At 43.2% G+C, this 285,260-nt stretch overlaps 4 protein-coding genes across 5 annotated transcripts; 3 read left to right on the forward strand and 1 right to left on the reverse strand.

Moving 5' to 3' along the window:
• Window positions 1-18,793: 18,793 nt before the first annotated feature.
• Window positions 18,794-134,494, reverse strand: LOC311148818 (transforming growth factor beta receptor type 3-like). Its single transcript, XM_084185812.1, has 17 exons — window positions 134,313-134,494; window positions 127,802-128,037; window positions 89,619-89,806; window positions 66,010-66,147; window positions 55,229-55,412; window positions 52,419-52,581; window positions 50,139-50,286; window positions 45,359-45,548; window positions 44,388-44,695; window positions 43,655-43,810; window positions 42,276-42,443; window positions 41,555-41,758; window positions 39,913-40,206; window positions 37,023-37,152; window positions 29,475-29,525; window positions 29,133-29,240; window positions 18,794-19,144 (listed from the first exon to the last, which is right to left on the reverse strand). The coding sequence occupies exons 2-17, from the start codon at window positions 127,860-127,862 to the stop codon at window positions 19,023-19,025; spliced, it is 2,613 nt and encodes an 870-aa protein (XP_084041938.1). The 5' UTR covers window positions 127,863-128,037; window positions 134,313-134,494; the 3' UTR covers window positions 18,794-19,022.
• A 10,655-nt stretch (window positions 134,495-145,149) lies between these two features.
• LOC311149024 (bromodomain testis-specific protein-like) lies at window positions 145,150-163,606 on the forward strand. Of its 2 annotated transcripts, none has more exons than XM_084186114.1 (21): window positions 145,150-145,770; window positions 148,898-149,197; window positions 149,400-149,537; window positions 149,628-149,769; window positions 149,994-150,124; window positions 151,851-152,222; window positions 152,381-152,509; window positions 153,102-153,317; window positions 153,427-153,608; window positions 153,802-154,100; window positions 154,232-154,351; window positions 154,552-154,695; window positions 155,987-156,045; window positions 156,187-156,331; window positions 156,742-157,128; window positions 157,483-157,514; window positions 157,801-157,924; window positions 158,041-158,141; window positions 158,267-158,451; window positions 158,637-158,913; window positions 159,031-163,606. In XM_084186114.1, exons 2-21 carry the CDS (start codon window positions 148,997-148,999, stop codon window positions 159,097-159,099), a joined length of 3,453 nt encoding a protein of 1,150 aa, XP_084042240.1. In that variant the 5' UTR covers window positions 145,150-145,770; window positions 148,898-148,996; the 3' UTR covers window positions 159,100-163,606. The 2 variants fall into 2 exon arrangements, with proteins under 2 accessions (XP_084042240.1, XP_084042241.1); XM_084186115.1 differs by having other exon boundaries at window positions 157,804-157,924.
• A 5,756-nt stretch (window positions 163,607-169,362) lies between these two features.
• Window positions 169,363-189,243, forward strand: LOC311148413 (epoxide hydrolase 4-like; the record flags this gene model as incomplete). Its single annotated transcript, XM_084185379.1, has 7 exons — window positions 169,363-169,605; window positions 177,560-177,645; window positions 180,757-180,914; window positions 181,789-181,917; window positions 186,999-187,102; window positions 187,630-187,778; window positions 189,003-189,243. The coding sequence occupies 7 exons, from the start codon at window positions 169,363-169,365 to the stop codon at window positions 189,241-189,243; spliced, it is 1,110 nt and encodes a 369-aa protein (XP_084041505.1).
• Window positions 189,244-190,739: 1,496 nt separating this feature from the next.
• Window positions 190,740-234,814, forward strand: btbd8 (BTB domain containing 8). The gene is made up of 19 exons (XM_084185813.1): window positions 190,740-190,801; window positions 191,624-191,815; window positions 193,690-193,884; window positions 196,079-196,194; window positions 197,750-197,870; window positions 208,775-208,864; window positions 211,631-211,711; window positions 214,417-214,513; window positions 215,573-215,661; window positions 218,691-218,793; window positions 220,467-220,649; window positions 221,412-221,582; window positions 222,433-222,562; window positions 223,863-223,924; window positions 225,100-225,739; window positions 227,018-227,093; window positions 228,986-229,122; window positions 229,215-231,227; window positions 233,555-234,814. The coding sequence occupies exons 2-19, from the start codon at window positions 191,712-191,714 to the stop codon at window positions 234,082-234,084; spliced, it is 4,938 nt and encodes a 1,645-aa protein (XP_084041939.1). The 5' UTR covers window positions 190,740-190,801; window positions 191,624-191,711; the 3' UTR covers window positions 234,085-234,814.
• Window positions 234,815-285,260: the final 50,446 nt, after the last annotated feature.

The following is a 285,260-nucleotide window of genomic DNA, read 5'->3' on the forward strand; positions in this document are numbered from 1 at the left end:
GTGATTGGGCTTTTCCATTATGTGCAGTGGTGTGATTCTCTGTGGTTCTGAGGCTATGGATATTTTATTGGAATCGTTCCAGCTATAAAAGTGAGGCCCTCCAACCTCGCAAGTAAATATACACGTAGTACCCATGTGCCACAATCAAAACACCATCTGCAAGTCAGCAGAATGAGACTTTTTGAAGGACACTGGTAAGCGATATCAAATGTACCGTAGTCATTTCTCTTCATGTGTGGAGCGAACGGGGGCCATCTGTGCTAGGAGGCTAAACTTAGATTGTCTACTACTATGTCAGGTGTGGTTGGAATTTATGTCTGGGTCATACACATCAGCAGGGTAAACCTGTGGGGTTATCTTGGTGTTTAAGATTTGTTTGACGTTCGTGTTTCTGAGGGCTAGTGTTCATATCTAATGAACACTAGCACGCAGAAATCACTGATCATTAGTTTGGAGTCTGTAACAGGTGCTATGGTACACTGTATCTAAAGCCTACTCCGAGCAGTGTTTTTGGAAAAATTACTTTTCATAAATGCAGCATTGAAATGACAACTCCTGATCAGTATCTAAACCTCATAAGATAACCTCCCTCCAATCTCACCCACACACAACCTCCCTACCTCACACACACACACACAACCCCCACACCTATCTCACACACACAGACACACCGACATGCACACACACCGATACGCACACACACACACACACACACACACACACACACACAAACACACATACAAACACTCCACACCAAGACATGACCCTGTTGTTCCACCTCTCTAACCACTCCAACGACCCCCCTGGGGATTGACCAATGGCTACGAAGCAGGATGTGGGTATCTGCTCTGTGAGGAGGTGCCCCAGACCACCTTGATAATGGTATTATAATGATGACAGAACTAGTGAGTTTGTATTTCAAATTTCGTGGTTGCACATTGAGTTTCATGGTTGCAAGTACGATTCACAAATGTGTAATTTAATTTCGCAAGCTTGTTTCATGATGTGTGAAAGATTGAATAACGGTCGCGAACTTGCAACTTGACATTTCAATACATTCAGTAAAATGTATTATTACAAGTCCATTTACGAGTATGAATATTCTGATGTGAATCAAAAATTCATTTGCAGATTTTGAATCTGTGCGCTCTGAGTTCTGTTACTGTCGTCACGTTAACGAGATTTGTAAGCTTGCAAAACGTTTTGTAAATTTGTAGAAAGACCTTTGCAAGTAAATCATGTATTTGCGCTCTGGGGGTAGGACCTTTTACTCCTGACCAATCAGTTCCCGCTGCCAAAACCACAGTCGCCTAACCATTGGCTCGATTGTTCCATCCATCAAATCTCAGGAAGTAGCTCCCCACATGCGCAAGAGAGGATGAGGTAAATGAAACCAAAACAATCTACTTGAAAGTAATCTGTGTTCATCGATTGTTTTGTGAAAAGGCATGACAGTAGTTTGCTTATCATGTGAAATCTGTTTGGATGTTAGGGATGTATTTAAACCTGAGGAAAAGAGAAAATCTCACTGCTCAAATGTCTGTGCTGGTTCAAGTTGCTGAGAACCACAACTACCTTTTAATGTGCCATCATTTTGTAAACAGTTTTACATAATCATAAGCTTGATCAAGTTGTCACCAGTTTACTTTTAGCTAGCTAATCTATTTGCAGTGAAATTGAGAGGGGCGTTTTTCTTAACCAACTTTTTCAGTCACCAATTAATCAATAAAAAGGCAGTGGAATGCTAGTAGACAATGCTAGTAGACAAGTGTTCAAAAGTCAGTAACATGTCTTTAAAATATAGGTAGCAAATATATAGTTTGTATTTTCTAGAAACCTAGCTACACTGCAGTGATGGTGGTGGGAGTTAGCTAGATAGCTTTCCCCCAGCAGTTTCAATTTAGCTAGCTATCTAGATAGCTAATGGCATTTATAATCAACTTTATCAATCAGATGGTTAACTAACAAATATATTATTTTCCCCCTCGCATCCAAAGCTGCCTGATAAAGCTAGCCAGTTGATAGTACAGCTAGGATGAATGTCAGTGGCCAGCTAGCTAACACAATAGTAGTTGCCAATGCAATAGTCTGGAGTTTGTCTGTGATGTACCATTATATTTCACATGAGCAAACTACTGTCATACCTTTTCACAAAAAAATCGATGAACACAGATAAAAAAGAAGATTATTTTCAAGTAGATCTTTTTGGTTTAATTTGACCTCATCCTCTCTTTTGCTCATGTGGGTAGCTACTTTCTGAGCTTTGATTGATGGAACAATCCAGCCAATGTTTAGGCGGCTGTGGTAACTGATTGGTCAGGAGTAAAAGGTCCTGCCCCCAGAGCACAAATCATTTTTACTTGTCAATCTCTTTCTACAAGCTTACAAAGGTTTTTACAAGCTTATGAATCATTTGGTAACGTGACAACAGTGACAGAACTCCGAGTGTGTGCAGATTCAAAATCTGCAAGTGTATTTTTGATTCACGGCAGAATATTCATACTCGTAAATGGACTTGTAATAATTCTGAAAATAAATTATACTTGCAAATATTATTGAACGTATTGAAATGTCCCGTCACAAGTTTGCGAACATTGTTAAATCTTTCACACATCATGATACAAAATTGCGAAATTAAATTACACATTTGCTAATTGTACTTGCAACCACGAATCTCAATGTGCGACCACGAAATAAAAAATACAAATTCACGTATTTCTGTCATCATTATAATCCCATACCTACTTGGCCATGTTCACTAACTAGGACATAAACAAACAAAGCCCCAAAAAACTTAAGAGTAATGGGTTAAATCCCAAATGGCACACTATTCTCTATGCCAGTGGTTCTCAAACCTCTCCTGGGGACCCCCAGATGTTTCACAATTGTGTTGTAGCCCTGAAATAGTTGAATCAGGTGTGCTAGCTCTGGAATAGATCAAATCAAAGCTGGGACCCAGAGACTGAAAAACAGCTTCTATCTCAAGGCCATCAGACTGTTAAACAGCCATCACTAGCACATTAGAGGCTGCTGCCTATAGACATAGACTAGAAATCACTGGCCACTTTAAGAAATGGAACACTATTCTACTGTATCTTAGTCCATGCCGCACTGACATCGCTCGTCCATATATGTATATATTCTTAATTAATTCCTTACTTAGATTTGTGTGTATTGGGTATATGTTGTGAAATTGTTAGATAATACTTGTTAGATATTACTGCACTGTCGGAGCTAGAACCACAAGCATTTCGCTACACCCGCAATAACATCTGCTAAACACGTGTATGTGACAAATAAAATTTGATTTGATTTGAATATATGGTACAGCTGGGGGTCAACGAGGAGAGGTTTGAGAACCACTGACCTAAGCAGTGCACTATGTTCTCTGGTTAAAACTAGTGCACTACAGGGAATAGAGTGCCATTTGGGACGCGACCACGGTCTTCTGGACAGTAGAGTCTGGTCCACATTAAAACTGGCTTCCCCAATATACAGTGGGGAAAAAAGTATTTAGTCAGCCACCAATTGTGCAAGTTCTCCCACTTAAAAAGATGAGAAAGGCCTGTAATTATCATCATAGGTACACGTCAACTATGACAGACAAATTGAGATTATTTTTTCCAGAAAATCACATTGTAGGATTTTTAATGAATTTATTTGCAAATTATGGTAGAAAATAAGTACTTGGTCACCTACAAACAAGCAAGATTTCTGGCTCTCACAGACCTGTAACTTCTTCTTTAAGAAGCTCCTCTGTCCTCCACTCGTTACCTGTATTAATGGCACCTGTTTGAACTTGTTATCAGTATAAAAGACACCTGTCCACAACCTCAAACAGTCACACTCCAAACTCCACTATGGCCAAGACCAAAGAGCTGTCAAAGGACACCAGAAACAAAATTGTAGACCTGCACCAGGCTGGGAAGACTGAATCTGCAATAGGTAAGCAGCTTGGTTTGAAGAAATCAACTGTGGGAGCAATTATTAGGAAATGGAAGACATACAAGACCACTGATAATCTCCCTCGATCTGGGGCTCCACGCAAGATCTCACCCCGTGGGGTCAAAATGATCACAAGAACGGTGAACAAAAATCCCAGAACCACACGGGGGGACCTAGTGAATGACCTGCAGAGAGCTGGGACCAAAGTAACAAAGCCTACCATCAGTAACACACTACGCCGCCAGGGACTCAAATCCTGCAGTGCCAGATGTGTCCCCCTGCTTAAGCCAGTACATATCCAGGCCCGTTTGAAGTTTGCTAGAGTGCATTTGGATGATCCAGAAGAGGATTGGGAGAATGTCATATGGTCAGATGAAACCAAAATAGAACTTTTTGGTAAAAACTCAACTCGTCGTGTTTGGAGGACAAAGAATGCCGAGTTGCATCCAAAGAACACCATACCTACTGTGAAGCATGGGGGTGGAAACATCATGCTTTGGGGCTGTTTTTCTGCAAAGGGACCAGGACGACTGATCCGTGTAAAGGAAAGAATGAATGGGGCCATGTATCGTGAGATTTTGAGTGAAAACCTCCTTCCATCAGCAAGGGCATTGAAGATGAAATGTGGCTGGGTCTTTCAGCATGACAATGATCCCAAACACACCGCCCGGCAACGAAGGAGTGGCTTCGTAAGAAGCATTTCAAGGTCCTGGAGTGGCCTAGCCAGTCTCCAGATCTCAACCCCATAGAAAATCTTTGGAAGGAGTTGAAAGTCCGTGTTGCCCAGCGACAGCCCCAAAACATCACTGCTCTAGAGGAGATCTGCATGGAGGAATGGGCCAAAATACCAGCAACAGTGTGTGAAAACCTTGTGAAGACTTACAGAAAACGTTTGACCTGTGTCATTGCCAACAAAGGGTATATAACAAAGTATTGAGAAACTTTTGTTATTGACCAAATACTTATTTTCCTCCATAATTTGCAAATAAATTCATTAAGAATCCTACAATGTGATTTTCTGGAATTTTTTTCTCATTTTGTCTGTCATAGTTGACGTGTACCTATGATGAAAATTACAGGCCTCTCTCATCTTTTTAAGTGGGAGAACTTGCACAATTGGTGGCTGACTAAATACTTTTTTTCCCCACTGTAAATTCAGTGTCAACAGTGCCGTTGGCCAGATTTAATCCAAGGTTTCGTTCCCATATCTGTGATTCTATGGTTCTACGGTAATCCGCTCTCTGGGTTGTTGATATGATTCAATACTTTCTGATGTACAGAAAGTCTGTGGCCGCGTCCAAAAGGGCATCATATTCCCTATATAGTTGCATGGGCCAAAAGGTGCCATTTGGGATGCATCCTGTGTCTGAGTGCTTTAGCTTTGGATTGAACAAACTGATCTGGTCTGTTTGAATGGTTGTCAAGGGAGAAAACTTTTTCTCTGTTATAGAAAAGAATCATATCAGTGATCTCAACATCTGGCTGTGGATCTGAGGAGGTGTATGAATAAAGGGTTGGAGAAGTATGCAAAACAAATTAGTCATAATTTGGAGAGGGGCCTGTCTCACGGAGTGAGAAATCACTCCTGGACTGGTTCTGGGAGCCTTCACACACAGGTAACATAAAACAATGCTTGAAGCCAACTGTCGATCATACAAAAAGGGCTGAGCACCTTCATTCAGTTGCAATTTAATATTTGTTTGATTTTATTTTATTTTGCAAGCAGCATGTCTTACTAAAAGCCTATAAAGCCATGGGGAAACTGAAGATGTAGGGACTGACAGTCAGGCACTCAGGCCAGCAGAGTGACATCATCTGCTAAATGGCATATTATTATTATTATACAGGCAGGGCCACATATGCTTTTTGCCCTCCAGTGGTCAGTAAGTTTTGAGAAGTGTGGCCTGGACTGGTCAACTCACAACATGGTTTGGGATGACATCATTATAAGATCTCCTATCCAACTTGTGTGTGTGTTTGCGTGCGTGCATGTCTGAGTGTGGGGGTACACGAGTGCACACGTCTAGGTGGTCTCCCCCTCGTCCCCTGTGCTAGATGGCCACATGGTCTGCATCATGTAATGACCTCACCCAAGAGGGGCCTGATGTCATCATCAACACGCTGCCAAACCTAACACATCATTACTACAACTCATTAGTATAAGACAAGGCCCACAGGACTAGGGATATCTACACTGTTCTGGGATAGATAATGACTTAAGTAAAGTACAGTATGTAGCATATGGCTCCGTCCTCACCAACATTCAATAGGCCGAAATTTACTTTCAGCCTGATGTTATTTTACAAATTTGCCGCTTGATAGAAACATAAGAAGAACTGTTTAATCAGAGGAAGACAACAGACCGAACAAGTTATGAAGGATTATAAGAATTTATTAGGTATAAAATTGTGGATACAAAATGTTATGCATATTTACAGCATATTTTATTTACAAAAAGCTTTGGAAAACAAAAACAAATCTTATTAACAAATAGCTTTGAGAAGAAGGGTATTTCAACTAGCATTTGAGAAGGGACTTTTTTGGTTGTGTTATGAAACTACAACAAAAAAAAACATACATATGTTTTATTGTCACATACACCAGAAAGGTGCAGTTTTAAAGGGTCAGTCATAGCAGTACTGCACCCCTGGGGTGGAGCAAATTAGGGTTGAGTGCCTTGCTCAAGGGCACATCGACATATTTTTGACGTTGTCGGCTCGAGTATTCAAATCAGCAACCTTTCGTTTATTGGCCCAACGCTCTAACCGCTAGGCTACCTGCCGCCCTACAGCCAACTGACCAATTGTAGGGAGAGGGCATCTACAGTACATTGACTATCGAATTGTGGAAAAGTTTGAAAGATTTTAGACTTGAACATATACAGGGCCTTTAGAAAGTATGCACACCCTTAACTTTTCCACATTTTGTTGTGTTACAGCCTGAATTTAAAATGGATTAAATAGAGATTTTTTTGTCACTGGCCTCCACACAATACCCCATAATGTCAAAGTGGAATTCAGTTTTTAGATTTTTTTTAACAAATTAATTAAAAATGAAAAGCTGAAATGCCTTGAGTCAATAAGTATTCAACCCTTTTGTTATGGCAAGCCTAAATAAGTTCAGGAGTAAAAAATGTATTAACAAGTCACATAGTAAGTTGCATGGACTCACTGTGTGCAATAATAGTGTTTTAAATTATATTTTAATGACTACCCCATCTCTGTACCCCACACATACAATTATCTGTAAGGTCCCTCAGTGGAGCAGTGAATTTCAAACAGATTCAACCACAAAGACCAGGGAAGTTTGCCAATGGCTCGCAAAGAAGGGCACCCATTGGTAGGAAAAAAAACACTAATATTGAATATCCCGTTGAGCATGGTGAAGTTATACTTTGGATGGTGTATCAATACACCCAGTCACTACAAAGATACAGCCGTCCTTCCTAATTCAGTTGACGGAGAGGAAGCAAACCGCTCAGGGATTTCACCATGAGGTCAATGGTGACTTTAAAACAGTTAAAGAGTATAATGGCTGTGATAGGAGAAAACTGATGATGGATCAACAACATTGTAGTTACTCCACAATACTAACATAATTGACAGAGTGAAAAGAAGGAAGCCTGTACAAAATACAAATATTCCAAAACATGCATCCTGTTTGCAACAAGGCACTAAAGTAATACTGCTACAAATGTGGCAAAGCAATTAACTTTTTGTCCTGAATAGAAAATGTTATGTTTGGACTATATCCAATACAACACATTACTGAGTACCATTCTCCATATGTTCAAGCATAGTGGTGGCTGCTTCATGTTATGGGTATGCTTGTAATCGTTAAGGACTGGGGAGTTTTTCAGGATAGAAAATAAACGGAATGGAGCTAAGCACAGGCAAACTCCGAGAGGAAAACCTGATTGTCTGTTTTCCACCAGACACTGGGAGATGAATTCACCTTTCAGCAGGACAATAATCTAAAACACAAGGCCAAATCTAAACTGGAGTTGCTTACCAAGAAGACAGTGAATGTCCCTGAGTGGCCGAGTTACAGTTTTGACTTAAATCTACTTGAAAAACTATGGCAAGACCTGAAGAGTTTTGTCTAGCAATGACCAACAACCAATTTGACAAACTTGAAGAATGTTGTAAAGAATAATGGGCAAATGTTGCACCATCCATGTGCGGAAAGCTCTTAGAGACTTACCCAGAAAGACTCACAGCTGTAAAAGGTGCTTCTACAAAGTATTGACTCAGGTGTTTGAATACTTATGTAAATTAGATATTTCTGCATTTCATTTTCAATAGATTTGCTATAATTTCTAAAAACATGTTTTCACTTTGTCATTATGGGGTATTGTGTGTAGATGGGTGAGAACATACATCTACAGTGGGGGAAAAAAGTATTTAGTCAGCCACCAATTGTGCAAGTTCTCCCACTTAAAAAGATGAGAGGCCTGTAATTTTCATCATAGGTACACGTCAACTATGACAGACAAAATGAGAAAAAAAAAATCCAGAAAATCACATTGTATGATTTTTTATGAATTTATTTGCAAATTATGGTGGAAAATAAGTATTTGGTCAATAACAAAAGTTTCTCAATACTTTGTTATATACCCTTTGTTGGCAATGACACAGGTCAAACGTTTTCTGTAAGTCTTCACAAGGTTTTCACACACTGTTGCTGGTATTTTGGCCCATTCCTCCATGCAGATCTCCTCTAGAGCAGTGATGTTTTGGGGCTGTCGCTGGGCAACACGGACTTTCAACTCCCTCCAAAGATGTTCTATGGGGTTGAGATCTGGAGACTGGCTAGGCCACTCCAGGACCTTGAAATGCTTCTTACGAAGCCACTCCTTCGTTGCCCGGGCGGTGTGTTTGGGATCATTGTCATGATGAATGACCCAGCCACATTTCATCTTCAATGCCCTTGCTGATGGAAGGAGGTTTTCACTCAAAATCTCACGATACATGGCCCCATTCATTCTTTCCTTTACACGGATCAGTCGTCCTGGTCCCTTTGCAGAAAAACAGCCCCAAAGCATGATGTTTCCACCCCCATGCTTCACAGTAGGTATGGTGTTCTTTGGATGCAACTCAGCATTCTTTGTCCTCCAAACACGACGAGTTGAGTTTTTACCAAAAAGTTCTATTTTGGTTTCATCTGACCATATGACATTCTCCCAATCCTCTTCTGGATCATCCAAATGCACTCTAGCAAACTTCAGACGGGCCTGGACATGTACTGGCTGAAGCAGGGGGACACGTCTGGCACTGCAGGATTTGAGTCCCTGGCGGCGTTGTGTGTTACTGATGGTAGGCTTTGTTACTTTGGTCCCAGCTCTCTGCAGGTAATTCACTAGGTCCCCCCATGTGGTTCTGGGATTTTTGCTCACCGTTCTTGTGATCATTTTGATCCCACGGAGTGAGATCTTGCGTGGAGCCCCAGATCGAGGGAGATTATCAGTGGTCTTGTATGTCTTCCATTTCCTAATAATTGCTCCCACAGTTGATTTCTTCAAACCAAGCTGCTTACCTATTGCAGATTCAGTCTTCCCAGCCTGGTGCAGGTCTACAATTTTGTTTCTGGTGTCCTTTGACAGCTCTTTGGTCTTGGCCATAGTGGAGTTTGGAGTGTGACTGTTTGAGGTTGTGGACAGGTGTCTTTTATACTGATAACAAGTTCAAACAGGTGCCATTAATACAGGTAACGAGTGGAGGACAGAGGAGCCTCTTAAAGAAGAAGTTACAGGTCTGTGAGAGCCAGAAATCTTGCTTGTTTGTAGGTGACCAAATACTTATTTTCTACCATAATTTGCAAATAAATTCATTAAAAATCCTACAATGTGATTTTCTGGAAAAAATAATCTCAATTTGTCTGTCATAGTTGACGTGTACCTATGATGATAATTACAGGCCTTTCTCATCTTTTAAAGTGGGAGAACTTGCACAATTGGTGGCTGACTAAATATTTTTTTCCCCACTGTATATTGGGGAAGCCAGTTTTAATGTGGACCAGACTCTACTGTCCAGAAGACCGTGGTCGCGTCCCAAATGGCACTCTATTCCCTGTAGTGCACTAGTTTTAACCAGAGAACATAGTGCACTGCTTAGGTCAGTGGTTCTCAAACCTCTCCTCGTTGACCCCCAGCTGTACCATATATTCAAATCAAATCAAATTTTATTTGTCACATACACGTGTTTAGCAGATGAAAATTACAGGCCTTCTCATCTTTTTAAGTGGGAGAACATGCACAATTGGTGGCTGACTAAATAATTTTTTCCCCCACTGTATTTAATCCATTTTGAATTCAGGCTGTAACACAACAAAATGTGGATTAAGTCAAGGGGTATACTAGAGATCCTGGTTCGAATCCAGGCTCTGTCGTAGCCGGCCGTGACCGGGAGACCCATGGGGCAGCGCACATTTGGCCCAGCGTCGTCCAGGGTAGGGGAGGGAATGGCCGGCAGGGATGTAGCTCAGTTGGTAGAGCATGGCGTTTGCAACGCCAGGGTTGTGGGTTCGATTCCCACAGGGGGCTAGTATGAAAAAAATAATAATAATGAATGCACTCACTAACTGTAAGTCGCTCTGGATAAGAGCGTCTGCTAAATGACTCAAATGTAATGTAAATATGGGTATGAATACTTTCTGAAGGCACTGTACAGAAAAACATAGAGCCTTTTCAACCATTACAACGTATTAACTCTCTCTCTTTTTCTCTCATACACATTCAGTACACACACACACACAAAATGAGGTAGATACACATTGATAAAAGCTTTAAACAACTAAAGCAATACAATTTGTAATTCAGGGATGTTCAACTCTGCTATTATGTACTGTATGTAAGTGGGGCCCCTCTTACGGGGTGGCTGAAACCAGCAAACCTCCCCTGATCTACTTTGCACAATACTGTATCACTGTAAGATTTACTAACAGTGATTTGCGATCTTCATTTACAAATACAATATCTAATCGAATCCAAATTCATAAAGTGTAATTTCAGATGTAACTTCCTATAGGGAGGTTATTCCTCTTCATAGGTATTTGGACAATAATGGGAATGTGATGGTCCTCATCCTCCTGTACCCCGTTAGACAGGGAGGAGACAGATTTATGGGTAAACGTCCCACAGCCGATAAGAAAAGCTAGTGAACTACAGGAATGTAATAAATGCAAATGATTAATGGTGAAGACTGCCATTCCACTAGAGAAAGCAACCTTTCAGAGAGAACTCACATACACTATAGCTAAAACAAAAAAGGAAATACTTTTCTGGCACAATCACAGAACAAGACATTGACTAAGACCAGAGTTCAGAGAGCATGAATACAACTAAACCTGTAATATGACAGCTGAAAATGTGATAGGAACAGACATTTATTTTGATTCATGGAAATACAATGTACAATGTTATACTACTATTCCATTGTGTTTATATAGCACTTTAGTCTTGCTTACTTACAGTGAGGGGAAAAAAAGTATTTGATCCCCTGCTGGTTTTGTACGTTTGCCCACTGACAAAGAAATGATCAGTCTATAATTTTAATGGTAGGTTTATTTGAACAGTGAGAGACAGAATAACAACAACAAAAATCCAGAAAAACGCATGTCAAAAATGTTATAAATTGATTTGCATTTTAATGAGGGAAATAAGTATTTGACCCCTCTGCAAAACATGACTTAGTACTTGGTGGCAAAACCCTTGTTGGCAATCACAGAGGTCAGACGTTTCTTGTAGTTGGCCACCAGGTTTGCACACATCTCAGGAGGGATTTTGTCCCACTCCTCTTTGCAGATCTTCTCCCAATTCATTAAGGTTTCGAGGCTGACATTTGGCAACTCGGACCTTCAGCTCCCTCCACAGATTTTCTATGGGATTAAGGTCTGGGGACTGGCTAGGTCACTCCAGGACCTTAATGTACTTCTTCTTGAGCCACTCCTTTGTTGCCTTGGCCGTGTGTTTTGGGTCATTGTCATGCTGGAATACCCATCCATGACCCATTTTCAATGCCCTGGCTGAGGGAAGGAGGTTCTCACCCAAGATTTGACGTACATGGCCCCGTCCATCGTCCCTTTGATGCGGTGAAGTTGTCCTGTCCCCTTAGCAGAAAAACACCCCCAAAGCATAATGTTTCCACCTCCATGTTTGACGGTGGGGATGGTATTCTTGGGGTCATAGGCAGCATTCCTCCTCCTCCAAACACGGCGAGTTGAGTTGATGCCAAAGAGCTCCATTTTGGTCTCATCTGACCACAACACTTTCACCCAGTTCTCCTCTGAATCATTCAGATGTTCACCTTGCGGGCGCTGCAGGATTTCAGTCCTTCACGGCGTAGTGTGTTACCAATTGTTTTCTTGGTGACTATGGTCTCAGCTGCCTTGAGATCATTGACAAGATCCTCCCGTGTAGTTCTGGGCTGATTCCTCACCGTTCTCATGATCATTGCAACTCCACGAGGTGAGATCTTGCATGGAGCCCCAGGCCGAGGGAGATTGACAGTTCTTTTGTGTTTCTTCCATTTGCGAATAATCGCACCAACTGTTGTCACCTTCTCACCAAGCTGCTTGGCGATGGTCTTGTAGCCCATTCCAGCCTTGTGTAGGTCTACAATCTTGTCCCTGACATCCTTGGAGAGCTCTTTGGTCTTGGCCATGGTGGAGAGTATGGAATCTGATTGATTGATTGCTTCTGTGGACAGGTGTCTTTTATACAGCTAACAAACTGAGATTAGGAGCACTCCCTTTAAGAGTGTGCTCCTAATCTCAGCTCGTTACCTGTATAAAAGACACCTGGGAGCCAGAAATCTTTCTGATTGAGAGGGGGTCAAATACTTATTTACCTCATTAAAATGCAAATGAATTTATAACATTTTTTACATGCGTTTTTCTGGATTTTTTTGTTGTTATTCTGTCTCTCCCTGTTCAAATAAACCTACCATTAAAATTATAGACTGATCATTTCTTTGTCAGTGGGCAAACGTACAAAATCAGCAGGGGATCAAATAATTGTTTTCCCTCACTGTATATATTATCAATGTCACATTTGTGTTCATATGTATTACTTTTGAAATGCTATACAACATCTAATCGTCTCTATGTTTACATTGAACAAATTCAGTAAAAACAGTATCCTTTTAAGGTAGTGTGAGAACTATTGGGTTTGGAAATGTTCTTCAAATCAAAACATCACATTAAGAAAATTGCTAATATTTTTATATTTTTTTTTTAGAAACAGAAATATATAAAGTAATATACAGTGCATTGGGAAAGTATTCAGACCCCTTGACTTTTTCCACATTTTGTTACGTTACAGCCTTATTCTAAAATGGATTACATTGTTTTTTTCCTGATAAAATCTACACACAATAACCTGGCAAAAACAGGCTTTTTTTATAACTTGTTTGCCTTTAAAAAAATACATTTCCCTTTATTACTTTCCAACCCCACCACCCCTTCCTTAATTGGAGTAAACAACAATGCTTAGGCCTCTACTTCCAGCTTATACATACCATATACATTTTATGGACAGTCAATTTTACAAGAATTCAATTTTGTTTGTTTTTACTCCTGAACTTCCTCTACCCTCAACCTCTCCGATCATTTTCATGATGTCAATCCGGTTTGCTTCTATATGCCATATATTTCTAACTGTGCTCTCTCACAAAAGCTCTCAACCTATATACTTATTATGGACACAGTATGCTTACATTATTAGTTATCTTGTTATTATTAGTTGTTGTTAGTTGTTATTAGTCCCATCCTTCAACTCCATTCAACACCACCCATCTATCTCTTAACACCATATTGGATTTCAATTTGCCATCTATTTTTCAACTGTACTGTGATGTTTTACAAAAGTTCTGAACCTTTCTATTCTCATTGTTTCTACAGATTGTAAATTGAAAATAAACATTTAGCAAAAAAGTATTATTATTGATCGATTGACTATGACTTTTCAGATCACCCAGTAATGCTATCTGCAGGGTTAGCTCCAGGTAAATATTGCAATCCTTTAGCCATTCCTGGAACTGTGTCCAAAAACAAGCTACAAATGGACAGTACCAAAACAAATGATCTAATGATTCTGTCTCTTCGCAGCAAAATCTGCAGAGCTGGGAAGATTGTATCCCCCATATAAATAACATTCTATTGGTAGCAAGAATTTTATATAGTAATTTAAATTGAAAAAGTCTAAGGTTTTGTGTATCAGTTCATAAACACTATGCCATGGAATCGGTACATCAAAAATCTCTTCCCAACTATTTTGCGATCTATATGGGATGGCTGTCAATCCTTTGGTCCTTAAATGAAACTGGTATACTTTTTTATTTATCATAGTTTTCTTTAAGCAATTATGTTCTTTAATGCAAGGCCGACAGACAAGTACTTTACTTTTTCCCTCTTCCACTTTCCTCTTCCATTTTTGCGGTAATGCTGCAATTATTTGGTTGTAATTTTGGGTAGTGCAGACATTTCCTTATGTTTTTGTTAGCTGCATGTCCTACCGATGATATTATTTACGAAGATTATACCTTTAAAAAAAAAGTTTTTTATCAATTAGCATATTTGAGTTTAACTACAATATCTGTTGCATTATTTGTTCTGTCGTTTCTGGAGGATTAAATTGAAATTGCAACCAACTTTCTATGGCTTGTTTTAGAAATAGATGATTTACTTTTCAAATAACTGAAAGTGAGAGGTTGTAATCTGAATAAAGGGAAAAAGGCCATTCTTGAACATTGGGTGAGACAATCTTACTAATTTGCTAGAGAACCAGTTCGGATTTAAGTATAACTTTTGTATGACTGAGGCTTTTAGTGATAGGTCTAATGCTTTAATATTTAATCATTTCTGTCCTCCGAATTCATATTCATTATTAAAAAAAACCCTGTCTGATTAGAATTAAAAAGGTATTGTCGGACATTATTCATTCTATGCGCTATACATTTTGCTAGAATTTTGGCATCACAACACTGAAGTGTAAGTGGCCTCCAATTTTTTCAATGGACTGGATCTTTATATTTACCACTTGGGTCCTGTTTCAGTAATAATGAAATCAGACCTTCTTCTTGAGTGTCTGATAATCTACCATTTACATACGAGTGGTTAAAACATGCTAATAACGGTCCTCTGAGTATATAAAAAAAAGGTTTGGTATACCTCGACTGGTATGCCATCCAACCCTGGAGTTTTTTAGAAATGTTTGCAAATGTATTACAAATAAAAAACAGAAATATTGCATTTACATAAGTATTCAGAACCTTTACTCAGTATTTTGTTGAAGCCCCTTTGGCAGCGATTACAGCCTCAAGTCTTCTTGGGTATGACGCTACAAGCTTGGCACACCTGTATTTGGGGAGATTTTCCCATTATTCTCTGCAGATCCTCTCAAGATCTGTCAGGTTGGATGGGGAGCGTTGCTGCACAGCTATTTTCAGGTCTCTCCAGAGATGTTTGATCGGGTTCAAGTCCGGGCTCTGGCTGGGCCGCTCAAGGACATTCAGAGACTTGACCCGAAGCCAATCCTGCGTTGTCTTGGCTGTGTGCTTAGGGTCATTGTCCTGTTGGAAGGGGAACGTTCACCCCTGTCTGAGGTCCTGAGCACTCTGGAGCAGGTTTTCATCAAGGATCACTGTGTACTTTGCTCCGTTCATCTTTCCCTCGATCCTGACTAGTCTCCCAGTCCCTGCCGCTGAAAAACATCCCCACAGCATGATGCTGCCACCACCATGCTTCACCGTAGGGATGGTGCCAGGTTTCCTCCAGACGTGAAGCTTGGCATTCAGGCCAAGGAGTTCAATCTTGGTTTCATCAGACCAGAGAATCTTGTTTCTTATGGCCTTTTGGCAAACTCCAAGCGGGCTGTCATGTGCCTTTTACTGAGCTCTGTCAGCGTGACCATCGGGTTCTTGGTCACCTCCCTGACCAAGGCCCTTCTCCCTTGATTGCTCAGTTTGGCTGGGCGGCCAGCTCTAAGAAGAGTCTTGGTGGTTCCAAACTTCTTCCATTTAAGAATGATGGAGGCCACTGTGTTCTTGGGAACCTTCAATGCTGCAGAAATTCTTTGGTACCCTTCCCCAGATCTGTGCCTCGACACAATCCTGTCTCGGAGCTCTATGGACAATTCCTTCGACCTCATGGCTTGTTTTTTGCTCTGACATGCACTGTCAACTGTGGGACCTTATATAGACAGGTGTGTGCCTTTCCAAATCGTGTCCAATCAATTGAATTTACCACAGGTGGACTCCAATCAAGTTGTAGAAACATCTGAAGGATGATCAATGGAAACAGGATGCACCTGAGCTTAATTTCGAGTTTCATAGCAAAGGGCCTGAATAGTTATGTAAATAAGGTATCTGTTTTGTATTTCTAATACATTTGCAAAAAATTCTAAAAATCTGTTTTCGCTTTGTCATTATAGGGTATTGTGTGTAGATTGAGGAAAACATGTATTTAATCCATTTTAGAATAAGGCTATAATGTAACAAAATGTGGGAAAAGGGAAGGGGTCTGAATACTTTCCAAATGAAAAATAGAAAGAGCACAACACAAAAAAATTCACAGTATTCAAAGAGTCAACAATAGATTGTCTCTAGGTAAATACTTTCAAATATATATAATTTTATCCACAAATATATTTATACTCTGTTTTCTTCTATGGAGATCGCTACACATGTTTACATACAACACAGGCTCAAAGCTTTGAGATAACATACATTCTCTATCACAATATGCAGCAAGAAACACTTAAAACACTTAACACATAAAAGTAGGATCTAATGCAAATTATGTTTGCTTAATGTATTGGGTTTTCTTTTGCACTTCCAAACATACAAACACATAGTAAAATTAGTACAAACCATCCCTTTTCTCCTAAAAAAAGATATTTATATTCGAACCCCCCAAATACTAAAAGTAAAGGTATACCAAAGAACATTCATGGATTCTATGACGGTGGGACTCTTTTGGCTTTGCATTAGCTTTGCATGGCACATGACATTAAAAAGAACATGTTGTATCGTCACATACACCGGATAGGTGCAGTGAAATGTGTTGTTTTACAGGGTCAGCCATAGTAGTACGGCACCCCTGGAGCAAATTAGGGTTAAGTGCCTTGCTCAAGGGCACATCGAACAGATTATTCAGCTTGTCGAAATATAACTGAAGCAACACAATACAACACAATTACGTACATCTAAGTGCCCATATGTCTATAAACACAGAGAAAAACAATACATTTTGAACATGACACCAGAGCGTAAATAATCAGGATGTGGAATGTTTGTCGGAACAAGTACACCATTAAGATTCTAAGGTGGAACCAGTATATGGCAACGTTGAACTATTTCATGCCCTGGTGAGTAAGATTGCCAATGTATTTATCACATATAGCAAAAAAACTTGAAAATTGAGAATCTGAGTCAGATTTACTGAACATTAGAACAGCAAAACCAGACAATGACTTTTTTGGCTTATATTTTCATTCCACAATCTCAACCATATCAGGTTCACAATTATTTGGTTTGAAAAATTTAAATATTGGTATGAAATTGTGTACAACATTATTATGTACAATCAGAATTAAAACAGCTGAAGGTCTAGTGGTGTCGGACCCAGATAGAATGGCACATTGTTTTGTGGTTTAAATGTAATGCCCAATTACAATACTGTATATATTTATGATCCAACACTGCAGCATGTAGCATTTTAGTTACCTCACAGTGGATACAAACATAAAACATTATAATATATTTGGGAATACTGGCCAAACATAGCCACTTTACAATGTCTTATTTAACAACATAATATGTATAAGGCTTCTAATGCACACAACCTTGCACTTTATATTTTGACTTTCTCCTTATAACATTTTAGATTATTTACAATAGTCGCAAAAATATATATAGCTTTACAATGGCTGTTTTTATATAGTATAAGAGAAACCCATAATGCCGAAAGCCAAGCTGTGTAACACTAATCAAACTTGAGACTAAGGACTGCAAAGTAATCATCACTCAATATAACCAAATGCACACCGCTGATACTTTATCATCAATGTTGTAACAACAGTATGTTTAGATGGATGCCTTGCCAAAGTCCTACTATGACCGATGGTCATGACTAGCTGGCTTGGAAACAGGGTTCATCAAGATACCATTCACATTACTTCTGTCTTTCACATTTATTGGTATCTATCTATCTATGTATACATCATGCTTGGTTATTAAGTCCTTCCACATTCCAAGTGATTAATAGCGCATGGCAGGATGCTTTACTCTATCTGGCTTTGAGGGGAAAAGAGACTGCTAAGAGGGTCCTTCTCACACCATTGCTCTCTGATTCAACTAGTTTATTTGACCATCTCCTATAGCATGTGGATAGGAGGTAGCATCTCTTATTTATATAGCATATGGATAGGAGTTAACACGCAGTCCGGTTGACGGCCATGCTGTTAATCTCACTAGTCTTGCTAACACCCACAGATAGTGTGTGCAGACAGGCAGCTTTACTGTCTCCAGTGCTATTGGTGTACACTAGCTTGTTTACAGCTTAAACTATACATTTAAGATCAAAACAAAATTCTCTGTTGTGGTTGCAGAAAAAAAGCAGCATTTGGATAAGAAAAAAGGGCTGGTATTTCACTAACAGTTGTTTCTTGTCCGTAGCTAGAGTTCTATCGCTCTAGCGATGTGAGGCCTTGTTGCCATTCTGGGTATTAGTACCGTTTCCCCTTTCTGACCAGTCCTTCCAGTACAGTAGCTCAGTCACAAAACCTTATCGACTTGTGTTGAAATAAAATGGCACACATTGAATTTAACCAGGGACATCAGATGTTTTTTTTCCTTCTATCTTACAAAATCCTTTTGTTGTTTTTTGTCTTCTTTTCTAATAAATCATTCTTCTTCTTTGTTTTCACAAAAAAAAAAAAAAAAAAACTTCCTTTCATCCAGAGGGGAAACAAATGTTAGCAAACCCAGTTCCCTGTGACCTGTGTGGCCCTTCCTGTGGCCCTGCAGAGGGGTGGGGGGCTCTCCTTCTCCGCTGGCCCTGGCCTGGCCCTGGCCCCTAGGCTACGCTGTGCTGCTGCTGGAACAGGGCGTGCTTTGTGTGCTGCCAATACTGTGGGCCGCACTGCTGTTCTCTGAGGCTGGGGGCTGGGGCTTCTGGGCCTGCTGTCGGCCAGCTGTATCACCTGGATGGGGAGGAGAGAGAGAGAGGGAGAGGGGTGGGGAAGAAAGGGGGATGGAGAGAGAAAAATAGAGAGGGATAGAAGTAAAACAAAACAGAAGAGTGAGAGAAGATTGAGTGAGGGAGGGAGGACGAGAGAGAGGGGAGAGAGGGAAAAAGAGAGAGAGATAAGGGTTGATGCAATACATCACAATTATACACATTTCAGCTATGTTCTTCTGTGCCACTGCCATTTATTCAAGATTTCTTGTTATCTAGAGGCCACAGGCTCAATCTGGTAACAGACTGATGCTTAAACGAATCTCCTTAGTTCTCCCAGTGCTGCTGATTGTCCCATGTGGTGACCATCACTTCACTGCGAATCAAAGCGGAGTGTCTCAAATGGAAAGAACTGAACTGAAGATTCTCAATCCAGCTCTCCCCTCTCTGTTATCTGCAAGCAATTAGCATAGCTTTAGCAGATGTAGCAGAATAAACACGAGACAGAGGCCTTCTGCCTGGATCTCAAACCACTGACTTATTGTTCTGTGTTTAAATGAGCATTCCCGCTTGTAGATTCCTGGGCTATAGAGCTGGCAACAGAAAGTTAGGAGGCAAATTAAAATGCTTCCATTTTTTGGGAAAAGCTTGCCTGACTGAAAACTGAAGGCATCTGAAAAAAGCCCTGTGTTTGTTTTACATATCTGGCACACTGTGCTTCTGGTATTTAAATGCACTCTGTCTGTTGTTTGTTTGCAAGCTCAGCTGTCTTCTTTCCTGCATAGCTTAGTGAGGACCATAGAGGATTCTATGGAGAGAGAGATTGGAAAAATGTGGTATTTGGTTGCATCCCAAATGGCACCGTATTCCCTATATAGTGCACTACTTTTGACCAGAGCCATATGGGCCCTGGTGAAAAGTGGTACACTATAAAGCAGTGGTCACCAACCTTTTCTGAGTCAAGATCACATTGAGTTAAAAAGCAAGCCAAGATCTACCGCTCAGATTTTTCTTAAACATAAATTATAGAATATAAGCCTATGCAACATTAACCAATTAAAAACAGTTCTGTAGCAATGAGGTTTGTGCACTAAGCTATAGGCCCAATACATTATCACTGCATATTAGCTACAGTTGAAGTCAGAAGTTTACATACACTTATGTTGGAGTCATTAAAACTTGTTTTTCAACCACTCCACAAATGTCTTGTTAACAAACTATAGTCTTGGCAAGTCGGTTAGGACATCTACTTTGTGCATGACACAAGTAATCTTTCCATCAACTGTTTACAGACAGATTATTTCACTTATAATTCACTGTATCACAATTCCAGTGGGTCAGAAGTTTACATACACTAAGTTGACTGTGCCTTTAAACAGCTTGGACAATTCCAGAAAATGATGTCATGGCTTTAGAAGCTTCTGATAGGCTAATTGACATCATTTGAGTCAATTGGAGGTGTACATCAACGCCAACCTTCAAACAATGCCTTTTTGCTTGACATCATGGGAAAATCAAAAGAAATCAGCCAAGACCTCAGAAAAAAATGTGTAGACCTCCACAAGTCTGGTTCATCCTTGGGAGCAATTTCCAAAACGCCTGAAGGTACCACATTCATCTGTACAAACAATAGCACGCAAGTATAAACACCATGGGACCACGCAGCCGTCATACCGCTCAGGAAGGAGACGCGTTCTGTCTCCTAGACATGAACGTACTTTGGTGCGAAAAGTGCAAATCAATTCCCGAACAACAGCAAAGGACCTTGTGAAGATGCTGGAGGAAACAGGTACAAAGTATCTATATCCACAGTAAAACGAGTCCTATATCGACATAACCTGAAAGGCCGCTCAGCAAGGAAGAAGCCACTGCTCCAAAACCGCCATAAAAAAGCCAGACTACGGTTTGCAACTGCACATGGGGACAAAGATCGTACTTTTTGGAGAAATGTCCTCTGGTCTGATGAAACAAAAATAGAACTGTTTGTCCATAATGACCATTGTTATGTTTGGAGGAAAAAGGGGGTGCCTTGCAAGCCGAAGAACACCATCCCAACCGTGAAGCACGGGGGTGGCAGCATCATGCTGTGGGGGTGCTTTGCTGCAAGAGGGACTGGTGCACTTCACAAAATAGATGGCATCATGAGGAAGGAAAATTATGTGGATATATTGAAGCAACATCTCAAGACATCAGTCAGGAAGTTAAAGCTTGGTCGCAAATGGGTCTTCCAAATGGACAATGACCCCAAGCATACTTCCACAGTTGTGGCAAAGTGGCTTAAGGACAACAAAGTCAAGGTATTGGAGTGGCCATCACAAAGCTCTGACCTCAATCCTATAGACAATTTGTGGGCAGAACTGAAAAAGCGTGTGCGAGCAAGGAGGCCTACAAACCTGACTCAGTAACACCAGCTCTGTCAGGAGGAATGGGACAAAATTCACCCAACTTAATGTGGGAAGCTTGTGGAAGGCTCCCGAAACGTTTGACCCAAGTTAAACAATTTAAAGGCAATGCTACCAAATACTAATTGAGTGTATGTAAACTTCTGACCCACTGGGAATGTGATGAAAGAAATAAAAGCTGAAATAAATCATTCTCTCTCCTATTATTCTGACATGTCACATTCTTAAAATAAAGTGGTGATCCTAACTGACCTAAGACAGGGAATTTTTACTAGAATTAAATGTCAGGAATTTTGAAAAAATTAGTTTAAATGTATTTGGCTAAGGTGTATGTAAACTTCCGACTTCAACTGTATGCTTGAATTGCCCAGCCAATGTTGTTCTTCTCAGACCAATTTGAAATTAAATTTAACAAAAATGTAGGTATATGATCACACTGGTAATAGATCATTTGTTGTATTACTTGTGAGGCACAGCTGAGTGAGCAAAATCATTTGCTTAAAATGTGTTTACTGGACTGATGGCCTGCATCTGATGGTCAGTCTGAGAGGGGGGGAGCAGCGATGAGGCTGCCTCTCACCCGACTCACTGTCCCTCTGCTCTCCCTCCCTCGGCTGAGAAAAGGGGACACAGTCTTCCAGCTGATGGCGAAACTCAAGTCAATATCCAAAAACAGGTAGTTTTTTTCCGCAAACCTGCATATCATCATCTTCTCTCTTTTGTGGCACCAATGTGAGGGGTTATGGCAGGGGAAACACTGTTGCAGTAGTCTAGTGTGTGGTGCGGGAATAATGGCAAGCGAACATGAGGAGCTTTGTGTTCGCATTGCCCTAAAAAGGGGAACCGAACCACAGAATTCAAGCAAACCGAACTCAGACCACCTCTCGAGATGGCCTCAGTTCGGTTCACATTGAGGGCTCTTCTGAGGGGTCTGAGTTCCTTTGGAGTGTTCACACTGCACACAAAATTGAGCGAACTGCACTGAGTTCACAAAAATTGTCTGAAAGGGACCAAGTGTGAAAACATCCTAAGTGAAAATTCAACATAAATGGAAGTTATTATTCACCCCTAACAACATACTTGGCTTTCCACCATACACTCAGAGTTTGAACAAACAAAAAGCTTATAAACAAATGTATCTATAAATCTCATGATGAGCCATCCAAATAGGCTATATAAATCAAATTGAATGTTGTTGTAAATGTAAAAAATGGTGAACCATCTGGCCTGATTGAGAAGTGTCTCATATGGTGACATCACTTGTCATTGAAGTGAAGCAACAGTCTATTGACCCTTTTCCATCACACATTCCATTCAGAGTCCGGGTAACTCCCACTCCCTGTCTCCTGGGGCAACCTCCTTAACCTTTGGTGTGATCTATCCCAACACAGTCCGCAAGATCACAGCTCCTCTTTTATAACAGCATCCTTCCTACACATCTGCGTCCCAAATGGCAATAGAGCTATGTTCAAAAGTAGTGCACTATATAGAGAATAGGGTACCATTTGGGACGCAGGCCAAATTCCTACCGTACCATGCCCTAAAATAGAGGGACACTGGGGTTAGTACTTATCACGTCCTGTATAAACAGGATGCACTACTGTACTGAAGACACTCACATTGCTTTAATAAACCAGCGAGATCACACCAGATAGACTTCAGTATTCAACGTTTGTCCAGGTCAATAGGACATCCGGAGATGCCTTCAATACCGTCCACTAGGCGCAACGTGTGCACATATTACCATCCAGTAGGCTCACAGCTTGGCCGTTGTGGATGGGGATAGAGAAAGGGCATAAACCGCGCGCCTCGGCTCTGAGGATCGAGGGTTCAAGCCCAGTGCAAGGCACTCGTTCTATTTTTTTTCTCGGTTTTAACCTTCTCCCAAACCTTAACCCTTACCTTAACCAGTCGGAATTAATGCTTAAACTTAAGCGTCAAGTTTTTTCTTCTTTAACAACCTTAATCCTTACCTACTTTTACTTCACCCATAGACGTTTATCCTCCCCCTGGACAAACATTGAATACTGAAGTGAGACCGTGAGAGCTTGTTGAATAAACAACTTTCTCATAGCTGTTTCAGTTTATAGTTCAAATAGCTCTTATTTTTTATTAAATAAATGTCCCTTCCCTGTGGCTGCAAACACAAGGTAATGATAAAGAATACTTGAGAGTAGACCCTCCACTCCCCTGGGTCAACTTGTGAACTTCTATACCAGTTATGGGGAATATCAAAGTAGGAGCTAGCTGTCCTATCTGCAGAGTCTGATAAGGGAAACCACAGTGCACACTGCTACCTGATTAGAATGTGTTCTCATGCCTAGTCTGTTGAAAGGGTCAGTTTTGAGCCATCAGGAGAATGCTTCAGTCATCTTAGAGTTTTCTTTAAAGGATTTAGCCAAATGGGGTCCACACAGACCAAGGTGAGTATTTTGTAAGTGGGTGAGACAGTGTAGAATTTGTTTGTTTTTTGTGGTTTTGGCTTTTAATGTGAACAAACCTCTATCTAGCATTGTCCCTCGCCTCCTGAGGGGATAAGTGTGGGGGGTATATTTGATGTTTCATCATTTACTGGTTTTTAAAAAAATTAGTTTATTTTTTAGAAAATATATATTCTTGGAGTAAACTTCACTATGCCAATGTTTCCATGTAGGGATATGTTGGTCTTACAAGTCAATAGTTTCCAAGACTACAGCAGAATAGAATAGGGATGCATCCCAAATAGTACCCTATTCCCTATATAGTGCACTACTTTTGACCATAGCTACAGTGGGGGAAAAAAGTATTTAGTCAGCCACCAATTGTGCAAGTTCTCCCACTTAAAAAGATGAGAGAGGCCTGTAATTTTCATCATAGGTACACGTCAACTATGACAACTAAGACAAAATGAGATTTTTTTTCTCCAGAAAATCACATTGTAGGATTTTTTATGAATTTATTTGCAATAACAAAAGTTTCTCAATACTTTGTTATATACCCTTTGTTGGCAATGACACAGGTCAAACGTTTTCTGTAAGTCTTCACAAGGTTTTCACACACTGTTGCTGGTATTTTGGCCCATTCCTCCATGCAGATCTCCTCTAGAGCAGTGATGTTTTGGGGCTGTCGCTGGGCAACACGGACTTTCAACTCCCTCCAAATATATTCTATGGAGTTGAGATCTGGAGACTGGCTAGGCCACTCCAGGACCTTGAAATGCTTCTTACGAAGCCACTCCTTCGTTGCCCGGGCGGTGTGTTTGGGATCATTGTCATGCTGAAAGACCCAGCCACGTTTCATCTTCAATGCCCTTGCTGATGGAAGGAGGTTTTCACTCAAAATCTCATGATACATGGCCCCATTCATTCTTTCCTTTACACGGATCAGTCGTCCTGGTCCCTTTGCAGAAAAACAGCACCAAAGCATGATGTTTCCACCCCCATGCTTCACAGTAGGTATGGTGTTCTTTGGATGCAACTCAGCATTCTTTGTCCTCCAAACACGACGAGTTGAGTTTTTACCAAAAAGTTCTATTTTGGTTTCATCTGACCATATGACATTCTCCCAATCCTCTTCTGGATCATCCAAATGCACTCTAGCAAACTTCAGACGGGCCTGGACATGTACTGGCTGAAGCAGGGGGACACGTCTGGCACTGCAGGATTTGAGTCCCTGGCGGCGTAGTGTGTTACTGATGGTAGGCTTTGTTACTTTGGTCCCAGCTCTCTGCAGGTCATTCACTAGGTCTCACCCCGTGTGGTTCTGGGATTTTTGCTCACCGTTCTTGTGATCATTTTGACCCCACGGGGTGAGATCTTGCGTGGAGCCCCAGATCGAGGGAGATTACCAGTGGTCTTGTATGTCTTCCATTTCCTAATAATTGCTCCCACAGTTGATTTCTTCAAACCAAGCTGCTTACCTATTGCAGATTCAGTCTTCCCAGCCTGGTGCAGGTCTACAATTTTGTTTCTGGTGTCCTTTGACAGCTCTTTGGTCTTGGCCATAGTGGAGTTTGGAGTGTGACTGTTTGAGGTTGTGGACAGGTGTCTTTTATACTGATAACAAGTTCAAACAGGTGCCATTAATACAGGTAATGAGTGGAGGACAGAGGAGCCTCTTAAAGAAGAAGTTACAGGTCTGTGAGAGCCAGAAATCTTGCTTGTTTGTAGGTGACCAAATACTTATTTTCCACCATAATTTGCAAATAAATTCATTCAAAATCCTACAATGTGATATTCTGGATTTTTTTTCTCATTTTGTCTGTCATAGTTGACGTGTACCTATGATGAAAATTACAGGCCTCTCTGATCTTTTTAAGTGGGAGAACTTGCACAATTGGTGGCTGACTAAATACTTTTTTTCCCCCACTGTATCTGGAGTGAAAAAATTTATTAACACCCCTCCTTCCACACTGCAGATACAGATCAGTACTAGTAATTACAAATTACATTGGTCATGAAATGAATGCATGTAAAAAAATATATATATTTATTTATTTGAATTGAGACTGATGAACTGAAATATACCTTAGCGGAGTTTTCCACACTAGTCCAATGTGCACTTCTCAGGAGACGGCTGTATTCTAGTATGACTGCCTGATGCCTAGGGCTGGGAATTGACCTCACGATACAGTATTATCACGATACTTAGATGCCGATACGATATGTATTGCGATTCTCACGATTCTATATGTACTGCAAATCAATAATGCGATTTTATTGCCATTTGATGTTCCAAACATATTGATCACTATATGTCTGCTGCAGAGAGACAAGAGAGAGCATGAGAAAATGAGTTTTGATCAGTCATGGGAAAAAAAGTGCCGAAAACATGTTGGCTCACTATTTAAAAAGAAGATGGAAAGCAACAGCTGACTAGCGCTAGCTAATGCTACCTAGCAAAATTGTGATACTTGTAGTCAAAGTATCGATATAATATCGTCCCCAAAAAATATTGCGATATGCAACTACTGTTGCCCTACTGCTTCTACATTATACTGTATCTGACACACATCTATGTAATGACCTCACCTAGATTAGATACACTTTATTATCCCACCTTAGGAAATGCATTAGATCTCCCTGATCCTATTCATGAAGAGATTTCACAGTTTTCCACTGAGAACACATCAGGGATTGGTGAAGAGGGGCCAACAGCAGCATAGTAGGCATTCAGTATATAGGGCTGGCTAAACCGGCAGGCAGAATACAGTACTGGTCTGTTCTATGCACTCTTACAAAAAAGGTGCTATGTAGAACCAGGGTTCTTCAGTTTGTCCCCATAGGGGAACCCTTTTTGGTGCTGGGTAGAACCCTTTGCAGAGGGTTCTACCTAGAAACCTCTATGAAGGGTTCTACCAAGGACAATTGTATCTTTGGAGGGTTCATCCTAGAAAGCTCTATGAACAGTTCCACCAGCCTTTTTACCCTTTAAAATGTAATTATTTATGACAACACATGTCATATAAAAGGCCTTTCTTTGAGGCCCTAGTTATACTCTAACACAGGGGTGTTAGGAATCTCCTGGTTTACAGGCCACATCAGGCCTGCAAGTCACATTATGCCGGCTTGCAAAGTGATGTGTAATTCCTATTGCAATCCAGACAGAGTTAATCACCCGCAACCTGTATTCTGAATGACTGCCAGAGTAGGGAAGATTGACTACTGAGACTACCTCAATCATCTAAACAGGAACAACCATCTCAGTAACGGGTGCAATAAATCCAATTACTAACAGATTGGATTAGTTTAGGAAACTGTATGTTATTTATCTTTGTGTAGCATAAAATTAATCAACCAATCAATGCAAAAACACAGATATTACAGTAAAACAAACAATTCTGAAAATCTCCCTGCAATAAAGCATGCTGGGAAATATTATATATGGTTCTATGTAGAACCCTTCTTGCCTTCCAAAGAATCATCAAATAACCCTTTCTTCCAAAAACAGTTCTTAGGATGTTAAAGGTTCTAGGTAGAACCCTTTGCCTTACAAAGAACCCTTTTGGAACCCTTTTTTCTAAGAGTGTGTGCTGCCGGGGTACTCAGCACATAATCCACTGATCCTATGAATGATTTCATAGTGTTCTGTGTAGAACACATCAGGAATGGATGATGAGGGGTCACCAACATCAAGGCAGGCCAGGCAGATCCACGGTCAGCTAACCAGCACAGACCGGCCTGTTTTGTTCTACAGTATGTGCTGGAGTGTCCTCTACAGACCTCAGGGACCACCTCACTTCCTACTAGAGGTCAGCAGGGATCAGAGGTCATCAGAATGTGGATGCTGGAGGGGAAGGTCTTGGCATCTAACGGACAGATTGTGTCTCTTCCTGCGAGCCGAATGGCGAGTGCCCCACAAAATGGCCAGGGGAAATTCCAGCTTCCAGCCAGTCCCCTCTTTGTCCGAGACGAGGCCATTGTGTCCGAGAATACTCACTGACCACTCCTGACCACCCCGCAGGACCCGAGACCCATTCAAAAGGCAGGAAAGAGAAGAGCCGCTTACGCTGACAAACAGGATATATTTACAGTAGAGGAGTCAATGTGTTATTGTTAACTCGCCTCTGTCAGCGCTTGGATGTTTTCCGATTATAGAATTGCAGCATTCTGGCACTGTGATGTTTAGGACATTCTTTAGATAGTCTTATCTTTCCATCAAATAGTCTGGCTATCCGGACCATTTGCATTGACCCCCACCCTCCCTTTTTTTTACGCTGCTGCTACTCACTGTTTATTATCTATGCATAGTCCCTTTACCCCTACCTACATGTACATATTACCTCAATTACCTCGACTAACCTGTACCCCCACACATTGACTCTGTACCGGTACCCCCTGTATATAGCCTCGCTACTGTTATTTTATTGTTGCTCCTTATTTATATATTATTATTTTTTAGTTTAGTACATATTTTCTTAACTCTTATTTTTCTTAAAACTGCATTGTTGGTTAAGGGCTTGTAAGTAAGCATTTCACAGTAAAGTCGACACCTGTTGTATTCGGCGCATGTGACAAATAAAATTTGATTTCATTTGATCAAGGTTGGGCTCAATTTGAATTGAAGGCAGTCAATTCAGGAAGTGATTTGAATTTAACATTCAGAAATGTAAAAACTATTGAAATAAATAGCTTCTACTTTTCCGTTGATTGAGAAGTCATTGAAAATAAATTCCCTTTTTTCGATTATTGAATTGTAATTTTAGTTTACTTCCTGAATTGACTGATTCAATTCAAATTGAGCCTAACCCTGGTGGCGAGAGGTTACCAAGGGAAACCTTCAGTCTTACATGAGGGCCAGCAGGTTGGACCTCATGCAGCAGCAGGTAAAGGGACAGTTTACAGATGTATACAGTACGTTCCAATGAGGGTCTATGTTCCAAACTAGCATACCACTAGTGAATGTTCCAATGTCCATACTTTCATAACACTTGAAATGAAGCAGTGTATTGGGAATACATTCTAAGTAGTATGCCAATGTAGATGTAACTGTATGATGTATTTATTTATTCTACCTTTATTTAGGCAGGGAGTCCCATTGATTCCAAGGTCTCTTTTTAAGGAAGCCCTGCATGGCAAGACCTACCTGTGTCTCCAGATACAGTAGGTAAAGGGACAGTTCAGAGAGACGTACCTGTATGAGAATAGATGAACCACAGGGCTCCGGTCAACAGGGCCCCGATCACAAATGCAGCGAAGGCGATCCCAACCACGGTCGGCGTGTCCAACACATACAAAACAGCTGAGGGAGAGGATAACGACGATTTGTTATTCAATGACTTGAAAACATGACAGCACCTTGGTTTGAAAGTGAGGTAGCGACACCATTTCATTTTCTTTGGGCACGACAGTATGAAAACAAGTTAGATGCAAATGACATAACTCAATCTGGTCAACAATGATTATTTTAAAGTGATCTAAGATCCTGACATATAAAAACCATTGGTTTAGAATCTCCTCGCAATGATTGACTTACTTTCTCCTGGCGGGTCAGGAGGGCCTTGTGATGCCGTGCGAGTGGGAGGCACTGAAACATAAAACACAGACTGGTGTTAACACAGAACAACAATGTAACACATTTGTAGATGCATGAAAACACCACATCTCAACTACGTGTTGAAGCATCAAGAACACTTGCTTTGACATAAAGTGACAGTGCCTATGAATGGAAGCTGAGCAACCCAATGAACCTAACTACCTTGGGATAACCAGATCCTGAAAATGACATTGTGTAGATAACTGTAGTTCTAACAAATGTGGTACAGAGATCTGATGTAACTCAAAGCTGTTCCAATTGCTAACTAACAGAACCTTAAGTCTATGTATCAAATGGCTCCCTATCCCAAATAAAGTGCATTACTTTTGGCCAAAGCCCCACGGCCCTGGTCAAAAGTAGTACTCAATAAAAGGAATAGAGTGCCGAGATGAACCTGTTGACTTCTAACAGGTCTCAGCTTACTCCTTCATTTCCGGTCATCTGGATGGCTTTCAAAAGTCAAATTAGCTTCTAATTACTTCTGAACAAACAATACAATGGTGCTTATTGTGTAGAGGCGAACTCAAGAGCAGGCTTGGTCCGGGTCCAAGACTCCGGCACAATGACCAGCTATTCTGGGAAAGAACACCTTTGGGTTTTCATTCCCTCATGACAGACGATGACAGAACCATCACAGGAGAGTTTGATTTCACAAGGGGTGGTGGTAACATGACAGCCCCCTCTTTCTTCAACCCTCCATCCCTTCCCCCTCCCCTCCATCCCTCAATCCATCCCCTCTTCACCCCTCCCTCCCACTCCTCCTCCTCTCCAGTCTTATCTGTTCCTTCGGCTCGTTATTTAGAGAATGCAAAGCTGACCCGTCAACACCCAGGTCAGAGGAGAGGATAGAGGAGCCAAAGACAAGTTGAGACCAGCAAAACTATCACACTGTGGTTAAAGGAGTTACATGAACCACTACTCGTGGAGATTAGTTTTACAGTACAGTTGTAGTTTATGAAGTATGAAACAACGTATGAAAAGACTGTAGCGGAAGATCTTTCCAAGCCAGGTCAGACTATGAATGGATAGCCCCACCTCTGTTGGGGTTTTGGGCCAGCTGAGGTTCCAAGTATGGGTGAGAGCTCTGAGGTTCTGTGTAAGGGTCATAAAGATGGTGGAGTAGTCAGCTATCCCTGTGTCTTCCTCCCAGACCAACTCTGCAACTAGCAAATCTGACAACAGTATGAAAGACACCCTGAGGTCCAACCATTCTCAATGTAAGAAGCAAAGCTTTGTTCTTTATACTAATTTAGCTTTCACAATGATCTCAGCTCTGCTACATGTGTGAGAGGAAGAGCGAGAGAGGGGGAGAGAGAGAGAGAGAGTGAAAGAGAGAAAGGAAACTTAAGGCAAGGCGATGTTCTCATCTCCGTATGGTCTAGGCACAGTTGACCCTGAACCGATTGTCGCTCAATAGAGTCAACGTCATTTGTTTGCCCAGAGTTTTCTGTTCACAGAGTGGAACAGAAGAACACTTCTTTAGTGGTGTGGTGCCTTGTTTCTCTTAACCTCTGAACCCTGAACTCCAACCTGTCTCCCCAAAGTGTGTAGAATTGACTAATGGCGTCCCTGTGAGATCCTTGACATCCGAGGTCTGTATTCAGATAAATGATACGCCAGTTGACTTGGTTGCACAACTTACTGCCAGTCAGTCAGCTAACAGGCACTCAGTCAGACAGTTTTGTGTGTTGTATAATTTATGTACTGTAAACAAGTCAAAGGAAGGGAGATATGGAACAGGGGATTCAAAATAGCGGCGCTCTAACAAAGTTGGCTGTTGACTGAAAGCTTAGCAAATTATATCTTGTATCTGAAGCTTAGCACTGAAACCTGCATCTGATTCAAGTGTGGGGAGACTTATTTTCATAGCTCAAGGTTCTTACCACTATTCAACACTACTCACTGTCTCTTTCACTAATACCCACATGACAAAATACTATAGTATACTATAGTATAAATACTATAGTATTCACTGTAGTGTTTTTGCAGACTTTCCTGTAGTATTCACTGTAGTGTTTCTGTGGACTAAAGTCTACATAAACACAGTAAATACTGTAGTATTTACATATATACCTCTATCACTCCAGTATCCCTGCACATTGTAAATATGGTACTGGAACTAACTGACCCTGTATATATTATGCTTACTTACTTTCTCGTATTCTTATTATTTGTATTTATTGTGTATTTTTGTACTACCTTATGTTATTTTTAGTAATACATTGTCATTGATTACTGCATTGTTGGGTTTAGAGCTTGCAAGAAAGGCATTTCACTGTACTTGTGCACGTGACATTAAAACTTCAAACTTGAAATTTGTATTTAATGTAGTATACTGTAGTATTTACAGTTAACTATAGTATAAATACTGTAATAAAGGAAAACTGTAATATATACACTATAGTAATTAATGTAGTGTTTTTGTGGATTGTAGTATACTGTAGTATTTACTATAGTGTTTTTGTTTTATTATCTTTGACATAGAAGTGGAGGCTTTCTCCTTCAGGAAACCTACTGGATAAATACTAAAAGTAGAACCTGTAGGTAGGACTGGGTTCTGAATGGAGAGTTCAGAGCTTCTGGTCTTTTGTATAACCTGTAGGTGGGGGGGGGGGGCAGTGCAAATAGTCCGGGTAGCCATGATTAGCTGTTTAGGAGTCTTATGGCATGGGTCCTCCCGCTTGCCGTGCGGTAGCAGAGAGAACAGTCTATGACTAGGGTGGCTGGAGTCTTTGACAATTTTGAGAGCCTTCCTCTGACACCGCCTGGTATAGAGGTCCTGGATGGCAGGAAGCTTGGCCCCAGTGATGTACTGGGCCTTACGCACTACCGTCTGTAGTGCCTTACGGTCGGAGGCCAAGCAGTTGCCATACCAGGCGGTGATGCAACCAGTCAGGATGCTCTCGATGGTGCAGCTGTATAATTTTTTGAGGATCTGAGGACCCATGCCAAATCTTTTCAGTCTCCTAAGGGGGAATAGGCTTTGTCGTGCCCTCTTCACGACTGTCTTGGTGTGTTTGGATCATGATAGTTCGTTGGTGATGTGGACACCAAGGAACTTGAAGCTCTCAACCTGTTCCACTACAGCCCCGTCGATGAGAATGGGGGCGTGCTCAGTCCTCTTTTTTTTCCTGTAGTCCACAATCATCTCCTTTGTCTTGGTCACGTTGAGGGAGAGGTTGTTATCCTGGCACCATACGGCCAGGTCTCTGACCTCCTCCCTATAGGCTGTCTCATCGTTGTCGGTGATCAGGCCTACCACTGTTGTGTCGTCGGCAAACTTAATGATGGTGTTGGAGTCGTGCCTGGCCATGCAGTCATGGGTGAACAGGGAGTACAGGAGGGGACTGAGCACGCACCCCTGAGGGGCCCTCGTGTTGAGGATCAGTGTGGCAGATGTGTTGTTACCTACCCTTACCACCTGGGGGCGGCCCGTCAGGAAGTCCAGGATCCAGTTGCAGAGGGAGGTGTTTAGTCCCAGGATGCTTAGCTTAGTGATGAGCTTTGAGGGCACTATGGTGTTGAATGCTGAGCTGTAGTCAATGAATAGCATTCTCACGTAGGTGTTCCTCTTGTCCAGGTGGGAAAGGGCAGTGTGGAGTGCAATAGAGATTGCATCATCTGTGGATCTGTTGGGGCGGTATGCAAATTGGAGTGGGTCTAGGGTTTCTGGGTAATGGTGTTGATGTGAGCCATGACCAGCCTATCAAAGCACTTCATGGCTACAGACGTCAGTGCTACGGGTTGGTAGTCATTTAGGCAGGTTATTTTAGAGTCCTTGGGCACGGGGACTATGGTGGTCTGTTTGAAACATGTTGGTATTACAGACTCAGTCAGGGACATGTTGAAAATGTCAGTGAAGACACTTGCCAGTTGGTCAGCACATGCTCGGAGTACACGTCCTGGTAATCCGTCTGGCCCTGCGGCCTTGTGAATGTTGACCTGCTTAAAAGTCTTACTCACATCGGCTACGGAGAGCGTGATCACATAGTCATCCAGAACAGCTGGTGCTCTCATGTATGCTTCAGTGTTGCTTGCCTCGAAGCGAGCATAGAAGTGGTTTAGCTCGTCTGGAAGTCTTGTGTCACTGGGCAGCTTGCGGCTGTGCTTCCCTTTGTAGTCTGTAATAGTTTTCAAGCCCTGCCACATCCGACGAGCGTCAGAGCCGGTGTAGTATGATTCAATCTTAGTCCTGTATTGACTCTTTGCCTGTTTGATGGTTCGTTGGAGGGCATAGCAGGATTTCTTATAAGCGTCCGGGTTAGAGTCCCACTCCTTGAAAGCAGCAGCTCTACCCTTTAGCTCAGTGCAGATGTTGCCTGTAATCCATGGCTTCTGGTTGGTGTATGTACGTATATGCAAATTAAATACTGTAGTATTTTCTGTAGTGTTTTTGCGGACTGTGGCATTTTTGCGGACATTACTGTAGTATTTACTACTGCTTATTTTTAGGATAAAACTGTCGTATTTACTATAGTATTCTACAGTATACTATAACATTCTATAGTAAGTACTACACATGATTGAGGGATACTGCAGTGTGTAGTATAGTATTCTACAGCATACTACAGTTTACTATAGAATTCTATAGTAAGTACTGCTATATTCTATAGTAAACTGTAGATTTTATTCATGTGGGTAACTAGGAGGAAATGGATGATTTTGTTAAAATGTTCCTTACAGCTCGCAGTTCCGTAGAAATTGTGAAAATGTATTGATGTTGTGAGGCAGTAAATGTAGCTTTGATGGCTGAGCTTTGAGGCATTTATGTTTTTCTGTGCACCAAACTGCCCACAAACAGCCCTCTTTGATTTGTAGATCAAGCTGAACTCATTGGGATCCTGTCCAGTGCAGGACTCCAGTTGCTTGAAAAGACTGCTTGTTTTCTTTGCCATCTCACCATTAGAGATGCCTTTGTATTAAAAGCATGGTTTCTGAGCCCAGCAGTCTTTTTTTCATTAGAGTTTTTGGCATATCTGTGCTTACTTAAAGACATGCTCCGGAACATTTGCGTAATGTACTATATAGGGAATAGGGTGCCATTTCTGACGCAGCCTGAGTCTGTGCCCAATGTTCAGGCCCTGCAGTGGCATGGTGCTCATTTGTTCACACAGGCCAAATCAAGTCCATTAGTAAACACTCCCCAAGTCCCCATTACTGTTTGCCATGCTTCATCTGCCCTTAGTGATTAACACAGTATGATTAGACCTGTGAGTCAAGTGTGGCATCCTAAATGGCAGCCTATTCCTTTTATAGTGCACTACTTTTGACCAAGGCCCATAGGGAATAGGGTGCCATTTGGGACGCAACTTGTGAGACATCACACCCACCAACCACAGTCCACTTGTTGATGTTATCACCCCATAAGGGGATGCTGATTGGAAAAGCCCTGGCAGTGAAAATAGCAAAGGGGCTCTCATGATATCACCCCATCTATGGTTTAGATCATAATGGATGCAATGTGATGTTCGGTATAAGAACTCCCTGGACCAGACAGCCTAATGACGCATGGACCTGTCTGCCACAACACACACCCCCGCACACACGCAATCAGGTCGATGTCTTTACACAAAGCCACACTGAGGACTAACTCCTTGATGAGATCCACAACTAAGGACTTTCTAACGCCTTCAAAGGCCTGTCTTAATGAATTGGACCTGGAGTTCCTATCAGCTCAAAACTATGTTTTAATGTCGTATAGAGCTGCTCTTGTTTTTTAAATAATCTTTATTAAGAGCTGTTATTTTATTGTGAGGAACTGCAGTTTTATCAGATATTTTTTCTGTTTTGTCCTCTTATGTGAGTGATCCTGGGCCTGCGTGATCCCAGGACCTCCCCAGTCTACCCCACCCTCTGATCACACACACATACACACACACACACACCCAGCCCTCTGCTCCAAAGAGGGGAATGACTGTGTGGCTGACGGAGTGAGTGAAAAAGCATTTGACTAATGCAGCGATGAGGGGCCCTCTAGGTCTGGATACGCTCCCAAAGCTAGCGAGAAGACCACTCCACTCCTCTCCCTCTCTCCCTCCCTCCTTCTCTCTACCGGGAAGGGGAGGCCACAGAGAAGGGCTAAGTGAAAACAACTGGATGGATGTGGATGACTCGTCTTTTTCCGCTCCTTCCGCACAGTACTGCTTGGTAGAACTGTGGTAGAACTGGGATGGAGCCTCAGCGCTAGCAGCAAGCCCCCCAAACCCCAGCTATGCTCCAATGAGCACACTTACCCCCCCACACCCACACACACACACTCCCACCACACGCTAATAAACTCCAGATGCAGAGGGATGGAGGGAGGATGCGATGCGCTTGCATTGTGACTAGAACAGTTTTCTCTGCCTCTCTTCCTGCAGAACTGAGGTTGGTTTTCCCTGGGATGTCCTTCCTGCCACCCAGACTGTTCTCTTATTTACTCTGTCTTCCTGTCCTTCTTCGATGACCCTCAACACAGCTCTGTCTCCTCTGGCCAACTGACTCAGCTCCCTGCATGTGTCTCAGCTAGACTCTCTCCACAGACATTCATATAAATGTTAGCCAGCCAGAATGAGACTTTCAGTATGTCTCGCAAGACTACACTAAGATTAGTCTCTGATGCAGTGTTGTAGTACTCGAGTCCAGTACTCGAACTTGACTCGTGCAACACTGTAATATAACTTAGTTTTTTTTAATGGTTGGACCGCAGCTTTTAGCACTAGCAAAGGACTCGTGACTCGAGTATAAAAGGACTTGGACATGGACTGGAGGTTTAGTGACTTGACTACATCACTGTTCTGATGTATAGGGAGGGAGGGAAGAAGGGAGGGAGGGAAAGAGGGAAATCAAATAAAATGTTATTTGCCACATGCGCCGAATACAGCCTTACAGTGAAATGCTTACTTACAAGCCCTTAACCAACAATGCAGTTTTAAGAAAAGAGAATAAAAAAAAGTGTTAAGTAAAAAATAGTTAAGTAAAAAATAAAAATAGCAAATAATTAAAGAGCAGCAGTAAAATAGAATAACAGTAGGGAGGCTATATACAGGGGGTACCGGTACACAGTCAATGAGCGGGGGCAGGGGTTAGTCGAGGTAATTTAGGTAATATGTACATGTGGGTAGAGTTAAAGTGACTATGCATAAATAATAAACAGAGTAGCAGCAGCGTAAAAGAGGGGGATGGGGTGGGGTGGGGGGGACAACACAAATTGTCTGGGTAGCCATGATTAGCTGTTCAGAAGTCTTATAGCTTGGGGGTAGAAGCTGTTAAGAAGCCTTTTGGACCTAGACTTGGCACTCCGGTACCGCTTGCCGTGCGGTAGCAGAGAGAACAGTATATGACTAGGGCGGCTGGAGTCTTTGACCATTTTTAGGGCCTTCCTAAATTACTTCTTACTTCAGCGAATTTATGCCATCCTCCACATATATTTTGGATAAGCTGGTTCATCATAGAGATTACATTGGTTATGAGGACTATACAATACGTTAGCGTTAATAGTCCACTCACCTGGTTCCTCTTCCTCTGTGTCATGTTCTTCCACCACCACTAGGGTCTTGGTAGAAGTCTTTGTGTTCATCATCATGGCTAGGATGATCTCTCCGTTGACAGATGTACATGCCTCATCCGGTTGGATACACTGCATGGAGAGAAACACAATAGGACCACTGAGAAATCCCTAATAATTCAGCCTTGGATTTCATATACCACATTCACTTTTAATGAATTTCATTAATTTCATATATAACATACCTCATGAATTTTCCCATTAAAATGTACCGTTTTTTGTATGATTTACTTATCAGCCATGAGACTGTTACATGTATTCATATGACAAAAGCAGTTTAAAAGACCAATCTACACCTTTACCCAAGACCAAGCATCCCTTTTGATCTTTGACCACATGTATAATTTGTGGGAAATCATACCTAGTGAAAACTTGTGTTCCTTCCCCCTAATCCCTATACTAACCACCTCTACCTTACCAGATTACCTAGACCCACTTCAATTTGCTTACCGCCCCAATAGATCCACAGACGATGCAATCGCCATCGCACTGCACACTGCCCTATCCCATCTGGACAAGAGGAATACCTATGGGCTCCCGAGTGGCGCAGTGGTCTAAGGCACTGCATCTCAGTGCTTGAGGCGTCACTACAGAACCCCTGGTTCTATTCCAGGCTGTATCACAACCGGCCGTGATTGGGAGTCCCATAGGGCGGCGCACAATTGGCAGAGCGTCGTCCGGGTTTGGCCGGTGTAGGCCGTCATTGTAAATAAGAATTTGTTCTTAACTGACTTGCCTAGTTAAATAAAGGTTAAATAAAAAATAAAAATGTAAGAATGCTGTTCATTGACTATAGCTCAGCATTCAACACCATAGTACCCTCCAAGCTCAACATAAATCTAGGGGTCCTGGGTCTGAACCCCGCCCTGTGCAACTGGGTCCTGGACTTCCTGACGGGCCGCCCCCAGGTGGTGAAGGTAGGAAACAACACCTTCACTTCGCTGATCCTCAATGCAGGGGCCCCACAAGGGTCCGTGCTCAGCCCCCTCCTGTAATCCCAGTTCACCCATGACTACGTGGCCACGCACGCCTCCAACTCAATCATCAAGTTTGCAGACGACACAACAGTAGTAGGCCTGATTACCAACAATGACAAGACAGCCTACAGGGAGGAGGTGAGGGCCCTGGGAGTGTGGTGCCAGGAAAATAACCTCTCACTCAACATCATCAAAACAATGGAGCTGATCGTGGACTTCAGGAAACAGCAGAGGGAGCACGCCCCTATCCACATCGACGGGACCACAGTGGAGAAGGTGGAAAGCTTCAGCTTCCTCGGCGTACACATCACTGATGATCTGAAATGGTCCACCTACACAGACGGTGTGGTGAAGAAGGCTGAAGGAGGCTGAAGAAATGTGGCTTGGCACCTAAAACCCTCACAAACTTTTACAGATGCACAATTGAGAGCATCCTGTTGGGCTATATCACCGCCTGGTATGGCAACTGCACCGCCCGCAACCGCAGTGCTCTCCAGAGGGTGGTGCGGTCTGCCCAACGCATCACCGGGGGCAAACTACCTGCCCTCATACAGCACCCGAAGTCACAGGAAGGCCAAATAGATAATCAAAGACAACAACCACCCGAGCCACTGCCTGTTCACCCCGCTATCATCCAGAAGGCTAGGTCAGTACAGGTGCATCAAAGCTGGGACCGAGACACTGAAAAACATCTTCTATCTCAAGGCCATCAGACTGTTAAATAACCATCACTAGGCGGCTTCCACCCGGTTACGTAACCCTGCACCTTAGAGGCTGCTGCCCCATATACATAGACTTGAAATCACTGGCCACTTTAATAATGGAACACTAGTCACTTTAATAATGTTTACATATTGTTGCTTTACTCATCTCATTTGTATATACTGTATTCTATTCTACTGTATTTTAGTCTATGCCACTCCGACATTGCTCGTCCTAATATTTATATATTTCTTAATTCCATTCTTTTACTTTTAGATTTGTGTGTAGTGTGTGTATTGTTGTGAATTGTTAGATATTACTGCACTGTTGGAGCTAGAAACACAAGCATTTCACTGCATCCGCAATAACATCTGCTAAATATGTGTATGTGACCAATACAATTTGATGTAAACATTCAGCTGCAGCTCTGGTGTGAGTCAGTTTGGAGCCCCAGCCTGACTCTGAAGAAGTTTTCGTGTAGAATACCACCAGAGACCCAAATAGAGGGTGGCTGGGCGAGCACTGAGCAGAAAGAACTGCTTGGAAAAGGTTATGAAAGTGCAATGACATAGCAGAGAGAGAGAGAGAGGCTATAGTACAGCGAGGCGAAGGAAGGAAAAGTGACACTTGAGCTAGTGGCTTGTTTTGGTTCTACAGATGGTTACTTAGGAAACCTGAAGTAGATGTATGCTTCCTGCTCTGGTTCAGAATGGATTGAGACTGGCAGACTGTGCAGCAGGCCTAGCTCGGTGCCAAGTCTCTGCAGAGTGGAGCACAGACCTTCTGAATGACTGGCCTGGCCAGTCACACTGTAAACACAATCTAACCTACACTGAATGCTGCTCAAATTACCATACAATGTATGAATCATTGCATAGACCACAGATTCAGGTCATGCCAGTTGTGTCTGTGTTACAGAAAGAGGCAGATGGTTTGGCAGTGGCGCAGTCGGCTCTGGACTACACCTGCCCCGTAAAAGACCAGGGTTCAATCCCTGGGCCAACCTCCACAACTCTTCATACTCCCCCTCTCTATTCAACACATACTGTAAATCTATCCCAATAAATAATATTACTGATATCTTTGTTGCAGAGGTCGGCAGTAAATGTACATAGTGTGCAGAATGAACAGACACGAAAGAAAAACAATGTACCATAGCCCGTCCCTGGTTGTTGTGGGGTCTCTTGGAGCAGAGAGACATTTCACAGTGCAGAAAGAGCAACGATTCGTTGAAGGGTGAGTTGAAAGTGAAGCTGAACCTCTTCCTGTCGGTCTGGGAGTGGGGGATAGGGAGGTCTCTCTGAGGGTAGTACTTGACCGTGTCGTCCGTAGGGCAGATGTTCTCTATCAGGGTGTAGTAAGACGGGATGTTGGGGTTGGACTTGGCAGAGATGAAGCAGGTCTGGATCATGAACCCTAGCTCTGGGTCGACTTTGAAAGCTCCAATCTGAAGCACGGGAGAAAAGAGAAAAAAATATGAAGATAAAATATTTTTTTATTAAAAATACAGGGAACATTGTGTCATTTTTCATAAAAACAATAAACTCAAGTCATACAAATGTTTTACCATTTCTAAAGTGTAAGCAATGTGTGGAGACTTGGGCTGTATGATTGCTACAGCCTCTAAAGGTGTCCAATGATTTTATTGTTGAATCCTCTCATCGACGTCGTCAAATTGACAAACTATCTGTTTCGGCCTACAAAGTTCTGTGAAGAGCACCATCTTGGCATTCGTCTGTACACTCTCTGTCAGTCCAGGAGCTGACAATTTGTTTTAACACAGAGAACAAGCTAAAGGAACACTATCAGAGTGTTATCAGGTCCAAGAATCACAAATCCTGAAGTGGATTTCAGTCCCTTCAAAAAGTTTTAATGGGATCTTTCCGTCGGCAGACCACAAGGCATTTCCTTGAATTATTATCCCTCTGCTGCCTTTTCGTTCTTTTTTTCCACTGAAAACCTAAATGTGTTTTTCTGTTTTTTGTCTGTGCCATCACCATGCCAAGGTTGTCAAAAAGCTTGCCCAGTCAAAAGCACAGACACACGCATGCACGCCACACACACGCATGCACAGGCACACACACACGCCCCTTTCAAAGGACAGTTGAGAGAAAGTCCAGACAATAAAAACAGGCTATGACCTGACCTATGAGTAACACATGTTATGACACACGTGTTGCACAACAGCAGTTTCCTACACACCTTAGTTTGGACCATAGTCTCAGGGACCAGGACAGGGCATGGTAGATCTCAGCCCAGTGTGAGAGGTGTGGAGTTGGGAGAGAGTGGGCTCAGTATGAATCTCTACCTTTTCTTACACAACCTCCCTGTAGGACCTCTCTAGTAATACTGTTCAGTACTAGGACACTTGAGACTCATGGGAGGACAGAGACAATGGCTGTGGGGCAGCTAAGAGGAGAAAGAGGATATGTTAGCTTTATATTCTTCCGACCCAGACCAAATATCAACGGACCCTGTGGAAGCTAAAACACTAAAAGATGAAAGTGGACCAGACAGTCCAGACACAGTGTACACACAGAACAGTCCTCACTGTTGTTTTGACAGGCCTCATATTTAAGAGAGACAGAGACACGGACACACACACAGACAACTTGTGAAATCGCTCCAACAATTCACGTCCTAACATCTGGATACTAGCCTACTAACTATATTCATCTGAGCGAATCACAAACAGGCTAAAAATACAACAGACACAATGTATTACTTCAACATATTAAAAACGGTTACAGCCAGCCTGGTACAGTACATTTGTAGTAGTTCACTGCTCCATTTACCTCTACGAAGACCTGTTGATTTTTGGAAACAGTGTGGAAGGCCTGGGTTGACGGATAGCGGAAGAGTTGGGTGTTGTACAGCTCCATGTTGAACATCACGTCGGTTCTGACCGGTTCCTTAGCTGCCGGGGCGATATGGGAAAACGATCCTGATGATCCTGATCCTCCTAGGGTGTCCTGGTTCTTGCTGTAGGTGCAGTTGAACTGGGGGAGGGGGAGAGAGAAGGAGAGACAGCCAATCAAAACAGTTGAACTGGACGAAGAATGAGAGAAGAGCCAATCAAAAAAAATATATAATTGGGTAGGAATTACACAAATAGCCCAGGGCAGATGAGTCGAAGTCGAAGTTGAAGCCAGAATTGAGGATAGTAACTGCCGATCTGCTATTCAAAAGTTGTTGTGGATCATAAGAAATTATAGAGGATCCACTTTTTGCAAAAAAAGTAAAGATAAACACCAAAAGAATAACAAAATAGTAAAGTTGGATTGGCGCACGCAAGACGGCAGCCATATAGTACAGCGCCATCTATAAGATGAGACTCTATTTATTTATTGATGATCAGTGGTCTGGTCTTGACTCCCAGCTCTCCCAACCCCAGGCAGGCCCTGTCATGCAATGCTGCAATCTTAATTCATTTTTAATGTAGTCTTAATTTAACAAGGAGAAACTCACTTGAGGTTAAAAACCAACCTCTTTTTCGAGGGAGTCTTAATGTTTTACCAGAATGGATGACCTGTGATCAGGGCCTGTGGTGTGCTCAAGGAAAGCAGCCCTCTCCAGCCTCTCTAGCTCCTCTGCCTCCCCAGGGGTCACGTCTCCGGACTCTAGATCCTCGTAATCCAGGGGACCACCACTCCCATCCTTAGGCTCAGCATGACTTATCAGGATCTGGATGTCAACCATAGAGGAGTTGAACACATCAGTGAACACAGTTCAGATACAGTATGCGCCCCAAATGGCACCCTAGCTATTTCCCTTTATAGAGCACTAACTTTGTCAGGGCTCTGGTAAAAAGCAGTGCACTATATAGGGAGCCATTTGAGACACAGACCAGGACACTTTCCCAGTGATCGGCGCCAAACTATTTTCCAATAATTTTCTGCATGTGAATGGTGTTGCTTCATTCAAGGGCTCAGGACACCAGTGACAGGGCTCTGATCTGAATCTAGCTGCCAAAACATTCTGCAACAGATGAGCTGGAATTAAAACGTGGGAACGTCCAGAGATTTCAACAGTCCAGAGCTCACTCAGGCAGACCCCGTGAAGCATATTTCTCATTTAGTCAGTTTAAAGAAACACTGGAAGCCTGCTGTGTACTTCATACATTTAGGGCTGGAAGACACGGGCTAAATGAGGTGAATTATTGTCATTGACATTTAGTTTATTCCTGCTGGTGCGTAGATTAGTAATTAAAATGCCTTATTGTAGGATGGGACAAACAAGGACCATACAAGGATATGTGGCTTTGATGTATCGAGAAACAGATAAATGAAGATTAATTTGTTTTGACCATAGGGGTCTGCATCCAAGACAAGAGATAAAAAATTGGGAGAACTTTGGGTGTGTGCCTGATATTTCTAATCTCTATTTGGACACAAATGTGTTTTGTAACCTTGCTCCGAAAATAATTTAAGAGATCCGCGGAGAAGTGATTTATCGTTGCTTGTTAGTGAAAGCACATGTTGCATTCCATGTTAATGATGAACTCTGCTGAGAAAGGGTTTAACGGTAATACTGAATCCCATAACATTTTCATAGTGTTGTCCTAAGTTTTGGCCCTGGGTGCTTCTCCCATGATATCAACAGAGATAACTGATTTTACCATTGTTCAGAGTAACAGGCTAGGGTTGGGGGATACAGCACTCATAGGTTTCCCAGACCCAGATTTGGCCTAATCCTGGACTAAAAACTATTTAAAATTGAGATATCCATTGAACCTTCTTTTTCAGTCCAGGAGTAGGCTTATTTGGGTCCAGGTATCTTAAATGTTCAAGCTTCACAAGACTTGGGAGTATGGTAACGCAAGACTAGGTAGGGTCTGGGAAACTGGCCCTCAATTAGTTTTTGTAGATGCTATGGCCATTGTGTGTGGTACTCACTGAGTTGATGTAGAGGACCATAGAGCTGGAGTGCATGGGGTACTTGGTGGTCTGACAGCCCTCCAATGGCGTCTCTAGGGTGTAGTGGGTGGAGTTAACCGTCGCTTTACATTCTGGGTCTTGAAGAGTCAGGTTGGCATTACCATAACCACTGGCCTGAGGAAAGAGACAAATGTAAAAAAATGTAAAGTAAATTAATAAAGGATTGAAAAATAGAAAAAAAACAATATAATGTCAATCAATAATCTATAATATTTGCAATACAAATCATGATTAATGATCATCTCAATACTGTCAGAACTGTTGCTGAGACACAATGTGGCACTAGACTCCATTGGCATTATCGTCACTATGCCATTCTACAGCACAGACTACTTCTCGGTGTGATATTAAGTTCCCAGGAAGACATAAAAACCACAGGATGGTCCAACTGTAACCATAACTATCCCTAATTGCAGTGTGCGGGATTTAATAGACTGTGATGTGGTCTGTTGTGTTCTGCCTGCTTCACTGTACCCAGTGGTAGGGCACACACACACACACACACACACACACACACACACACACACAAACAGTCTGGGAAAATACACACAATTCATTCAACTACATGCCAGTCACTATTCCGTAAAGAGGAAGACTCAGAGATAAACCAAGGATGAAAAGTGTGAATTCCACAGCAGCCTGTCCTCTATTGCAGACACAATTAGTCACAGTAGGCTATTCATCCACTCACCTGCAGACTCTCTCTGTCGATGCTGACCACCATCCTGTTCTCCTCACACTGAACACTGAGCCCCACACTGAGGGTCCCCTGCTGCTCCTCAGGCTCCCCACCCTCCTCCCCTCCCAGCCCCAGCCAGGGATGGTCCTCCAGGGAGGGGGGCAGTGATAGGTAGGGCAGGCCCTGCTCCTTGGGCGGGGGGAAGGGGAATGGCAGGCCAATGGAGCGTGAGGCAGCACCCCCCGGACCACCAGACAGGAGGGGGTTGGTGTCCCACAGGATAGAAGGAAGGAACATGGAGTCCAGGGGATTCAGCACATCTGGAAGTCACAGAACACACACATTTTAGTCACAGAGAGACACACACACAAACGCACGTACACGCACAGACAGACACCTACACCATGCATGCACACACACAGAGAGAGACAGAGAAAGAAGGAGAGAAAGAAGGAGGGAGAGAAGGAGAGAGAGAAAGAAAAAGAGAGAGAAAGAAAGAAGGAGAAAAATAAGGAGAGAGAGAGAGAGAGAGAGAGAGAGAGAGAGAGAGAGAGAGAGAGAGAGAGAGAGAGAGAGAGAGAGAGAGAGAGAGAGAGAGAGAGAGAGAGAGAGAGAGAGAGAGAGAGAGAGAGACCTCTGTTAAAGTGTCATCTGGTGGTTTTAGAGCCATGGAAATTGCACAGAGCAGAAACTGGCCCAAGTTTTCACGCTATTGTCTTTATAAGAACAGTTAAACTGTGTTGGTGATGGTCTGTGGTAGAAATTAATTATTTAACAGTTAAATACATTTATAACAATGTATGCTCATGAAAAATGTGTATAAATCAAAGCATAGCTAATTTATTTACATAGTAGATATCTTTATTGAATTGACTAAACCTAGGTCTGTTTGTCATACATGATCTACCGTATTAGTTTAATTACAGTCAACAAGTACTGGAACACAAATATGAGTCCACTTTAAACAGCCTGGCTTGTCTTACCTGGCTCCCTGAGCCTCAGGTTGAAGGTGTTAGCCACAGGGGTGTGGGTGTAGGAGGTGACTGGTCCATAGCTATGCTCCTCTGCCCACTTGATCAGGGCCTGAGAGCCAGATGGGAGGTGGTGCTTGGGGGTCTTAGACACTTCCATCCGCCTCTCTGTGTTGGGGCTCAGACTGATGGTATCTGGCGTCTATTGGGGAAAAATATTGGGATTAACAGGTTTAGTAGCCTATACTGTAAATCATATGGAAATATTGGTAGAGGCAAAACTACCAGCAATTGATTTGATTCAAGGAGTTTTTAATCAATGTAATCTTATCAGTTATAATCAAAGAAAAAAACGTGCTCTAATTTCTTCTTCTGAGATACCATATCTTGTCATGATCATTTTTTTTACATGAACATTTGAGACATTTAGCAAACACTTAGGGTTAAGTGCCTTGCTCAAGGGCACAGACAGATTTTTCACCTAGTCGGCTCGGGGATTCAAACCAGCGACCTTTTGGTTACTGACCCAACGCTATTAACCGCTAAGCTACCTGCCGTCATCAATCAAAAAAATAATAATATATATATTTAACTTTGACCCCTTTATCTCCCCAGTTTCGTGGTATCCAATTGGTAGTTACAGTCTTGTCTCATCGCTACAACTCCACTACGGACTCGGGAGAGGCAATGGTCGAGAGCCATGCGTCCTCCGAAACACAACCCTGTCAAGCCGCACTGCTTCTTGACACACTGCTCGCTTAACCCGGAAGCCAGCCGCACCAATGTGTCGGCGGAAACACCGTCCAACTGACGACAGCTTGCAGGCGCCCGGCCCGCCACAAGGAGTCACTAGAGCATGATGAGACAAGGCCGGCCAGCCAAACACTCCACTAACCTGGACAACGCTGGGTCAATTGTGCGCCGCCTCATGGGTCTCCCGGTCACGGCCGGCTGTGACACAGCCTGGGATCGAACCCAGGTCTGTAGTGATGCCTCAGCACTGCGATGCAGTGCCTTAGACCGCTGCGCCACTCGGGAGGGCTTTGTCGTCATCAGTCTTATACAAACCAAAGTGGACGCTTTCTTCTTTTCTAGTTAGCATCATTTACCAGTAATCTCTACGTCTCGTTTCATTTCCTTTTTCTGACTGTATGAAATGGTAAAACGTCACTATAGAGCTTCAAAAACCGGTGTGACCACAACCCACAATGAAAGTGTGAGAATATTCATTTTACTCTCATATCTTGAAAGAGTCAAAGTCAAAAGAGCCACTTTACATTCAGGTCTCGGCATGGAAAGGCCCTGACCAATTCAGCAGCGGTGAAGGGTCACACACACACACACACACACACACACACACACACACACACACACACACACACACACACACACACACACACACACACACACACACACACACACACACACACACACACACACACACACACACACACACACACACACACACACACACACACACACACACACACACACACACAAACGTCAAAAGCCTGATCAATGGTGGGACTAAGCCTAATGTGTCAGATTTCTACCAGAATTCCTCATTAGTTCCCCAGTGTTCCGTGCTGTATAATGTGAGGAGGGCTAATCCCTTCCCACAGACATTTCCCACATATCCACTCTGTCCAAAATGGCATCATATTCCCAATTTAGTGCACTACTTTTTACCAAGGCTCATAGGTCTCTGATCAAAAGTAGTGCACTATATAAGTAGTAGGGTGCCATTTGGGATGCACATCCCCTCTGTCCCCCGGAGCAGGAGCAGAGCTGTGGCCAATCCTCTGACAGTAGCTAGCAACACTTTGATTTTACGAGGCTATCATATCACGTACATAGCTGACATTCTCTGTTTATAGATATTCACTCTGACACAGTGGCTGGTTCCCAAAGACAGATTCTTATACTGGGACATGCATGCGCATGCAGGCAAGCACACTCACAATCACACTCATATGCACACACTCTCACACGCACACACACATAGCATTAATTAAGCATTTTGTCAATGAAACCCTTGCAATGATACTGGGCAGTTTCAGTTTACTTTGGTCCTAGATTGATTCATAGGTTCTAAACTCAGAAATCAAAACCAGAAGTTAAAAGCAAATCTGATCCATCATAACTGAACTCCTCCCAATGATTTGTGCTATTCTGCATTTAGTACTGTACTCTATGTCTGGCCCTGGCTTGTACTTTCCTAGCCTGGTGCCAGATCTGTTTGTGCTGTCTTGCCAACTCCTATGGTCATTCATGGTAATGCCAAATGTCATGCCAAACAGATACGGGACCAGGCTAGTACTTTGGCAGTACAGTAAACTGTAGGTCAGCAGCACATCGCTGACATGTGTTCCCAGTTTCCAGTCCCCTACTCCCCCTAATGGTTCTCTTAGCGTAGCCTACTACTGTAGCCAACCGTAGCCCTGCTCTGCTGGCCTGATTGATTCAGTGCAGTGACAGCCTAAAGGGCAGCTGTACAAACAGCCAGGCAGGCGGTGGCTGGGGCTGAGCGTGGGCCAGCATTCCAAGTGGCACCCTATTTCCTATATATTGCACTAGTTTTGACCAAAGCTCCATGGGCACTGGTCAAAGGGAGTGCACTGCATAAGGAATAGGGTGCCATTTGGGACGCAGCCTGAGCCTGAACTGAGCTGGCTGAATGGGAGAAGTGCAGAGTCATGGACTGGCAGAGGCACACACAAACCCTGCCTGCATGAGGATCACTGTTACAGAGTGTGGGAACCAACCCAGGGAAGCAGGTACCTAGAGCCCATAAGACAATACAAGACACAGCAGTTAGCATAGCATAGGGACCACGGAATAGAGCTAAGCAGCACTCATAGAGAAGATCGAGCGAAGGGCAGGCCAGGTTGGTTTGGGCTACAGAGATGGTAGTCTAAATTGTGTCAACGCCACTTTTTTATTAATAGACAAAACACCTTTGATATCCACTAGGTATCTGTTGGCTATGTGCCAAACGTGTAAGAGCCATCCCTCATTATGACTTCAGATATTGGTAAAATCTATTTGGTTTCGTTAACATACATGTCTAGACTGATGTAAGTGGGAGGAAAACATGCAATGCCAGAGCAAATACGGTCATTGGACAATTTCCTATTGTTAACCTAAAACCAAATAAATCTCCCTTAGTGTAAGCCTTGTAAAATAGTGTATGTTTTTCAATGACCAGAACAGATTTTGTAAAAAAAAAAATGTAAGTGTATACACGACCACAGACTGTGTGGGTGTCAATGTTAACAAGTATGAAACAATATTTCAATACTACAGACAGATAGCCAGTCACTGAGGTATTACACAGTATTTGGGCAGTGATTGTGTTGTTACTGTTTCTGCAGTGCAATCCACAGAGATAGGCCCTGTCCTAAATGGCACCCTATTCCCATTGGGCTCTGGTCAAAAGTAGTGCACTATATACGGAATAGGGTGCCAATTGGGATGCAGACAGGGCCTGCAGCCAGCAACGCTCATAATTCACATTATGATGGACGGCAAACAGGTCAGTCTGTGCGAGGCTGTGAGCACAATAAAAATACTGTTTGTGGTGAGCCTGGCCTATGAAAATGTCTCACCCCCCTCCCCCTCTCTTCCCCCTCTCCCCTCCTCCTCTCATTCAATATGATGACAACCCTTGGAGCTGTCAGCATGATATTTCACAGTTCATCTCTTTATCCCTCCCTCCCTCCCCTGCAGGCAGGTTGAAACCAGGTGCCACTTCAACACTCCTCGGATTGTGACAAATGTATTGGTCAGCAGTGAAAAGTGGTGACATGCCTGTCTGTCTGCTGTGCCTGTCTAGTCATGTGTTGTGACATGGATCCTCTGCCCGTCTCCCCTCATACCATTCGTGCCATTGTGATCAGTGGAGGCTGCTGAGGGGAGGACAGCTCATAATAATGGCTGGAACGGCGCTAATGGAATGGCATCAAACATATGGAAACCATTTGTTTGATGTATTTGATACCATTCCACTGATTCCGCTCCAGCCATTACCACGAGTCCGTCCTCCCCAATTAAGGTGCCACCAACCTTCTCTGATTGTGATGTGTTACTGAGACAGTGAAAAAAGATCTTGGCAGTTAAAATCTGAAAGTTGAACTAATCAATTCGAAAAACCACTCAATAGCAGTCCTGCCACTTGGTTTGCTATAAATCTGAGGGATGGAGTCTTAGGTCTCTGGAGTTGGCCATTAAATAAACTGCTTCTACTGAAAATATAAGTAGTTTTATTTAGGTCAAAGCAGCACTTTCCTATTATTCATGGATTGCAAGGTTTCGTCTCTATATTGCTTTGAACATTCATTTTAGGACTGCTGCCCGACTCAGCATTGTCAATCGGAGATTATGAAGATTTTATCAAAAGGGCATTACAGTGGCTTGGAAATACAAAAACATTTTAAAAGGAGGCAAATAATTAGTAGCAAAACCTTTTGTCATTATCGTGATGTTGTCAGATTGATCGTATTTCCAGGCCACTATAGTGTAATTTAGACTAAACAGTCGTTAGCCCCCGTTCAGAATGACTGGGCACAAGTAGACCTTTTGGCATCACTATGGCAGAGAACAGCTTGAGAATGTTCATAACAGTGGCGACCGAGTGAAGGAGGTGCAACCCATGAATAGAGGGGCTGTGTTTGTTACATTCAGAGTGACGTTTTGAGTCACGTACCACCAAGTCCAGTTTGCAGGTTACTGTAAATATAAGTATTTTTATTTAGAAACAAAACATTTCTCCGTAGTGTTCAGTGTTACGTACCACCACGTCCAGTTTGCCGATGACGCCGTGAGCCTTGATGACCCAGTTGACAGACTTCTCACACTTTAGCAGCAGCACAATGTCACGATACAATGGAACATCTGCCTCCAGTGGTCTCAGATCCACGATCACATCCACTTGGAACGCACTGCTCAGGGAGGGAAATAGAGAGAGAAATAGAGAGAGCGATAGAGCGAGAGAGAGCGAGAGAGCGAGAGAGAGTGAGAGAGCGAGAGAGAGAGCGAGCCAGCCAGGAGAGAGCCATAAGAGTTTTGGAAGACCCAAAACACTCAGTATTTACATGCCGTACCTCTGTCTGGCCAACTGATTAAGAAACTGGAGGTATTCCCAGAAAGAGGAAGACGTGCGTAGCAGACCAGACCACATAGCAGCCGTATGGTGAAATACATCATGACTGCCACATTCCCTGTATTTCTGGGCTCTTTATGCGTATACAGAGTAATCACACCTCTGGGAGACTGAGGCCATTACCCGGCAGACTGGAAATACAGACTACACTCCACGTGAGGTTGTGTCCCAAATGGATGCCAACCTACACTATATATACAAAATTATGTGGACACCCCTTCAAATTAGTGGATTCTGCTATTTCAGCCACACCTGTTGCTGACAGGTGTATAAAATCAAGCACACCGCCATGCAATCTCCATAGACAAACATTGGCAGTAGAATGGCCTTACTGAAGAACTTGGTCTTTCAACGTGGCACCGTCATAGGATGCCACCTTTCCAAAAAGTCAGTCTGTCCCGGTCAACTGTAAGTGCTGTAAGTGCTCAGCCAGGAAGTAACAGGCCACACAAGCTCACAGAACGGGACCGCCGAGTGCTGAAGCACGTAGCGCGTAAAAATTGTCTGTCCTCGGTTGCAACACTCACTACTGAGTTCCAAACTGCCTCTGGAAGCAACTTCAGCACAATAACTGTTCGTCGGGAGTTTCATGAAATGGGTTTCCATGGCCGAGCAGCCACACACAAGCCTAAGATCACCATGCGCAATGCCAAGCGTCGGCTGGAGTGGTGTAAAGCTCGCTGCCACTGGACTCTGGAGCAGTGGAAACGTGTTCTCTGGAGTGATGAATCACATTTCAATATAACTGGCAGTCCGACAGACTAATCTGGGTTTGGCAAATGCCAGGGGAACGCTACCTGCCCCAATGCATAGTGCCAACTGTAAAGTTTGGTGGAGGAGGAATAACGGTCTGGGGCTGTTTTTCATGGTTTGGGCTAGGCCCCTTAGTTCCAGTGAAGGGAAATCTTAATGTTACAGCATACAATGACATTCTAAATGATTCTGTGCTTCCAACTTTGTGGCAACAGTTTGGGGAAGGCCCTTTCCTGTTTCAGCATGACAATGCCCCCGTGCACAAAGCGAGGTCCATACAGATATGGTTTGTCGAGATCGTTGTGGAAGAACTTGACTGGCCTGCACATAGCCCTGACCTCAACCCCATTGAACACCTTTGGGATGAATTGGAACGCAGACTGCAAACCATGCCTTATCGCCCAACATCAGTGCCCGACCTCACTAATGCTCGTGGCTGAATGGAAGCAAGTCCTCATAGAAATGTGCCAACATCTAGTGGAAAGCCTTCCCAGAAGAGTGGAGGCTATTATAGCAGCAAAGGGGGGACCAACTCCATTTTAATGCCCATGATTTTGGAATTAGATGTTTGACGAGCAGGTGTCCACATACTTTTGGTCATGTAGTGTATCTTAGAGTCTAGTTTGCATGACTTTTGACCAGGGTCCATAGGTCTCTGGTCAAAAGTAGTGCGCTTGGCAATAGGATGCCATTTGGGAGGCACCCTTAGACCTAGAGTCTGAGATAGAGTGCTCAACAAAACGTCAATATTATCCCCCTCTTCCTTGGTATCCAACACAGACTACCAGTGTGACTAGAGAGAAACCATCCTGACCTCTTGTAATGGGGAAATTACCCTGAGATCATTAAGGTTTATATTTAGAGTTAGTGTGATCGACATAATGTGTAGCATATTGACATAAAGGGCCAGTTTCCCAGAGACAGATTAAGCCTACTGCTGGACTAAAAAGCATGCACAATAGAGAATCTCCACTGAAAGTGTTCTTTAGTCCAGAACTAGGCTTAATCTGTGTCCAGAACCCAGCCTAAACTGGATAAATGTGTGCCTTATTTGGGTCGGACTATGTTCTGGTTCTGGTGGTAGGCTACAGTACTGACCTACTGGAGTTCTGGTTGTGTTCTGCTTGTGTTCTGGTTGTGTTGGATTACAGTACTGACCTGCTGGAGTTGGGTGCTTGCAGCTCGATGATGTGGACCTCTTGGTCCTGGTCTGGCCCAGACAGGACACAGCCTTTAGAGGGCTGGGGCTCCACATAGCCAGCTAAGTAGTTCAGAGACAGGAACTTGTTGTCGATCTTACAGGTATCTGAGAACACTGGGTCTGAAAGACAAAAGGAGAGTGTGGTTAAATGAGATTATGAGATTATGACTCTATGTATAATTCCTACACTGGAAGTGATGTGATTATACTTGATTAATCCTCAAGAGGAAGAAGTTCTGATGAAGGCAGTGAGGCTGATACGTAAGCTTAATATACTAAAGTGATACTGGCAAGCGCAGTGTGAAAGTTTTTTTATTTTCTTTCAAGATGAATCCTCATGAGGAAATGGGTGAGGTATTTAGGTATTTACATTCCTTTGTTCAGCCATAGCCTGAACAATTTGGGGTTGCTGGTAAAAGACAGGGACATACAGACAGCTTTTGTACTGAACACTATGATTTATGTTTCTGGGATAATGAAGGACAATTCTGAACAATAGCTGTCATAAACACGTCCAATCAGTCATTCCTGTCAGGTTTCCCACCATTCTAACTTATTAGCATTTATTTACTCAATTATTATTATTCTCCATCCAACTGCCCAGGCATGCAATCCTCTTCTCAGTCTTTTATAAAACATGAAAAGTTAAGCCCAGATGCTTCCTTATTTGGCAAACAAGCTCTTTGACAATATAAACTAAAGGGGTTGGCACCTTCCTCCCTAGACCCACATGTGCCCCCCTCGTACGTGTATTAATGGCCTGGTACGAAACAAAGCGGAAATCTGTCCAGCCTCATGAAAAAGTACCAGAGCGAGAGAGAGATGGGGGGAGACGGACTGAGGTAAACATGGCATATTGGTCCTTCGCCAAACCACAGTGTCTAATGACAGAGAGAGCGGCTGAATAGATTACTGCTTCAAGGCTAAGCAACCACACACGCTCTGTTTTCCTCTAAAGTGATTGACTACATGGAGAGAACAGTACATACCCCGGCTGTAATGTGTAATGGAGCCATGACTCCACTCCTGGCAGTCAAAGTGATATTGTCATGCAGTTGAAAGACAGTCGTTAAAAATGAGGTGCCCTATCTATCTGGATGTTGACGTAGGATGAAGTTGGACGTGCTGTCGGATCGGTTTACAAAGCACCAGTGGGGAGAGAAGAAGTGAAGGAAAGAGTGAAGCATGGCTTCAATGGATCAATCACACAACATCCCTGGAGGAAAGCCCTTGACTTCAAACAGCCTGAGTACCTGCTACAGTAACTCTACTGCCTGGTGGAGAGGAGACAACTCTGACAGTTTGTTTCCACTCACAGCTCACAGTTATCAAGGAACAGCTGACATTTGCTAAACCCAGTAATGCCTTCCACAGTTTAGTTTACTACAAACTCTGTTTCTCAGAAGTGGTCTTCTTACAGACAAGTTAAGGAACAAGGCCTCTAACGTCTTACTTATTAGCAGCTTAAGGAGTTAAAGCTAGAATCCTTAGTAGAAACAATAAAGCGATTCTCCACCCGTTTTGTTAAAAAGCTGAGGGATGGGCCCAGAGAAATGTAACCACTCTCAAATTCATAGACATACCTATGGATGCAAGGACTGACCATCCATGATATCAAAAGTATCATTTTAAACATGTTTTGAGGCTATAAAGTGTTTGTTTACATTTACATTGTTTACAGAGTAAAACAAGCTTATATTTTGGGTTCTGATGGGGTACGACAGTTGAACTAAGCTCAGGAGGCATTTCTAAGTTATATTCTTCAAGAATCAATTTATAATTCCAAAAATGGATGTAGCAACTAACGATTCTAGTTTTAAGGAGGAAAGAATAACGTAAATGGATCCCTCTCTTGTCTGTTTGACTAAAACTGCTTGGAGACATGAATAGCAAGAAACAGTCCCATGTTTGATCTCTTCAGTCTATAGATTTTCTTCTGTTGCGTCAACTTCAGTCTTTTTTTGTCCATCCAACTCCATTTCCCTTTTTCCTCTTCTTGTTCCCCTAATCCTCCCTCTGTCACTCCCCTCTTTTTCTCATAGCGCACAGGACTAGTCTGTCAGGCCTCGTCTAGAAGCAGCTAGCAATCAGAGCAGCGATCCTTCTCATAAACCTACTACGAAGACACACACCCTCTCACAAACCTACTCTGCATTTTCATCAATCACTTCTTCCTCACTCCACTGACTCTGGGCTCACAGTCAATGAAGAAAAGTGACAAGCAAGGAAAGCAAACGGCCAGATTACAAAAGAAAGAAAAAGTCCTTTCCTCCCGGCCAAGTCTATTTACTTTTTAAATGGAACTGAAAGTTGGCCAGTGGAACTGAGAATTCAGAACACAGAGAGTGTTCGCTCTGCTTCTCTGGGATTGTTTTATTTCTCTAGGGTCCAGTAACTCCCAGGACTGTCAATGGCCTCCATTGAGAGGCAATTACTGCGTGGGAACCACTTCATTAAAGGTTTAGTGGGGAAGAAAAGGCCAGTCACAAGGCAAAGAAAATATACTTTTAGTGGAGGTAGGTGTAAAAGCCTCCCTAGGCATTCTAAACGGAAATGTGGCACTACCTTGGGACTGAGGCAACGTTTCTTACCTGCCTCTCAGAGTTAAACACACCTTCTCCCACTTTGATGTAGGGTTCCACTTGGAACCAATAGTTCTCCTACAGAAGGGACAGCCAAATAACCCTTTATGGTTATAGGTAGCACCTTTTTCTAAGAGTGTCCTTTGGAGAAACATTTCTAACTTCCCTCTGACAGTAAAACACACCTTCTCCCACTTTAATGTAGATGTCCAGGGCGATCTTGAGTTCGGAGAAGGAGGTGACGGCTCTGTACTTCTTGGTGGCCCAGTTGAGGAGGTGCTCATTGCCATGGGGAAGCACCTCCTTCTGAACCTGACAGTGGAGGGAGAAGTTCCCTGGAGGGAAGTGGACATCAGATCCCTCAGATACCTTGAGGAAGGAGAGACACAACAATGTTACAGACAGACAGCCAGAGAGACACCATGGCTTTACAGACTGACGTACACGGTTCATCAAGAGTCATACCCCTGAGACATGGCTGTAGTGTGTTAGGAGTCATAGGAGTCTACAGCCATGTATCAGCGCTAAACGACACACAGAGAAGTGGACATTTGAGCTCTCTGATACCTGGAGGGTGGAGAGATACAATGATGTTACAGATAGACACTGTACATCAGGAGACATAGCCCCTAAGACTGCTATGGCATTGGGTGTACTATGACGTATAGACGTATTTGCCTGTGAGGAAAAGAGCTGGAAGCAGGGGTTCCACAGAATGACTGTGATACAGTAGGTTTCTGTATGACACTATGGGCCGGTTTCCTAGCCACAGATTAAGCCTAGTCCTGGACTAAAGAGCAAGATCAATGGAGAATCTCCATCGAAGATTATGTTTAGTCTAGGACTAGGCTTAATCTGTGTGTGGGAAACTGGTCCTAAGAGACTAGCTCTAGCATTATCGACCTGGTGTGACAATAATACAGAGAGAGACCGTAGGATCAATAATATGGTGTGGGGATTTACAGTATATCTAGTCCAGAGACCAATAAGCATCGATTTAAAGGTCAACTCAGCGAAATGACAGATATTGAGTTGAGCGAGATGGAAGACTTCACTTTCACACACAGTATCTTTGCATGTGCACGGGTTCGCTTCTCGCTGTTCACAGCGTGGTAGCCAGGGCACCAAAACAGCGGAGTTGAGCCTCGCTCTTCAACGCTTTTAGTTGTTGCGGAAATTGACCCACTATGCGTTTAACTTTCTGCATCTACATCATATCGCTGAATCTACCTTTAATATCAGTGGCTAACTGTAAGTCGCTCTGGATAAGAGCGTCGGCTAAATGACTAAAATGTAAAATGTAAATGTAAATGATTTTCTATATTCAAATTTACATCAAATAACTTTGGATTACTTTCAGCAGTCTCTATTTCAGCTACTGAAGGAACTACATGTAGAGTTACTGAGAATATAAAATGGTAAAGCTAAAAAAAAAGTTGTGGATCAGACCTGAGACATGATTTACTGTTAAGAAGCTGTATTTTCTATTGGGCTCATGGAGTTAGTTTTCAAGACTTCCACTCACAAGGACTTCTTTGTTGATAAAGATATGCCCATCCACTTTATGGGAAAATAAGACATTTGAAACAATAAAAGTCAAGGCCTGCCTCGAGGCAAACAGATAAAGGAGAAGAGAAGACCTTTCCCAATTCAAACCTTCCATCTAAACTTTGCCAAAAGACATCTTTCACACTCCATCCCCAATCGTTATTTCAAGGCCTCTCACAATGTGTGCTCCGTATTTTGACACATGGTCTCCTTACACAATAAGTTGTATGGTATCTACTGATTATGTAATATGTTATTGTGCATCATCACTAGTGTGCAGGGATTTTTCAAAATGGCTGGAGTAGTATGGAGCTGTCTGTCATGAATATAGCCAGCAGACACACACACACGCTACTTTGTCTTTATCATAGGAAATACAATTGCAAGACACGCGTGTCTTTCTATGCGTGCTCACACACACTTACAAATAAATCAGAGGCACAAAGAAAGAGACTACTTTTATCAATGCAGTTTGTTTGGAGTTAGCATCATAATCTAAAAGTAGAACATTTTGCCATATGAGAGCCAGCTGACAGCAAGATGAATTGTATCCAGATGTGATACAGTGGGACGTAGCCTAAGCCTAGGTAGGCAAAAGGGTGCGAGACCGCAAAACCCAGCTGTGATATGGTGACAAAAAAAGAAAATGAGCGAAAAATGTGTGCGGAGCCCCGAGCCCACAATGAAGTGCTGATTTGTCTTCTGGCAGGGAAGGAGGGAGGGATTGAGGGAGGGATGGAGGGAGGGAAAGAGAGAAACTTGGCTGAGCTTGGCGTGTGTGTGTGCGTGCACAGAACAGAGAGCAGAGAGAGAGAGAGAGCAGAGAGAGAGAGAGCATAGAGAGAGAGAGCGAGAGAGACCACCCCTTTGGCTCTTAACGGACCTCAACCCATATGCTTCATTTCAGCGAGATAAACATTCACGTGCTGAGAAAACTACTGACTGTAGTAAAACTGTGAGCAGAGTTGAGCTGAGCTGAGTATCACAGGCCAGACAGGTAGCCCTAACACACGGTCTGGTCTAGATAGCCTACCTCATTATATTTATCGTGATCTTTTTCTTATTCCCATGGCCTCCTATCTAACATGTGGAGGGCAGCTGACCGTGCTACCTGGCAGGCCCAATTAAAACATTACCTCATAACACTTTTGTTGCATTACCCATATTTTTGAAGTTTTCCAAAGAGGGGGAAAAGGAAAGCAAAACTCAAGAATCTACCGCAACATTGGTTAGTTTTTCAGATCATGGTGTTTGCTTGTTTGTTTGACAATTGGGTATTTGGAACTCCAGACAGACAGGTTCTCTATTTCCCCCCAGCACACACACCCAAACACACGTCACACACACACGGCCCAGCCAGCACCATGTGCAACATCTGCCTGACCCCTGGCCGCTCCTTTCTACGTTCCTGGCATTGTCACCACAGATAATAAATGCCAAGACCAGGGAGACAGACACTGTCGAAGAACTCACCGCTACGTAGCTATTTATTTCGAGTGATAACGTTTACTACGACTACAGCAGGAAGGAAAGGAAAACTTTAGTGGAGAAAGACGGAGTGCCTCTGCCTGACTGCCTCACCTCAGCGATCAAAAGTGATATAGAGCCGTGGACGAGTGCTGAACAATGAGAGAGGAGGAGGAGATGGAGGAGGAAGGGGTTGGGGTTTACTTTGGGAAACCTTGCCAAGCTCAACAGAGTTTATCAATTTAATTGCGGCAATACGCATGTAATTAGTCTGAAAGAATTAGAGGTGGAAGCCTAAAAAACCTAATTAGCTCCAGGCCTTTCGAGAGTAATTTGAAATGGGAATATGAAAGAAGAGACTCCGAGACACTGGGGCTCAACAAACCAGGCGCTCTCTCTCTAAACCAACCCGAGATCCATACCCAGTTAGCTGAGAGAGAGAGAGAAAGAGAGAGAGAGCGACCTTGTGAGAAGAATGTGTAAAAAAACAAAAATACAGTAATGTTTTTATCAAAGACTTGCAAGTTGGAAAAAATAAGAAATTAGCATCTACTTTTACAAGAACACAAAGTGTGAAGCCAGGACTTGCAAAATAACTGCTTGAAAGCGATACCTTTTCAAAGTTACAATATTGTTAATTGTTCAGCTCCCAGAGTATTAACAATACTTCAAAGTAGTGCTACATGCAAAGACATCAAATTAGTGTTACATGCATACACTCTTAGAAAAAACGGTTCCAAAAGGCTTATTCGGCTGTCCCCGTAGGATAATCGTTTTTGGTTGCAAGTAGAACCCTTTTGGATTCAATGTAGAATACTCTGTAGAAAGGGTTCTACATGGAACCCAAAAGGGTTCTATGAAGCTGGAGACACTTATCTCCCTCACTAACTTTAAGCATCAGTTGTCAGAGCACCTTACCGATCACTGCACCTGTGTACACAGCCCATCTGAAATTAGCCCGCCCAACTACCTCATCCCTATATTGTTATTTATTTTGCTCATTTGTACCCCAGTATCTCTATTTGCACATCATCTCTTGCACATCTATCATTCCAGTGTTAATACAAATTGTAATTATTCTGCACTATAGCCTATTTATTGCCTTACCTCCATAACTTGCTACATTTGCACACACTGTATATATATGTATTTCTGTTGTATTTTTTACTTTGTTTTGTTTACCCCATATGTAACTCTGTGTTGTTGTTTTTATCGCACTGCTTTGCTTTATCTTGGCCAGGTCGCAGTTGTAAATGAGAACTTGTTCTCAACTGGTTTACCTGGTTAAATAAAGGTGAAATAAATAAAATAAAAAACCAACAAGGATTATTCAAAGGGTTCTCCTATGCAGACAGCCAAAGAACCCTTTAAGGTTCTAGATAGCATCTTTTTTTCTAAGAGTGTAGACGTCAAAGTAGTGCTACATGCATAGTCATCAATGACTGTCACAAAGGGATGATTAACTCAATGAAACAATTGGGAGAAAAACATTAATACAATTCACAGTACAGTCATTTTTGTTGGTTTTATTGTCCCTACTGTCATAGCATGTACGCTACTCGTTGTCTTGAGCGTATCATCCCATTCTCCCTGAGAAGAGGAGGACCTGTCTGAACACAGGACTGAATGTGCAGAGAGAGAGGGCCTAATCCCTGAACACATACATTTGTGCTGTTTATCTGTCCTCTTCTCACAAACAGAACCAGACAGACAGACAGACAAATTACTCCTGGGCTCATTTCACTGTATGACCTCATACCTAATGCACCCAAGCAGGGGAGCGGACTGTCTGTTTGGCCTCTTTCTGTCTGTCTGTCTGTCTGTCTGGAATCAGCTCAGGTCTGCACTCAAGAGGTAAGAGCCATGGAACTTTGCAAAGCCAAGAGTTTACCTCATTCTACCTAACTGGGAATGGAACTAATAGAGCTGATCTCCAATGAGGTGTTATTGAGCAGTTCAAAGTCAAATAAGAAGGGGTGCTTGGGTGGACCCAGGGATGGACCTCTAGTTTGGCAAATGTTCTACAAGCCCGCTCTGAAAAATACTAGCTAGCGGACTAGCCTAACTTCTCTCCATGGGTGTAAGACAATGAGAAGGGTGTAGGCTGCTCTCCACTTCATGTCTGTTGAAAAGCAACATCAGCTTTGACATCTGGCAGCTTCAACTGTTCAGCAGATTGCACTGAACATGTAATGTGATACAATGAAATATTACGTCCGAATTTTCAAAGAGATAGCTGGGCCCCGTGTAGCTCAGTTGGTAGAGCATGGCTCTTGCAACGCCAGGGTTGTGGGTTCGATTCCCACGGGGGGCCAGCAAAAAAATGTATGCACTCACTAACTGTAAGTCGCTCTGGATAAGAGCGTCTGCTAAATGACTAAAATGTAAATAGCTGCTGCAACAATTTGTCGGCATTAGTCTAAATGTTCCAAAGTCTACAGTTCCTAACAGCCATAGAGAGCTAAGCCTCCTCCCTGTAAGATTGGTCCCTTCTTTCCCTCCCCAAAGTATAAATCCCAACAATAACATGTGCCTGCTGCCCAGTACCCTTTACGGTCCGTGGCTTTTTAAAAGCATATGCCTGTGGTTAGTTTCCTGGACTCTCTGCCTGTGTGTGTTTGAGCGTCTACATATTATTGCCATATGTGCTGGTCGGGGTAAGGGGAGAGAAGAGACGCCATGCCAAATGTTTTATATCAATTATCAGAGTGTTGCAAACCTCCAACTCTCTCGCTAAGCAACACTAAGCAACACCCACAGTACAACCTGAGAAAACACCATGTCGGTCTGGAGAAGACGAGGTGTTCCAAACAGTGGGAGTCAGGGAGGGAGGCCTCAGGGACAGAGAGAGGATGTGAGATAATAGGAGCGTGCTCTAATGCAGTGATGATATGAATGTGATAAATGCTTTTGTGGGTGATTTGATCTGCTCTCTCTATATCGGCTCCAGAGAGCTAATCAAGCTGCTGGCGTGTATGTATGTGTGTGAGAACTGGCAGGGAGAGCTGTTGTGTAGAAAACAACACCATCTGTCTCTGCACCATGGCAGAACGTTCCTGTAGATCTGAAAAAACAATATTGGGCTGGCCATGGTTCCATTTAACGAGCACAGAGAACGAGAGAGCGAGAGAGAGAGAGAGAGAGAGAGAGAGACAAAAAGGAGAGAGAGAGAGACAAAAAGGAGAGAATCACACCAAATCCAAATAATGCAATAAAAGAAAGAAAAGACAGAAAAAGGAGAAAGACTTGGCAAACACAGAAAGAGCAACAAATTCCAACAGCTAAACTTTACAATGTTGGTCCATCAAAAGGCCAGAGAGAACAAAGATGTGTTCCAGATCAAACTAGTCAAACAATAAGGCACGATAACCCTTTAAAACATAGCATCTGCATCCCAAATGGCACTCTATTCACTATGGGCCCTGGTCAAAAGTAGCGCACTAGATAGGGAATAGGGTGCCATTTGAGATGCAACCAGAGTCATATAACCAACTTTCATAAAGACCCCTCTCTAGAAATGTGCCCTCCTTAGGATCCTAATTGTCCCCTGGTGAAATTACTTTGGCATGATTTGCTGTGTCCATCTTTCATTTCATGTTAGACTTCATGTTCTTTCATTACTCAGTACTTCTGATTGACAGGGAGTGCTGCGGAGCATGTTTTACAACAGAATGTCTGGATTTCGGGCCAAAGATTTGAAAACGCTGCAGGCAGGAGGATCCAGTGGGCCAACAGAAACAGTGTGCTCACCAGGCAGAGCAGAGCAGGGCGGAACTGAAGCGGTTCCAGGGCACATATGTGTCCGTCTGTGGACCCTAGAATCGGGGACCAGGAAACGAGGCCTGGCAGCGCTGATTCAGGGCAGATTCAGAGCCTATTAGCACCAGGAAATAGTCCCTCTAATGGGGGAACAGCGTAGAGGAGGTCTGGCTGTGTGGCTGGGAGGATCAGGGTCTGAGGTGTTAAGACCTACAAACCATTACTATTGACGCTGTTACCCTATATACCCACCACACAACACCAGCTCCTCTCCAACTCTAGAAGAGGGTTTACTCAAACGCGGCCGGTGGTGCGCTAGCTGGACTTGGCACTGTCTGTCTCACTAGCGCAGCCTTTTCACCTACAGTATACATACAGTGTTCCAGACTGTAAAATGACCACCAGTGAGAGTATAAGTGTGGCTCTGATCTGGTTATTATGTGCTGAGGACGGTGCTGTGAGATTTTGAATCCATGCAGATTTTGCATTTATACTGCAGTCTTCTTCTTCTTCTGCAGGTCAGAATGTTTGACTCAGACATGTGTACTGCAGTTGGTCTGAGCAGAGCTACAGGCCAGGTATGCAGAGTGAAGCACTGACTGAGTGTGACAGGATTGGGTATCCGTCCATTCTCTCAGCAGCTCGTCGTGTCTCTTTGTCCAGTCAGTCAGTCAGTGTTTGGGTTCCATAATGGCGGCATGTTAACGAGGCATCCCCGTTGGAGCCAACCTGAACCTGAGGAGAGTAGCTGACCTGACAGATGGGATGTAACAGGCAGTTCATTCTGCTCACAGCCAGAGGGCCCAGGGAAGTCACACAACTCAACGCTAACCTTAATTTGCCATAGCTAAGGACCGGAGTGGCTCTCCACAGACAGACAGATAATCTGGTACATTCACCTCACTGTGAATGTGCCTGAATAGAAAACAGTTATGACTCATAGGTTTCACGTGTATACAGTGTATGTGTAGCTTGCCAGGCCATAAAGAGAATCTCATCTCAACTATTTGGATGAAAAATCCAAAGTATGTTTATCTGCATATGTATGTATGTATGTATGAGTGTACAAAACATTATGAACACCAGCTCTTTCCGTGACATAGACTGACCAGGTGAAAGCTATGATCCCTTATTGATGTCACTTCAATCCATGTAAATCCACTTCAATCCATGTAGCTGAAGGGGAGGAGACAGGTTAAAGCAGGATTTTTAAGCCTTGAGACAATTGAGACATGGATTGTGTATGTGTGCCATTCAGAGGGTGAATGGGCAATACACAATATTGAAGTGCCTTTGAACAGGGTATGGTAGTAGGTGCCAGGCACACCGGTTTGTGTCAAGAACTGCAACGCTGCTGGGTTTTTCATGCTCAACAGTTTCCTGTGTGTATCAAGAATGGTCCACCACCCAAATGACATCCAGCCAACTTGACACAACTGTGGGAAGCATTGGAGTCAACATGGGCCAGCATCCCTGTGGAACGCTTTTGACAGCTTGTAGAGTCCATGCCCCGACGAATTGAGGCTGTTCTGAGGACAAACGTGGGGGGTGCAACTCAATATTAGGAAGGTGTTCTTAGTGTTTTGTACACTCAGTGTATATATATGATTCTGTAAACCTTATGAGTGTACATTAAAGTATCCCTGAACAGTAAAACTGTCACCAGGGAGGAGTCCTATCCCTCCCCTTTGACAGTGGGAAAGCAGGCACAGGGCCCCATGTCAGATCCAATATCTAACAACATTAGTACACTACAGAATAAGGTCTGCTAGCCTAGTACTGTACAGTAGGCTGTGGGCTGGGCTTCATGACTGTTGTCAGCTGTTATATGTCTGATGAGGAGACATTTACTACACTGTTGACCTGCTAATGGCTCCCTCTGAGATGGCGTCCTGAATGGCACCTTATCCCTATATACTACACTACTTTTGACCAGAGCCCGCACTATAAAGGAGTAGGGTGCCATTTGGGACGCAGCCCTAGAGAAGACTGTCTCTAACTGCATGTAGAATGACCGTTTACAGCTCTGAAAACGTAAGCAGCCTGGATGCACATTCATCTGAATGAACTACATCCACTTTTTCAATCTTACATGGAAATATTTCCATTTAGTACAGGAAATAACTGGAATTGCGTTCTCATGTTTTCACGCTTTGTGATGTATTCACTAGGGGTGTCAGAGTGAAACCTGAGTCTGTGGTTAAGACAGAGACAGACTGAGGCTGGGATTGGGTCTGTTTTAGACCTGGGTTCAAGTACTATTTGAAATATTTCAAATTCTTTAAGCGCTTGTTTTAGCCTACCTGGAGAGCCAGATGGGCAGAATTTGAAATGTGCAACTTTTCTATTGGTTCCATTGCGCCACTCAATCAATCCCAGCGGATGTTTTTGGAATGACATCAAATAGTATTTGAACCCAGGTCTGGTCTGTAATATGTCTATAATGGTTTATCTGCTCACGGCAATACGCTGGGAAACAGAAGGTGGATGGATGTTAGCACGTCAGCTAGCTAGCTTCACATAACCACAGTAATCCTACTCAACACAGAGGTGATGACGGAGACTTAAAGTCTTCTTTTTGCCGATGGAGACCAAGGTCTTCCCACTGCCGAAGGTCGGATTTCAGGCTAAGCCTCTGAGAATTTGGACGTGTGTGTGCGTACGTGTATGGGTGTCTGTGTTAAACATTGTATGGGCTCTGGTTTTCATGGTAGGATGTTTTGCATGCAATGAGAACACATCACCACCACATATGGAAATAATATGAAGTAGTGCCTGATTCTTGTGGAATGCTATGGTGTTAACGCACATTTGACAATGATTATTTCAGAAGAACCGCGAGCTGCATGGAAGTCTTCACAGCATATATGGCAAGGGAGGAGTGTACAGATCCAGCCAGGCTTACAGTGAAGAGCAGCATGGTTGAGTTAAGCCATGTAGGGCCTCTTGTTCTCATTTCTATGTGATTTTCTCATGTGATACAGTGGCTTCGCCTCATTTTCTCATTAAGTCTTACACACACAGAGAGAGAGAGAGAGAGGCCCTCTGGTACCATTACTAAATATGGCTAGCTGTCCAGGGGGCCTGCTGGGGCCTGCTGCCTCCCAATACTCCTTCAAGAAACCTCCATGTTCCCCTCCCCATCGGGGTGTGTGTTTTTCGTCATTCGAGGAGACGCCCTGGATGATTTGTACTGCTGCCCAGCCATCAACAACATTGTTTGGATAGAGGTAGGGAAGGAGAGGAGAGGAGGGGAGGGAACAGCCCTCCACTGTTTAAAAGCCAGACTGAAAAACAATAATGTTGTTAGGGACTCCAGTGCCAACAGAGCTGATGTCACCGACCCACTTTATCTTCTAGTATAAATACGCTTCATCCCCGACTGTGTCAGAGGGTTTCCGGCAGGCACACAACTCTCTATGTGACAATGGATGAGCGTAGCATAATGTAGCCTGGTGTGACAATGACAGTAGGAGTTGGCAAGACAGCACTTAAACAGATCTGGGAACAGGCTAAGCATATAGTCCATGCCAACCTATAGCCTATCATTTGGCATGTAAACAAGAGTTCACTAATCACTTGAGGGTTGATAGCAACGAAGTCCTACAGCAGTGGTGTGTTAGTCATTAAATTGGTATATGTTTGTCACTGATTATTAGGGTTTACAACAAGAGTAAGTGGAAAGTGTGTGTCTGCACAGTGTAAGGAAGAGCCTGTATCCATGGGTAAACCACTGCTGCACATTACACATTAACTACTGCCATACAGACATTAATGTCTCACCACAGGGTATGTGAGAGGGTGTGTGGTTGTGTGTGTCCGTGTGTGTGTGTGTGTGTCTGTGTGTGGTTGGTTGTTGTTGTCCACAGACTGTGGTTGTTGTTGTCCACAGACTGTGGTTGTTGTTGTCCAGAGTGTGTGTAACACATGATACATCTGTAACCAACAGCTGAGAGCTCTTCTCGTCTAGACCATAACATAGCACAGGTTTCCTCTGCAAAAGAATTGCTTCCTTAACGTCTCACTGAGAAAAGTGGACGACGTTAATAAAGAATGGTATGAGGAAATAAATACATGGGAGTAAGTGGACTAAGAGAGAGAGATTGGAAAGGGACTTAGTGGAGTGGGACACAGAGAGAGAGCGAGCGAGAGAGAGAGATTGGAAGGGGAACTTGGTTGAATCTGGACTTACATGGAAGGTGTGCTTGATGCCCAGGGCTAGTTTCTCTGTCCTGATGTCCCACACCACAGGCTGGGGGGAGTTTAGCACGAACACCAGGGGCTTCTGGTGCACCAGTAGGGACTGGATGGGCTTTAGGTGCAGCTCCACCTGGGAACAGGATGACAGCAGGAGAGAGTTAGAGGACATTAGGTAACACTTTATATGAAGGGTACCTACAGAACATAAGGACTTCATGATATTCAAACCCCATGATTGATTGATTGATTTTGGGTAAAAATCGTAGAGTTAAAAGGACAAAAATAACAGAAGAATACGTATTTTCAATGTGGTTCTTGGAGTAGGAGAAATCATGACATACAGTGCATTTGGAAAGTATTCAGACCCCTTCCCCTTTTCCACATTTTGTTTCATTACAGCCTTATTTTAAAATTGATTAAAATAAAAAAAATCCTCATTAAGCTACACAAAATATTCCATAATGACAAAGCAAACACAGGTTTTTATAAATGTTTGCTAATTTATAAAAAATAAAGAACAGAAATACCTTATTCAGACCCTTTGCTATGAGACTCGAAATTGAGCTCAGGTGCATCCTGTTTCCATTGATCATCCTTGAGATGTTTCTACAACTTGATTGGAGTCCACCTGTGGTCAATTCAATTGATTGGACATGCTTTGGAAAGGCACACACCTGTCTATAAAAAGGTCCCACAGTTGACAGTGCATGTCAGAGCAAAAAACAAGCCATGAGGTCGAAGGAATTGTCCGTAGAGCTCCGAGACAGGATTGTGTCGAGGCACAGATCTGGGGAAGGGTACCAGAAAATGTTTGCAGCATTGAAGGTCCCCAAGAACACAGTGGACTCCATCATTCTTAAATGGAAGAAGTTTGGAATCACCAAGACTCTTCCTAGAGCTGGCCGCCCGGCCAAAGTGAACAATTGGGGGAGAAGGGCCTTGGTCAGGGAGGTGACCAAGAACCCGATGGTCACTGACAGAGCTTCAGAGTTCCTCTGTGGAGATGGGAGAACCTTCCAGAAGGACAATCATCTCTGCAGCACTCCACCAATCAGGCCTTTATGGTTGAGTGGCCAGACGGAAGCCACTCCTCAGTAAAAGGCACATGACAACCCGCTTGGAGTTTGCCAAAAGTCACCTAAAGGACTCTCAGACCATGAGAAACAGGATTCTCTGGTCTGATGAAACCAAGATTGAACTCTTTGGCCTGAATGCCAAGCATCACGTCTGGAGGAAACCTGGCACCATCCCTACGGTGAAGCATGGTGGTTGCAGCATCATGCTGTTGGGATGTTTTTCAGCGGCAGGGACTGGGAGACTAGTCAGGATCGAGGGAAAGATGAACTTATGTAAACGTAACAAAATGTGGAAAAAGTCAAGGGGTCTGAATACCTTCCGAAGCAGTACAAAAGCATGTCATAAACGCTTATGTCAACAACTACAATTTGCTAAATGCAGTAATAGTGACATTACTGTGACATTTACAAATTATATCAACTTGCGGTTGTTGTCATTAGCATTGTTATGATTGGAGCCATTTCCACCAGGTGTGGGCGTAACACTGCGTAACACACAACAATTAGGAACCGGAACCTTTACAGAGCTAAGGGGAGGAACCCACAGTATAAAATGTACGAGTCGGCATAGGGTCAACTACAGTGAATTAAAACCACCATCCCCTTTCATTTCACACAGCTGCTTCACTAGGCAAATAGCAGAGCTTTTTCTTTACTGCGGCTGTTGTATCAATGTTATCAAAACATTGCAGACCACTCTGTTGACTGTTCCTGCGCAATTACAGAGCTATAATGTTACGGATTGTCGTCTTTTATCAGGGTTTTTGTTGTTTATATACACTAACTGTACTGATAATCTCAATGAGCCTGTATGACTGTGAGCTATGAATCCCTGGGGAAGGCCGTAACTCAGCTCTTATATGTGGTCTCTCTCTGGACGCTGCTATCTGAACGCTCACACACTGGAGGCTTTGTTAGGAGCGCTGAGGAAAAAAAACGTTATGAGCAAGCCTCTGTTACCCATAACCCCACAGCTTGGAGCTATGAGCGAGCTAGGTCTTCCCTTCTCCTTGACGTGTGTGTGTGTGTGTATGCGTGCACTACAGCTTCCAGACAGTCATTAAATTGTATTCTCGCAGTCTGTCAGTGACGGGGAGAGGAGAACTCCAGCGAACTCCCACTGTTGGGACGTGTGTTGTTGCCCTGCACTGCTGGCCCAGGCTGGGCCCCCAAGACCAAATCTAGCCTGGTGATTTAGAGGCCTGGAGGCCTCACTGAAACCAGACCCTGCTTTAGACATGTTAGGATTAAGCCCCCCATCAGCAGTTTGATAAATAGGCCACAACTTTATCACAATCAATGTTTTATGAGCTAAGCTCACTATCAAATTGGAAGAGGTGCTCTGTTACCTGGGGGTTAACCTTTTACTGCAGTGGGCTAAATCAGGGTCACACAGTGTTTATTGGTAGTCTTAAATAAATCTACTTTGAAACAAAAGTATACACCTCACACGGTTATGGTCTTAAAAAAAGAAGACACCTGTACCATTTTTTATTATGAAATTATGAAAAATATTAATAACATTCCACCCATGAGGCCACTAGAGGGCGATTTGGTCATTTGACTGCAGAAAAGGTGTCTTGATCCCAGACACTTCCGCCCAAATGCGCAAAGACTCTGGTGAACCAAAGCGTCAAACTTGGCCTTCATTAGCCAATACAGAAAGACCGGGAGAAACTTCCGCCGCATAGGCATTGGCTTAATCAACCAACCAATAATTTCACCCTAACCCTTTTTCCACGCCTCGCAGTCGTGTGATTCGCTAAAATTAAATGATGACAAATACTTTACTCAGTAGGTCACTTCCATAGATTTCTATTGTCACTCCCACTAAGGCCAACTTTGAATCGATATCCCAGGCTTACAGGTATTTCCATGTGTTTGATGCCATTCCTTTCGCTCCGATCCAGCCATTATTATGAGCAGTCTTCCCCTCAGCAGCCTCCACTGCTGGGGGTAAATACACTCTGAGAAGTTATCACATAGATACCTGTTCACGTGACATAGAGTACATATCTAGTTTTGATGGATACTGATACAGGGGAAGAGGAGGGGGGGAACTATAGTTTAACTTGTCAGTTTGTTAAACCTTCCTTCACTTAATCTTCTCCCTCCCTCACTCCCTCCCGCTCTCTCTGTTCAGTCTAGCTTTAACTCTATTCCCAGGCTAATCATATTAAGCTCTTCCTGTGTGTGAAGGGACAGAGCTTGTAAATCACCCACAAGGAGTTCTGTCAGTGTCATATTATTTACATTTACTGGCCCTAAATCAATCCTAACTCAATCAGTCAAGGCAGGTTCAGATGACAAAAAGAGAGAATAGAGACTTCTTATGTTTTAAGTTGTAACTGGCGACAGCACATCTCAATTCACAGTACAGGGACTGCCAACAATTATGATGAACACATTAATGCACATTGTGTCTGAGAGTTTCATGATATTTCAGTTGTATACTAGAGCCAAGAAAATGTTCAGAGCAAGTACGTACAAACAAGTTGTTTGTTCACGGCTCTGCATCGTTCAAACCTCAGATACTTATCTTCTGAAGAAAACCTTTTGCAATGTTTATATGGTCTGTTACATTAACGGATAGGCTCTTAAGATGTAATGCTTGATATATTCCATGGTTACCCATAAACAATGATTAAATTCTTCAGACTCTTATGAGGCAGACAACGTCTTTAAAGTAGCCGGTAAATTGCTTAAGCAGAACTGTTAGCTCAGACAACAGAAACTAAATTGAACCAGACCAAACTACAGTATTGGACAGACAGAAAGTTATTCGGTTGCATCAACCATACACTCCCACACACTTTCTCTCTCCTTTTGGGGTTTTTCATGCTGTCACTGAGACATGATATGAAGCGCGCACACACACACACTCCACCACGCCCCACCTTGTCAGACCCAGTCTCCTCACACCATCTCCCCCATTGACCATCTCTAAAACACTCCAGTTTATGCCCCAACAGAGCTATCCAGGAGAAAGTGAAATGTTTATCCACTGTCTGTGACAGGCAGTTGATATTCAAAGTTGACAGTTGGTATTCAGAAAGCTGAGGTAGCCCTTTAACACATTTTCAGGCCAGAGGAGAGTGAGACACAGCTGAGAGAATAGTAATAGAGAGAGTAGATGCATGGCTTCAAAGCCTCCGGATAATAGTCTCATATCTAAGGCCCTGTGGAAGAGAGGAAGAGAAGAGAGGAGAGGAGGAGAGAAAATGAGAGTGTTTAGCGATATGGGCCATAAAAGTGCTGCAATAATCATACTAAAAAGGAACTCAGAGAGAGACGAATGGAAGAAATTACAGTACGCTTATCTCCAAGGGGACTTGGCTCAGAGCCGCTCCACACACAGTCACACACACACTCCTGGGAGAATAACCGAACGCAAGGCAACCCAGATACAATCATACCTGCGCTCATTCTGCTGGCTTCCAGGGCCTTGGCTTTGAACAGAGAGAGGGGGGAAGGATAGAGAGAGAGGGGGAGAAAGAGGAGAGAAGAGAGAGAGAGACAGAGAGAGTTGTAAAAGTTATGGAATTTTAGCACCAGACAGAAACAATTCCAAAAGAAGTGAGTCACCAGAAAAGCAAAGGCAATAAGGCATAAACACAGTTGCGGGGAGACAAAATGGCAGAAATTAGTGCAGGAGAGTCCAATATAAATCACATTAACAGTGTCGTGATACACTCTCTAATGTCAGACTGAATGCGCCAATGGGAGGGTCACTCACGTAGAAATACCTGGAGAATATGCTTCTCAATCTCCACTGTGAGGCCATTTAGCCAGTCAACTTCCAGACATTATAGATCAACTGCGGACAGCATCAATCCATGATCTTTCACACTTATCAATGTGGGAAGCTAAACTGAACGACCAGTGGGCGATAACGTGATACCAATCTATCAGATGTGGAAGAACTGGAACCAACAGCCACTTTCCCACTACACTCCCACTCCCAGTCCCAGTCCACACTCCCAGTGCCAACTCCTCATCCCCTCTCCTACTCCTACCAGTCGGATGTGTAGAGGACAGAGGAGAGCTGAGCAGCAGCTGCTGTGTGTCTCTATCTGCCCACAGAAAGACTGGGATGCCTTCCATCCGGGTTCCATCCGGACCATTACCATGGTAGCAGATAGACCAACACAAACACTGCCCAGCGTTGTGATTGTCTATACTCTGCATTCTACAGTCCTCAGTCTGTGGTAATGGGATTAATGTGATTTAGGCCATGTCACAGCAGGCAGGGCCCGGGGAGGCTGCAAAGTTAGACTGTGTCTGAAACCAGGGGTCTCAGCAGGCATAGCCCAGCCATGGTGTGAAGAGAGGAGGACCAGATGACCAGAGGCCCCTGGGATCAAAGCCCCTACGGCCCAACTACACGCCTGTTCAGTAGGCTGGGATCAGGTGGCGTTGCCCTGACCTGAAGTTCACAGTGAGTGTGCGTCCCAAATGGCAACCTATTCCCTATATAGTGCACTACTTTTGAATAGAGCCCTATGGGTCCTGGTCAAAAGTAGTGCACTAAATAGGGAATAGGGTGCCATTTGGGATGCATCCTGAGGTTGCCAGGCACCTCCAGATACCCCTGTAGAGAAGCTCTGAAAGTCCCAGCAGGAGCCAGGAAGCCCAGCCTGATTGATGATGGGGAGCCTGGTCCAGGGATTTGTGTGTCCTGGGTCCATTACAGTCCCAGTCAGACCTGAGTCCCAAATGGAACCCTATTCCCTGTATAGTGCACTACTTTTGACCAGGGCCCTGTCCACTATATAGGGATGGGAATAGGGTGCCATTTGAGACACAGCCATGCTAGTGACTGGCCAGGGACGGAGAGGGAGGGAGGTGTGGACGGGACTGCGGAGGGAGGCTTGTCTGGACCTATCACGTTACGCTGAAATCAAACCCCTCACAGAACCCTCACAGGACGACAGCTGTTGCCAGCCCCAGCCCGCCAGGCCAGTCCCAGACGGCATAACGTGACTGGTCTGAGCATACGGACGTAAACAAGGAAAATACCATTCCATTAAATACAAAATTCTCTCAGTTAATTCATCATTACTGTAGGCATATTTTACAGATTTTCCATAAATGACCAATACAATACGCAAAGGGAGGATGATGCGATTGCAATAAACAAGAACTATGTCTGTTATTAATGTATGGCGAAAACATATTCCAAGTGAGACATTCTTCTCTGCCAGACAGTAATAACTACAGGATGATTCAAGGCATTTGGCCAGCCGCCTGCATCGAGCATTCCTAACGCAATTTCATGACCTTTCAGGCCCCAGTAAAATAAATGATGTTTCACGACCAAACATTCATAAATACATCAGCATAGTAGATAATGATACTTTCATAAGAAATGTATGCACAGCCTCCTGGTATTAAACTAACTGTCTTTACCCCGGTAGTAGAACACAGCCGTTAGAGACCTCTCTCTTTACACATCCATCCAGTCAGTCAGACCTGACACCATTACACACAACGTGCACACAGACTCACACACACACACACCTCCAGCCTTCAGTAGCCCTGGCAGCAGGAACCAGGACCAGGGTGTTTTCCTTTATTGACAGAACTAATTACGAGCCTAAAAGTCCTCAGTGACTCAAATCTAACTCAAAACATCCTTCAATTAGCCAGCTAGTAAGACTAATCTATCAAAACATTCTCTCTCCCTCCCCCGGCAAATAATAACAAGGGAAATCAACTTCAGCATGAAAGCAGCAGGCACTTTATTATAACAGTGTCCTCTGTAGCTCAGCTGGTAGAGCACAGCGCTTGTAACGCCAGGGTAGTGGGTTCGATCCCCGGGACCACCCATACACAAAAATGTATGCACACATGACTAAGTCGCTTTGGATAAAAGTGTCTGCTAAATGGCATATTATTATTATAACAGAAATAGAGTTGGTTGGAGCAGCTGCCTACAATAATGGATAATGCCTTTCAATACAGTACCTCTAAGTAGCCATTTGTAGCTGGGTTGATATATTGTAGAAATAACCATAGGGTGACTTGCCATATTCTATACCTAGGCCTGGGGAAACATGTCCCTGCATGCTCAACATAGGTTGCTCAGCAACACAATCAACACTTGTCTACAGCAGACAGACAGCACTAGATGAGAGCTGAAAAGTCAAGGCTGTTGGAAAAGCCTTGCACTGCCTGGAACTTATCCCATGAACATTAAGATCTAGCTTTATCAGATAAGTGTGTGTGTGTGCGCATGCAGGTGTGTGTTGTCTGTATCTTGGTTCTTTCTGGATCACTGCTCAGACAGAGGGGCAGAAGGGAACCTGTTGACTGCTCCTATCGCTGCCCCACCGGCCGTCACCCTGCTGATCGGAGGGCCGATGGGGAGCCTCTCCACTGCACCTGATGCTAATCAGTCTGCCTCCAACCTCCAACTCCGGGTCACACACACAGAGACACACACCTCAAATGGGCCCAACAGAACACAGCAGGCAGATAAGACGTCATGGGCAGATATGGTTTCATAGGATGATAGTAATCAGGGTCTGATAAGGGATGCAGAGGAACACAACACTGCATCAAGGAGAGAGAACAAAGTAGCCCCGAATCTCTGCCAGATTAGTTTAAGTGGACGCGGTCCTCACAACTCCCCGCCTCTATCGCTGAATCCATTCATGTCATGTACAGTAAGCCTACTGAGCCCCCTGGGGACAACAAGTCTAGATGTGGCATCACATAACTACATATCCATTCAACATGTTAAATGATCCTTTAGATTATAGGCGGTCAGTCAGCATGATTCAAATGAACCATACATCTACAATATGTGTGCTCAGCATAAAACACTGTCAGGACACCCAGGAGGAGGTATGTTTGAAGAGATAGCTGTGTCAGTGCTTGTTGTGACATCTGACTCTGGTGATGTCTGGGTCTCATCGCTGCTTGGTTACTACCAGGCAGATGACTAGAGAAATGTTGTTCTCTGCTACTACCTTACCCTTTTTCCAAGAGAACCTGTTTGGAATGGAAGGCCCCAAAAATTGTCTAAGACTCCAGTCACCCTAGTCAGACTGTTCTCTCTGCTACCGCACGGCAAGCGGTACCGGAGCGCCAAGTCTAGGTCCAAAATGCTCCTTAACAGCTTCTACTCCCAAGCCATAAGATTGCTGAACAATTAATCAAATTGCCACCCGGACTATTTGCATTGACTTTGTTTTTACACTGCTGCTACTCGCTGTTTATTATCTATGCAGTCACTTTACCCCTACCTACATGTACAAATTACCTCGACTAACCTGTACCCCTGCATATTGACTCGGTACCTGTACCCCCTGTATATAGCCTCGTTATTGTTATTTAATTGTGTCATTTTTTATTTATTTTAGAGTTAAGAAAATATTTACTAAATAAACTATTTTCTTAAAACTGCATTGTTGGTTAAGGGCTTGTAAGTAAGCATTTCACCTGTTGTATTCGGCTCATGTGACAAATAACATTTGATTTGATTTGAATGGTATTGTCTCCTTGTTAGAATGAGTTCTCTAATAACTATGTTACTAGAGAGTGAGAGTAATGGTGGAAATGTGTTTATGTACAGTACAGTATGTAGCTTAACCTGTCTCTTGCCCTTTGGATTGTCTCTGCAATCTACTGTTAGTGCCTGAGGAGCTGTTATACTCCTTTCCTTTAGAAGCTGTGCCTGGGGGGCTGTACTGCCAGTCACCCTCCAGGCAGAGCTCCGAGCAGCTATCTGAATTCCACCTGATAAAACAATCATCTGCTCAGCCTCACGCTGATCCGCGGCCAAGAGCCTCTCGTTTCATGTTTGCCTTTGGTAAGTTGATTAGACAAAGATGGCCTGAGAGAGAGAGAGAGAGAGAGACAGACAGACAGAGAGAGAGAGACACAGAGACAGAGGAGACAGAGAGAGCGAGAGAGAGAGAGAGAGAGAGAGAGAGATACTGCTGGCCGGGCCCTCCCTCACTTTGTTTATTTTCAGCCCTATCAGCCAATCATATGGCCAGACCCAGACATGTCTGCATCCCAAATGACACCCTATTCCCTATACAGTGCACTACTTTTGAAAGGGACTGGACAAAATTAGTGCAATAAATAGGGAAAAGAGTGCCATTTTGGACACAGTCCTAGACTAGGGCAAGGAGCTTCGCTCAGACCTCTGTTTATCTCTTTGCTGCTACAGCAGAATGACGTTTGTTTTTCAGAAAGTATCTGTGCTTGTTTTTGTGTCACAGATGCCAGTGACATGGGAAACGCCACCTCGAGGAAATGCCTGCCTGATCATTCCCACGATGTCCCTCACTGAGTTAGCAGTGGATGTGTTGGTGGCAGAGTTGGCGATAGAGGTGTGAAAGGCCACTTTGCCACATTGATATTACCCGTAAAACGGAAATTAAGTGTTTATTTGCTTCGCTTATTAGAAACAGGATTCTATTTGAGCCAGGCATCTATTTCCTTAATGCACACAGCTTTTGCTAAATAAAAAGTTGAAAAAACTACCACACTGTTTATTGTGACCAGTATGACTAAATCCATTGCAGTCAGATCAGACGTGCAAAGACTAGGCTGCCTATCATACATCACCGATTTCGCAAGATCTCACGGCCTCACTTCAGTATTCAACGTTTGTCCACGTCCCCCAGTCGAAATTGATGCCTAAACCTAACCGTCAAATGTTTTATGCTTAACTGCTGAGTTTTTTCTGTTTTAACAACCTTAACCCTTACCTACGTTCACTTCACTCAGACATTTATCACCCCCCCCCCTGTACAAATGTTGAATAATGAAGTGAGACCATGTGATCTTGTTTTTCACTAAAGTTCATTCGTAAACAATTTATTTAGAACTGCCGTTTATTCGAAACAGGTGTTTATTTGCTGAAATGTGTGCTGATGCCCGGCTATTAAAAGGGACAGGCGGCTATTTGAGACTGTGTTAAATTAAAGTTTTACGGTAGTTCTTTGCAAGAACACATGGAGAAACGTTAAAACATGACACCAAAACCTGTGCACAAAGGCTTGTGGCAAGAGCAGAAATGTAGACTTCTAATGAGGTCATGATTTTGGTAGAGCTAAAGAGAAACAACTTTAACACCTAAGGGTCAAAACCCATCCGGAAAAAGGTACGTTGGAACAAAACCCAGGGGCCTGGCTGAAATATGAGCAACATGACAAGTAAGGTACAGATCTAATTCTAAGTCTAATACAGTTCTAAGTCTAATACAGTTCTACGTCTAATACAGTTCACTGTTCCCCTCTATCCCTCCCTCTTCTCTTCCTCTCTCTGACTCTGGGATACTTATTAACATTAGAAGTGGTGCATCTAATCTTGTGCAAATGTGCCACAAAGTCTCTTACAGTGAGGGAAAAAAGTATTTGATCCCCTGCTGATTTTGTACGTTTTCCCACTGACAAAGAAATGATCAGTCTATAATTTTAATGGTAGGTTTATTTGAACAGTGAGAGACAGAATAACAACAAAAAAATCCAGAAAAATGCATGTCAAAAATGTTATAAATTGATTTGCATTTTAATGAGGGAAATCATTATTTGACCCCTCTGCAAAACATGACTTAGTACTTGGTGGCAAAACCCTTGTTGGCAATCACAGAGGTCAGACGTTTCTTGTAGTTGGCCACCAGGTTTGCACACATCTCAGGAGGGATTTTGTCCCACTCCTCTTTGCAGATCTTCTCCAAGTCATTAAGGTTTCAAGGCTGAAGTTTGGCAACTCGAACCTTCAGCTCCCTCCACAGATGTTCTATGGGATTAAGGTCTGGAGACTGGCTAGGCCACTCCAGGACCTTAATGTGCTTCTTCTTGAGCCACTCCTTTGTTGCCTTGGCCGTGTGTTTTGGGTCATTGTCATGCTGGAATACCCATCCACAACCCATTTTCAATGCCCTGGCTGAGGGAAGGAGGTTCTCACCCAAGATTTGACGGTACATGGCCCGGTCCATCGTCCCTTTGATGCGGTGAAGTTGTCCTGTCCCCTTCGCAGAAAAACACCCCCAAAGCATAATGTTTCCACCTCCATGTTTGACGGTGGGGATGGTGTTCTTGGGGTCATAGGCAGTATTCCTCCTCCTCCAAACACGGCGAGTTGAGTTGATGCCAAAGAGCTCGATTTTGGTCTCATCTGACCACAACACTTTCACCCAGTTCTCCTCTGAATCATTCAGATGTTCATTGGCAAACTTCAGACGGGCCTGTATATGTGCTTTCTTGAACAGGGGGACCTTGCGGGCGCTGCAGGATTTCAGTCCTTCACGGCGTAGTGTTTTACCAATTGTTTTCTTGGTGACTATGGGCCCAGCTGCCTTGAGATCATTGACAATATCCTCCCGTGTAGTTCTGGGCTGATTCCTCACTGTTCTCATGATCATTGCAACTCCACGAGGTGAGATCTTGCATGGAGCCCCAGTCCGAGGGAGATCGACAGTTCTTTTGTGTTTCTTCCATTTGCGAATAATCGCACCAACTGTTGTCACCTTCTCACCAAGCTGCTTGGCGATGGTCTTGTAGCCCATTCCAGCCTTGTGTAGGTCTACAATCTTGTCCCTGACATCCTTGGAGAGCTCTTTGGTCTTGGCCATGGTGGAGAGTTTGGAATCTGATTGATTGATTGCTTCTGTGGACAGGTGTTTTTTATACAGGTAACAAGATGAGATTAGGAGCACTCCCTTTAAGAGTGTGCTCCTAATCTCAGCTCGTTACCTGTATAAAAGACACTTGGGAGCCAGAAATCTTTCTGATTGAGAGGGGGTCAAATACATATTTCCCTCATTAAAATGCAAATCAATTTATAAAATGTTTGACATGCGTTCTTCTGGATTTTTGTTGTTGTTATTCTGTCTCTCACTGTTCAAATAAACCTACCACTAAAATTATAGACTGATCATTTCTTTGTCAGTGGGCAAACGTACAAAATCAGCTGGGGATCAAATACTTTTTTCCCTCACTGCTGTGCACGCAGCCCCGACCTGGTACTTACAGGTCTTATCAGGAATCTGCTGGTGGAGAATGAGCGCTTTGTTCCCTCTATTCTAGGCTAGTGCCTTTCCAGTCCCCTGGCTGGAAAGGGGGGGGGCAGAGAGAGAGCGAGAGAGAGAGAGAAGGAGAGAGAGCAGGAGCGAGAGAGAGAGTGAGAGAGAGAGCTTTGATCTGATACTTTGATCTCGGTAGGTCAACATAGACTGATGACATCATAGCTGTTTAGTACATAAAAAGGCTATAGTGGCCGTTAACCTGGAACTAAAGGATTACAGATTACAGCCCACTGAGCCAGAGTCAAAAGAAAACACTGCCATTTCATGGAGAGAGAAAAACAGATTGTCACATATTACAGACAGTTCTTTGTTGAAGTTGGTGATGATTGAAGAAGCAGGCTGGGACGTGAGATCTGTGAGCTGATTGGGCGCTTTCTTTAAAAATACACCAACATTCTCTTGAGTGACGTCTCAGTCCGTCCGATCTCGATCTGAAGGAAGCTCAGGCCAGGAGCATCAGTCAGTCCTTCTGAAGTCTCATCAAATACAGCCAGCTCCCCATATCACTCTCTCTCTCTCTGCTCAGAGACATACAATAAGTACTGTAGCTTCCTTGTTCTAGAATTTCTAAAGCAGGAGATGTGTGCCTTGATGTCTTTGGTTACAGAGAGAAGTCCTGCTACGATTCTATTCATCAATAAATCATAAAGAAGAAAGGTGAATATTTCAGCTCAGCACTGTCCAGACAGAAGGATAACAGCAATCCAATTCACAAAAGTTTCACAAAATGCATGATATATTTCAGTACTTGGTTTAGTTGTAGGTACAGTAAGTGTCAATTGATTTCCTCCAAGCCTTAGCGCAGTAATTGACCAGAAAATCATTCACTGAGTGGACAACACTCAGCCAGAGTTGGTGGTGTGTTCCATCAGAAATGATTTGGTATTGTTTGAACAGTGAGACAGAGGTAAAAATGTGAGCTTATCACTGTCAGTCATACCCGCATGCACAGTCACCACCGAGGTGTTCTGTTTCACTTAATTTGCCAATTTATCTGTGGAGATTTGGACAGCAGCCAGGAGGCAGCGTATTGTGAAGCAGGCAAGTGCAGCTGTGCATTTCTCTCTGTTATTGGAAGGATAAGGGCCCAGACCCTCTGACTGCATCCCAAATGGCACTCTATTCTCTACATAGTGCACTACTTTTGACCAAAGCCCAAGTAGTGCACTATACAGGAAGTAGGGTGCTATTTGGGATGCAACCTCTGACTGGTTTATGCCCATACAGAATGGGTTCACTGGGAGCATGGCAGGAAACTATTAATTTCTCTCACTTCTAGAGTGAAAATGTGGAGGAACTCAAAAAGCATTTGAGGGTTTTTCACGTAGATGTGGAGAAGATAGAGTAGGCCTGACATAATGCAGCTGGTGTGTGTGTGTGTGTGGTGGTATACAGTGCCTTTGGAAAGTATTCAGACCCCTTGACTGTTTCCACATGTTACGTTACAGCCTTATTCTGAAATTGATTACATAGTCCCCCCCCATCAATCTACACACAATATCCCATAATGACAAAGCAAAAACAGGTTTGTAGATTTTTTTGCAAATGTAGAAAAAATAAAACACTGAAAATACACATTTACATAAGTATTCAGACCCTTTCTCAGTACTTTGTTGAAGCACCTTTGGCAGTGATTATAGCATTGAGTATGCTTGGGTATGATGCTACAAGCTTGGCACACCTGTATTTGGGGAGTTTCTCCCATTCTTCTCTGCAGATCCTCTCAAGCTCTGTCAGGTTGGATGGCGAGCATCGCTGCACAGCTTTTTTTAGATCTCTCCAGAGACGTTCGATCGGGTTCAAGTCCGGGCTCTGGCTGGGCCACTCAAGGACATTCAGAGACTTGCATTGTCTTGCCTGTGTGCTTAGGGTCGTTGTCCTGTTGGAAGGTGAACCTTCACCCCAGTCTGAGGTCCTGAGCGCTCTGGAGCAGGTTTTCATCAAGGATCTCTCTGTACTTTGCTCCGTTCATTTTTGCCTCTATCCTGACTAGTCTCCCAGTCCCTGCCGCTGAAAAACATCCCCACAGCATGATGCTGCCACCACCATGCTTCACAGTAGGGATGGTGCCAGGTTCCCTCCAGACGTAACGCTTGGCATTCAGGCCAAAGAGTTCAATCTTTGTTTCATCAGACCAGATAATCTTGTTTATCATGGTCTGAGAGTCTTTAGGTGCCATTTGGCAAACTCCAAGCGGGCTGTCATGTGCCTTTTACTGAGGAGTGGCTTCCGTCTGGCCACTCTACCATAAAGTCCAGATTGGTGGAGTGCTGCAGAGATGGTTGTCCTTCTGGAAGGTTCTCCCATCTCCACAGAGGACCTGTAGAGCTCTGTCAGAGTGACCATCGGGTTCTTGGTCACCTCCCTGACCAAGGCCCTTCTTCCCTGATTGCTCAGTTTGGCCGGGTGGCCAGCTCTAGGAAGAGTCTTGGTGGTTCCAAACGTCTTCCATTTAAGAATGATGGAGGCCACTGTGTTCTTGGGGACCTTCAATGCTGCAGACATTTTTTGGTACCCTTCCCCAGATCTGTGCCTCGACACATTCCTGTCTTGGAGCTCTACGGACAATTCCTTCGACCTCATGGCTTGGTGTTTGCTCTGACATACACTGTCAACTTGGGGACCTTATATAGACAGATGTGTACCTTTCGTACAAATAGGCTTGACTGTACGGAAGATCATGGGTGCACTGTCTGTACATACAAGGTGTTACTACTGGGTGGAAGTTGGGTTTGGAGGGAGCTCTGTACTTGGACATAGCTGTGTACTTGACTTGAGAGGTCAATTCAGTTGGAAAACTGACCCTGGCTGCTGTACAGTCAGTTCAAAACAGAAAACGACATGTTCCACATCGGCCCCTGAGCCCAAACAGCCCAGCCAGAGAAGAGTGTCTCAGCCGGAGCAGGCCACAAGACCCCTGCTTGTGCTGCAGGCCAATCCAGTCTCTAAACATCAAAACACACACACACACAGTCCGTTCTGCGGCCCAGACGCCACTTCGTCTTCCATCACGAGAGGCAGAGAAGAAACAAATAATCACTGCCTGCCCTGACTGACCAGCCACCTCTGTGCTTACTCTGACAACAACAAGCATCCGAAATACACTCCAAAGCAAACAGAGGAAAAGCCTTTAGGTAGAGAGGAAGGTGATGAATGTGCATGCCTCCTGAAAGGACTGAATGAAATGTATTTTAGTGTCGGTATTAGCAAACCTTCCCTCATGTTTGTCTCAATACGGAGGCCGGCAAGCCATCTTAGCTCAAGGAGATAGTAGATGCATGACTGCAATTTGATGTTGGTAACAGAAGCAGATACAGACTAGGCAGAATTAGTCAACCAGTTGTCCAGTGAAATGTTTGTGTGTCCGAGTATCTCCTCCATCTGCCACTGAAGGTCATGATCACGGGCAGCTTGTGTACCTGTGATGCACAGCTTGTGTACGTGTCATGGGCAGCCTGTGAAACCAAACCCTGATCCCTGCCTGGGCGTAATGCTGCGTCCACGTGCTAGTCGGAACTAGGAAACTCGAAAATGTGCGACTTGCTAATTGGTTGTAGTTATACACGCGCCACGTTCAACAAATCAGCAAGTCGGAAATGTCACAGTTTTCTAGTTCTGACTAGCATGTGAACGCGGCATAAAACACCATGGATTTTTACTGAAGGACAAGCGAGGAGGGATGGCAAGACAGAGACAGAATCTGCATCCCAAATGGCACCCTAATCCCTAGGGCTACAGTATATAGTGCACTACTTTTGAGCAGGATCCATAGAGCTGCCATTTGGGACGCAGACTGAGACTACTGAAGGTCCAGATGGACACATCTGAGCCCCCGTCTCAGGTAGGAAGGCCAGCCGTTATAATGTCAAGGAAAAGGATTGTTGTCTATGGGCCAGACGGCAGGCTGCCAGGTGTCCTTAGTTCGTTACAATGCTTATCTCCACAGAAATACCCACCCACGGTCACAGGGAGAACCGGTGCAGGGCCAACTTATCTCTATCTCTCTCTGCCTGAGATGGAGTGGCCTTCTGCAGCCAAGGACAGGGTCAGGAGGGGTGAGTGGAGGGTGGGGATAGAGGGGTTGACCAGGGACAACAGGATTTATGCCTCTTCCACAATCCCACCCTAGAATTCTAGAGCAATTCAGCACGTTCTGTTCTATCTGGTAAGTAACCCAGCAATTCTTCAACGGCAGAACGGAGTGTGCGAATCATCATCATCCATACATGTGTTGTTGAGCAAAGAATTGGCACACATCTTGGAACTGGCCCAAAACAAACTGCTTAGGGGGGTTAATGTGACATTCGCCCACATAAAAAAAGACTACAGTTTACTATAGAATACTACAGTACCTACTATAGAATTATGTAGTAAACTATAGAATACTATACTACACACTGTAGTACCCCTCGAACATTTGTAGTACTTAGTATAGAATTTTGTTGTATACTGTAGAATACTATAGTAAATACTACAGTATTATCCACAAAAAAAACACTATAGTAAATACTACAGAAATGTCCGCAAAAACACAACAGTCCGCAAAAACACTACTTTACTATAGTAAATATGACATTATTTAATTTGCATTTACCCTGCCCTTTCCCCTCCCCCATATCCCAATTTGTGCCACCCGTAAGTGAGAAACCTACATGCCAAGTATAGACCATATATTGCGAATATACATAAAGTACCAGTCAAAGGTTTGGACACACCTACTCATTCAAGGGTTGTTCTTTATTATTACTATTTTCTACATTGTAGAATAATAGTGAAGACATCAAAACTATGGAATAACACATATGGAATCATGTAGTAACCAAAAAAGTGTTAAACAAATCAAAATATATTTTATATTTCAGATTCTTCAAATAGCCACCCTTTGCCTTGACAGCTTTGCACACTCTTGGCATTCTCTCCACCACTCCACCAGACCAACCATGACTGACTGACAAATTGACGGACTGATGATTGTTTCATGTTATTTGAAAGAATGCATTTGTTTTTTGTAATTGTTTGTTTTACTTTTGATTTATTAACTTAAGTTGGATTGGTTATTTATTGTTTGAATTGTTTATTATTTAGAAGTTGAACTAAATTTGATTTCATTTGAAATGTTAACATGTAATGATTTTTGGAATAACCAAATAAATTGACCTAACTACAGGTTATGGAAAATATGCTCTTTTAGTATTTCTTCAGTAGCAAAAACACTACAGTATACCGTACTACAGTCCGCAAAAATATTTCTAACATTGTATACCCTATAGTATTTTTTTCCATGTGGATCTCAACGATGTGTAATGAAACTCGTGAAATGAAATAGTCTTTGCAACGATGACATGGACAAGCATTTCCCATGACATTTGAAAATGTCCCTTTTCCCTCCCTCTATGGAAGACATCACTTATATAAATTACCATCTATTAGTCTGATGTACAGTCCAGCTAATGCAGTCGGAAGATGAACAATGACACAAAGTCACAAAAACATTAACACTGGCCAAAATGACAAAGAAAATCACATTATATACACTGCTCAAAAAAATAAAGGGAACACTTAAACAACACATCCTAGATCTGAATGAATGAAATCATCTTATTAAATATTTTTTTCTTTACATAGTTGAATGTGCTGACAACAACATCACACAAAAATTATCAATGGAAATCAAATGTATCAACCCATGGAGGTCTGGATTTGGAGTCACCCTCAAAATTAAAGTGGAAAACCACACTACAGGCTGATCCAACTTTGATGTAATGTCCTTAAAACAAGTCAAAATGAGGCTCAGTAGTGTGTGTGGCCTCCACGTGCCTGTATGACCTCCCTACAATGCCTGGGCATGCTCCTGATGAGGTGGCGGATGGTCTCCTGAGGGATCTCCTCCCAGACCTGGACTAAAGCATCCGCCAACTCCTGGACAGTCTGTGGTGCAACGTGGCGTTGGTGGATGGAGCGAGACATGATGTCCCAGATGTGCTCAATTGGATTCAGGTCTGGGGAACGGGCGGGCCAGTCCATAGCATCAATGCCTTCCTCTTGCAGGAACTGCTGACACACTCCAGCCACATGAGGTCTAGCATTGTCTTGCATTAGGAGGAACCCAGGGCCAACCGCACCAGCATATGGTCTCACAAGGGGTCTGAGGATCTCATCTCAGTACCTAATGGCAGTCAGGCTACCTCTGGCGAGCACATGGAGGGCTGTGCGGCCCCCCAAAGAAATGCCACCCCACACCATGACTGACCCACCGCCAAACCGGTCATGCTGGAGGATGTTGCAGGCAGCAGAACGTTCTCCACGGCGTCTCCAGACTCTGTCACGTCTGTCACATGTGCTCAGTGTGAACCTGCTTTCATCTGTGAAGAGCACAGGGCGCCAGTGGCGAATTTGCCAATCTTGGTGTTCTCTGGCAAATGCCAAACGTCCTGCATGGTGTTGGGCTGTAAGCACAACCCCCACCTGTGGACGTCGGGCCCTCATACCACCCTCATGGAGTCGGTTTCTGACCGTTTGAGCAGACACATGCACATTTGTGGCCTACTGGAGGTCATTTTGCAGGGCTCTGGCAGTGCTCCTCCTGCTCCTCCTTGCACAAAGGCGGAGGTAGCAGTCCTGCTGCTGGGTTGTTGCCCTCCTACGGCCTCCTCCACGTCTCCTGATGTACTGGCCTGTCTCCTGGTAGCGCCTCCATGCTCTGGACACTACGCTGACAGACACAGCAAACCTTCTTGCCACAGCTCGCATTGATGTGCCATCCTGGATGAGCTGCACTACCTGAGCCACTTGTGTGGGTTGTAGACTCCGTCTCATACTACCACTAGAGTGAAAGCACCGCCAGCATTCAAAAGTGACCAAAACATCAGCCAGGAAGCATAGGAACTGAGAAGTGGTCTGTGGTCACCACCTGCAAAACCAGTCTTTATTGGGGGTGTCTTGCTAATTGCCTATAATTTACACCCGTTGTCTATCCAATTTGCACAACAGCATTTGACATTTATTGTCAATCAGTGTTGCTTCCTAAGTGGACAGTTTGATTTCACAGAAGTGTGATTGACTTGGAGTTACATTGTGTTGTTTAAGTGTTCCCTTTATTTTTTTGAGCAGTGTATATTACGTCTGAGAATTTCAGTAGCAAAACAAGCCCACTCTCAAATGTCGACATAAGGAATTGGGGTTCTCCTTAGGGACCAGAGTGTGTGCTTTGGACTATGGGTTTTGTGGGCTCTGTACCTCCCAAGCAGAATCAGTTGACAGTAAAATACGTCATTATTTGGGTGGTGACACCAAGCAAATAGACAATAATGGACAATAATTGCAGGATTTTGGACAGTTAAACTCTCATGGGGTATCCTCATTGCTCAGTGTCAAGAGAACAACCTCAACACTGCAGAGTGAGAAAGAGAGGCCTTGGTTTCCACATTATGGCTGAGTCTCAAATGGCACCCCTTCCCTACACAGTGCACTACTGTATATAGGGAGTTTGGTGCAATTTGGGACGCATTCTTGGTTTCCCCATTATGTCTCTGGTTGTGTATCAGTCTCCAGACCAGAAAGATCCCAGATGTGAAAACTGTAGTGTACGTCAAAAGGCCCTCTCTGGCCTTTGTCCCACTTTTTCCAAATCTCTAAAATCAAAGAGGCCCAATAATTGGGCAGGAGATATCAAAGACCAATAAATACCTGAGAGGTTGGAATGCGCTGGTAAGCAGTGAGCGGAGAGCAGTGAGTGGAACAATCTTATCTGCCAGCCACTGTAGACAAAACTCAACCTCATGCAGATTGGGGGGGTTGTAGGAATATCTCTGCCACACTTCATAATCTGTCCTGACACAAGTATATGTTGCTGCTGTTGTTCAAAAGCAGCAGAGATCTCTGTTCTTGGCAAAGTTGTTCTTCTATAGAACAATGGTACACTCTAAAACATGCTGGGTTGTTTGGTTGTTCCAACTGCTGGGTTGCAGGCATTTGGTCACTTAGTTGAGTTGTTTTCTTTAAAAACTGCTGGGTTACTGATGATGGGTTATTGCGCTCAGAAGACTAGAGACGTGGCTTAGTAGAGGCATGGCTTTCAGATAGTTAATTTTGGTCAACCGTGAAAGTACATGTCATTCCGGTTCATCTGTTCTGTTGTATTGTTATCACATGTTAAGGTTGAACATTGACACTTTTAAAGCTTTAAAAGAGGCTTCCACAAGTGTATAAATTCCTTAAGAGCCCATGCACATCCCAATGTTGGATTATGTAAATAATGCATAAGCCAACATTGTATCTCAATGTTGGGCTATGTAAATAATTATGTTATGAATTTTATATTAGAATATGTGATGTGAATTTTTTTTAAGGAAACTTGAAACTTCCAGTGTACAAACTTAACATGATGAAAATGAATTACATTTACTCTTACGGGTGGCCAAAAATAATGATCTGAAAGCCACGGATTTGGAGTTATGACACATATGGCATCATGCAGACTTCACTTTGCTGCATACCTTCCTTTTCAGTGTAACAATTACTTCAATGTGTTCCATAACATTGTGTTTATACTATGGTATTCTATTGTTGAACATCGCTCTTGATCCTTATTGAGAAGTGTGTTGATACGTTTCAATGTGTTGATATGTTTCATTATTTGACCTTAAGCTTGTTCTTTCCAGTCTGTTTTCATCATAAAGGCAGTATGACTTGTTGAAGCTAATGAATCACAAAATCAAAATCCTATTCAATCACAAGGTTTCATTCCAAAAGGGTTATCTACTTCAGTTACATAAACATTACTGTAGTATTCATTCAATCACTAGTAGCAGCCATTCACACAGTACTCAGTAGAAGCAGAGAGGGCTTTAGTACAATATTGTAAGGCCCATTCCCACTTGGGCCAATAAATTAAAGAGTGTAATAACAGACCTTAACACATCTCAAATTTGACTTCCTATCCTATCTTCTATCTATACCACTTACTTACTAGATACTTACTACTTACTTCTAGTCCTATCTACACTACTTACTTACAGTACTTAGGCTCATCACTCCTTTGGGAGCATAGGCCACAGTGCAAGTCCTATCTATGCAATACAGTATTAACACTAACGTGTTATGATAGAATCACAAGAGTGATATCTTTATTTACATGCTGACTCAACATAACACACCCAGCCTGACACCCAGCTCCTGTTCTTGTCTATGCATCTGGCCTTGGCAACGTTTAGGTCTGCCTACCTCAGCAGTAAAATCCCCAGGGCAGGCTGCTTTTCACACTACCATGACTGAAGGAGTGGTGACACTTAAATATCCTGACACAGCACAAGCACATCCTTCAGTCCACAGGCTATAGAGAGATCCAACTCCCTGGACTTATGGTAGAGCAAATGTTAATGAAAACAGAGGGGAGCCTTGTCATTCAATAGCCTGATTAAAGCCCTGAAAGAGATAAGGGTAGATGGGTTCATGCTTATAGGCACAGAGGTACGCATAGTACAACTCTAAGGATCGGGAGTGCTAAGGACTGTCTTGTTCAACTGTTATTAAACATGTATATTCATCTCCTCAAGTATTTACTGCTTAGCCTCTCTTGAAAATGCTTGGATATCATTTTGGATACTCATTTTAAGAGCAATAAAAGAATGTGATGACAGGCTTCTTTTCTGTCTCGTTACAGTGTGAGGAGGTGCAGAGGCTAAGTAAGGGGTTTGTTGAAACACAGCCATCGACATAGCTGGGGGAGATAACATTTTCTCTGCTTTTGTTTTATTGTATGTTGCTGAGCCGTCCAACAACAATGCCTGTGTCCCAAATGGCACCATATTCCCTATATAGTGCACAAAAAAGTAGTGCACTATGCAGGAGAATAGGGTGTCATTTGGGACGCAACCGTGGAGCCCTCCAACAAAAATCAGATCTCCCACAGATGTTTACAATCTTCTCCTGCATTGCTTTGGCCAACAAGCCTTTCTTAGGCTTCCTGTCGGCACCAGGGGGGAAGGAACGGACGCCATTTGCTGGGCCCCTGATTACAATGGGGGCAGAAGAGGGCAGTGGATAGATGTACCAGATAGTGTTCTCTACTGTATCTGAAAGCACCATGGAAGGAGCAGCTCACAGGGAGAAGAGGCCTGGGTGCAGTGTTGTGAGAGACAGATAACCAATGCCTGGGAAGTGTTCAATAGGCACAAAAAAAGAAGAACACGATGTGAAACAGGGAGGTACTACCTGTCCAATAAAAAACGCTTGTTTACGGTTTTGAAACATTTGCCTTATTGAACATGACCCACCCAGCTCTCTGATGTATCAATCACCAGAAAGGTAATATAGGGCTCTCTCTAGTGTCTAACATCACTCTGGGTCAAGTATTCAAACTCCTATTGCCAGCAACATACAGACACAGTATAAGATCTGTATAGCTGATAACACCTAACTACTGTGTATTGTAAAATCTCCCCTACATTGAGCAACACAGATTCCTCTGCACACTCCACCATAGTGCAAGCGAGTTTAAACAAAGACTCTACAACCCCCCACCACCACCTCCATCCTCAGTTAAAGCTGCTGTTATTCTTGGGACGAGTTCAATTTGAGAAGCGGAGGGAGTCCACTATATTTTCTTTTTCTATTTCTTCCCTCTCCCGTTAATAACATTCATGATCTTCTGACTGAATGTGAGCAGAGCAGCTGCTGAGCAATGATAAAGTAAACAAGAAATGATGCCGCTCTCCCCAGAAAGCGCTTGAGTCAGCCTAACTTACAGCCTTCCAGTAATTATAGCATCAATTAACTTGGTACAGAGCTGTTGAAAGCTGAATGCCAACCCATACTGGGGCGGCAGGTAGCTTAGTGGGTAAGAGCGTTGTGCCAGTAACCGAAAGGTCGCTGGTTCTAATCCCTGAGCCGACTAGGTGAAAAATCTGTCGATGTGCCCTTAAGCAAGGCACTTAACCCTAATTGCTCATGTAAGTCGCTCTGGATAAGAGCGTCTGCTAAATGACTAAAATGTAAATGTAAAAAATGTACTTTCTTAGGATGGCATACTGCCCATGGAACGATACGGATCGAGTTATCAACAAGAGGTGACGATTTTTAAATGTGCTCATCTGCTGAGGCCACTAAACTCAAAATGACACCAGTGTTTTTGTTGACATCAATGTTAATGTTATGGTAGAAACAGCATGCTTGGAGCATGTTGGATGTTTAGCTGTCTGACAGAGGTGTGTATTATAGGTTACAGATATAACAGTATACACAGGTGTGGATAGTGTGAGACTACAGTATATGACTCCCTGGACCAGGTATGGCTGTTCTGGGTTAGCTCAGCCAGGTGGGGGACTGACCTCTGTAGGTGTGTCCTCTGGTCCATCATATTATAGACAGTATATTCTTATACATTGTATTGTATTATTTATATATATATAAATAAATAAGAGAGAGAGAGAGAGAGAGAGAGAGAGAGGTGGTTATATCATATACAGGTGACTGACTGACCTCTGCAGTCTTGTCGTCTGGCCCCTGAGGGCCACGGCCCCTCAGGTTGATGATGTGGACCTCTTGAGGTAGTCCTGTGGTGCCGCGGGAGGCACAGCCTGATAGGGCCGTGAAACTCTTCAGCAGGGCCTGCACTGGGTGGCCTACGCCTACTGGCAGCAGCTCACACGGGCTACGAGACAACGGGCCTGTGGGGCAGAAAATAACAATTATATGAGTGCTAATTCATTCAATCGTTTTTCGAGAATCCAAGATCACCAGTGTGCAGCTAGAGAATCTTCATCAAAAGAAAAATGTAAACTTTAACATCAACTGTAGTTCTAAAGAAAAATACAATAACACAGACACAAGAGGCACGTTTTCCACACAGCAGCTTCAGTCCAACAAACTGGAGAATACTTTATATGGAGGTTATGGAAATCATTTATAGACTGTTCATAATTAGATAGCGTATGAATCAGCTATTCTTTTATGAATGATGAGGACAAATACAGGAATGTCCACAGGCAACCATAATGAGTGGCATAATCATCATCTAAATTGGGCATAGCAAAATAAAACACTGCCTGCGCACATTGTCTGGGCACAAAAGCTCACTACATCTCAAAGTAGGCCGTTCTCTCCAGTCCACAGCCCACTACACAGCAGACTGGCCTCTCAACAAAGAGCAGCACCATTCTTTCTGACCCTCAACAGGCCACTAACACAGACTGGCCTCGCCTCTGAACAAAGCAGTGTCTAGCTAATCCTCTGCAGGCTGTTATGGTGCCAGACGTATAATCAAGTTGACCCAAAGAGCCCTCCAATTATAATCCCCTTTGTCACTTTCATTTCTTTCTCTTTTCCTCTTAAATTGTATAATCCCTTCCCTTAGTTCCCTAAGCACTACAGGAGGTGGACCAGACTTCACACTGTAGTGCTCTTGGCTCTGGACAGCCCATAATTAGCCGTTATGACTGGGGTCAATTATAGAAGTTGCTGTGGAGATCTGGCACTGGAGGTGTTCCTGTGAGAGTCTGAAGCGAGAAGCCTGTCAGATTGGTCTACAGTGTGTGTGTGTGTGTGTGTGTGTGTGCTTCACTCCGACTGGTGCCCTGCAATACTGAAAGACTAGTGACCTTGGAATTGGAGGACAACAAGAACGGATGCACTATAACAGGGATCATGTAATTGAACATAATGAACACAACTTGTTAACAACACTTCCTTGAAGTAAAAAAAGTTATTTTATGTTGGAGGTGGTGGGATACATTTTTCTCTCGATGGATCAGAATCTCGCTTTTTGTATTTTCATTTCACTCCACAATGATTAGCCTAATAGGTGGTTCAGGTAACTTTGTGAGGTATAATCACTAAGAACTGAAGGTAGCAAAAGTCAATTATAATAAATAGCATACATCTAAATCTCGGACTGCCATAGATGGGACTTGGTTAGTCTGAGGGCAGTGGTCCAAAAATAGGGCCTTCTGCACCTTTCCTCTTGCTGCTGTCCATCCATCCATCCATCCATCCATGGCTGTCGTGTGGAGAGGAACAGTAGAACTAGTGAGCCCTGTCAGGCAAGCGTGGTAAAACCCCAACCCCATCTTGCAAGCAAAACATTTTAGCGGCCCCCCTCATAACAGCGAAGATAACAGCAATTGTCTAACTAATTTCATGCAATTCTACTCATTATGCCATGGGCAGAGAGAAAAATTAGCAGTTTTCCAGCTCATTTCCAGCAATTCTACACATTTTACCATAGGGTGGAGGCAAATGTTTGCAGTTTTATATATGATAATTGATGATCAATGGGCCCCACCCCAATCGGTAATTCGACCATGCTTACTAGAAGTTTAGATAGCTGGCCGCAAGACTAACTTACCAATCTAAATACAAATTGCTGATATGGGCTAATTAAGTGACTGCTGATGCACAACCAAATTTCTAAATTGCACCTTGTGTATTCTATTATTCTAACTCAACAGTTGCCCATCCCTGCCCTATACAGTACATTACTTTTGACCAGGGCCCTGGTCAAAAGTAGTGCACTATATAGGGAATAGGGTTCCATTTGAAAAGCAGACTGGGAGAAGACACTAAGGCCCAGTCTGTCTGGGATGCCTGGTGGGGGCCTCAGGAGCCGTCTGGGTTTGGTCTGCTGGCCTGGAAGAGCACATTTGGCCCTCACCTACAGAGGAGGCAGCTGTGAGCGTCTGGAGCGCTTAGATTTAACTCAGATCATATTATGCTTGTAAACTCATCAGCACATTATCAGGGTCATAATGGTAAGCTCATCAGCCAGCTAATCAAATTGCAGCTCTGTGGAGTGCATCAGGATATAGCCTTAGCTATGTCCACAAGCACCGCATGCCACTTACCACAAGGCTTCAGGTGGGCTACAAGCTTAAATTGTCACTATTTGACATGTATCTACAGTTTAAACATGTTTTACTTTTACATCACTGATTTTACCCACTTAAACACACACACACACACACTCTCTTATCATGACACGCACACACACACCCTCCCCCTTAAGGTTTTGTGACAGGCCTTTTCCATTAGAGAAACTGTGTCTCAGGGGACTGGTTGTGGCCAGGCTTTCCTCCTGTAGGTCAGTCCCTACACTTTACTCTGCCTGACAGCCCTAGACTCGCCTCGTGCCAGCCAGCGCAGGCCCAGCTCACGTTTCAAACACTGCACGATAAACATACTATGGTTGCCGATGGCAATCAGTGGGGAACATTTGGAAATAATTAAAGAGAAGTGAAAGACATGGGAGATAACAACTCAGTCTCTGACTCTGACACAAATGCTGTCCCTCAACAGTTGGTTGCTAGAGGAAGGTTTCTCTCAGAGCAGACCGCTATTGTTTTGCAGTACTGTACACACAAACACACACACTGCACATGTGAGCCGCACAAAGACTGAGACATGCGTACCTTCCTCTCTGCATGTCCCCCCCAACTCCCCCACCTCCTCCCTCCTTACCCCCTTCTCCTCCCCTAGGAGTACACACTGATCCCTCTCAAACCAAAGTCATCACCCCTCACCCCTTCAAACCTCATCTCACAGCACTTAAACTTACTTTTTCCCCCAACACCGCACATTGTGGAATAACAACCACCCCATCAGCCAGACCAGACAGAAGTAAGTGTCCTTTTTGGAAGACAGCCAAGAGATTACGGTACTTGTTGGGCAGTGATGTTGTTTCTTTATTTAACTTCATGGAAAAAATGTCTATACAGAGACAATACAGTGTACTGGAAGATTTGGACAATAATTGAAGGAAACCAAGCAATTGTTTTATAACCCTGAAACACAAATGCAGCTGTGGGTAACAAACAAATACAGTGTTTCCATCTCATAGAATATTGTTTTGGAGATCCAGGGTATCTTGTTAAAAATCATATAATGACAAAATGGTTTTGGCTAAGATGCAATTACATTTACATTTTAGTCATTTAGCAGACGCTCTTATCCAGAGCGACTTACAGTTAGTGAGTGCATACATTTTCATACTTTTTACATACTGGCCCCCCCGTGGGAAACAAACCCACAACCCTGGCGTTGCAAGCGCCATGCTCTACCAACTGAGCTACACAGGGCTCAATACGAACATAATTTCCCCCAAAACTAAACAGTGTACGAAAGAGAAAGAGATACACAAATTCAGACAACAGCTCTGATTTTTTGTGTATTATATATTCATCTATGGGCCAGACATATTTACAACATTATTAAACAATGATGTCTATTGGACATTTGCAAGTGGGAACATAGTTTACTATAAATATTTACACACAGGAACTTTAATAGACATATACTTATACAATAATCCGCTATTATAGCCAATATATCCTGGTATTACTGATATTTTTCTGTGTAGCTGAAACCAACTGGAGTCTAATCCTGCACATCTGGTATGGTCATCACAGTCTGCAGCATCCACAGAGAGAGGGGAGAGAATAAAAAGACTTGTGGCCTTGCCACAGCTTTGTCTCTTCTGTCACCTTGTCTGATCCCTCTACCCCTGTCTGTACCTCTCTCTCTACCCCTGTCTGTACCTCTCTCTCTCTACCCCTGTCTGTACCTCTCTCTCTACCCCTGTCTGTACCTCTCTCTCTCTACCCCTGTCTGTACCTCTCTCTCTACCCCTGTCTGTACCTCTCTCTCTCTACCCCTGTCTGTACCTCTCTCTCTACCCCTGTCTGTACCTCTCTCTCTACCCCTGTCTGTACCTCTCTCTCTCTACCCCTGTCTGTACCTCTCTCTCTCTACCCCTGTCTGTACCTCTCTCTCTCTACCCCTGTCTGTACCTCTCTCTCTACCCCTGTCTGTACCTCTCTCTCTCTACCCCTGTCTGTACCTCTCTCTCTCTACCCCTGTCTGTACCTCTCTCTCTACCCCTGTCTGTACCTCTCTCTCTCTACCCCTGTCTGTACCTCTCTCTCTACCCCTGTCTGTACCTCTCTCTCTACCCCTGTCTGTACCTCTCTCTCTCTCTCTCTCTCTCTCTCTCTCTCTCTCTCCGAACAAACGCCCACAGGAGAAGAATGAGAGAAGTGGTTGTTCGCTCCGCATGGAAAAACAACCAAGAATCAGAGAGCCCACAAGACAATTCACTAAACAGACTATACACGGCAGAGCAGACTCCTCCAAGACCTAAGCCCAGCAGATCTAGTCATATCTGATAGTAACAAGTGATCTTCAATCTGTGATATCTACCTTAACAGCAAAATATTTATCTCAGATTTTGGTTAGGAGGAAAATGTCATGGACCTGTGAATCTCAGCAAGAATTAACAGTGTAAGAACCAAGCCAATGTTGGTTGAAAAAAATCAAAATAATTACAGCAATTGAAGGAAATTCTGATTTTATTTAATGTCTAGGATATATGATCCTATTCATCAATGTCCAACCCTCTATTATGGGGTCTGAGGGTCTGGCTTCTTTCGTCAGCCAAACCTCCCTACCAGGGGAGCCTGAACTAAAAAAAATGCTGGGTTGTTTAGTTGACCCAACTGCTGGGGTTATTTGTGTTGTTTTCTTTAAAAACTGCTGGGTTATTGATGCTGGGTGCTGGGTTATTGAAATATGATCCAGCGGATCAGAAGACTGGAGGCGTTTTTTTAGTTCAGGCTCCCCTGGTAGGGAGGTTTGGCTGACGAAAGAAGCCAGACCCTCAGACCCCATAATAGAAGGTTGGACATTGATGAATAGGATCATATAGACAGTTGTTTTTAGCCACCCATGAGATAAAATGTCATTCATGTTCATCTGTTCTGTTGCATAGTTATCACATGTTAAGGTTGAACATTGACATTTTTGTAGCTTCAATGACACTTACAAAAGTGTATGTGTAAATCCTATTGTTTGGATACGAGGTGGTATATTTTATTATAACATGAATAATCTTAATTTTATACAAGAATGTATAAAATCAAGAAATGTCAGTACGTAAACTTAACATGATGAACAGGAATGACATTTAATCTCATGGGTGGTCAATAAGAGCTAGATTGAAGACACGCCCTGAATAAGCCACGCCTCCTTAAAATAAAAGGATTACATGAAAAAGACACAGCTCCTAGGTCAACCTAGCATGAGAGTAATAAATACCCAATTGATGGTTACATTAACCCATGTTTGGCTAATCCCAACAACCCAATTTGTTGGGTTATTCACGCAACCCAACTGGCTGGGTCAAAATAACACGTGTTCTGTCCACTATTTAACCAGTGCTGGGTTACCAAATTACCCAAATTGGGTTGTTTTAGCCCTTAATTTTTCAGAGTGTGGTTCCCACAGGACTCTCTCTTCCTGTCTCAGCCTGGGTCCTGACAGAGATGAGACAGACAGAGGACCCTGCAGGAGTGCAGCACGTAGGACACCTGTTTGAGTGAAGACAGCATGGTCTGGTCCTGCCTGGCATGGCCTGGACCCACAGACTCAACATCAACATCCTACTATCCTCACCACCCAGACCTAGCCACAACCAGGTGCACCGAGTAGAAAACACAAAACTGTCCAAAATAAATACTCCAAATCCACAGAAGACCATTCTGTGTACCTCAACAGTTTAAGAGCTGATAGAACTGAATGATCTAGAACAGTAAACTCCTGTTTCCTTTCAAGGGTTCAGTGTAGCTGTAACAATTTACGCTGGGAGTCGGGAAGCAAGTACAGGGAGTGCATTTAATGATAAATAAACATGAAACAAAACAAGAGTAGCGTACAGACAGGAACAGAGTAACATAATCAATAATGCCTCAGGAAGGAACCAAAGGGAGTGACATATATAAGGGAGGTAATCAGGAAGGGGATGGAGTCCAGGTGAATCTGATGAGAAGGTGATGCGCGTAACTACGGTTACAGGTGTGCATAATAAAGAGCGGCCTGGTGACCTAGAGGCCAGAGGGGGAGTATACGTGACAGTAGCATACCTTCACTAGGAAATAATTATCTGATATCATAAATGAATAACTAAAGTAAGTAACAGAAAAATGAGGTTCCAGTTACAGAGATGATGTACTGTCGTTGACGGTAGACATTCAAGATAAATGGATGCATAAAAGGTGACATGTTTCTGTTGCTACCTCAACTTCCTGACTGAAGAATCTACGCCTATATTTTTCACACCCACACACACCTGTTTAAAGAGGGCAAAGGCAAACAGACAACAACTGTTACAGCTATTGACCTACATATTCTACCTTAAGTTAACACATTTAGATGTGAATTTTTTTTCTTGTGGGAGGTTCCAGTATGAAGGGTGACTGAAATAACCCATTTGCAAAATGTAAATGTCACTCAGTTTGTTTGGTGTCATGGGGCAACAGTACTGAAAAGGCATTTGTTATATAACTTACATAACCGTATGAGCCACAGTTTCAATTAAGTCCTGTGAGTGGAGGGAGACGTATAAGCCACCCACACACATGCTTCACGGCCAAAGTAAAAATATGCCAGAGAAAATGAAAAAGAGCTGATAACCTGCTATGCCTTTGACCCTCTCTCTTTCCCGCTCCACTAAGTCTCTCTCACTCTCTCTCTGTACCAGAGGGGAGGGCTGTCAGAGTGAGTCAAGGGGACAGGAGTCTGAAAGAATATGCTGACTAGGTTATATAGAATGCGTCCCAAATGGCACCATGGAATAGGGTGCCATTTCATTTCATTTCATTTTAGTCATTTAGCAGACGCTCTTATCCAGAGCGACTTACAGTTAGTGAATACATATTTTTTTATACTGGCCCCCCGTGGGAATCGAACCCACAACCCTGGCGTTGCAAACACCATGCTCTATCAACTGAGCTACATCCCTGCCGGCCATTCCCTCCCCTACCCTGGACGACGCTGGGCCAATTGTGCGCCGCCCATGAGTCTCCCGGTCGCGGCCGGCTGCGACAGAGCCTGGATTCGAACCAGGATCTCTAGTGGCACAGTTAGCACTGCGATGCAGTGCCTTAGACCACTGCGCCACTCAGGATACGCTGACTGGGTTATATACAGTGGGGGAAAAAAGTATTTAGTCAGCCACCAATTGTGCAAGTTCACCCACTTAAAAAGATGAGAGGCCTGTAATTTTCATCATAGGTACACGTCAACTATGACAGACAAAATGAGGAAAAAAATTCCAGAAAATCACATTGTAGGATTTTTTATGAATTTATTTGCAAATTATGGTGGAAAATAAGTATTTGGTCAATAACAAAAGTTTCTCAATACTTTGTTGTATACCCTTTGTTGGCAATGACACAGGTCAAACGTTTTCTGTAAGTCTTCACAAGGTTTTCACACACTGTTGCTGGTATTTTGGCCCATTCCTCCATGCAGATCTCCTCTAGAGCAGTGATGTTTTGGTGCTGTCGCTGGGCAACACGGACTTTCAACTCCCTCCAAAGATTTTCTATGGGGTTGAGATCTGGAGACTGGCTAGGCCACTCCAGGACCTTGAAATGCTTCTTACGAAGCCACTCCTTCGTTGCCCGGGCGGTGTGTTTGAGATCATTGTCATGCTGAAAGACCCAGCCACGTTTCATCTTCAATGCCCTTGCTGATGGAAGGAGGTTTTCACTCAAAATCTCACGATACATGGCCCCATTCATTCTTTCCTTTACACGGATCAGTCGTCCTGGTCCCTTTGCAGAAAAACAGCCCCAAAGCATGATGTTTCCACCCCCATGCTTCACAGTAGGTATGGTGTTCTTTGGATGCAACTCAGCATTCTTTGTCCTCCAAACACGACGAGTTGAGTTTTTACCAAAAAGTTCTATTTTGGTTTCATCTGACCATATGACATTCTCCCAATCCTCTTCTGGATCATCCAAATGCACTCTAGCAAACTTCAGACGGGCCTGGACATGTACTGGCTTAAGCAGGGGGACACGTCTGGCACTGCAGGATTTGAGTCCCTGGCGGCGTAGTGTGTTACTGATGGTAGGCTTTGTTACTTTGGTCCCATCTCTCTGCAGGTCATTCACTACGTCCCCCCGTGTGGTTCTGGGATTTTTGCTCACCGTTCTTGTGATCATTTTGACCCCACGGGGTGAGATCTTGCGTGGAGCCCCAGATCGAGGGAGATTATCAGTGGTCTTGTATGTCTTCCATTTCCTAATAATTGCTCCCACAGTTGATTTCTTCAAACCAAGCTGCTTACCTATTGCAGATTCAGTCTTCCCAGCCTGGTGCAGGTCTACAATTTTGTTTCTGGTGTCCTTTGACAGCTCTTTGGTCTTGGCCATAGTGGAGTTTGGAGTGTGACTGTTTGAGGTTGTGGACAGGTGTCTTTTATACTGATAACAAGTTCAAACAGGTGCCATTAATACAGGTAACAAGTGGAGGACAGAGGAGCCTCTTAAAGAAGAAGTTACAGGTCTGTGAGAGCCAGAAATCTTGCTTGTTTGTAGGTGACCAAATACTTATTTTCCACCATAATTTGCAAATAAATTCATAAAAAATCCTACAATGTGATTTTCTGGAAATGTTTTTCTCAATTTGTCTGTCATAGTTGACGTGTACCTATGATGAAAATTACAGGCCTCTCTCATCTTTTTAAGTGGGAGAACTTGCACAATTGGTGGCTGACTAAATACTTTTTTCCCCCACTGTAGTACTACTGGGAAAAGCATCAAGCGCAGATGACGACGGTTTAGGTGACTGAATTTACTGGGTTTTTATAGTAATACTGGGAAAAGTGTCAAGAGCAGATGACGACGGTTTAGGTGACTGAATTTACTGGGTTTTTATAGTAATACTGGGAAAAGTGTCAAGAGCAGATGACGGTTTAGGTGACTGAATTTACTGGGTTCTTATAGTAATACTGGGAAAAGTGTCAAGAGCTGATGACGACGGTTTAGGTGACTGAATTTTGGCAGGGTAGAAACCACAGGCATTCACATCTTCACACATCAAACCAGGAGTTTAGTAAAAGACATGAGCGAGAAAGTGAGAGTGAGTGAAAGTGAGAGAGAGAGTGAGAGGTCACGTATGGGGGAGGCTCTGACACTGACAGATAAAAATGCACTCGGACTCAGATGAGCATAACTCCTTACTACTCCACTTAACCTTAACCTAGATCTGAGGTTGTGGGAGTTGAGAAGCAAAGGCAGCCAGTAACAGGACTGGTCTAAATAATAATATAATATGCCATTTAGCAGACCCTTTTATCCAAAGCGACTTACAGTCTAGTTCTCAATCTCTACCAGTCTTTATTCTACCCTTGTCACGCCCTGACCTATAGAACTCTAGTTTGTTGAGTCAGGGTGTGGAAATCTGTTAAAATATCTATGTTTATGTTCTAGTTTTTCTATTTCTATGTCTGGCTGGGTATGATTCCCAATCAGAGGCAGCTGTCGCTCGTTGTCTCTGATTGGGGATCATACTTAGGTAGCCTATTGCCTACTGTGTATTGTGGGATCTTGTTCCTGTTAGGCTGGTATGTGTATAGCCCTTTGGACTTCACGTTACTTCTTGTTTTGTAGAATGTTTATTTAGTTAATAAACATGTACGCTTTTCACGCTGTACCTTGGTCCGACCCGTCTCTCAACGTTCGTGACAACCCTTTACAATACATATTACATCTACTGAAGTTTGCTGTTCTGGTTATGCCTCTTTGTGAATTACAGTTGAGCATACATAGATTACATCAGGTGGTCCCAGTATATCAGTCTCTGCTCAGAAGATATATATGTGAACTGAAGATTCTGTAGTAAAGGCTTGTTGACTGCTTTGATTATTACACTAATGTTGAAGACTGGGGAACGTGGATATTTTGGGATCGCTCACAAAAGGGTTAGTATTAGGAGGAGAGTTAGGATGTGAGCGTATAGAAACTCAAAACGATATTTCAGTCTCAGAGACTCTAAGCCAACCCACTTAAGACGTATTTAAACACACAGGATGCGTCCCAAAGGCACCCTATTCCCTATACAGTGCACTGTTTTGACCAGAGTCCTATGGGCCCTAGTCAAAAGTAGACTAAATTCCAAGAAATACACTCTGTTGCTTCAACATGCTGCTGGTGACATGCCAAGACTTGGGTACAGGATGTGATGTCATACCATGTGCCTGTTAGGAACATGTCTAATATTCCCACAAAGCCATTTCCGAAGAGAAACAAACAGAACCTTCCCCCAGCGCACTATACACACACACACACACACACAGCGTGTGCACACATACACACACGCCTGCCCACACACACCCTCACGTGTCTTGTTCCAGGCATCCCTCAGCAGCAGACTATTGTATATACACTATATATACAAAAGTATGTGGACACCCCTTCAAATTAGTGGTTTCGGCTATTTTAGCCACACCCGTTGCTGACAGGTGTATAAAATCGAGCACACAGCCATACAATCTCCATAAACAAATATTTGCAGTAGAATGGCCTTACTGAAGAGCTTAGGGACTTTCAACATGACACTGTCGTAGGATGCCACCTTTCCAACAAGTCAGTTCGTCAAATTCCTGCCCTGCTAGAGCTGCCCGGTCAGCTGTAAGTGCTGTCATTGTGAAGTGGAAACATCTAAGCGCAACAATGGCTCAGCTGCGACGAAGTGGTAGGCCACACAAGCTTACAGAACGGGACTGCCGAGTGCTAAAGCGCGTAAAAATTGTCTGTCCTCGGTTGCAACACTCACTACCGAGTTCCAAACTGCCTCTGGAAGCAACGTCACAGAATCTGGGTTTGGCGAATGCCAGGAGAACGCTACCTGCCCCAATGCATAGTGCCAACTGTAAAGTTTGGTGGAGGAGAAATAATGGGCTTTTTTCTTTATGGTTTGGGCTACGCCCCTTAGTTCCAGTGAAGGGAAATCTTAACGCTACAGCACACAATGACATTCTAGACGAGTCTGTGCTTCCAACTTTGTGGCAACAGTTTGTGGAAGGCCCTTTCCTGTTTCAGCATGACAATGCCCCTGCGCACAAAGCGAGGTCCATACTGAAATGGTTTGTCGAGATCGGTGTGGAAGAACTTGACTGGCCTGCACAGAGCCCTGACCTCAACACCTTTGGGATGAATTGGAACGCCGACTGCAAACCAGGCCTAATCGCCCAACATCAGTGCCCGACCTCACTAATGCTTGTGGCTGAATGGCCTCCTGTAGCTCAGTTGGTAGAGCATGGCGCTTGCAACGCCAGGGTTGTGAGTTCGATTCCCACGGGGGGCCAGTATGAAAAAAATTAAAATGAAATATGTATGCACTCACTAACTGTAAGTCGCTCTGGATAAGAGCATCTGCTAAATGACTAAAATGTAAATGTAAATGAATGGAAGCAAGTCACCGCAGCAATGTTCCAACTTCTAGTGGAAGAGTGGAGGCTGTTATAGCAGCAAAGGGGGGACCAACTCCATATTAATGCCCATGATTTTGGAATGAGATGTTCGACAAGCAGGTGTCCACATACTTTAGGTCATGTAGTGTATTTTCAGAAGAATATGAAGGTCACTGTAAAGAGAGATACTCTTAAATTCCCAGGGTCCGTGGACCACGCAAACTAGTTTAGGGAGAGCAATATTCTGCCCTGTCATGTTTTTCTAAGGAGCTTTAGTTAGGAACTACACAATCGCTAGGGCTGACAATAACAGTAACTCACTCAGCGCTGAGTTAGCCAGGGGCCACAAATACAGGAAGTGAATAAAGCTTTCATAGGGATAGTACTAGCTCAATTCATTGTCTGCTAGCTATGAAATATGGATTCATCATGAACCAATCAGTGCCTGTAAAATTGGAAGCACGGTAGAGAGGAAGTTGGTTGAAGCAGGATAAAAGGGAGACACAGAGGAGGCAGGCGATGTGAGGGGGGAGGAGAGGGGGAAGACGGGGGCTGTTGGTCAGGGAAGTCGTAAAACTTTCCCATCAAAGCGTGAAATCTGAGAGCAAACGTCCCAAAAACCTGTCCACATTCCAACGTCACACAAACAATCCCTTATTTGACTAATAAATCTGATCTGACAAAATGGCACCAGCTATTGTGAAACAATGGTAATAAACAATGGAGTTATATAATTATAATTGAAAGGGCTGCCATTCTGAAAAAGAAGATTTATTTTAAGCTTGATTGCATGCCAACTTGTCTGAGGAGATTTACATAAGGAAAAAACTAAGGGGGGAGGAAAAGATTCAAATGAATCTTTGTTCCATCTCCAAGTGTGTTACCAGGTGTGTGGATACTAGTCATAAATCCTACATCTGTGTCCACAAAAAGTACAGTGACAATTGAGCCAGTGACCTACGACTGAAATCGTCACTCCAATGGGGACCCATCTTTCAATCAAGTGATAATAAACAGACAGTCTAGGAATGGCTACTTTTTATGATTTTACACACAGGCATAGCAGTTGCAGATGGAGTCATACAGGAGTGGGCTAGAGTGTGAATATACCTTAACCATAACAGTTTAGATCACCATTGAAAAAATATAAGTCCAGTCTACTGTGCTGACTTAATCATCCAGTGCTTGGAAACAATGGAAAGAGGAATCCGTGAGTCAATTATTTTTCTGACACAGAATAAGGCAAGTAGATAATCAACACTATACTGACTGTGTAGGGGTACAGTGGACGTCTGTTACTGTACTAAAACATCTGAATGCACTTTAAATCCAATTAGATTAAGCTTAGAGGGGAAATAGACATTAGCGCTCTACTAAGTCCACAACATACTACAGTGCCTTCAGAAAGTATTCATACCCCTTGACTTATTCCACATTTTGTTGTGTTACAGCCTGAATTCAACATTTATTAAATATTTGTAAAAATCTCACCCATCGACACACAATACCCGCTAATGACAAAGTGAAAACATGTTTTTAGAAATGTATTGAAAATGAAATATGGAAATCTCATTTACTTACCCCTGAGTCAATACTTTGTAGAAGCACCTTTGGCGGTGATCAGAGCTGTGAGTCTTTTTGGGTAAGTCTCTAAGAGCTTTGCACACCTGGATTGTACAATATTTGCCCATTATTCTTTAAAAAATTCTTCAAGCTCTGTCAAGTTAATTGTTGATCATTGCTAGACAGCTATTTTCAAGTCTTAACACAGATTTTCAAGCCGATTTAAGTCAAAACTGTAACTAGGCCACTCAGGAGCATTCAATGTCGACTTGGTAAGCAACTCCAATGTAGATTTGGCCTCATGTTTTAGGTTATTGTCCTGCTGAAAGGTGAATTCGTCTCCCAGTGTACGTTGGAAAGCAGACTGAAGCAGGTTTTCCGCTAGGATTTCGCCTCCGCGTATAGCTATATTCCGTTTATTTTTATCCTAAAAAACTCCCTAGTCCTTGCCGATGACAAGCATACCCATAACATCACCATGCTCATAGAGATATTCAGCTACTGCTTTTTTATTTTCACACATCTACCAATCGGTGCCCTTCTTTGCGAGGCATTAAAAAACCTCCCTGGTCTTTGTGTTTGAATCTGTGCTTGAAATGCACTACTCGATTGAGGACTTTACAGATAATTGTATGTGTGGGGTACCGAGATGGGGTAGTCATTCAAAAATCATGTTAACCACTATTATTGAACACGGAGTCCAAGCAACTTATTATGCAATTTGTTAAGCACATTTTAATCTTGTTATTTAGACTCGCCATAACAAAGGGGTTGAATACTTATTGACTCAAGACATTTCAGCTTTACATTTTTAATTAATTTCTAAAATGTTCTACAAACAAAATTACACTTTGACATTATGGGGTATTGTGTGTAGATCAGTGACACAACATCTCAATGTAATCCCTTTTAAATTCAGGCTGCAACACAACAAAATGTGGAAAAAGTAAAGGGGTGTGAATACTTTCTGAAGACACTGTATATGCTCCTCATATACCCTACAGGTCGGTATGTCTCTCTCTAGTCTCTATCCCTGTATGCATATAGGTCGGTCTTGGTATGTCTCTCTCTAACCATGCATGTATGTAGACATACATCTGCATCCTTTGAAGTGATGGATGACATGATGGATGACATGGCTAGTTCCCCCAGGAACACAGGAGCCACTGTGTAAAGTGAGACAGCTGGGATAGCCAGGAGAACTAGGCCAGTTACATGTGCTGACTACCTCCTCGTCGGACATAGCGAAGTTGATAAACCTGTGAACATGGCTAGAAAACAAGTATGGACTCATAGGTGTAGAGACCGGAGTATGTGAGCGGAGTTGAGCGGTTGGAAGGAGCTCCACGTCCTTTTCAACCGCTCCGCTAAGAACCGCTCCACTCTCACAGAAAAAAATATTCGCTCCATTCATTAAAATCACAATTTAACCAACACCCATCTATTTTTGTGACTAGCTGGACCTACCATTTGGTTTTGAAGTATTGAAACCAAACCATATGATTTGAATGAAAAGTATTTGAATAAACATGAAAAGGTGAATGTAAGAAGCGCTCATCATTTCAAATAGGCTACATGTCATATTAAATAGCATATAAACACTATAAATAGGTCAGGAGCCAGACAGGGAGCTGAATTATTTAGGCTATATATATAGCCTACAAAGAAATACATTGTGAAGCATTTGCGAGTGCGACACACTAGGCAGGTAACGACTTGAAGAATGGCGCCGGAGAAGATGGCTGCCGTTTTACAGCCCTCTAACCAATTGTACTATTATGTGTGTTTTTCCACGTTATTTGTAATTTATTTTGTACATAATGTTTCTGCCATAGTCTCTTATAACCAAAAAGAGCTTCTGGATATCAGGACAGCGATTACTCACCTCGTATTGGACAAAGATTTTTTTCTTCAACGAGGCGGCCGCGAAGGATATCCTACAGACACCCGACAAGGCCCAAATCCCCGTCATTCGCATGAGAAAGAGACGGAGATATCGTGGAAGTAGGTCGGGGTGCCTTGTAAGGATCCGACGGCGAGCGAGTAAACTGCCTCTCCCATCAATCCTATTAGCCAATCTTCAATCATTTGAGAATAAATTGGATGACCTAAGATTACGGTTATCCTACCAACGGGACATTAAAAACTGTAATGAACGACGACATGGACAACATACAGCTAGCGGGCTATACGCTACATTGGCAGGATAGAACGGCTGACTCCGGTAAAACAAGGGGTGGCGGTCTGTGTATATTTGTAAACAACAGCTGGTGAACAAAATCAAATACTAAGGAAGTCTCGAGGTTTTGCTCGCCTGAGGTAGAGTATCTTATGATAAGCTGTAGACCACACTATTTACCAAGAGAGTTTTCATCTATATTTTTCATAGCTGTCTATTTACCACCACAAACCAATGCTAGCATTAAGATTGCACTCAATGAACTGTATAAGGCCATAAGTAAACAGTAAAATGCTCATCCAGAGGCAGCGCTCCTATTGGCTGGGGACTTTAATGCAGGGAAACTTAAATCCATTCTACCTAATTTCTACCAGCATGTTAAATGTGCAACCAGAGGAAAAAAAAACTCTAGACCACCTTTACTCCACACACAGAGACGCATACAAAGCTCTCCCTCGCCCTCCATTTGGCAAATCTGACCATAACTCTATCCTCCTGATTCCTGCTTATAAGCAAAAACTAAAGCAGGAAGCACCAGTGACTCGGTTAATAAAAAAGTGGTCAGATGACGCAGATGCTAAGCTACAGGACTGTTTTGCTAGCACAGACTGGAACATGTTCCGTGATTCTTCAGATAGCATTGAGGAGTACACCACATCAGTCACTTGCTTCATCAATAAGTGCATCGATGATGTCGTCCCCACAGTGACCGTACGTACATACCCAAACCAGAAGCCATGGATTACAGGAAACATCCGCACTGAGCTAAAGGGTAGAGCTGCCGCTTTCAAGGAGCGGGACTCTAACCCGGACGCTTATAAGAAATCCCGCTATGCCCTCCGACGAACCATCAAACAGGCAAAGAGTCAATACAGGACTAAGAATAAGAATCGTACTACACCGGCTCTGACCCTCGTCGGATGTGGCAGGGCTTGAATCTCGCTCCGTGCTCCAGTCAAATTGGGCACGCTCCACTCCTTGCTCTGCTCCAGCTCTGCTCACATACTCTGGTAGAGACTAGAGAGAGTTTTCCCAAGTCATGTGATTCTTTAGTGGAGGGTCAAGTATGTGCTCACAAAAATGACTACAATGGATTGTGTTAGAAAGAGAAAAATGTTTCTGGTGGCACCTTTTTATTACTGGATATTCAAGAATGAGGGTGACATGTTATGTCATGACCATGAAATGAAAGCCAATCATTTAGCCAGTTTTAACATCATCACATTTCTAAAATAACATACATCTAAAATGCCTTTGCTTTTTCGTCCCTTGGCCTTTTGCAACAGGAGACAAGAATTGTAAATGAATGAATGCCCTGCCACTTCAAGGACCTTTCACCCATCACTCACAGGCTTTAAAGAGACCTCAGGCATTTCATCCAGTCTTATCAAAGAGGTCTCAGGAGCACCCTCCTACCCCTGTCCTCTTAGCCTCCCACCCGTCTCAGTCCTCTTTTCAGGGTATCAGACCCAGTGTGAGTCAGACACACACACATTCAGGCCTCTCAGCCAGGGTCTCCGGCCCAGCGGGGATCTTGAGTGCCACTTGTCCTGCTTGTTCCTGACACCATTCATTTTCTGAATGACACACCCAGCCAGCTCTCATCTTGGCCCTTTGTATTGTTCATATTAATAATGACTTTGAGACAATAGAAAAGGCTGAAAAGGCAGTCTAGTTAACTAGTAATGTGAAGTTTCCTCCCACCTCACTTGAAGGAATGAAGAACACTTGTTGATGTCCTTCAAACTAAGTCCCATACAGACCATGTGAAGGTTTGGCAGCTACAGGTTGAGGAGGCTGCAAATGCTGTGGACAGGAATGTATTTTTTAATGACTGTCTGACGCCAGTTGTTTTTTAGTGCTTATTGGGCTAAAATATCAGACGAAAATGCTAACATAACATATATCACAGTGCTCTCTCTCGCTCTCTCTCTCACACACTCAAAAATGCGGAGTATGATATCAACTGAATAAACATACCCCTGCTTGTTTGTACTCCACCATAAACAGCAGGAAGGGATTGGGTATCAGAGTAAACACAGTAGAACCTCAGTTGCGGTTTAACTATACTGACTCATACACACGACAGATCCAGCCTCAGCACATATCTACAGTATGTAATGGTTCTACAGGAAATAATGTAACCAACTATAATCTTCCAATGGAGATATAACCTACTGTACTGTAAACAAGTACAGTCGACTGAAAATATTTGGGGACATCACAACATAAAATATAGGACTATTATACATAATGTCCTCTGGATGCCATGGTGATGGCCGGACCGTTTTTGAGGGATTATCTCCCAAACATGTAAATCACTCTGTGGTGCTACCACCTAACGTTATGATCATAGACATTTTTATATTACATGGTATATACATCATTGGTTATTACTGATGGGTTGGGAGAAGCAGCAGGTTGCTGGCGAGGCCACAATGAATAGAAAACAAAGGCAGGTCTTTGTGTTAAGGAGTCTGAGAGGCGACTAGAGAGGGCAAAGGACACGACACACAACTACTTTCACACACATACACACAGCTACTTTCACAGAGAGCCGAATGAGGAGACCACATTCCAGTGGACCTCCTCGTCTCGTTGGGAGGGTGAGCTGAGGAGAATGACATGATGTCAAATGTCATGCCGCCTTGCCGTCTCACATATTAACACACACAAAGTACCCTGGGAGGGAGGGAAGGCCCCTGGACTGAGTAGAAAGGGAATATGTGCTGCTGGTGAATGAAGTCCTCTGTCTAAGGAAGACCTCAGATCAGCCTCCACTAAAACCCCATGGGAGAGGAATTACACAACTGAGTTGGCCCACCAGCTAGACAAATATTGTTATTTATACAATATAACAATTGAAATATGGTATATTTAAATTGTTGATATAGTTCATCAAGCAGGGTGGACAACAGGTAATTTTTCTAAACAAAATGGAAGATACTGTACCATGACATCAAATTAATAAAAATGTGGGTATGAAAGTGAGTGGCGCGTGGGTGAGACTTTCACATTTCTACACTGCAATAAACACTCCAAATGAGAATAAATGCATATCCCACCTTACATATAACAGCACATCACACTGTGGAGGGGAAACCTTTGTGGTTTCCCCTTCACAGCAGCAACGAGGCTAACCACAACCAACCACTCTCTCTCTCCCATCTTCCAGAGCTGAGGCCCAAGGTGAAAAAACAGATAATTTTCCATTTGTGTGTGACTGTGTATGTGGCAAATTAAATCTGTTATTTAGTGTTCAGACTGAGGAGGGCCTGTGTCTTGGGAAGAACCCTTTTCCGCTATTTTCCAAATAAACTTTCCGACGGTGGGGCCTGGCCGACACGGCCTTTCAGCACGACTTATCTGAGGGAAATGGAGGGGGGAAAGGTGGGTCCGCCTGAGACCCAGGCTGTGGAGAGACTGGGACGGTGAGAGGAGAGCCACCACCTGGAAGCCTTCAGCTAACTCACTCACATCCCTGCTCCTACTTAAGATGGGGGAGGGAAGGAGGGGCAGGTTGACGTTTATTTCATAAATTTTGCCCTGGAGTCAGAACTGAGCGATTTCCACTAGATGAGCCAGCTGCAAAGTAAAAATTGTATATATCATAAAAATTCATCGGGGGGAGAAAAAAAAAAATCGCTTTTTGGTCTCAATTTAAGGTTAGGATTAGGCATTAGGGTTAGCAGTGTGGTTAACGTTAGGGTTAGGTTTAAAATCTGATTTTATAATTTTTTGGCTGTGCTAACTAAGTGACCACTCCGCAGAGCTGACTCCAGGTCAACGTAATTTTCCAATTTAGCTCTCCAATGCTAGCCCGTGCTCGTTATGAGGGACCAGTCTAGCAGGCTACCAGAGTCGCTCGAGTTGCATGTACTATTACCAAAATCATCATGGAAAAGTACCATGCAATCTGCAGAGCTACAATTGTGAATTAGTTATTCCCTATCTAGTTAATACTTAATAAACAGCCGTATACATTTTAAATCTGTTTTGTCTGCTGATCCACGTCATTCTAATAGCTAAAGGGGGTCACATTGGAGTAGAGCAGAGTTGGCCAAACTCTGCCTTGTTGTGGCCTCCCCTGGGTGCACGTTTTGTTTTTTGCCCTAACACTACACAACTCATCAATCGTTGATTATTTGAATCAGCTGTGTAGTGGCCCCAAGACCGAGTTTGGGAGACCCTGGAGTAGAGAAGTGCTGCCTACATGAACGAATATTAGCCTGCGAGTGAAACGCGGATTGACCACCTGGTTAAATTGAAAGGTGCGCTGAGATTAATAATATCGAATTAGCCAGGGAAACTCAGCGTTCAAACCGGGGGCAGGTAGATGTCAGCCTTCAGTGCTAGTTGGTTATATTCTTGGCTCCAGTGCGGGGTTCTAATTCTAAATGTAGATGCCATGCCAAGACATAGGTCAGAGTCTGTGCCAGAGTTTGGGTTCACAGGTCAGGGGAAGATCCCATTTGGAAACAGGTTGCCAAAGCTGACTGACTGACAGACATACAGACCGGGCTGGTACATCACCTTCTGTCTCACACATTATCCACTACATTCTGGCAGTGGTGTAAAGTATTTGTGTAAAAATACTAGTATTACTTAAGTAGTTTTTTGGGGTATCTGTACTTAACTTTGCTATTTATATTTTTGACAACTTTTACTTCACTACATTTCTAAATAAAATATGTACTTTTTACTCCATTTCCCTGACACCCAAAAGTACTTGTTACATTTTGAATGCTTAGCAGGACATGAAAATTGTCAAATTCACACACTTATTAAGAGAACATCCCTGATCATCCCTACTGCCTCTGATCTGGCGGACTCACTAAACACACATGCATCGTTTGTAAATGATGTCTGAGCCCCTGGCTATCCGTAAATAAAAATTAAAACAAAAAACAAGAAAATTGTGCCATCTGGTTTGCTTAATATAAGGAATTTGAAATGATTTTTACTTTTGATACTGAAGAATATTTTAGCAATTACATTTACTTTTCATACTTAAGTGTATTTAAAACCAAATACTTTTTGTCTTTTACTGGGTGACTTTCACTTTTACTTGAGTCATTTTCCATTAAGGTATCTTTACTTTTACTCAAGTATGACAATTGGGTACTTTTTCCACTACTGCATTCTGGAAGTAACTTCACTGGTCTTGACTGTACACATAACATTGCTATTGGAATCCACGCTGTCTTTCGATAGCTGAGGAGCACTCAGCTCCTTTCTCATATGTCGGGCGGAGTTGAGTGTTGATGGCGGGTCGCGTGGTTTGCTAGCAACAACGTTGAGTCCCCATCAACCGATACTTTTATCGAATACAACCACCTACTTTCCTAATTTGTGTTGCTCGGCGCAAATGCGTTTGTGCCAATTGGATCTCAGTTTATGTAGTATTTAAAGGGCGCTACGTCTCCAGTTAAGTAAAACAAATGAGGAAAAAGTTGGTGGTTGTATTCAAAAGTTTTTATTAAAAGTATGAATTTCAGTACCCAGCGGAAGGACCGCAGTTAGGTACAAACTTAAGTAGAGGTAGGTGTTTTAAGAATTACAATTTTTACTAGTATCGACTGATGGTGACTCAGTGTTGTTGCTGGCAAATCACGCGACCAGTTGTCAATACTCAACGCCGCCTCAGTATGAGAACAGAGTTTAGCGTTCCTCAGCTATCTTTGGACAACCTGCATTGTCATGGCTGTTTGAAAATGGGGGACATTTTAAGTTGGTCACCTTTCTGCACCGCCCTGTGCAATTCTACACATTTTGCCATGGGTGGAGAGAAGATTTAGCGATTTTTATAACTAATTTCATGCAATTCTACTCATTTTGCCATGGGGCAGAGAGGAAAATGGGCTGTTTTACAGCTAATTCCCTGTAATTCTAAACATTGTGACATAGGGTGGATAGAAATGTTTGCAGTTAATGATATGAGTGAGACTAACTAACAAAATGAAAGGGGGCCCCCGAGCCGGTAATTCCACCACGATAACAAGTTTACATAGTTGGCCACTAAACTAACTTGGCAATCTAAAAATGTTTAGCTGACATGGACTAATTGACTGACACAGCAAGAGAAACTGCTGATGCACAACCACATTTAGAAATTGCACCCTCTGTCGTAGCCGGCCGCGACCGGGAGACCCATGGGGCGGCGCACAATTGGCCCAGCGTCATCCAGGGTAGGGGAGGGAATGGCCAGCAGGGATGTAGCTCAGTTGATAGAGCATGGTGTTTGCAACACCAGGGTTGTGGGTTCGATTCCCATGGGGGGCCAGTATGAAGAAAAAAATGTATGCACTCACTAACTGTAAGTCGCTCTGGATAAGAGCGTCTGCTAAATGACTAAAATGTAAATGTAAGATTCATGACAATAAATGCCAAACTGCAGCGGAGGGAGGGTGGGTAATAGATTGTTAACAGCAGAGACAGAAAGCGACACATCATGTGTGGTGGTGATGATAATGAACCTGTCATCAATAAAGAACTCAAAATAAGAGAATATCAAGTGCCAACACATATCCATCCAGAAAACATGTGGGGACAGAGATCAGGGCTTATGGCTAAACCTGCAGTGAACACAAGACTCAACTCAAACCCATTCGCTTAGTCAGAAGAAGAGTGAGGCAAAAAACGGAGACATGCCCTACTACTCTGTCTATCTTCCTCCAACACCAGGAGAGTTCAACTCTAGTTATATTTTCGTCAATGAAATGCTCCACATAACTGCCTTACTCTTACCCTCTCCAGCCTCCATTCAGTGGCCTGCCTATGTGTTTCACAGCTCTATGAAAAACAATGGAAAATGCAGGATCACCCCAGCTGTCTCCCAGTAGGGTCCTGGCTGAATATTATCAGAGGAAGAGGCGAAGCAAGAGGTTTTACGCTCGCCAAAACTTCTTGCCTGCCTTCCTGGCTTGGGACAACGACTCCCATTATTAGGGCGAAGACATGAGCATCTCGTATATATATATATATATATATATATATATATATATATATATATATATATATATTATATACAGATCTCTGATATTATTTAGTCGAGAGGGAGCTAGGGAGACACAGACAGACAGGATAGATGGATAGATACCCAGCCATCACCTTTGTCTTGAGACGTCTTGAGATACGCAATTGAGACGTCTCAAGATATCTTGAGATACTTTTGTTCTCAAGAAGTCTTAAGTCACATTTTGAAGAGGTCTTGAGGCACAGACTGTGTCTTCAAGACATGTCTCAAGACACCAATGTAAAATGTGACTAGTTTCAGGAACCTAGGCATATGTCGCACGTCATTACTTCACATGAGCGGCATTTGAACGTAAATGTTTATCTTTAATCAAAATGTGTTTTTTTTGGCAGAAATGCCTTCTGGAACATGTGAACTTTCTTGTGCCTTAATAACAAACTTGTATTCCATACATAAATACAAATACAATTGTTAAATTACGAGCCTACTTGGTTTAGCCACGGAAAAAGACAGGAACCTTCCCGCTAGCCATGATTGGCTGAGATGACGGATGGGCTGGACATGCCGGGACTTGAGTTTGGATTGGTTTGCCATGTAGCATGCTTCTGTCTATAACGTGAGCTGTTCAGTATATGTTGACAGTCCTTTCTACCGCGCCATTTTTAAAATAAATAATGTTAGCCTGTCACACCCTAGCTCTGGGGACTCTATATGTTGAGCCAGGGTGTGTAGATTCTATGTGTTTTTGTTCTGTGTGGGAGTTCTAGGTGTTGATTTTCTATGTTGGCCAGAGTGGCTCCCAATCAGAGGCAACGAGTGTCAGCTGTTGCTGGTTGTCTCTGATTGGGAGCCATATTTAAACAGTCTGTTTCCCTTAGTGTTTTGTGGGATCTTGTTTCCGTTTGGTTTGTTTCTGTGTTAACCGTAGGACTGCCCGTTTCGTTTATTGTTTTGTTGTTATATTATCACTTAAGATAATAAAGTTAAGTATGTTCGCAACCAACGCTGCGCATTGGTCTACTCTCTACGACGATCGTGACATAGCCATCGAGAACAACAAACGTTTTGCTACTTTTCTCAAAAACAATGATGTCCTGAATTTAGCAGACGCTATCGACAGATCAGTTGGAAAAAGTGATGGGCTACTTTCTGCACACGCCACGGTCAGTGTGAACCGGAGTAACTTGACACAACGCTGGCCAAACAAGATGTAGCTACAAACAAAACAGAGTTAAATGGTTCCAGTCAGCCGTGAAGCGTTCATCCATGTATACGGGTAAGAGTCTAGCTACTTTCAGATATAAGTTTCTAATTTTGTCAGAAAGTTGTTTTTATTGCAAGTTAAAGCGTACTGTTAGTTAGCTAGCAAAGGTTAGCTTGCTGCCTCGCTAGTTCACTTGACGTGTATGATCTGTGTAGTAATATTATTTGAATCAGAAAACCATTTGCATCGCTAGTTATAGCCTAATATTAGCTAGCTAACATTGAACCTAGTTTGTTAGCGTTAGCTACCTGCAGATTCATACTACAGCTATGACAATGTTTGTATTGGTAGTAGTATGAGTTGGGGTTATGCCGGTTCATTGTTTAGCTAGCTAGCTACCTAGCTACAGTTGAAGTCGGAAGTTTACATACAACTTAGCCAAATACATTTAAACTCAGTTTTTCACAATTCCTGACATTTAATCCTAGTAAAAATTCCCTGTCTTAGGTCAGTCAGGATCACCACTTTATTTTAAGAATGTGAAATGTCAGAATAATAGTACAGAGAATTATTTATTTCAGCTTTTATTTTTCATCACATTCCCAGTGGGTCAGAAGTTTACATACACTCAATTAGTATTTCGTAGCATTGCCTTTAAATTGTTTAACTTGGGTCAAACGTTTTGGGTAGCCTTCCACAAGCTTCCCACACAAGTTGGGTGAGTTTTGGCCTATTCCTCCTGACAGAGCTGGTGTAACTGAGTAAGTTTGTAGGCCTCCTTGCTCGCACACGCCTTTTCAGTTCTGCCCACACATTTTCTATAGGATTGAGGTCAGGGCTTTGTGATGGCCACTCCAATGCCTTGACTTTGTTGTCCTTAAGCCATTTTGCCACAACTTTGGAAGTATGCTTGGGGTCATTGTCCATTTGGGAGACCCATTTGCGAACAAGCTTTAACTTCCTGACTGATGTCTTGAGATGTTGCTTCAATATATCCCCATATAAGCACCCCCACAGCATGACTTTCCAACAGGACAACGACCTTAAGCACACAGCCAAGACAACACAGGAGTGGCTTCGGGACAAGTCTCTGAATGTCCTTGAGTGGCCCAGCCAGAGCCCGGACTTAAACCCGATCGAACATCTCTGGAGAAACCTGAAAATAGCTGTGCAGCAATGCTCCCCATCCAACCTGACAGAGCTCGAGAGGATCTGCAGAGAAGAATTGGAGAAACTCCCCAAATACAGGTGTGCCAAGCTTGTAGGGTCATACCCAAGAGGAATCGAGGCTGTAATCGCTGCCAAAGGTGCTTCAACAAAGTACTGAGTAAAGGGTCTGAATACTTATGTAAATGTGATATTTCCGGGTTCTTTAAAATATAAATTAGCTAACATTTCAAAAAAACAGTTTTTGCTTTGAAATTATGGGGTATTGTGTGTAGAGTGATGAGGGAAAAAAAACTATTTAATCAAGTTCAGAATAAGGCTGTAATGTAACAAAATGTGGAAAAAGTCAAGGGGTCTGAATACTTTCCGAATGCACTGTATGTAGACCGACAGATTAAAAGTACATTTACATTGTAATTCTTCTGACAGCCAAATTTCTAACTCCTCCCTTGACTTTTGGACTTTATAACATTCCCAGAAGGCATCGATTATTGAGTCATTGTTAGTTTTACACTTAAGACATGACTCTGCCATTGTGCTGTAGAATTTGTGAATTTTGTCTCGTATAATAAATTCTATACATTTGTTTATCCTGGATTAAGCATACATTTTTCGCTAACTGCAATTTCGTTAGTTATGTTCCAACATTCCCTCCATCTTGTGCCAATATCAGTTCTTTTTAAGTCTTGGTTCCAATAGTTTCTTTTTTTCTAAGATATTGTCAGTTGGATAGGCTCTCTAAGATTTATTACAGCTTCCGATCATATGAATATCCTTTTCTGACTCAAATAGGATTCCCTCAAGATTGCTCTGATCGAAATTTCGCAATATAAAAAAATTTGAAGTTACATGTATATGAAAATATCTACATTGGTCAATCCAAAATTGCTTTTTAATGTGGTCATGGAAATACATTTATTTCCTATTACCAAGTCATTTACAATTTCTATGCCTTTGGTTTTCCATGTGGACCAATTTATCAGTGAATTCAGAAAAGCTATCCAAGGATTGTTCCATAAGGTTGTGTTTTTAGGGAGTGATACTGGTTCTTGTAGAATACGTTTCATTTTCTTCCATGTCGTTATAGTGTTCTTAACTATGAAGTTGTTAATGTTCTTAGCTTTATCCTTTGAAATAGACACATGACAAGATTCTGGGGATGTGCATGCGCATCCTCAATATGTACCCATTGTTCCTCTTTAGTGCATTTAACTATATGTCGCAAGTAAAAGCCCTGGGTGGCGAGTTGATACAATTCCAAGTCGAAGGTTAAAACCACCCTCAGACTTAGGAAGATGGAAAACTTTCCTTTTTATTCTATGAGTTTTATATACAGTGGGGGAAAAAAGTATTTAGTCAGCCACCAATTGTGCAAGTTCTCCCACTTAAAAAGATGAGAGAGGCCTGTAATTTTCATCATAGGTACACGTCAACTATGACAGCCAAATTGAGAATTTTTTTTCCAGAAAATCACATTTTAGGATTTTTAATGAATTTATTTGCAAATTATGGTGGAAAATAAGTATTTGGTCACCTACAAACAAGCAAGATTTCTGGCTCTCACAGACCTGTAACTTCTTCTTTAAGAGTCTCCTCTGTCCTCCACTCATTACCTTTATTAATGGCACCTGTTTGAACTTGTTATCAGTATAAAAGACACCTGTCCACAACCTCAAACAGTCACACTCCAAACTCCACTATGGCCAAGACCAAAGAGCTGTCAAAGGACACCAGAAACAAAATTGTAGACCTGCACCAGGCTGGGAAGACTGAATCTGCAATAGGTAAGCAGCTTGGTTTGAAGAAATCAACTGTGGGAGCAATTATTAGGAAATGGAAGACATACAAGACCACTGATAATCTCCCTCGATCTGGGGCTCCACGCAAGATCTCACCCCGTGGGGTCAAAATGATCACAAGAACGGTGAGCAAAAATCCTAGAACCACACGGGGAGACCTAGTGAATGACCTGCAGAGAGCTGGGACCAAAGTAACAAAGCCTACCATCAGTAACACACTACGCCGCCAGGGACTCAAATCCTGCAGTGCCAGACGTGTCCCCCTGCTTAAGCCAGTACATGTCCAGGCCCGTCTGAAGTTTGCTAGAGTGCATTTGGATGATCCAGAAGAGGATTGGGAGAATGTCATATGGTCAGATGAAACCAAAATATAACTTTTTGGTAAAAACTCAACTCGTCGTGTTTGGAGGACAAAGAATGCTGAGTTGCATCCAAAGAACACCATACCTACTGTGAAGCATGGGGGTGGAAACATCATGCTTTGGGGCTGTTTTTCTGCAAAGGGACCAGGACGACTGATCCGTGTAAAGGAAAGAATGAATGGGGCCATGTATCGTGAGATTTTGAGTGAAAACCTCCTTCCATCAGCAAGGGCATTGAAGATGAAACGTGGCTGGGTCTTTCAGCATGACAATGATCCCAAACACACCGCCCGGGCAATGAAGGAGTGGCTTCGTAAGAAGCATTTCAAGGTCCTGGAGTGGCCTAGCCAGTCTCCATATCTCAACCCCATAGAATTTGAAAGTCCGTGTTGCCCAGCGACAGCCCCAAAACATCACTGCTCTAGAGGAGATCTGCATGGAGGAATGGGCCAAAATACCAGCAACAGTGTGTGAAAACCTTGTGAAGACTTACAGAAAACATTTGACCTGTGTCATTGCCAACAAAGGGTATATAACAAAGTATTGAGAAACTTTTGTTATTGACCAAATACTTATTTTCCACCATAATTTGCAAATAAATTCATAAAAAATCCTACAATGTGATTTTCTGGATTTTTTTTCCTATTTTGTCTGTCATAGTTGACGTGTACCTATGATGAAAATTACAGGCGTCTCTCATCTTTTTAAGTGGGAGAACTTGCACAATTGGTGGCTGACTAAATACTTTTTTTCCCCACTGTATGTGGTATTGTTATTGCTGTAATTATGATTTGATACATAAATGGCATTTTCTTTTCCAGCAGATTAAGGAGGAGCAGTTCTAAGTTCTGAGATCCCCAAACAAGAGTTGATCATCTGGCTGTAAAGACTTGAAGATAGCGCTTCAAACCGCGCCTATACCGCCTTTACCACACGTTATTTTGTTGCATCTGAAATTGTTATTTTGGTCAATGAATCATGATCACTTTGATTTGGTGTGCAGTACAATTTGTGCTATGAATGTGCATGAGAGTTCTAGACTGAATGATTAGTAATAAAGAGATTCTCCAGTACTTTTGTGTACTTTTTAGCCAGTAGTTCTGAAAGTCGCACTCACAAGCCAAAAGTGGTCCCCGAAAAATGCATACTATAGCACATGTGCAGATATGAGCATGATGTCATTGCTCTCTCGCTCGCTCTCTCTCTGCTGTGTCCACTGAGCCATTGGGCCCATCCTGTAACCTAATTGGATAACGCTGGGCAGGCCTTTTGCTAGCTGTCACTCAAATGCGAGGGGCTGAAGCTCATTGGCTAGAACACAAATTGCTAGGGAGCTGGCCAACGTGGGGGGAAATGTAGGGGAAAATGGTGCGGCACAGCTTCAAGAAAACAGTTGCTTTCAAACTAGGGATTTCGTGGCTAATTGAGGTAAAACAGCAATTCTGCTCATAGATTATGCATGTATGAACTACACATTGAAAATCTAGCCCAAAGCGGGAGGTTAAAAAAATATTTTCTTAGTCACCAAAGTACCGGATTATTCTTCAATAACTAATAAAACATGAAAACAATAAATTATAAAATGTGTTGAGATGTCTTAAGACGGATTTCCAAGATGTCTATAGAATGTCTTAAAGTGTTGAACTCATTTTGCCCCAGGGGACGCATTCAGTCTTCAACAAGGTCCAGAGGGTCGCACAATTTTTTTTATATTTCTTTGCAAAAAACAGTCCTCTATCCATTGTTTTGGGAATTTGCTATACTCCCTGACTTATTAGCGAGCTGGAGAGTCAAGTAACTGTATGAAAACAGGTGCATTATAATTACTACACAGTTTCGATTTGGTCATTTTAAAGTATATTGAGGTTGTTCCACCCCCCAAAAAAAATATGTGCACAAAAATAGTCTACATACGCAGGCCGTATGGTTGATACCCCGGTCTTAAGACATTGATATGATTGAGAAAAACAGAGACCGAGAGAAAAGAGAAAGAGAGACAGAAGATAGAAAGAGAGAGATGGGGGAGAGAGAGAGAGAGCGAGAAAGATACCGAGAGAGAAGTAGAAAGAGAGAGATAGGGAGGGGGAGAGAGAGAGACTGGAACAGTGAGAAGAGCCCTCCTCCATGTGTCTGCTTTCGGGGAAGCTAGCTGACGTGAGGAAGTGTTTAGGAGATGCTTCAGTAACAGCACAGCTTGTTTATCTGGTGAGACTTTACTGGCACATGGAACCCAGCTCTCTGTGCTGCCAGCTCTGACTCACTGATCAAGCGAGAATAACCTACATGAGTGCAGGCCAAGTTTCTAGGTACGAGGTGTGCGTGCATGCATGCATTTGCCTGTGTCTGAGTGATTTCTTTCTGACAATGAACACCCCTGAGGCCATATTCAGTATGACTCGACTGTCCCTTTCAGGCCCCCACCTACACTCGAGTCTCTAAAACTATATGGGTATACCAGCCTACAGCTTCCTATACATCCACTGCTGCTCATCACTAATCTCAATAATAAATCTACACTTAATTACAAAATGACTTTCTCAAGCCGAGAGAACGCCTGCATCTCTCCCTTCTCCCTCATAGGCGGTGTTGTTGAGATAAAGGACTCATCGCGGGGAACGGCACAGACCTGTAGGTAGAGACGCTCAGGCAACTAGGGCTCCCGTTGCTAGGTAAACATCCCTACCACTCTCTAGTCTATAGCACCACACAGTCATAAGTGTGTCCCAAATTGCATCCTATTCCTCACATAGTGCATCACTTTTGACCAGAGCCCTATGGTCAAAAGCAGTGCACTACTGCATATAGGGAATAGGTTACTAATTGGGACGCAACCATAGTCTCCGCACCGCTCTGGCTAGCTGCTCTGACTGTTAGCATGAATCACACTCCAACATCTGGTTTAACGTCCTGGGAAGGAAATCTCTCTTTTTTTGGTTTGGCCCAGTGTGTGTCTGTGCGCGTGCAGAGTGTGCCCATTTGGACTGACTCTCTCTCCTCCCACTCTCGTCCGCCATCCTCCCCTCTCAGATTACAGCGGTTGCACAATCCATTTTGGCAGTCCCCTCCTCATGCTGCAGGCCTTAACAGCAGCGTTGTGGATATAGATGGTGATTTACAGGCTAACCTTTTGTTCAACTATGGGGAATGGGCTAAAACAACTTCTCTAGCACCCTGAGGTGTGTGTCTGATAGCCAAGCTTGAAGCTGGAAATAAAATAAAAGTACTAAGAAAGTTATATACTAAATGTGGTACACTGACAACATTAAAAAGAAAAGGGTAGATTGCTATCAAAGTGGAATTCATAAGAGTATTTCAAACCATATTTATTGCACTTGGAGTCAAGGAATTAAAGTCCCACTCCAGCTATTTTTGAACTTTTCCCATTGAAAAACGATATTCCAAGTATAGATACAGTAAAGTACACACACTTAAGGTAAAAAAAATATGTTTTGAGCAATGCGGAATTCAAGGATTTGGCAATTCAAGTAGTTGGTCTGATGGTGCACCGTGATGTCATCTGCCTCACCCTTGCTTGCGGGAACAATAAAGGCGCAATTGAGAACAAACGAGTAAAGGCCCACCCCCCACTTGTGCCATGTACCACCTATTGAGATGTGGCTTTTGTTATGTAAATCAGGTGATCAATGAGGTTCTAAGGAAGCTGGAGTGGGTCTTTAAGTAATTGGTTACTCACTTGGTTTGTCACGTTACCATTGTCTTTTAAAGCTCTTAAAATAAGATATGAGTGAATCCTGAGCCCCATCTATATGTGTCGGTCATCATTCCAAAGGCAGCAAAACAGAGTGGGGCAGACAGACAGACAGACAGATGGGAAGAGAGACATCAAGGTGCTTTGGGTAAAACTTCAGAGAGAGTTATGGCTTGTATCCTGGATTGCATTACGATGAGAGAAGATCCATCACAGACCAATTTAAACATTACATAACTAAAAGCACTCCTGACAAGTTTACAGGGCAGATGTGACTCTTCAGGATAGAGAGCGAGAGAGAGAGAGAGAGAGAGAGAGAGAGAGAGAGAGAGAGCGAGACACAGAGAAACAAGAGATTTTCACATCTTTAACACCCCTTAGTTAAATGACTGAGACAATATATAAGAGTATGATCTTTCATCATCAGTAGGATATTCACACTTACAAGACTTCACAAATATTACTCCTGTGGGAAACCCTAAACCTTGTGATGATAAAGACGTGATCTAAGACTAACTGTGCTGGTCATTTATTAACTAGTGTGGTATGTTTAAACATTTCAAGAGCTATGGATTATAAGGTTCTAGCTGCAAGAGGATGATTCTGAGATAATTGGCTTTAAAGTTCCTAACCCTCATTGGTTTGAATGGCGTCAGCTGTTTTTATCTTGTATTCTTTTGAACTATTGAACTTTTAGAGTACATTAGACATTGAACAAAGCAAGGCTATGTCAATAACTCAATTTCAACAAAAATGTAGATAGGACCTCATAGTCCCAAGCTCTCGCACTGTTACTGTGTGTGTGTGTGCGTGCGTGGTTGTGTCTGTCCATCTGTCCGTCTGTGTGCGTGCGTCCATGTGTATGCTGTGAGGTGTGAGGTGCATTGGGACATTAGGAAGGCCTCAACAGAAGTGCCTCAAGAACGCACATATTTACTTTATGTAAGAACTATGCAGGAAATGCCAGAGGTGGTCCTCTGTAGCTCAGCTGGTAGAGCACGGCGCTTGTAACGCCAAGGTAGTGGGTTCGATCCCCGGGACCACCCATACACAAAAAAATATATATATGCACGCATGACTGTAAGTCGCTTTGGATAAAAGCGTCTGCTAAATGGCATATTATTATTATATTATGTGTAAAGTAACTAAGTAAAAATACTTTGAAGTACTACTTAAAAGTTACACTAGAATTGTATTTGTCACATGCTTCGTAAACAACAGGTGTAGTAGACTAACAATTTCCGCAACAACTAAGTGCGCTGAAGCACAAGGCTAAACTTATCAGCTGATTTGGTCCCGTACCTACCACGCTCTAACAGCGTGAAGTGAAACCATGCACATGCGCAGATACTGTGTGTGACTGTAAGAGCGAAGTCTTGCATCCCGCTCATCGCAATATCTGCGGAGCTGCTCGTGGCAACGTCATTTAGCAGTCTACCTTTAAGTCGTTTTTTTGGGTATCTGTACTTGACAATTTATATGTTTGACAACCCTTACTTTTACTCCACTTCTGTACATTCCTAAAGAAAGTATGTGCTTGATGACAGCTTTGCACACTATTGGCATTCTCTCAACCAGCTTCATGAGGTAGTCACCTGGAATGCAGGGCGGCAGGTAGCTTAGTGGTTAAGAGCATTGTGCCAGTAACCGAAAGTTCGCTGGTTCTAATCCCCGAGCCGACTAGGTGAAAAATCTGTCGATGTGCCCTTGAGCAAGGCACTTAACCCTAATTGCTCCTCTAAGTCGCTCTGGATAAGAGCGTCTGCTAAATGAAAAAATGAAGAAAAAAAAATAAAATAAACAGGTGTGCCTTCTTAAAAGTTAATTTGTGGAATTTTTAAGATAGCCCTATTTGGTAAAAGACCAAGTCCATATTATGGCAAGAACAGCTCAAACAATCAAAGAGAAACGACAGTCCATCATTACTTTAAGACATGAAGGTCAGTCAATACGGAAAATGTCAAGAACTTTGAACGTTTCTTCAATTTGCAGTCGCAAAAACCATCAAGCGCTATGATGAAACTGGCTCTCATGAGGAGCACCACAGGAAAGGAAGACCCAGAGTTACCTCTGCTGCAGAGGATAAGTTCATTAGAGTTACAGTGAGGGAAAAATTTATTTGATCCCCTGCTGATTTTGTACATTTGCCCACTGACAAAGAAATGATCAGTCTATAATATTAATGGTAGGTTTATTTGAACAGTGAGAGACAGAATAACAACAAAAATCCAGAGAAACGCATGTAAAAAAATATATAAATTGATTTGCATTTTAATGAGGGAAATAAGTATTTGACCCCCTCTCAATCAGAAAGAGTTCTGGCTCCCAGGTGTCTTTTATACAGGTAACGAGCTGAGATTAGGAGCACACTCTTAAAGGGAGTGCTCCTAATCTCAGTTTGTTACCTGTATAAAAGACACCTGTCCACAGAAGCAATCAATCAATCAGATTCCAAACTCTCCACCATGGCCAAGACCAAAGAGCTCTCCAAGGATGTCAGGGACAAGATTGTAGACCTACACAAGGCTGGAATGGGGTTCAAGACCATTGCCAAGCAGCTTGGTGAGAAGGTGACAACAGTTAGTGCGATTATTCGCAAATGGAAGAAACACAAAATAACTGTCAATCTCCCTCGGCCTGGGGCTCCATGCAAGATCTCACCTCGTGGAGTTGCAATGATCATGAGAACGGTGAGGAATCAGCCCAGAACTACACGGGAGGATCTTGTCAATGATCTCAAGGCAGCTGGGACCATAGTCACCAAGAAAACAATTGGTAACACACTACGCCGTGAAGGACTGAAATCCTGCAGCGCCCGCAAGGTCCCCCTGCTCAAGAAAGCACATTTACAGGGCCGTCTTAAGTTTGCCAATGAACATCTGAATGATTCAGAGGAGAACTGGGTGAAAGTGTTGTGGTCAGATGAGACCAAAATCGAGCTCTTTGGCATCAACTCAACTCGCCGTGTTTGGAGGAGGAGGAATGCTGCCTATGACCCAAGATCTCCATCCCCACCGTCAAACATGGAGGTGGAAACATTATGCTTTGGGGGGGGGTTTCTGCTAAGGGGACAGGACAACTTCACCGCATCAAAGGGATGATGGACAGGACCATGTACCGTCAAATCTTGGGTGAGAACCTCCTTCCCTCAGCCAGGGCATTGTCAGCCTCGACACCTTAATGACTTGGAGAAGATCTGCAAAGAGGAGTGGGACAAAATCCCTCCTGAGATGTGTGCAAACCTGGTGGCCAACTACATGAAACGTCTGACCTCTGATTGCCAACAAGGGTTTTGCCATCAAGTACTAAGTCATGTTTTGCAGAGGGGTCAAATACTTATTTCCCTCATTAAAATGCAAATCAATTAATAACATTTTTGACATGCGTTATTCTGGATTTTTGTTGTTGTTATTCTGTCTCTCACTGTTCAAATAAACCTACCATTAAAATTATAGACTGATCATGTCTTTGTCAGTGGGCAAACGTACAAAATAAGCAGGGGATCAGATACTTTTTTCCCTCACTGTACCAGCCTCAGAAATTGCAGCCCAAATAAATGCTTCAGAGAGTTCAAGTAACAGACATCTAAACATCAACTGTTCAGAGGAGACTGCGTGAATCAGGCCTTCATGGTCAAATTGCTGCAAAGAAACCACTACTAAAAGGACACCAATAAGAAGAAGAGACTTGCTTGGGCCAAGAACCACGAGCAATGAACATTAGACCGGTGGAAATCTGTCCTTTGGTATGATGAGTCCAAATTTGAGATTTTTGGTTCCAACCGGCGTGTCTTTGAGACGTAGAGTAGGTGAACAGATGATCTCCGCATGCGTGGTTCTCACTGTGAAGCATGGAGGAGGAGGTGTGATGGTGTGGGGGTGCTTTGCTGGTGACACTGTCAGTGATTTATTGAGAATTCAAGACACACTTAACTAGCATGGCTACCACAGCATTCTGCAGCAATACACCATCCCATCTGGTTTGCGGTTAGTGGGCCTATCATTTGTTTTTCAACAGGAAAATGACCCAACACACCTCCAGGCTGTGTGAGGGCTATTTGACCAAGAAGATGGAGTGATGGAGTGCTGCATCAGATGACCTGGCCTCCACAATCACCTGACCTCAACCCAATTGAGATGCTTTGGGATGGGTTGGACCGCAGAATGAAGGAAAAGCAGTCAACAAGTGCTCTGCATATGTAGGAACTCCTTCATGACTGTTGGAAAAGCATTCGAGGTGAAGCTGGTTGAGAGAATGCCAAGACTGTGCAAAGCTGTCATCAAGGCTGTCATCGAGGCGTCTGTTTCTCAAACTAGACACTAATGTATTTGTCCTCTTGCTCAGTTGTGCACCAGGGCCTCCCACTCCTCTTTCTATTCTGGTTAGAGACAGTTTGCGCTGTTCTGTGAAGGGAGTAATACACAGCGTTGTACGAGATCTTCAGTTTCTTGGTAATTTCTTGCATGGAATAGCCTTCATTTCTCAGAACAAGAATAGACTGACGAGTTTCAGAAGAAAGTTATTTGTTTCTGGCCATTTTGAGCCTGTAATCAAACCCACAATTGCTGATGCTCCAGATACTCAACTAGTCTCAAGAAGGCCAGTTTTATTGCTTCTTTAAATCAGCACAACAGTTTTCAGCTGTGCTAACATAATTGCAAAAGGGTTTTCTAATGATAAATTACCTTATTAAAATGATAAACTTGGATTATCAAACACAATGTGCCAATGGAACACAGGACTGATGGTTGCTGATAATGGGCCTCTGTACGCCTATGTAGATATTCCTTTTTTTTTTTTTTATCAGCCGTTTCCAGCTACAATAGCCATGTACAACATTAACAATGTCTACACAGTATTTCTGATCAATTTGATGTTATTTCAATGGACAAATTTTTTTTGCTTTTCTTTTGAAAACAAGGACATTTCTAAGTGACCCCAAACTTTTGAATGGTAATATATAAATAATGGAGAGAAAAAAATGTTTGGGGGGAGGGGTTGGGGGCACCACCGCCTCACACTGGCTGCGTGCTACGCCACTGCTTGTAACTGTAAGTGAAGTATAACGACAAGAAATCTAAGATGTGTCAAATGAATTATATCCAGCTAATGGGCTCCAGCTATGCATTTGTTTGCTAACTTGCTTGCTAAGTGGCTACATTTCAAGATAAAGCTTCTTGGTTACAGCAGAGACATTCAATCCCCTCCTGGATCAAGATGCCTGTTGCTTAAATTGTTTTGTGCATCATAAAATATATTAATAGTGCCCCTTGTTTGCATATTCGGTAATACCGTATACCACGGTATGGTACAGAAACGGTATGAAAGTCTGGATACCGCCCAACCCTAACTCCCATACACTTTCCCTGACACCCAAAAGTACTTGTTACATTTCGAATGCTCAGGCAGGACAGTAATATGGTCACTAACGCACCTATTAAAAACTAAACACAAATACTGCATTTGTAAATGAGTGTTGGAGTGTGCCACTGGCTGTCCGTAAAAAAACAAACAACAAAAAACATTGGGCCGCCTGGTTTGCTTAATATAAGGAATTTGATGTATAGCATTTACTTTTTACTTAAGTATGACAATTGAGCTCTTTTTCCACCACTGTACTGAAGTACATTTACGCAAGTTGTATTTTACTGGGTGACTTTCACTTTTACTTGAGTCATTTTCTATTAAAGATGCACTATGCAGAAATCACTCCGCCATTTCCTGGATGCTAAAATTCTAATAGTTCGCCTAATTTCAGTTTATGTGACAAAACAAGCAAGTATAATTGTACCATCTAAACCGCTGTGAAATATATTTTCCATAACCAAAAATATTGTATTTTCAGCTGTTTGAAGCTGGTGTACAAAACCAAAAGTAAAAGATGTACAAATTAAACTTAAGAATGGGAAGCATAGAAATAGCGCACATACCAGATCTACCACTTCTTACACTTGCTTTCAATGAGAATGACAGATTTATAACTCACATTTTTATGTCAATTTGGTCAGGTCGCCCAAAAAGTTACATATTGCAGCTTTAAGGTATATTTACTTTTACTCAAGTATGAACATTTTGTACTTTTTCCACCACTAGGAAATGCAACAATGCTGGCAGCCGAGTGCATTTGGAAGAATTTAGTGGAAAACATCATGCGTGAGCTCATTGTGTCAACGTGGGAGAGATAGCGTTTGCTCCACTCAGATCAGATACAGCCTGGACCGCTATTGTTTGCTATATGGTCAACATCAAGTCTCTGGAGAGAGTGGTTACTGCCTACAGAAAATAGTGCAAAGGCTGTAGTCAAAGCTGATGTGTTATGGTAAGTTATTTCCTACGATGATGGTTGTTATCAAAATGTTCCACTTCAGGCACTCAAGGTTTTTTATGTTAGATCACACTTTACAGGCCGTATAGGGCATTCATCGATTCTTAATAAAGAACATAAATGCTTCACAAATCATTTACAAGCATAGTCATTACATAAAATGTCATTACTTCCATTCACTTATGAATGATTTCTGAAGAATCTACATAGGTCTTACAAGGAGTTTATGAAGTTTGTTTAAAGTGGGACCCAATGTTGATAAGCAGACTGAATCTTCAACATCGGACACCCTTCCTACAACCAACCACAGGTTTTCTGAAAGCGGCATCCTATTTGTTTGCTTGTTGTTGTTTTTCTCTGTGGTCTGCCTTGCCAAATGGCTGTAAATCACAGTGCTTTTGGCTTCGTCTGAAGGCAGATACATGTGGAGGCATCATGGAGGCCTTCTGGACCTGCTGTAAGATTGAAGCTGTCAGCACTTAACACAAATCTCCCTGCCTGAGCCCTGCCTCAACTCTGTCTCAGCCCTGCCTCCTCAGCACGGCCTCAGCCTCAGTCCTGCCTCCTCACCCCTGCCTCAGCCCAGTCTCAACCCAGCCCCAGTCCTGCCTCCTCACCCCTGCCTCAGCCCAGTCTCAACCCAGCCCCAGCCCTGCCGCCTCAACCCTGCCTCTGCCCTGCCGCCGCAGTCCTGTTTCAAAACTGCCTCAACCCTGCCTCAGTCTCAGAGCTCTGACAACCACTCTCTGCTCTGGGGAGGCTTGCCTGCCTGCTGGGAGGAACAGTGGAAATTCCCAGAGTGTGTAGAGATTTGTTATTGCCTGACAAAACAGGCAACACTAGGCTCGTCCTGACGAGGCCTGGAGTGCAAAGTGTACTTCCAGTTCCTACGAGTGAGTCCACTGCTTGGCTGCCTTCCACAGTGAAGCCTCAATAGAATACAGCATGCATGTGTACTCACTCAAACAGAAAAACATCTCTCTCTAAACACTGTTTCCATTTCAATGATTGCTACAGCATTACCAAAAGCCCTTATTCTTATCTTTCTGAGAAAACTTGTAATAAAAAGTATAGCCTGTAATATATCATTCAAATCCCTATGTCTACAGATATGCAGCCAAACATAACTTACCTGCAAATGCTGAGCAGCAGAATGCCAGAAGCAACAGGGGTAGAATGGGTCTGTCTGCCATCAGAGTATTGTAGTAGTACTGTAGTAGTACTGTAGTAGTACTGGCCTACAGCTTCTCCAGAAAAGGACAGGACGTGATCACTGGCCGGCCTTCCCTTCCTCCTGGTTCTTCACAAGGACAACTCTTCTTCCACCTCACAGTCAGTCAGTAGAGAGAAACCTCACAGGAGCTCCTGCTGCAAAGTCAATGAGATGAAGTAGAGAGAGAGTTAGACAGAGAACTGTGGTGCCTAACCGTTCAGCATGGCCAGAGTAAAGAGTCAGAGTGGGTGTCTCAAATGGCATCCTATTCCCTGCATAGTGCACTACTTTTGACCATACCCCTATTGGCCCAGATCAAAAGTAATGCACTATATTGGGTGCCATTTGGGACACAGAAGTGGTAAGTAACAGAAGGGGCATTAGGATCTAGTTCCCTGTGGGACTGATGAGAAGAGACATGAGAGAGCGGAGAAAGAGTGAAGACAGCGGCCTGGAGACCAGGAGGATTAATCTCATAGGGATAATTAGACGTCATGTGAGTTTAGGGTCCCTGTTCTTGGTACCCATACCAGCCACCCACCTACCCCACCACAGCCCATGCCCAGTCAGTTAAAGAGGGGTGTCTGAGGGTCGAGGAATTTCTGGGTGGCTGGTGGGTGTGAAAACCCTGTTTTCTGAACATGGTATGGGGGGGGGGGGGAGGGGGGGACACAGATTTCAGACAGTTTAATTGAGATCGTTGGGAAAGACTGGATCCTCCACCGGGGTCTTGGCTAAACTGCTTAGCGCTGGTGGGGTCGACCGCGCTGCTAATCAGCATGACCATAGCTGAACTGTTGAACTTGACAGGTCTAACTAAGCCCACATACTGCTAGCCAACCCTCTCTAACAGGGCTAAGGACCAGAAAATCCTTATGTCTCAATTTAATCCATTGCTATTGCTTCATCTTAAAACAATAACAATAAATACTCTCAAATTAATTAATGGATAATCTAATGGACCATATAATGTCCTGATAAAACAGAATATAATTCATTAAAAACTTCTGTTGTCTTTTGACCATTATGTTTAATTAAATGCTTCTGTATTGTATTTCTAAACCACTGGTTCTCAACCTCTCGCAACTCAAAGCTTTGATGTCAAAAACGGTAATAACAAATCAGTCTTAAAAAAAAACCTTATCAGTCATTTTCAGAAACACAAAGGCATTGGAATTAGACTGGTGGTCCAGTCTGTTTGTGTTTTAGCCAACTGCTCTCTGTCTCCATTTGTTGGCATGCCAAAGTTGTATTTGGGTGAAACTGTTTGTTAGTTTTTTTCAAAACATTATGAGCAGACTTAACTTCTGTTTTAAAAGTAATATGTTGAAATATTTTGTCAAATAATAAGTGAACAGTAAGCCTGCCTCAGTCTCACTATCACATCAGTCAGAAAAGGGGAAAACATTTTTCATAGCTCATTGAGTTGTTAGGATTACTCTATAAAATCAGAGGATTCTCTGAACAATAGTGCCGTAATGCAGCACACACAGGAACGCAACACCACAGCACAGCCATTCAGATGATGACCCCAGTGCAGAGTCCTGACAGGCCAGAGGCCAGCCCCAGTGGTTTCCTCTCTCTGTAGAGACAACACAGACCTGATAAATGCATTGTGCTCTGTATTTCTCTACTCTGTATGTAGTATGCCTTTTCATGTGATGATCTGATGTGTCAACATCAGAATTTAATTAAAATGTTCATGCTTGTTCCCCTTAGACTTACCTGCCAGCCCACCTCAAAGCAACATAAGTACAGAATCTATCCTATAGAAAATGTAATAGTTGGGCCAGTGGCCAGCAGTGCTCGTGGACCATGGCAGCCGTCAGTTGATGACAAGTCTGGTGTAAGAAGACATGCTGGTCACCTGGTGTGACCGCCCGGCCAGTGATGAGATCAGAGAGAGAGAGATGTGGTCATGTTACAGATGGAGCATCTCTGTGTTTTTCCGACTACACACCGCTTCGCCTTTCCACAGCAGCATTCATGGGAGGAGAGCTGTACGGACGGAGGCCTAAGGAGGGCTAAGGTGCATCGCTGCGCTCCACAGTGCAAACAGCTGCTGGAACAAAGGGCCTTTCAGACCCTGGCGGCTGCATGGGCTGGGAAGTCATTTTGGAGGATCACGACAAATATTACACTTCCAGCTCGCCGGGCGGGGCTAGTGCCTTCTTTTGATTTGTGGGCCCCTTTCCCAACGCCCCCCTTCATAAGTGGAGGTAAACTGTGTCCCTCCATTCTCCTCTCTAGGTCAAAGACCATATCAAAGGGAAAGTAGATGACAAGATATTATTCCCACGCTGACCTCGGCCAGGGCTGAACTGTTTCGCGACACCACAGAGTACAGAGTGGCCTAGAGCAAGAAGAGCGAAACAAGAGAAAGTGCTGAGAAAAACAAACGGACTGAAGGGTTTTTGCGTCCTCCCAGAGATCAGATTGATTGTTGTGACAGTTGGTTCAGCAGCACTTTCACTATGCCTAATTGTTGTCAGAGGAAAAAAGCACTGGCCCAGCCTATAGTGAAAGAGTCAAGTCAACCATTCTATGGGTTGATTGCATGGGTCTGGACTCTGGATTCAAACCGATGCGAGAAACTGACAGACTTTTTGTTGCCGTAACAGTAGGATCACCTCATGTGACTCTTTAAACTCTAGCCATCCATCCAAGCAGAGCTTCCATTTCATTCTGAGCTGCTCTGGAAAAAACATTAGAAACACTGCAAACCCCAGACTGAACATAATAAGTAGCTATGAAGTACTCTACACTGTTGCAGCGTCAGAAGAGCAGAAATGCCACATGGTTTACAAAACAGGCAGAGTTGTTTACATAAACATAAACTGGGGCCTCCCGAGTGGCGTAGCGGTCTAAGGCACTGCATCGCAGTGCTTGAGGCGTCACTACAAACCAGGGTTCGATCCCAGGCTGTGTCGCAGCTGGCCGCGACCGGGAGACGGCGCACAATTGGCCCAGCGTCGTCCGGGTTAGGGGAGGGTTTGGCCGGCCGGGATGTCCTTGTCCCATCGCGCTCTAGCGACTCCTTGTGGCGGGCCGGGCGCATGCACGCTGACTTCGGTCGCCAGTTGTACGGTGTTTCCTCCGACACGTTGGTGCGGCTGGCTTCCGGGTTAAGCGAGCAGTGTGTCAAGAAGCAGTGCGGCTTGGCAGGGTCGTGTTTCAGAGGACGCATGGCTCTCGACCTTCGCCTCTCCCGAATCCATACAGGAGTTGCAGCGATGGGACAAGATTGTAACTACCAATTGGATACCACGAAATTGGGTAGAAAAAGAGGTAAAAAGTATGAACGAATGTACTACTATGGCCGTATGTAGCAAGCGTCTAGGTGTAGGAGTGCTGATCTAGGATCAGTCAAGTCTGTCCATGTAATCGTATTCATTGTGATCTAAAAGGCAAAACTGATCCTAGATCAGCACTCCTACTCTGAGATGCTTGAAACATATGGCCCTTGGTCATGTCTAAGCCTAACCCAAAATGATACTAAAACAGTTTTAGGCATCCCTAGTAGGCAGATCATTAATCAACAGTGTGATAGAGCTGTTAATGTAAGTCCCTCCTATCTAACAAAGGGAAAGGCTGTGTAATGAAGGATGTCCATTGCCGATCGCAAACCACCTAGGGACCAGTTACTTGCATGCTCTGCCACCCTTACGCCGGATCAAGCATAAATCACCTATTAAATACGGCTAATGTCACCTATCAAATACGGCTAATGTGTCTGAATGAGCATCCCCAACCAACTCATCTCAGCTCATTACTCCATCTGGACATTAGTCCATCTGGAAAACTACCCCTGCAGAATATGAACTGTTTCTGCACTAGGATACTGAAAAGTTTCATAACCTAAAATGACACTCATTTTGGCTGCTGTCATTTCACTACTTTATTGATTGAAGTAGGCTGGCTGGTTCTTCAGACTAAACAAAGTTCCGTTTCTCAATTGCGTAAGACACCGATGATGCAGACTAGAGTAACTCCACTTGTTTATAATAGAAAATGTGGTCTTTCAGAAGAGACCAATCTTCCCTCCCCACATCCCCTCCACGTGTCAATGCAAGGATACACTAGGGATGCATGTCTTAACCAGCTGTGTGTGAGTGTGTGTGTGTGCGTGCGTGACCGGGACTGACCAGCTGCACACTCTCCCCATCCATCTGTGTACTATTTACTATGCCTATGACCCCTGAGTGAGTCAACCCACATGCAACACACATACAGCCAGACCCACGCTCATACACTGAACGTCGTCAGTATTAGTGATGGGGCGGGGGGGGGGGGGAAATCGATAGAGTTACATATCGGGATATTATTTTTAACTATAAATCGTATCATTTTGACAATGTCGCAATATTATTTTTGTGCTAGTTGGCTGTACCTGCACCAAACCTCCAGTACTCCTCCTTTATAGCTTGTTCTTCATCTTACATGTATTGTTAAATAGGGAGCAATTTGTTTTCAGCAATTTTATTTCCATGATTGATCAAAACTCGTTTTCTCATGGCTCTCTCTTGTCCCTCTGCAGCAGACATATGGTGAACAATATGTTTGGAATAAAATCATAGTATCGAATCTCAATACATATAGAATTGTGAGAATTGCAATACATATCGTATTGGCACCTAAGTATCATGATAACATCATATTGTGAGGTCCATGGCAATTCCCGGCCCTAGGCAGTATTTGTGATCTATAAGAGTGAGTCACAACTGAGTACATACACACAAGCACCAACAAGCACATATTCCAGGCATTTTCCCTGGCCCTGCTTCACTCTCTGAGTCAGTTCAGTTATACAGAGACTGAGGGCATGCTTTGTTATCAGGCACGGCCTCACCTTGTGTGTTTTCATCACCTCACTTAAGGCATGAGTCACAGGTCTCTCAACCGTCTCCCTACTTCTGACACCATGGAATAGGTTCAAGCCCTTACCTCAGCTAACAAACCCAGCTATCAAACATATAGCATTCAAACATTGGTATAACAATATAGTTGCTATCAAACATAAGTATGTCTTATTATACAGTACAATGGGCATAGCTTCACCTGATTAACACAGTATATCATGCCCCAAACTCTGCCTATCATGCCCTACTAAGCTGCACAACAATAATCCTCCACAGAAATCCCTAAAGCAAGTCTTTAGAATGCAATTAAATCAGCTTTCTGACACAGAGCACGATTTGAAATCGAAAGCTTTTTTTTTTGCTCATGTTTTAGAACTACATTAATTACAACTTTTCCCATATCAGACATACTATATCTCGGATATTCTTTCATCATAACAAGGGAAACAGTTACTGTATGTCCACTTTCATCAAGTCAATAATATTATTATGATGCATATCAAGGGTTTCTGAAAACGGCTCCTAAAATGACAAAATCAGCATTAGTTCCAGAGAACTCAAACTAAAAGGAAGATACTGTACATGCATACTGCAAAGGTAACAATCGTTACTGTAAATGCATTCACATCCTATTGGAAGTAAGTTTGTATCATGCATTGCTTTCACATCAGTGATGCCACACAACTTGTTGAAGGCAGGGATACACAACAAAATAACACATAAGTGTGATGTTCAGCACTAAGATGCTATAGGCCTATCTGATTATGGCAGGTCAGTAGTGTAACTTTGAACTTAATTCCCAATAGTGATCCTCTCACCTTGATGTCTAAATCAAAGGTTGCACAAATATATCGCCTAGTCTAATACTAATTTAACCTAATATCATATTAAGCCTACATTACTATGTTTACAATGTGAACATTTCATTTAGTTATAGACAGTTATAAACCATTAATTGCATATTTGAAGCAACAATGGTGACACATCAATTGAGAGGTGATAGGTAGCTGTAGGTGTGTGGAAAGACCATGCAACTGCCATGTGTGTTTGGTTTTGAGAGCTTAACAGTTTCAATATACTCAAAATGTTATGTTCGCAAATAGCTGTTGGGACAGTTGTTTAGCCATGACAGCATGGGACGTCATACAAGTAGATAATAGGAAAAACACCCATAATGCTGAATTTCATGTGTGAATTCATTCGAAGAACATTATGCGCAGCACTTTGCCGTGTTATCAAATAAACAATCAAAGCAAATGCACTTTTTGGTTTGCGAGTGTGTCACACAATGGACAACAATTTTCACTTGCAACCATAGTCTATCAAAGAATATCAGACATAAAACGCGCCGCATTTTGTATCCAGTGAGGGGATGTGAGCCACGGACACAATAATGATTTGCTCCAGAGTCAGATGTGTTCAGAAGAAATGCAAATAAGTATAATATAAACATTATTTTCATAAAACAATTATTACGTAGGCCATAGTCATTTTTATTTTTTCTGCCTGTACGCTAGCATAACACGTTGGAAAGCTTGTAACACTTCAAGAAGAACTCTGACGTAGCCTACCATGCAGAATCTCCAGAAATGTCAAAGTAAACTTTGTTGGAAGTTGTTGCTTGCCTTGTAGTGGTTCGAATGGATGCGAAATGTATCCTGTCCTTTCCTTGGAAAAACATAAAAACACAACTGCGTCCTTGCAAAACAACGTTAGTTGTCGGGTTACAGAATTTGCCAAGTTTATGAACAGTGAGTTCCCTACTATCGCTTAAAAGTTTTAAATAGGCTACTTATCCCCGTTTTCACTAAGCACTTCATTTTGGGGGTGGGTCTTGTGGTAGGAGGAGGGTGAGAGGTAGATAGCTACATCAATCAAGAGACTAACGGTGTCATTGGAGAAGAGCATACTGTCATGCCCTGCTGTCATTCAAGTGAGTATAATTATGGTCCAAACAGATTGCACATTATGGCATTAGACAAACACAATATAGCCTAATAGACAGACCTCGACTAACCGGTGCCCCCGCACATTGACTCTGTACCGGTACCACCTGTATATATCCTCCCTACTGTTTTTATTTTACAGCTGCTCTTTAATTATTTGCCATTTAAATGTTGTACTTATCTATTTTTTACTTAAGACTTTTTTTATTTTCTTAAAACTGCATTGTTGGTTAAGGGCTTGTAAGTAAGCATTTCAGTGTTGTATTCCGCACATGTGGCAAATACAATTTCATTTGATTAGAACTATCTAATTCATAACAGATCACTGTTTTATTAGCCTTGAATGGTCAAGAAAATAGGAAAATAATTGAATCTGTAGAAAAAATACAAATGTAGATTTTCTGCAAGGGGCTATATTTAACGTTAAAACATATTATTGTCAAGTGTTCCATGTGCTCTCCGCCTCCAAGAGAGTTATCAATTCAATTTCATCTGGCATGTGTGTAACTACCTAGAGTGTGTTCGTAAATTATATCTGGAGTGCCAGAGTGCGCTCTGGGCGTTCGTAAATTCAAAACTTTGTCACATTGTCCGTTCGTAAACTAAGAGCGTTTCGCTCTCGGAGCGTACACTGGACGCTCTGGGGAAGGAGTAGGGTTGATCCAAGCGTTCTGAACTCACAACGGCAGTCAAGCACCCAAGCTAACTGACTAACGTTGGCTAGTTAAATGAGAGAACACCTCACTCTGACCATTTTACTCGCCCTAGCAGAGCTGGTTAGACTGTAACTGTGCTGATGGCAACAATTTAATTACGTATTTTTGCCAACGTTCACGGACACCGGCTGTATTCAACTGGTGTTGAGCGTTCGTAAATTCATCAGTTATTCTGCACTCTGGCACACTGACGAGAGTGCACTGAAATCGGAGTAGATAGCCAGAGTGAATTTACGAACGCACCCCTAGTTAGCGGTGCGCTAGTAGCGTTTCAATTAGTGACGTCACTCGGTCTGGACCTCTCGATGTAGTTGTTTGCCATGCATTGCAAAGGCTGCAGCTTTTGTAGAGCGATAGGTAACGATGCTTCGTGGGAGCTGTGTTCAGTGTTCCTGGTTCAAGCCCAAATTGGGGCGACGAGAGGGATGGAAACAAGTATGTCACATGCACGTGTGTATTTTTGGTTATACTATCCTTGTGGGGACATTTCGCCAGTCCCCACAAGTTAAAATACAATTTTAGGCTTAGGGATTTTACAATTAGGTTTAGAATTAGGGTTAGGTTTAAGGAAAATAGGATTTTGAATGGGAATCAATTGTTTGGTCCCCACAAGGATAGTAAAACAAACGTGTGTGTCTGTGGTAGAGAGGATATTGATATTATTACCTGCATATATGTACCTACCTCGACAACTCGTCTCAGCTTGTATCTCTGAACAAACAGGTGAGTTTTTCTTTGCTGTGATATCATCTCTCCACAGAGAGGGAAACGCTATATGGAAGGGTACGACACAAATGTCAGAGAGCGGATTTGCCACTAATTAGCCGGCACCTGTGACAGGAGGGGAGGACATTTTGTTATGGAACACCTTGATAACTTCACAACAACACTGATGTGCGGCTTCTGAGAGTTGACAAGCTAACGCTCAAAGGGCTCAAATAATTGTACATCTCATACATATCATTAATGATGGTGAAAGGCCTGCATGTGTTGTGTGTTTTTTTGTGTTGAATGTTTGGGTTTAAGGTAGGCCGACATCTCAGACAGGGAGAAAAAATAAGTGTGAATACGAAAATAAAAGTAACATGATACCTTCTAATTTCAGTGAAGTAAAAAGTGTACTAGAGTTAGTATAGTAGGCTATACTACAGTTAGTAGCCTACTTTTCGGGTCAATGAAAAGAGAAGAAAAAAGTAACATTGAGAATTGGCTAAAAAGAGAAGAGGAGCTGGGGTGAACTTTGTATGAAAAATGAATTCTTTACATTTTAATATAAACTCGAAGAGTAAGGAAAAAATACATTTGGCTTTGATTTTGAAGAAACCGTTGCAGATGCAAGGGTCATTGCTTCAAACCACATTCTCTTTTATCGTGAGCCAGTCAAATGATGTGCCTTCGGCATATTTGGCTCTACACTTAACTTGTTATTCATTTACTAAGCACAGTTTGTCACAGGAACCATTTCTCACATATGAGCAATGATCTATGTCGAATGTGTGGTAGTACCCCTGACCTCTGTCTCACAAAGAGTGGTAGTACTTTTTTACCCGAGGTATGAATGCGCGAACATGCAAAGGCATCAAATATGTCCATTGGACAATAGCTCACAGTTTGAATAGAGAGTGAAAAAGTCAAGGACTAGCCAACAGAATTGCACAGCATGTTCATCTTGTGCAGAGAAAAGAAAAGCCCGATATGACAGACTATTGATTGTTGATAGATATACACATAATATCTCAATCAAACAATACATGGTAAATAACAGTATATTAAATGCATGGTCATGACGTCTTCATGATAACCTATTTTGGAGAATTAGTTGGTCCTAGCATGTCAGAATATTTTGTAACACATAATACTGCCCTCCTGTGGCTGTTTGCAAATAGCACTCCTCCTGATTCCTATAAATGCAGGATTTTCCTCATACTCCTCATACTTTTATTGTCAGCACTGTATTGTCAGACAAATGCTGAAGTAATTTTGTGGTTCATCATGACACTATTTGTAAGTTTGAAGAAGTATTGTTTGTGTTTAAAACAGACACTTACAAAGCAACTCTGCTGAATGAACATTAATTATATTTCGATTTCCTACGGCTGCGTTTACACAGGCAGCCACATTCAGATTATTTTCCCCACCAATTGGTCTTTTGACCAATCATATCAGATATTTTTCAAAGCTGATCTGATTGGTCAAAAATATTAGCATTGGACTGCCTGTGTAAACGCAGCGTAAGAAACGCCATCTGCATGTTGAGCGCAGTTCCTGACGCATCCACATTGAATTTGCTTTCCAGACATAGATATTTGGTTGGCTGAAGTTCCCATTTATTGCACAATGAAAAATTGAGTTCCAATAGAAAATATGACCATACGAACGTGATGAGGTGCATTCCATACGCGTTCTAGTGAGAGGGTATGAACTGTGCTCTCTCCTCTCACCTGTGCAACACTTCCTGGTCACCTGTGTAGCAGAGTTGGGATCAATTCCATTTAAATTTAGAAAGTAAACCAAATTCTAAATGTTCCTCATTGAAAAGCATTGAAGAGAATTTGAATTTCTGTATACTTCCTAAATTGACTGGAATTGAAACAGAATTGACCCCAACCCTGCTACACAACACATTAAATGAGCACATAGCCAGACCAAAATGTCACCTACAACTTTGATTGGATGGACACAGAATATACATTTCACAAGACAACCTTATTGAGTTCTGTCTTATTAGCCATTATTTTTCTCCCATTCACCTTAGGCCATAACCATAACATTGCAAATTGCAATACAGAGGCAGGGAATCAAGTGTGCAAATGAGAGGTTAGCTCAAATTCTGCTACATTGTTCTCATTTATCTATGGTTGTTCTGTTCTTGCGGTAGTCACTAGTTAACACAGCCACAAACTCATAATTATGGCTAATTTACTATTTATCTTCTTAAAGTCTGTGCGTGATGACGTACTGCACGTAAAAATATTTTTTGCAGTTAAATTCCCATTTACTGAATAAAAAATATAAACCAAATTGGCTTCCATCGAATTTTCAACTCTACTGATGGTTTTGTCACAATAAATGTTGCGTTATATAGCGAATGTGCCCACTCTGGTCTTGGTACGTGCGCTCTAGACAACAGCTCACAGATATAGTGCGAGTATAGCCAACATTATGAGATTATTATGGACAAAAGAGCGAGATTATTTTAATTTGTCAAACGGCAGTCAAGCATCGATCATCATGTCACCAGAATAAGACCCTTGATATTTATTGGAAGATATTGGAAAACATATGCATCAAGCTCACCACCTTGCACTTTACCACCCTGTGCAGTTTATCATAATTCATTTCATCTGTAGTTTAATAAACTGCATGCCTTCCCGGGTCGTAATGGGAGGACCACACAACATGTTATCGCGTGACTCCAAGTTTACTTCGATATGATGGTTATTATATCAATATTTGCGCATACAAACGTTTCCACCGCTATTTCTCGCATAATTAAGTTTACCAACACACAAAGATCTCACCTTGTCTAGCGTATTTTGTTTTGTTGACATTTGTTAAGTTTAACGACAAATTAGCTTTTTCCATCATGCCTGTCTTGCCATTTTTTATCGGTACTTTACTTGCATAAAAAGGTTGGATGGAAAAATGGCTAGTAACCACATTTCCATCCACAGTTTTTCTGTGAGTAAAGTCATGACAGCTGTGATGGAAACAGGAAGTTTCAGAATAATTTTATCAATGCCAACAGATAATTTGTTCATTCGACATGGTGGGATCTTTGAGTCAAAAATTAATTATGCGAGAAATGGCACTGGAAACGCCTTTATGATCAATGCTTGACTGCCATTTGACAAATATTCTAACTCTTATCCATAATAATGTCATCATGTAGACTAGTTTACCCGCACTGTATCTGCGAGCTGTTGGCTAAAGTACACATGCCAAGACCAGAGTGGGCACATTTGCTATTTAACACAATGGTAGAGTTGAAAATGTGATGGAAACACGTTGAACTTTAGATTTTTGTTCAGTACATGAAAACCTAAGTGAAAAAGTACATTTTGGGTGCATTACGTCATCACTCACTGATTTTTACCTGCAACAAGTCTGTTTGGTGGAAACACTAATGGTGGGAAAATGTGCATATATTCTTAACGGGGATTTTAGAATATTCGCATGAAAATCTGTCCCCAAGTAGATGGAAACCTAGCTGATGGTTTTAACAAGCAGAAGTTACTTTTCTTAGCAGGTTAGGATAATTCATGTGGCAGGTTAGAATTAGGTTACGGTTAAAGGGGTCGCGTTAACACAGAATTCTACGTTTTAAAGATACAACGCATAAGAAATACACTACATGACCAAAGGTATGTGGACACCTGCTCGTCGACCATCTCATTCCAAAATCATGGGCATTAATATGGAGTTGGTCCCCCCTTTGCTGCTATAACAGCCTCCACTCTTATGGGAAGGCTTTCCACTAGATGGTGGAACATTGCTGCGGGGACTTGCTTCCATTCAGCCACAAGAGCATTATTGAGGTCGGGCACTGATGTTGGGTGATTAGGCCTGGCTCGCAGTCGGCGTTCCAATTCATCCCAAAGGTGTTCGATGGGGTTGAGGTCAGGGCTCTGTGCAGGCCAATCAAGTTCTTCCACACCGATCTCGACAAACCATTTCTGTATAGACCTCGCTTTGTGCATGGGGGCATTGTCATACTGAAACAGGAAAGGGCCTTCCCCAAACTTACCACAAAGTCACTGGAACTAAGGGGCCTAGCCCAAACCATGAAAAACAGCCCCAGACCATTATTCCTCCTCCACCAAACTTTACAGTTGGCACTATGCATTGGGGCAGGTAGCGTTCTCCTGGCATCCGCCAAACCCAGATTAGTCCGTCAGACTGCCAGATGGTGTGGCGTGATTCATTTACATTTTAGTCATTTAGCAGACGCTCTTATCCAGAGTGACTTACAGTTAGTGAGTGCATAATTATAATTATTTTATTTTTTTCATACTGGTCCCCCGTGGGAAACGAACCCACAACCCTGGCGTTGCAAACGCCATGCTCTACCAACTGAGCTACACGGGATTCATCACCAGAGAATGCATTTCCACTGCTCCAGAGTCCAATGGCGGCGAGCTTTACACCACTCCAGCCGACGCTTGGCATTGCGCATGGTGATCTTAGGCTTGGAACTCGGTAGTGACTGTTGCAACGAAGGAAATGTTATTTTTACGCGCTACGCGCTTCAGCACTCGGTGGGCCCGTTCAGTGAGCTTGTGTGGCCTACTACGTCACAGCTGAGCCGTTGTTGCTCCTAGACCTTTCCACTTCACAATAACATCACTTACAGTTGACTGGGGCAGCTCTAGCAGGGCTGAAATTTGACGAACTGACTTGTTGGAAAGGTGGCATCCTATGACGGTGCCACTTTGAAAGTCACTGAGCTCTTCAGTAAGGCCATTCTACTGTCAATGTTTGTCTATGGAGATTGCATGGCTGTGTGCTCGACTTTAATCACCTGTCAGCAACGGGTGTGGCTGAAATAGCTAAATATTGAAAGGATGTCCACATACAGTGCATTCGGAAAGACCCCTTGACTTTTTCCACATTTTGTTACATTACAGCCTTATTCTAAAATAGATTAAATTGTTTTTACCCCTTATCAATCTACACACAATACCCCATAATGACAAAGCAAAAACAGGTTTTTAGAAATGTTTGCAAATTTATTAAAAATAACAAACTGAAATATGACATTTACATAAGTATTCAGACCCTTTACTCAGTACTTTGTTGAAGCACCTTTGGCACCCTTGATTCTGCTTGGGTATGACGCTACAAGCTTGGCACACTTGTATTTAGGGAGTTTCTCCCATTCTTCTCTGCAGATCCTCTGAAGCTCTGTCAGGTTGGATGGGGAGCGTCGCTGCACAGCTATTTTGAGGTCACTCAAGGACATTCAGAGACTTATCCCGAAGCATCTCCTGCGTTGTCTTGGCTGTGTGTTTAGGGTCATTGTCCTGTTGGAAGGTGAACCTTTTCCCCAATCTGAGGTCCTGAGCGCTCTGGAGCAGGTTTTCATCAAGGATCCCTCTTTACTTTGCTCCGTTCATCTTTCCCTCGATCCTGACTAGTCTCCCAGTCCCTGCCGCTGAAAAACATCCCCACAGCATGATGCTGCCACCACCATGCTTCACCGTAGGGATGGTGCCAGGTTTCCTCCAGACGTGACGCTTGGCAATCAGGCCAAAGAGTTCAATCTTGGTTTCATCAGACCAGAGAATCTTGTTTCTCATGGTCTGAGAGTCCTTTAGGTGCCTTTTGGCAAACTCTAAGCGGGCTGTCATGTGCCTTTTACTGAGGAGTGGCTTCCGTCTGGCCACTCTACCATAAAGGCCTGATGGGTGGAGTGCTGCAGAGATGGTTGTCCTTCTGGAAGGCTCTCCCTTCTCCACAGAGGAACACTGGAGCTCTGTCAGAGTGACCATCGGGTTCTTGGTCACCTCCCTGACCAAGGCCCTTCTCCCCCGATTGCTCAGTTTGGCCGGGCGGCCAGCTCTAGGAAGAATCTTGGTGGTTCCAAACTACTTCCATTTAAGAATGATGCGGAGGCCATTGTGTTCTTGGGGACCTTCAATGCTGCAGACATTTTTTGGTACCCTTCCCCAGATCTGTGCCTCGACACAATCCTGTCTCGGAGCTCTACGGACAATTCCTTCGACCTCATGGCTTGGTTTTGCTCTGACATGCACTGTCAACTGTGGGACCTTATATAGACAGGTGTGTGCCTTTCCAATCAAGTTGTAGAAACATCAAGGATGATCAATGGAAACAGGATGCATCTGAGCTCAATTTCGAGTCGCATAGCAAAGGGTCTGAATACTTATATAAATAAAGGATCATTTTTTTGTTTTTTATAAATGTGCAAATATTTCTAAAGACCTGTTTTGGCTTTGTCATTATGGGGTATTGTGTGTAGATTGATGAGGAAATGTTTTTATTTAATCCATTTTAGAATAAGGCTGTAACATAACAAAATGTGGAAAAAGGGAAGGGGTCTGAATACTTTCCGAATGCACTGTATCTTGCTGCGTTTTGTAACTCAGATCAAAAAAGCTTCTTATTGTAATTTCTGCTCGGGATCAGACAAATTTTGTGCTTCAGTTGCACTGCTCCACTCCAGATGAGAATTCACAAACAGGCATTCTATCAGCAGACAGTGCTCTGACTGTCTACTTTTGTCAGGTACTTTTCTCGGGGTAGCCTACTTTTCTCAGATAAAATGCAAGATTAACTTCAAGCAAAACATTAGGAAATGTAGCTGGCTGCATTCTTTCTAGCTCTGACTCTGCTGATAGCTACTTTATTGAGGAAAAATTCTTACTATGCCTGTGATATGTGGTTGTCCCACCTAGCTCTCTTAAGAGGAATGCAATAACTGTAAGTCTGCTAAATGACTAAAATGTCAAATAAAAATCAGAAATATGACCATGCATCATTCAAAAATAATTGTCTTTATCATTGTAAGCTCATTTACTTGTGTGGCTGCTAGCCAAATCTGTCATCTGATGAAAATGAAGATATTTTCTGCCGAATGCGTTGCACTAATGTATTTTCTGTGAAGGAAAACTATGGTTACATGCCCCTGATCACTCTATTGAAGAAAACAAAAAAAGTTGACTTTCAATATAAAACGCAGGTGAAATGGTTTAAAACGCAGGTTTTTTGAAAATGCAGATTTCTGAACTCTAACGTGACCCCTGGGTTAATGCGATGCAGCACCAGTGATGTTTCCACCAAATTGACCTGTTGTTGATCAAAATCAGTGCGTGGTGACATAGTGCACACAAAATGTTATTTTTCGCTTAAGTTTTCATGTACCGAATAAAAATCTAAAGTTCAATGTGTTTCCATCACATTTTCAACTCTACCGATAGTTTTGTCACAAAAACTGTTGCATTAAATAGCAAATGTGCCTACTCTGGTCTTGACAAGTGCGCTCTAGCCTACAGCTCGCACGTACAGTGTGGGAAGGCTGTGCGGGTAGGCTAGTCTACATAATGAGATTATTATGGATAAGAGCGAGAATATTTGTATGTCAAACTGCAGTCAAGCATCAATCATCATGTCACCAGAATCAGACCCTCGATATTTTTTGGAAAGGACGGAGCATCAAGATCACGTGCACTTTCACCACATGGTTTAGTTCTTCTTCTTTGGTATCATGGCGTTCGCACATTTTGTTTGTGCATGCCGCCCCCTACTGTGCGGTAGTGTGTTCAATCACGTTACATTTTGTGATACAAAAACAAAAAGGATAGGGTAAAAAATAAAATAAATTGCACCACCAACTAATCCTACACCTATATACCACTATTTCATAAAAATAAAAAACCACCACCCCATTTCACTACTTTCACCCTAAGTGATCCTACACCAGGCCGATGGCCTGGGAAGACGGGACTCTTTCGTTTAACACACCTTGTAACTCTTCTGCGGTAAAACCTCGTTCACCCAAGTACATCTCTGCAGCTGCCACCACATCTATTTTCTGTGATTTACGTTCCATTTCTGCGGTAGAGTTGATAACTATGGCAATGAATGCTAAGAAGCCAACCTTACACAAATTCGTATCACTCTGTATTGGCCTAGGCCTACTACTCACCTTCTGTTCTACACTGACCCTGGCAATCTCAACCTGTCACTGTTGCACCGGACACTTCTGTTCCCCAGCAACATGGACACCCCCACATAGACAGTTTTTTCCACCGATACAACACATTCATTTGTCCTATGCCCTCCTGCACACTTATCACATCTCGGAAATGCCCTCCTGCACACTTATCACATCTCGGAAATGCCCTCCTGCACACTGCTTCAACATGACCATTAAACATCTGAAACACCTTAGTGGGTTCTGCACAAAAGCTCTCATTGGATAACTGACATATCATATCATGACTTTATCAGGTAAAGACTCTGCTTCAAAACTCAAAAAGGAGTTTCACCACGCTCGCCATCGGGTCTGCGTCGCACCAAACAGCGGGCTTCATCAAATTATTTAATATGTAGCCTAATAAACTGCATGGTTTCACGAGTCATAGTGGGAGGACCACACACCATATCATCACATGACTTCAAGTTTACTTCCATATGATGGTTTTTAGATCAATAATTTCCGCATAAAGGCGTTTCCACCGCCATTTCTAGCATAATTAATTTTACCAACACAAAAAGATCCCACCCTTGAACGAACAAATTATCTATCAGCATTTATAAAATTGTACCTACACTTCCTGTTTCCATCACAGCTTTCGTGGGTTTTTTTGTATTCGGAATGACTTTCCTCACATAAAAACTGTGGATGGAAACGTGGTTACTGTAGCAATGTTCGGCATATAATGAATGACGAGTTGGAATGATAGCACGAACAGACTGCAACTCAAGTTTACCGGCTGCTTTACCATATCCCTCCCACCATGACAGAAAAGTATCAGAGAAGTTTGAAACCTAAATCATCAATTCTTCGACATCACCTTACCACTGTGCTTAAATCAATTATGTATCAGCTGAGCAAACAAACACGGCTAAACATGACGTCAGGTAAGCCCCAATTGCTGAGCCAATCGCAGAGCCAAAGAATACGCATGCGTATTTTGACGGAATTCCCCCCACCCCTCCACTGGAAAAGCTTTTCCAACATATTTCTCAGCTAAGCTACACAGTTTGGTTGAACGCTTTCTTTAGGACAGGCATCATAATGTTCGAAAGAAATTGATTGTTTAGCCGACATTTCCTATTTACACATCAACGGAAGGTTCTAGAATGGTCATGTGATGTGGATTGACCAGTTGTGTTGCATTTAGAAAAATACCCAGGTTATCCGTCTTTGTTTTTTTTTACGAATGCCTCCTCTGTAACTTTCAAACTATCTAGGTTACTACATCGAAAAAAGGACGCGAATGTCGGTGAGCTCAAGGTGAACCGATGTTTCGTATTACTACGATGTTTTTTTTCAGTAAAACTAAAGCGTGTCCCACGCTAGAGAATAAATAAATAACTGAATGTAGCACGTGAACTAGTTTGACCAATCACCGATCGAGTTCTGAACTGAAGTGTATAAATATGAGGCGGTTGCCCATAGAGACGTCCGCCATTGAAGACTAGTTTTCAACGTACTTCATATTGTTTAAACCTTGTATTGTGTTTTTATTCGTTAAAAAGCTTTTTTAAAAATAGCAACGTTTTTATTCACTGCATCATCTGCGACAGTCTCATTGGGCATCCTTCCAGCAGAACACGGTCGGCAAAGAGCGTCTGTCTCAGATCGGCAGTAAAAACAATCTTGTGCCAGAGACGGAAAGGTAAATGTGTAAAGATGTCAGGGATCGATATCCAACACATTGCGTTTAATCCGCTGGTTACTTTATTGTATCTCATGACGTTGAAACGGAAGGCTTGTGTGGGGGGAACTGTTTCGTTTGCGGTTCACTGACTTTTTGTGTGTGTCTTTAGACAGAAATCGTTTCCTGTCACCATTTTGTTACGTCAAACTAATTAGCTAACGTTATAGCTAAGATTCGCGTATGTCACATTCAGTGCAAAAATCAGAGCCATGTTTAGGATTCAAACATTAACGGTAGTTAATGTAGAATGTAATATGTAGGCTGGTAAAAGCTTTCGTGTTTCGGTACGAATTCCGCGTTGGCTATCTAGGCTAACATTCTCTATCTCACGCGTTACTAGCCACCGCATTTCGGTCGACCACGTTGAATGCATAATTCAAGCGTAGAGTTGACCAACAATAGAACGTACGATTGTTAATTTCTAGTTACTAACGTTAACTAGTCTGACCATTATTGTTGTAGCTAGCTATGTTACTTGTTATATTTTGTATTAAACACAAAAACATATTAGACATTTCCCCCCCTTCTAGCCTGATGGCTAACGATGACTGCTAACTTGTTATTCTGCCTACCAGTAGAGGGCAGGCAATCGGCAGTCAGAAATGGAAAAGTGACGCATTGTTTCTCGCTGGTCAGAGTAAACAAGTTCCTTGCTATCTGGGATCATTGGGACGTCCATACCCTAACCTTTGTTAACCCATAATCAGAATGACGTTCATCCGCCAAGTACATTTACACATACTCAGAATTGTACTTGGTGATATGGTGCTGCTAGTGATAGACAGCATTTCGAGTAAGAATACAGAATACATGCCTCATCGGGCGCCAGGTATTTTCCAACCTTAACCATTGTACATTGCAACTTCCATGGGGGTAGGGACGTCTCAAAGGACCGAGTAAAAAACAGCTTGTAATAATAACACGCACCTTTACCATCCATCACAAATCACACCCATTAATGTGTAATGTTAGGTTCTAGTAAATAAAACAATTGACATTTTTGTTTCTATCCATTCAGTCTTTGACTTTCTCACCCCGAAAATGTTTTCTTCAGTATTAGCGGCATGTGTATATATGTTTTTTAAAGAAGATACTACTAGCCACTTATATTACGTAACGTTAATTGGAAACTAATTTGAGTCTTGTTATGAATGTGTATTTTCTTTGTTGATACTGGTTTTGTATGTTGTCCTTGGAAGGACAAATGATAGTTTCTCTGTAAAAATCCAATGTATTTATTGAAAATAAACTGCCTAGAAAGATCAATATAACTTGTAATGTAAATTATTTGATTGGGTATGGGCAAAAGTCCAATCTAATTGAATATGTACATTTTTGAAGATTGCAATATTCTTGATGGGGTAAGTAGGTGACAAAGGCATCCATCTGTGCCAGCACAATTGTTATTGTTTTTATTTTTGTGACCTGTCACCTAGTTTGAATTTCAAGGCTGTAGGTTATAGTAAAGGTCCTCAGCCTAAAAGACAGGAAGTGAAACCTTGTCTTTATGACTGATTGGGCATTTCCCAGCGAGATGGAGCCTATCCTTTACCTTATTATAGACCATGTAGTTTGTTCATATGTTATATAATTAATTTCTTATGTTAATGGTGAAATTAGGTATTTTGTGAAGATGTTTTCAATGGAATAACAAGCGCCTAAGTTGAATCATCATAAAAAGATGTAGTAGCCATTGTCCTGGAATATAACGTTGGTACTGTGAAGCAGAACCTTGAACTTAGTGACTATTTTCTACTTTTGGGACACTGAAGAGAAAAGAGGCCTAAGGCTTTTCCATGGGTTGATACCGAGAAAGTTGCTTCTTGAGTGTAACTAATTGCCAAAAATGTTTGACTGAAAACATTGATGTTTACAAGTTCATCAGTTGGCATGCTTTGTAGAGTCAATTGATACAACCATACTTTTCATGAAACTATTTTAGCTGGTTTAGTTGATGGTAGCGAGAAAAGCACAGCTCACAGAGGTGCTTTGCAGTGATTTGATGGGAGGGAGAATTGGTCAAAGTAGTTGCGGTTTTGTTTATCAAGCCATGGTCATCTGACAGATATCGAGGTAAGCAAGTTTGGAGCTTTGGATGCCACGTTGGACACCAGAATTGTAATGTTGACTATGGCCTATGGCCAACAATGCACAGTTCCAGTAGGTGGCAGTATAAACCAGCAGTTTGAATGGCATAGGATTAAAGATGCACTATGCAGAAATTGCTCCGCCATTTCCTGGTTGCTAAAATTCTAATAGTTTGCCTAATTTCAGTTTGTGACAAAACAAGCAAGTGTATTGTAGAGAATGATTGTACCGTCTAAACCGCTGTGAAATATTTTTTACAAAACCATGAATATTGTTTGAAGCTGGTGTACTAAACCAAAAGTACAAGATAGGGAGGCATAGAAATAGCGCACATACCAGATCTACCACTCCTTAGACTTGCTTTCAATGAGCACGACAGATCTATAACACACATTTCTATGTGAATTTGGTTGGATTGCCCAAGAAGTTACATATTGCAGCTTTAAATTGGTTGCTTTTTGTAGTCCTGTTTTGCTTTCAATTTTATTTAGCAAAACCCTTGTCAGTAATATGTTTAATTTTGTTTGTCCCCTGCACAAAATCGAAATGTATCAATCTGCCTGTTTGGTACGGGCTATGGACACACACTGGTGTACGATATGGCAGTGACTGGTTTACCTATTGCTGTGGTTCTCAAACCTCTCCTTGGGGACCCCTAGATCATTTAGTTCTCTGAACTAGCTCGCCTGAGTCCCCTATTCAACTAATTATCAAGACCTTGAATCAGGTGTGCTAGCTCTGGAATAGATCAAATGCATGGAATTGCTGGGGGTCCCCGAGGAGAGGTTTGAGAACCACTGACCTATTGGCCTTTCAGAGCAAAAGGCTTCCTATGCTAATGAAACAGACAGTTCAGCAACTTGCATGGCAGTGTGATCCTGCTCTGGATGTTTTGATCAGGAGGTACATTTTTGTATTTTATTTTAGTCACACAATTGTGCTGTTATCTAGTGCGGGGGAAAAAACATCCATGCTGAAAACCACCCCTCTCTTTCAGTGGTCTTGGAGGAATATGTGTGATGAAAGCTGAGCTACAGGAAACAAGTGCCTCTCTGAATTGCTACCCCGTGTCTACCGACCTTCGGACTGCACCACGATGACAAATGCCGTATGTCCCCCGATGTCCATGGTGGGAGGCGTGAACCCTCCTCCCCCGGAGTTCAAGAACCCCAAGAAGCCCGGCCGTCTCACCAACCAGCTGCAGTACCTGGAGAAGGTGGTGGTCAAGGCCCTGTGGAGACACAACTTCTCCTGGCCTTTCAGGACGCCTGTCGATGCTGTCGGACTGCACATTCCAGTGAGTCTCTCACTTTTGTTACTTGCAATAACTGATATGTGGTATTTCCCTACTAAACTAAGTTGAATGCACTGACTGTAAGTTGCTCTAGATAAGTGTCTGCTAAATGACTAAAATGTAATTGTCAAATGTTTTTTATTTTAGTACTGCACATCCATCATGACCTCTTATGAATTATTTTCCCATTATTTCTCTATTTTAGGATTACTATACAATTATCAAGACGCCAATGGACTTGAGCACCATCAAGAAGCGTCTTCAGAATAATTATTACTGGAAAGCGATGGAATGCATACAAGACTTCAACAAATTGTTCACCAACTGCTATGTATATAATCGGGTAAGGAAAAAAACCTTTGAAATTAGTGTAGGTCTACATAGTTTCCCATTCAATGACAGAATGCTCAATAATCGTTATTACATTTTTCAGCCTGGAGATGACATAGTTCTGATGGCTCAAGCCTTGGAGAAGATCTTCCTACAGAGAGTGGCTGAGATGCCCCAGGAGGAGACTGAGACATCTGCCATCACAACCAATAACCCAGTGAAGGGTGGGAGAAAGTCCTCTGCTGGTAAGCTACACAGCTGCTCCAGTGGCTTAATCTTACACATACATTGTATGCGTCCCAAATGGGTGGCACCCTATTCCCTTTATAGTGCACTACTTTTGACCAGGGCCATAAGGCTCAGGTCAAAAGTAGTGCATTATAAAGGGAATAGGTTGCCATTTGGGCCGCAACCGTACTGCCTTTCATGTACTTTCTGCCTTCTTAATGTCCTCTTATCTTCTGTGTAGGTGTGATAAAGCTGAGGCCCCAGTCCCCTGTGTCTGAGGTAGTGTTCCAGCAGACCGTGATGGTCATCCCTCTTGAGGCCCAACACACCATCCCTCCTGCTGCCCAGCTCTCCTCTCAGATAGCATCCAAAGTCAGTACCTCTAAACAATTACCTCACTATATGTACTTTATATATTTTATACAACGGGTGGTTCTAATCCTGAATGCTGGTTGGTTAAAACTGCTTTGCAGCCGGTGTCTATTCCACAAGTTACCACAGGCATTTTAACGTCATAGATTTAGCCGATTTACTCTGTTCATTCTGGTGGTCAGTGACCCCGCTGTCCTGGCGTCGTGGGGGAGCTTGTTCCACCATTGGGGTGCCAGAGCAGCAAATAGCTTTGACTGGGCTGAGCGGGAACCGTGCTTTCGTAGAGGTAGGGGGGCTAGCAGGCCAGAAGTGGATGAACGTAGTGCCCTCGTTTGGGTGTAGGGTCTGATCAGAGCCTGAAGGTAAGGAGGTGCCGTTCCCCTCACAAATCCGTAGGCAAGCACCATGGTCTTGTAGTAAAAAAAGACCCCTCTGGATAAGAGCGTCTGGTAAATGACGAAAATGTAATGTAATGTAGTAGATGCGAGCCTCAACTGGAAGCCAGTGGAGTGTGCGGAGGAGCGGGATGACATGAGAGAACTTGGGAAGGTTGAACACCAGACGGGCTGCAGCGTTCTGGATAAGTTGTAGGGGTTTAATGGCACAGGCAGGGAGCCCAGCCAACAGCGAGTTGCAGTAATCCAGACGGGAGATGACAAGTGCCTGGATTAGGACCTGTGCCGCTTTCTGTGTAAGGTAGGGTCGTACTCTGCGACTGTTGTAGAGCATAAACCTGCAGGATCGGGTCACCGCTTTGATGTTAGCAGAGAACGACAGGGTGTTGTCCAGGGTCACGCCAAGGTTCTTTGCACTCTGGGAGGAGGACACAATGTAGTTGTCAACCGTGATGGCGAGATCATGGAGAGGGCAGTCCTTCCCCGGGAGGAAGAGCAGCTCCGTCTTGCCGAGGTTCAGCTTGTGGTGGTGATCCGACATCCACACTGATATGTTTGCCAGACATGCAGAGATGCGATTCGCCACCTGGTTATCAGAAGGGGGAAAGGAGAAAATTAATTGTGTCGTCTGCGTAGCAATGATAGGAGAGACCATGTGAGGATATGACAGAGCCAAGTGACTTGGTGTATCGAGAGAATAGGAGAGGGCCTAGAACTGAGCCCTGGGGGACACCAATGGTGAGAGCATGTGGTGCAGAGACAGATTCTCGCCACGCCACCTGGTAGGAGTGACCTGTCAGGTAGGACGCAATCCAAGAGTGAGCAGTGCCGGAGATGCCCAACTCGGAGATGGTGGAGAGGAGGATCTGATGGTTCACAGTATCAAAGGCAGCAAATAGGTCTAGAAGGATAAGAGCAGAGGAGAGAGAGTTAGCTTTAGCAGTGCGGAGAGCCTCTGTGACACAGAGAAGAGCAGTCTCAGTTGAATGACCAGTCTTGAAACCTGACTGGTTTGGATCAAGAAGGTCATTCTGAGAGCGATAGCAGGAGAGTTGGCTAGAGATGGCACGCTCAAGAGTTTTGGAGAGAAAAGAAAGAAGGGATACTGGTCTGTAGTTGTTGACATCTTAGGGATTGAGTGTAGGTTTTTTGATGAGGGGTGCAACTCTCGCTCTCTCTATACCACTTATACATGCCACATAAACATCACTTTTGTAGTTGACAGAATACTTTGTTACATGTATATTGTGCAAACTGTTTAGTCTGTATTTTGCCATTGCATTTCCACCCTTCTCAGATAACACCCCCCCCCCACTGTTGTATTCATATAGTTTCAGATCAAGAAGGGTGTGAAGAGAAAAGCAGACACCACCACGCCGACAGCCTCTGCTCCGATCACCAGCTGCGAGTCGTCCCCCATCGTCGACGGCTCGACGCCCTGTAAGCTGTTCTCCAGGCGGGGCAGCAGTCGGCCCATCAAACCCCCCAGGAAAGACCTGCCTGACTACCCCCAGCACCACAAGAGCAAGAATAGTAAGCTCTCTGATCAGCTCCGCTTCTGTAACTGCATCCTGAAGGAGATGTTCACCAAGAGGCATGCAGCCTACGCCTGGCCCTTCTACAAGCCGGTGGATACGGAGACCCTGGGTCTACACGACTACCACGACATCATCATGCAGCCCATGGACCTGGGAACCATACGGGTTAGATGGCCGGGTTACACTAAACTTGAACGAGAGAGGCTAGTTAGTATCTGCCAGGGTTACATTGGCCAATCTATATCTTGTCCCTTGTTCTCTCTCACTGTTATGAAGATGACCGTATTTGTGATGATACTGAAGACGTACGTGTTTTTTCACAGAAAAAAATGGTTGAACGTGAATACATGGATGCCCAGGATTTTGCTGCTGATTTCAGACTCATGTTCTCCAACTGTTACAAATACAACCCACCCACCCACGAGGTTGTTATTATGGCAAGAAAACTCCAGGTATGATTGCCCTTTTTTCAACCAGTCTAGTCCCTAGAAGTTGTCTAAATGAATTGCAATGCAATAGCGATAGTACAATATGCAGGGATGCAAACTCGACGCTTTTCGGCGAGATTTGCCGTTTTGATCTCAAAATAGGCCATCCACGTGAATCGTGTAGATCAGAAGTGGGGATAAAAAGATTGATGTCATATGTGTTCCATCCAATGTCACGTGTGACAGCTGTGATCAGCCAGCTGCATCCCCTACTAGCCATTGCTCACGCCTGCTTCTCTCTGTCCGCTCTTGCTGCGCATCTCCAGTTTTAAAATGTAATTAAGCCGTGATGGCGAGCTGGGGTGTGCGGACATGAATGAATCCCTGTGGTATCACGATACTACTCGGTATTGCGATATCGCTTGGTATCGCTTCATTAGTCAAATGTTGGTATTATGACAAAACTACTCTGAAAATAAGCACATTTCCTTGCACTTCACACATATTTTTCACGTGTTTCAGTGCAAAAAAAAATCACCAGTTTGCATCCCTACATATGAAGATGGATGGTTGGTGAGAATGTTTGACTAGATTAATTGTGGCCCCTACCCACTAGGATGTGTTTGAGGAGCGCTGGCTGAAGCTTCCAGACGAGCCAGTGAGGAGGGCTGGTGGGCCAGGTCACCACAGGGACGGGAGAGGAGACGGGCCTGGGAGCTCCTCTAGCACAGGCAGCAGTACCGGCGAGAGCTCGTCGGAATCGGAGTTCTCCTCAGACTCTCAGGAGGAAGAAGAGGCCAGAGCTCTACGGTTGGCTAAACTAGAGGAACAAGTATGTCGTCACACCGCTTGTGTCATCTTACCTGGCCATGCTGACATCACTGTTCTGTTACGTACTACCGTGTATCTAACTGATGCCCCCTCTCCTCCGCTCTTCTCAGTTGAAAGCGGTGCACGATCAGCTGCAGAGACTCACCCAGGAGCCCCTGCTGAAACCAAAGAAGAAAGAGAAGTCAAGGGAGAGAAGAAAAAAGAGGGAAACGAGTAGTAGACCAAAGCATGAAGAAGACCTGCGGAAACCTAAAGTGCAGGAGAAGTGCATTAACAAGGGCACGCCTTCTGTGTAAGTGACCAAGTCTTTGTTGATGATAAATTGCTCTTATTGTTTTTTTTTTATCTCCCTTCCCAGTGGAACCTCCTTTTTTTACAAACCAATACAAAGGATTATTGACTTTCATGTTGCCTCTGTTAGTAAAAAAAAACTAACTTTCATTGTCCTACCAAGAGTTCCTTATTGTCTTTTTACCCCTCTAAAGGCACGGCAAGAGGAGGAAGATGGCTCTCCCTGTGGTGCCCTATGAGTCTGAGGAGGACGAGGTCCCGGCGGTGCCCATGTTGTACGGTGAGAAGAGGCAGCTGAGCCTGGACATCAACAAGCTGCCGGGGGACAAGCTGGGCAAGGTGGTGAACATCATCCAGGCCAGGGAGGCCTCGCTCAGAGACGCCAACCCTGAGGAGATAGAGATCGACTTTGAGACCCTCAAGCCCTCCACACTCAGGGCCCTGGAGAGCTTCGTCATGACCTGCCTCAGGAAACGGCCCAAGAAACTCAACTGTGAGTAGTTGCAGTGCACACCTTCCTTCCTTCGGTCCTTGTGGGTTGATTATTGCACATGTATCTCTGTACTGCTGACCAAGGACTTTACTAGGCTCAAATGTCATTCTTTACCCTATTCTTTCTTCCAGTGAATAAGCTGGTGAAAGCCAAAGGAGAGATGCAGACTGTGAAGAAGCAGGATGCAGAGAAACATCTCCAGAGTATTACTGATGAGTCAAGCTCACTGGCCAATAAGAAGAAGTCAACAAGTAAGTAAACACTGAAGCTGTGGTAGCAAGGACCAGTATGTCTGTTATTTAGGGGCCTTGTTGTCCTTAGGAGGGTCGGGGGAAACAGGTTCTTCGGTGTTCTCTCTGCTGTCCAATAGGGAATAACTCAATTGTGCTTGCCTCAGTCTTTCTCTCTGTTGTCCTATACGTGATAGTTGTCCCTCTCTGTTTCCCTCCAGATGAGCCCCCTATGGCTCCTCCTGTCTCAGACCTGGCCCGGCCATCCCGTCTCAGTGAGAACAGCAGCTCTTCCTCCTCCGGCTCTGACAGCTCCAGCAGTAGTAGTGATTCTAGCACTTCTGATAGCAGTGACTCTGAATCAGGTTAGCTGTTCTCCTCAGCACTAAGCACTATCCCCCACCCCCTACCTACCCACCTCGCTTTCCTGCAAGGGCACTCCCTCCACACTTCCCCCCACTCTCTGTACACTAATGGAGTGAGAGAAAATGATACGGCTAAAAACCCACCTGGACTCTAGCCTCTGTAGCACAGTATAACTTTTTCACCTGCTGGCAAAACCAAAATACTTGAAGAAATATTAAAGTGTTATCGTTTCATATTTTTGAATGTTCGTTCATTGGGTGTTTTTATATTTATTTATTTGTGCACTTAGTCTATACTACAGAGCAGTGAACTGTCACAAACATCTATCTTTAGATTATTACAGTGCTGTATTTATTTATTTGTTTGTTAATGTTATTTTTATAATGCAAACAAATGGTGCTTAGTTTGAAATGAGGCCAGCCAGCCTTCTGTGCAAAATGTCATTTATCCAGCGGGCACCAGACTGCTGCTGTCCAAATCTGAAGTACATTTTAAGAATGGGGACAAGTTCTTAAACAGCCCATATAGGCCTGGTGCTATTTATGAGCCAAATATCTTATTTACACTCCTACCGGTATACATCTTCTATAAACATAGTAAAAATCTGATGGATAGGGTTACTCTTCAACCCCCTCTCATCTCACCCTCCATACGCTGAGCCATTGCAGGGTCAAAGCTGGTCCTCACTTAAGACTGCAGCACTCATTACTGTTCACCAATTGATTGTACTCAGATTTTTGTTACTTTTTGTTTTGGGTTTTTGCAAGATTTTGTATGGAGCAATATAAGCATAATACACGTACATCAGATTGTATTTGAAGTACTCGACAGATTGTATTTGAAGTACTCGACAGATTGTAACGTTAATGCAGAGCTTGAGGGAGTAGGATTTCTGCTACACTGCTGCATTTTGTAGGTAGTGCAAATGTTTTTTGTTCCATTTGTACCTAACATGGGTAGAATTTTAAACGTGTCTGTCTTGGTGGTCAACGCCTAGAGTTTCAAATAAATACATTTTGATAGACTATTTTACATTTTACCGTTAAGTGGTGTTTTTCTTTTAATTTGTATCACATCTTCAAACAGTTAAATCCTACTAGACACATTAACTTGCAACCACAAGTTTAGCTTTTACTGAAAACTGGGGATGAAATAGTAGTGATTCCAGGGTAGATCAGTGGAATTGTTTTCGTATTATTTAAAGGTAAGTAAAGATGTGTATGTTTTTATTTTTATTTTCCATTTATCCAACTGTGGATAAATTGAATTACTATTGCGCATGTCTTTCAGTAAAGAAATCTAAGAAGAAAAAGAAATGCAAAGACACTCCACACAAGTTCAAGACGAAGGTAAATATCTAACACAGCCCCTGGTTTCTCTAACCCAGTGGTCTAGTTCACATGGGTTATACCTTATATTTGGATGAACATGCTTGGAACTACAGTGTGTTTTCATTATAAATTGTAAGTAATTTCTTTCCCGTCAAACAGAAGTCAAAAAAGAAGAAATCTGCTAAGAAAGACCTATTGTCTGAGTCCTCTCTCCAGACCAGCCAGCCCCCGCCTGCCTCTGCCTCTCTAGCCCCAGCAGTAGTCACTAAAGGCCAGCCTCTAGAGCTACTCGTGTCACCCCCAGGTAGCAAACGCTTGTTGCCTTCACATTCTGTGTCTGTGTGTTAGTGCGTTGGCTATAAAGGAACTCAATGGACAACCATGCCAAGTTCTGTAACACTGTCTTTCATTACATTTTTAAAGGTTGTTGACAAGTCCTTAGTGTCAGCCCTTGCTATGGATATACAATTTCCCCTGTAAAACAGCAGGTTTTAAACCCATGGAAGGTCTAAGGCTGGACCGAGGCCCCTGTGGAAATCACATAAGGAGAAGATTGTATTGTTTGGATTAGATGAAAAAGCTGGATTGCCTGGTCATTTCTCTGGGCCGTGTTGCTCTCAGTCTCATGGGATGTGACGTTTAGTTGAGTTTAACCAGAAGCCTACACCCTTTACTCACTATTTCTCTTGAATTTCCCCTTCCCTCCACTCTCAGCCTTACACAGCCGCCTGCCTCCACAGCCTTCAAGACCAAGTGCTAAAGCAGCACCACTACCTCGCAAAAACCAGTTGGCCCCCCTGCAGCTCACTGACAGTCAGCCCCAACAACAGCAGGACCCCCTGGCCCCGTCTGAGAGCCCCACTACTCCCTCTCTCACTCCCCCTTCCTCCTGTGACCCCACTCTTACTCTGCCCACAGACCCACTAAACACAACACCTACTCTCACACACAAACCTCCCTCCAGCCTGCTCTGTTCCCCCCAAACCCCTCCCTATCCCCTAGCTCTCCTCCCTTCTCCTCGTTGTCAATCACTAGCCCAGACACAGGAGGGGAAAACTGGGCCAGTCTCTCTTGAGCCACCTGATAGGGCACAATGGGAAGGTAAGGGCTCTTCAGTCAGCTTAGCAGCCCCCCTAGCTTTTAGCATGTCCCCTCCCCTGTGTGCTGCCTGTGCTGCTAAGGTCTGTGTGTCGCCTGTAGATGGTGTGTTTTTAGCTTGCTGTGGAGTTCATACCATTCCACCATCGCTGTTTGTTTTTACATTGCCGTGCAGTGTTCTAGATGCCATGTCACCATCTCTGTAGCCCTGGCTGCATGTCTCATCTCGCTCCTCATCAACTGCCTGCCTGCCGGCTTACATCCACAGTGTTGGTGTCTGTCTGTGTGGAGAATAACGCCCTGCTTTGTTTTTCTCCTGTCCATCTGCGCTGCTGTCCCCTCTGACCTCTCCTGCAGTTTTACTACAGGCTGCAGATAGCAGATATGAGGTATGCTCTCCTCTTCCTGTTGTTGATGGATGAATTGTGACGCTAGATTAAAACACATTTATTAATATCGCAAGAGCGTTGATTGGTATATTTTCTTTGAAGGACATTTTTATTAGAATCGATACAAGTCTACAGAGTGTTTTCTGTTGCAATTGAAATGTGTTTTTCATTGGCCAAATATTTCAGGGGTGGAGACAGCCGGTTGATTGTGTGAAAAAGCATTGGCCTTAGCCCTGGGAGAGGGCGGTAATGGAGGTTTAATACTCTAAATCTCACTTTGCGGTAGCAGCAGCCGTGCCCAGTGCTGTTGTCCCCTCTACAAGACAGCCCATTACAGCCTGTGAAGGATGACATGAGGCCCTCTGAAGCACTGGGGGAGACACACTCCAGGATTCTACAGAAACAGCCTTGTAAGCAGAACTGTGTGTGGGTGTAGGAATGTTTTTGTGTATGGAATTTTGTTCATTTGTAATTGATTTGCAGACATCTTTTTAATGGACTGAATATATTTTCTCTACCTCCCCAGATCCCAGACACTCTGACGGTGTGTTTGATGGTGGCAACACCAGCCTCTCTCATCCAGCTAATAAACCCACTGCAGATGGAAAAAACACACCTGCCAAAAAGGTAAGCTAATGTAACTGAAACATAACACTAGCATCATGAATTACTTGAAATGTACTGTATGCATGCCCATCGGAAGCGTTTGTCCAAAAAATGTGACATGTCATTTGTGAAACTATCCTGTGTAGGATATTGTCCTGAAGAACGCAGACTCCTGGGCTAGTTTGGGGAAGATGGCCATTTCCACTCCCTCCACGGTGAAGTCTTCAAAGGAGAGCTTTGATAAGTTCCGCCGGGCAGCCATTGAGAAGGAGGAGAGAGAGAGGGCTCTCATTCTGAAGAGGACTCAGATGAAGGCTTCGGGGAAGAGCAGGTACTTATTCATTCATCCATCCACTCATATTTTCTTAATCTATTCTTTAGTCTTTTCTTATCAGTTTTGTATCTTGTAGGTAATGCTGCTTCACCCAAACTCCTCCAATAATGAAGTAGATGTCTCTTAATACGTGAGTGGTACTTGATGAGCCAGGTAAAAGTGTTGTGATGTTTTCTTTTCAGCCTGACCATGCCAGTATCGTTGCCAGTGGCAGTACCCGTGCCACCTAGAGCTGCAGAATCGGAGCCCCTGCCATGTAGAACACCAGAGCCAGCAGAGATCCCCCTGCCGACGGAGGCCATCGTGGAGCCTCAGACTCCTAAAGATCTAGAGCCCCTGAAAGAGGAGCCTCCAGCGGCTGCCTCAACCCCACCTCCGCCCCTCACTACCCAGACATCTGTAGACGGGGAGAGGGAGATGGCCCGCAGGAGAGAACAGGAGCGACGCAGACGAGAGGCTGTACGTCCCTTTCCTTCCATTTTTGCCTTCATTTGTTTTATTGTGCCAGTCATTCTTCTGTTCCTTGTTGTAGTTTTATCCAGGCTGTAATAAAACGTCTTCCCTTTTCTCCCTCAGATGTCTGGTGTCATTGACATGACAATGCAGAGTGACATCATGGCAACATTTGAGAAGAACCTGGACTAACATAAAATGGCAGGAGACCATGCAGCTTGTGACTGACGTCTGTCTTCTGTTGTTGGAGAATAAATAATAGAGCTTGGTGTTCTAGTAAACGTCACCCTAGGCTCCTCCTCTCCCTCCAGACACTGGCTGTCTGAACCAACCACGCAGCATCTAGATGATGGAAACGGGTCATTATGGGTGTGTCCCAAATGACACCCTATCCCCTATATAGTGCACTACTTGTGGGCCCTATTGGCCCTGGTCAATCGTAATACACTAAATAGGGAATAGTGTGCATTTTGGGATGAAGGCTATTATTATCCTTACCAGGAGACGATTGTACTGTAGCGGAAGCTTGTACTGTAGCATGGCAACCTCACATGACATAACCCCAGTACATTTTAGTATTGTTGTCAACTGTAAGAAGATACTGTAAGATGTAAAATATTGATATTGCAAAATATATATATATATATATACACACACACACACACACATTACTAGTGAAAAGTTTGGACACCTACTCATTCAAGAGTTGTTCTTTATTTTTGTTATTTTCTACATTGTAGAATAATAGTGAATACGTCAAAACTAATGAAATAATACATGGAATCATGTAGTAACCAAAAAAAGTGGTAAACAAATCAAAATATATTTGAGATACTTCAAATAGCCACCCTTTGCCTTGACAGCTTTGCATACTCTTGGCATTCTCTCAAGCAGCTTCACCTGGAATGCTTTTCCAACAATCTTGAAGGAGTTCCCACATATGCTGAGCACTCGTTGGCTGCTTTTCCTTCACTCTGCCGTCCGACTCATCCCAAACCATCTCAATCTGGTTGATGTCAGGGGATTGTGGAGGCCAGGTCATCTGATGCAGCACTCAATCACTCTCCTTCTTGGTCAAATAGCCCTTACACTGCCTGGAGGTGTGTTGGGTCATTGTCCTGTTGAAAAACAAATTATAGTCCCGCTAAGCCCAAACCAGATGGGATGGCGTATCGCTGAAGAATGCCTTGAATTCTAAATAAATCACAGACATTGTCACCAGCAAAGCACCATAACACCACCACCTCCATGCTTTACGGTGGGAAATACACATGCAGAGATCATCCGTTCACCCACACCGCGTCTCACAAAGTCACGGCGGTTGGAACCAAACATTTCAATTTTCGACTCCAGACCAAAGGACAAATCTCCACTGGTCTAATGTCCTTTGCTCGTGTTTCTTAGCCCAAGCAAGTCTCTTCTTCTTATTGGTGTCCTTTTAGTAGTGGTTTCTTTGCAGAAATTCGACCATGAAGGCCTGATTCTCACACAGTCTCCTCTGAACAGTTGATGTTGATGTTACTTGAACTCTGAAGCATTTACTGCTGCAATTTCTGAGGCTGGTAACTCTAATTAACTTATCCTCTGCAGCAGAGGTAACTCTTGGTCTTCCATTCCTGTGGCGGTCCTCATGAGAGCCAGTTTCATCATAGCGCTTGATGGTTTTTGCGACTGCACTTGAAGAAACTTTCAAAGTTCTTGAAATTTCCCATATTGACTGACCTTCATGTCTTAGTAATGATGGACTGTTGTTTCTCTTTGCTTATTTGATCTGTTCTTGCCATAATATGGACTTGGTATTTTACTAAATAGGGCTATCTTCTGTATACCCCCCCTACCTTGTCACAACAACTGATTGGCTCAAACGCATTAAGAAGGAAAGAAATTCCACAAATTAACGTTTAAGAAGGCACACCTGTTAATTGAAATGTATTCCAGGTGACTACCTCATGAAGCTGGTTGAGAGAATACCAAGAGAGTGCAAAGCTGTCATCAAGGCAAAGGGTGGATATTTGAAGAATCTCAAATATAAAATATATTTTGATTTTGTTTAACACTTGGTTACTACATGATTCCATATGTGTTATTTCATAGTTTTGATGTCTTCACTATTATTCTACAATGTAAGAAATAGTCAAAATAAAGAAAAACCCTTGAATGAGTACGTGTGTCCTAACCTTTGACTGGTAGTGTGTGTGTGTATGTATATATATATATACACACACACACACTTAAAGGACCATATATAGATGGACTTTGCCCTTTTTTTGGTACTTTTGATTGTTTGTAAATACCAGCTGCACTGAAGTGATGCTTAACTCTTAAAGAAAGAGCTGTTGTAAAAAATAAATGTAAAATTGAACTGTTTTTCCACCAACACGTTGAGTCCTCTTACTTTTCACCTAGGGTGCATCACAAATGGCACCCTATTGCCTTTATAGAGTTTTGACCAAGGCCCTTAGTGCTCTGATCAAAGGTAGTGCACTATATACGGAATAGGATGCCGTTTGGGACAGTAGACTTGGTGAGTCCTCTCATGTACACCAGAGGAGGCTGGTGGGGGGCGCTATAGCATGATGGACTCATTGTAATGGCTGGATTGGAATAAATTGAACAGTAAATATATGGAAACCACATGTTTGACTGTTCCATTTATTCCATTCCAGCCATTACAATAAGCCTGTCCACCTGTAGCTCCTCCCACCAATCTCATCTGACTTTCACATCAACCTGTTTACACCCTTATTAAAGTTCCAACTTTTTGACTTGGCTGAAATGCATAACCTGACCTCTTTGTTTTTGCTACACTCCCAAATAGTAATACTATTATGTACAGTGTATTCAGAACCCTTTACTTTTTCCATATTTTGTTACATTATAGCCTTATTCTAAAAAAAAATCCCTCCATATACACACAATACCCCATAATGACTAAGCAAAAACAGGTTTTTAGAAAAAAACTGAAATATGACATTTACATAAGTATTCAGACCCTTTACTCAGCACTTTGTTGATGCACCTTTGGCAGTGATTACTGCCTTGAGTCTTCTTGGGTATGACGCTACAAGCTTGGCACACCTGTATTTGGGGAGTTTCTCCCTTCTCTGCAGATCCTCTCAAGCTCTGTCAGGTTGGATGGGAGTGTCGCTGCACAGCTATATTCAGGTTTCTCCAGAGATGTTCGATCGGGTTCAAGTCCAGGCTCTGGCTGGGCCACTCAAGGACATTCTGAGACTTGTCCCGAAGCCACTCCTGCGTTGTTTTAGCTGTGTGCTTAGGGTCGTTGTCCTGTTGGAAGGTGAACCTTCACCCCAGTCTGAGGTCCTGAGCGCTCTGGAGCAGGTTTTCATCAAGGATCTCTCTGTACTTTGCTGCATTCATCTTTCCCTCGATCCTGACTAGTCTCCCAATCCCTGCCGCTGAAAAACATCCCCACAGCATGACGCTTCCATCACCATGTTTCACCGTTGGGATGGTGCCAGGTTTCCTCCAGACGTGACGCTTTGCATTCAGGCCAAAGAGTTCAATCTTTGTTTCATCAGACCAGAGAATCTTGTTTCTCATTGTCTGAGAGTCCTTAAGGTGCCTTTTGGCAAACTCCAAGTGGGCTGTCATGTGCCATTTACTGAGGAGTGGCTTCCATCTGGCCACTCTACCATAAAGGCCTGATTGGTGGAGTGCTGCAGAGATGATTGTCCTTCTGGAAGTTTCTCCCATCTCCACAGAAGAATTCTAGAGCTCTGTCAGAGTGACCATCGGGTTCTTGGTCACCTCCCTGACCAAGGCCCTTCTCCCCCGATTGCTCCGTTTGGCCGGGCGGCCAGCTCTTCGAAGAGTCTTGGTGGTTCCAAACTTCTTCCATTTAAGAATGATAGAGGCCACTGTGTTCTTGGACCTTCAATGCTGCAGAAATGTTTTGGTACCCTTCCCCAGATCTGTGCCTCGACACAATCCTGTCTCGGAGCTCTACGGACAATTCCTTCGACCTCATGGCTTGGTTTTTGCTCTGACATGCACTGTCAACTGTGGGACCTTTATATAGCCAGGTGTGTGCCTTTCCAAATCATGTCCAATCAATTGAATTTACCACAGGTGGACTCCAATCAAGTTGTAGAAACATCTCAAGGATGATCAATGGAAACAGGATGCACCTAAGCTCAATTTCGAGTCTCATAACAAAGGGTCTGAATACTTTCGTAAATAAGGTATTTCTAAAAACCTGTTTTCGCTTTGTCGTTATGAGGTATTGTGTGTAGATTAATAAGGAAAAACATTTATTTAATCCATTTTAGAATACGGCTGTAACTTAACAAATGTGGAAAAAGTTAAGGGGTCTGAATACTTTCTGAATGGACTGTATATTGTGTACTGTATAGTTTCTCTCCAGTTCTTTACAACTTCATGTTATTCATAGTCAATTCTGCACCTTTTGTGGAAAAATATTCTATATGATGCTCTGAGCTATATTGTACGTCATTTTTGACTTATTTAAGTATAAAGAAATATTTCTATGCGTTTCTGTTCCCAAATGTGTGGACATCAAATATTTGTTTCTGTATAAAATTATACTTCGTATTTTATTACATAGAGGCTAGGGATGTCGGTCTTTGCCAAAATGTTAGTTTCAAATGCTAGACTTATTTAAAACTACACTTACCTTGTTTAAGTGCCATATAAACTCAGCAAAAAAAGAAATGTCCTCTCACTGTCAACTGCGTTTATTTTCAGCAAACTTAACGTGTAAATATTTGTATGAACATAAGAAGATTCAACAACTGAGACATAAACTGAACAAGTTCCACAGACGTGACTAACAGAAATGGAATAATGTGTCCCTGAACAAAGGGGGGGGTCAAAATCAAAAGTAACAGTCAGTATCTGGTGTGGCCACCAGCTGCATTAAGTACTGCAGTGCATCTCCTCCTCATGGACTGCACCAGATTTGCCAGTTCTTGCTGTGAGATGTTATCCCACTCTTCCACCAAGGCACCTGCAGGTTTCCAGACATTTCTGGGGGGAATGACCCTAGCCCTCACCCTCCGATCCAACAGGTCCCAGACGTGCTCAATGGGATGAGATCCGGGCTCTTCGCTGGCCATGGCAGAACACTGAGATTCCTGTCTTGCAGGAAATCACGCACAGAACGAGCAGTATGGCTGGTGGCATTGTCATGCTGGAGGGTCATGTCAGGATGAGCCTGCAGGAAGGCTACCACATGAGGGAGGAGGATGTCTTCCCTGTAACCACAGCATTGAGATTGCCTGCAATGACAACAAGCTCAGTCCGATGATGCTGTGACACACCACCCCAGACCATGACAGATCCTCCACCTCCAAATCGATCCCACTCCAGAGTACAGGCCTCGGTGTAACGCTCATTCCTTCAACGATAAACGTGAATCCGACCATCACCCCTGTCCTGTCTGGTCCAGCGACGGTGGGTTTGTGCCCATAGGGGACGTTGTTGCCGGTGATGTCTGGTGAGGACCTGCCTTACAACAGGCCTACAAGCCCTCAGTCCAGTCTCTCTCAGCCTATTGCGGACAGTCTGAGCACTGATGGAGGGATTGTGCGTTCCTGGTGTAACTTGGGCAGTTGTTGTTACCATCCTGTACCTGTCCCGCAGGTGTGATGTTCAGATGTACCGATCCTGTGCAGGTGTTGTTACACTTGGTCTTCCACTGCGAGGACGATCAGCTGTCCGTCCTGTCTCCCAGTAGCGCTGTCTTAGGCGTCTCACAGTACGGACATTGCAATTTATTGCCCTGGCCACATCTGCAGTCCTCATGCCTCCTTGCAGCATACAGTTGAAGTCGGAAGTATACATACACCTTAGCCAAATACATTTCAACTCAGTTTTTCACAATTCCTGACATTTAATCCTAGTAAAAATGATGTCTTAGGTCAGTTAGGATCACCACTTTATTTTAAGAATGTGAAATGTCAGAATAATAGTAGAGTGATTTATTTCAGCTTTTATTTCTTTCATCACATTCCCAGTGGGTTAGAAGTTTACATACACTCAATTAGTATTTGGTAGCATTGCCTTTAAATTGTTTAACTTGGGTCAAACATTTCGGGTAGCCTTCCACAAGCTTCCCAAAATAAGTTGGGTGAATTTTGGCCCATTCCTCATTTAAAAGTTTACATTTACGTCATTTAGCAGACGCTCTTATCCAGAGCGACTTACAAATTGGCGCATTCAACTTATGAGAGCCAGTGGGATAACCACTTTTTTTATGGGGGGGTGGGGGAGGGGGGGTAGAAGGATTACTTTTATACTATTCCAGGTATTCCTTAAAGAGGTAGGGTTTCAAGTGTCTCCGGAAGGTGGTCAGTGACTCCGCTGTCCTGGCGTCGTGGGGGAGCTTGTTCCACCATTGGGTTGCCAGAGCAGCAAATAGCTTTGACTGGGCTGAGCGGGAACTGTGCTTCCATAGAGGTAGGGGGGCTAGCAGGCCAGAGGTGGATGAACGTAGTGCCCTCGTTTGGGTGTAAAGTCTGATCAGAGCCTGAAGGTAAGAAGGTGCCGTTCCCCTCACAGCTCCGTAGGCAAGCACCATGGTCTTGTAGTAGATGCGAGCCTCAACTGGAAGCCAGTGGAGTGTGCGGAGGAGCGGGATGACATGAGAGAACTTGGGAAGTTTGAACACTAGACGGGCTGCAGCGTTCTGGATAAGTTGTAGGGGTTTAATGGCACAGGCAGGGAGCCCAGCCAACAGCGAGATGCAGTAATCCAGACGGGAGATGACAAGTGCCTGGATTAGGACCTGTGCCGCTTTCTGTGTAAGATAGGGTTGTACTCTGCGACTGTTGTAGAGCATGAACCTGCAGGATCGGGTCACCGCTTTCATGTCAGCGGAGAACGACAGGGTGTTGTCCAGGGTCACGCCAAGGTTCTTTGCACTCTGGGAGGAGGACACAATGGAGTTGTCAACCCTGATGGCGAGATCATGGAGCGGGCAGTCCTTCCCCGGGAGGAAGAGCAGCTCCATCTTGCCGAGGTTCAGCTTGAAGTGGTGACCCGACATCCACACTGATATGTCTGCCAGACATGCAGAGATGCGATTCGCCACCTGGTTATCAGATGGGGGAAAGGAGAAAATTAATTGTGTGTCGTCTGCGTAGCAATGATAGGAGAGACCATGTGAGGATATGACAGAGCCAAGTGACTTGGTGTATCGAGAGAATAGGAAAGGGCCTAGAACTGAGCCCTGGGGGACACCAGTGGTGAGAGCACATGGTGCAGAGACAGATTCTCGCCACGCCACCTGGTAGGAGCGACCTGTCAGGTAGGACGCAATCCAAGAGTGAGCAGCGCCGGAGATGCCCAACTCGGAGAGGGTGGAGAAGAGGATCTGATGGTTCACAGTATCAAAGGCAGCAGATAGGTCTAGAAAGATAAGAGCAGAGGAGAGAGAGTTAGCTTTAGCATTGCGGAGAGCCTCCGTGACACAGAGAAGAGCAGTATCAGTTGAATGACCAGTCTTGAAACCTGACTGGTTTGGATCAAGAAGGTCATTCTGAGAGAGATAGCAGGAGAGTTGGCTAGAGACAGCACACTCAAGAGTTTTGGAGAGAAAAGAAAGAAGGGATACTGGTCTGTAGTTGTTGACATCGGAGGGATCGAGTGTAGGTTTTTTGAGGAGGGGTGCAACTCTCGCCCTCTTGAAGACGGAAGGGACATAGCCAGCGGTCAAGGATGTGTAGATGATCGAGGTGAGGTAAGGGAGAAGGTCTCCGGAAATGGTCTGGAGAAGAGAGGAGGGGATAGGGTCAAGCGGGCAGGTTGTTGGGTGGCCGGCCGTCACAAGTCGCAAGATTTCATCTGGAGAGAGAGGGGAGAAAGAAGTCAAAGCATAGGGAAGGGCAGTGCGAGCAGGACCAGCGGTGTCATTTGACTTAATAAACAAGGATCGGATGTCGTCAACCTTCTTTTCAAAATGGTTGACGAAGTCATCCACAGAGAGGGATGGGGAGGAGGATTCAGCAGGGAGGAGAAGGTGGCAAAGAGCTTCCTAGGGTTAGAGGCAGAGGCTTGAAATTTAGAGTGGTAGAAAGGGGCTTTAGCAGCAGAAACAGAGGAAGAGAATGTAGAGAGGAGGGAGTGAAAAGATGACAGGTCCGCGGGGAGTCTAGTTTTCCTCCATTTCCGCTCGGCTACCCGGAGCCCTGTTCTGTGAGCTTGCAATGAGTCGTCAAGCCACGGGGCAGGAGGGGAGGACCGAGCCGGCCGGGAGGTAAACAATTGTAGGAAAAATGACTTGTGTCATGCACAAAGTAGATTGCCTAACCGACTTGCCAAAACGATAGTTTGTTAACAAGAAATTTGTGTAGTGGTTGAAAAACTAGTTTTAATGACTCCAACCTAAGTGTATGTAAACTTCCGACTTCAACTGTACCTAAGGTACGTTCACGCAGATGAGCAGGGACCCTGGGCATCTTTCTTTTGGTGTTTTTCAGAGTCAGTAGAAAGGCCTGTTTAGTGTCCTAAGTTTTCATAACTATGACTTTAATTGCCTACCGTCTGTAAGCTGTTAGTGTCTTAACGACCGTTCCACAGGTGCATGTTCATTAATTGTTTATGGTTCATTGAACAAGCATGGGAAACAGTGTTTAAATGCTTTACAATGAAGATCTGTGAAGTTATTTGGATTTTTACAAATTATATATAGTGGTGTGCTTAGCAAACTTTAGGCATTGTTTCTGCCTACATTTTTGGTTATTTCTAATAAGATTCAACCCTTACTGTAAAACATTTTTGGAAGACAGTAAGACTAATGGTTTTTTTTTTATGGTTCTAGCTGTTCTGCAGTATTTTTTTCTCTCACTTTGACATGAACAGTAGCACTTTATTCTGTATCTTGTGGTATGAGTGCATGTCAGACCATATAGAGAAATAACTTTTTGAGAAAATCACACAAAGCTAAATTATTAAATGTTTTTCATTAAAGCACTGTTTGTTTTCTGTGTTTAGTGTTGTGATTTCATGGATGATCAGCCAGTCCCATCAAGGAGGATTTCCAGAAAGTCTTCTTTACAATAAAAAGGTGATGACTCAATACTGGAAAACAGTGTGCATTCACTGCACTGTATGCAGATCCACACACTTGAATTTGTTCAGTGATGGAGATTTGACAAGACATGCAGGACTCACTACACCCCAATTTAGTGTGTTATTCTTAGCAATATACGGTGTACAAAACATTAAGAACACCTTCCTAATGTTGAGTTGCACCCCCTCCCCCTTGTCCTCAGAACAGCCTCAATTCGTCAGGGCATGGACTCTACAAGGTGTCAAGCGTTCCACAGGGATGCTGGCCCATGTTGACTCCAATGCTTCCCACAGTTGTGTCAAGTTGGCTGGATGTCCTTTGGGTGGTGGACCATTTTTGATGCACACAGGAAACTTGAGCGTGGAAAAATCCAGCAACATTGCAGTTCTTGACACAAACCAGTGCGCCTGGCAGCTATTACTATACCCTGTTCAAAGGCACTTAAATATTTTGTCTTGCCCATTCACCCTCTGAATGGCACACATACACAATCCATGTCTCAATTGTCTCAAAGCTTAAAAAACCTGTCTCCTCCCCTTCTACACTGATTGAAATGGATTTGACAAGTAACATCAATAAGGGATCATAGTTTTAACCTGGATTCACCTGGTCAGTCTATGTCATGGAAAAAGAGCAGGTGCCCTTAATGTTTTGTACACTGTGTATATAATATATATCAAATAATATTTATGTATTTTTTTTGTTTTACTCATGCACCGAAAGGCTGTTGTCCCCAACTGCATGCCAGTATGCTGCAATAATAGCAACACACTCACTGGGAGTCAGTCCGGTACGTTAACCTTTTTACTTCCATATCCTTCCCATTTCAGCATCCCTCACCCTTGGTTTGATCAGTGTATTACAGCCCTAGGAGTCAGAGATTATGGCAGTTTTTACCCTTGAGGCATGAATAACTGTCTTTCACCCTTAATCCCAGAGAGGATGAGGTGTTTCGATCCTGACTAAAGATCCGTATGAGTCAGAAACTCCATACAGCACCTCTCCTATTTTGCAGTCTAAACACATGGAAAGGTTTTGGAGTTGACGCGGGGTCTCATATTTTTCCCAGATTCATTTCTAGGAGTTTACAGATTTAGACAGCAGAAGTGTTAATCAACCATCTCGAGCTAAACAACCTCTGCTGTCATCACACTCACGCGTGAATTCTGACGTGCTGCTCCAATCGTGAACGATTCATTTAGTCGGTTTAGAATAGAACAGGGATCCTCCCCCGTGCGGGTGGCGGACAGACAGTCTTGCAGATACGCTGTTAGTAGGGCGACACCCGACTACCGGATAACAATGAGCGATATTTCAAGATATTCAACCAATTAACAAAATAATAAATAGGTAGCTAGGTAGGTAACGTGATCTGCGGTGTTTATCGCATTAATGTAAAGATGGCGAGAGTTTTCCACAACTTGCTCATGTTTACAATGGGACTCACGCTGAGGATCCGAGTTTTGGGGTATTGGTCGTTGATATACGGTTATTGTGGCCTCTGCACTGCCGTAGCGCTGCTGAAACTTTGGTGGAACATCATTTTAAGGCCGTCAACAACCTTCCAGTGGGGAATTCGCGAAACTCCCCCTGCATGCCTGAACGACACGTCCTTGGGCACCCACTGTTATGTTAGAATAAAGGTAAGGCACAGCTGGTGAGCGGGATTAGGAAATAGCCTTTTGTGTTTATGAGAGGTCTGCATAGGTAATTTTGTATGCGCCTAGCTTGCCTGTAGCATTGAAATCAGAAATAAATCAAAATAGGCCTTCAGGCTACATGCAAATCGTGGGCGCATCTGTTTATTCATTTTTTTTGGCATTTCAGGGAAACGTTATGCAGGTATAAGATTTTCAGTGTAGGTAGGTTACTGTTATTAATGTCTGCGCTCACTTCTGAGGTAGTGCTGAAAAGAGCTCCCTAGTAGCAGCAGCTATATTATCCTGTTGTGATTCGTGACAAATATCAGTCCGAGAATGAAGGGAGGCTAAACTGTAGATTCACCTTTTTAATTTGTATTTTCTGTTTAAATGTTTATTTATGAACACAATATCCCCCATATGCCTGCCCATTAATAATAATGTGGCAGTTCAGTTGTAAGAATAATCTCTGTTACTTGAAATCCAAAGTAACTGGGATTTAACTTTGTGTCAGTAAATAGCCAAGCTACATTTCGCCAGAATAAACTTGAGCTGTGTATCTGGGGTAATTAGGATACTGTGATGTTGTTCACAATCAGAAGTGAGATACTGAAAAATATGTCTAGGTTGTAGAATCGAAGGACCATTAAAAATAGGGGGGAAACATAGGTGCTGGTTTTAGGCCGGTGGCAACCACGAAAGGGTTCCGTCCAGAACAAGAGGAAGCAGTATTTCAGTTTCAGGGGGTTTAATAAATGATCCACATCCAACACCACTCTGACAGTATGAGAATGATTGTGGTTTTATATTATGCACGCACAAATACAGCTAAAACATGGTGCAACTTGGTCTTCTGAGGACAACTCACGAAGTCTACACCACAACCAGGGTTTCCAGGTCATGCTACAATATCGAGCCCAATGACCACTCAAAACCCGCCCAAAAGGCCTGAAAACTAGCCCCATGTTTTTTTCACAGCAAGAGAGGAGTTGCCATATTTATACAATACCACTTTTTTCCATAACGTTATCGAGCCAATTAAGACGGAATATCATAGTAACTTGAAACGACGTTAGAAGCAAAATTCGGGGTTCCTCAAAATAATAATTATTGCAAGCTATGACATGACCTTATAAAGGAATTTGAATATGTGGCAAGAGAAAGGATAATTCGCCCTTATTAAACTCGCCAGATCATTTGCACAAGGGGTTATGGTATATTGCCAATATACCACGGCTAAGGGCTGTTCTTAAGCATGATGCAACGCTGGGCTCCCGAGTGGCGCAGCGGTCTAAGGCACTGCATCTCAGTGCTTGAGGCGTCACTACAGACCCCTGGTTCGATTCCAGGCTGTATCACAACCGGCCGTGATTGGGAGTCCCATAGGGCTGCGCACAATTGGCCCAGCGTCGTCCGGGTTTGGCCGGTGTAGGCGTCATTGTAAATAAGAATGTGTTCTTAACTGACTTGCCTAGTTAAATAAAGGTTAAATAAAAAATATACCGCAAATGCTGAGGGGTGCTTTATTGCTATTATGAACTGGTTACCAACGTAATTACAACAGTAACAATTAATGTTTTGTCATAAGCTTGGTATATGGTCTGATATACCACGGCTTTCAACCAATTCAGGGCTCGAACCAGGTTTATAATTGTAAATAAATCCCCTTTTGCGCATGTGCATAGCTATAGATAAATCAAACAGGAGAGTTTGAATGATGAAAGTTGGACAGAGGATCTCGAAACACTTGGCTGAACATAAAAAACAAATGTTAGGCTATTTTCTGGCAATTGTGCTGTTATTATGTGCCAAATGGTAAGACTACAAATGGCCCCTTTGCGAGATTGACTTATCATTTCAATAGGCATAGGCTACAGACTAAAATCTGGGTTTATGATTGTAATTCCATTTTGCCATGGTTTGCTTGGATAAAGGCAGGTAGCCTATAGCCCCTGATAGGCCTACATCTCATTTCAGATAGTCTACAGTAGCCTAGGCAAGATGTAGGCAAGATGTAAACTGAACGATTTAGCAGCTTGCTTAGTTCAAATGAACAGACTAATTTATTCAACATGAATAGTGAGGCGATTTGGACACACCTACTCATTCAAGTGTTTTTCTTTATTTTACTATTTTCTACATTGTAGAATAATAGTGAACACATCAAAACTATAAAATAACGCATATGAAATCATGTAGTAACCAAAAAAGTGTTAAACAAATCAAAATATATTTTAGATTTGAGATTCTTTAAATAGCCACCCTTTGATGACAGCTTTGCACACTCTTGGCATTCTCTCAACCAGCTTCACCTGGAATGCTTTTCCAACAATCTTGAAGGAGTTACCACATATGCTGAGAACTTGTTGGCTGCTTTTCCTTCACTCTGCAGTCCATCTCATCCCAAACCATCTCAATTGGGTTGAGGTCGGGTGATTGTGGAGGCCAGGTCATCTAATGCAGCACTCCATCACTCTCCTTCTTGGTCAAATAGCCCTTACACAGCCTTTAGGTGTGTTGGGTCATTGTCCTGTTGAAAAACAAATGATAGTCCCACTAAGCCCAACCAGATGGGATGGCGTTTCGCTGCAGAATGCTGTGGTAGCCATGCTGGTTAAGTGTGCCGGCAGGTAGCTTAGTGGTTAAGAGCGTTGTGCCAGTAACCGAAAGGTCGCTGGTTCTAATCCCCGAGCCGACTAGGTGAAAAATATGTCTGTGCCCTTTGCAAGGCACTTAACCTTAATTGCTCCTGTAAGTCGCTCTGGATAAGAGTGTCTGCTAAATGACACAAAAAAAAAATTCTAAAAAAATCACAGACAGTGTCACCAGCAAAGCACCCCCACAACATAACACCTCCTCCTCCATGCTTTACGGTGGGAACTACACATGCGGAGATCATCCGTTCACCCACATGCGTCTCACAAAGACACGGCGGTTGGAACCACAAATCTCAAATTTGGACTCCAGACCAAAGGACACATTTCCACTGGTCTAATGTCCATTGCTCATGTTTCTTGGCCCAAACAGGTCTCATCTTCTTATTGGTGTCCTTTAGTAGTGGTTTCTTTGCAGCAATTTGACAATGAAGGCCTGATTCACACAGTCCCCTCTGAACAGTTGATGTTGAGATGTGTCTGTGACTTGAACTCTGTGAAGCATTCATTTGGGATACAATTTCTGAGGCTGGTCACTCTAATGAACTTATCCTCTGCAGCAGAGGTAACTCTGGGTCTTCCATTCCTGTGGCGGTCCTCATGAGAGCCAGTTTAATCATAGCGCTTGATGGTTTTTGCGACTGCACTTGAAGAAACTTTCAAAGTTCTTGACATTTTCTGTATTGACTGACCTTCGTGTCTTAAAGTAATGATGGACTGTTGTTTCTCTTTGCTTATGTGAGCTGTTCTTGCCATAATATGGACTTTGATCTTTTACCAAATAGGGCTATCTTCTGTACACCCTCCCCTACCTTTTCACAACACAACTGATTGGCTCAAACACATTAAGAAGGAAAGAAATTCCACAAATTAACTTTTAAGAAGGCACACCTGTTAATTGAAATGCATTCCAGGTGACTACCTCATGAAGTTGGTTGAGAGAATGCCAAGAGTGTGCAAAGCTGTCATCAAGGCAAACCCTTGAATGAGTAGGTGTGTCCAAACTTTTGACTGGTAGTGTATATGAACTGAATATGCTCGTCAACAACAGCCACTGTTTATTTTTTAGAATTTGTTTTACCGATATCCTAATCTGACTACTGTTACTGTCAATCTAATGTAACAACTGATCAGCAATTGCGATAGAGCTTTGATAATTTCCAATTTAATAAACTAAACATGTCCATTAATAATTGCATAACAACACAAGGCTACAACAACAATAAACTGAAGTTATAGGTTATTTATTAAATTGGTTTGCCGGCTCGAGGTAGGCTACACAAGTGGCACAAATTGATTAGCAATGACTACATTGATTTTGTAATTTCATCATATTTATTGTATCAAATGGTAGTCTACAATGGCATATACATTAATAGGCTAGTTGATGGCCAACAGAGGGTAATTGATCATTCTTCAGATTTATCCTAATGTCAGTTTCATTGAGGACTTTTCCCCCCATAAAAAGAACCACGCGAGGGACTTCCATAACTTCCATTTCAAATTTCCACTCGGTTAGCCCCCGTCACCCAAGAACTGAGCATGCATAAAGCACTTTGATTGATCCTGATTTCTTTAAGCAGTCAACATTAGAATGCAGTTTAAACCACCTCCGAGCTTATTTATGTAATGCGCCCAAAGTCGTTTTCCAGTGCTTTGTCTCCATTCTTTCTTGATGTGCATCAGTTCTAGCATATTAATGTTTTATGAAAAATGGGTTGGAAATAGGTGACTCCATAATGACAATCTAAATAGCCTACCTACAACTGGTAAAACGTTGTCACAACGTGACTCGGCCAAAAGCTGTACTGCTCTCTCAACACACAACACACTCCTCCGGCCCTCCCCACCACTCACTCACTCAGCAACAGCCTGTCTCACTGCCTGACAGTCAGCAGCAGGTCACAGTGAAATATATACATATTTTTAAGAGAAATGCCATGTGCAACTTAGATTTTTAAGAGAAATGCCGCGGTGCAACTTAGAAATAACCCAAAAACCCGCAACCCGCGACAAATACATTTTAACCCGCAACATCGTTTTCAATGTAGCCCAATTTGGCGGAAAAAAAGTGAACATGGCAACATTGATCACAACTCACTGGCTGGAGGCGGGACAAGTGATAGAGAATGTCTCTGATTGGTTAGAAACGGAAGGGTGAGGAGCTGTTGGGCATTCTAACTAAGGGGACAAACTAGGGATGCATAGAGACTTACCATAACTGACTGCATGGCCGTTTTTACAGCTGCCCCCAAATGTGTTGTATAGATTTGCACTCAATAACAAAGGGCAGCAAGGGCAGACAGTCACTGAGAGGGATGACTTGAAGACTTGTGGTCATCCAGCGAGGCAGAGACGTTAACCAGACGGGCGACTGGTCTACCAGATGGTCCTGTCTCTTGGTGCAGCTGGCCGCCCCGTCACAAAGGTGCTTGAGGTCAGCAGATCAGGGTGTGTGACATGGCAGGGGCCAGTGTAGGCTGTAAGGCTGTTCTGGAAGATGGGAGCCAACAGGATGCAGTGAAGGCTTGTAAGGCCCCCCAGCGGAGGAGCTGGAGTTATCTTGACCCCCGGCATGGTCTCAACAAGGACCCTGGGACTGGATACTTTGGTGGCTGGATCCATAAAGCAGCAACGGGCGGTTGCCACCTGACAGGCTGGACCCAGGCAGAGGGACCAGGATCAGGAGGTCGTGCTGCAGCAGGAAGACCAGACGAAGGCCCCGGGACTGCAGATGGCAAGGTCGCAGGTCTCAACGAAGGTTTCAGGACTGGGGACCGCAGGGCCACAGCAGAGCTTAACGAGGGCCTCCGGACTGAAGACGGCGAGGGCGCCCACGTCAGCGACAGGAGCGGCCCCCAGGACAGGAGCTGAGATCAACTGGATCCCCACAGCAGCGACATGCAGAGATCTCAGGACAGGAGACAGCTGCACACCTGAAAGAGAGGGAGATAAAGACCCAAAGGTGGGAGAATCTGGAACCCTGGGTCCAGGAGAAAATGACTGAGTGACCAGAGCTGTTGACTTTGGGCCTGACAGAGCTAGTGACTTGGGGCCTGACTGGGCTACAGACTGTGAGCTAGGGGATGTTATATCTATCAGGACAGAAAGCTCTGGGCCTTCTGGGATAGGAAATTGAGGACTAAGGCAGCCTCCCGCACCTCTCTGATTCAGAGGGGTTGGGTTAAATGTGGGAAACACATTTAGGTTGAATGCATTCAGTTGTGCAACTGACTAGGTATCCCCTCTCCCTATGTGATCAGGGAACTGAGGGCTAAGATGCTCTGGACCTACTGAGGCTATAGACTGAGGACCTAGTAGGGTAGAGAGTGAGGTGTCTCCTATGACAGGACATTCAACACCTCGGTCAGGAGGGTCTCCCAAGGCTGGAGCTAGCGGGACACAGTTCGGAGGGGCTGGCAAGAACCCCAAGGCTAAGATTGGCAGGGACTTACCAGGCCTGGACAGCAGACATGGTCCGAGCCACTGCAGCAGAGACTGGAGGGGTTTCCAGGGAGGAGCAGGGAGACATCTTTGGACAGCAGCAGGCTGGACGTCGAAGGTAGGACTAGGCAGATCCCACCAGGCAGGGACCGGAAAGGGCTGAGTGGCAGGGCTGGACTTGGCGCCTACAGCAGCTGCATGCAGTGCTCCCACATTATGGACCACCTGACATTCAGAGGTGTCGGATGGAGTAGGAGTAGGCTTCTCACTCAGGGTGAACTCTGGCAGCTCCTCCGTCCTTTGAGAAGTATGTAGGTCTTCCTACTCGCGAACAGTCAGGGATGTGAGGATTGATCTTGGGTCCAGAACAGGGGTCGACAAAACCTCTGTCATTGGAGACGGCGATGGCACCACTGGGTACCAGTTGAGACTCTGCGACAGGAGCTGGTTGGAACACCGTGGGGTGCTCCCCCAGGGTGAGCTTGGGTAGCTCCTCTGTCCCTGGAGAAGACTGTAGAACCGCTGGACCTCATTCTGGCGCTTCTGTTGTAGTATATGTTGCATGACAATCTCTGAGATGATGTCATCAACTTCTTGGGCAGCTTGGTGGCACAAGTCACTGTTCTCCTCCTCTAAGACTTCTTTCAGTTGTAAGAGGAGAGAACTGTTGAAGGACTGGCTGAGCCAGTCAGATGACAACTGGCAGTGTCCATCAGGTAAATACTGGCAACGGTGATCGGGTGGACTGTAGGAATCGTCCATCTTCCTGACTGCTTTAATAAGTTCATCAATCTAATCACGCTGGCTGTGTAAACGCAGCCAGCGTTGTCACTGGCGGTCCATGCTCAGCTCGACACTAAAACATGGTGCAACTTGTCTTCCGAGGAGAACTCAGTGTCCACTTGTCTTCACCGCAACTCACTGGTTGGAGGTGGGACTTACAACGCGAAAGTGACAGAGAATGTCTCTGGTTAGAAATAGAAGGGTGATTGACTAAGAGGATGTCCGGCATTCTAACTAAAAGGACAAACTAGGGTTGCATAGAGACATACCATAACTGACTGCATGGCTGTTTTTACAGATACAGTAAGCTACAAGTCCATGCATATGAACTAAAACCAAACAAATGAATTCACATTTTACTCAATGGCTTGACCATAAAAACAACCTATTCTACAAACCATTAAAACATGAATGTACAATAATTTGAATAAAATTGGCTATAAATGTCAGTGACAGATTTCATAATATACAGAATGTGTCATACTGGAATGACCAGACGGCAGGCCAGGGCTGAGTTTATGCAATGGCCCTGCTCTGTCCCTGTTCTATCCCTGTTTTACAGTGCCATAAAGCACACCGTGATGTTGGAGGATGAGAGTTTTATGTCACAGAGAGTAGACAGTATCTTCATCCTAAATGGCACCATATTCCCTACATCAGGGCTGCCCCAACCCTCTTCCTGGAGATCTACTGTCCTGTAGGTTCAGTCCAACCCTAATTTAGCATATCTGATTCAGCTAGTTAAGGTCTTGTTGAGCAGCTAATAAGTAGAATCAGGTGTGTTAAATTACGGTTTGACTGAAAAGCCACAGGACGGTAGATCTCCAGGAAGAGGGTTGGGCAGCCCTGTCCTATATAGTGCACTAGGACTCTGGTCAAAAGAAGTGCACTGGAATAGGGCTAATGCAACTGTAAGTTGCTCTGGATAACAGCTTCTGCTAAATGACTAATTTGGGGTGCAGCCAGAGAGCAGTAACAGCCTATGTGATAGAGGGCAGGGAAGTGATGACATCATATTATAGTGTGTCCCTGGTGACTGACTGATCTCTGTCTTCTGTCTCTGTCTTTATTCTCAGGAGTCTGGTCTGAGGTTTCACTATGTTGCTGCTGGAGCGAGAGGGAAACCACTCATGCTGTTTTTGCATGGCTTCCCAGAGTTTTGGTAAGACATCTAGACTACACACTGCATCTGCACATTATATACACATATGGGGCCGGTATCCCGACCCGGACACAGATTAAGCCTAGTCCTGGACTAAAAGGCACTTTCAATAGAAATTCTTAATTTGTCTTGCTTTTTTGTCCAGGAATATCTTGTCTTAATATAGACTAAACTGTTGTATTGTTATTGCCTGTCAGGTTAAGTTTTGTTTTGTCTATTTGTGTTTTTATAGTGAAAGCATTTTGGAAAGGAGCTCTATTATAAACTAACCAACCAGTTCCCCATGAATCACCAACCCCATACAGTAGCCCACTGCTGTATCGACCCCATACAACATTATTCTAGCTTGGGTGTCCAATCAAAAACACATTTTTTGACCAATGGGTAAAATAATATGTTAATTATGTAGGTACTCCTCTAAGAAAACCTAATGTCTCTATCATAATCCGTTCAAAAATTATTGGAGTTTTTACTTGTTTTATAAAACAAGAGGTAAGATAGATATCGATTTTGAGACATGACATGTAGTATTTTCATATTTTAGTATACGCTTTTCATATTAATGTGAAATTCCTGTTATTTTTCTAAGATTTCTCAGTAAAACAAGCATATCTTTGTGAAATGTCTGAGCGTACCCAAAGGTTTTTATTTTCAACACCTTTTACAGTTAATTCAGCTCGTGTCATGTTAATTTAGATTTTTGAGACCCGCGGAAATAACTTTGCAGAAGATGTAAAATCCGCGCTGTCAACAGAGCTCGGTGCTTATTATCGGATGCATTAGGTTACGAAATACGACTTTTTGGATATAATGTTAATGATATGTTACAGAAAGACCCCACTGAACGATTCAGAACATGATCATATTTGTCTTGGTAAAATATATTTTATAACATAAGGAAGTGAAATTTCAGCACCAAAGCGCGTTTTCACTCTATGTAACCAACGCTTTGACCTCTTCTCTACAGTACATTGCTACTGCATTATAAGAACATCTCATAGTTGAGATCTTCATACTACAGTATGGCCTGTATGGCTCAGATGGTAGAGCATGGTGCTTGCACTGCCAGGATTGTGGGTTCGATTCCCGTGCAACCCAGACGTAGAATGTATGCACACATGACTGTAAGTTGCTTTGGATAAAAGTGTCTGCTAAATGGCATAGATTTTATACAGTGAGCTCAAAAGGTATTGGGACAGTCACACATTTTTTGTTTTGGCTCTGTGCTTGAAATTTGAAATAATACAATGACTGAGGTTAAAGTGCAGACTGTCCGTTTTAATTAGAGGGTATTTTCATCCATATCGGGTGAATCGTTTAGAAATTACAGCGCTTTTTGTACATAGTCCTCCCATTTTAGGGGACCAAAAGTATTGGGACAAATTCACTTATGTTTATTAAAGTAGTCAAAAGTTTAGTATTTGGTCCCAGATTCCTAGCACGCAATAATTACCTCAAGCTTGTGACTCTGTTTTTGTAATGGTGAGAGGTTAGCATGTCTTGGGGGTATGATATTTGTACGTCAAACTTTCTCACTCATCATAATTCACTAAATATCATACCCCCAAGACATGCTAACCTCTCACCATTACAATAACAGGGGATGTTATCATTACTAAACCTTTGACCACTTTAATACACATAAGGGAATTAGTCGCAATACTTTTGGTCTCCTAAAATGGGGGGACTATGTACAAAAAGTGCTGTAATTTCTAAACGGTTCACCCGATTTATGGATGAAAATGTACCGTAATTGTATCATTTCCAATCTAAAGTGCTGGAGTACAGAGCCAAAACAACCAAAGATGTGTCACTGTCCCAATACTTTTGGAGCTCACTGTATATTATTAATGAACGGGTCTTCTTGGGTCTATTCCGCCTCACTGCCCATCTACTGCACAGGAATTAATGATGAGCTCTGATGTATCCCAAATGGCACCCTATTCTGTATATAGTGAACTACTTTTAACCAGAACCCTATGGGCACTGGTCAAAAGTAGTGTGCTATATAGGGAATAGTGTGCCTTTTGGGATGTCTGTCTGCCTTGCTAGCTGGACAGAAAGACTCTTACACTTACGACTTTCTTCTCCCAATTATTTCAGTGTTAAAAAAGTACTAAACCCAAGCTTCCCTATTCACTCTGAATAGAGAGAGGGTTTGGGTGTGGGGGGTTGGTGTTCGAGATGGGGTTATGTGGAGGAACTGGAAGTGCCTGTGTTATTTTAAACCTCATCTATATTCTAAGACGTTGGGTTTCTCTGTTCCAGATCGGTGTCCCAAATGGCACCCTATTCCCTAGTGCACTACTTTTAACCAGGGCCCGTAGGACTCTGGTCAAAAGTAGTGCACTATATAGGGAATAGGGTGTCATTTGGGACACCGCCCAGCTCTTATCCTGACTCATCAGAACCCCAGTCAGGCCTTGTGGTCCTCCTCTATGGGGGTTTCAGTTCTGAGGAGCCTCGGCCTCCAGTCCACAGCAGACAAGATCTTCAATTAGAGAGCTTTTCCTCTCCACTATGATGACACAGGATTAGAATCGAGGGGAAAAAACATCTATTATACAAAGGTGACCTGCACTCAGTTTGGAAGGGAAGAAGGGAAACTGAGTGCCAGTAGAAATAATGCAGTTAAGGATATATCAACTTTGTGGGTGTATTCAAGAGAGAAACACAGTTTATCTGTAAGTGGTTTTTCAACTGTGTGCACTATACTGAATGTCGTCTTTTGATTGCAGTAGTGAAGATAGGGTTTAATTATGAAGTACTGTCCTGTGTGACTTTCCCATGTCATTAAGACGAAGATGGTTGTTGTGTGTATCTCTTTGTCTCTCTCCCTCTCTTTCAACCTCTCTCTGTCTCTTTGTCTCTCTCCCTTTCTCTCTCTCCCTCTCTTTCAACCTCTCTCTGTATCTTTGTCTCTCTCTCTTTGTCTCTCTCGCTCTCTCCCTCTCTTTCAACCTCTCTCTGTCTCTTTGTCTCTCTCTCTGTCTCTCTCGCTCTCTCCCTCTCTTTCAACCTCTCTCTGTCTCTTTGTCTCTCTCTCTGTCTCTTTGTCTCTCTCTCTTTGTCTCTGTCTCTCTCTCGGGATGTCTGTCTATCTGCCTCCAGGTTTTCCTGGCGCCACCAGCTGCGTGAGTTTAAGAGTGAGTACCGTGTGGTGGCTGTTGACATGCGAGGCTACGGGGAGTCTGACTTGCCATCATCCACAGAGAGCTACCGCTTTGACTACCTGGTCACAGACGTCAAGGACATTGTGGAATACCTAGGTGAGAGTGGACAACCACATCTTTTATCTGTATCTTATATCAATGTTTTCATTAGTTTACTTAGTTTATACACAAAGACATAAGGAGACAGGTGTATGTTGTATATATGAAGGAAGATTTAAAAAAACATGCCCACTCTGATTCAGGGATGAACACTTTCGGGACCATGACTACCCGTATTATGAAACATCACTCCATGGGGACAAAGAGAGAGGGTGACACAGCCTGGTGTCGTGAGCTGAGTCAAAGTTTCTCATTGTAGCTATACTGTGTGGATTGGACAGCCTGTGGAACACCCGTGGGCCCACAACACAGCAGGACATGACAGGCTTCCTCTGACTCATGGTGACTGACTATGGGTAGTCGTGCTGACACATAATGCACGCGCACACACACACACTACAGAGCTGGCAGCACGGAGCACACTCACTCAGTGAAACTGGAAGCATTCATAGACCTGGGGGCCTCTATGTAAGACCAGTGTCCCTCACCTTGTGTAAGGCTGATATTTCAAATAGCAGTACAACTGACAGTATTATTTGCTTTACATGGGAAAGAATGTCAATTTTTACAACAAAGAAGATGAGCTGTGGTCATAATATATTATATTCATCATGCAAGACTCCTGCCCAAAACACAAAACATAATCTGTTGCACTTGCACACCAGACTGGCTCCGTTGTTTCCAATAAGCTTACTAAGAATATGACTGATACGCTGAATAATCAGGCATCACATTGTTTTCACTGTACACTGTAATAGGATTGTTCTTCTTCAGGAGGTATCTTGGCAAGAAGGCTCAACTGAGAGAAGGTGAATGGATGGTGCTGGACATGCGCGCACACACTCACAGACTCTCCTCCATCTCTCCTCAGGTTACAACAGATGTTACCTGGTCGGCCATGATTGGGGAGGAACCATCGCCTGGCTGTTCGCCATCCACTACCCCGAGATGGTGACCAAACTCATTGTCCTAAATTGCCCCCATCCCTCTGTCTTCACTGGTAGGTCCTAAACTGCCTCCATCCCTCTGTGTTTACTGATAGGTCCTCAAACTGCCCCCATCCCTCTGTGTTTACTGATAGGTCCTCAAACTGCCCCCATCCCTCTGTGTTTACTGATAGGTCCTCAAACTGCCTCCATCCCTCTGTGTTTACTGATAGGTCTTCAAACTGCCTCCATCCCTCTGTGTTTACTGATAGGTCCTCAAACTGCCTCCATCCCTCTGTGTTTACTGATAGGTCCTCAAACTGCCCCCATCCCTCTGTGTTTACTGATAGGTCCTCAAACTGCCCTCATCCCTCTGTGTTTACTGATAGGTCTTCAAACTGCCCCCATCCCTCCGGTGTTTACTGATAGGTCCTCAAACTGCCCTCATCCCTCTGTCTTCATTGGTATGTCATTGTCAGTGCAGGCCCAGCCAATAAGCGACATATGCAGCCGCTTAGGGCCCCACAGCTGCTAGGAAGCCCCCGACCCCCAAAAAGACCTGGTTAGGGTACCTCTGCATTCACTAGTATGGGATCGAACTACCCCCACTCCTCTGTATGTACTAGTATGTCATCACAATCCAAACTCGTCGTCCTAAACTGCCCCAATCCCTCTGTATTCACTGGTATGTCCTACAATCCCTCTGTGTTCAAGTTTAAGTTTCAACTTTACTGCCTCAGATGGAAATTTGTTTTGCAGCAATAGTCAAACATAAAAGACATAACAAAATACATTGACAAATGACAGGGACTACATAGGTGAATACATAGGTGGGTACACTGAATGCAATAGACTGAATACACCAGTTGACTAGTCCCTGACCATGTCATTGTCCTGAACTGCCCCCATCCCTCACTGGTACGTCATCACCAATCACCATCCTTAGATAAACAACAGATGAAACAGCCTATTGTATGTCACATGTACAATTATTAGTTCAATATGAAGGGAGAGAAACCTCTTCCTCCTTGAGCTAATTAGAGAAAAGATGTTTAGCTCTGGGGTTATTACCGTGATTACCATCTTTAATTATAAGGTGTTATAACCTCCATGAAGTGTTTACTCCATCCATCTAGTAGCTTCTCAGTCTCCTTCCTTAAGGCGGAGATGGAGGAGGTAATTGTATAGTAATGCTTTAATATGAAGTTGGAGCAGCTGGGCTGGAGGAGACGACATGGGAGAAGAGGATACAGTGCATTCGGACCCCTTGACTTTTTCCACATTTTGTTACGTTACAGCCTTATTCTAAAATTGATTAAATTGTTTTTTTTCCCCCTCAACTCATCTACACACAATGCCCCATAATGACAAAGCAAAAACAGGTTTTTATACATTTTTGCAAATGTATTAAAAATTAAAACCTGAAATATCACATTTACATAAGTATTCAGACCCTTTGCTCAGTACTTTGTTGAAGCACCTTTGGCAGCGATTACAGCCTCGAGTCTTCTTGGGTATTACGCTACAAGCTTGGCACACCTGTATTTGTGGAGTTTCTCCCATTCTTCTCTGCGGATCCTCTCAAGCTCTGTCAGGTTGGATGGGAGTGTCGCTGCACAGCTATTTTCAGGTATCTCCAGAGATCGGCCTCAAGTCTGGGCTCTGGCTGGGCCACTCAAGGACATTTAGAGACTTGTCCCGAAGCCACTCCTGCATTGTCTTGGCTGTGTGCTTAGGGTCGTTGTCCTGTTGGAAGGTGAACCTTCGCCTCAGTCTGAGGTCCTGAGTGCTCTGGAGCAGGTTTTCATCACGGATCTCTCCATTCATCTTTCCCTCGATCCTGACTAGTCTCCCAGTCCCTGCCGCTGAAAAACATCCTCACAGCATGATGCTGCCACCACCATGCTTCATCGTAGGGATGGTGCAAGGTTTCCTCCAGATGTGACGCTTGGCATTCAGGCCAAATAATTTAATCTTGGTTTCATCAGACCAGAGAATCTTGTTTCTCATGGTCTGAGAGTCCTCTAGGTGCCTTTTGGCAAACTCCAAGTGGGCTGTCATGTGCCTTTTACTGAGGAGTGGCTTCCGTCTGGCCACTCTACCACAAAGGCCTGATTGGTGGAGTGCTGCATAGATGGTTGTCCTTCTGGAAGGTTCTCCTATCTCTAGGAAGAGTCTTGGTGGTTCCAAACTTCTTCCATTTAAGAATGATGGAGGCCACTGTGTTCTTGGGAACCTTCAATGCTGCAGACATTTTTTGGTACCCTTCCCCAGATCTGTGCCTCAACACAATGCTGTCTCGGAGCTCTATGGACAATTCCTTCGACCTCATGGCTTGGTTTTTGCTCTGACATATACTGTCAACTGTGAGACCTTATATAGACAGGTGTGTGCCTTTCCAAATCATGTCCAATCAATTGAATTTACCACAGGTGGACTTCAATCAAGTCGTAGAAACATCTCAAGGATGATCAATGGAAACAGGATGCACCTGAGCTCAATTTCGAGTCTCATAGCAAAGGGTCTGAATACTTATGTAAATAAGGTATTTCTGTTTTATTTGTAATAAATTAGCAAACATTTCTAAAAACCTGTTTTTGCTTTGTCATTATGGGGTATTTTGTGTAGATGATGAGGGGGAAACGCAACAAAATGTGGAAAAAGTCAAGGGGTCTGAATACTTTCCGAATGCACTGTAGAGGGGAGGTCACTGACCGACAGCCCATCCACAGCCCCTCTCTCTCCCTTGCAAATGCACTATGCTGCATTTGTGTCTTGCTTAATTTACACACTCGCTAGGTTCCAATGTCCATACATTCCCAAAACGTTACTTCATTCTAAGTGTTATGCAAGTGTTTTATTTTGGAACTCCTTACTCTGGATTTCTTCTCATCCTCTTTTTTTTGCGTTCTTTCTCCCTCTACTCTCTTCTCTCCTGTTCTCCTCTCTCCCTCTACTCTCTTCTCTCCTGTTCTCCTCTCTCCCTCTACTCTCTTCTCTCCTGTTCTCCTCTCTCCCTCTACTCTCTTCTCTCCTGTTCTCCTCTCTCCCTCTACTCTCTTCTCTCCTGTTCTCCTCTCTCCCTCTACTCTCTTCTCTCCTGTTCTCCTCTCTCCCTCTACTCTCATCTCCTGTTTCCCTCTCTCCCTCTACTCTCTTCTCTCCTGTTCCCCTCTCTCCCTCTTCTCTCCTGTTCCCCTCTCTCCCTCTACTCTCTTCTCTCCTGTTCCCCTCTCTCCCTCTACTCTCTTATCTCCTGTTCCCCTCTCTCCCTCTACTCTCTTCTCTCCTGTTCCCCTCTCTCCCTCTACTCTATTCTCTCCTGTTCCCCTCTCTCCCTCTACTCTCTTCTCTCCTGTTCCCCTCTCTCCCTCTACTCTCTTATCTCCTGTTCCCCTCTCTCCCTCTACTCTCTTCTCTCCTGTTCCCCTCTCTCCCTCTACTCTATTCTCTCCTGTTCCCCTCTCTCCCTCTACTCTCTTCTCTCCTGTTCCCCTCTCTCCCTCTACTCTCTTCTCTCCTGTTCCCCTCTCTCCCTCTACTCTCTTCTCTCCTGTTCTCCTCTCTCCCTCTACTCTCTTCTCTACTGTTCCCCTCTCTCCCTCTACTCTCATCTCCTGTTTCCCTCTCTCCCTCTACTCTCTTCTCTCCTGTTCCCCTCTCTCCCTCTTCTCTCCCTCTACTCTCTACTCTCCTGTTCCCCTCTCTCCCTCTACTCTCTTCTCTCCTGTTTCCCTCTCTCCCTCTTCTCTCCTGTTCCCCTCTCTCCCTCTACTCTCTTCTCTCCTGTTCCCCTCTCTCCCTCTACTCTCTTCTCTCCTGTTCCCCTCTCTCCCTCTACTCTCTTCTCTCCTGTTCCCCTCTCTCCCTCTACTCTCTTCTCTCCTGTTCCCCTCTCTCCCTCTACTCTCTTATCTCCTGTTCCCCTCTCTCCTTCTACTCTCTTCTCTCCTGTTTCCCTCTCTCCCTCTACTCTCTTATCTCCTGTTCCCCTCTCTCCCTCTACTCTCATCTCCTGTTTCCCTCTCTCCCTCTACTCTCTTCTCTCCTGTTCCCCTCTCTCCCTCTTCTCTCCTGGTCCCCTCTCTCCCTCTACTCTCTTATCTCCTGTTCCCCTCTCTCCCTCTACTCTCTTATCTCCTGTTCCCCTCTCTCCCTCTACTCTCTTCTCTCCTGTTCCCCTCTCTCCCTCTACTCTATTCTCTCCTGTTCCCCTCTCTCCCTCTACTCTCTTCTCTCCTGTTCCCCTCTCTCCCTCTACTCTCTTCTCTCCTGTTCCCCTCTCTCCCTCTACTCTCTTCTCTCCTGTTCCCCTCTCTCCCTCTACTCTCTTCTCTCCTGTTCCCCTCTCTCCCTCTACTCTCATCTCCTGTTTCCCTCTCTCCCTCTACTCTCTTCTCTCCTGTTCCCCTCTCTCCCTCTACTCTCTTCTCTCCTGTTCCCCTCTCTCCCTCTACTCTCTTCTCTCCTGTTCCCCTCTCTCCCTCTACTCTCTTCTCTCCTGTTCCCCTCTCTCCCTCTACTCTCTTCTCTCCTGTTCCCCTCTCTCCCTCTACTCTCTTATCTCCTGTTCCCCTCTCTCCCTCTACTCTCTTCTCTCCTGTTCCCCTCTCTCCCTCTACTCTCTTCTCTCCTGTTCCCCTCTCTCCCTCTACTCTCTTCTCTCCTGTTCCCCTCTCTCCCTCTTCTCTCCTGTTCCCCTCTCTCCCTCTACTCTCTTCTCTCCTGTTTCCCTCTCTCCCTCTTCTCTCCTGTTCCCCTCTCTCCCTCTACTCTCTTCTCTCCTGTTTCCCTCTCTCCCTCTACTCTCTACTCTCCTGTTCCCCTCTCTCCCTCTACTCTATTCTCTCCTGTTCTCCTCTCCCTCTACTCTCTTCTCTCCTGTTCCCCTCTCTCCCTCTACTCTCTTCTCTCCTGTTCCCCTCTCTCCCTCTACTCTCTTCTCCTGTTCTCCTCTCTCCCTCTACTCTCTTCTCTCCTGTTCTCCTCTCTCCCTCTACTCTCTTCTCTCCTGTTCCCCTCTCTCCCTCTACTCTCTTCTCTCCTGTTCTCCTCTCTCCCTCTTCTCACCTCTATTCTGTCCTCTTCTCTTCTCTCTCCTGCCTTCCTCTCTCCATCTCTCTTCTCTACTCTCCGCTCTCCTCCATGTTTCCAGATTATGCCCTGTGTCATCCCAGCCAGCTGCTCAAGTCCAGCTACTTCTTCTTCTTCCAGCTGCCTCGTTTCCCAGAGCTCATGCTCTCCATCAATGATTTTAAGGTGAAATGTGGGTGTGTCGAGGGGGAGGGGTAATGGTTGTGATGGCTGTTTCTCAAGGAGTCTGTGTATGGCAACAATTTATGGATTGTAGTGGTTGCAGGCAACCTATCATTTTAAATGGAGCAAGAAATATTTGCTACAATTGTTTTTTGTTATTGGCAAAAACAAGAAATTGTTCTTCCTGGTAGCTATCATTAATCAATCAAATTGATCAGGTAAAAAAAAAAAAAAAATGCGTTCTCATTTTTACTTTGTTGCAAATGATAGGGAGAGTGACAGCAGTAAATCGTTGTGCCTAAGTCCTTCTCATTTGAGTGTAGGTCATCTCACAGTAGTCAACACAACAACCATCCCATTTATAGGTCCTCGTCTGACCTGTATTACTTTAACAGTGACATAAGGGACCTTGTCTGTGCGTGCCATCCAGATCAAATCACACCTTGAGCACATTCGTACACACACACACACACACACACACACAGTCACTCACCCACCTAGTGTGTCTTTCTGTCCTCTCTGTTCTATAGGCGCTGAAGTGTCTGTTCACCAGCCGTAGTACAGGGATTGGGAGGAAGGGTCGATGGCTCACTGCAGAGGACATGGAGGCCTATCTCTACGCCTTCTCCCAGCCAGGGGCCCTGACCGGGGCTCTCAACTACTACAGGAATGTCTTCAGGTGAGGAAGATTATGAAATGATTAAATTCTTCATTAGTGAGCTCTGTATTAGGATGTCTCCTGTAGGCATCCATACTTATGTAGGACATGCACAAAGTGAACATGTCGAGGCTGACGGTTGTTGTGCCTCCTCATTTTACCACAAGCGCCCTCTAAAAATGTAAATCATTAATGCCCTCTTGTGTTGGAAATTATATTATATCTGATACAATAGTTTTGTGCTTTCAAGGAGTTCCTCTTGTGAAAACTCAGTGGTCTATATAATAAGTCCCCTCACTGGCCAGTGGTACAGAGTTCTGGGAATCAGACTTCATGATGATAAATAATTGGGCTTTGGAATAATGTATTCCTTTTGTTGGTTTGTTTGTTTGTTTTCTTCTATTTGTCTTTGACAAGTTGACTCTTGTAATGATTCAACGTCATTTCTCTCGCACACACACTGACATGCACACAGTCTTGTATAACTAACCTTATGGGAATACACAGTTCAGTCCCATTCAAAATCTTAGTTTCCCTAACCTTAACCCTAACTTTAACCTCAACCTTAACCCTACAACTAACCCTAAAACTAACCCTAGCTCTAAACCCTAACCCTATACCTAATTCTAACCCTAACACTAGTTCTAACCTTGACCGTAAACCCCCTAGAAATAGCATTTTACCTTGTGGGGACTAACAAAATGTCCCCAGTTGGTCAAATGTTTGTTTGTTTACTATTCTTGTGGGCACTTCTGGTCCCCAAAAGTATAGTTACACACACACACACACACACACACACACTGATACATACAAACACACAACATAGAGTGTGTGTTTTTGACATGTGAACTCAACATTGCATGACTGACTTCACCATCTGCTCTCCTTCCTTAAAGCAGCCAGTCAGTGTCTCTCAGAACAGAACAGCATATTTTGTTCTGCTCTGAATTATATAATAAGGATGTCACTGACTCATTATTAATTAGTTCAAGAAATATGCTCTATAAATAAATTCAGCAATTGGCCTCTCCAGAGATTACAACACAGGTTACATGGATGTATGTATACCACATGAAAATATAGTACTGTGATTAAAGGTCTGCGTTGAACCAGTTTTCTGGTTCTCAGATGCTTTTCAATAAGAAAATTGGAATTGGAGTAGATTTTTTTATACAGTTTATTTCCTGAATGAAATGGAATTGACCTCAACCCATATCAGGTCTGTTGTTAATATGCTCTCCACAGCTCCCTCCCACTGAGCCAGAATGATGTCAAGTCCCCAGTGTTGTTGTTGTGGGGAGAGAGGGATGCCTTCCTGGAGCAGGAGATGGCTGAGGCGTGCAGGGTCTACATCAGGAACCACTTCCGACTCAACATCATCTCTGGAGCCAGCCACTGGCTACAGCAGGACCAGCCTGACATCGTCAACACACTCATTTGGACCTTCCTCAAAGAGGGAGAGGGCCGCAAAACCTACAGGAACTGAATCTAGCGAGGGATATGTCCCAAGTGGCACTCTCTTCCCTTTATAGTGCACTATATAGGGGAATAGGGTGCCACTTGGGATGCAATCCTAGAACGAGGCCTCCTCCCTCTCTCCGTCACTCCCTCTCACCCTTTGTCCCCACCAGCCACCCCTACCACTGGAAGCCTAGAATATGCCTGTGAAAAACCAACCAACATAACGATAATGCAATCATTCTTTCAATCTTTACACATTTCAGATCTTTTTTAAGATGTCAAAAGAAAAGGACACTGAGTAGTACAGTAGTATGTTTGACACATATTAAATACTTTTCTGCACATGACATCCGCCTTAAAGTTTGTAGGTTACAACATTACAAATGTATGGCATAATCTCCTTGTGAGTTTGTATTGTGTGGTGCCTTTTAACGTAATGTTGTATAATGTTTTGCAGCGTTGTAAAGTTGTGCCATGTCTTCTAAGGTTGAGCTGTGGCGTTGGTCTGCTGTATGTGTCACTGGATTGCTCCTCTCACAATCCTTTGGGATCCCTCTTGTCCCACACCCTGGGTTTGTCCCAAATGGCACCCTATTCCCTATTTAGTGCACTACTTTTGACCAGGACCCCATAGGGCTCGGGTCAAAAGTAGCACACTTTTACAGGGAATAGGATGCCATTTGGGACGAAGACCCTCTCTATCAGGTAGTGTTGTCTTAATGAAAATATTGTTATTTTTGTATTATTTTTTTGGACTATTTGCTCAGTTATTTGAGAATGTTGTTTATTATGATATTCCTGTATAGAACAACAGTGATGGTTAAATATTGTACACTTTTTTGTTTGTATCTATTCCTATCTCTGAAATCCACTGAGCCAGGTCTGCACCATTTTCATTTTTTAAGCAAATAAACTATAATGTGAAGCCTGGGGAGCCATTGTCAATCTTTTCAACTGACAGCCCTGACCTACAGAGTTACGAATAGACCCACACAACCTGTCCTAATTTGCATGCCTGCTCAGGCTATGTCACAGAGCCAGCACTGTCATTATACTAGAACATGATTATAGTTATGGAGCATAGCCTGGTTTATGCAACGTTCAAAACAACAAGGAACTCGGAAAAATACAAGGTCAAATCATTAGGTCAGTGATCTTCAGGTCGGAAAGTCTGAGCTCTAGAAAGAGGACCGAGTTCCCGAGTTGGAATTCCGAGTTGGATGACGGTTCAAATCGATTTCCCCAGTCGGTAATGGCTGGAGTGGAATAGTATCGAACACATGGTTTCCATGTGTTTGATGCCATTTGCTCCGTTCCAGCCATTATTTTGAGCCGTCCTCCCCTTAGCAGCCTCCTGTGGTAAACTATGTTAACTGTTTAATTTAATTTATTTATTAGGAGGGATCGAATGCAATATGAGCATTTACTACAAACAGTATGACATTTAGGACCCGTTTATATTCGCGCATATTCATGCATTTACGGTCAAAATACTTCCTTTTGCATACGTCATTGGGGTGGGTAGCACATCGGCTCGGAGAGCACAGGAAGCGTGCTAGTTGCAAATAAATGAAATTGAAATGGTAGCTATTAATTTTAAAATAGTATCTTTGTTTCTGTCGACGCAACCTATCACTCAATGACTGGACCATATTGAGCTCTTATAGCTCTATGAATCGACAGATATTTTGTAGGCTCTCGTTTTTTGTCATTTTGTAGTAGCCGCCTACCGTTTGTTTTTGCTCCTCTGAAACAGATGGGGTCTATTTCAGTGACTTAGAGTAGCCAGCTAACTGTTTTGACAGCTGAGGAAAATAATTGAGCCAGTGTTCCCGAAAACAACTGTTATTATATTATGTTACTATTAATTATTAATGTAGCTATTATCATGCAATTAAAAAGGGTGTGATTTGCGTTTGATAGTAGCTAAGTAAGTGGGAATTTCATGAAATGACAGTTTATCTGATAGAGCTAGCTAGCCTATTCTTGAGGTGACATTCAAATAGTGCAGTTATGATCTCTGAGGGGTATACTACAACGCTGCATCAATGAGTTAACCAGCTAAATTGCCAAACTTTTCTGAAATATATATATATTTTTTTTTTTTTTTTTAAAGATAAGCTTGAAATGGGCATGGTCTAATTGACTTAACAACCAAAACACATATCAAAGTTTTGCTTTCATAATGAGCCAGAAGTTCGATAGTTATTTCTGATTGTTTATTGAAGTTAGCTGGCTAACTAATTGAACCTGCTTTGTAGTATACCCCTTTGACAATTGAGTCTGAGTCATACAAGAAGCTCTTATATGGCTAGGGAAAATGCCTCAGTGTCTGTTATTCATGAAATATTAACTGAGTTGTATTACACTTCTGTGTTTGATCTTCTCTCCTTCTGTCCCCCTAGTCTTGGAGCCTAGGTGTGCTGTACTGCTCCAATCTTGTGGGTTTTTAGGAGAAACATCAAGCTTGTTGTTTGGGAGCTCATAACTACTATGATCAACACAGAGGCAATACGAGAATTTCAAGCCAAAGAAAGAAAATCCAGAAGCAATCTTAAGAAATGCTTAGCTTCAGCATTGTCTGCAGACCTCAACAGGTAATGATTAACACTGTTCCTGGACACAGAACCTTTGCCTATTTTCCAGTAAGGTCCAGTAAAAACTCATTCACATTCACTCTACATAAGGCGTTGTCAGGCAACTGTCAAGAAAGCCCTTATCAGTAACATTCTTGTAGTTTCAGCATCATAATCAAAAATACTTCCACACTCAATATCCTATCAAGCAAAAAACTAAAGTTCAGGCTACTGGGCAATTCCACGGTTATAGAGTGACACTGAGACTCAGATTTTTCACTTTAAAATGTATGTCAAACAAAAAAGAATGATTGCAAAGTTAAACAAACTCTATACACAACACAACAATACTTTTAACAATTTCCACTGAAGATTTTACAAAAACACATTTACTTGACAAATAGTGCAGATTCAAAGTTTGGTAGCAGAATGACGGCACAAACAGCACAAACTGTCATTCTGTTATCAAACTTTGCATCTCGATTTTAAAGTGAAAAATCGGAGTCTGTCACTGTTTTGTGGAATTGCCCGACTACAACCAGGGTTGGGGCAAATTCCATTTATTGACCCCAACCCTGACTATGCTCCAGGGTAAAGCTTCCCCTCCCCCAACCCTAATCTTAACCATTAGTGGGGAAATGTAAAACTGACCTAAGATCAGCATCACGGTTTCCACTAGATAACACAGCCACAAAGTCAAAATTGGCTATACAGTATATCGTAAACATTTATTAAAACAAAATTAACTTTTTGGTCTTAATTTAACATTAGGTAGGCATAAGGTAAGCAGTGTGGTTAAGGTTAGGGTCACGGTTAGGTTTAAAATCACATTTTAAGAAGATACATTTTAGAAATAGGCGGGGTTTTTGACTCTGTGGCTGTGTTAACTAGTGACTACCCAACTTCACCCTACACCCCTAACTAGAACAAACATTTCCCTCCGACTACCTAGTAGTAATAAGAGCATTAGTACCCCCTGTTGGCAGGTCAGACACAGTGTTGCTCCTGCTGCTCATGACAGTCGCACGCAACAAGTGGTTATGGGAAATGGAACTCCAAAGGAACTTGATTTCCCATTTAACTCCTCATATCCTGGGTGACCCACTTCCCAGTCACTCTGCTTTTCTGCCTGAAGGCTGTAAAATGAAATCGCCACAGCAGCAGTAGCACCACAGCTCATACATGCAACCCAGTCACATGTAACCCAGTTACTGGCTGCGTCCCAAATGGCACCCTATTCCGTTTATAGTCGCTACTTTTGACCATGACCCATAGGGCTCTGGTCAAAAGTAGTGCACTATATAGGTGAAAAGTAGTGCACTACAAAGGGTATATGGTGCTATTTGGGGGACACACATACAACAGCAGCATGCAGTAGGACAGCTCATACATGCCACCCAGTCACATGCAACCCAGTCACTGCCTTCCCTGGGGGCTATAAAATAGCCCAGTTCCAGTAACCACCGAGGCAGTAGCTACAGTAGTACCATAGTTCTTATGGCACATTTGGCTTGAGGCTGGCTGATTTCTGGGTCACCCACTTCAGTCACAGCAATGGGAATTAATTATGGTGGAAAGGAGTACGGGGGCAGAAGAAAGGACCAAGGACTCTGAGTTACCCAGATCAAGTCCAGTCAGCTTGATTGTATATAGTCAAGCAGGGTTGTTGGGTTTCTACGGATACATATGACCTCCCCACACTACTAACCATGCTATCCCCTTGATGACCCGCCTCCCAAATGTATTCCTCTGCCTCCTTATATTTAAATGTCTTCAATTAAGAAATGAATTGTGGCATTGTCCCTATGCTATCCTTGCTCCACTGATATTATCTTGTGTTGCAATGTGTTTATTTACTGCCAGATGTGATCCACTCCTGTGTTGTGATTTCCCAGGCTGCTGCAGGAGGAGTTAGAGGCAGATGTCAGCCTGTGTGCGGTGGGCTCCAGCACCAGTTCCACCCCTCTCCTGGTTCACAGGGCTGTTCTCCTGGCCAGAGCCCCACACATACTGAGGATGGGTGCTCATCCAGACCCCAAGACCATCCAGCTAAACAACTATGACAGCACGGAGCTGAAGCAATTAATCAGGTACATTGAGTCAAAATACATGTTATTGTCTTTACAGTTTCAGTACACTCCATTCCATAGAAATATAATTACTAATGCTATTTCTATGGTCCAATCATCCTTATCTAGGCCTTCTATTCTCACTCAAATAGACATCACGGATGCATCAAATATATTTTAATCTAAATCATTTAAGAGAGTGTTTCTATGTAGATAATCTAACTCTGTCAATAAACATGATTGTTAGTCAGTGCTTAGCGTGGAGTTTCTGTCCTGTTAAATTATAGACAGGGGGCGCCATACTTGATGCCTTGATGCTGTAAGTCAGCCAAACTCCATGCAGACCCAGAAGGAACTCAGTCAGGCGTTCTACTTACTGCTGTTTAGAGCTGTAACAGTAGAATGCACATGGTGCAATTTCGAAAGTTGATAGTGCATGGGGAGTTTTCCTCTTGTTATGTCATTCACTGACAGACCTTAGAGAGCTATTTATAACCTGTCAGAAAACTACTAGCCCATGTTGGCTAGATAGGTAAATGAGACTGAACAGCTATCTAAATCTTGTAGATATCATGGCCAGATTACGTGCTCAGGGGCCTCCACCCCCAGGGGGCCCCCATTGATTTAGTCAGGTATCATAATGTGTAGAATAGCAGAAAATTTAGTTAAAACGGCAACATTTTCTCTACGCCAACAAGAGGGGTGTGAACAGTTTGGGCTGTGGTGCAGTGTGCTAGTGTGCTAGCTAACAGGCACTGCTGGGGTGCAGTGTGCTAGCTAACAGACACTGGGCTGGGGTGCAGTGTGCTAGTGTGCTAGCTAACAGGCACTGTGCTGGGGTGCACTGTGCTAGCTAACAGACACTGGGCTGGGGTGCAGTGTGCTAGCTAACAGACACTGGGCTGTGGTGCAGTGTGCTAGCTAACAGGCACTGGGCTGGGGTGCAGTGTGCTAGCTAACAGGCACTGGGCTGTGGTGCAGTGTGCTAGTGTGCTAGCTTACAGGCACTGTGCTGGGGTGCAGTGTGCTAGCTAACAGGCACTGGGCTGTGGTGCAGTGTGCTAGTGTGCTAGCTTACAGGCACTGTGCTGGGGTGCAGTGTGCTAGCTAACAGGCACTGGGCTGTGGTGCAGTGTGCTAGTGTGCTAGCTTACAGGCACTGTGCTGGGGTGCAGTGTGCTAGCTATCAGGCACTGTGCTGGGGTGCAGTGTGCTAGCTAACAGGCACTGTGCTGGGGTGCAGTGTGCTAGCTTACAGGCACTGGGGCTCGGGCAGCAGGCCAAATCGCTGCACTGTGCTCCTTTCACACATAAGGCTGTTGCGGTGACCGTATTATCGCCACACTGGCAGTCATAATTTGATGCAACTCAGTAGTTTGTGGGTGGCATAGTAGGTGTATTATTTTCACAAAACAGTTATAGTTCATAACACCAGGCCTACATATAGTTCAATCGAGTAAAGGCTTAACTCCATGACAACAGAGACAGAATACAATATGGAATTTTATTGAATAGTTTGGGGTAGGCCTTGTATCCCCCACCCCCCAGCAAGTAGGAGACACAAGGTTTAAGTTGACATATAAATACTCAGCTAGATTCATGCCCATATGTTGAAGGAAAGGAAAGTGATTATTGCACGAGTAAGCCCATATGTTAATCAGCAAGCATGGTGGAATTGCCTTAGTGTGCCATGCTCATAGGCTGAAGTTAATAGATTAATGACAATCCGCACACTTGATAATATTGTAAAGGTGTAGGCTATATTACGTGGATTTATTAGACTTTTTTAAATGTAGATGTTCCAAAGGTCTGTATCAGTGACTTGTAGGCTATGTGTGGAAGCCAGGAGATGCTAAATGTGTTTATGTTAATTAACGGTCAATTACTGTGAGACCGACAGTTATTTGCTTGACAATCACCATCTGACTACATTTTGTGACCGCCACAGACCTACTCACGCACCTCTGTGTTCTGGAACATTACGCCCTGTGCGTCAGTGTCTCCTTGAGCACACCAGCTCAGAGCAATGACGACTGACTATAGTATTCCTCATAGAATAGATACAAAGGCTCTAACTGGGGCATTTGTTACCATTCTAATCCTAGGTGTTTTAGAGGGGTTGGGATAAAGCAGAACACAATTTCCTCTTGATCATTCGTGGACATTGGACAATAACGTCATCGTCTTCCTTTTCTTCTGTTTCTACTAATCTTAGGCGAATGTACACAGCAGACCAACGCATGGGCTTGGCTGGAGAAGGAATCCCTGAGAGGTTAGAGTCTCCTACTATTGTCATCAATGGTCCCGATGCCGATCTCCACACTGACTCAGGTAAACAGATCAACTGTGTGTGCGTCCAAAATGGCTTCCTATTCCCTATACAGTGCACTACTTTTGACCAGAGCCCTATGGGTCCCTAGGTCCATGAGACTCTTAATGATCTGACTTAAAGGAACATTTATACATTTTTCTACTTCATATTCATCATCTCCAGCACCACCCCAACATTAACATACAGTATGTGAAAATGGCGCATTTCTATGTTTTGTGGAAAGAAATATAGTAGAAGATAAGTGTTTCCAATGACATCATCGGTGTGCATCACTTATCTTCCGTTACTACAAACATAGAAACGTGCCATTTTCACATACAGTGGGGAGAACAAGTATTTGGTACACTGCCGATTTTGCAGGTTTTCCTAATTACAAAGCATGTAGAGGTCTGTAATTTTTATCATAGGTACACTTCAACTGTGAGAGACGTAATCTAAAACAAAAATCCAGAAAATCACATTGTATGATTTGTAAGTAATTAATTTGCATTTTATTGCATGACATAAGTATTTGATCACCTACCAATCAGTAAGAATTCCGGCTCTCACAGACCTGTTAGTTTTTCTTTAAGAAGCCCTCCTGTTCTCCACTCGTTACCTGTATAAAAGACACCTGTCCACACACTCAATCAAACAGACTCCAACCTCTCCACAATGGCCAAGACTAGAGAGCTGTATAAGGACATCAGGGATAAAATTGTAGACCTGCACAAGGCTGGGATGGGCTACAGGACAATAGGCAAGCAGCTTGGTGAGAAGGCAACAACTGTTGGCGCAATTATTAGAAAATGGAAGAAGTTCAAGATGACGGTCAAACACCTTCGGTCTGGGGCTCCATGCAAGATCTCACCTCGTGGGGCATCAATGATCATGAGGAAGGTGAGGGATCAGCCCAGAACTACACGGCAGGACCTGGTCAATGACCTGAAGAGAGCTGGGACCACAGTCTCAAAGAAAACAATTAGTAACACACTACGCCGTCATGGATTAAAATCCTGCAGCGCACGCAAGGTCCCCCTGCTCAAGCCAGCACATGTCCAGGCCCGTCTGAAGTTTGCCAATGACCATCTGGATAATCCAGAGGAGGAATGGGAGAAGGTCATGTGGTCTGATGAGACAAAAATAGAGCTTTTTGGTCTAAACTCCACCCGCTGTGTTTGGAGGAAGAAGAAGGATGAGTACAACCCCAAGAACACCATCCCAACCGTGAAGCATGGAGGTGGAAACATCATTCTTTGGGGATGCTATTCTGCAAAGGGGACAGGACGACTGCACCGTATTGTTGTTGCTACTGGTAATAACAGCCCAGTGCAGATAAGGCAACACAGCTTCATTGACCTTTTTAGGTAAACACTAATGCTACTCGTTCTGCATGTTTATTCAGTTTAGCTTTGTTCTCTCTGTCACTCACATACACACACACAAACACACTTTGCGTCTGGTCCAACAGATGGCGTGCACGGCCCTTCCAGTCGGATCTGCCCTGGCCAAAGGATCATGTTTTTTGCACATACACTCTCTGTCTTATTACCCCCTCCCTCCTAACCCCCTCAGATGATGCTGTGGTTGTGGAGCCAGCCTCTGGTCTTGGAGCAGACCTGTTGGATCTCTACCAGAGAGGGGAAGGATCTGACATCAGCATCCAAGTGGGGGAGCAGGTCTTCTCCTGTCACAGGTAATCAATCAGCCAGCCAATACAATGTATGAAGTCCTTTTTGCGTCAGCAGTGGTCACAAAGGGATTTAGTGTAACTTGACCTAGACCCCACAGAGCAAACAGAAGCACAGTGGCCAGGAACATACTCCCTAGAAGGAAGAAACCTCGTAGCACAATAAGGTCTAAAGGTTTCATTCATCAATATTTGTGTAGGAAAATGACTGATTGTTTTGTTTTTATCTCCTACACAAAACCCCCGCTGTACATCTCAATTGCTCTTCTATCTATGCAACTCAGTAGTTTGTAGGTGGCATAGTAGGTAAGTGGTTATCCCACTGGCTATAAGGTGAACGCACCAATTTGTAAGTCGCTCTGGATAAGAGCGTCTGCTAAATGACGTAAATGTAAATGTAAATGTAGGTGTATTATTTTCACAAAGCAGTTAAAATGTATGCACACATGACTGTAAGTCGCTTTGGATAAAAGTGTCTGCTAAATGGCATATTATTTATTATATTATAGTTCATAACACCAGGCCTACATATAGTTCAATCGAGTATTACATTACATTTACATTTTAGTCATTTAGCAGACGCTCTTATCCAGAGCGACTTACAGTTTAGGTAAAGGCTTAACTCCATGACAACAGAGACAGAATACAATATGGAATTTTTATTGAATAGTTTGGGGTAGGCTTTGTCACCCCCAACCCCCAGCAAGTGTGAGACACAAGGTTTAAGTTGACATATAAATACTCTGCTAGATTCATGCCCATATGTTGAAGGAAAGTGATTATTGCACGAGTAAGCCCATAGGTTAATCAGCAAGCGTGGTGGAATTGCCTTAGTGTGCCATGCTCATAGGCTGAAGTTAATAGATGAATGACATTCCGCACACTTGCTAATAGTAAAGAAAAATGAAGGACGTGATGCCATGCTGATGAGGTACCATTATGACTAGGGCTGTTGTGGTGACCGTATTACCACCACACCGGCGGTCAGGTGTCATGAAGGCAGTCAAATTCCACGTGACCGTTTAGTCACGGTAATTAGGCTTCTCCAAGCTCTGATGCTGCTGATGGTCATTAGTAGCCTACCAAACTTGCTAACTGCCTGGTACTCAAAAATCTAATCAAGCACTTAATTCTAGCCCATGAGCTCATGTTGGGCAACATTTCTATAGGCTATGCAATTGCGTGAGAAAACAGAGTGATGGCCTCTACTAAAAAGAGGAGGATCCCATCAGCTTTCTATAGGCTAGGCCTACTATATTTATTTCTCAACTTTCCTAATATTAAGCACATTGCTTCTCTTTACAACAGGAGTATAGCCTACCTGGCTGGCATGAAAATCAACCACAGGAAACGCGTCCTCCAGTCTCTATTTATGTGCATAAATTACATGCATCTTTTCCCGCTGCCCTGTTTCGAGACAGGTGCATGATAATGGTCCATTCTAAATCAAAACATATTCCACACATATATTATTTAGTATATGTAAAGAAAATATTAAATCAAGAATAGTCTGAATATTAGCCTATCACTTGTGAATTTATATATTATCACTTGTGAATGATTCCCAGCATAAGAAACTGCCTTTTTTTCTCTTCACTTTTTAGAATCATAGTCGCACACCTCATGTCCCGTGTAGCTCAGTTGGTAGAGCATGGCGTTTGCAACGCCAGGGTTGTGGGTTCGATTCCCACGGGGGGCCAGTATGGGGAGAAAAAAAAAAAAATGTATGCACTCACTAACTGTAAGTCGCTCTGGATAAGAGTGTCTGCTAAATGACTAAAATGTCAAATGTAATGTAGCCTAGCCCATAGGCCTATATGTTTTGATAAGGTTTGTATCACAACTAAAGTGGCCAAATAACTTCTTAAAATTAAGCACATTAATCTGCTTTACAATGGGTGTAGAGCCTAACTGGCATACAGAAGCACCGCGTGAGTTTCAAGTTTTGGGAAGATCATTTTCACCATAAAAATGCACCTTTATAATAAAAGCATTACATGCATAATCGCATTTGCAGTTACTTTTGATAATGGTGTTTTCCCGCTAATGGAACATTTGTGCTTATAATAATAATAATAATAATATAATATGCCATTTAGCAGACGCTTTTATCCAAAGCGACTTACAGTCATGTGCGCATACATTTTTACGTATGGGTGGTCCCGGGGATCGAACCCACTACCCTGGCGTGACAAGCGCCATGCTCTACCAATTGAGCTACAGAGGACCACATAGCCTACTGCCATGTGTGCATTGCTGCGCTTATAATGTGAAGAAATAGCGTAATAGTTTATCAACATTTTAAGCAAAATGTTCTGATCTGTTGCGTCAGCCACATTGCGTAATTCTTTTGGGGGATGCTAGTTGTTGTATTAATTTGGGATCTATTGCATCCCACAACTGTCCCAGACTATGTTTGGAATATTTATTTCTCTCACAGAATAGAATAGGTAGACTTTTGTACTATGGGGGATAGTAGATTGACATAGGCTAGTGCTTTTGCTGTTTGTTAGGCCTACTCATCTTGTTGGCTGACGAAAAGTAAATGTGGACAGTTCCTCCAATATCTTCAATATGCACCTCGGAATTGGATAAGGACGCGCGCAGTTGCATCCCCGATGTGTCTGTCTTCACTTGTAGCCTGTAAGAAAAACCTGATCACGTGATGGGAGAAGGGCATCTAAAATGTAGATGTTCCAAAGGTCTGCATCAGTGGCTTGTATGCTGTGTGTGGAAGCCAGGAGATGCTAAATGTGTTTGTTAATTTACGGTCAATTACCGTGAGACCGACAGTTATTTGCTTGACAATCACCGGCTGACTAAATTTTGTGACCGCCAGAGCCCTAATTATGACACTACCATATATATACAGTGGGGAGAACAAGTATTTGATACACTGCAGATTTTACAGGTTTTCCTACTTACAAAGCATGTAGAGGTCTGTAATTTTTATCATAGGTACACTTCAACTGTGAGAGACGGAATCTAAAACAAAAATGCAGAAAATCACATTGTATGATATTTAAGTAATTAATTTTCATTTTATTGCATGACACAAGTATTTGATACATCAGAAAAGCAGAACTTATTATTTGGTACAGAAACCTTTGTTTGCAATTACAGAGATCATATGTTTCCTGTAGGTCTTGACCAGGTTTGCACACACTGTAGCAGGGATTTTGGCCCACTCCTCCATACAGACCTTCTCCAGATCCTTCAGGTTTCGGGGCTGTCGCTGGGCAATACGGACTTTCAGCTCCCTCCAAAGATTTTCCATTGGGTTCAGGTCTGGAGACTGGCTAGGCCACTCCAGGACCTTGAGATGCTTCTTACGGAGCCACTCCTTAGTTGCCCTGGCTGTGTGTTTCGGGTCGTTGTCATGCTGGAAGACCCAGCCCCGACCCATCTTCAATGCTCTTACTGAGGGAAGGAGGTTGTTGGCCAAGATCTCGCGATACATGGCCCCATCCATCCTCCCCTCAATACGGTGCAGTCGTCCTGTCCCCTTTGCAGAATAGCATCCCCAAAGAATGATGTTTCCACCTCCATGCTTCACGGTTGGGATGGTGTTCTTGGGGTTGTACTCATCCTTCTTCTTCCTCCAAACACGGCGAGTGGAGTTTAGACCAAAAAGCTCTATTTTTGTCTCACATGACCTTCTCCCATTCCTCCTCTGGATTATCCAGATGGTCATTGGCAAACTTCAGACGGGCCTGGACATGCGCTGGCTTGAGCAGGGGGACCTTGTGTGCGCTGCAGGATTTTAATCCATGACAGCGTAGTGTGTTACTAATGGTTTTCTTTGAGACTGTGGTCCCAGCTCTCTTCAGGTCATTGACCAGGTTCTGCCGTGTAGTTCTAGGCTGATCCCTCACCTTCCTCATGATCATTGATGCCCCACGAGGTGAGATCTTGCATGGAGCCCCAGACCGAAGGTGATTGACCGTCATCTTGAACTTCTTCCATTTTCTAATAATTGCACCAACAGTTGTTGCCTTCTCACCAAGCTGCTTGCCTATTGTCCTGTAGCCCATCCCAGCCTTGTGCAGGTCTACAATTTTATCCCTGATGTCCTTACACAGCTCTCTGGTCTTGGCCATTGTGGAGAGGTTGGAGTCTGTTTGATTGAGTGTGTGGACAGGTGTCTTTTATACAGGTAACGAGTTCAAACAGGTGCAGTTAATACAGGTAATGAGTGGAGAACAGGAGGGCTTCTTAAAGAAAAACTAACAGGTCTGTGAGAGCCGGAATTCTTACTGGTTGGTAGGTGATCAAATACTTATGTCATGCAATAAAATGCAAATTAATTACTTAAAAATCATACAATGTGATTTTCTGGATTTTTGTTTTAGATCCCGTCTCTCACAGTTGAAGTGTACCTATGATAACAATTACAGACCTCTACATGCTTTGTAAGTAGGAAAACCTGCAAAATTGGCAGTGTATCAAATACTTGTTCTCCCCACTGTACCTGCTATGCTGATGAGGTAACATTATAAACATTACCCAACAATACAGGCTATACTGATGAGGTAATGTTATAGACACTACCTTATAAATACCTGCTTTGCTGATGAGTGAGATGGGAAGTGATTTGAATTATTTAAGCAATAAGGCCAGAGGGGTGTGATATATGGCCAATATACCACGTCTAAGGGCTGTTCTTAGGCAACAACAGCTGGTGCGCGATCGCTAATATTAAGGAAGTCTCAAGGTTTTGCTCGCCTGAGATAGAGTACCTCACGATAAGCTGTAGACCACACTATTTACAAGATAGTTTTCATCTATATTTTTCGTAGCTGCCTATTTACCACAAAGGCGCTACAGAGGGTAGTGCGTACGGCCCAGTACATCACTGGGGCCAAGCTTCCTGCCATCCAGGATCTCTATACCAGACGGTGTCAGAGGAAGGCCCTAAAAATGGTCAGACTCCAGCCACACATAGACTGTTCTCTATGCTACCGCATGGCAAACGGTACCGGAGCGCCAAGTCTAGGTCCAAAAGGCTCCTTAACAGCTTCTACCCCTAAGCCTGCTAGACTGCTAAACGGTTAATAAATTGGCTACCCAGACTATTTGCATTGACCCCCTTTTTTACGCCGTTGCTACTCTCTGTTTATGATCTATGCATAGTCACTTTACCACTACCTATATGTACATACAGTGAGGGAAAAAAGTATTTGATCCCCTGCTGATTTTGTACGTTTGCCCACTGAAAAAGAAATGATCAGTCTCTAATTTTAATGGTAGGTGTATTTGAACAGTGAGAGACAGAATAACAACAAAAAAATCCAGAAAAACGCATGTCAAAAATGTTATAAATTGATTTGCATTTTAATGAGGGAAATAAGTATTTGACCCCTCTGCAAAACATGACTCAGTACTTGGTGGCAAAACCCTTGTTGGCAATCACAGAGGTCAGGCATTTCTTGTAGTTGGCCACCAGGTTTGCACACATCTCAGGAGGGATTTTGTCCCAGTCCTCTTTGCAGATCTTCTCCAAGTCATTAAGGTTTCAAGGCTGACGTTTGGCTGACCTTCAGCTCCCTCCACAGATTTTCTATGGGATTAAGGTCTGGAGATTGGCTAGGCCACTCCAGGACCTTAATGTGCTTCTTCTTGAGCCACTCCTTTGTTGCCTTGGCCGTGTGTTTTGGGTCATTGTCATGTTGGAATACCCATCCACGACCCATTTTCAATGCCCTGGCTGAGGGAAGGAGGTTCTCACCCAAGATTTGACGGTACATGGCCCCGTCCATCGTCCCTTTGATGAGGTGAAGTTGTCCTGTCCCCTTAGCAGAAAAACACCCCAAAGCATAATGTTTCCACCTCCATGTTTGACGGTGGGGATGGTGTTCTTGGGGTCATAGGCAGCATTCCTCCTCCTCCAAACACGGCGAGTTGAGTTGATGCCAAAGAGCTCAATTTTGGTCTCATCTGACCACAACACTTTCACCCAGTTCTCCTCTGAATCATTCAGATGTTCATTGGCAAACTTCAGACGGGCCTGTATATGTGCTTTCTTGAGCAGGGAGACCTTGCGGGCGCTGCAGGATTTCAGTCCTTCACGGCGTAGTGTGTTACCAATTGTTTTCCTGGTGACTATGGTCCCAGCTGCCTTGAGATCATTGACAAGATCCTCCCGTGTAGTTCTGGGCTGATTCCTCACTGTTCTCATTATCATTGCAACTCCACGAGGTGAGATCTTGCATGGAGCCCCAGGCCGAGGGAGATTGACAGTTATTTTGTGTTTCTTCCATTTGCGAATAATCGCACCTGTTGTCACCTTCTCACCAAGCTGCTTGGCGATGGTCTTGTAGTCCATTCCAGCCTTGTGTAGGTCTACAATCTTGTCCCTGACATCCTTGGAGAGCTCTTTGGTCTTGGCCATGGAGAGTTTGGAATCTGATTGATTGATTGCTTCTGTGGACAGGTGTCTTTTATACAGGTAACAAGCTGAGATTAGGAGCACTCCCTTCAAGAGTGTGCTCCTAATCTCAGCTCGTTACCTGTATAAAAGACACCTGGGAGCCAGAAATCTTTCTGATTGAGAGGGGGTCAAATACTTATTTCCCTCATTAAAAGGAAATCAATTTAGAACATTTTTGACATGTGTTTTTCTGGATTTTGTTGTTGTTATTCTGTCTCTCACTGTTCAAATAAACCTACCATTAAAATTATAGATTGATCATTTCTTTGTCAGTGGGCAAACGTACAAAATCAGCAGGGGATCAAATACTTTTTTCCCTCACTGTATTACCTCAATTACCTCGACTAACATGTACCCCCACACATTGACTTGGTACCCCCTGTATATAGCCTCGTTATTGTTATTTTATTGTGTTACTTATTTTCTTACACTATTTATTTATTTTAGCCAATCTTTTCTTACTTAAAAAAAAATCTGCATTGTTGGTTAAGGGCTTGTAAGTGAGCATTTCATGGAAGGTCTACCTACGCCTGTTGTATTCAGTGCATGTGACAAATTAAAATGTGATTTGATTTGATTTGGTCTGATATACCACAGCTGTCAACCAATCAGCATTCGGGGCTCAAACCACCCAGTTTATAAATGAGTTTATACCATGGCATTGTTCAATAGTCCTTTCTGATTGGCTTGTAGGGCATTCTAGAGCGTGCATTATTTCCTTATAAAGCACAGTAGAATTCAATAGCTATAGTTCATTTTTACAAGTTTTGTTTGGAAACAGTAGTGGTATTGTTGAATTTGATTTTCATAATAGCAAGCTAGGACTGATGGTTTGGCTAACTAAACTAGCAAGTCTGTTTGTTTGGTTTCCACAGCAACTACTGTAGCTATCTAGTAAATTTGCTAGCTACTTCAGTGGATGTTGAACACATTTCTACTGGCAAATGAACACATTTCTAGCGGCAAATGTGTTAAATTATAGCCAGGATATAAAAGGGATAATCAACTCGGGGCTCTATGCGTTCTCTGGAAAATAATGCAACTCCGTGGAAGGTCAGTTTTGTTCCGCTAGCGCCTCTTGGAACACACCTTCCACTGAGTTCATTATGTTCCATAAAAATAATAGCCCCTCATTGATTACCCCTTACTCACTAGATACATGAAGTGACTATCCATTCAGAACAGCCTTACTGATTGAGCTTTCGTAACTACATTATAATTATCTTGCATTTGATAGACTTCCCTGATGCTCAAACTTAATTGATTGGTGGACAGTTCCTCATGTAATAGTGATACACATGCAAGGCTGTTTGGAAGTGGAATGAGTACAGATACTGCTAATGATCTGCTTATACCGCTGATGCGTACCGATGAACAGTTTGATAGTAGCTACTGACCTTGTGTATTTTTTATGTATTTGTGTGTCACATGAAACCATGTTATAACAGTGTTATGCATTTGCATACAGACGCCACTTTTAAGGGATATTTGCAAAGATTGCATGCCAAAATGGTAACCAATCTGAACAGTTGGATTTCAGGCACAAATAAATGATCGTGATTATACATTGACCTTTGAATCAAACAACAACCAGAAAAAGCTCCCCAGACCAGCATTTAAAGCAATAATCTGCAACAAACACAACCTTCTGTCTCTGTGTCCAAAAATGTTACTTGATTTATCTCCATGTTTCTGTTATCATCATTCATTGATAAATAGTAAGCCGTAAAACACAATCACAGTCCTCAAGGCCAGAGTGTTTCACCAAGCCGGTACGCTGTGGTGAGGTCATTCAGTGGTACAAAGTTAGTAAACATGGAGACAGGTTTCTCCCTCCCTGCCTGTGCTCAGGGGATCTACCCAGTCAGCCAGCCAGACACACAGTGTAATGCAGCTCCTCCCCAGATGAAAGTGGGGAAAACCTTTTTTGGTGTTACTCTAGCTGTAGTGCACCTAGACTGCAGTGCAACACTGCTGAATCTGATTAGTATGGTAGCCCAGTGGTGCCTGCCTGCCGCAGTTCTCTCTCGCACTTCTATCTACGCCACTCCACTGTGGTTGAGCTGTGATCTACTAATCACTTTCATCCATCCCTCCATCCCCTCCTCCCTTTCATCCATCCCTCCATCCCCTCCTCCCTTTCATCCATCCCTCCATCCCCACCTCCCTCTGCTGAGGGAAGAGAAGATATATTCCCCTCCTCACAGAGACTGACAGACATTCACAATCTGGAGCCTTTCATTTACAGCAGCAAGACTTCTACAGCGCATTGTATGGAGTCACTCTTTTGTTCCATGCACAGGAGGACCTGTCATGTTCTATACGGTAGGCTGACGGTGCTACTAAAGTAGCTCTGTGGAGTACAGCGCTGTACCATCATGACCACCTTTGAAATGTCTTTAGTGTCTCCCAATAACACAAGTGTGGCCAATATTCTTAATATACACTACATGACCAAAAGTATGGGGACACCTGCTCGTCGAACATCTCATTCCAAAATCATGGGCATTAATATGGAGTTGGTCCCCCCTTTGCTGTTATAACAGCCTCCACTCTTCTGGGAAGGGTTTCCACTATATATATATATATATATATATATATATATATATATATATATATATATATAATATGCCATTTAGCAGACGCTTTTATCCAAAGCGACTTACAGTCATGCGTGCATAAATTTTTGTCTATGGGTGGATGTTGGAACATTGCTGCGGGGACTTGCATCCATTCAGCCACAACCGCATTAGTGAGGTCGGGCACTGATGTTGGGCGATTAGGCCTGGCTCGCAGTCGGCTTTCCGATTAATCTCAAAGGTGTTCGATGGGGTTGAGGTCAGGGCTCTGTGCAGGCCAGTCAAGTTCTTCCACACTGATCTCGACAAACCATTTCTGTATGGACATTGCTTTGTGCACGGGGGCATTGTCATGCTGAAACAGGAAAGGGCCTTCCCCAAACTGTTGCCACAAAGTTGGATGCACAGAATCGTCTAGAATGTAATTGTATGCTGTAGCGTTAAGATTTTCCTTCACTGGAACTAAGGGGCCTAGCCAGACCCATGAAAAACAGCCCCAGACCGTTATTCCTCCTCCACCAAACTTTACAGTTGGCACTATACATTGGGGCATGTAGCGTTCTCCTGGCATCCTCCAAACCCAAATTCATCCGTTGGACTGCCAGATGGTGAACGCATGTCCACTGCTGCAGAGTCTAATGGCGGCAAGCTTTACACCACTCCAGCCGACGCTTGGCATTGCGTATGGTGATCTTAGGCTTGTGTGCTGCTGCTCGGCCATGGAAACCCATTCCATGAAGCTCCCAACGAACAGTTATTTTGCTGACGTTGCTTCTAGAGGCAGTTTGGAACTCGGTAGTGAGTGTACCGACGATTTGTACGTGCTTCAGCACTCAGCGGTCCCGTGCTGTGAGCTTGTGTAGCCTACCACTTCGCAGCTGAGCTGTTGTTGCTTCTAGACGTTTCCACTTCACAATAACAGCACTTACAGTTGACCGGGGCAGCTCTAGCAGGGCAGACATTTGATGAACTGACTTGTTGAAAAGGTGGCATCCTATGACGGTGCCACGTTGAAAGTCACTGAGCTCTTCAGTAAGGCCATTCTACTGCCAATGTTTGTCTATGGGGATTGCATGGCTGTGTGCTCGATTTTATACACCTGTCAGCAACGAGTGTGGCTGAAATAGCCGAATTCACTAATTTGAACGGGTTCTACATACTTTTGTATACATAGTGTATGCCATTTAGCAGACACTTTTATCCAAAGCAACTTAGTCGTGTGCATACATTTTCGTATGGGTGGCCCCAGCGAGATAGCAGCCAGTGTTTAAGGAATAGTGACAGTAATCACTGTGAATTGATGTATAAATGTAAATTCTCTCCAGTCACATCATCTATTTCTGCTTCCATAATAAGCTCAGCTACAGAAGAGGTCCCCCTCCTGAAGTGTAGTTAAACTCTGAGAGAATAATAACACACTCCAAGTATATGGAATCACAGTATGGCAATGAGGGGGTTAAAGAAAGAATATACTATTTACAGTATGTGGGTGTGAGAGATGAAAGCAGAGGGTTTTTTCTGTGACTGGGGAGAGAGGGGGTCCTTCCTCGGCCATGACAAGATAAGCTAGTGAATAATGGTTACTGTAAAACTGTGGATCCCCTCTGATGATTGTCAGTGAGCTGTCACGATGCTAGAGATGATCTGAAGATCATATTAGATATGCACTGTGCTGCAGGGTCATATGTGCATCTCAGTGGCAGTTGAGCATCATCTTGGTAAAAACATGGGCTTCGGTTCAGAGACTGCAGAATGGTTCTTTGATGTCCAGATCAGTCACTTCTCTGAAGGTCTGTGTGCCAGACATACCATCACCATGTGTCCCTTCAGGGCCATCACCACACACACACACGCACAGGCCACACAGCTGAGGTATGACATGTTTGTGTGTGTGTTTTTAGGGCGATCCTTTGTGCGCGGTCTCAGTATTTCCGAGCTATGCTGTGTGGGAGTTGGATGGAGAGCTCCAGACAATGCATCACTCTACAGGGGTAGGTTCTGACACATATACACACATACATACATACATACATACATACATACATACATACATACATACATACAGTTGAAGTCGGAAGTGTACATACACTTAGGTTGGAGTCATTAAAAGTTGTTTATCAACCACTCCACAAATTTCTTGTTAACAAACTATAGTTTTGGCAAGTCAGTTAGGACATCTACTTGGTGCATGACACAAGTAATTTTTCCAACAATTCTTTACAGCCAGATTATTTCACTTATAATTCACTGTATCGCAATTCCAGTGGGTCAGAAGTTTACATACACTAAATTGACTGTGCCTTTAAACAGCTTGGAAAATTCCAGAAAATGATGTCATGGCTTTAGAAGCTTCTGAAAGGCTAATTGACATCATTTGAGTCAATTGGAGGTGTACCTGTGGATGTATTTGAAGGCCTACCTTCAAACTCAGTGCCTCTTTGCTTAACATCATGGGAAAATCAAAATACATCAGCCAAGACCTCATAAAAAAAATTGTAGACCTCCACAAATCTGGTTCATCCTTGGGAGCAATTTCCAAATGCCTGAAGGTACCACGTTTATCTGTACAAACAATAGTACGCAAGTTTAAACACCATGGGACCACGCAGCCTTCATACTGCTCAGGAAGGAGACGCGTTCTGTCTCCTAGAGATGAACGTACTTTGGTGCGAAAAGTGCAAATCAATCCCAGAACAACAGCAAAGGACCTTGTGAAGATGCTGGAGGAAACAGGTACAAAAGTATCTATATCCACAGTAAAACGAGTCCTATATCGACATAACCTGAAAGGCCGCTCAGCAAGGAAGAAGCCACTGCTCCAAAACCGCCATAAAAAAGCCAGACTACGGTTTGCAACTGCACATGGGGACAAAGATCGTACTTTTTGGAGAAATGTCCTCTGGTCTGATGAAACAAAAATATAACTGTTTGGCCATAATGACCATCGTTATGTTTGGAGGAAGAAGGGGGTTACTTGCAAGCCGAAGAACACCATCCCAACCGTGAAGCACGGGGGTGGCAGCATCATGCTGTGGGGACTGGTGCAATTCACAAAATAGATGGCATCATGAGGAAGGAAAATTATGTGGATATATTGAAGCAACATCTCAAGACATCAGTCAGGAAGTTAAATCTTGGTCGCAAATGGGTCTTCCAAATTGACAATGACCCCAAGCATACTTCCAAAGTTGTGGCAAAATGGCTTAAGGACAACGAAGTCAAGGTATCGGAGTGGCCATCGCAAAGCCCTGACCTCAATCCTATAGAACATTTGTGGGCAGAACTGAAAAAGCGTGTGCGAGCAAGGCGGCCTACAAACCTGACTCAGTTACACCAACTCTGTCAGGAGGAATGGGCCAAAATTCACCCAACTTATTGTGGGAAGCTTGTGGAAGGCTACCAGAAACGTTTGACCCAAGTTAAACAATTTAAAGGCAATGCTACCAAATACTAATTGAGTGTATGTAAACTTCTGACCCACTAGGAATGTGATTAAATAAATAAAAGCTTAAATAAATCATTCTCTCTACAATTATTCTGACATTTCACATTATTAAAATAAAGTGGTGATCCTAACTGACCTAAGACAGGGAGTTTTTACAAGGATTAAATGTCAGGAATTGTGAAAAACTGAGTTTAAATGTATTTGGCTAAAGTGTATGTAAACTTCCGACTTCAACTGTACATACATACTGGCCAAGGGATGGTTAGGTTATTCTTCTTCTATAATGTCTATACATCTGTAATGTCTACGGCTGCGTCCCAAATTGCAGCATATTCCCTATATAGTGCGCTACTTTTGTCGAGTTGTGCACTATAAAATGAATAGGCTGACATTTGGGACGCAACATATACTTCCACTCTGGTGTAACAATAACAAGGCTCATTGTCTCCCAACAACAATGTGAGTCTGCTGCCTATGCTATACTGCATTAATAATTCATACTGTGGGTGCTGATAATATTTTAGGCTATATCAGGCTGGCTCTTTATGGGGTTTCATACACACACAACAGGGTTAGGCTCAATTTGAATTAAAGGCAGTCCATTCAGGAAATTATTTGGATTTAACATTCAAAAATGTAAAAACGTTTTAAATAAATAGCTTTCACTTTATTGAGAAGTCATTCAATTTAATTTACATTTTTGTTTACTTCCTGAATTGACTGCCTTCAATTTGAATTGAGTCCAACCCTGACACACACACACAAACCGCTAACTACAGGCAGTTTTATTCCACTCACTCAGATAATTTCCAAACCAGGTCATCTACCCTTCTTTTTAAGTCCTCTCTACCCATGCTGTCAGAGCGGTGTGGCAGCAGAGACAAACGAGGCAGCACTCTCCTCAGGGGAGAGTAATGTCACTCGTCTCTGCCTGGCTGATCTGAGAGTAATTGGGGACGACACACTGTCACCATGCAGGATGGGTGTGCTGAAGCACTGTAGTGGGGGACTCTGGGGAAAATACCCCAAAGGCCTCAGTGACAATGTTTTAGTGCTGCTCTTCGCTTAGAATTGCATTTTATAAAAACATAATGTGGCTCAATAAATATATATTTTTTATGTAACCATTATTTATAGTTTAGTAAGATAAAATCAGTTTTGCAAGAGAGACCTGTACAATTTGTACAAGCTTATAGCTTGAATAAAAAGCCTACAGCCATTACAGCACCCCAGATCAGAGGGTAGATTTGAAGTGGCATGATGGTTCTACTTTGCCTAGAGAGGTAACAAGTGTTTGTTGTGTTATTTCCAGTTTGGGTCCAGATGAGATGGAGATTCTCCTACAGTTCATGTATGGTGCTATAATAGACCTGCCACCCAGAGCCAGTGCCAGGTATGTGCCTTAAAACATTTGAATTTGTATCCTATTTTTTCCAAAATTTCAGCACACGTCTTCCAACATACTGTCAGTGCATTCAGAAAGTATTCAGACCCCTTCCCTTTTTTGACATTTTGTTACTTTACAGCCTTATTCTAAAATTGATTAAATATTATTTTTCTCTCATCAATCTACACACAATACCCCATAATGACAAAGCGAAAACAGTTTTTTTGAGTTTTTTGTTAATTTATTAAAAATAAAAAACATACCTTATTTACATAAGTATTCAGACCCTTTGCTATGAGAAGACAAACTCTCTGATAATTGGCTGATTACTCCCAACCCGTAGGAATCCCCACGTATTTGACTACTTTTAAATGGTGGAAACCCTTAATGTCTATACCAAAATTAGGTATTTCCATCTAGAGTCCTCTATCTCTATGATTGACACTTGACACGGAAACGCCTGTTATTTTGCCTAAATAATATAGGTAACGTGATAATTTAAACATCTAACAACATCATTAATTAGATGCATAAATTATTGATGCGATCAACATTGAACATTTTACTGAGAACAATACAGATTATATTTCTCTAAATTAAATTGAAAGGTTTTGAAAATCTGGTGAAAAATAATGTTTTTACTATTTTGTTTATTTGGCATGAAAATAACCTTTTTTTTTTATGAATCTGTAATCGAAGGTTATTCAAAAAATGTCATTACTGTGCATTGTTCTACCTTTTATTGGAATTTTTTCCACTATGTTTCAATAGTGATACATTTAGTGGGGTGGTAAAGAATTTAGTTAAATATTCAATACAAACAAAGTGTGTAAGAAGTATACAGGGCATTCGGAAAGGATTCAGACACCTTGACTTTTTCCACATTTTGTTACGTTACAGCCTTATTCTAAAATTGATTAAATAGTTTTTTCCCCCTCATCAATCTACACACATAATGACAAAGCAAAAGCAGGTTTTTCTACTTTTTTGAAAATATCACATTTACAGAAGTATTCAGACCCTTTACTCAGTTTGTTCAAGCACCTTTGGCAGCGATTACAGTCTCAAGTCTTCTTTAGTATGACTCTACAAGCTTGGCACACCTGTATTTGGGGAGTTTCTCCCATTCTTCTCTGCAGATCCACTCAAGCTCTGTCAGGTTGGATGGGGAGCGTCGCTGCACAGCTATTTTCAGTTCTCTCCAGAGATGTTTGTTCGGGTTCAAGTCCGGGCTCTGGCTGGGCCACTCAAGGACATTCAGAGACTTGTCCCGAAGCCACTCCTGCATTGTCTTGGCTGTGTGCTTAGGGTCGTTGTCCTGTTGGAAGGTGATCCTTCGCCCCAGTCGGAGGTCCTGAGCGCTCTGGAGCAGGTTTTCATCAAGGATCTCTCTGTACTTTGCTCTGTTCATCTTTCCCTCCATCCTGACTAGTCTCCCAGTCCCTGCCGCTGAAACACATTCCCACAGCATGATGCTGCCACCACAATGCTTCACCGTAGGGATGGTGCAAGGTTTCCTCCAGATGTGACGCTTGGCATTCAGGCCAAAGTGTTCAATCTTGGTTTCATCAGACCAGAGAATCTTGTTTCTCATGGTCTGAGAGTCCTTTAGGTGCCTTTTGGCAAACGCCAAGCGGGCTGTCGTGTGCTTTTTACTGAGGAGTGGCTTCCGTCTGGCCACTCTACCATAAACGCCTGATTGGTGGAGTGCTGCAGAGATGGTTGACCTTCTAGAAGGTTCTCCCATCTCCACAGAGGAACTCTAGAGCTCTGTCACAGTGACCATCGGGTTCTTGGTCACCTCCCATACCAAGGCCCTTCTCCCCCGATTGCTCAGTTTGGCCAGGCAGCCAGCTCTAGGAAGAGTCTTGGTGGTTCCAAACTTCTTCCATTTAAGAATGATGGTGGCCACTGTGTTCTTGGGGACCTTCAATGCTGTAGACATTTTTTGGTACCCTTCCCTAGATGTGGGACCTTATATAGACAGGTGTGTGCCTTTCCAAATCATGTCCAATCAATTGAATTTACCACAGGTGGACTCCAATCAAGTTGTAGAAACATCTCAAGGGTGATCAATGGAAACAGGATGCACCTGTAAATGTAATGTAAATGTAATTTTGAGTCATATAGCAAAGGGTCTGAATACTTATGTAAATAAGGTATTTCTGTTTAACATTTTTAATAAATAATCGAGCACACAGCCATGCAATCTCCATAGACAAACATTGGCAGTAGAATGGCCCGTACTGAAGAGCTCAGTGACTTTCAACCAGGCACCGTCATAGGATGCCACCTTTCCAAGAAGTCATTTCGTCAAATTTCTGCCCTTGGTAGCAGGAATATATAAATACTTATGGTAATATACTAATGTACATGTAAACAGGAGTAATAGTGACTAGTAGCAGGATAAATAGATAGATGCTAATGATAATGGCAATCAATAATCAATGAACTGCAGCGTAATGATAGAAATAAATCTAATCAATAATCATTTTAACTGCAGCAACCCAACCTCACCCTGCCCTCTCTCTGTTAGAACCACAACAACACTTCACCCAGCCATCTCTCCTGTCTCCCAGTCAGAAGCACAACCCAACCTCACCCTGCTCTCTCTCCCAGTCAGAACCACAACACCACCTCACACAGCTCTCTCCCAGTCAGAACCACAACACCACCTCACCTGTCCTTCTCCCCGCTCTCTACTCTCCCAGTCAGGTGGTGTTGGCAGCAGACATGTTGGGTCTGGAGGGACTGAAGGACGTGGTGGAGATGGTGCTGACCAGAGACTACTGCCGCTTCTTCCCCAAGGTAGGTTACTGAATATGAGGGAAAACGTCTGTCGTGTTGGTTTGGCAGGCCGATTTGGCCGATTTGACTGGCTTGTTTTTGTCTTAATGTCTTAATGTCTTACAGCAGTATTGTGTGATGCACCAAACACACACACACACACACAAAATAGTAATACGGCACCCCTGGAGCAAATTAGGGTTAAGTGCCTTGCTCAAAGACACCGACAGATTTGTTCAGTTACTGGCCCAACGCTCTAACCGCTTGGCTACCTGCCGCCCACACACACACACACACACACACACACACACACACACACACACACACACACAATAACAGTTTTTTCTTTCTATTTTTACATGGCTCTCTTATGGAGTGTTTTTGCTCTTCCTACCATTGCAGTGCTTCTCTGATCTGCCCTAGCTTGGTCCCAGATCTGTTTATGCTCTCTTGCCAACTTCATAGGAGTTGCCTATACAGCTAAAACAGATCTGGGACCTAGATCAGTGCTATATCTTCAGAGAGATCCCTGTAGTCTCATACCAGTCTGCGTCAGGAGGAAAGCCATCGGTATGAACAGATTTAGCTGCTCAAAACAAAAGACAGAACAGCCTTCTGTGCTGTTTTGGTACCTTGGCTGCCTGTCTGGTCTGTTTTGTACTTTGCGGGCATCCCTGCACCCTTAAAACAATGTCCCGCTGTGTTCCGGTTCTCTGAACAGCCTCTGTTTCATCACTCCTACCTCATCATGTGCCAGATACAGTTCATATGGCGTGTTCTGTTCTGCCCCCTGCGACAGGCAGCTTCGCTTCACCTCGCAGCAGGCACAGAGAGAACTCTCCTTTTATCTATTTTCACTCCAATTACAAAACAATATTCCTGTGACCAGTGTAAGAAATTACTCCTCTCTGTGTCAACTGCAAACAGTATAAAGATGTTTTTTAAACTAGTTTAATAAGGCTTTTATTCAAGATCCTTTACTTGCAAGTACCCTATAATGTCCAATTGAAAAGACGGTCTATCATTAAAAGTCCTGCCACTTAGACATGTTTGTTTTCTCCTCTTTTATTCTAACTGCAGCCTATAGATGGGGTTCAGAAAACCGTGCTTGAGTGCCTCTCCCTCACCCATACCCTTGGTCTCCAGAGCCTCCACAGTTTGTGTATGAGGTGAGTGTGTATAGAGCATTTTAGAGTTTATTTATATGGGACATTACATTTTAGTAAGGACTGTTTGGGGTTTGTTCTCAGTTTGACAGATTTTATCGACATGGTTGGGGTCAATTCCATTGCAATTCAGTCACTTCAGGAAGTAAACTGAATGGAAAACTAATGGAATTGACCCCAAGCCTGTTTATCACCTTCAACATTCTATGTAGTTGTGTAAGAAGGGTTTGCCTTAATCTGCATCATCCAGAGCACAATAGATGTGAGGATGGAGGAATGTGTAAGTGTTACTCAACAGGGTCAACATAAGGTCACCATGTTGCCCTATGTTATGTAGGTCACTAGCTATGTAATAGCTGTCCAAAAGTCTCTGAGAACGTAACTTAAATTGCACTAATACCAGAAACAGAGTCACCCCACTGGCAGTGATATGAATAGTTATGGCCTTGATAGTGTTTCAATCTGGTCATTCAGGGCTAACTCTAACTTCACCATCTGTGTGTGGATTCCATCTGGCAGTAAGATACAAACATAACAAAACAACTAAAACGTGGTGCGTGGGCCGGGCTGTGCTGCCTGCCTTCTGCTCCGCTGAGGGGAAGCTTTTGATGAGTCGTGTGTGTGTGTGTGTGTGTTAGGGGTGTGACGCTTTAAACGAATTTGGGAGCGTTAACGTTTTTAAAAAAATCCCTAACTGAATCTCTTTATTTTATTTTTTTTAAATCACAGCGCAGCTATCACAAAACAACCATTAATAGGTCCCAATCATCAACAAAAAGGCCAAACTGTCATACACGTTGATCCAGAGCATCCCAAACATGCTCAATGGGTGACGTATCTGGTGAATATGCAGGCCATGGAAGAACTGGGACATTTTCAGCTTCCAGGAATTGTGTACAGATCCTTGCAACATGGGGCTGTGCATTATAATGTTCAAACATGAGATGATGGCGGCGGATGAATGTCACGACAATGGGACTCAGGATCTCGTCACGGTATAAAGCGCTCTGCACGTCATCGTTGTTAAGTTGGAAAAAGGGCTGAGTAAGACTTGGAAGCGATAGCAGCTAAGTCCTGTATGGCAATACTTTGAGAAGTTAAATAAGAACGTGATGGAATGCACATTTTGCGAGGTGGAATTGAGCTACAGTGGCAGTACAGGTGCAATGCTAAAAAAGCGGCACTGTGAAACCCAAACCATTGCTGGCAGCAGTGCGATAAGGGACAGAGGTGAGAACCACAGCGCTGATTACAGAAATGGTTGCAGTTGGCATGCAGCTATTGCCAATGGAATAGGATGTCGGCTTCAATGCCCTGATGGCATATCTAGAACCAGACTACAAGATGCCATGTCAAAAAAACTGTGACGGCCCGGATGGAGAAATTGTACAAAACCATACGTGGCATTAACAACAGATTGTTGGATGTCTATAAACATGCGGACATGCATCACTGCAACGAGCCATCACATTGATGAGAAGTGGAACATGAAGTACGTACAGACAACAGAGAACATGGAGGAGAAGCACATAACAGAGAACCTAAAACGCCATTAATACTATTGTTGCTGAGTGGGTGGGGAACAGCAGTAAGGTGAGTGCTGTCTGTTAGGGTATCCACAAGTTATCACAGCCACAAAGTCAAAATTGGCTACGTTGTAAAATTTCATGAAAACAAACATAATATTTTTGGTCTTAATTTAAGGTTAGGCATAAGGTTAGCAGTGTAGTTAAGGTTATGGTTATTGTTAGGGTTAGTAAGAGCGTCTGCTAAATTACTAAAATGTAAATGTAAATAGGCAAGCTTTATGACTTTGTGGCTGTAGTAACTAGTGACGACCGGTAGGTACGTAGCCAGGACTGCGGTAGATTGAACTGCATTGCCCCCTAGCAGTCATATGCAGAACCATATCTGGATTGTGAATTCATGTCATTTTATGATTTTAAAAAAATAGCAGATCCCTTGAGTGTGTGATAGTAATGCGAGCTGAACTGAGCTTACAGCCCAGTGGTGCTGCGATTTGCATCCCTCAGGCCTCGGGAGCTAGCCAACCATCTCTGGCCACAGTACCCTGAGGGCCTGGGGCCAACCATCTCTGGCCACAGTACCCTGAGGGCCTGGGGCTGGGACTGAGCAAATGGGACTGAGCAGCTGAGATGGCACATCATTCCGTTTCACTCCATTTTAGCAACGACAGTGGATCTCATCACTTCTCTCAGTGCCACTGCCTTAACTAAAAGTTGTTTCCTAGTGTGCGTCTCAAATGGCACTCTATTCCCGATAGTGCACTACTATGGGCCCTGTTCAAAAGAAGTGCACTATAAAGGGAATAGGATGCAGCCATACAATGCCGGGGAATTTGGGGCAGCAGGATTTGATATGTAATTGGGAGCTGTGCCATGTCTTTGGACACTTCTGGCTGCAGTTCCTTCCTAGCACCAGGACCAGTGAGGTTAAGGAATGTGGCTGAGTCCCAAATGGCATTCGATTTGCTATATAGTGCACTATGGGCTCTGGTTCAAAAGTAGTGCACTATAGGGAATAACGTGCCATTTGGGACTCTGCCTGTGTCTTGTATAGAGTTTGGCAGCTGTGTAAGTGGTTTGGGTCACGGACCTGACCTGTTTTACTGATGTAAATCACATGCTCTCTCACTGAGTCCCACAGTCTCATTAATCCCCAGTCACTCAGACCTTCAGCACACAGTCACACACTGAACGTCATCACACACAGTGCACAGTCATGCTGAGCCTTGCTGGATACTCAGTGGATGGGTACTGGATATCAATGGTTTAGCCAGTGCCTAGGCTTGGTCTTGTGGTTAGGGCAGCTGCTCACAGCACATGGACAATCCCCTGCCTGTGTGGGATCAAATCCCTGCCCCACCCAACTCAATATTTTCTCTCCTTCGTTCATACCTGTCTCTATAAAAACACAATTTAAAAGGTGCTTAACAAGCAATAAGTCTGCAGCAGTGGAATGTGTACTGAAGTGACAGGCTCTCTAACACTCGTTTGTACTGTGTGTTTCAGGTGGGTGGCTGAGCACTATGTGAAGAGCTGGTCAGAGAGAAACTTTGCCCTGTTGCCTTGTGAGGTCCAGAGAGCCTGTCTAAATGCTGTGACTGGAGCCATGGTGGGTTTCACACATGTACACACACACACACACACACACACACACACACACCAACTTCCTCAACTCAATTTTCATGATGTTTCCCCACTGGAAGTCAATCCAAACATAATCAGCTGAGCGGGATCATCTTTATTAAATAACAGTCCTTTATGGCAGGCGTGTTCAGGAGGGCAGTATGGATACAGACAGATGTTGCAGGGTAATCAGGTCTGGTAATCGAGTGAGTGGCTCCATCCCGATTCCCGACCCTTCTCCCCAAATGTGTACTTGCACACATGGATTTAAAAGCATTGGATTGGTCTAGTTTTGGCTGGAGGGAGTTTCCACCATTGTTAAGTCCATGACAGGGAGTGTGCAAGTGCACAAAATGGTAGAGAATTGGAACACAGCCAGTGTCTTTCCCTCCTGCTGTCTAGCTGCCTCCCCTGGGTACACCACTCTGGAGCTAAGCCTCCTACTACCACTGCTGTTCAGGAGGGCCTGCCTGCTGCCAAAATGTGTTGCATCATTTGGGTTTCCCCCTGCATCGATAGCCAAGTGCAGGGTCGGAAGGAACAGCAGTGGTGTACACAGTCCATTTGATCAAATATGTAAATGTCTTGACAACTGTTAGACTGTAAACATGTTTTATTGTCCATAATATAATTATGAAGCTGAATCGTGAATTCTGAATGACGAGTTACAGTGTTTCACGAACTATGTTGTATGTGTTGAGAAATGGCTCTACAAAAACAGGTCACATAAGAGCCGTAATAACTTATTCCACAGACTGTGAATGATGATTTATGAGGTAGTTGGTGAAACCCTTTGTATGTGTGTATGTGGTTGTATGTGTTGTGAGAAAGAGAAGTACTGAGTAAGAAAAAGGGCTCTAAAATATGAGATCATATGAGCTGTAACAAACATTGTTTCCGAGACTGTGTGGTTGTTAGGGGGAAGGTGCATGCTTACTTCCCACCTGCTTGCAACCCTCCCGCTTACAGCTCGCTGCTGCTGGCTAGCCCTTGTGGTAAACCGGGAAGCAGCTCTGTGCGTAAGCCTTCTCTTGCCAGTACACAGCCTCTCCTTCACCAAGACACCTGCCAGGCCTCCTCGTGGCAACACACAGTAACTGGGTGTCTCTGCAGCTCCAGGCTAACTCGGCAGGGGATCTCAGAGCTGCCGTGATCCCCAGAGGTGCGGTGTGCAGGCCCATGTTATGTGGACACGCCCTGGCATCGGCCAACCACTGTCCCGCTGCCTGTGGGTAAGTCTGGGAAGGCAAAGGCTAGGGGAGCTCACCCTGAGAGAAAAGCATCATGCTGGCGGCGCACGACAGGCAGTCCTCCATAAAACTGGAGCTCTGGTAGCCTCCTGCAACTGTGAAAGGGTTTCCCCCTTGCCATTGGATTCCACCCTCTGACATTGAAGAAGTGCTTTTGGGACATGCGCACCCCCGTCGGCACTCTAACCTCTCTGCACAAGTATCCACCTCTGCCTTGCTGGGGGTGTGTGTGTGTGTGTGTGTTGTGAGGTAGAGAGAAAGAGCTGTAATAAAAATAGTTCCCCAGAGTAATGTTCCATCCAGACTGTACAGAGCGCCGTGATCCTGCTGGGTGTGTTGTGATGTGAAGGAGAGAAATACAGAAGTCTCTCAAATAAGACATAACAGTTCATAATCGTGTTCTATCCAGACTGTACAGAACACGGTGACTCTGCTGTGTGGCAGTGAGCAGTTGCTGGGCAGTCTCCCGGAGGTCAAGTGGGCTAAACAGACAGTGGTGCTGGTTACAGAGCTGCAGGACCAGTGTCTGTCTGCCATTGTCACACACCTGGCCCAGGTCACACACACGCAGGCCTTCCACAGCCTACAACGGGTAAGGGAAGAAACACGCATGACAGAGACGGGACATGTGATGGATACACACACCTACACACAACACACACACACACACACACACACAGAGACGCACAGCCAATTATAAACTGATTTATTTGATCAGTTGTAGATGGTCAATTTTTACTTAATAAATTAGGCTAATGTTATGCATAACTTCATAGTAAACATCCTGCTGGATGCTGAGGCAGGACTAGATGTTCTAGATGCAGAGTCACAGTCCAAGAGGTTTGCACTTGTATCATTGGTGTCTGCATACATAATATAAATGTTCTATTTCATTCTGTGGGTGTCTGTCCTCAATGTGCCAACTCACTGTGTCTGACTCTGCCCTGATTTGGAATACACATTACACTCCCAATCATTCCACCCTGTTATCACAGACACAGAGCTATACAGCTGTGTTGGCGACGAGTTTCCTAAAGGATTATCCTCATCAGCCTCTGAAATGAGTCTGATTTAGTTCATGTATTGGCATGGGAGTCTGAGATGTAATTATAATCCATCCTAATGTGTTTGAGCTGTGTAGTGGTCAGTGTACTACAGCGTAGTAATTGTTCTGTACTACAGTGAAATAACCATTTGGTTGTAGCAAGGGGTTTCTCAGGGTCTTTTGTGGGGGTTTTCAGATTCATCCATCTTGGGTTTCTCAACCTCCCTTTCACATACATTTTGTAATATTTATATGCTGTACTTTTTACTGTGTGCTAGAAAATCAAATCAAATGTGTGTTTGTTTTTAGAGAGAGGAGTCGACGCGGGAGCCGGCCCTGTTGAAGAAGCTTTGTTCAGCCATTCGGGACGGGGTCACGGTAGATAACTGTTGTGACCTGTTCACTGCTGTGGATCACCTGGCTGGGGAGGAAGACATGGAAGGAGAGACCACCCTGGAGGAGGGGGGTCAGAGGGAGGAGGTGAATACAAGTACTCACATTCACTCACTCAGTCCCCCATACCAAAATCAAGTTATTCTGATTTTGCCTTTTTTATTATTTGATGACAAAGCATGACAAGGGTTTTCTTCCATTTTAAAGGATAATGGTGAAATGACACAGAAAACAGAAAGAGCTGTGAAGGGTGAACATTAAAACATTCCCTGCTATGCTCTCTGCCTCTCTCTTCCCTCTTTCACACACACATTGGGTAAAAGGTAATGATTCACAGTTCCAGAGCCCCATTATTCCTGTGTAATTACTCCCAGGGTAGTGTGACACAGCTGAAGGCTGCAGGCTATAGAGGCCTGGCTGGGTTAGAGCTGCAGGCAGGGTTAGGCTGGCTGGGTTAAGTCACGCGTCCTTACGCAGAATATGGCAGGATGGATTAGAGTTGGAAAGAGGGAGGGAAAGCATGATGAGACATGGGAGTGGCCTTCTCTAATCTGCCTTTGTGTTGTGGCCAGTAGTCAGAGGGCGTGAGAGCCAGGAAGGGAGAGAGGGTGGGTGTGTAAGACAGGGGAGTGTGTGTGTGAGGGAGGGAGGGAGAGAGAGAGAGAGGACTGAAGGGAGGGAGGGTTTGTGCGCGAGAGGAAGCTTCTCCTCACCCCACAGGAAGAGGAGGCGGGAGCACGGCAGCAGCCTCAGCTAATGACATCATCCATTTAGCTCAAGGGAGCTCAAGTGGATTCTGCAAGAAGGAGAGAGGGGGGTGATTGTTACCATGGTGATGGGTACTTTAAGCAGCTGCTGATTCGCTCGTGCTCTCTCTCTTTCCCCCTCCCTCTCTTCCTCCTCCTCCCTCCCCTCTCTCCTTTCCTCTCTCAACCAGCCGTTCAGGCGAGAGGTTGGTGCGCTGCGCGCTAGGCTGTGGACCTTCCTGCTCCAGTCATTCTACGCCGTCCGCCACACGCGGGGATGGGAGACCCTGCCCTCCAAGCACAGAGAGAGGATACTGGCAGGTAGGAGAAGGGAAAACGGACATATTTAATCTATGAGGCTTTAGCTGTAGCTGGGAGGAGATCTGATCTGTCCCTCACTGCATAGGAGAGCCAGAGCTCTCTTCCTCTCAGCTCAGATGGGATATTATGCAGGCTGCAGGGTGTGTTTGTTTGTTATATTCAACCCAACAACATAGTGATGGTAGCCTGGTCCCAGATCTGTTTAGTCTGTTTGATCTCGTTTGGCGTGACAATGACCATAGGAGATGGTCAGAGACAGCACAAACAGACCTGGAACCAGGCTTCAGTGATAAAGCACAGGGTCTGTCTCTGTATCGTTAGAGAGGAAGGAACCAAAGCCCCTGAAGCATATGTTACTGCTGTTGCCGCTGCCTCTGGGTAACATCACACAATTAATGGTGGCTTTCAGCACAGCTGCAGAACAGAACAGAGACCTGGAGGTCCATCTATTGTTTGAGCGAGGAGGGGGCCGCCTCGGTCTCTCTCACCCCATTTTCAGCCAATCTTAATCAAGGCTAACATGCTAACTGCATCATACTCTGCATGTTCTGTTCTGTATTGTAAAAAAAGGGTGGGGGTGGATGGTTGAATTCCTCTCTCTTTGTGGATTTTACACATAAATAGATGCATTCTCTGAGAAACTAATAAGGTACTGCTTTGTTTTGACTGTTTAGCTTTGTGATCCATTGAAATGCATTGCGTTAATTCTTTATTGGACTTCGTTTTAGAATTCCACTGACATTCCATACTGATGGAATCTCCCTCTCTGTCTCTCACATAGACACTAGTTTACACACATACACACAGCAAGGCACATAGAATATGCATATGCATACCCGGTAGTTGCATACAGTAATGTAGTCACACACGTCACATCATACACACCCACCACAGACATACACACACTTGGCTACATTCCAGTGCAGCAGTTTGGTCTTGATTTGGAGCATCTCTGGGGAAATGGAAGGATAAGCTGTACGAATTGTTTCACCCACTGTATCTCATTTAAATAAAAATCAGGAAGGTGGAATAGCCACGTTGCAGTATCAGTCTCTTCAATGGACACGTCTTGGATTTGATATTTCAGGGACATTGGTATATTTCACATGGAAAATATCCATCATCAAATTGTATGCTCTTTGTGTCGAGAATGCAAAGACACAACCATGTCAATGCACCTCAAAATATGTTTGTGGTGACGTGTTTTATGAATGAGTATGGTACCTTGAAGGTTTTTGAATGTAATGGTAATTTAAACATGTTTTTAAATATCTGAACTATGTATTTTCCTCTCCTATAGCCGCTCTTGATAAAGGAGACAGTAGAAGACTTGGGAAAAAGCCTGTTTTTACCAGCTCACAGGTAATGTATGATAAAAGCTTATTTATTCTTTCATTTAAAAGCAATTGTTTTATTCCTCTTTTGTATTGTTACATCACTTAGTTGGGTGATATGAACCCATCTATAACACGGAGAAACCTGTGTAATGATTATGATATGTGGTTGTGATACCTACTTTAGTTGAATGCACAAATTATACTCTGGATAAGAGCATCTACAGTATGTGCTAAATGACTAAAATGTGAATGTAATGGTGTGATTATGATCTAGGAGGGTGGATTTTGGCTTTTAAAAAACCTGTAATCACTGCACACGTCACAGAGATGTGAATGGTGGAAACCCTAGAGCCAGCCTCTCTCACACACACACACACACACACTGAAGGCGACACGGTGAGAGGAGGGTCGCCCATGTGTGTGACGTGAGTGGCTGAGAGGGGCCCCGCCAACAGCAACCTGACAGATATTGACAGGAAGTGCTGTGATGCGGAGCAGGCGCCTGGAAGGAAGTTTCTCTCCGCCTGTCTGTGTCCCAAATGGCACCCTATTTCCTATATAGTGCACTACTTTGGTCCAAAGTAGTGCACTATATAGGAAATAGGGTGCCGTTTGGGATGCTGTACAGCTGTCGCTCTGCTCTGCTGACCCCAACACACGGCTGCTGACGGCTGTCATTTCATAATTGACACAGAAAGCAATTACCTTTCAGCCCCTCAGAGTGATAAATACACAGACCTTGTGTCTTCTCAGACTGATGAACAGTAACACAAGGCAGAGAGAACCTGGAAGGATGTGATGAGGGCCGGGGTTGCTTTTGTTTTACAAGCCTGACTATACTGTACAGCTCAGTAGCTTGCAGGCATCCTCACCAGTATTATTCAATTCTATTAAATGTAATTTCATTTGAGTAATTTAGCAGAAGCTCTTATCGCGATCAACTTAGTCATTCAGTCCATTGATTCAACTAATGGAGGTTAACAACAACCTATCACGATCATTACAAGTACAACCTTAGCCGGTATCTGCAAAATCTGTGCTAATCAGTTTCTAGATTGCATGTTAATTCCATGTTAGGTCGGACTTCCTTCTTCCCGGTCTTTAGCTGTTAAATCGAGTCCGTAGACGACTACGCCATTATTTTAAATTATGTTGTGTGATCTGAACTTTTCCATTCAAACAACTCTCTTCTATTTTTAGCAACCAAGGGGTGTAAGATGCGCCTCAGGTCCTGCAGCTCCGTGTGAGAGCCCTCCTGTCCACAGGACCAATCGGGTCGTCAGGAACACAGGAACAGGAAGTTGCATTACGGCTGCATCATCAGCCACCATGAAGTCGGACGGGCTGGGGACGCCAGTCCTCCCAGCCACCTCAGAGAGAGGGACTAACGCTACCAAGCCTGGAGACGGTGACCCATCCAGGGCAAAGAACGGCAAGACCAAGCAGCCAGGTGACCACCGGAGCACCACGGCTAAAGCCAAGACTACAATCTCCACCACAGCCAAACCAGTGCTCAACGGTACGGCTGGCCCAGGGGCGGCTAGGAAGGAAGTAGCCACTGCTAACGGATCCAGGGGCTCCCCAACGGGGGGTAAAGGGGCTAAGGACCAGGACAGGAGGCCTAACCCTGGAGCCAGGCCCAAGATCTCTCCTCCAGGCACCACCTCCACAGCTCAGGCTAGGCCAGGGAAGCTGCAGAAGAGTACAGCAGGGAAGGGTGACTCTCTTCAGGGGGCAGACAGCAGCACAGCCCACCCTGCCACCACCACCCCCTCCACATCAGGCAGCGCCTCCCCTGACAACAGCTCCGGAAGCCCACGCAACAGCCACGTCATCCCAGGTCTGGTCTAACATTCAACGTTATTAACTTGCTTCCCAGTGGGCAAAACTGGTTGAAAATACGTCATAATGACATTGTAATGACGTTCAAGTTGTTTTGCCAGCTGGGTAACTGTAATTTCCAGGTCTAACATCCAATGTTATTAACTTGCCTCCCAGCTGGGAAATGGTTGAAAAGACATCATGATGATTTTGTAATTACGTTTTAATGACGTTGTGATAAAGTCATTCTAACCAGTTTTGCCAGCTGGGTTAATTCACTCATTCTTGTTCTTATGATGACAATAATTCTATTTTATGGCAGGAAGTTAGAGTATCTGAAAAATTAGCTTGACGCAGCAAGTTTTGTGGAGAATAAGTAGCAGACTGATTTACATGAGTTATGCTTTAGCCCTGAGGGGTTCTAGGGAGACGGAAGGGAATACATTGAAGTAGGAACACATTATATACAGTAGTGGTGTGCATGAATAGGAATCAAAAAGCACTCCTTTCTTTCATGCATATTAATCAGTTCAATGTAGCACCACATAAATAAATATCCCTATGGGTACCACAGCCTGGTTGGCAACAGACACCCCAAAAAGCCGCAGAGCTGAAGGTCAAAACCACATAGCTCACACACAGGGGTGTGACCAATTATCCTAGCTCCCGTGGTGACTGTGTATGCTCGTTTGGAGAAGGAGGGGAGTTGTGTGGCGTGTAGACTGATAACAACGCCCTCTGTCTGTCTGGGGAACTGGGCCTCAGCCGGCCTGTCTCTCCTTTTCATACAAAAGAGAAGAAGAGAGAGTCAGAGTGCCATATGCTCTCCCTCCCCATCTCTCTATCCAAACCAGTCATCCCTATCCATCTCTCTATCCAAACCAGTCATCCCTATCCATCTACGCTACTCCAGCTCAATCAGTTTTATTGGCCCTGATTGTGCATTATTTTGGCTCTGATGTACAGGACTATTATCAGCTCCTAGCCTCTAGCTCGCACAATATTAATAAAAAAACACTAATTGTTTGTCAGATATTGACATCCCTGTTAGCTCTCCCTAAAATGGAATCATCGGTGTACTTTGTTTGAGAATTTCTTTAGATTAATGTGTATTTCTCCCCTCAAAACAATGTATTTGTATTGTTGCACTCTTCGTCCCCTCTAAGCTGTATAGCTAAATAAATCATATTCCTCCTCTTAATCCCCTCATTTTAAGTGAGCAGTTTTCATTTTCCAACAATAAATATCAGTGTTTTGGTTAAAGGTTAAAGCACGCTCTAACAATCCTGTGTTTTAGGTCTTAAGCCAAAAACACAGGCTAAAGTTCTGACCAAATCTCCACTGACGAAAACAGACACTGCAAAGACCAACAGGTAAGCATCATTGCACCCACAATCAGAATCTCCTACTTAGATAGAAGACCATCCCTGGGAAATGGTAGAGAAAACTCTGCTGCCCCCCACTGTTATATATTGGTAGTTGCTAGTCCATTCAGAGACGGATGAAACAACAGTGCTTGGTTATGCTAAGGTCTTATGAGGTTTGAGCTTTCGTCCCTTAATGTTATCAAACCCTGTGATATTGTATCCATAATGTATTGATCGTTTGTTGTTATTGTCCTAAATTACAATATATACAGTACCAGTCCAAAGTTTGGACACACCTACTCAATCAAGGGTTTTCTTTATTTTTACTATTTTTTACATTGTATAATAATAGTGAAGACATCAAAACTATTAAATAACACATATGGAATCATGTAGTAACCAAGAAAGTTTTAAACAAATCAAAATATATTTTATATTTGAGATTCTTCAAATAGCCTTGATGGCAGCTTTGCACACGCTTGGCATTCTCTCAACCAGCTTCATGAGGTAGTCAACTGGAAAGCATTTCAATTAACAGGTGTGCTTTCTTAAAAGTTCATTTGTGGAATTTATTTCCTTCTTAAGGCCTTTGAGCCAATCAGTTGTGTTGTGACAAGGTAGGGGGGGTATACAGAAGATTGCCCTATTTCGTAAAAGACCAAGTCCAAATTATGGCAAGAACAGCTCAAATAAACAAAGAGAAATGACAGTCCATCATTACTTTAAGACATGAAGGTCAGTTAATACGTTTCTTCAAGTGCATTCGCAAAAAACATCAAGCGCTATGATGAAACTGGCTCTCATGAGGACCGCCACAGGAATGTAAGACCCAGAGTTACCTCTGCTGCAGAGGATAAATTCATTAGAGTTACCAGTTTCAGAAATTGCAGCCCAAATAAATGCTTCACAGAGTTCAAGTAACAGACACATCTCAACATCAACTGTTCAGAGGGGACTGTGTGAATCAGGCCTTCATGGTCGAATTGCTGCAAAGAAACCACTACTAAAGGACACCAATAATAAGAAGAGACCTGTTGAGCCAAGACACACGAGCAATGGACATTAGACCGGTGGAAATGTGTCCTTTGGTCTGGAGTCCAAATTTGAGATTTTTGGTTCCAACCGCCTTGTCTTTATGAGACGCGGTGTGGGTGAATGGATGATCTCTGCATGTGTAGTTCCCACTGTAAAGCATGGAGGAGGAGGTGTTATGGTGTGGGTGTGCTTTTCTGGTGACACTGTCTATGATTTATTTAGAATTCAAGGCACACTTAACCAGTATGGCTACCACAGCATTCTGCAGCGATACACCATCCCATCTGGTTTGGGCTTAGTGGGACTTTGTTTTTCAACAGTACAATGACCCAACACACCTCCAGGCTGTGTAAGGGCTATTTTACCAAGAAAGAGAGTGATGGAGTGCTGCATCAGATGACCTGGCCTCCACAATCCCCCGACCTCAACCCAATTGGGATGGTTTGGGATGAGTCGGACCGCAGAGTGAAGGAAAAGCAGCCAACAAGTGCTCAGCATATGTGGGAAGTCCTTCAAGACTGTTGGAAAAGCATTCCATGTGAAGCTGGTTTAGAGAAAGCCAAGAGTGTGCAAAGCTGTCATCAATGCAAAGGGTGGCTATTTGAAGAATCTCAAATATAAAATATATTTTGATTTGTTAAACACTTTTTTGGTTACTACATGAGTTTTATTTCATAGTTTTGATGTCTTCACTATTATTCTACAATGTAGAAAACAGTAAAAATAAAGAAAAACCCTTGAATGAGTAGGTGTGTCCAAACTTTTGACTGGTACTGTATATTTTTACAATTACTTTTACATTTTCTACTCTCTGGGGCTGTGTATCCTTTTGATTTGATTGTCTTTTTAATCTCCCTTATCAGCCCAACCAATAAGCCCAGCGCTAGAGAGGCCAATAAAGTCAAGCTTCCCGCTGTAGGAAGAACAACGACTAGAGGAACAGGAGCCAGAGCAGACACAAAGGGAAGGAGCACACCAACAGGCTCTGCTGAGAACCATGGTGCGCACGTGTTTGTGCCAATACAAATCCTAACATCATCTCACTGTGGGCCAAATTATTGAAATATTCTTCCCTCTTCTCCTCTTATGCAGTCTCTAGACCTGGGTCCTCCCTGAGTGCCAGAAAGCCTGCGTCTCCCAGGAAACAGGAGGATAAGGATGGTTCCAAAGCCTCAGCAGACAAAGCCGCCAGGAAGACCGCAAAACCCACCCCAGCTACCGCAGCCAAATCTACTTCTAAACCAACAAAAGCCAGCTCTAGCTCCGCTCCTTCCAAACAGCCTCCGCTAGCAACGGCCAAACCTGGACCTAAGCAGAAAAGTACCTCGGAATCTCCTACAGAGAAAGCCTCCCCAATGTCAGCAGGGCCAGTTAAAAACTCTTACTCTGTCGTTTCTTCTAAAAAGGCTGCAGCTAAAGAGAAAGAGGGATCTAATGGTAAAACCTCCGTAGAGACCCAGCAGGCTAATGGCACGGGTGCTGGAGCAGAGAGGGTCTCCTCCCATTCAGATCCCAGAGAGGCGGCCTCCGAGCCAGCAGCAGCATCCACAGAGCAGGGCCCGACTCATAACGGCACACTACCATCAGGCCCCCAGAGCCTCAGTGGAGGAGGGGACTCCCTCTCCTTACCCCTGAACACCAGCCCTAAGCAGAGTCCTCAGAAGTCTGCCAAACAACCAGGTAAACCTAACAGCACAGGAAGAGTCAGGGCTCTGTCCAGTCAGCCACCAGCAACCAACCACATCTCTCAAGGGAACGCCCTTATAAACGGAGAGCCTACTAAGCACACAGAGGGGACACACACAGGTAAACACACTCCTGGCTCAACCACAGATCTTCCCCTGGACACCCCGACCTCAGGCAGCCTGGGCAGCACAGATACCCCTCTGGAGGACTTGTGGAGCGGACTGCACCACCAGGTCAGCCCTGAGTCAGAGTCCGGCAGCGCCACCACCTCCTCAGACGACATCAAGCCCCGCTCTGAGGACTACGACGCCGGGGGCTCGCAGGACGACGTGGACGACTGCTGCTCCAACGACCGCGGCGGATCCAAGGGAGGCGGAACCATGCGTTGCCATGACTTCCTGGGCCGCAGTAGTAGTGACACGAGTACGCCTGAGGAGCTGAAGATGCTGGATGGCGGGCTGCGGGTCGAGGTGAGGCTGAAGGGGCGCGAAGTAGAGACCACCAGTGAGGAGGAAGGGGTGAGGCGACGGCCACGCTCCTGGCTGAGCAGGGACAGAGACGAGGTCCCTTTTGAGGAGGAGGTAGAGAAAGTGGAGGCCAATATTACAGTGAAGCAGGTCCCCGACAGCCAGCTCTTCTCCTCCGAGGAGTCTGAGGAGTCTGAGGAAGAGGAGGATGAGGACGAGAAGTCAGAGGTGGAGGTTCTTCCTTGTCATCATGCCCCTCCACCTCCCAATGACCCATCCCCACAGTACCAGGGCATTATCAACCTGGCCTTTGAGGATGGAGCTGACCCTGACCAGGACAACGAGCAGCAGCAGCCGGACTACCAGTCAGCCGCTAACTTCCGCCGCTCTGTTCTGATCTCTGTGGACGAGTGTGAGGAGCTGGGATCAGAGGAGGGCGGGGCGCAGACTCCACCCCAGCAACAGCCTGACGACCCCCTCACGCCATGCGAAGTCTTCGAGAGTGACCATCCTCCGGCCCCCAACTCCGTCTCTCACTCTGGGGAGCACCTGGTGTCTGACCTTCCCAAAAGCACACCTCAGCAGGAACAAGGTACCGAGCAGGAGTCCAACACCAAACCAATTGTTTTTTTCACTGAGATCCAGGATCCTCTGGTAGATTACCATAACCCCACCAAGGTGGAGGGATTAGAGCCCAGCCCTGGTTGCCCTCCCCTGGACTCTGACCTCAGTGACCTGCCTCCCCAGGAGCGGGAGAGACCCTGCCACCTGGACCTCCGGCCTGCTGAACAGTACAGCAACGGAGGGACACCACGCAGGAACCCCTCAACCAAGCCTAACCAAGCATCTGTACCTGCAGAGAGCAAGAGAGCAGACTTACATCTAGACTTAAATTACCCTCAGCAGACAGGGGAGTCTCCTGCACATGCAGCTATCCCACAATCCCCAGCAGGTAATGTATAAAAATCTACATTTAGGACCCCTCCTAATTTAAACCCTAAAACCAAACCCCTCACCCATTTTCCTTCCTCACCCAGCCAAACTCCATCAGTCAAGGCATAGTTAGTTAGTTCACCCATTGCAAGATACAATCTCCTCTGTCTCATATGATATGATGCTCGGACTACTCATTTGCATCATGAAACGTACACTTAGCAATCCCATTCCTCTCAAAAAGGATATTATGCAGATTACTTAACTAGTTCAAATTCAATGAGGGGATAATTTTTGTATATGCCCATATAGCTAAAAGCTTGCCATCATTACACAAAACATCTGTTTGTGTACCAGTCCATTGAATTTGAATTTGCAACACCAATTTAAAACATGGAGATTGGTAAATCATAAAACGTGCAGGAGTAGTTTAGCTATAATCAACATATAGCCTAATGATTAAACTAGCTTTTTTCAGAGGCATTCTAACCTTGACTACTCAGATTAAATATGTTAATTTCAATAAGAAAACTGATACTAAAATATTATGTTTGAGTCCCCAAATGGCACCCGATTCCCATTATAGTGCACTTCTTTTGACCAGGGCCCATGGGGCTCTGGTCAAAAGTAGTGCACTATGTAGGGAATAGGGTGCCATTTGGGATGCTTCCTTAGTGTCAAGTACTATGCCATGTGTTGGTTATAAGCCACCTTCCTTGTGACAAGATGTGGTGGATTGACGTAGGCCTAGTTGTACCGATGCAATTTGATGTACATAAAAATGCAAATAGGCCTATTCGATGTTTATTTTATTGAATGTCATGAAATCCAACAGCTTCTGGTCTTTTTCAAGCCAATAAGATAATAGCTTATGATATTATTTATTGGGATTGATGTCTTTATAATTTGTGTTTTATGCAAAATACATGATTTTTACTACCAAATCAAATTACATAATAATATGGCCATTTGATTTAGAAGGTAAATCCCAAAAGATCTGTATTGTACTATGGACCACACTACTAAGCTGTCATGATGAGAAAGGTGTAGCCTATGTCATTCTACGTGTTACCTCCTACAGGGACCCTTATCTACCCAGGATCGGCTTGTTTTTGTTGTCAGCTGTTAGATCCTCCTAGCCTGTATGTGTTCCTCAGTCTGCTTATCTAGTAAAGACATCTGCATGCCAGTAATATAAACCATTTGTTGTCTGTCTTTTTATTTATTCCACCCAATATTTTTGTGTTTGTATTTTTTTAAACTCGTTTTACTCTGTAGTGCTGGTTTGGTTCAATAGACTTTGTGTGGTGCTGCCTTCTGTGTGTGGTGTGTCTAGAACAATCTTTATCTATGGTTCTGATATGTCTCTCTTTTTTCACTCATATTATACAGCAAGTCCTTCCGCTATTACTTCCTTAGGGGTTGCGTCTGAAATGGCACCCTATTCCCTATATAGTGCACTACTTTGTGCACTATATAGGGGACATGGTGGCATTTGGGACGCATACTAGTTAGGGGGTATCCCAGTGCAAAACATGTCAATCTTGTTTCTGCTATCAACATCAATAAGTGGTCAATTTTATTATATTTTGCCAGTATGGACCTCTTATTTAGTGATATTGAAGCAGTGTTTATGATAGAAAGAAACTGTATATAAAAACTAATGGGAAATGTTCGAGAAAACGAGTGATGTACGTACTTCCTTTTGTGCTACAAATTAAATCATTTCCGCCTGCAATTAGATTTGTGTTACAGTATAATAATCATCTGTACAATACAAAAGGTCTGTTCATTAGTTAAAGAGACCTGTACGGTTTACTTCTTCAAACATATCACTGGTGCCTGAGCAAACAGAGTTATGCAGAGTTAGGCTAACTAACCAGCGCTGGCAATGCAATGCATGGCTTACTGTGTTAATTACCGCTGGATAAAAGAGACACATCCAGACAACTACATCCCTCTGTGCTTCACCTTTAAGGCAGCTGTGCCTTCTCCCTGTCACCCACAGTCCAGGTCAGTGACTACTCGTGACTTATACATATGATATAATTGGACAGTATATCAACAATATCATATAATCCATTGGTCTGTAACATGAGTACCAATGCAATGGTTAAACGAGGGCCTCCCCCCTATCTCCTAGTAGAATAGAGGACAGGTCATTGCCTGATCCACTCATTATTAAATGGTTAAGAGGACACAGTTGCATTAAGGGTGAAACTTTAGTAATCTAAATATTGGGATAAAAATGGAAAGAAGTGACCTGCAGAATGCCTGTGTAATGACTATGGACTTAAGGACAGCTGAATCGTTAAGTCATTGTGCAGTATTGTCAATTGTTTTTAGGGGACAATGAGGGACAATGTGACAGATTGGATCAAACAACAACCCCAACCTGTACACAAGACCGCCGTCCATCCAAAGCCCTCTCTCCCATCTACGAACTGGACGTGGGAGAAACCTTTGAGCACCTCTGCTCCTCGGACAACATCAAGGACAGGAGCACAGTGGGGCAGGAGGAGGAGAACGATGAAGGTTACAATGAGGAGAGCAGTAAGTTTGCGGAGCGTGACTGGAGCATGCTGAAGCAACTCCTCTCAGACCAGGAGTCCAGTCTGGGCGTCATAAACCCAGTCCCTGAGGACCTGAACCTAGCCCAGTATCTGATCAAGCAGACCCTGTCCCTCTCCCGTGACTGCATTGACGCCCAGCAGACCTTCCTGCCCCACGAGAAGGAGACGTTTAAACGCTGGGCGGAGCTCATATCACCCCTGGAGGACTCCACAACTAGCATAACTGTGACCAGCTTCTCTCCTGAGGACGCTGCCTCTCCGCAGGGGGAATGGACCATTGTGGAGCTAGAAACACATCACTGACAAAGACTATACAGAATTAAAAGTGAATGGCTCATCATGGCGTTAGAAACACATCACTGGCAGACTGACTGATTAACAGCTTTAAGGACTAAGGAGACGCTAGCCTATCTGTTAACTTCTCTCTGGATTTATCAACTATACCATGCGTCTTCAACCTTTTTCTTGCCCAGGGACCCCCATCATACATGAGCAATTTTTTATTTTCTTTGCTGACCCGCTGCAGTACCCCGGTTGAATACGTCTGAACTATACAACACTTCTGACTGCATTTAGGAGACTGACACTGCTACAGTACTATCTATCAGGGAGCTGTTACACTGTCTCTCTGGACTTTTACACCATGTCTTCTGTCTCTCTCGACAACTACGGTACAACAATTCTTCTGTTTTAAACCTTGATTTCTATGTTTGAGTCCTCTATTTATTTATTGGTTGACTGTCTCCTGCTATTTATGCTGCTTTTCATGGAACTCTTGAGTTTTTTGGACTCTCAAGCTGCGCTTGTTTGTTTGCATTCAGTCTGCCACCTTCCGTTATATCCTTAATACTTAATGGACTGAGAGTTTAGACACATGAGCTGTTGTGCATGCAGACATTTCATGTTTACTTGGTGTTTGCAACATTTAGAAGAAAATTAAAAAGCTTTCTTTCTCATGCTCTTTACTCTTTATGATGGTTAGACAGTGGAGTTTCACAGAAACTAATTGTTGTATATGAAAATAAAAATGTGTGATTCTAAAAACAATGGTTTCATTGATTGTTTTAGTTTAGTGACAGTTAATTCAAATATAATACTAGATTATTTTAGAAAATGGAGAGATCATTTGTGAAATGATATAGATTTCTATTGCACATGTCAGGTTAAAATGAGGGATACGCTTCAAAATGAATATTTGAGCATTTGTTACTGTATCAAATGAACTTAATAGAATCACATTTTGGCAGTGGTGTAAAGTACTTATGTAGTACTTTAAATGTGTTTTACTTAAGTCGTTTTTGGGGGTATCTGTACTTTACTATTTATATTTTTGACAACTTTTACTTCACTACATTCCTAAAGAAAATGATGTTATTTTTACTCCATACATTTTCACTGATTCCCAAAAGTACTTGTTACATTTTGAATCCTTAGCAGGACATAAAAATTGTCCAATTCACACACTTATCAAGAGAAGATCCCTGGTCATCTCTACTGCCCCTGATCTGGCAGACTTACTAAACACAAATGCTTCGTTTGTAAATTATGTCTGAGTGTTGGAGTGTGCCCCTGGCTATGTGTAAAACATTTTTTTTAAACATTGTGCCTTCTGGTTTGCTTAAATAAGGATTTTGAAATTATTCATACTTTAACTTTTGATACTTAAGTATATTAGCAATTACATTTACTTTTGAGACTAAATACTTTTAGACTTTTACTCAAGTAGTAGCCTATTTTACTGGGTGACTTTCACTTTTACTTAAGTCATTTTCTATTAAGGAATCTTTAATTTTACTCAAGTATGACAATTGGGTACTTTTTCCACCACTGCCCTTTGGATCCAGTTAGAGGGCTGCATTCTGCGGTCCAGACAGAGATCATTGTGGCGCAGTCCGCGTTTGAGGTCAAGTGCGCCTGGCTATATGTGTGGTCTCAATGAAATAGAGTAAGCTGCTTATGCATGGGCGGAGAATCATGTGGCACTGGCAGTTACACTATTATTTACTACAGTGTCTGTAAATAAATATTGATAATGGGAAGAAGTGGAGGGCGCTCAACCAACGTGAGTCGAGGTGCAATAGAAAAAAGTACATCATCATTGAAAAGGAAAAGGCGCAAACCGCGCTTAGGCTACCATAGTGAGCGAGCGTTGCGCCTTTTCATTTTCAATAAATATTGTTTAGCCTACCCATTTATTTGTCTATGCCTGCAAATCGTCTTCCTAAAAGGTAGCTCAAGTGCAAGTGTCCGCTGTCACCATTCTTGCTGCTTCAAGTTCAGTAGCCATAAATGCCAGATCAGGTGTGCTTGTGGTTTCAACTAAATAGTAAGCCTAGGCTATAGCCTATGCATGGGCGGAAAAGCATGGGACAGTTAGGCTATCTTTCCAAGGAAATGTACTTCCTAAATATGATTAGGCTATAGTTCACTAGTACATTGCTTAGAAATAAATATTGATCACCCATATTTGTCTTTGTCTGAAAATCGTCCCACTCCTAAAATGTAGACTATAAAACATAGCTCAAGACAAAGTACAAGTCTCCAATTCTGCTCTCTTCAAACTATGTCTAGCCTATTGGCTGATATAGCCCAGTAATACTGACAGCCTAATATAATGGGCTATGTGAGAATCTCTGGTAATTTAACCTATTTATTAGGTTATGTTTGCGGTTTTTTAAATTGATGGGACCATGGCTGGCAAGTGAGCTGCGTCACATACGCCTAAAATAACATTGCGTGACTGCGGTTGAGGTCGGGACCAGTTCCTGCAGTAGCATGTGGGAGTTGGACACAATGGACAGAAAGGGTGTGGGCGGGAGCGGGATGGATAAATCAGTCCCGCGCAGACCTCTAGATCCAGTGACGTCATTGCTCACGCCTCAAACCTCAAAAGTTGCTAGCTGACCGTTTCTGTTGTAGAATTGAGTGCTTCCCGATCTTGAGCTGAAGTCATATTGACAATTAGATTATTACAGTTTACACAAAATATGCCCTAGCCATTTCATCATGGCATTATCTAAAACATTTGATCCAGGGCCGGTGTTATGGGTGGGGGGTGGGTGTGGACTGGCCTTCCCTACTGTACCTCTTGCCCATACAAATAAAATATTGAAATAGTGATAATTTATTTGACCAAGACGCGCACCTACAGAAAGGCATCAATCTCAGATAAAGAATCCGATCGAGCGAAACAGCGCCCCTCTGTCTCAGTATCTGTAGACCATGTAGCCTATCTAATGCTGTCTGCACAAAATGAGTAGGCTATGGCATGTCATAGCATGTCAAATGACTAGTAATTTTGAATGATTGTGTTCATCGAAAAATCTATTTTGAATGCAACAATGTTTCCAGTCACATTGATATGTAAGTGCTGTGCTTTTATTGTGTGTAACTGAGGGATCCTGTGGTCTATTACTGATTCCTTGGCAGCAATCTCAGAGTTCTACCTGTATGTAACAACACAGAGATAGTCAAGGGGATACTGACTATAGCCAAAGTAAGGATCAAACAAGACCTCCCTCAGTCCTCACACATTATATTGACACGGATGTTAAGTGATAATAATACTAAAAAATAAAGATACTTGGCATTACTGTAGTGGATACAAATAAGGTATACAGTCACAACCTACATTATTGGCACCATTGATAAAGATGAGCAAGAAAGTGGATGAAATAAATACAAATGCTGAGCTATTGTATGCTCCAATTTTTTTTTTAAATTATATTATACTACGTAATACAATTGCTGAGAGAAATATTTTGTTTAACAAGTAATACAAATGCATCTCAAAGACAGTGTCACGATCGTCTAGGAGTGAAGGAGACCAAAGCGCAGCGCGTTGAACGAACATGACTTTAATTGAAAAAGCACCGAAATACAAAACAAAAGACGACTCGTGAAGTCCACAGTACAACGACTGAAACACGGAACAATAACCCACAATGCCCACAAGAAAACATACAGAATAAATATGGCTCCCAATCAGAGATAACGAGCCGACAGCTGACACTCGTTACCTCCGATTGGGAGTCATATGACTAATCAACATAAAACCCAAACCTAGAAATGACACAACTAGATCCCACATAGAAATACACCCAACAGAAAATGACAACCCTGGCTCACAACTAAGAGTCCCGGAGCCAGAACGTCACAGTACCCCCCCCTAAAGGCGCGGACTGCGACCGCGCCTCACAACCCCACAATAGGGGAGGGCTGGGTGGGTGTTGCTCCCCGGAGGCGGTTCCGGCTCCGGCCTTGACCACCACCCCACTATAGTTACTACCCGCCTTCTTAACCTCCTCCCAATGACCACCCTCCACTTAAACCCACCTGGATTAATGGGCAGCACCGGACTAAGAGGCAGCACCAGGCTAAGGGACAGCACCGGACTAAGGGGCAGCACTGGACTAAGGGGCAGCACTGGACTAAGGGGCAGCACCTGACTAAATGGCGGATCCTGGCTGGCTGGCTCTGGCGGATCCTGGCTGGACGGCTCTGGCGGATCCTGGCTGGACGGCTCTGGCGGATCCTGGCTGGACGGCTCATGGCTGGCTGACGGATCTGGCTGCTCATGGCTGGCTGACGGATCTGGCTGCTCATGGCTGGCTGACGGATCTGGCTGCTCATGGCTGGCTGACGGATCTGGCCACTCATGGCTGGCGGAAGGCTCTGGCTGATCCCGTCTGGCGGAAGACTCTGGCTGCTCCTGTCTGGCGGAAGGCTCTGGCTGATCCGGTCTGACGGAAGGCTCTGGCTGCTCCTGTCTGGCGGAAGGCTCTGGCTGATCCTGTCTGGCGGAAGGCTCTGGCTGATCCTGTCTGGCGGAAGGCTCTGGCTGATCCTGTCTGGCGGAAGGCTCTGGCTGATCCTGTCTGGCGGAAGGCTCTGGCTGATCCTGTCTGGCGGAAGGCTCTGGCTGATCCTGTCTGGCGGAAGGCTCTGGCTGATCCTGTCTGGCGGAGAGCTCTAGCGGCTCCGGTCTGGCGGACGGCTCTGAAGGCTCATGGCAGACGGGCGGCTTTGCAGGCTCAGTACAGACGGGCAGTTCAGACGGCGTTGGGCAGACGGACAGTTCAGACGGCGTTGGGCAGACGGGCAGTTCAGACGGCGTTGGGCAGACGGGCAGTTCAGGCGCCGTTGGGCAGACGGGCAGTTCAGACGGCGTTGGGCAGACGGGCAGTTCAGACGGCGTTGGGCAGACGGGCAGTTCAGGCGCCGTTGGGCAGACGGGCAGTTCAGACGGCGTTGGGCAGACGGGCAGTTCAGACGGCGTTGGGCAGACGGGCAGTTCAGGCGCCGTTGGGCAGACGGGCAGTTCAGACGGCGTTGGGCAGACGGACAGTTCAGGCCCCGTTGGGCAGACGGCAGACTCTGGCCGTCTGAGGCGCACCGTAGGCCTGGTGCGTGGTGCCGGAACTGGAGGTACCGGGCTGAGGACACGCATCTCAGGGCTAGTGCGGGGAGAAGCAACAGGGCATGCTTGGCCCTGGGGACGCACCGTAGGCCTGATGCGTGGTGCCGGAACTGGAGGTACCGGGCTGAGGACACGCATCTCAGGGCTAGTGCGGGAAGCAGCAACAGGGCATGCTTGGCCCTGGGGACGCACATAAGGCCTAGTGCGGAGAGCAGCAACAGGGCATGCTGGACCCTGGGGACGCACATAAGGCCTAGTGCGGAGAGCAGGAACAGGCCGGGCTGGGCTGGCGACGCGCACCGTATCCCTGGTGCGAGAGGCCGGAACAGGCCGGGCCGGGCTGGCGAAGCGCACCGTATCCCTGGTGCGTGGAGTAGGAACAGGCCGGGCTGGGCTGGCGACGCGCACCGTATCCCTGGTGCGAGTGGCCGGAACAGGCCGGGTCGGGCTGGCGTAGCACACCGTGGACCTGGTGCTTGGAGTAGGAACAGGCCAGTCCGTACCGGGAACACACACCACTGGCCTCAACCGAGGATCAGGAACGGGCCGGACCGGACTGGCAACACACATCAGTCCTTCACGCCGTGCCACAAACACTTCCCTCCCTCTACTCGCCAATGGCTCCCGTACTCCGTTAGCCTTCTCTCCTTTTCTCCCTGTGGCAGCCTCCTGCTGCCCAGCCGCCCAAGCCATGTGCCCCCCCCAAAAAACTTTTTGGGGTTGCCTCCCGTCCTTCCGACGATGGCCCTGCCGATGCCGTTGCTCCTCTCCTGCCAGGTTCTCCCCCTTCATCGCCCTCCGGTACCGGACGGCCTCCTCCTGGGTAATATGTCCCCAGCCGAGGAGGACATCCACCAACGTTCTCTCCTGACCCGGCGCCTCCTCCCATGTCCAGACCCTTTGCTCCTGGACGCGCTGCTTGGTCTTTCTTTGGTGGGTTATTCTGTCACGATCGTCTAGGAGTGAAGGAGACCAAAGCGCAGCGCGTTGAACGAACATGACTTTAATTAGAGTAAGCACGTAAAACACAAACAAAAGACGACTCGTGAAGTCCACAGTACAAACACGGAACAATAACCCACAACCCCCACAGGAAAACATACAGAAATAAATATGGCTCCCAATCAGAGATAACGAGCCGACAGCTGACACTCGTTACCTCCGATTGGGAGTCATTGACCAAACCTAAAATTACAACACTTTGACACCCAACATAGAACCAAACCACATAGACTGCACACACCCTGGCTCAACATAATGAGTCCCAGAACCAGGGTGTGACAGACAGGTGTCAATATTATTGCCACCCTTAACAATTCAGATAAATAAAATCTAACAAAATTGAATCTGCATTAAACTTCTACTTGTTCAATTAATCTAAGTTTAAGGAACTGTTTTGTGGTCTTTCATGGGTTCCTGTTTGACTGGGGTATGAAAATTAGGTAACGCATGTAAAAGTAATTTGTTATCCATCACCATGGGGAAAGGCAAATAACTCACAAATGAAAAGAGACAAATGGTTGTTAACTTTCATAAATCAGGCAATGGGTACAAATAAGTGTTGCATTTATCTTTCCGTTTGGCGACCCCCAAATCAAAATGCATCACTCCAAAATGTAACTGGTTGTCTTCAGCAGGTTGTCCTCTAAGGAGTGAGTTTCAACAGCGCATACAACCTGATTTCCTCCCTAATCAATATGAGTGATTACTTGCCACTTGTCCAAACAACAATGTTTTTGGTGCATACAGTGCATTCGTAAAGTAGTCACACCCAGTGGCGGCTCCTGAAAAAATTCTCAGGAGGGGCAATTTTTCTGATGATTTAGGTGACCTACACACATTTAAAAAAAGATATGTCCAGCAACAACATGAAGACAGGGGCAGCATATAAGTCAATACCAGAAGCATTTATTGACTGATCTCAAAAGTGTTGGCTTACCAGGGTTGGTGGAGCCCTCAGTTTCATCTTTGCCTCGCAAAGCTAACTCAAACACTCCGCAAAACTTCACACACTGGATTAGCCGGCTGAGGATGTGGCGGTTCTTGCTAATGTCGTAGTAAATATATTTGTTATAGTGAATATGGAATATGATATGTTGAGTAAAATGTTGTGCTAAGATCTATTTAGGTCAGGAGCTGGTTATAAGTTCTGTTCCTATCCAATAACAATGGACAAAAGGGTCCTATCTTGTCAGCCTTGTCAGCAGGTGGCCAAGGACAACACCCACGCCATAGGCCTCTCAGTTCTTCCAACTCACGAGTTCTTGCTCTGAGGACACACACACACACAAACACACACACACACACATCATCACTGTTAAACACACACACACACACACACATCATCACTGTTAAACACACACACACACACAAAAATCCCCTCTCTTAGGCTGAACATTTGAAGACAGAGAACCCGACTCAGAGCCAATGCAACAGTGACAGTAGCCTGCAGGGGACCTCGCCCAACTCATCAGGACCAATCAGAAGATCAGAACTACTAGATTGAACCTACTTCATTTATTGCATAAAATGTCTGCACACAATGTTTCGGGGCTCTCTTCAGATAATAATAATAATAATAATAATAATAATATGCCATTTAGCAGACGCTTTTATCCAAAGCGACTTACAGTCATGCGTGCATACATTTTTGTGTATGGGTGGTCCCGGGGATCGAACCCACTACCTTGGCGTTACAAGCACCATGCTCTACCAGCTGAGCTACAGAAAGTGGATACTCATGGATGCGCATTGCAATTGTAAAATGTCAACACAATTGGAGACACCACGTCATTTTTGGAGACATGTTATTGACAGTAAACTATTGTAGATGCGACTGCTAACTAACTAAAACATTTTAGCTGGCTAGCTAATCATCTTAGCTAAATGTGGGGCAAACAATTCAGTTATTTACCGTTAATTTGAGGGATTGGGGTGAAAGAAATCGAGTTACATAGTGATACTTTACGATATACTGTATTGACAATATCGCAATATTTTAGCGCTAGTTGGCTGTACCTGCACCAAAACACCATTATTGTTCCTTCATAGCTTGTTCTCAATCTTTTCACATTGGGAGCCAATTTGTTTTCAGCACTTTTATTTCCATGACTGATCAAAACTCGTTCTCATGGCTTTCTGATCCCTCTGCAACAGACATATGGTGCGCAATAAAATCACAGTATCGAATCGCAATACGTATAGAATCATGAGACTCGCAATGCTGATGCATATATCTTATCGTGAGGTTCCTGGCAATTCCCAGCCCAAGTTCATTTGCCACAACAAATCTCTTCGCTAGCAAACGCGATGTCTTCTCCAAAACGGCAATGTGTCTCCAGCAATGTTTACTTTTTTGACGTTCTATGGCATCTCCACTTTCCAAGCATATATGACCACATGTAATATTTTGGTAAGTGATGCAAATAGTGAACTATGTAGGGCCAGGATGTAAAATATATGTAGCTGCAGCAATTTCTCTTATCTGATATGGTAAGTAATGGGGCTTAATTTATAGCTCCCTAAGAGTTTGACGAACGGGTCCGTGAACGCGATTCCAGATATATTTACCTCTGAATAAACTGCCTTTATTACACCATATCCACATCCAGTAAACTTGTGATTATCAACACTAACCTCATCGTTGTGGCGGCGGACAGCTAGCCTGTATCCCTCGTCATCCAGTTGAGTGAGTGGCAATGTCTTTTTTCGTTCGTACCAATTTTTGGAAAATCCTCGGGTGTAGGACTTTCCGCCTTTAGTAGAAACCTGTTGAATTATTAAATTTGGTCTGGGAGGTCCTAATTGTTTCGTTGCCAATTTATCTTAATTTGTTCGCCGACAAAAAGGAACTTCTTTCAAACAATCCACTCTTTTCTCAGTTACGTTCATGGTTACGTAACGTATGACGAAAGCGCGTAAGTGCAAGCCCACAGACACCCATTGAGATTGTATTGAAGGCTCTGAAATTTGAAAAAAATAGATTTTACATGGGAGTCTATGACAGAAGTTCTGGGCGATTTTCAATCTGACTGAAATCGCCCCAAAAGGGGGTGGAGCCATTTGAAGCACGACTTTAGCCTGATTCGACATTTAGTGGCAGTGTGGCACTGTGGCAGATCAGACGTATAGATTACAACACTGATAACTACTGTTGCCGTGATATAATTGATTAGAAAAAAAATCCCTTCCTTTTCCCGTTTGGCAGTGCGTCGCCCATATCGCCCTATTGAACAGGCCGTCCCTCACACCCCTTCACTTTTTCCACATTTTGTTACTTTACAGCCTTATCTAAAAATAACACATTGGCCTCTTATCATTCTTAAATGGAAGAAGATTGGAACCACCAAGACTCTTAGAGCTGGCTGCCAGGCAAACTGAGCAATCTGGGGAGAAGGGCCTTGGTCAGGGAGATGACCAAGAACCCGATGGTCACTCTTGACAGAGCTCCAGAGTTCCTCTGTGGAGATGGGAGAACCTTCCAGAAGGACAACCATCTCTGCAGCACTCTACCAATTAGGCCTGGGATGGCGGATGGGCGTAAGCATCTGAATCCAAAGGTTGCAGTTATTATTGTTTGGGCTATTTATTAAAAGTTATTGTCAACGGGAAGCAGCAACAGCATCATTTTCAATTTACAGTATGTTTTACGAATATAAATGGAACTTTCAACATTAATTTCCAATAGTATTCTACTCAATTAGGTAAAAACTGCTGAGTGAGTCACAAAAACTGTGATTTATTTATTTTGATGACCTACCAGAAATCATGAAAACAGGGTTGACTTGGCTATAATAAGGCACATATACTGTATTTAGCAATAACAAATAAGACAAAACATTCCTCATCTGCTATACAGTGACTAAAAAACGACCTACAAATGTCTACAATTTAGCTAGTCAGCTGACAGGCTAAATGTGGCTAACAGTATAGTTTCTTAGCTAGATAGCATAAAATGCTGTACAATGATGAAAATATTACTAAAACATTGCCAACTTCGTCAGGAAACAAATACTGTACTCACAGTTCTTGCATTCACGCACAGTAAAGGATAAAACAGTTTGAATACTAATGTTGGAAAACCGGAGATTCCCTGCTCAGCCACAGATGGCAAGCTCCAGTGTTGCCAACTCCTCAGTAAGAAAAGTAGCTATTGGCTGTCCTAAAAGTCGTTAGAAGTCGCTAAATGACATCATCACCTAATTTGCATAATTGGCCATGTGCATGTAATTGTGATGGACGCTGTATGAGAGAGGAATGACGCTGTAGGAGAGAGGAATAACGTTGTGGGAGAGACAAAAAGTGAGTAAAAAACACCCTAAATATGTTTAGAACTACAAATGAACTTTCTTCTGTCGATTCTTGTTTGTTTTTATGTCACAATTCCAACCCTCCTCCTTTATCCGGGCTTGGGACCGGCAAAAGTGACCCAAAAGAGACACTGGCAGAGTTCCTTATTTTTTTTTTTTTATTTTTTTTTTATTCTTAAGTTTGGTTTGGTTTTTAACCTTATGGTCCACTTAGGAGCCTACAACAAGTCACAGTAAAACATGAACATTTTTAACCATAACATTTAAAGAAAAAATGTGTATACAATCTACATTAACAATCTAAATGGACCAAAAAGAGACAATAGAAAAAACTGTCAATGGCAATGTGAGAAAATGATGGTAACTAGTCTGGCCCTAATTCAGGTTAATTAGTTTTTTTTCCAGACCCCCCTCCACACACACACAGGCTGTGCTGGCTCACAGAAAGAGTGGGTCATCGTCATTTTGGTCAAGGCTCTCTATGGCAGGTTCAGCAACTGAGGGAGCTGACTTAAATGAGTAAGCAGCTGATGTGCCAAAAAGCTGCAAAACATTATCAGGCAGCTGGTGCTCATAGCAAGCCTCACCAGACAGCTTCAGTCCATATCGAATGTACAGGATGGAGTTAAGGGTCTGCAAGGACATCCGATTTCTACGTTTGCTTTTTACCACACTCATCTGGCTGAATACTCTCTCGACTTCATCATTCGAGTGTGGCAAGGACAACACAGACACAGCAGCCATGGCAAGTTCTTGAAACGGGTTGATATCAGCTGCATCCCTGAACTTCCAAATCTCACTCCAGAAGCCCAGTGTGTTTTTTGTCTCATTCCATTTACTTAGATGGATGGCACGCCATTGCTGGACAATCTTGTCTATCTCTGCAGGGGAGTAACCAAGGAGCTTGGCTATTTTTTATATTTCTCCAGGGCTCTTATTGTGCTTTAGAGCTTCCTCCACATTGAAAACGGACATGTACTGCAATGCTTCGATGTTGTCCGGCAGTCTCACCCTCAACTCATTAGTGAGGGAGATGGTGAAGGCTACACACCGCTTTCGGACATTGTTTTCATCCTCAGGCGCAAGGTGGAGCTCAGCTGCCTTTGACTCAAAAAGGTAACCAAGTACGGTTTGGGACTGATGTATCCATCTATTGGCCCTTTGAGTACATCAACATTTGCCAGTGGATTCAGCACCCTGCTGCTCACAGACTTGATCAGGCTAACCAAGCTGTCAAGTAGCTTAAGAGGATCTACTTGCTCTCCCTCAAAAGCCTTGATGGCCAACTGTACCTCACCCAGCACTGACTTCAAAAAAGTCAGATACAATATGTTTTGAGGATCACTGTACATGGAGTATAAAACCTCAGCCATGTAGCAGTGTTCACTGGACTTGGTGACTGTGAAATGCAGCATAAGCTCCTCCCACTGGTCCAAAATGCGTGAAACCGCGGGTTTAATGGAGAGCCAACGTGTGGCACACACCTTGGTTATCTGTAAAGGTTTCTCCCCCCAGTTGATGGTCTCATATATGGCCTTGTAGGCCTCCCTGCGCTTTGGAGACACTGAAAACCAGTTATAAGTCTCTCGTACCAAGTACTCCACACTATGGGGGATGGTGTCATTGCAAGCATGACTTACAGCAAGCTGCAGAGAGTGGCACACACAGCGAATAAGAACCAGATCTTTGAGGCCATACTCCTCCTTCAGCACTTTATGGACCCCATTATTAATCCCCGTCATAGCAGAGGCATTGTCAGTCCATATCCCCAGGACACTTCTCGAGGAAAGCCACAACAGCCCGGGCTATAGATTTGGCATCTCCTCCCTCCAACTCAACAAGCCCCAGAAATGTTGATACAATTGTCTGCTTGGTGTCACTAAAGTACCTTATCACAACCCCCAGGTACCATAGATTAGGGCCTAATGAATTCATTTTTAATTGACTGGTTTCCTCATATGAACTGTAACTCAGTAAAATATTTGAAATTGTTGCATGTTGCGTTTATATTTTTGTAAAGTATATATTTTCAATTGAGCACTACAAGCTGACAGTCAGCTTATGTTGACCTACACTGAGTGTACAAAACATTAAGGACACCTTCCTAATATTGAGTTGCACCCCCCACTTTTGCCCTCAGAACAGCCTCAATTTTCCGGGGCTTGGACTCTACACGGTGTCGAAAGCATTCCACAGGGATGCTGGCCCATGTTGACTCCAATGCTTTCAACAGTTGTGTCAAGTTGGCTGGATGTCCTTTGGGTGGTGGACCATTCTTGATACACACGGGAAACTGTTGAGCCTGAAAAACCCAGCAGCGTAACAGTTCTTGACACAAACCGGTGCCCCTGGCACCTAATACCATACCCTGTTCAAAGGCATTTAAATATTTTGTCTTGCCCATTGACCCTCTGAATGGCACACATGCACAATCCATGTCTCAATTGTCTCAAGGCTTAAAAATCCTTCTTTAACCTGTCTCCTCCCCTTCATCTACACTGATTTAAGTGGATTGAACAAGTGACATCAATAAGGGATCATAGCTTTCACCTGGATTCACCTGGTGAGTCTTGGAAAGTTTTGTACACTTAATGTATTTACTACTGTCTATGTTTTAAACTGGACGTAGAGTTGATGAATCAATTATATCTTGTTGGCTATGAATGCCATCCCCATTGCTCGAAAGAAGGGGATTCTAGGAATGAAACCTGATCTTCATTAGAGAATCTAGATATGGGCCGTAACCCATGTTCCATCTGCCTTATGCTGGGCACCAGATATACTGTACGTGGCTAGGATATGCAGCTGTCTACTGCAGTATTTATGATGACCAGATCGGGGGAAGCTCACAGTCACAGCTTGTAGAGGGGCAGGGCAGGCTCACCAGTCCATGGCTTGTATTTTAGACTGGAGAGAGGTAGCAGGATTGCTTAGACAGACCCTTTGGGCCAGTTTCCCAGACACAGATTAAGCCTAGCTCTCTGACAGTGCTTTTTCAGTCCAGGACTTTAGTTCTGTACTCAGCTGTCCATACTGTTCAGCATATCTGTTTCTGGGCCCCATGGGAAACACAGAACCAGACTCAGTAAGGGAAGAACCTGGGTCCCCACAAACCATTCACTCCCATTACCTGGCTAGAGATACTAGGAGAATAACACAATTACAAGTTGCACAGTATACACCTTCTCTAATTAAATGAAATGGAGTGACTTTCCTGCTTATCACAATGTATCCTACTATATCTTACCTTCAAAGAGAGTTCAACCTGATTCTTGATGTTCTTTATAATGTAACCCTCTACTTCAGCATGGCGACTGTTTTTTATCATACACCTATGATTTTCTACCCCATTTGTAATATAATGTGGTTCTCGAGCACTACAAATCCATCCAATGCAGACATACAGACTATACAGTATTCTCACCTGAAGAATTTGTCCTTAGCCTCAGGTCCGAATTTATCTATGAAGAGCTGGAACACTTTAAAGCCTTGTTCTCTCTGGTAACAGGAGAAAGTAGTTATTAGGCTACACAGACTCAAAATGATTTGTTTTAGAACAGTTTCAATGTAGAATTTGTTTAATGCATGCATATGTTTTATTCACTTACCAAACGCTGAATTGGACACACAGTCAGGAATTGCATTAAGTGTTGTGTTTTCATACAAAAAATAAAACAAAAAATATGATTATTATGTCTCACACGTATGCATCTGTTTAGCTGCTTCTACTATGTAGTCAGACTCACCTGTGGAACACTGTAAAATGACTTTAGGTCCAGCAGCTCAACTTGGAGGCTGTTGTCCTCCACTCTCTCCAAGCTTTTTGTATATAATTCCTGAGTGATAGAGAATGGAGAAGAATACTTACTACTCAGAGAATTCGTTCAATATAGTATTGGGAAGATTTGAAATTAATTTATCCTTACCAGGCCTTTGAGTAGGAACGATTCATCCTTTCTATTTTAGAAAAGAAAACCTCTTGTTTAGAGGAACACTGTATATCTTAAACTGAGGTTTTATTATCATGTAAGAACAGAATAGGTTTGACAACATACCTATTTAGCAAGAGGTCGCTATATTCCATATTACACAGGGTTGAAAGATCAAATAAATAATATTAATACTATGATATTTCAAACATAGTTATCACCCCATATCTTCAATAATACGGTTATTCAGAACCTTCTACTGTGTCTCACCTGAAAACTGCTGGAAAGTTTTCGATGGTGATGAGTTGGACAAAGAGCAGGTATGCCAGACAGGCCTGTGACTCCTGGGCTTCAGTACAGAGCCTTGTAGAACAGGAGGCCTGGGAGAGGCTTCCTGATGGCTGGTAGCGTGGCCTAGGATCAAACATGCAATGTATTCTTGTTTTAGCTAGGTTCATATTCAAATTGTCTCTATGAGGTTGATTGCCTTGTTGGGTAGTTGATTGACTTGTTGGGAGATGCAGTCAGAAAAAGACCTCACCCTTAGTTTAGCAGTGTTAGGCGCAGAGCCATTTCAAAAGGCCATCCCTCAACCAGGTAGGCCCAGATTAATTACCAGTGTGTTTGTAGCAAAGTGCCATAGGGGTGAATTACCAGTATGTCTGTAGTGCCATAGGGGAGACTGTTTAATATGGATGTCTATAGCCTGGTCTAGCTGTGCCTGTAGAGAGAACAGCTACATACACAGATAGGGCTCTACCTGTGCAGAGCAGATTCTCCTTTGTCCTTTATAATAAAGCATTGCATGCATATCATCGCATTTGCATAGTTGCATTGAGCAGTAGAGTAGAGGCACTTACAGAAGTTGCACACAGGGGAACATTTTTAGTAGCCTAGGCTCCGGGAAAATGTTGGCCTTTTAAAAACGCATTTTATGCAATTCTATGGCAGGCTACTTTGACGCTGACAAGCTGAGTATCTGAGATCAATAAGAACGACCTTGTCTTGAATCCATCATTAACCTAGGCCTAGGTTTGTGGAGTCACATATTGTAGGCTACAATATGAGGAGGAAATTATAGTCCTAAAAATGCTTTCCAGTTTCACTGATTTACCCAATGATGCGGACCTCACTCGCTGGTGATTGTCGATGCCCTCGTGCCAAAAGCCTATCTCTCTCTTTCTTTTGTAAAACAATATTTGGAAGTTGAACAAATATTTTGGTAGCCTACAGCATAGTCTTCTCTTTTCAGTTGTCCCTCGATTGTATTTGAAATATTGCAAAAGGTCAGTTTTGTCTACCTGCTGTTTTTCACTGACAGATTTGCCGCGCGTTCCCGACTGTAGGCTATTCCTTGTTATTGTGCTACAATCCACAGCTAGGCTATTTAAAAAAAAGAAGCTATTGATCCTCTGTGGCTAAATTATAGGGCATCTCATGGTGTAGTAGGCTATTCTGAATGATTACATTTATTTCTGAACAGACAGCAGTAATGCTATAACTTTGGCAAATGTATTTAACTTCATCAGGGATTCTGCAGTTCCTCCAGAACCCATCGCGCAGCTATGATTCTTTCAGGAAATAAATGATGAAGTGCAACGCTGGAGAGATGAGTTGCATGCTCATGTCTATCTGAGCAGAGAGAGCATAGAAAGTGAATCTTATTCTAGTTATGTGATAGATACTGGCGCGCTTCTCACACAGCCACCGCCACGCGTTGGTCTCAAACATAAATTACAATGATGCGCAAACCATAAACCCGGGCCTGCCCACCCCAAATCAACTCTTAGAATATTAGGCCCGGGCTGAAAATCTACTTTTTCATATTACGTATTTTTTTGTTGGGGCAGAAGAATTAACGAAGAGGCGACTCGAATTAACTTTCATCGCTTTTATTTGAATTTTTACATTGCAAAAAGTGACAAAAAATATTCATGCCACGAGAGGAACCGGATCCGGACAAATAGGTTACGGAACAAAACAGTCCAAACCGGAGAGGTGCCGGATCCTGTTCCGGCTTGATCCGGCTCAAATTAAGCGCTGTCTTTTCCTAACCTTAACCTAATTATCCTAACCTGCTACGTTAATTCTCATAACCTGCTGCCTAAATTCTCCTAAACCTGCTACGAAAAGTCAATTCTGACAAAAGCTGTATCCCTTCTAGACAAAACCAGTTTTGCCTGACAAAAACATAGTAGGCCTAGGTTTATCATCCATATATAATACAGTTTAGTAATTCACTACTGACTGATCTTTGCCAGAACAGAACCTGGCGATTTCATTAATAATTTTAATATTTCAGATAGGCCTAGTTTGGGTGGCTACTACTGACTATATGTCTATAGATAAGCAGCTATAATATCGTACTGCCTTCAATATTATGGAATGAATTTATTACGATATGTGTGAGGAAGAACAGGGCTACTACCCCCAGTGCTTGACTTGGACAGGAGCTCACCTGAGCCGAGTACCGGTACCTCAAACTTTCTACTGCTTGAGCTCCTGTTCCTCTTATAGCATATTACTGTAGCTCAAAAGTATTGTGGAGCTCCTGCACCTAAATATAAACAGTACAGGGACCCAAAATGAGTACCGGCACCTATTTCAGTCCAAGTCAAACACTGGCTACCCCGCTGGCAACGAGCATTCTGCAGGCAGGCTGCCCTCCAAAGTGATGGCGGGATGCAGACAGAACATGCTTTTCCATACGATCATGCAACTTCCGCTACAAGTAGGCCATATGATTTTGCTTTCTCTTGACTCCAGAGACGTGACATGATACTGTATATCACTAGTTGATATCGGCTGCTAACATGAATGACTTTCAGCTCCAAATGCAGGTGTAAAAGGCAGTTTATTTCTGTAGCCTATCTTGAGTTTCAAAAATGCATCACCGTTTAAGGGTGTAATGACAGACTACATTTGTGCAACGATTGTGCGCGCATGTTCGCGTGTGCACAGGTGTTGTGCGTGCGCGGAGGTCGCATGTTTTGTAAGTCTATAATCTTCTATTTTGACTGGAATTGTGTTGGTCATTGTTAATAAATACAGCATTTATTCCAGTTCAAAATAGTTTTGTAAAGTACTTAACTCATTAGATTGTGCTGCTTTCCCATCTTCTTGTAATAATTGCTCAATTAGTCTGTGGCCGTGGCTGAGTGAAAAAAATGTTTGGGGTGCCCTTTTTTTGTTTGACCACATGCCCCCTTAATGTGTGCACGGCCCTGGGAGACTCTTACAGATCAACAAGCCGCTGCTCCTTTTAGCATCCTTCATATCCAACTAAGCACACACACAGACAGTCAGACAGAGACAGCTACAACTTGAGAAGCTCAGTCTTTTGCTGATTGTCTGAAGCAGTGCCACCATCCTTGCCGTTGTCCCTCCTCTTCACCTCCTCCAGGAATGGCTCCACGAACCTGGCCAGGGCTGAGCAGCAACTACACAGACTGTATGCATCCTCCACCCCTTGCTCCTTTGTGTAAGGCACCGGCAGCCTGGAGGGCAACCAGAACCAGGCCTACCCAGGAAGAATTCTCATCACCCAGCCACACCAGCACTACAGAAGATAAGGAGCCATTCAAAAGTCACCAAGATGAGTAGCACTAGGAGAGCCAAAGATACGTTTTAAAAAAGCAATTGAAGCTACAGTTGAAGTCGAGAGTTTACATACACTTAGGTTGAAGTCCTTAAAACTTGTTTTTCAACCACTCCACAAATTTATTGTTAACAAACTATAGCTTTGGATTTCCAAACGCCTGAAGGTACCACGTTCATCTGTACAAACAATAGTACGCAAGTATAAACACCATGGGACCACGCAGCCATCATACCGCTCAGGAAGGAGATGCGTTCTGTCTCCTAGAGATGAACATACTTTGGTGCGAAAAGTGCAAATCAATCCCAGAACAACAGCAAAGGACCTTGTGAAGATGCTGGGGGAAACCGGTACAAAAGTATCTATATCCACAGTAAAACGAGTCCTATATCGACATAACCTGAAAGGCCGCTCAGCAAGGAAGAAGCCACTGCTCCAAAACCGCCATAAAAAAGCCAGACTACGGTTTGCAACTGCACGTGGTGACAAAGTACTTTTTGGAGAAATGTCCTCTGGTCTGACTGTTTGGCCATAATGACCATCGTTATGTTTGGAGGAAAAAGGGGGTCGCTTGCAAGCCGAAGAACACCATCCCAACCGTGAAGCACGGGGGTGGCAGCATCATGCTGTGGGCGTGCTTTGCTGCAGGAAGGACTGGTGCACTTCATAAAGTAGATGGCATCATGAGGAAGACAATTATGTGGATATATTGAAGCAACATCTCAAGACATCAGTCAGGAAGTTAAAGCTTGGTCGCAAATGGGTCTTCCAAATGGACAATGACCCCAAGCATACTTCCACAGTTGTGGCAAAATGGCTTAAGGACAACAAAGTCAAGGTATTGGAGTGGCCATCACAAAGCCCTGACCTCAATCCTATAGAAATTTGTGGGCAGAACTGGAAAAGCGTGTGCGAGCAAGGAGGCCTACAAACCTGACTCAGTTACACCAGCTCTGTCAGGAGGAATGGGCCAAAATTCACCCAATTTATCGTGGGAAGCTTGTGGAAGGCTACCCGAAACATTTGACCCAAGTTAAACAATTTAAAGGCAACGCTACCAAATACTAATTGAGTGTATGTAAACTTCTGACCCACTGGGAATGTGATGAAAGAAATAAAAGCTGAAATAAATAATTATCTCTACTGTTATTCTGACATTTCACATTCTTAAAATAAAGTGGTGATCCTATCTGACCTAAGACAGGGAATTTTTTACTAGGATTAAATGTCAGGAACTGTGAAAAACTGAGTTTAAATGTATTTGGCTAAGGTGTATGTAAACTTCCGAATTCAACTGTATGTATTATGCATCGGTTATTTGACTGCATTCTGACTTGTTTTGAGGGAATTTATCAGTACATACAGTACCAGTCAAAAGTTTGGACACACCACCTCATTCAAGGGTTTTTCTTAATTTTTTACTATTTTCTACATTGTAGAATAATAGACATCAAAACTATGAAATAACATATATGGAAGCTTTGCACACTCTTGGCATTCTCTCAACCAGCTTCATAAGGTAGTCACCTGGAATGCATTTCAATTAACAGGTGTGCCTTGTTAAAAGTCAATTTGTGGAATTTCTTTCCTTCTTAATTCGTTTGAACCAATCAATTGTGTTGTGACAAGGTAGGGGTAGTATACAGAAGATAGCCCTATTTGGTAAAATACCAAGTCCATATTATGGCAAGAACAGCTCAAATAAACAAAGAGAAACGACAGTCCATCATTACTTTAAGACATGAAGGTCAGTCAATACGGAAAATGTCAAGAACTTTGAACGTTTCTTCAAGTGCAGTCTTAAAAACCATCAAGCTCTATGATGAAACTGGCTCTCATGAGGACCGCCACAGGAAAGGAAGACCCAGAGTTACCTCTGCTACAGAGGATAAGTTCATTAGAGTTATCAGCCTCAGAAATTGCAGCCCAAATAAATGCTTCACAGGGTTCAAGTAATAGACACATCTCAACAGACTGCATGAATCAGGCCTTCATGGTCAAATTGCTACAACGACACCACTACTAAAGGACACCAATAAGAAGAAGAGGCCTACTTGGGCCAAGAAACAGGAGCAATGGACATTAGAATGGTGGAAATCTGTCCTTTTGTCTAATGAGTCCAAAATTGAGTAAAGCATGGAGGAGGAGGTGTTATGGTGTGGGGGTGCTTTGCTGTTGACACTGTCAGTGATTTATTTAGAATTCAAGGCACACTTAACCAGCATGGCTACCACAGCATTCTGCAGCGATACGCCATCCCATCTGGGTTGCGCTATCATTTGTTTTTCAATAGGACAATGACCCAACACACCTCCAGGCTGTCTAAGGGCTATTTGACCAAGAAGGAGAGTGATGGAGTGCTGCATCAGATCACCTGGCCTCCACAATCACCTGACTTCAACCCAATTGAGATGGTTTGGGATGAGTTGGACCGCAGAGTGAAGGAAAAGCAGCCAACAAGTGCTCAGTATATGTGGGAACTCCTTCAAGACTGTTGGAAAAGCATTCCAGGTGAAGCTGGTTGAGAGAATGCCAAGAGTGTGCAAAGCTGTCATCAAGGCAAAGGGTGGCTATTTGAAGAATCTAAAATCTAAAATATATTTTGATTTGTTTAACACTTTTTTGGTTACTACATGATTCCATATGTGTTATTTTATAGTTGTGATGTCTTCACTATTATTCTACAATGTAGAAAATAGTAAAAATAAAGAAAAACCCTTGAATGAGTGAGTGTGTCCAAACTTTTGACTGGTACTGTATTTGGAAAGGAAAAGGTCATCAAGATGTAGCTCAGTTGGTAGAGCATGGTGCTTGCAACGTCAGGGTTGTGGGTTCGATTCCCATGGGGGACCAGTATGAAAAACAACAACATGTATGCACTCACTAACTGTAAGTTGCTCTGGATAAGAGCGTCTGCTAAATGACTAAAATTTAAAAAAAAGAAATGAAGTTTTTTTTAAGTGTCCAGTAGAGGACAGCAGACACCATCGTCAAAGCATAGACTTCACAATGCACAGTGTTACCTGTAGCAGCTATACCACTGCTCAGTATTATCTGTCTGAAGATGCGGGTCCATAAATATGATGGTATCTGCAATGAGGTCCGGATGAAGGTCATCTACTTGGCCGAGCAAAACCAGCATGAGTTCCGTCGGGCTGCATGTCTGAGAGAACATATTTATACATTACGGTTAACTCTAATGCCATGTGTATCTACCCACTGTTTAGCCTCCTGCCAGCCTCTTCTGTCAAAGGTCATTTATAGTGCTTAGCTTACCATGTCCAGGTGTGCGATAGCGGTCTGACAGGTAGTCAAACTCTTCTTCTTCTAAGTCATTTACATTTCAGCAGACGCTCTAATCCAGAGAAATGAGGGTTAAGTGCCATGCTCAAGGGCACATCGACAGATTTTTCACCTAGTCAGCTCAGGGACTTGAACCAGCAACCTTTTGGTTACTGGCCCAATGGCTCTTAACCGCTAGGCTACCTGCTGTGTCTATTCTGTACATTTGGAAAGAAAGCTGCAGCTGGTGATAAAGAACATTTGCATAAGTGTATGGGGGGTATACAACATGTTGGTTGCATGTGGGCTTGCATATGATCACCGTAGCCCTTCACATCGATCAATAAAGCTGAGTTGACGTCCTTGCAAAATATAGACCCTTTTTATGACTCTCATCAAAATGATCTACATTTTTCACTACTTGTTCTCTTTTTATAGCGAATATCCCTTCACTATGGTTAGAGAATTGTTGACATCGATGTTTAAGACCACACATTTCTCATTTGTGAGTCAATTACATTTCTTCAAGTCAGAAACTCTCTGAGGCTCTTTTAGCTCCTGAAAGACATAGAAAAACCATCCTGACATATGCTCATCTAAGTGTAGGGTGTAGAGGAGAGGGAGGCGTGGGGAGGTGGGACAACCAAGGGCACTTAAAGAAGAGCTTTTGCAAACAGGGTTACCATCAGTGGAGCGAGAAATCTGACTGGAAATCGTCTGGTTCAGTCCTCACACCTTCAGATCAACAGGCAAACAACAAGCTCTGGGTAGTGGTAGAGTCCCGATCATTATTATATGTATGCATCCCAAAGGGCACCCTATACCGTGCATAGTGTCCTGGTCAAAGGTAGTGCACTATGTAGGGAATAGGGTGCCATTTGGGATGCACTCCATATGTCCATGGTGGCAATGTAGCAAAGTGGCCTGTACTAGTAGACTTGCTGTTGTTGTCACAGAGGAGACTGGAGTGTGACTGTGTCTGCCTTCACTATTATCGGCCTCTGGGATTTAACAATAGATCTAAACTGTACTGTTCACTACATAACAGTAAGGTGTGATTTGTCTTACGATATCTGTGAATTTAATTACTCATTTGGCAGAGACTGAGAGGGCCTCTCACAGGAGGACATGTGATGGTGATCGATGCATTTACCTGGTTGTTCTTATCTTGAATGAAGTCCACCAGTTTTGCCGTGTCACCCTGATTAATACGTCAGCCCAGTATTCTGGAACAGTTCATGGTCCTCTGGCCTCAAACCCTCTTCCACCACGGCTTCTCGCTGTACAGATACAAGATGTTGACTGACACCACTCACAGAGACAGCTAGTTCAAAGTAATAGTTTTGACAGTATTATGCATCTGATAAATCCTATTATTGTAGAACAGTTCATATCAATCATATTATTATAAGTGTAGCTAGTTGTTATCATTCTGATATGAGCCACTTTTAGCGTGTTAGCTTACCCATCTCTGGATGACATCCTGCAGCGGATCAGCCATCCTCAGTGTTTGTCCTGACTAACAATTATTGTGGGGTCCAGAAACGAAGAGTTAGAATATTCAGAATATAGAAGAAATACGAATAATATTTAAATGACTGCCAAAAAAAGACACCAGATCGTTTCTGTTGCAATTTACAAATTACTTGTGGTAGAGGTGGACTGTCCAGAGCCCTCAGTTAACCTTTATCAATCCCTATGTGCCTGAGACATAATAGGATTAAAGCAGTGCTACATGGTCACAGCAGACAACAGAATTGTCTGGAAGGCTCTAGCCGATTAATATCATATCAGCTTGCTATCCCAGACAGCCAGACAGAAAGACAGGAACACACACACACGGCTGTAGCTAGTTGAGGGGCTGCTCTCCTTGGTCCTTATTTGTAATAAATAGATAGGGTTAGCCAGGAGCATGTTTGAACGATAGGATTTAGCCAGCAGCTGCTGGTTAGGATAGGTTTGCTCTCTGTATTGCGTCGTGATGAAAGCAAAGCTCTGAACAAAAGCCACAAAGCAAATACACGCAGAGACAGGAAATGGGACCTCTGTGTTGACTCTGATTTAGTCATCTTTAATTGGAGGCTGATGATTGTTGTGACATCAAAGCTTCTTACTACAATACATGAAAAAAATACAGTTTAAAGTCATGCATGCATTTTAAGTATGGGTGTTCCCAGGAATTAAACCCACTATCCTGGCGTAGCAAGCGTGGCATGCTCTACTAACTGAGCTACAGAGGATCTCTGTAGGTCTAAGAAATATCTGGAAAGGAGAGGGGAAAGAGGGAAATGGGAAACTAATCAGATGTAGAGGATGATAGCCTTATAAAAAGTGGCACTTATTTTTCATGTACTGTACTCACTCAATATCAAAGACAACCACAATGATACATTGGGTCATTCGTTTTCACTAGACATTTAGATGATACAGTCTGAGACAGCCAAATACTATAAAGTGAAGCCAAATTATAAATTATGTGCATTGAAATTCAATGCCTATCACTTGGTGTCTTCACACTCCTGGATTCAATACAGATTGACATAGAAGAATTGTTCTCTTTTCCAAAGGGGAAAATCAGCTTATCTTCACATCAAGATTTAAATATTTCATAGGCAGGCAGGTAGCCTAGTGCTGAAGAGCATTGGGCCAGTATCTGTAAGGGTGGTTTGAATACCCGCGCTACACAGATGAGTCTGTGCTGCAGCTGGAGAGAGAGTAGGTGAAACATTTGTCAATGTACCTTTGAGCAAGGCACTTAACCCTAATTGCTTCTGTAAATCGCTCTGGATAAGAGCATCTACTCAATTGTGCTTTGGTAAAAAGCCAGACCCCTTTTAGCTCAGTAGTAACCTATGACCAAGCTCTACCTCTAGAGTGCACTGTTTTCTCAAAGTGAGCTGTGGGGTTTGAGCCATAAGGTGAGCAATGTATAAGATCACTTCAGTTTGTGATTTGAGAACAGAAAATCAGTTAGCACAGTAGCTTGATGAGATATGTTAAGACACATGTAAATGAGAGTCTTCTGGCTATTGCATTTGTGACCAATGATTGTTCATCTCAAGCAATGTTGTGGAGGTGACACATGGAATACACTGAGTAAGATATAAGTAAGATAAATTGCAGAAAAGTTTAATTGTATTTGTAGTTCTGTTGTTTATCCACTTATGTAATAAATTGTAAATATAATTCATATTGTGTTATTGGAAACTTTGTTGTTGTGGCTGTCAAATAATGTAATATGGTCAATTGAAATGAGACAAACATATTATCCTGAAACAGTCAAATGATGGAATAGGATTGGTTGCCATAGCTGTATACTGTGTACAGTTTGGATTCTTCCCAGATGACAATGGACCAGATAGAGGAAAGCGATCCAGGCAGGCAGGGTGTCTCTGGCTGTGCTGTGACTCTACCGTTCCCTCTCTGGCACAGCCTGAAACATTCATGATCACCAGGAGAATGTGATCTGCTTGGCCAATGCTACTTACAGCTCTCCCCTCAACCACCACCCCACCAAGCTACAGCCTTCTCTTCTCACAGCATCACTGCTTGAAAAAGGAGGCCAGTGGATAGGAAGCCTGTGGGCCAGGATGAGCTGTACTGAAAATACAGCACTTTGTGTTGATGATAGACTTTTATTTAGCAAACTATGAATGACAATTGATATATTTACATCAAAATAGCAGGAGAACCAATAAGCATAGTCATTGAAATGTTTTGAAAAATAACATTTTATACTGTATATTATAATTTTTTGCAATATATTAGCACACATGCTCAAAATGCAGATTTGAATATTACTCAAGAATACCTAAATGAAAGATATTTCAGAGAATGTAACTCTGCCGCACTATTGAGAATGGAATAAGAGAGGACTAGTGGACCAGAAAGGGAAACAGAGTAGACAGGAGGTGGCTGGGTGATGTCTGTGACAGGTGAAATAGAAATACTAACACTTGAGCGAGCACTTAAACGGATCAAGAGAGATTTTTTCTAAAAGGCTAAAAGCCTCTATCACTTCCAACAAGACAGTAGAACCCCAAACGCAGTGTGTCAGCATCTCTATACACTGGAAGAGAGAGAGAGAGAGGAGGATGGGTGACAAAATCGCTTTGACAGCCGGTTCATATGTAACATCTCCGATGCTTCCACCTTGGGGAGTTGCTTGGGAGACGGGGCTCCGTCGCCGGGGGTAACCATGCCTGAGTTGCCGTGCACACCATAGCAGAGAGAGAGGCCTCGACCGTGGCCCATGTCTGTGAGTCGAGACACACAGTAGATTATTGATCACAGCCAGACAGGGTGTCATTCTCAGAGACACAGCAGACAGCCAGCAGTGTCTCCCGCCCTGTCTATTAAAGGTCCCCTCTCTGTCTGTATTGATTGGGGAACAACTCAACACTGGTAATTGTCATCAAAATGCCGATTTACAAACAGGCAAGCAGAGCAGAGGCTGGTAGAGGAAGCACGGTACAGTGACAGCGACAGTCAATATGGATCTGTTGGTGTGTGTTACCCCCAGCGTCCCAGACAACAGGCCAACAGGCAGATGCTAGTGTCCAGGAAACAGTGAAACCTGCTTCATCGTCTGGGCTTTTGTCCTTGTGCCTTGGAAGCTGTCACCTCCCTCTACTCTGCTGGATAAAGCAGCATTAAGGCCTGTTGAAAGATATGAAAAAAAGGGCCAGACAACATGTGTACCACTGGCACGGTAGCCTTCACCAAAGTACACAGAAATGCCCACAAACGCATTGACACACTTAGAGCTGTCCTCTGCTCCCTCACAGGGGCACAGCCCCTCCCTTTAATTGTTTTGGTATGGACTGGATGTTCCCTCGTGAGACCTGGAGCTCCATTAACTCAGTCCACTAGGGCAGCTCTCTTTATCTTTTTTTAAATCCCTGCTGAAGACACACTTTAATAAAGATGATTTCAATGATTTAATTAGCTATCTTCTTTCATTCTTCTTCCTACTGTCTTTGTTACTACTTTTATTGTATTATTTTATTATGTGAAGCACTTTGTTACTCGTATTGTAAAGCGCTATACAATAATGATTAATGAGAAAGTTACAGACGCACAAGTATAATACCCCTAAAACATGCTAACCTCTCACCACTACAATAACAGAGGAAGTTAGCATTTTTGAGGGGGGTATGATATTTGTGCATCTGTAACTTTCTCGCTCATCATTATTCACGATTCTTTCAGGACTAACCATAATCATGGTAGCATCCACATTAATGTAGAAGTGTTTAGAAACATATTATATTCTTTTTTATAATAAAAGTGACTCCAAAATGACACAATACATTATTTACCATTCATTTCTATTGGGCACAAAATAATCTGAAACACAACCAAATCAACCAGCAGATGCATCCAACAAGTTTGTAGAGTCACAAGCTTGATGTAATTAATCATTGCATGCTAGGAATATGGGACCAAATATTAAACTTTTGACTACTTTACACATATAAGTGAATTTGTCCCAATCATTTTGGTCCCCTAAAATGTGGGGACTATGTACAAAAAGTGCTGTTATTTCTAAACGGTTCACCCAATATGGATGAAAATACCCTCAAATTAAAGCTGACAGTCTGCACTTTAACCTTATAATCAGTGTATCATTTCAAATCCAAAAGTGCTGGAGTGCAGAGCAAAAACAACAAATAATGTGTCACTGTCCCAATACTTTTGGAGCTCACTGTATGTTTCCCTAAGAGTTGTGCAAAGTTGGTAGAATCTTATTTTAAATAATTCACAGCTGTAATGGCTGCCAAAGGTGCTTCCACCAAGTATTAACTCTGGGGTGTGAAGACATACGCAATCAAGACATATGTGTTTATTTTATTTTATATTAATTTGGAAATTGTTCTATAATTTTCTTTCACTTTGAAATTGTGGACTAGGTTGTGTAGATGTGTAGAAAAAACCCAAATGTAATTCCTTTTTAGATTACATTTTAAGGCAGCAACATGTGAAGACTGTGCAAGGGGTTTGTAGGCTTCTCAGCACAATTTGGGAAGTACAAGAAAGCACATCATATAAACTTTTCTTGAGAGATTCTTGAGAAAATGTGGTCTATGGGTTCATACTTGACTATAGGGAACTTGACCAATTTTTGTGATGTAACTTTGCAGTAACATTTTGCAAAATACATGTTTATTATGTGAGAAATTTCTACACATACTAGGTAACCCTTTGCTAAAAAAAAGGGAACTACAAATCAGAGAGAAAACTGTGAGATTCCTGCTAATTTACTCTGTGGTCAATTACTACTTCTCTTCTTTAGGTTACAGTACTCTGAGATAAAATGGGAACTACCATCCAATGAAAGAAGCAAATCAAGGCCAGCATATCAGAAGAATATCTGTGTTTGAAATCAGACGCAGCATTCAGTCCAGACCAACCACAGTAAACAGCAGCTGAAGTGGGTCTGGGGACCTGAGGGAGAGAACCTAAACATGGCAGTTTTTCTTGACAAGCAGCAGAGGGGGACCTGGGGGGGATTTGGGGGCAGACAGGAGAGGTAGCAGAGTCAGTCTGTTAGGGGCCCCTGGGGGCCTGTTTCTTCACACTGAGTTGGGCTGAGGGCTGAGATAGCTGGCTGGCTGGTAAATGGTCCACTCACTCTGTGTGTATGTTCTCTAAGAGGTCACTAAGGAGAAAATAAGGAAAAGGGGGAGAGAGGGGACTTTGGGTTGTCTTCATGGAAGTGGATGTATGTACAGTACCTTCAGAAAGTATACACACAACTTGACTTTTTCCACATTTTGTTGTATTACATCCTGAATTTAAAATGGATTACATTAATATTTTTGTTGTTTCTGGCCTACACACAATAACCCATAACGTCAAAGTGGTGGTATGTTTTTCAATTTTTTTACAAATTAATTACAAATTACAAGGCAAAATGTATTGAGTCAATAAGTATTCCCTTTGCTATGGCAAGCCTAAATATGTTCAGGAGTAGAAATGTACTTAACAAGTCACATAATAAGTTGCAAGGACTCACTCTGTGTGCAATAATAGTGTTTAACATGATTTTCTAAGGACTAACTAATCTCTGTTTTTAAGGACTAACTCACACATACAATTATCTGTAAGGTCCCTCAGTCGAGCAGTGAATTTCAAACACAGATTCAACCACAAAGACCAGGGAGGTTTTCCAATGCCTCGCAAAGAAGGGCCGCTATTGGTAGATGGGTAACAATAAAAAAAAGCAGACATTGAATATAGCTTTGAACATGGTGAAGTTATTAATTACACTTTGCATAGTGTATCAATACACCCAGTCACTACAAATATACAGGCATCCTTCCTAACTCAGTTGCCGTAGAGGAAGGAAACCGCTCAGGGATTTCACCATCAGGCCAATGGTGACTTTAGAACAGTTACAGAGTTTAATGGCTGTGAGAGGAAACTGAGGATGGATCAACAACATGGTAGTTGATTGGGGAGTTTTTCAGGATAAAAAATAAACTGAATCCTAGAGGAAAACCTGGTTCTGTCTGCTTTCCACCAGACACTGGGAGATTAATTCACGTTTCAGCAGGACAATAACCTAAAACACAAGGCCAAATCTACACTGGAGTTGCTTACCAAGAAGACAGTGAAAGTTCCTGAGTGGTCGAGTTACAGTTTTGACTTAAATCTGCTTGAAAATCTATGGCCAGATCTGAAAATGGTTGTCTAGCAATGATCAACAACCAATTTGACTAAGCTTGAAGAATTTTGAAAGTAAAAATGGGCAAATGTTGCACAATCCAGGTGTGGAAAGCTGTTAGAGACTTACCCAGAAAGATTCACAGCTGTAATTGCTGACAAAGGGGATTCTAACATGTATTGACTCAGGGGGTTGAATACTTATATAATCAAGATATATTAGTGTTTGCTTTTTTAAATCTTCCACCTTGACATTAGAGAGTATTTTGTGTATATCGTTGACAAAAAATGACAATTAAATACATTTTTATCCCACTTAGTAACATAACAAAATGTGGAAAAAGGGGTGTGAACACTTTCTGAAGGCACTTTATGTATGTATGTATGTATGTATGTATGTATGTATGTATGTATGTATGTATGTATGTATGTATGTATGTATGTATATACAGTATGCATGTATACTGTATATCACGTGTCAAACTCATTCCACGGAGGGCCGAGTGTCTGCAAGTTTTCTCTCCTCCCATGTACTTGATTGATGAATTAAGGTCACTAATTAGTCAATCCTGACAAACTCCTCAGTCCCTGTAAACTCTCCTCACCTGTTGTCTAGGTCTTAATTGAAAGGAAAAAACTAAAACCCGCAGACAGTAGGCCCTCCATGGAATGAGTTTGACACCCCTGATGTATATACTTGGCCATACAAATAAAATGCTGTTATAAACACATTATTTCAACCCTGTATTACTTGTCTATATAAATGTCATTCATTAATCAATCACATCATAATATATAGATATATTTTTTTAACGGTTATTTTCATAATCCTGGACCTCTCCACATCTTGGAGTGTAACCCTGCAGAGACATGATGACCCTTTTAGCTGGTCAGGTTACACAATAATTATCTTCTTGTTGTTCTACCTATTAAATATACATGGCTATGTGATAGCAGTGACCTGAGATATGCCTCCTGTCCTGCAACACTGCTGTTGCTCCCCACATGCCTTTAGCTACCTTCAGCCTAGTCACCATCACAATATTAGGTAAGGGGTAGCACTTTATTGCAATGACTACGCAACATTGTTTGTTGTTCCAATATAAACTGAGTAAACCAAACATTAGGAACACCTTCCTAATATTGAGTTGCACCCCCCACTTTTGCCCTCAGAACAGCCTCAATTTGTCAGGGCATGGACTCTACAATGTGTTGAAAGCGTTCTACAGGGACGCTGGTCCATATTGACGCTAATGCTTCCCACAGTTGTGTCAAGTTGGCTGGACGTCCTTTGGGTGGTGGACCATTCTTGATACACACGGGAAACTGCTGAGCGTGAAAAACCCAGCAGCATTGCACAAACCGGTGCGCCTGGCACCTACGACCATACCCGTTCAAAGGCACTTAAATCTTTTGTCTTGCCCATTCACCCTCTGAATGGCATACATACACAATCCATGTCTCAATTGTCTCAAGCGTTAAAAATCCTTCTTTAACCTGTTTCCTCCCGTTCATCTACACTGATTGAAGTGGATTTGACAAGTGACATCAATAAGGGCTCATAGCTTTGACCTGGATTCACCTGGCCAGTCAAAAAGAGCAGGTGTTCTTAATCTTTTGTACACTCCGTGTGTGTGTGTGTATGTGTGTGTGTGTGTGTGTGTGTGTTTGGTTGGGAATCATCACTGAACTGCAATATTCAAACCTTGACTCTAATTCACAAGCAAATTAAGTCAAGACTGGATCACTCATAACATTTTTATTTTTTATTTTATTTAACCTTTATTTAATGACAATGACGGCCTACCAAAAGGCAAAAGGCCTCCTGCGGGGAAGGGGGCTGGGATTAAAAAATAAAAATATAGGAAAAAACACACATCACGACAAGAGAGACCTAAGACAACAACATAGCATGGCAGCAACACATGACAACACAGCATGGTAGCAACACCACATGACAACAATATGGTAGCAACACAACATGACAGCAGCACAACATGGTAGCAGCACAAAACATGGTACAAACATTATTGGGCACAGACAACAGCACAAAGGCAAGAAGGTAGAGACAACAATACATCAAACGAAGCAGCCACAACTGTCAGTAAGCGTGTCCATGATCGAGTCTTTGAATGAAGAGATGGAGATAAAACTGTCCAGTTTGAGTATTTTGCAGCTCGTTCCAGTCACTAGCTGCAGCGAACTGAAAAGAGGAGTGACCCAGGGATGTGTGTGCTTTCGGGGACCTTTAACAGAATGTGACTGGCAGAACGGGTGTTGTATGTGGAGGATGAGGGCTGCAGTAGATATCTCAGATAGGGGGGAGTGAGGCCTAAGAGGGTTTTAGAAATAAGCATCAACCAGTGGGTCTTGCGACGAGTATACAGAGATGACCAGTTCACAGAGGAGTATAGAGTGCAGTGATATGTCCTATAAGGAGCATTGGTGGCAAATCTGATGGCTGAATGGTAAAGAACATCTAGCCGCTCGAGAGCACCCTTACCTGCCGATCTATAAATGACGTCTCCGTAATCTAGCATGGGTAGGATGGTCATCTGAATCAGGGTTAGTTTGGCAGCTGGGGTGAAAGAGGAGCGATTACGATAGAGGAAACCAAGTCTAGATTTAACCTTAGCCTGCAGCTTTCATATGTGCTGAGAGAAGGACAGTGTACCGTCTAGCCATACTCCCAAGTACTTGTATGAGGTGACTACCTCAAGCTCTATACCCTCAAAGGTAGTAATCTCGCCTGTGGGGAGAGGGGCATTCTTCTTACCAAACCACATGGCCTTTGTTTTGAAGGTATTCAGAACAAGGTTAAGGGTAGAGAAAGCTTGTTGGACACTAAGAAGCTTTGTTGTAGAGCGCTGGACACAAAATCCGGGGAGGGGCCAGCTGAGTATAAGACTGTATCATCTGCATATAAATGGATGAGAGAGCTTCCTACTGCCTGAGCTATGTTGATGATGTAAATTGAGAAGAGCGTGGGGCCTAGGATCGAGCCTTGGGGTACTCCCTTGGTGACAGGCAGTGGCTGAGACTTTATACACTGCACTCTTTGAGAGAGGTAGTTAGCAAACACCGGCCCACAAGAATGGAATGGTCAACTGTATCAAAAGCGTTGGCCAAGTCAATAAAAATAGCAGCACAACATTGCTTAGAATCAAGGGCAATGGTGACATCATTTAGGACCTTTAAGGTTGCAGTGACACATCCATAACCTGAGTGGAAACCAGATTGCATACCAGAGAGAATACTATAGACATCAAGAAAGCTAGTCAGTTGATTATTGACAAGTTTTTCCAACACTTTTGATAAACAGGGCAAAATAGAAATTGGCCTATAACAGTTAGGATCAGCTTGATCTCCCCCTTTAAAAAAAGGACGCACCGTGGCTGCCTTCCAAGCAATGGGAACCTCCCCAGAGAGGAGAGACAGGTTACAAAGGTCAGAAATAGGCTTGGCGATGATAGGGTCTGTAACCTTAAAGAAGAAAGGATCTAAACCATCTGACCCAGATGTTTTTTTGGGGTCAAGTTTAAGGAGTTCCTTTAGCACCTCAGACTCAGTGACTGCCTGCAGCGAGAAACTTTATAGCGGGGCAGGGGAAAAAGAGGGAGGAGCATCGGGGCTAGTCGCATTAGAAGGGCTGGGAGATGAGGAAATGTTGGACGGGCAATGAGGCATTGATTAAAGCCACGTGCTCCCTGTCAGTAACAACCACATCATCAACATTAAGGGACATGAGCAGCTGTGAGGAAGAGGGTTTATTCTCCAGGACTTTAACCGTTTTCCAGAACTTCTTGTGGTTAGACCCACAGAGAGAGAACTGCTCCTTAAGGTAACTAACTTTGGCCTTCCGGATAGCCTGAGTGCACTTATGCGGCCACCACAATACTTGAAAATATAGAGGGTTTTACTCTGTGTTGTGTTGTATTAGATTTGACCCGAACCTGTCATTTTTAATTTAGGTCAAAAAGTTAATTTCTTTGCTGTGTTGTTTTGCAGTATTGCTTAATGGCCTTATTGCGAACAGAATGCATGATTTGGAGTGAATTTTTTTAACACAGCCTTCCTTCATTTCACTTTTTCGCACAGGCCAGTAATATGGAGTGAATGCAACGTTGTTGATCTTCTGTATTTTCAAGCATTGTGGTGGCAGCATCATGTTATGGGTATGCTTGTCACCGGTAGTGACTGGGGAGTTTGTCAGGATCAAAATAAATATATTCTTCAGTATTGTGGTGCAAAGGAGCAAAGCCCAAGTCAAAATTTTAGGAAAACCTGCCGTAGTCTTCTGAAAACCCTGGGATAAAGTTAAATTTTTCAGCAGGACAATTACACATATTTTTATGCCAAAGACACACAATAATAGCTTTCCAACAGGTGTTGAGTGTTCCTGAATGGTCCAGACTCAGTCCTGACTTAAATCGGCTTGAAAATCAAAGACAAGGTTGGAATATTGCTGTCCATCAATGATCCCCAACCAAATTTACTGAGCTTGAGCGATTTTGACAAAAACAATGGATATGTTGCTCTAAGAATTGTCCAACTTTGGTAGAATCTTATTCAAAATTATTCACAGCTGTAATGGCTGCCAAAGGTGCTTCCACCAAGTATTAACTCTGGGGTCTGAAAACAGATGCAAATCAAGACATTTTCGGTTTAAAAAATCATTTAATTTGGAAACTTTTTCATTTATTTATTTTTTCTTTGGAAATGTGGAGTAGGTTGTGAAGATCAGTAGGAAAAAAATCAAATGTAATGCCTTTTTAGATTTAATTTTGAGGCAGCACAATGTGAAGACTTTACAAGGGGTGTGTAGACCTTCACTAGTGACTCTATCACAGTTATAGCAAGTAAAACGTTTCTGTAAACATTACTGAGAATGTTGATGCAGTTCAGGCTCGCTACATGCTAATGCATTTATGTATTTGAAATAAGTAAATTTCAAAATACAAGTATTTTGTATTTTATTTTGATACATTGATATTTATGGTATTTTGTAATTGTATTTTGGTCATTATCTTTTGTGATTTTTGCCCGTGTCCGTGCACGCTTGCGTGTGTGTGTTTATCCGTGCGTGTCCATCCATGCTTGTGGGTGACTCATACCCAACATGGCAGCTGGTTTTCAGGGGGGTTCTCTCCTCTCTCCTGCTTTGCACGAGCCCAGGCAGAGAGGAGAGGGCCTCTGGGGCTGTGGAAGTACTTACCGGCCGTGTGTCTCCCCTCCGCTCCACTCTGGTCCCCATGCTGCCTGGGCCCTGGCATTATGTTGCTTTGATCCTGCCTCAGTCTGACACATGACCACACAGCCCCCTGAATGGCCATTAGAGCAGGCTTCTCCCCCTCACCGCATGCACCGCCACCGCTCAAATCATTCATTAAATCAGAACACAAAAAGTAACTTTACTTGAATGTCTCTGCATTAATATTTTATCAATAGCTGAGAATAAATCTTTTGTCATTTTGTTCTCTTTCCTTCCTCCTGTTTTTTCTCTCTCTCTTCTCTTATAGCTCCCCACACTCACTGTCTATTTCTCTCTCTCTTTCTCTCTCTCTCTCTCTCCTATTTGGATACACACACACGCTTGGCGAAATGGATCTTATTAATTTTTCAAAGAGATTCATAGCTGCAATCAGGCCTGCTTAAGTGGGACACTGTACCACAAAGCAACATCTTCTGCTGCTCTCTCTCTCTCTCTCTCTCTCTCTCTCTCTCTCTCTCTCTTTCTCTCTCTCTGTCTCTCTCTCTGTCTCTCTCTCTCTCTCTCTCTCTCTCTCTCTCTTTCTCTCTCTCTGTCTCTCTCTCTGTCTCTCTCTCTCTCTGAAAATCACATGTTGTTTGCATAGACAAGATTTTTACAGATATGGAGAGAAAGAGGCATGTGAGTGTGGCTGAATGGAACATGGTGAAATACAATTTTGTGCTTTGCTGACAAATGTGAGTGTGCTATCAGATTCTGTGAGTCAAGATCAGAAATGTAATGTGCTGTTCAATTAAATAAGGTTGGTATGAACCCCTGACATCTCCCCTTGTAGATGACATATTGTAAGTGGTGTGTGAGCACGAGTATTACCTATGCTATGAAATATGAACGAGCTAGTGCACTGACTCTTACAGAAGGGGTCATTCTTGAATTGCGGTGGCATTTCAATTTGCAGAATTGTTTAAATAGATTTTTCTATACCAGAACGTATTGTTCAATATTAGGTAACTTATTAACATTATTAATCAACATTAATTATAGCTGAATTAATTGTATTTATTTGAATAAATGCATTCAAATAATGCTTGTGCTGCAGTTTTATTCACACCTTAAATTATAATTCTGGCTTTCCATCATGTTTTTCTGTCAAATCAATTTGCACGTCTAATCAAGGAGATAAAGGGTCATGGTAATTTGAAGAAAGGTTTCGATTATTATTTATTCGAACTTAAGTAGCTATGTGTGTAAATTTGTATTGTGCAAAAAATATATATTTGTACTATCCTTTGTTTTGCTGTAACGTCAACAATAATTGAAGGTGAGTCATCAAAATGTAATAATGATATCCTTAAAATGTTTACTTTTTAGTAATGTTACAATTGGGTACTGTAACATATAGACAATACCAATAACCTATGCTGTTATACCGCACATAATGTAAAACCAATGACTTGACACATGATTATTCGAAGCAACTTCAACCATTTATTACATTTTAAAACAGAAAATGCAATGGAATATGTTACAATTCCTCTCCCGACACTAATTGAAATACAAAAGGCTTTTTTTTGCAGTTTCCTTGCATTGTCTGTATAGCTTCGGCTTCTTTGCTGCACTTAAGTTGTCCATACCTAACAAAAGTAACACAATAGGATTTGGTTAAGATACTGTAACGACACTGAATGCTTCTTTGTGTTGATAGCATATTTGTAGGAACTTTGATTATAACTTACATAGACAAAAAGGTAATTGGTGTTACTGACTGTCACTGGTGTTACCAGCAGGAGCAGTAACAAAAGTGAGGAGTAGTAACACAGTGATGGTAACAGCAGTGAACATTTTGAAGAAAATACAGTGCATTCGGAAATTATTCAGACCCCTTCCCTTTTTCCACATTTTGTTACGTTACAGCCTTATTCTAAAATTGATTAAAATATTTTTCCCTCATCAATCTACACACAATACCGCATAATGACAAAGTGAAAACAGGTTTTTAGAATGTTAGCAAATTTATTAAAAATAAAAAACAGGGCATAAGCATTCAGACCCTTTGCTATGAGACTCGCAATTGAGCTCAGGTGCATCCTGTTTCCATTGATCATCCTTGAGATGTTTCTACAACTTGATTGAAGTCCACCTGTGGTAAATTCAATTGATTGGACATGATTAGGAAAGGCACACACCTGTCTATATAAGGTCTCACAGTTGACAGTGCACGTCAGAACTAAAACCAAGCCATGAGGTCGAAATAATTGTCCGTAGAGCTCCGATGCAGGATTGTGTCGAGGCACAGATCTGGGGAAGGGTACCTAAAAAATTATGCAGCATTGAAGGTTCCCAAAAACACAGTGGCCTCCATCATTCATAAATGGAAGAAGTTTGGAACCACCAATACTCTTTCTAGAGCTGGTCGCCCAGCCAAACTGAGCAATCGGGGGAGAAGGGCCTTGGTCAGGGAGGTGACCAAGAACCCGATGGTCACTCTGACAGAGCTCCAGAATTCAGGCCTTTATGGTAGACGGAAGCCACTCCTCAGTAAAAGGCACATGACAGCCCGCTTGGAGTTTGCCAAAATGCACCTAAAGGACTCTCAGACCATGAGAAACAAGATTCTCTGGTCTGATGAAACCAAGATGGAACTCTTTGGCCTGAATGCCAAGCGTCACGCCTGGAGGAAACCTGGCACCATCCCTATGGTGAAGCATGGTGGTTGCAGCATCATGCTGTGGGGATGTTTTTCAGCGGCAAGGACTGGGAGACTAGTCAGGATCAAGGGAAAGATGAACGGAGCAAAGTACAGAGAGATCCTTGATGAAAACCTGCTCTAGAGTGCTCAGGACCTCAGACTGGGGCGAAGGTTCACCTTCCAACAGGACAACGACCCTAAGCACACAGCCAAGACAACGCAGGAGTGGCTTCGGGACAAGTCTTTAAATGTCCTTGAGTGGCTTAGCCAGAGCCCAGACTTGAACCCGATCGAACATCTCTGGAGAGACCTGAAAATAGCTGTGCAGCGACGCTACCCATCCAATCTGACAGAGCTTGAGAGGATCTTCAGAGAGGAATGGGAGAAACTCCCCAAATACAGGTGTGCCAAGCTTGTAGCATCATACCCAAGAAGAATAGAGGCTGTAATCGCTGCCAAAGGTGCTTCAACAAAGTACTGAGTAAAGGGTCTGAATACTTATGTAAATGTGATATTTCCGGGTTTTATTTTAATTAACTTTACAAACATTTCTAAAAATTGTTGTTATGGGGTATTGTGTGTCACTTGATGAGGGGAAAAAAAACAAGTTAATCCATTTTAGAATAAGGCTGTAACGTAACAAAATGTGGAAAAAGTCAAGGGGTCTGAATACTTTCCGAATGCACTGTATGTATTTTCCAAGATAAAGGCCCCAGTCACTCAAACCAGAGTTAATCATTCATACAAACATCTATGAATTGTTATTTCATTAATTGTTTTATCTCATAATTATAGTTTTCTTTACATAAGAATGACAAACACCAATGACACATTTGATTTAGACACATGGACAGTGTCTTCAGAAAGTATTCATCACAGCTTGGATTCAAAATGGATTAAATACATTTTTTTTTCTCACCCATCTACACACAATACCCCATAATGACAATGTGAAAACATGTTTTTAGCCATTTTTGCAAATTGATTGAAAATGAAATACATATTTTATTTTATGTAAGTATTCCCACCCCTGAGTCAATACTTTGTAGAAGCACCTTTGGCAGCGATTACAGATATGAGTATTTCTGGGTAAGTCTCTAACAGCTTTCCACAACTAGATTGTGCAATATTTCCCCATTATTATTTTCAATATTCTTCAAGCTCTGTCAAATTGGTTGTTGATTATTACTAGACAACCATTTTCAGGTCTTACCATAGATTTTCAAGTAGATTTAAGTCAAAACTGCAACTCGTCCTCTCAGGAACATTCACTTTCTTCTTGGTAAGCAGCTCCAGTGTAGATTTGGCCTTGTGTTTCAGGTTATTGTCCTGCTGAAAGGTGAATTCATCAACCAGTGTCTGGTGTAAAGCAGACTGAACCAGGTTTTCCTGTAGGATTTTGCCTGTGCTTAGCTCCATTCTTTTTTTTTTAACCCTGAAAAACTCCCCAGTCCTTAACGATTACAAGCATACCCATAACATGATACAGCCACCGCTATGCATGAAAATATGGAGAGTGGTACTCAGTAATGGATTTTCCCAAAATATAACACTTAGTATTCAGGAAAAAAAGTTAGTTGTTTTGCCAATTTTTTTGCAGTATTACTTTAGTACCTTGTTGCAAACAGGATGCATGTTTTGGAATATTTGTATTCTGTACAGGCTTCCTTCTTTTCAATGCTGACTAACAGGGATGTAAACAAATTTGCACACACAATTTGAGAGAAACAGAGTTTTTGTACCTATGGAACATTTCTGGGATCTTTTATTTCAGCTAAACGTTACGTTTAGATTTTTATTCAGTATATTTTAAAAAATATACTACACCTCGACACCTCATCATTGGGAGAAGCAAATTTGCCAGCCCACAGTATTTTCTACAATGCATAAAAATAGATGTTTTGCACTAAAAAGGACATACATATATTTTCTTATTAAATAACAGTTTAATAAAACAAAACAAAATATCATTTGTCATTTTAAAGGGGTTTTACATGGTGCCAAAGACCAGGGACAGCGTTACCACCACAATTCAATTATGACCCTAAGGTGTTTTAAGGTCTTCTCCCTGACTGTCACTTTGATGTGTTCTGGATTTCCCTGCTGTGTGCAATTTATCTCCTGAAGAGAAACACTTTGTTATCAACCCTTGTAACCAAATTGAATCCTTTTAGCACCACAGTCATCTGACATTAGACGGAACTTAAAATCAAGATGAAACAAAGGCTACATGACATGAAGTTAGAGATGGTGCAACTGTAGACAAGGTAAAAGGATTTGTAGAAATAAAAAGCTTTTTCGCATTACACTTTTAATGGCCCATCGTATGAAGGTTGTCTCTATGCTTTGTGAAACATGATGGCGCAGAATATAATAAGAGCATAAATGTGTAAAAAGGCCTGTCTGTCAGTGTCTGCAGCAGTGAGAGCTGAGGAATCTGACTGATACATACGGTAGAGTACAGTAGTGCACTGCATGCTGAGCAGAAGAACCAGCCCCCTCTTTTCTTCAGGCTGAGTGAGTGACAGCTCACATCCAAATAGTGTAGTGATATGTAATGCTAAATGAAGCGGATAAACATGTCTTTAAATTAAATGAGCAGACGTCCTTGCAGTCAGTCAGAGGCTGCATCCCAAATGGCACCCTATTCCCTTTATAGTGCACTACTTCTGACAAGGGATCTGGTCGAAATTAGTGCACTATATAGGGAATAGGGTGCCATTTGGGATGCAGATTCCGACCGCACCTTTTTATCAGTCAGCCTAGTGGGGCAAGGTCAGGTCTTTCCTTTAGGAGCCATGCTGTTCAGGGCCCCTCTCGGCCCCGTCTCAGCCCTCCCAGCAGGACTAATGGAAAGCTTTCAAGGCATGATGCTCCACAAAAACGTCCGCTCTCATTTGGCCTCTGCCTGCCTGGCTCTGATGTGATGTCACTGGCTGTTTTGCGGGCACTGGCCACCCCATTCTTCTGGCTTGACAGCCCTCAGGCTAGCCCTCCTGCACGTACATGCATGCATGCACACACACACACACATGCACACACACACAGGGGACTTGCCATGTAAACATGCCTGAAAAAAACAAGGGCTTCAGAACTAAAGTCTAGATCACATCATGTGCACATGGGACATCCCAGACCCAGAGCAGGCTGGCTGTAAAGCCTCCCATTCTTCTTGAGAAGGCAGGGAGGTGTCACATGAAGCTGGGAGAGGGACACCCAAAGAGGGCCTAAAAACTCGTCCATCTAGTGTTTAGCCGTCTTTACCTTATAGACGATCTTGAGCATCTCTGAAACATATGAACACGTATTACAAATCACATATTGGATTTAGATGTAAATCTTCCCACAGTACATTACATTAAAAACACGGCTGTAGACTTAAAAACACTGCTGTATAATGTGAATTGGCTGTTGTATAAAGCCCACTCCAGTCTAAGCCAGTAAAGATGGAGGTGACCCAAGCCTCTCAGAGCAGAGAATCCTTATTACCCTGTAGATGCCAGCTTTCCCACACACCCTACCCTACCCAGCCTGTCATCTGCCTGGTTCAGCCATGTCTCATGTTATTATTTTTCTCTCATTCTCCTCCCTTTATCTTTCCAGAATCATTAATAATTTGTGCCTCAGTCTTGCTGCTTGATGACAGCTGTGCAGTTGGCTTCAGTCCATTTTGTTTCAGATCAGGTGAATAATGAATAACCCCCTACAACAAAAGAAGTCAGAGTCGTTCTTCTATATGAGCCCTCCCTCCCCCATCCCTCCCCCACCTTACCTCTCGTGTCAGGGGGGAGGAGGCAGGTGAAGAGAAAAGTTACTTTCTCTCTGACCTGTTGGATAACCAAGGTCTAACAATTACAACAAAGCTAAGTCAAATGAATGCCTCCCCCATATAAGCCCTCCCTCCCCCATTGTCCCCCATCCCACCTCTCCAGTCAGGGGGGAGGAGGGGGAGGCAGGTGAGGAAAAGTTACCTTCTCTTTCTCTCTGACCTGTTGGGTGATTTACCAAGGTCTAACAATTAAAAACAGCTATTGTGGGTAAAATGAATGTCCTGGGTAATTGCGTGCTATTCTTTGGGTGCTGAAATCCGTAGTTTTTGATAAAAACTTCATTTTATGTGATGTCAGAGGTCCAGTCCACCCAAACTAGTCGCTTCTCAACTCCATCGTGAATCGTGGAGTTGAATTAAGTCGGCTAGGTACAGTGGGGAAAAAAAGTATTTAGTCAGCCACCAATTGTGCAAGTTCTCCCACTTAAAAAGATGAGAGAGGCCTGTAATTTTCATCATAGGTACACGTCAACTATGACAGACAAAATGAGGAAAACAAATCCAGAAAATCACATTGTAGGATTTTTAATGAATTTATTTGCAGATTATGGTGGAAAATAAGTATTTGGTCAATAACAAAAGTTTCTCAATACTTTGTTATATACCCTTTGTTGGCAATGACACAGGTCAAACGTTTTCTGTAAGTCTTCACAAGGTTTTCACACACTGTTGCTGGTATTTTGGTCCATTCCTCCATGCAGATCTCCTCTAGAGCAGTGATGTTTTGGGGCTGTCGCTGGGCAACACAGACTTTCAACTCCCTCCAAAGATTTTCTATGGGGTTGAGATCTGGAGACTGGCTAGGCCACTCCAGGACCTTGAAATGCTTCTTACGAAGCCACTCCTTCGTTGCCCGGGCGGTGTGTTTGGGATCATTGTCATGCTGAAAGACCCAGCCACGTTTCATCTTCAATGCCCTTGCTGATGGAAGGAGGTTTTCACTCAAAATCTCACGATACATGGCCCCATTCATTCTTTCCTTTACACGGATCAGTCGTCCTGGTCCCTTTGCAGAAAAACAGCCCCAAAGCATGATGTTTCCACCCCCATGCTTCACAGTAGGTATGGTGTTCTTTGGATGCAACTCAGCATTCTTTGTCCTCCAAACACGACGAGTTGAGTTTTTACCAAAAAGTTCTATTTTGGTTTCATCTGACCATATGACATTCTCCCAATCCTCTTCTGGATCATCCAAATGCACTCTAGCAAACTTCAGACGGGCCTGGACATGTACTGGCTGAAGCAGGGGGACACGTCTGGCACTGCAGGATTTGAGTCCCTGGCGGCGTTGTGTGTTACTGATGGTAGGCTTTGTTACTTTGGTCCCAGCTCTCTGCAGGTAATTCACTAGGTCCCCCCATGTGGTTCTGGGATTTTTGCTCACCGTTCTTGTGATCATTTTGACCCCACGGAGTGAGATCTTGCGTGGAGCCCCAGATCGAGGGAGATTATCAGTGGTCTTGTATGTCTTCCATTTCCTAATAATTGCTCCCACAGTTGATTTCTTCAAACCAAGCTGCTTACCTATTGCAGATTCAGTCTTCCCAGCCTGGTGCAGGTCTACAATTTTGTTTCTGGTGTCCTTTGACAGCTCTTTGGTCTTGGCCATAGTGGAGTTTGGAGTGTGACTGTTTGAGGTTGTGGACAGGTGTCTTTTATACTGATAACAAGTTCAAACAGGTGCCATTAATACAGGTAACGAGTGGAGGACAGAGGAGCCTCTTAAAGAAGAAGTTACAGGTCTGTGAGAGCCAGAAATCTTGCTTGTTTGTAGGTGACCAAATATTTTTTTTCTCTCAATTTGTCTGTCATAGTTGACGTGTACCTATGATGAAAATTACAGGCCTCTCTCATCTTTTTAAGTGGGAGAACTTGCACAATTGGTGGCTGACTAAATACTTTTTTCCCCCACTGTATATGTATGCCATTTCTGACCCATTTCTGACCCAAACTTTTATATATGAGTTGTTACTGTAACTGCTACAGTATTATCAGCTAAAATCCCCATCTTACAGTGTATCAATGAAATTCAGATAATGAGTGGAATATACTGTAATTTACAACCAAAAGTATTTCAGCAGTGCATTATATTATACACCATAATTTCCATTGGTAGCACATAGTGACTCTTTCCACTTTGCCCTGACCTATTGAAGCACACTGGCTGATGGAGGATGATGATGTAGTATTTACAGACACATCCATATATTATTTGATTTTACCTTTCTACCTCATTTATGTCAATTTTCACTATAAAATGTTGGTTCAGTCATTATCAGTTTTGAGCAGTTTGATTAAGTGATAGTTAAATTAATTGTTAACAAATAACAACAAAAAAAGTAATGGGTGGGTGCCATGAAATTATGTTTCTTGCTTTATGAATTATTGTGTGCAACTACATCCTATGTTCGTGTGCAATAATTATTGTTAAAACAATTACAAATTGAAAAAGTAATGTGAATATTGTATTGTGAAAACCAGATACTTACACTGAGTGTACAAAACATTAAGAACACCTTCCTAATATTGAGTTGCAGAAGAACACCACCCCCCCCCCCCTTTTTGCCTTCAGAATAGTCTCATTTCATTGGGGCATGGACTCTACAAGGTGTCAAAAGCACCCATGTTGACTCCAATGCTTCCCACAGTTGTGTCAGGTTGGCTGGATGTCCTTTGGGTTGTGGACCATTCTTGATACAAACGGGAAACTGTTGAGCTTGAAAAACCCAGCAGCGTTACAGTTCTTGACACAAACCAGTGCGCCTGGCGTATACTACCATAGCCCGTTCAAAGGCACTTAAATATTTTGTCTTGCCCATTCCCCCTCTGAATGGCACACATACACAATCCATGTCTCAATTGTCTCAAGGCTTAAAAATCCTTCTTCAACCTGTCTCCTCCCCTTCATCTACACTGATTTGAATTGGATTTAACAAGTGATAATGGATCATAGCTTTCACCTGGATTCACCTGGCCAGTCTATGTCATGGAAAAAGCAAATAATCATAATGCTTTGTACACTCAGTGTAGATTGAATTTGTGTGTACATTGAAAGAGTGATTTGGTACAGTAAACAAGTGACTTTGTGCATTTGTTTGTTGTGCTTAGTCAATTGAAAATGTGCTTAGAGTTTTTAAACATGAGCCATTTTGATGATCTGTTTAGATTTTTGTGCTTAGAGTTGTGAAAATGTACCACATAGCCTGCTTGTGAAAATTGCAACAAAGTGATTGAAAAGAAACTGTAAACAGGCTCTGATGACTGTGTGTGATTTATTTGTTTTCTCTCTGCCGGCTGCAGCAGCTGGTTTGTTGACATTATGAGGTAGGTAGCATTGTGGAGGCTGAGGGCAGCAGGTCTGCAGAGAGCTCAGCTGTGATCTGTCCAAACAGGCCCTGATGAGAAAGGTGATGTCTGTCTGTCTGTCTATGGGTCTGCAGATTGAGGGATGTGCTCTAGTCTACGTGGTACCTGAAGTGTACTCAAGCAGTAGAAAATGTATAGGTGCCGGTATTCTGTATGTATTGGCTCTATATTGTACATGGATAGGGGAGAAACAGATGCTGGGAAGGAACAGTGTTTGAACCCAAAACTTAGCTGTTGTGGAGGCTGTTTTGTCCCTCCAAATCAGTGTACTACTGCTATGCAATATGCTCTTTACTTGTAGTTGCGGAAGATGCAAAGAATTTCATCAAAAACCAAAGCATTACTTAAAATGTCTCTCTTTTATATTTCATGTGTTATTTGACATCAATAATAAATTGCCCCAAACCACCAAAACCAGTGCACTCAACTCTCTACTCTCTAATTGAACAACTATGTTCGTCAAGTGAGACGAAATTAGTTTATCTCAGCTGTCTATTGAAAGTGTGTGTAGTATACTGTGTGTGTGAGAGAGAGAGAGAGAGAGAGAGAGAGAGAGAGAGAGAGAGAGAGAGAGAGAGAGAGAGAGAGAGAGAGAGAGAGAGAGAGAGAGAGAGAGAGAGAGAGAGAGAGAGAGAGAGAGAGAGAGAGAGAGAGAGAGAGCAGGCCTAGATTTAAGCCACAGAGTGCAGTTCTCTGATTATTCGCCAGCTCGAATCGATCAGACCGTTTCAGGACTTCTTCTATTCATATTTGATATGCCTAGGGGCAGTGGGGTAATGCTTTAAAACTTCAACCCAGGCAGCAGCTAGAGGCCTTGGAGAAAAATCTGGCCAGACTAATGGCTCATTTGAAGGCTTTGCTTGAAAAGCCTCCTTGGTCTCCTCTCAGAGTAAACCACAAAGGATTGGAGTAGCGGAGTCTATTTTAGACCCAGCCAGTCAGCTAGTCAGCTAGTCAGCTAGTCAGCTAGTCAGCCAGTCAGCTAGTCAGCCAGTCAGCCAGTCAGCCAGTCAGCCAGTCAGTCAGTCAGCCAGTCAGTCAGTCGGCCTAAAAGATGGAGGACTGCTTTCCCTTCTCTTATAGTCATAGATACTGTAGGTTACTCAGTTATTGTCAATGCTTCCTGCTGATGCAAACATATCTCACAGCATTTTGAATTCTACCAGCACTATGCGGGTAGCGAAACAGTGATAACTTTCTGTCTCCCAAAGAAATGTGACATTGTATTTAGGTTATTGTGTGACTTGCATACTCTTCACAGTAGGCTTTCAATGTAGTGCTTTGCAAATTGACGATCACTCAAAGTCGGCCCATGAAACTTTCCACCTGACCCGGCTGACACTAAAGCCCTGTGACTTGGGGAACCTGAGTCACTAACTAATGCCTCAGGGAATCCATTTGGTGTTAGGGGCATAGGGCTGGGCTGGGTTATACTGTGTAGCTATGACTATGGGATGGGAGCATTAAATAGTGTGGTAGCTTCAGGCTGCCTCCAAGTGTTAAAGCCACTCAATAGAGTGCTAGCCTGCTGCCTACTGTTCATTCTGCCAGAAGTCCCCATGGAGCCAGACACAGCTCAGATCTGATGTAGAGGGAGAGGTTCACCCTGGTGGAGAGGGCTCCTGTCACTTAGCAGATGATGATAGAATCATCTGTCTAGAATAGGATCAGTAATGACAGTTTACTTTGTATTTATTTGCTTTGTTTTACTATAACTTTCATAATTAGTACACACTTAATAAATTCTCTTTCCCTCAATGCAGCTCCACAATTGGTCCCTTCTCTGTTGGCTATTTCTAAAACATTGAAAAATCTTGGGGCTCTATTCAATCTGTAAAGCTGAAGCGTTACACATTCCGTAATAGAAATGTAACGGTAATATCCCATTGAACCGAAATATATGCAGCATTTACCGTGAATGCACCCTCCGCTAAAGAGGGAACATTGCCTTAAAATGTCAATCACGCTGAATAGCTGTACTTCCGCGATGCTTATTGAATAAAGCCATTTGATTATTGCAAGTGGATAAAGGAGATAGTAAATCATTATTATACACAGTAGCATACCACTGTCGTGGTTAGTCCTGGTCTTTTCCCAAATATTCACAGGTTCTTTCTTAAGTAAGCTGTACCTGCTATAGCTGTTGGCCAATAGCAAAGCCTATGTTCCTTCCCTCTGGCCTCTCTCTCCCTCGTTAAACAAGCAGTAATTTTCCTGTACTCAGTCAATTCGTCAGGGGGTTTAAAATATTCAGTATTTTTGCAGGCCTGAACGTTGTAAGATTTTAGGGAAGTGAGGCGTGTAAAATCCTTGTGAGTCAGTGATTTCAATCAATGTTAGTAGAGAAGGGATCATCAACTAGATTCAGCCGCTGGATGATTTTTTCTTGAGGGGATGGTCAGGAGCCCGGAACATAATTTCAAATAATTTGTAGACTGCAAATTGACCGCAAGAAGAACAAACAGATATAATATTTGACTAAAACAGTCATTTCCAACCTTGCTTACATTTAACATTTTAGTCATTTAGCAGACGCTCTTATCCAGAGCGACTTACAGTTAGTGAGTGCATACATTTTCATACTGGCCCCCCGTGGGAAACGAACCCACAACGCTGGCGTTGCAAGCGCCATGCTCTACCAACTGAGCTACAGGGGACTAATCACATATACAGTTGGCTATCTCTCTGTTATAAGTGGGAATACTTTGGAACAGATTTCCAAAATGTATATAACTTTGAGCTGCGGGCCAAAGGGGAACCATGTAGTAGAGGAACCTGCCTAAATGACTACCGCCCAGTAGCACTCACGTCGGTAACCATGAAGTGCTTTGAAAGGCTGGTCATGGCTCACATCAACACCATCATCCCGGAAACCCTAGACCCACTCCAATTCGCATACTGCCCCAACAGAACCACAGATGACGCAATCTCAATCGCACTCCACATTGCCCTTTCCCACCTGGACAAAAGGAACACCTATGTGAGAATGCTGTTCATTGACTACAGCTCAGTGTTCAACACCATAGTGCCCACAAAGCTCATCACTAAGCTAATGACCCTGGGACTAAACACCTCCCTCTGCAACTGGATCCTGGACTTCCTGATGGGCCGCTCCCAGGTGGTAAGGGTAGGTAACAACACATCTGCCACGCTGATCCTCAACACTGGGGCACCTCAGGGGTGCGTGCTTAGTGCCCTCCTGTACTCCCTGTTCACCCACGACTGCGTGGCCAAGCACGACTCCAACACCATCATTAAGTTTGCTGACGACACAACAGTGGTAGGCCTGATCACCGACAACGATGACACAGCCTATAGGGAGGAGGTCAGAACCCTGGCAGTGTGGTGCCAGGACAACAACCTCTCCCTCAATGTGAGCAAGACAAAGGAGCTGATCGTGGACTACAGGAAAATGAGAGCCGAATAGGGCTGTAGTGGAGCGGGTCGAGAGTTTCAAGTTCCTTGGTGTCCACATCACCAACAAACAAAAGGTTCTACAGTTGCACCATCGAGAGCATCCTGATCGGTTGCATTACCGCCTGGTATGGCAACTGCTCGGCATCCAACCGTAAGTCGCTACAGAGGGTAATGCGTAAGGCCCAGTACATCACTGGGGCCAAGCTTCCTGCCATCCAGGACCTATATACTAGGTGGTGTCAGAGGTAGGCCCAAAAAATTATCAGACTCCAGTCACCCAAGTCATAGACTGTTCTCTCTGCTACCGCACGGCGAGCAGTACCGGAGCGCCAAGTCTAGGTCCAAAAGGATCCTTAACAGCTCCTACCCCCAAGCCATAAGACTGCTGAACAATTAATCAAATGGCCATCTGGACTATTTACATTGACCCCCCCCCCCTAACCTGTACCCCCACACACTGACTTGGTACCGGTATCCCCCTGTATATAGCCTCGTTATTGTTATTTTATTGTGTTATTTTTTTCTTTCGTTTATGTAGTAAATATTTTCTTAACTCTATTTCTTGAACTGCATTGTTTAAGGGCTTGTAAGTAAGCATTTCATGGTAAGGCCTACACCTGTTGTATTCGGCGCATGTGACAAATAAAACTTGATTTGATTTGATTTGAACAAGCACTTCCTGATTGAATTCTGTCTGGAGATGAAATGATGACATTGATGTAGGCTATAGGCCTCCCAATATATGGCATATTGTCTAATTTACAAAAATAGGTCTATACAGTATGTCAGGCCTAAGAATGTTAGCTAAAGGAATATATACATCTAATGTTTCTTTATTTACTGCAGTGGGCTAAATCAGGGTTTCTTAGTAGTTTTAAACAAATCTAGTTTGGAAAAAAAAGTATACACCTCACACACCTGCACCATGTCAGATATAGAGTTGAAATATATTACATTTTGAGTTTGCATCCCAATATTACACTTTATATACATCACAGAAGACTGAACTATAACAACATCTTTGACATTGAAACACTGGATTTTCGGTGGCTTAAAAAAACCCAATGTATATTAATTATTAAATTATTACAAATATAATATTAATAACATTCTGTCCATGAGGCCACTAGGTCATTTGACTGCAGGAAAGGCCTACAAAGTTATTGATTATGATTCACTTTCTATTTTGTATAACTGGGTAGCTTGTATTGTTTTGTACTGTTTTTGTTGTTGTTCATTCTCTCGTTTTATAAGTTTCCTCCCACTGGGCACAGATATCAGTTCAACATCTAGTTTTGATTTACTTTTGGTTGAGTTCTCAACTAACGTGAATTCAACGTGAAATCAACAAAATAAATTCACCATGTCATTGGATTTAGGTTAAAAGTTGGGTGAAAAAAAGACTAAAAGCCCTGATGTTGATTACTTTTTGCAAATCAAATTAATTTTCCACATTGATTCAAAGTCATCACAACAATGTTGATTCAACCCATTTTTGCCCATGGGCTATTTCTATGTTAGCAAAATGCAAATGACAAATGTTTGACAAAATGAATTAGTCTTGTCCTCAATTGAAGGGATATCAGTAGCATACACATACATCTGAGTCACCTTTCCTGCTCTTGCGCTAACTAGCTGTGATTCTGACAGCGGTGGTGTAGGTGCCCAACCTGAGCTTTATACACAGTGGCCAAAGCCACATACCAACCATTAGGTTAACGCTTAATGCGCTCAGGCAATGTTTGAGGTCTAAACAAATGACTCCTTACTGCCTTGGTAAAAACAAAACAAATGTTTATAGGAGCTTTTGACAGATGAAACATTTACATTTTAGTCATTTACTAGACGTAGCAGCATCACGTAGCCTAGGTCGTGGAGGAATCGAGTTTATTTTTCTCATGCATTTTTCCATGTACAAATTATATTTTATTGCTTTCACCATGACAAGAAAGGGTTTTATCTACTCCTGGATATAATTTAAAATTAGAATTTAAAATGATAACGGTTAACTAAATATTTTAAGCATCTAATTCTTTATTCTTACCGAAATTATTTGCTAAATAAATGACTAAGCAATCAACTCTAAAACCTTAAAAAATATGTTTTGATTAATGAATAATGGAGGAACAGAAACCTTGCAGTCTGAAGGAACTTGAAGACCTTTGTGACACTACTTATTTTGTGGTCTCCTCTCAGATTTCCAGTAAAATAGCCAACGGCAAGAAAGCACTTTATAGACCTATTATATGGATTGGAGAATAAACCTGGCCGCTGTATAGGTGCTTTTTCACATAGTCTTAAGAGACTTCAAATCAATTTGTGCTCAGCCAAGTTTTTCGATTAATATTACACCCCGCAATGAATAGACAAGAGAAATGTTTTAAATGAAAACTCACTGAAGGTTAACCACGAGTACAATCACTACACACAGTGGATATATAATAATAATAATAATAATAATAATAATAATAATAATAATAATAATAATAATAATAATAATAATAATAATAATAATGGATAAAAATATTCAGTTCAATGAATTGCCTAAAATAAACAATATCACAGGTCCCCCTCCAAGACAGATGCATTTCAAGGGGTTGTGTTCTGTCTATCAAATAATATTTGTTATTTGGACCAACTATTTACTACAACGAATGCAGATCATCTGAATTCGAATGAAAAATAAGTTCTGAATATTTTCATTGGCAGTCCTTCTAAGAATTCAGAATGTCCTACATGGTTACTCAAAACTTTTGAAGAAGCCAAAGATATCTGAGTAGTTAATTAAAGTGATTACTCAAACCGATAGTCACTATGACCATGTAGGTCGGGGTTCCAGATTTGAGTTGTATCATTTTGAAAATTTTGAGTAACGACCCACTAAGCCACGCCTCCAATATAATTTCCCAGTGTGCCTTTTCAAGTGAATGAATTGTAGTTACCACCAATGACTGTATTTGTTAGTGACTTCGTTCATTTTCTGTCCTGTGGCCTTCACCAAGTGAGTTCCTAGGCGAATATTATCATTATAATTAAACTCTTTATGACAATACATCACATATCTCATTAGGCCATATTTTGAGGCCTAGCTTTACCCTAATGCAGTGGCCTGGAATTCATGGTTCACAGGCCACATAAAGCCTGCAAGTAAGGTTGCTAAATTCCAATATCTTTCCCAAAATTCCCAGATAAAAAAAAAATCCGGATTTCCAGGAATCTTCCAACAAGGATTTCTGGAAAACCTGGGAAATCTACCTGCGTTTTGTAGCCCTACCTGCAAATCACATTATGCTGGCTTGCAAAGTGAAGTGTAATTCCTATTGGAATCCAACCTGAGTTAGGACAGCCAGTTGAATGTTATTCACCCGCAATCTGCATTCATAATGACTGCCAGGTTTGGGAACAGTGGGAGGAGACTACCTAAACTAAGCCATTTAAACTGGAACAACCATTTCAGTAAAGGGTGCACAAATTCTAACTAAATGATTGGATTAGTTTAGGAAAAGTTATGTTATTTATCTTTGTGTAGCATAAGATTAATCAATCAATCACTCAATGTACATGCAAAAACACAGCTATTAAAAACAATTCCAATAAATCAACCTGCAGTAGGGCATGCTGGGAAAAAAAGTTAATTTGTTATCATAACTTAAACAAATAAAGTGAATGTGCCATTTTACTTAGTTTTGAGTCAGTACCACAAACATTTTAAGTAATAATGACTTAATTTGAGTTTGAGTTCAATTTACTAGAACTATTCCAGT

This window comes from Coregonus lavaretus (assembly GCF_964263955.1).
Source record: "Coregonus lavaretus genome assembly, chromosome: 21".
NCBI lineage: Eukaryota > Metazoa > Chordata > Actinopteri > Salmoniformes > Salmonidae > Coregonus > Coregonus lavaretus.

What these genes read in the sequence shown, in the direction of transcription:
- LOC311148818 (XM_084185812.1), bottom strand. Translation starts at nt 127,862, where the DNA reads ATGGCAGACAGACCCATTCTACCCCTGTTGCTTCTGGCATTCTGCTGC. An exon ending in CTGCTGCTCAGCATTTGCAG is followed by an intron (nt 89,807 to 127,801) that starts GTAAGTTATGTT and finishes TCTGCCCCACAG; the next exon opens with GCCCGTTGTCTCGTAGCCCG. An exon ending in CAGACGACAAGACTGCAGAG is followed by an intron (nt 66,148 to 89,618) that starts GTCAGTCAGTCA and finishes TCCTGTTCCCAG; the next exon opens with GTGGAGCTGCACCTAAAGCC.
- LOC311149024 (XM_084186114.1), top strand. Translation starts at nt 148,997, where the DNA reads ATGACAAATGCCGTATGTCCCCCGATGTCCATGGTGGGAGGCGTGAAC. An exon ending in CCTCTCAGATAGCATCCAAA is followed by an intron (nt 150,125 to 151,850) that starts GTCAGTACCTCT and finishes GTATTCATATAG; the next exon opens with TTTCAGATCAAGAAGGGTGT. An exon ending in TAGCAGTGACTCTGAATCAG is followed by an intron (nt 154,696 to 155,986) that starts GTTAGCTGTTCT and finishes CATGTCTTTCAG; the next exon opens with TAAAGAAATCTAAGAAGAAA.
- btbd8 (XM_084185813.1), top strand. Translation starts at nt 191,712, where the DNA reads ATGATCAACACAGAGGCAATACGAGAATTTCAAGCCAAAGAAAGAAAA. An exon ending in AGGGGGGTCAGAGGGAGGAG is followed by an intron (nt 221,583 to 222,432) that starts GTGAATACAAGT and finishes TCTCTCAACCAG; the next exon opens with CCGTTCAGGCGAGAGGTTGG. An exon ending in CTGTTTTTACCAGCTCACAG is followed by an intron (nt 223,925 to 225,099) that starts GTAATGTATGAT and finishes TTCTATTTTTAG; the next exon opens with CAACCAAGGGGTGTAAGATG.